The sequence below is a fragment of the Mus musculus genome, chromosome X, assembly GCF_000001635.26.
Source record: "Mus musculus strain C57BL/6J chromosome X, GRCm38.p6 C57BL/6J".
In the NCBI taxonomy this organism is placed as follows: Eukaryota; Metazoa; Chordata; class Mammalia; order Rodentia; family Muridae; genus Mus; species Mus musculus.
The window spans coordinates 105686832-105946685 of NC_000086.7; the positions used below are offsets into that span (position 1 = coordinate 105686832).

Here is a 259854-nt window from a genome sequence, read left to right on the forward strand (position 1 = left end):
AACCCTTAAAGAAACTTCTTTCTAGCGTTTGTTAGGGGTGGATCTGTTTTGTTTTGAAACATGGTCTAACTATGTTGCCCTGGCTGGCCTGGAACTCACTACATAGACCAGATTGGCTGTAAACTCATAGAATTTAAGCCTGCCTCTACCTCCCAAGTACTGGAATTAAAGGCATGTACCACCATGCCAACCCTTAACCTCTTACTTTAACCAAGTTTTAAAAGATTTTTGTTCTATTTATGTGTATATGTGTGTTGCTGTGTATGTATATACAGCTTACGTATGTGTGGGTACCCACAGAGGCCAGAAGAGGGCATCAATCAGATCCCCTGGAGCTGGTGCTACAGGCTACCTGTTATGGATGCGGGGAAACTACTTTTGGGTCCTCTGCAAGAGCAGCATGAACCCCTCTCTCTCTCTCTCTCTCTCTCTCTCTCTCTCTCTCTCTCTCTCTCTCTCTCATTTTCCAAAATGTACTGTACTCGATGCTCAAGGAGAATGAAGGAAGGGGAGGGGAGAAGTAGGGGGGGGGGAGCAGGGAGGCATCTGGAAAAAAAACACAGCCTGACAGTCCAGCTGTTTGCAACCTCATAGCGCATCCTCCAGTTACATGGCAGAAAGGGGGGATGAGTAAAAAGAAGAGGGGAGAAGGAAGAAAACTAACTTAAATAAACACACACAGTGAGAAAAGAGAAGGAAACATGTCGTCTGGTGATCCATGAAGGCAGAGGGGAGGAAAGAAGGGGGGGGGGTAACCATTTTACCTGCGTTGAACCAGGGAATGGGTGGGACGAGGAGGGAGAAAGAAAAAAAATCAGAAGAAACATTGGAGCAGAGGGAGGAAGGGACGAGGAGACAATACAACTTGAGTCAGATGAGGCAGCCCAGCCAGCATGGTCCCGCAAAGGCCTTGGAGTCCTCAGTGCAGTGTGGTGGGTCTGTTTGTGTTGGTGGTGCTGGCTGGAGTTTCTGGGGTGAGGAGCTGAAGGTGGGGCATAGTCATTAAGTGGCTTCCCTCACCCCAAACACTGAGGCCCCGATGGCTGGGCAGCAAGAGTCTATGAAGAAGCAGGGGAAGCAATGGCTGTGGCTGGCTGGTGCCACTCTGTAGGCGGGTGCTGGCTGGACAGCATGTCTTCTTTCTGCTGCCCACCTCCCTAGCATGGGATGGGCCAGCACGCAGAGTCAGGTGGCACACCTCACGAGGGAGATAAAGGCAGACCCCTGTGTGTCGCGTGCTTTGGCACTGAGGGCAGCCTGGGCCCTGGGCTTCCTCAGGCTCTATTGCCAAGCATCTTACATGTCTGGCTACCTTGTGGACAAGTTTGCAGACTGGGAGCACAAGACTGCCCTCAAGGCCGAGATCAAAACCTTCCACCCTGCGCTGCCCGTCACCTATCTGAAGGCTGAGTTGGGCCTGTCCTACATGGGCCCGGACAACTCCAGTGTGGACTACCGCCTCAGCCTGGTGTAGCTGCCAGCCTTCTGCACGGGCTAGGGCAGGGTTGTGGCCCAGCACCGCCTTTTCATTTTATTTTGTTTTGTTTTGTTTTGTTTTGTTTGTTTTGTTTTGTTTTGTTTTGTTTTGTTTTGTTTTGTTTTGTTTTGTTTTGTTTCGAGACAGGGTTTCTCTGTGTAGCCCTGGCTGTCCTGGAACTCACTCTGTAGACCAGGCTGGCCTCGAACTCAGAAATCCGCCTGCCTCTGCCTCCCAAGTGCTGGGATTAAAGGCGTTCAAATTTTGTTTTTGAGCCATGAACATGGGTTGTAAAAATTTGTGGGGAGTAGGCTCCAGGAAGAGACAGTATCCCTTCGCCCATTTCCCACTGGAACCTGTACAGAAATTTTTCTACGTATTTATTTTCTGTCTCAGAGAGAATAATTGGGAGTATATAATGGAGCAGGTTGGGGTGGGGGCTATAGGTTCTATGTCTACCTCTTACCTCCACTAATGCTGTCTCAGTGTTCCCTCTCTTCCTTCCTCCTCCTCTTCCTCCTCCCTCTCTCCCTCTCTCCCTCTCCCTCTCTCCCTCTCTCCCTCTCTCCCTCTCTCCCTCTCTCCCTCTCTCCCTCTCTCCAGCATAAACTCTTAACTCCTGAACCATTTCTCCAGTCCCACCTATTTCTTTACTGCAATGCTAAGGGTCAAACCTCAGGTCTTGGGAGCACTGGACAAGCAGTCTACCACCAAGCTATATCACCAATCCCTGATTTTCTTTTCTCTTCTCTTCTTTTCTCTTCTTTTCTTTTCTTTTCTTTTGTGACAGCTTCATTGAGGTTATATTTACATGCATAGATTCTTTTTTTTTCCTTTTCCATTTTTATTAGGTATTTAGCTCATTTACATTTCCAATGCTATACCAAAAGTCCCCCATAACCACCCACCCCCCTTCCCCTACCCACCCACTCCCCCTTTTTGGCCCTGGCGTTCCCCTGTACTGGGGCATATAAAGTTTGTGTGTCCAATGGGCCTCTCTTTCCAGTGATGGCCGACTAGGCCATCTTTTAATACATATGCAGCTAGAGTCAAGAGCTCCGGGATACTGGTTATTTCATAATGTTGATCCACCTATAGGGTTGCAGATCCCTTTAGCTCCTTGGGTTCTTTCTCTAGCTCCTCCATTGGGAGCCCTGTGATCCATCCATTAGCTGACTGTGAGCATCTACTTCTGTGTTTGCTAGGCCCCGGCATAGTCTCACAAGAGACAGCTACATCTGAGTCCTTTCGATAAAAATCTTGCTAGTGTATGCAATGGTGTCAGCGTTTGGATGCTGATTATGGGGTGGATCCCTGGATATGGCAGTCTCTACATGGACCATCCTTTCATCTCAGCTCCAAACTTTGTCTCTGTAACTCCTTCCAAGGGTGTTTTGTTCCCACTTCTAAGGAGGGGCATAGTGTCCACACTTCAGTCTTCATTTTTCTTGAGTTTCATGTGTTTAGGAAATTGTATCTTATATCTTGGGTATCCTAGGTTTTGGGCTAATATCCACTTATCAGTGAGTATATATTGTGTGAGTTCCTTTGTGAATGTGTTACCTCACTGAGGATGATGCCCTCCAGGTCCATCCATTTGGCTAGGAATTTCATAAATTCATTCTTTTTTTAAAAGCTGAGTAGCACTCCATTGTGTAGATGTACCACATTTTCTGTATCCATTCCTCTGTTGAGGGGCATCTGGGTTCTTTCCAGCTTCTGGCTATTATAAATAAGGCTGCTATGAACATAGTGGAGCATGTGTCCTTCTTACCGGTTGGGACATCTTCTGGATATATGCCCAGGAGAGGTGTTGCTGGATCCTCCGATAGTACTATGTCCAATTTTCTGAGGAACCGCCAGACTGATTTCCAGAGTGGTTGTACAAGCCTGCAATCCCACCAACAATGGAGGAGTGTTCCTCTTTCTCCACATCCACGCCAGCATCTGCTGTCACCTGAATTTTTGATCTTACCCATTCTGACTGGTGTGAGGTGGAATCTCAGAGTTGTTTTGATTTGCATTTCCCTGATGATTAAGGATGTTGAACATTTTTTCAGGTGCTTCTCTGCCATTCGGTATTCCTCAGGTGAGAATTCTTTGTTCAGTTCTGAGCCCCATTTTTTAATGGGGTTATTTGATTTTCTGAAGTCCACCTTCTTGAGTTCTTTATATATGTTGGATATTAGTCCCCTATCTGATTTAGGATAGCTAAAGATCCTTTCCCAATCTGTTGGTGGTGTTTTTGTCTTATTGACGGTGTCTTTTGCCTTGCAGAAACTTTGGAGTTTCATTAGGCCCCATTTGTCAATTCTCGATCTTACAGCACAAGCCATTGCTGTTCTGTTCAGGAATTTTTCCCCTGTGCCCATATCTTCAAGGCTTTTCCCCACTTTTTCCTCTATAAGTTTCAGTGTCTCTGGGTTTATGTGAAGTTCCTTGATCCACTTAGATTTGACCTTAGTACAAGGAGATAAGTATGGATCGATTCGCATTCTTCTACATGATAACAACCAGTTGTGCCAGCACCAATTGTTGAAAATGCTGTCTTTCTTCCACTGGATGGTTTTAGCTCCCTTGTCGAAGATCAAGTGACCATAGGTGTGTGGGTTCATTTCTGGGTCTTCAATTCTATTCCATTGGTCTACTTGTCTGTCTCTATACCGGTACCATGCAGTTTTTATCACAATTGCTCTGTAGTAAAGCTTTAGGTCAGGCATGGTGATTCCACCAGAGGTTCTTTTATCCTTGAGAAGACTTTTTGCTATCCTAGGTTTTTTGTTATTCCAGATGAATTTGCAAATTGCTCCTTCTAATTCGTTGAAGAATTGAGTTGGAATTTTGATGGGGATTGCATTGAATCTGTAGATTGCTTTTGGCAAGATAGCCATTTTTACAATGTTGATCCTGCCAATCCATGAGCATGGGAGATCTTTCCATCTTCTGAGATCTTCTTTAATTTCTTTCTTCAGAGACTTGAAGTTTTTATCATACAGATCTTTCACTTCCTTAGTTAGAGTCACGCCGAGATATTTTATATTATTTGTGACTATTGAGAAGGGTGTTGTTTCCCTAATTTCTTTCTCAGCCTGTTTATTCTTTGTGTAGAGAAAGGCCATTGACTTGTTTGAGTTAATTTTATATCCAGCTACTTCACCGAAGCTGTTTATCAGGTTTAGGAGTTCTCTGGTGGAATGTTTAGGGTCACTTATGTATACTATCATATCATCTGCAAAAAGTGATATTTTGACTTCCTCTTTTCCAATTTGTATCCCCTTGATCTCCTTTTGTTGTCGAATTGCTCTGGCTAATACTTCAAGTACTATGTTGAAAAGGTAGGGAGAAAGTGGGCAGCCTTGTCTAGTCCCTGATTTTAGTGGGATTGCTTCCAGCTTCTCTCCATTTACTTTGATGTTGGCTACTGGTTTGCTGTAGATTGCTTTTATCATGTTTAGGTATGGGCCGTGAATTCCTGATCTTTCCAGAACTTTTATCATGAATGGGTGTTGGATCTTGTCAAATGCTTTTTCTGCATCTAACGAGATGATCATGTGGTTTTTGTCTTTGAGTTTGTTTATATAATGGATTACATTGATGGATTTTCGTATATTAAACCATCCCTGAATCCCTGGAATAAAACCTACTTGGTCAGGATGGATGATTGCTTTAATGTGTTCTTGGATTTTGTTAGCGAGAATTTTATTAAGGATTTTTGCATCGATATTCATAAGAGAAATTGGTCTGAAGTTCTCTATCTTTGTTGGATCTTTCTGTGGTTTAGGTATCAGAGTAATAGTGGCTTCATAAAATGAGTTGGGTAGAGTACCTTCTACTTCTATCTTGTGAAAAAGTTTGTGCAGAACTGGGATTAGATCTTCTTTGAAGGTCTGATAGAACTCTGCACTAATCCCGTCTGGTCCTGGGCTTTTTTTGGCTGGGAGACTATTAATAACTGCTTCTATTTCTTTAGGGGATATGGGACTGTTTAGAAGGTCAACTTGATCCTGATTCAACTTTGGTACCTGGTATCTGTCCAGAAATTTGTCCATTTCGTCCAGGTTTTCCAGCTTTGTTGAGTATAGCCTTTTGTAGAAGGATCTGATGTTTTGGATTTCTTCGGGATCTATTGTTATGTCTCCCTTTTCAGTTCTGATTTTGTTAATTAGGATTTTGTCTCTGTGCCCTCTAGTGAGTCTAGCTAAGGGTTTATCTATCTTGTTGATTTTCTCAAAGAACCAACTCCTCGTTTGGTTAATTCTTTGAATAGTTCTTCTTGTTTCCACTTGGTTGATTTCACCCCTGAGTTTGATTATTTCCTGCCGTCTACTCCTCTTGGGTGAATTTGCTTCCTTTTTTTCTAGAGCTTTTAGATGTGTTGTCAAGCTGCTAGTATGTGCTCTCTCCCGTTTCTTCTTGGAGGCACTCAGAGCTATGAGTTTCCCTCTTAGAAATGCTTTCATTGTGTCCCAAAGGTTTGGGTACATCGTGGCTTCATTTTCATTAAACTCTAAAAGTCTTTAATTTCTTTCTTTATTCCTTCCCTGACCAAGGTATCATTGAGAAGAGTGTTGTTCAGTTTCCACGTGAATGTTGGCTTTCTGTTATTTATTTTGTTATTGAAGATCAGCCTTAGTGCATGGTGATCTGATAGGATACATGGGACAATTTCAATATTTTTGAATCTATTGAGGCCTGTTTTGTGACCTATTATGTGATCAATTTTGGAGAAGGTACCATGAGGTGCTGAGAAGAAGGTATATCCTTTTGTTTTAGGATAAAATGTTCTGTAGATATCTGTCAGGTCCATTTGTTCCATCACTTCTGTTAGTTTTACTGTGTCCCTGTTTAGTTTCTGTTTCCATGATCTGTCCATTGGTGAAAGTGGAGTGTTGAAGTCTCCCACTATTATTGTGTGAGGTGCAATGTGTGCTTTGAGCTTTACTAAAGTTTCTTTAATGAATGTGGCTGCCCTTGTATTTGGAGCATAGATATTCAGAATTGAGAGTTCCTCTTGGAGGATTTTACCTTTGATGAGAATGAAGTGCCCCTCCTTGTCTTTTTTGATGACTTTGGGTTGGAAGTCAATCTTATCAGATATTAGGATGGCTACTCCAGCTTGTTTCTTCATACCATTTGCTTGGAAAATTGTTTTCCAGCCTTTCATTCTGAGGTAGTGTCTATCTTTTTCTCTGAGATGAGTTTCCTGTAAGCAGCAAAATGTTGGGTCTTGTTTGTGTAGCCAGTTTGTTAGTCTATGTCTTTTTATTGGGGAGTTGAGACCATTGATATTAAGAGATATTAAGGAAAAGTAATTGTTGCTTCCTGTTATTTTTGGTGTTAAAGTTGGCATTCTCTTCTTGTGGCTGTCTTCTTTTAGGTTTGTTGAGGGATTACCTTCTTGTTTTTTCTAGGGCGTTGTTCCCGTTCTTGTATTGGTTTTTTTCTGTTATTATCCTTTGAAGGGCTGGATTCGTGGAGAGATAATGTGTGAATTTGGTTTTGTCGTGGAATACTTTGGTTTCTCCATCTATGGTAATTGAGAGTTTGGCTGGGTATAGTAGCCTGGGCTGGAATTTGTGTTCTCTTAGTGTCTGTATAACATCTGTCCAGGCTCTTCTGGCTTTCATAGTCTCTGGTGAAAAATCTGGTGTAATTCTGATAGGCTTGCCTTTATATGTTACTTGACCTTTTTCCCTTACTGCTTTTAGTATTCTATCTTTATTTAGTGCATTTGTTGTTCTGATTATTATGTGTCGGGAGGAATTTCTTTTCTGGTCCAGTCTATTTAGAGTTCTGTAGGCTTCTTGTATGTTCATAGGCATCTCTTTCTTTAAATTTGGGAAGTTTTCTTCAATAATTTTGTTGAAGATGTTTGCTGGTCCTTTGAGTTGAAAATCTTCATTCTCATCCACTCCTATTATCCGTAGGTTTGGTCTTCTTATTGTGTCCTGGATTTCCTGGATATTTTGAGTTAGGATCTTTTTGCATTTTCCATTTTCTTTGATTGTTGTGCTGATGTTCTCTATGGAATCTTCTGCACCTGAGATTCTCTCTTCCATCTCTTGTATTCTGTTGCTGATGCTCAAATCTATGGTTCCAGATTTCTTTCCTAGGGTTTCTATCTCCAGTGTTGCCTCACTTTGAGTTTTCTTTATTGTGTCTACTTCCCTTTTTAGGTCTAGTATGGTTTTGTTCATTTCCATCACCTGTTTGTATGTTTTTTCCTCTTTTTCTGTAAGGACTTCTACCTGTTTGATTGTGTTTTCCTGTTTTTCTTTAAGGACTTGTAACTCTTTAGCAGTGTTCTCCTGTATTTCTTTAAGTGATTTATTAAAGTCCTTCTTGATGTCCTCTACCATCATCATGAGATATGCTTTTAAATCTAGGTCTAGGTTTTCGGGTGTGTTGGGGTGCCCTGGACTGTGTGAAGTGGGAGTGCTGGGTTCTGATGATGGTGAGTGGTCTTGGTTCCTGTTAGTAAGATTCCTACATTTACCTTTCGCCATCTGGTAATCTCTGGAGTTAGTAATTATAGTTAACTCTGTTTAGAGATTGTTCTTCTGGTGATTCTGTTACCGTCTATCAGCAGACCTGGGAGACAGATTCTCTCTTCTGAGTTTCAGTGCTCAGAGAGCTCTCTGCTGGCAAGCTCTCTTACAGGGAAGGTGCACAGATATCTTGTGTTTGGACCTCCTCCTGGACGAAGAAGAAGGCCCAAAACAGGACCTTTCTCAGAAGCTGTGTTGCTTTGGCAGTTCCCAGAAGCTGTCAGCTTCTGTGGTGCAGACTCTCACCTGTGCAGACTAAATTCCTAAGTTCCAGGGAGTCCCGGAATCAAGATGGCGACCGCTGCTGCTGAGGCTGAGGCTGCCTCCCGAGCCAGGTGGACACCTGTCCTCTGGTCCGGACGGTGGCCGGCTGTCTGCGGCCCGTAAAGGGTGCTGCCTCAGCGGCTCTGTGCTTCCGCCTTTCCCAGAAGCTGTCCAGTTCTCTGGCGCACCCTCTCACCTGTTCAGACTAATTTCCTAAGTTCACATGCATAGATTCTTATGTTTTAAGTTTATGTTTTAATGATTTTTGTAACTATGTTCAACATGGAAATTAGCCCATATTTATTGTAGTGTCTTTATCCCATTTTTGGTATCAGGGTAATACAGGCTTTGTAGAATGGGTTTGGAGTGTTCCTTCCTTTTCTGTTTTATAGGAAAGTATGAGAGGTATACTATCAGGTCTTCTTGGAAGTTTGGTATGATTCAGCAGTGAATCATCCAACCCTGAGGAGCTTTCACTTAATGGTTCAGCCTCTGGTTGTTACGGATTAATCCCGTGTATTTTGTACTCTAGCTAAAACTCCCAGAACCACATTGAATAACACTGCTGAACGTGAGCATCTGTCTTAATTAGGGTTTCTACTGCTGTAATAAAATACCATGGCCAAAAGCATCTTTGGGGAGGAAAGAGTTTATTTCATTTACAATCTCACATCAAAGAAAGCAGAATTAAAATGAACCTAACAAATAGTCACAGAATACTCCACCCAAAAGAAATGTACACGTTTCCTCAATAGCCCATGGGACTTTCTCCCATGGACAGGAACTCTAAGCAGGCAGGACCTGATAAAGAAGCCATGGAGGAATGCTTCTTACTGACAGAAGGACAATACCGTCATCATAAACATTTTTCCCCTTTCGGTCTTGTGGAATACTTTGGAGTAGTACTGGTGTTAGCTCTTTCATAAAAATGTAGACGACTCTAGGCTTTTCCTTCTACAGAGGCTTTTATTATTGCCTTTGTGTCATTGCTTCTCCTGAGTCTATTTATTGATTTTTCCAAGTTATGTGTGTCTAGGTAATTTTTAAGTGTTCCTCAAAGTTCCTCTAGATTTTGTTGGAATTTGTTGTAACTTTGCCCTTTTTAACACAATTTTTTTCCTTTTTATTTTTTTATTGGATATTTTCTTTATTTACATTTCATTACCCTTTCCCATTTCCCCTCCGGAAACTCCCTATCCTATCCCCCTCCCCCTGCCTCTATGAGGGTGCTCCCCCACCACTCACTCATGTCCTCCCACCCTGGCATTCCCCTACACTGGGGCATCAAACATCCTCAGGCCAGGCCTCTCCTCCCACTGATGTCCTACAAGGCCATCCTCTACCACAGATGTGGCCAGCACCATGTTAACCTAATTTTATTAATTTCAGTTTTCTCTCTCTTTCCTTTCATCTGAGGTTTGCTTGGCTAGGAAACTGTCAATCCTGTTTATCGTTTAAAACAACCAACTTTCTATTTAATAGATTCTATGCATCACTGCTTTACTCTGCATTGTATTAATTTCAGTGCCAGTCTTTATTGTTTCCTGCTTCCTGGTGCTTTGGGACTTAGCTTGCCCTTGTTTTTCTAAGACCTGAGCTGCATCGCTGTTATTTTATAGCTCTCTGATTTTTCAGTGTAAACACTCATGGCTACAAAGTTTCCTCTTACAAATGCCTTAGCTTAAAAGTGTGGAAGTGTGGGTGTCCCACAAGATGGCTCCACAGATAAAGCACTTATCCTTTCAAGTGAGTTCAGTGCCTAGAATGTGAAGGTGAAAAGGGAAAAACAATTCCACAGCCCTGTGACCTCCCCATGACTGCTGTGCAAGCCATGTGTACACCCTCCTCACATAATTATACACACACATACATCGTAGTAATAAATAAAATAACATTAGTGTCTTAGTTAGGGTTTTACTGCTGTGAACAGACACCATGACCAAGGCAAGTCTTATAAAAAACATTTAATTGGGGGCTGGCTTACAGGTTCAGAGGTTCATTCCATTATCATCAAGGTGAGAGCATGGCAGTAACCAGGCAGGCATGGTGCAGGCAGAGCTGAGAGTTCTATGTCTTCATCCATAGGCTGCTAGTGGAAGTTGACTTCCAGGCAACTAGGGTAAGGATCTTATGCCCACACCCACAGTGGCACACCTACTCCAACCAGGTCACACCTATTCCAACAAGGCCACACCTCCAAATGGTGCCACTCCCTGGTCCAAGAATATACAAGCCATCACAATTACTTTTCTAGAAAGAACTGTTTTTAATGTATTTTAGAGGGAGATGCAATCAGGATGTAAAGTGGATACATTAATAAAAATTATTTTAAAATTGCTAAATATATGGCAACTATTAACAACAGCAGAAAAACTAACAAATCAATAAAGTCAAATGAAATAAATGCAAAAAATAAAAAGAGAAACAGGAAAGGTTCTAGTAAGTTATGTTTTGTTTTCTTTTGATTCTAAGAATTTTTTTAAAATCTCCTCTCTGGTTTCAAGAGTATATCGTTCAGTATACCCAAATATTTATGTAGCTTCTCTTGCTATCAATTTCTAGTTTTATTGCACTGTGATCCAAAAAGATACAAGGAATTACTTTGATTCTGTGATATTTTAAGGCTACTTTGAGGCCTATAATGTGATCAAATTTAGAGACAAAGTCCCATCGGCTATTGAGAAAATGTATACATTTCTTTTGGGTACAATGTTGTGTAGCTATTTGTTAGATTCATTTTAATTCTGCTGTTTCTTTGTTGATTTGTAGTTTAGAATATTGAAGTCAGCCACTATTCTTGTATTAGGGGCTCTTAGACTTTTTATGTCCATCAGTGTCTATTTATAAAGTATGGAACCACAGCACCTAGTGTTACACAGATATTTGCAATTGTATATTCTTGGTAGAACACTTACCTCGGTATATAGTGCCCTTCCTTATCTTCTATTTAATTTTGTGTAAAGGATACTCTTTCTCAGATTATCATAAATAGCTACTGCAGCTTGTTTCTGGCTCACTTGATAGACTGACTTTAGCTATCAGTCTGTGTTTCTTGGAGATATCAGGTAGCTGAATTTGTTTTTTTGTTTGTTTGGTTGGTTGGTTTTGGGGGGTTTGGTTGGTTGGTTGGTTGGTTTGGTTTTTTCAAGACAGGGTTTGTCTGTGTAGCCCTGGCTGTCCTGGAACTTACTCTGTAGACCAGGCTGGCCTTGAACTCAGAAATCCACCTGCCTCTGCCTCCCGAGTACTGGGATTAAAGGCATGTGCCACCACGCCAGGCAGAATTTGTTTTTTTTTAAATATTTTTTATTAGGTATTTTCCTCATTTACATTTCCAATGCTATCCCAAAAGTCCCCCATACCCTCCCCACCACTCCACTACTCACCCACTCCCCCTTTTTGGCCCTGGCGTTCCGTTCCCCTGTACTGGGGCATATAAAGTTTGCAAGTCCAATGGGACTCTTTTTCCAGTGATGGCCAACTAGGCCATCTTTTGATACATATGCAGCTACAGTCAAGAGCTCCGGGGTACTGGTTAGTTCATATTGTTGTTCCACCTATAGGGTTGCAGATCCCTTTAGCTCCTTGGGTACTTTCTCTAGCTCCTCCTTTGGGGGCCCTGTGATCCATCCAATAGCTGACTGTGAGCATCCACTTATGTGTTTGCTAGGCCCCTGCATAGTCTCACAAGAGACAGCTATATCTGGGTCCTTTCAGCAAAATCTTGCTAGTGTATGCAATGGTGTCAGCATTTGGAAGCTGATTATGGGATGGATCCCTGGATATGCCAATCACTAGATGGTCCATCCTTTTGTCACAGCTCCAAATTTTGTCTCTGTAACTCCTTCCATGGGTGGTTTGTTCCCAATTCTAAGAAGGGGCAAAGTGTCCACACTTTGGTCTTCGTTCTTCTTGAGTTTCATGGGTTTAGCAAATTGTATCTTATATCTTGGGTATCCTAAGTTTCTGGGCTAATATCCACTTATCAGTAAGTACATATTGTGATTGGGTTGCCTCACTCAGGATGATGCCCTCCAGGTCCATCCATTTGCCTAGGAATTTCATAAATTCATTCTTTTTAATAGCTGAGTAGTACTCCATTGTGTAAATGTACCACATTTTCTGTATCCATTCCTCTGTTGAGGGGCATCTGGGTTCTTTCCAGCTTCTGGCTATTATAAATAAAACTGCTATGAACATAGTGGAGCATGTGTCCTTCTTACCAGTTGGGACATCTTCTGGATATATATCCAGGAGAGGTATTGCTGGATCCTCCAATAGTACTATGTCCAATTTTCTGAGGAACCACCAGACTGATTTCCAGAGTGGTTGTACAAGCTTGCAATCCCACCAACAATGGAGGAGTGTTCCTCTTTCTTCACATCCTCTCCAGCATCTGCTGTCACCTGAATTTTTCATCTTAGCCATTCTGACTGGTGTGAGGTGGAATCTCAGGGTTGTTTTGATTTGCATTTCCCTGATGATTAAGGATGGTGAACATTTTTTCAGGTGCTTCTCAGCCATTTGGTATTCCTCAGGTGAAAATACTTTGTTTAGCTCTGAGCCCCATTTTTTAATGGGGTTATTTGATTTTCTGGAGTCCACCTTCTTGAGTTCTTTATATACTTTGGATATTAGTAGAATTTGGTTTTTTAATCCAATAAACTAGTCAACACCTCTTTGTTGGTGACTTGAGCCTACTCATATTCAATATTATTGTTGATAGCTGCTTATCAATTCTTGTGATTTTATTGCTAGTTGGACTACTCTTTGCTCGTTACTTTCTCTCCCATCACTATTAGGGCTGTGCGGTTTACTGTTTTGCACATGATGCATTCCTTTCTATCACTGTTTGTTCATCTATTTCTCTCATTAAATGTATTCCTTCTTTTTTTTTTTTTGGTTTTTTGAGAAAGGGTTTCTCTGTATAGCCCTGGCTGCCCTGGAACCATAATTTCATTGAGTATATTTGTCATTCCCTTAGTTGTTATCTCAGCTCCTTCTTTTATCCTGTGAACTCTTAGATTTGGTGTCACAGATGTTTTACTCATAATCAGTATTTTATTTGTGTGCTTTCGTTTTTCTATTTCCCTTATTGATATCTGAGTCTAGTATTTCCTAGATAAGTCTTTCTTCTGCTTAGTCAAACCTATTAGTAATGCTTCTTACTGTTTTTTTTTTTAATTTAGTTCATTGAGTTATTTATTTATTTATTTATTTCCAACATTTCTAGGGGGTTTTTCAAAATCTCCATTTCCTTGTTGATTTTTTTCTTCTATGACTGTTTTGATTCTTATTGTAGACATTTTTCTTGCAGGTTTGAAGCTATTTTCATCCCTACTGTTGATATTTGCATCTATTTTCTTAAGTTTTTCTATGTTGCTGACTTTCCTCCTGGAGTGAATTCATCTGTTTGTTTGGATTCACCTTTAGGCCACTGATCATTTTTCCTAATGAACTTCTGAAGTCTTCATCTAGCCTTTTACCCATTTCAGAATCATCCAGTGGTAGTTGAAGTGGATGCATGCTAACTTACTTTTTCATGTGATACGGTTTGAAAATCTGTTGGTCTTGATATCTCTTCCAATTTGATATAGGGATATTATTGAGTAGTCTACTCTGGAGTGTTCCATTTTACTTAATAACAAGAAATCTGCTGTAGCAGCAACAACATTGACCTTTACAATAGAGGGAACTGTACTTACAATTGACTAAAGGCTACTAATCACCAATGTCCACTCTCCAGCAGGTAAACATTACTGTACAATGTGAAGAACACCATGTGAAAAAAAAATCATTTAGGGTAAAAGTGCACACAGGAAGTGTGTGCTAGATGAAGAAGGAAGAAGAGGGTAGAAACCAAGGAGAAACAAGGCTAAAGCACTTAAGAGACAAAGATGATCAGCTGGGAAAGGGGGAATACGGTCAAGATACATTGTGTGGGATTCTCAAGTCATTAGTGAAATACTGTAATTCCAACTCAATTCTTCAACGAATTAAAAAGGGCAATTGGCAGATTCATCTGGAATAACAAAAAACCTAGGATAGCAAAAACTCTTCTCAAGGATAAAAGAACCTCTGGTGGAATCACCATGCCCGACCTAAAGCTGTACTACAGAGCAATTGTGATAAAAAAAAAAAACTGCATGGTACTGGTATAGTGACAGACAAATAGACCAATGGAACAGAATTGAAGACCCAGAGATGAACCCACACACCTATGGTCACTTGATCTTTGACAAGGGAGCTAAAACCATCCAGTGGAAAAAAGACGGCATTTTCAACAATTGGTGCTGGCACAACTGGCTGTTATCATGTAGAAGATTGTGAATTGATCCATTTCTATCTCCTTGTACTAAGGTCAAATCTAAGTGCATTAAGGAACTCCACATAAAACGAGAGACACTGAAACTTATAGAGGAGAAAGTAGGGAAAAGCCTCGAAGATATGGGTACAGGGGAAAAATTCCTGAATAGAACAGCAATGGCTTGTGCTGTAAGATCGAGAATTGATAAATGGGACCTCATAAAGTTGCAAAGCTTCTGCAAGGCAAAAGACACCATCAATAAGACTAAAAGACCACCAACAGATTGGGAAAGGATCTTTACCTATCCCAAATCGGATAGGGGACTAATATCCAATATATATAAAGAACTCAAGAAGGTGGACTCCAGAAAATCAAATAACCCCATTAAAAAGGGAACTCAGAACTGAACAAAGAATTCTCACCTGAGGAATACCGAATGGCTGAGCAGCACCTGAAAACATGTTCAACATCCTTAATCATCAGGGAAATGCAAATCAAAACAACCCTGAGATTCCACCTCACACCAGTCAGAATGGCTAAGATCAAAAATTCAGGTGACAGCAGATGCTGGAGAGGATGTGGAGAAAGAGGAACACTCCTCCATTGTTGGTGGGATTGCAAGCTTGTACAACCACTCTGGAAATCAGTCTGGTGGTTCCTCAGAAAATTGGACATAGTACTATTGGAGGATCCAGCAATACCTCTCCTGGGCATATATCCAAAAGATGTCCCAACTGGTAAGAAGGACACATGCTCCACTATGTTCATAGCAGTTTTATTTATAATAGCCAGAAGCTGGAAAGAACCCAGATGCCCCTCAACAGAGGAATGGATACAGAAAATGTGGTACATCTACACAATGGAGTACTACTCAGCTATTAAAAAGAATGAATTTATGAAATTCCTAGCCAAATGGATGGACCTGGAGGGCATCATCCTGAGTGAGGTAACCCAATCACAAAGGAACTCACACAATATGTACTCACTGATAAGTGGATATTAGCCCAGAAACTTAGGATACCCAAGATATAAGATACAATCTGCTAAATGCATGAAACTCAAGAAGAACGAAGACCAAAGTGTGGACACTTTGCCCCTTCTTAGAATTGGGAACAAACCACCCATGGAAGGAGTTACAGAGACAAAATTTGGAGCTGTTACAAAAGGATGAACCATCTAGTGATTGCCATATCCAGGGATCCATCCCATAATCAGCTTCCAAATGCTGACACCATTGCATACACTAGCAAGATTTTGCTGAAAGGACCCAGATATAGCTGTCTCTTGTGAGACTATGCAGGGGCCTAGCAAACACATAAGTGGATGCTCACAGTCAGCTATTGGATGAATCACAGGGCCCCCAATGGAGGAGCTAGAGAAAGCACCCAAGGAACTAAAGGGAACTGCAACCCTATAGGTGGAACAACAATATGAACTAACCAGTACCCCAGAGCTCTTGTCTCTAGCTGTATATGTATCAAAAGATGGCCTAGTCGGCCATCACTGGAAAGAGAGGCCCATTGGACTTGCAAACTTTATATGCCCCAGTACAGGGGAACGCCAGGGCCAAAAAGTGGGAGTGGGTGGGTAGTGGAGTGGGGGGGGGGGTATGGGGGACTTTCGGGATAGCATTGGAAATGTAAATGAGGAAAATACCTAATTTTAAAAAAACCAAAAACAAAACAAAACAAAAAAAAAACAAAGGAAAATTAAAGGAGTGAAAAATGTTAAGGAGTGAAGAAAAAAATCAAGAAATTGGAAAAGATAAAGGAAAAATAATGGGGCTGCAGAGATGACTTCCAGAGTTCAGTTTTCAGCACCCATATGATGATTTACAACCCTCTGTAATTCCAGTTCCAGGGGACATGATGCTGTCTTCTGGCCTCTGCATGCAGTAGGCACACATAATGTGAACACACTGACAGACAAAACACTCATCCATATAAAATAAAAAGATTTTGCTTTGCTTTGCTTTGCTTTGCTTTGCTTTGCTTTGCTTTGCTTTGCTTTGCTTTGCTTTGCTTTGGTTTAGTTTGTTTTTTTTTTTTTAGGTTTCTGAGACGGGACTTCTCTGTGTAGCCTTGGCTGTCCAAGAACTTACTCTGTAGACCAGGCTGGCCTCGAACTCAGAGATCTTCCTGCCTCTGCCTCCTAAGTGCTGGGATTAAAGGCCTGTGCCACTACTACCCAGCAATAAATCTTTAAAAATAAAAAGAAAGAAAGTAATGTTCAAAAAGAAAAGATTTCTCAATAATGAAAAAATTGTAAACAAAATTAGGTAAATGTAAAAGGGAGAATAAGAAAACAAAATCTGTGGCGTGAGGGGACCCCAATGGAGGAGTTAGAGAAAGGACTGAAGGAGCTGAAGGGGTTTGCAACCCCATAGGAAGAACAACAGTGTCAACCAACCAGAGTTCCCAGGAACTAAACCATCAACCAAGGACTGCACATGAAGGGACCCATGCCTCCAGCTGCATATGTAGCAGAGAATGGTCTTGTGGGACATCAATGTGAGAAGAGGCCCTTAGTTCTGTGAAGGTTTGATGCCCCAGTGTAGGGGAATGTGAGGGCAGGGAAGTGGGAGTGGGCAGGTGAGTGGTGGAGCACCCTCACAGAAGCAAGGGGGAGGGGCATGGGAATGGGGGTTGGCAGGGGGTAAACTGGGAAGGGGATAACATTTGAAATGTAAATAAATAAAATAACCAATAAAAATAAATAAAATAAAATTTAAAAAAGAAAAGGAAATCTGAGATTTTAGCTAGGTATGATGGCACACGGGTGTGATGGCAACAGGTCATGGGGAAGGAAGATGAACAGGTCAAAACCAGATTACACTACGTAGCAATTTAAGGCCAGCCAGCCTGGGCTACATGATAAGACTATTGGGTTTTTTAAAACGTGTTTTAAGCAAACAAAAAACAAAAGTCCAATAAAATAAAGTCGCACTACAGCTAGAATAATAAAATAAGAAAACATAGGGAATTAAAAAAAAAAGTGTAACAGGACCCCAGAACTTAACAAGAGGGCTCCATGACGATGAAAGAGCCATTCAGGCTGGAAAGTCAGCACATAGACAGCACCACCTGCCAAAATTAAAACAAAGGCCTAATCCATCAAAGTCCATGTTGTGGGAAAGTCTCTAACTGGACTAACCTTGCCTTTTGGCTTCTGTAGTTCTGCTTCTGGCTAACTGTTCTTGTTAACTGAAGTATGTCAACCCAGGGCATGGGTTTTGTGCTTAAAAGTTCACCCTGAGAAAGGTTTGGGGCACTGGGATCCTGAGCACCCAGGGTAGTCGCTGGCCTGCTAATGAAGACTTTCTGTTGGCTGAAGCTCAGGTCTGAACAGCCTTCTCTGGTGAATACCCCACAAGGAAAAGAAGAAAGATTAACCAGTAGTGAGGAAACGCATAAACTTACATGAATGTGTGAAAAAGACTAAAACCTGAAAACATATTTTTAAATTTTTTAATGGGTACAGATGTTTTGCCTGCATGTATGTGTGTGCAGAAAGTTCATGCCTACTGCCTGAAGAGGCCAGAGTGGGCCGCTGGATCCTCTAGAAGTGGAGTTACATGGCCTACCCTGTGAGTGCTAGGAACTAAATTTGGGTCCTCTGCAAGAGCAGCAAGTGCTGAACCCTAAAAACATAGTTTTAATCCAATTAGCACAGAAGTACCATTGAAAGTGTAATAAAAAGAAAAGCAGGAAGAAGCACAAAAAAAAAAAAAAAACAGAAAAAAAGATGATGAAATGTTGAAGCTAGCAGTTACGTGTACACGGCAGGCAGACAGGTTGGGGGCTCTTGTCTCTCCTACAGAATACGCTGGTTTTGAACCTGTACTGGACTGTCCAGTGTCTACCAGAGTTGTCCTCACTTTCTTTTCACACCAGGGGCCTCTGCCATGGGCAGTTAGCTTTACAACCTATGAGTTAGGCAGTTTCTCTTTCCCTTCAGAAACTCCTCGGTTGGCTAACTGTCTATCTGCAAGTGTCTCCCAAGTGAGAACCAATCATAGCCCTCAAGTTGATATGAACAGAGGACCTTTCTATTTTCGAGGCCTTGAAAATATTCATCGCCCTGTTGAAATGATGCAGTTTTGAGTGTCGAGTAGACTTCTGGAACTACAGAAACTCTGTATCCATGAATGACAGAAAGGTGGTCCAAGCTGACCTCAGGCTCCAATTGTCAATCTCCAGGATTATTCTCAATTGGTAAAAACTACTCCCAGATCCCAGGCAGAGTGACTTCTCCCTCTATGTTCCACTGCTTGACTGAGTCACTAGTTGCCTTCACCTCTGAGCTTGGCGGTGTCTTTCTTTCCCACTCATGTACATTATATACATATATGAAATCATAGTAAGCTCATTATTAACTATAAATATACGTTAATAAATCACTTAATTTGTTTAAATATCAATATCCAAAAGGAGATCTCCACATACCAGGATGATAATATCTTATTCCCATTTTCATAATGCTTCGAAATCTTTAAGGCATTATCGTTAGCTTTAACTATCAGATTGACACAGCCTAGCGTCATCTCAGGCAAGTCTCAATTGTGGAATGGCCTATACGAAGTTGACCTGAGAAGGTATCAGTGAGGGATTGTCTTGATTGTTAATTAACACAAGAGGGCTAAACCCATTGTGAGTGGCACCATCCCTAGGCAAGTGGTCCTGAGCCATATAAGAAAGCTATCTAAGCATTGGCCTCTGAGTGAGCCACAGAGGCAGCCAGCAAACATCCACTTTAAGCCCTTGCTTAAGTTCCTGCACTGACCCTCAATGGCAGGTTGTAACCTGGAAGTGTAAGCCAAACCAAGCCCGTTTTTCCCCAAGGTTGCTTTTATCACAGCAACAGGTTGAAACTAAAACACAAGGCTGTTATACAGAATTAACTTTAGTAATTGTGTAGAATAGAGTTACTGTCCTGGGTAGAACGAGCAAGATAGCACACAGATTTTACTTCATTATCACCACACCCTCAATTATAAATAAAGACTCCAGATTTGCTCCGAAGTGCCTTATGGGGGCTTAATATTCAACTTTTAACATCTTTCATTGCATATTCAGACACAATCAAACTTTTCTACAACAGACCTTGGTGAATCCAGAGGTCCAGGCCCAGGTTTAGTAAGTGGCCTTCTTGATGTTTTCAGTAAACACAGTTTCATTCATCTCTAAATGGGTGGAGCCACTTGCTAAGATGCAAATAAATGCATTGTGCTGTGTGAGGAAAGCTTCTGGAACCGTGTTTGGCTATGGCTTCTACCACAAATTTCTCACCTGGAATTATTAGATTTCTAGTCTGCTGGCCAGCCTTACAGAAGCTCCTAGATTACCAGCCCCTACACTGAGATAATTCAAGGTAAGGGTGACTTTGAGGGGACAGGTGTGGGGAGCTGCAGGGAGCCAATGGAGTTGTCCCTGGGACCTGGAGGGAGGTGGTGAAGTTGTGGCCCTTCCAGTAGACCAGCAGCACTTTACAAAGCTAGCTGCAGGACATGTGCAGCAAGGGCACATACACGTGGTCATCTCTACTTATGACCACATACACAAAACGCCCATGGCCATCAAGAGGTCTTCAAGCATCAGAATGCAAAGAGTAATGGAGATTCAGATCTTTCTGAGACCCCCACTATGAGAATATCTTAGGCATAAGAGGCATCCACCCACACTGAAAACAGTCACGGATGATTACATCATCCAGGACACAGCAGAGGCAAACCTGCACAAACTACTCAAGAGCTAGCCATTGAGCAATGAACACATCTTCTACTTCCTCTACGAGATCCTTCAGGATCTCTAGTACACATTTACTTAAAGTGTGCCACAGGAACCTGAAGCCCTCCGATCTGATTATCAACATCACCTGCAAGCTCAAGATCTATAATTTTAGCCTGGCCTAAATTGCTGGCCCTGAGTATGATCTCATTGGTTTCTGATGATGTGTGGCCACATGTTAGAACCCAGACCCAGAGATCATACTTAACTCCAAGGGCTCCACTAAGTCCATCAGCATCTGGTCTGAGGGCAGCATTCTGCCTGAGATACTCTCCAACTGGCCCATCTTCCTGGCAAGCCCTACCTAGACTAGTTTAACCACATTCTATGTATCCTTGGTTCCCTGTTCCAGGATGACATAAATTGTATAATCAACATGGAAATTCCAAAGTACCTACAGCCTGTGCCCTCTAACACCAAGCTATCCTAGACCAAGAATTTCCCTCAATCTAACTCCAAAGCTCTTAACTTGCTGGACAAGATGTTAATGTTCAAACCAAGCAAGTGGTTCCCAGTGCAGGAAGCATTGTCTCAGCCCTGCCTGGACTAGTACTGTGGCCCGACATATGGGCGAATGTCCAAGAAACCCTTCACTCTTCTTTTTTTTTTTCCCAATGTTTGGTTTAGTTTGGCTTGTCTTTTGGGGACAGGGCCTCACTATGAAACAGTAGCTAGCCTGGAGCTTCACTATGTTGACCAGGCTGCTCTTGAACTCAGAGCTATACCTACCTCAGCCTCACAAGTGCTAGGATTAAAAGCATACCATGTCCTACTAGCAGTTCACCTTTGACGTGGACTTTGATAATCTCTCAAGATGCAGCTGCTCCTTCTCTGCAGATTGTTAGAAAATGAATGCTACTTAACCCAGACTCTGACAGCCCAGGTTGGATGTAGGGCAAGCTTGGCCATCTTCTCTTTTCACCTTACCTTATTATTCAAGGTAAGGCCAGCACATACTCTACAAAGTGCAGTGAGGAGTGGAACAATCCTCAGATGGACACATTGGACTGAAATGGAATCTTCTTCTCACTCATGTGTAATGTAGTTGATATCACTGCACTAGACATTACATGGGGAATAGCCAATCCAAGTCCCCCAACTCAAAAGAATTTTAGGTTTCTATTTAGCAGAGAAGGCAGAATACAAAAAGGGGACAGTGTGAAATGCAGACTTCTTAGATAACATCTAGGACCTCAAGGACAATGGACATACAGTGAGACTACAAGGGGCTTGGCCACTGCCAACATTTATGTTTGAAAATGGCTCTGATTTGGGGTTAGGGTGGGACTCCTCAACAGGAAAACCATTGCTATTTTCACCCAGTGGTGCAAGCAAGGGGCCTGCTTGCTGATCTGGCAGCCTGCCACATATCCTAAACCACAGGTAAATAGCACAGTCAACTCCTTTTTTGCAATGCTGGTGATCAAACCTGAGGCCTTGGGCAACCTCTGGTATACTGGCAAGCACTCTACCACTGAGTTCTATTCCCAGCCTAGAAAGCCAACTTCTGCCTGTGATTATGCCTAACTCATTACCTATGTTCTTCTCAAAAAAAACAAAAAAAACAAAAAACAAAAAACAAACAAACAAACAAAAAAAACCAACAACCTCTGGTGGGGAATGTCTACAGTGAGTATGAGCACAGGATCTTCTGGACCCCCCCCCCCAACTGACTGACACTTTCCATGATTCTTTTCCCTTCAGACTGTGATACCTTTAAAGCCACAGAGCTATTCTCTCTAGCCATCCTAGCTGGATGCTGACCTCCCCTCTTCCATGTCACCACCACCATTTTGCCTCACACCAGTCTCCCTATAGCCAGGCTCTAAGATGATACCAGTGACTGCTCTGAGCAGTTTCCTGAAAGCAGTAGTTTTATAAGCATTGCCTTTGTGAACTACAAAAGAAATATCAAAACCAAAGGTCAGTCATCCCTGTGAAGAGCTGCTCACTTTCTGCCACTCGGCAGTCTAGAAGGTCTAAGACCTGGAGGTTGAACGACCCTTTCACAGGGGTTGCAGAACAGATATCCTGAATATCAGATATCTACATTACAACTCATAACAGTAGCAAATTTACAGTTAGGAAGTAGTAACAAAATAATTTTATGGTCGTAAGTCACCACAATGTGAGGAAGTGGGGTTTTGTTGTCGTTGTTTTGGTTTGATTTTTTAATTAGATATTTTCTTTATTTACATTTCAAATGTTTTCTCCTTTCCAGGTCTCCCCTTCAGAAACCTTGTATTCCATCTCCCCTCTCTGTGCCTCTATGAGGGTGCTCCCTCACACACCCACCCCCTTCCATCTTTCCCCACTGGCATTCCTCTCCACTGGGGCATCAAACACCCTCAGGCCCAAGGGCCTCTCCTCCTATTAATGTCCAACAAAGCCATCCTCTGCCACATATGCAGCCAGTGCCATGGGTCCCTCCATGTGTATTCTTTGGTTGGTGGTCCGGTCGCCGGGAGCTCCAGGGGGTCCAGCTGGTTGACACTGTTGCTCCCTCTATGGGGCTACAAACCCCCTCAGCTCCTTCAGTCCCTTCTCCAGTTCCTCCATCAGGGACCACTGAGCTCAGTCCGATGGTTGGCTGTGAGCATCCCTGTCTGTATTTGTCAGGCTCTGGCAGAGCTTCTCAGGAGACAGCCATATCAGACTTCCATCAGCAAGCACTTCCCGGCATCCACAATAATGTCCAGGTTTGGTGTCTGTATATGGGATGGATTCCAGGTGGGGCAGTCTCTGGATGGCCTTTCCTTCAGTCTCTGATCCACACTTTGTCTCCATATTTGCTCCTGTGAGTATTTTGTTCACCCTTCTAAGAAGCACTGAAGCATCTACATATTGGTCTTCCTTCTTCTTGGGGTTCATACGGTCTGTGAATTAAATCTTGGGTCTTCTGAACTTTTGGGCTAATATCCACTTATCAGTGAGTACATATCATGTGTGAAGAAGTGTTTTTAAAGGTCACCACATTAGGAAGGTTGAGAAGCACTGATCTAAGAGAAGCCTTTAAAGGGAAACAGTGGGGGGAAACAAGAGTAGGAACATGGCAAAGTGACATTTGGCTGCAAACCTTCTTCTGCTCATGCCACTGTGTGTTATTCTCAGACCTAGTGGCTGAGCATGTAGGGACTTCAGCCAGAACAGAGAATACAGCTGGCTGTCATCTGGGTTCAAACGTATCCAGCTTATGGAAGAGTTCATGGAGGTGTATAGAAGATATATAGCAGAAAAGGTCTTTCCCTTCCAAGACAGACACCATGGGCAAAATAGACCAAAGAGCAAAGACCAAGGCTGTCTTCTCCATCCCCGATGCACGCTGCCCTGCCCAGCCCAGCCCTGCAGATCCAGCTGTCTTAGGAAACAACTCCTCATCATCTACAATGGTGCCACAGGGACATAAAAGAACATTTCTCCAGGAAATCCCTGGAAGTTTATTCTAGGAAGAACTGCCAAAGGAGGCACTATCCCCTAGGAAAAGAATAATTTCACAATTCTGATAACTTACCTTACAGCCAAGTCTGCAGATACATCTTTGCTGGCTGTGGTCTACAAATTGTAACATCACTACAGGCAAAACAAAGAGAGCTGAGAGTTTTTTCTGTCCTCACTTGTGGCCCAAACTATAAATAACTCATTTCCTTCTACCAATTCCTGTTTCACGGTTTTGGTTTTGGTTTTAGTTTTGGTTTTGCTTTTGGTTTTTGTTTTTTGTTTTTGTTTTTGTTTTTGGTAAAGCAAACAAGGAACTTCACATCTTGCTAATACCCCTATGCAATGATTAGGAGGTGGCAAGGCCACAGTGAAGGGGATTTAGTAACTGGCTTCAGAGGGCATCGCTCTAATTGGCTCTCGTGACCTTTTTCCCTAGAAATGCACTAAATGACTCAATTACTGTGTGACTTTCAGCAAAGGTGGTCACCTGGCAGCAGCAGGGAAACGGAAGAACTTGTTTCCTTGGCTCTGGAACGTTGTTTATGGAGCAAGTGTAAACACAGAATTCTAAAACTCACACTTCTCTTTTTAGTGGGCGTGGTTAGTGGGCATGGCTTTTTGTAATTGTGGTTTTTTTTTCCTTGTTTTTTTTTTTTTCCCCATTTGGGAGTTTGTTTATTTGACTGGTTGAATTGTTTTGTCTTTTGAGACAGGGTCTTACTTTGCGGCCCAGGCTGACATCAAAGTCACTTGGAGAGTTATCTGAGAGAGTCTCCAGTGGTCATATTGGCATGTTTATGATCTATTTTCCTAATTGCTAATTGATTTAGGAGGGCCCTGCCCACTGGACATAGTGCCAGCCTTAGGCAGGTGGACCCTGGCAATATTATTTTTAAGTTATATAAGCAAGCAAGCAAGCCAGGGAGAGCAAGCCAATAAGTAATGTTCCTCTGTGGTTTCTGCTCCAGTTCCTGCTTCAGCTTCTGCCTTGACGTGGCCTGATGATGGACTGTGTGACCTGGAAGTGTATCGCATAACGCATTTCCTCCCCACGTTGCTTTTGGTCATTGTGTTTACCACAGCCACAGATACATTGAAGTAAAGCACCCAACATCCCCCTGCCTCATACTTGTACTGAGATTACAGGTGTGTGGTCCATTAAACATGGAAAGGGCTCTTGCCTTCAGTTATAAGTACAGGGCAGTTCTTTGCAGTTGGCCTCACACAAGGGTAGGGAGCTTCTTGATTATTGTTGCTTTTCCAAGTGCGCATGGCTCAAGATGAAGTTTAGTCTTGCCAGGGCAAACTAGGCCAGCACCTTGCTGGCCACCATAAGGGTCTTTGTTCGTTTTCAAAAAAAAAAAAAAAAAAAAAAAGAGGGTGCCAATAGTTTGACTATGACCATGGCATGGTCACTTAACCTCAACGGTCTACCGTATTCTCCAATTTATCTAATTCCTTGCTCTTCACTGAGTGCTGAAATCCAGGATCGCTATTGCTACAATGCCTACACCAGACAGGGTCACCTCTGAGGACCTTGGACTGCCTCTCTCAGGCTTTTTACCTATTTTTAGACCCTATTAACCAGCTGGTCTCCTGTCCTCTCCAGCAGAACCTCTGCCACTGGGATAAAAATGTTGAAAGCCCAGGGATACAACCCAGCCAAAAGGAGTCAGATAGTCAACACAAGGGAAATATATAGGGCATAAAATAGCAAGGGATATGGGGTCTGTGGCATCTGTGAATGCAGATCCCTCCTCATCACTGCCAAGCAGGCGACTTCCCCAGTGTTATCTGATCCTACTATTTTCAGTGTTCTGAGTTTTTAACATGTAGGCAACCAATGCAAAATGTTTCAAAACACTGTAGGTCACATAGGGTGTGAATGTTGGACTGGGCCTTCTGGGCCCCACTTGGCAGCTTCTACTCCCATCCCCAAGGAGACCTGTTTCTCTCTGCTTGCCCTCCACCCCACTTGCCAAAGGTGCACAGTGTAGCTGTTCTGATGCCTAGGCCCAACAAGGAATTAGCTTGCAGTTCTACTGTATTAAAAACAAATCTGTTACTCGCCTACTGGATACTGCTCGGCTTCGGTAGCTGCATTTATCTGTGAAACCAGCCTCATTCCGAGACCAGGTCCACCTGGGTCTCTCATAAAATGGACATCCCCAAGTACTTATGAGCAGGGGCTTCACTTGAACCTCTGGCATTGACCTTACCTACAAAAGCTGAGAAATAAATTATTTTCAAATTGAAGGAACATGAGGTTTGTCCTCTTCACATTTCTTCGGGAGCAGTGAGCAAGAGACACGGGGATATAAATGAGGAACAAGTCTCAGAATATATTCAAGAACATCCTCTTCTGAATGAAGAACAGTAAGGCCCAGAGTAGCTGTAGCTCTCTGAGTAGTTCACGCCTTCACAGAATCAGGAAGAATGTTTGGAGGAGCCCAGGTGGTAGCTTCATTGCCATGTCAGGCAGCAAAGAAAAGCAATTTTCATAGCCAGGGCTAGAAAGGAGCCCAGTGACAGAGTGCTTGCTTAGCATGGATGACGAACTCCATTCCAACCTAAACACCATGGGGAGAAAACAGGATACTTCCACAAGCGACTCCAGAAAAGAACCAAAAGACAAATTACAGGGCAGACACACGAAGCACACACATTCAGAAACATATTCATGCCCACAGAAGACACAGTGCTCACAATGTACCTGTTCACATGTCCATCTGCCCACAACTGTAAACTCCAGCTAGCTTTAGCCGCCAATAAACTCATCATCCCTTCCCCTTCCCCTTCCCCTTCCCCACCCCCATTTTCAACACACGCATTGATATTTCAGGCACAGAACTTATTCCTGTTCAACATTAATAGCACCAGAGGAACTTTTAACCTAGAATTACACCTCTTTCCAAAGACATTTAACACTGGACCCCAGCAAAAGCCCCAGGCTCTGTGAGCATGTGAAAAACCTCAGGGCCTGCCTAGGGGGATTAGCAGAAATAATCTTTCCAGGATAGGCTTTTGTAGGCCCCAGGTCTGGTCTCCAAGCCCGGAACAAGCTCCTTGGGCCTGTTGGGTCCATGTGGCTCCAGGCTCAGGGAGGAAGCAGGTAAATTCTTAGCCTGCCTTCCCTTTTTGCTCTTTGGAGGCCAAGCAGGATGAAGCCTTCAGTGTGGCTCCCAAAGCCTCAGGCAATTGCTGACTGTAAATTCACTGTGCCTGCTGCCTGGATTAAAAAGCAGCACAGGGCCCCTACAAGAGCAATTTGAGAAATAGCTTCAGAAGCCCCCTCCCTCCTCAACAACAAACCCTGCCTCCCCCCACTCCCCCCCTCCACCACTACTCATTCCTGCCCACCCTGGGCAAGCTCCCTGTTGAAATGTAAATACATCATCCAATTAACACCTATTAACACATCTGCACGGATTCCTTTTTCCAGCTTTGGTGACAAAATAGCCTAGAGAACAGAAAGTCCAGTACTGAAAGAGATGGTAAATAGGTTTAGGTAAAGGAAGAAGCCTGAGAGCCAAAGCAGTGATTCTCTTACAGATAACAGAGGGCTTGATCCCCACAGTAACCCGGGTGGGTCCTCAGAGATGGCACCTGGGCTTGCGGAGGTTAATTGACTTTCCCACAGCTAATCAGGGCTTTATGTCACTTTACAAACACTTCTGGGACCTCTGCTCCACTCAGGCAGTAAGCTCTTTGTCCAGGATACAGAGGTGGTTAAGGCCGCATCACTTTCAAGGCGCCGAATGTACGGCAAGTGACCCTCGTAAGCAGAGGCAAAGACCTTCCACGTGGAAGTGGGGAAGTCTTGCTGAAGCCGCTGAGGTTTGAAGAGAGAGACGCTCTCCCGATGGTCGTCTCACTCCTGCTGATAATAAGCTTCTCTGGTTTTTCCAGGCAGTGGTTATAGGAGAATGTGCTCTCCAGCACCCTGCTCCCAAGACCTAAGTCAGGTCAGCCAGGCTTCCAAGCCCTCATGATTGAAGATCAGCTTCTGTGGTATTGAAAACGAACCGTTTTGTTCCTTATTGGCATGGCCTAATTAGAAAGAAAGGTGAGGGGAAATTGTGTGCCAGACTTTTTGTAGACATTATCTCATTTTTGTCCTCCAGTAGCCCAAAGCAGTAAGTACCAGGAAGGCCGCCGGTTGACAGACTGAGGAAGCGAAGCTTTGGAGCTCTCCAACTTGGCAGAGACTGGGATTCTAACCCAGGCCTGTGCAGTGGGGCTGACTACTCTATTGTCTCTGGCTTGTTTTGAGCTGGCCTTCTGTAACCTTTGCCCTTTTGACTACTCATTCCATCCACTCAGTCACCCATTAAGCACCAGTACATTGAAGACGCTATTCTTGAATAGGCTGCAGTAGAGATTCTAAGTTAGACAAGCTAAAGACATTATCTTCAAGGACTTTCCAGAACATAAACTTGCCAAGGTTGAAAGCTAAGAGGTCACATTGCCCAACCTCTTCATCTTACCTTATAAGGAAGCAGAATTCTGGCAAGGACAAGGGAGAGGATGAGGGGCTGGTGAGGGGCTGAGCCGGGCTCTCAAGCTTTGTTGGCTCAGAAGCATCTAATTTAAAATGCATATGTCATCTCCTGACTCAATGGCTCTCAGAACTCTGGCACTCAGGCAGGATGGTTGCCACAAATCCAGGCCAGTCTGAACCTACATAGTGAGTTCCAGGTTATCTTGGGATATGTAGTGAAATCCTGTTTCAGGGGCAGGAGAAAAAATGGAAGGAAGGAAGGGGGCAGAAGATAGAAAAGAAAAGAGAAGAGAAACAGGCCAGGTGGTGGTGGCACACACTTTTAATCCCAGCACTTGGGAGGCAGAGGCAGGCAGATTTCTGAGTTCGAGGCCAGTCTGGTCTACAAAGTGAGTTCCAGGTCAGCCAGGGCTACACAGAGAAACCTTGTCTCAAAAAAACCGAGAGAGAGAGAGAGAGAGAGAGAGAGAGAGAGAGAGAGAGAGAGAGAGAGAGAGACAGAGACAGAGAGAGACAGAGACAGAGAGAGACAGAGAGAGAGACAGAGAGAGAGAGCGAGAGAGAAAGAGAGAAGAAACAAAATGAAGAAGAAAAGAAGGAAGGGTGAAAGGAGGCAGGGATGGAGGGCAAACTCCAAAGCATAGCCAATGACGCTGTAGTTGAGGAAATTCTGGGCTGCTATCATCCAGGAGACCTTCCTCGGAGGAGCAACACTATGACTCCAGCATTGCAGGACAAGGAGAGGGAGATGGACAGGGCAGGAGACAGCACAGGGTGCAGAACACTCTGAACAAAGCTCAAAGTGAAGGCAGAAAAAGGGCCTGCCCAATGCTGCCCCATTCAGGCCAGAGAGTTAAAGTGAGGGGTTTTTCTCATGGGGCTCACAGAAGACAGGGCATGGGAAAATATTAACCAGCGACAAGTTTCGTGATGACAACCCACAGTGTGGTCAGAGATGTTAGACATCTAACAAGGGAGAGGACACCCTCCGAGGTGTCATTTAGCCATGACTCAAAAGGAGAGAGATGTGGAGATCATAACTGGGGATGTTTCCGCTGTTGTATCTGCTTTGCTCTAAGTCCAGGTAACGGACAAGTTGAGCAACATTTTGCCCTACTTTCTGATTTGGTCAAGATACAGTGGGGTTCAGAAAAGAAGAAAATGATTTCTGGGTCACTGGATAAGATTACTTAGGGAGGGGTCTTACCTGGCAGAGTAGGTACTATCTAAGGGCACACTTGGTCCTAGAATTCAGGCCTCTCACTGGACCTAAATTAATTTTCGAAGAGTAACCTAAATTCACTAGCTTCCAGACCCTGTAGGGCCCAAAGACGTTTCAGCCAAGTCTAGCCCCTGTGGCTCTACCTGGAATGAGCAGACAGCCCCCCTCCTTCTCTCTCTCTCCCTCTTTCTCTCTCTTAAAAATGCTATATTTTTTTTATTTTATGTGCATTGGTGTTTTGCATGTTTTATTTCTGTGGGAGGAAATCAGATCCCCTAGAACTGTGTTACAGACAGTTCTGAGCTACCATGTGGGTGCTGGGAATTGAACTGCAGTCTTTGGAAGAGCAGCCGATGGTCTTAACAGGTGAGCCATCTCTCCAGGACCCATCTTTCTCTTTTTTAAACTCAGACTCCTGCTCTACAGCCAGGACCTGAGCCTCATGCTGGAACATGGTTCATTAAATTTCAGTAACTTGCCTTGTATAAGTCTCACCTGTAACCCCAGCACACAGGAGACCAACTCAGAAAGCACTCAAGTTCAAGGCCAGCCTGGACTACAGAAAGAGAGTTTGGTTTCAAATGTTTTTCCAGTGACTCTTCATTACCCATCCCCTAACCCTACAGCAACTGCACCTATGGCCTTAACATAGGTCCAAAATTGCTTTATGGCAAAACTGTCAGGTTGTCTTCTGTCCTGGCAGTCCCTCTCTGTGGCCTTCTCTTCCTTGAGGATGCTATTTGTCTATGGTTATGTGTGCTGCACTCTTACTGTCTCTATGTTCACCCTGTCTCCTTCTCTGGAAGAAATAATCATAACAGGTCATTAATATGAAGATGGAAGTAGCTAATTAGGAATGAGAATGCATGCCTATAATCCTAGTAAGAGGTTGAGACAAAAAGATGGAGAACTCAAGGCCAATCTGAGCTATGTGTCAAGACCTTGACCCTAAAGAAGCAAACAAAAGATCCAAGTGAATAATGAGGTTTGTGGAACATTTGTGTTTTGACTGGGTGGAACTTTAGGTCTTAGTGAGCAGATAGGGAAAGTCTCTTTGGTTTATTGGTTTAAGGGGAGGGTAAGATGAGGAGGATGAGACAAGGTGTTGTTGCTATGTTGCTGAAGCTGGCCTTGAACTCTCTGCCCCTAGCAACTAGTATTGTAGGTGTATAACACCATGTCTGGTTGGGTCTACATGGTTTGGTTTGGGTTGAGTTTGAGACATGTGTTTCAGACACTGGCCTCAAATTCATCACTCTCTTTTCTCACTGTCCTGAGTACTGGGATTATAAGCATCGCCATGCCCTGCTGGCTAGCCCCCACCCTCATCCCTCACTTTCTTCAAATAGGTATTTCCCAGCTGGAGAAATGGTGCAATGGTTAAGAGTACTGACAGCTCTTCCAGAGGACCCAGGTTTTACTCTAAGTACCCACATGGTGGATTACAATCACTGGTAATTGCAGCTCTAGAGAGCACAAAGACTTTACTGGCCTCCACAGGTACCAGGCACACACACAGTGGCTAACAACCATCTGGAACTCCAGTTCCAGAGGCTCTTGTCCCCTCTTTTGGTATACGTGTAGTACACAGACAAGCACACAGGAAAAAAAAAACCCATACACAGAAAAAAAATAAAAATAATAATTTAAGAAATGAATCAGGTACTTTGGAATGGGGGTATATCTCATGGCCAAATACTTACCTAGTATAAGTGAAGCACTGGGTTCTATCCTCTGTATGACAAAAATAGAATAAAAACAAACAAAATAAAATTAGGTACTTTGCCTGAATCCCTAAACAGTTGGCTACAGGGTGTGGTGGCACACATGTGTCCCAGCCACTTGGGAAGATAAGGCAAAAGGACTAAGAGATTCGGGCCAGCCTGAATCATATAGTAAAATGCTGTTGAAGTTTTTTCTTTATTTTACTAAAAGAAAGAACACTGGCCATTCTGACAATATGGAGTTAAACTGTGGTTCTCAAAGGCAGAAGGTAAGAGAAGGACAGTGTAGGAACAAGAAAGAGCCAAGACCCAGCTTTGTCATAACTGCGGGGTGAGTTTATTTGTTTTTGACCATAATAATGATTAATATTATGGCAACACCCTGCATTGCGGGTATAAAAACACAATTTTCTCCCAAACTATGACTCAGCCTCCATGTTCCCAGATCTCCCCAGCATTCCTGGGAAGACAGCTGGGGCCTCCACACAGCTCGCTTGCACCCTTGTGCCTTTTACAGTTGGACAAGACGAAGCAAGCTGGATTGCTACAGCTAGGTGCTCAACCTTAAGGAAAGAGTGATAAAATGGAGGGTACATCCTGCCTACAACCTGCTGCCATGCAGGCTGCTTCTTGGCCAAACCACACGTTTAATGCCATTCCAAGCACTATCATAGTTTCAGTGGAAGGACTTGTGAAAGCTGAGGGGCAAAGTACTTACCTTTTTCCACAACATTCTATACTTCCAGAACTATACCCCCCCCCCACACACACACACCCTCTTCTTTCTTGGGGACTCTGTGATTATATCTTTTATTTTAAGAAATGAAACAATAACTTAGCTCCTCTCTTAAGACTATAGCCTTGGGTGTGGCTTTTCAGTTAACTGATGCCAGAGGAGCAGAGGTGGAAAAGGATTGGGGATGTGAGAGGCAAAATCTTAGAAGCCCAAGTATTCTAATTAGCATCACTTTTGAGCGCATGATCCAGGCCTTCTGACTGCAGCCAAGAGCTCCATCCAAAAAGATGTGTGATTCTCCCCAGTGAGTCAGCGAAAGCGCAGAGAAACAGGGTTATCAGAGGAGAGGGTTGCAGTCTATGAGTTTTCATTCAGCCTCCCAAAATGAACAGGAGAGAGAGTGGGGGGTGGATCTCAATGCATCAGCCAGGAGGCTCTGCAAACAGAGCTGGAGAAGCAGCGGCCGGATCTGCTTTCAAAGATACTGCTCCAGTACTGGGCCATCCTATCTACCCAACTATCCCTCACAGTGTTGACAGAGGGGAGGGGAAAGGGTGTGACATGAAAAAGAGGAAAAAAAAGAAGCAGGGGCAAAGATTTGGATGGGGGAAAGATGGCCAGATGTTTGAAGATGAGTAAGATGCCATCACAGGATGAATTGATGCCCCAAGAGAAAATAGGGTTCTTTCTTTGTTCTTCCTTGGGATCCCCCTCTTTTCTTCCCAGGTGTCTGGCTTGGGTTCCAAAGTCTCTGGACGTCAACTATTTTGAAGAAATTTTTGGGCCAGTTCAACCTATATGCTTTCTGACCTATATATTTAACAGATGTTGGTTCCCTCTGCCATCCCTTAGAAAACTTAAGCAAAGATAGCAGGAAAATATCTATTTCAAGTGGTCTCCTTATATTCAGTGAGGAAAACGGCATATTTACTGACTTTCACATCCACCGCCACAACAAAAACGATGCCTCTTCTTAGATGTCATCTGTTCTTTAGAGAACAGAACTATTAAACCAGTCTGACTATGACTAGGCCTAAACCTCTACAACCTGACCACAACACACACACACACACACACACACACACACACACACACCTCTGACCATAGCAGTAGGCTTTACTGGTACCAGAAGAAAAGAAAAAATGCCCAAACCACCAAGAAAAATTGTGGAATTCCATTGAGCAACATTTCGTTCATCTGAAATAATTTTCTCTGGAAAATTAAGATCGAGAACAAACCTGAAAACAAAGAAGAAAGCCCAGTGTGGTAGCTCTCACTGTAATCCCAGCTACTCAGGAAGCAGAAACTAGAGGATTTCCACAAATTTGAGGGTAGCTTGGACTACCAAGACTATGTGTATGGCTCAGTGGCAAAATGCTTGCCTAGTACATTTGAAACCTAGGTTTAATCCCCAGCACCACAAAGTAGAAGAGGGGAAAGGCCTCCAGGAAGTCTCAGTAGATGACACTATGTAGTCTCAGCATTCACACACTAAGCACTGAAGCCTTTGTTCATGGCAGAATTTGCACAGATCTGTTTTTTTACTTGAGACTAAATCCTTACAAATAGGTTTTCTGTTTTCATAATCATAAAAAGTTGGCAAGTTATGAGTCAGAAATGCTGACAGCCATGTTGTAGATGTAGACAGTGAATTGAAGATAGAGAATCAACAACCTCTATCAACTTCATACTGTGGAGGCTTGGTCCCTATAGTCAAGTAGGGAGCAGTTTGCTTCCCAATGAGGAAAATGGTAAATCTTGCAGGCCCAGCAATCCCAGTGATCTGCTCGTGGGCACGGTCAATTCTTCACAATTATTCTTCCAGCCTGACTATTAACTTCAGGATAGTGAGTTCTGGTGATGTGGCCATTTGACTAATTAAGTTAAATTAAGGGGCATTTTTCCTTAAACTCTACTAAGGTAAACTCAACTCTTGTGAATACATCAGACTTGACAGAGCAGCCGCCAGTGCATTCTAATGCATCCGAAGCAGCCCACAGTTAGGACTACAGCAGCAGTGTGTGGGGCAGGATTTAGAGCACCAGACTTGTCTCTGTAGAAGACGCTACCCCAGACAAGAGATTCTTCCAGGATGGATCACCAAGTCACTGGGGATTTTTCTGTCCTATTTTAGATGATGGGGAAGGGCTGTACCTAGACCCTAGTGTCTACCCCTGCATGATAGATAAGTGCTGTATCTACTACTGAGACACAGCCCCAACTCCTTTATGTGAATTCTTAACCAAAGCTTCTCAGACACTTCCCTTGGAAGATAGGTAACTGAGAAAGGCTGACCACAGATACTGCTCCACACTTGCCATCACTGTGCCTGCCTGCCTGCTGTCTGGGAGCCTGCACCCCTATCCTGATTCCTGAACCCCATTCATCTAAAGTCCATCAAGGCCCACCAGGCTCATCATGAGTACAGTTCCTGGATGTGGTTCCTGCTTTAAGACAAGCTGATGGGGTTGCCACTTTCACTATCACTTCAGTGTCTGGATGTGAACCACATCACAGTGATGAGTAGGGAGGAAAGTGATGTTAAACACTAAAAGACATGGGGTTGAGTTACTATCATGATCACTTTGACTGGGCCCTGAAAGAAGAAGTGCCATCATAGAAAAATGCACCTAGACTAATAGTAATATGGGGCTCAGGAATCAGGAATAGGGATACAGGCCCCCAGACCGCAGGCAGGCACAGTGGCTGCCACCTGCCATCACAGCCAGAGAATTTAGGTGGCAGGCAGCAGAATTTCTCCAAATTAAACACATTGGCTGTAAAAGTCCCATTTACAGCTATGCCTCAACCATTGTTTCCAAAGGAGGAACTTGGCATGCTAGGAAGAAATGCAGATCGTGCCCAGCAGACCTTAGTCCAAAAGAGGAAGAGCGCCAGCAGATGAACTGGACCACATAGTGAGAGGAGCATCTTTAATTCTCCGGGCAGTCTCCATGGGCCTGGAGCAGCTGAGGTGCCTCCTCTCCCTGCAGAATTGACTCAAGGGCAGGAACTGCAAAAGATTGAAGAAGGTATGGCTTGTAGTCCACCATCAAGGTTACTTGGTAGGCCAAGAACTAACTCACTCACCTTGTGTTATTTAGTACATTTCTTTGATGATCCTTGAGCCCACTTTTAAAAACAGACAGCTTAATGGAGGTCTATGTTCCTGGACTAGAAGACCATATTGCTAGGATAGAAGTGCTAGCCTGATACCCACCCTCCTATTCTACTGATCTGGGACTGCTTGGAGTCTGACCTAAGAGTTCCAACCAGAGATTCTGATCACTGTATCAGTCAGCCCTCATCCCAGAAGTTTCCTTTTATTAAAAGTAGGTGTTAATTTACAAAGAGATCCACAAATGGGCAATGAGCAGAGAGTGGAAAGTTTTGGAGCATTCGGTCCTAAATGATATGCCTTTATAAAACCACTCCCCTCAAGGCTCACACATCTCTGCAGAAAAGGAGGTGAAAGATTGTAAGAGCAAGAGGTGGTAGGTAACTCTGAGGAAATGAGAGTGTCTTCCATAAACAACGGGCTCATGTGAGCTCACGGAGACTCTGAAACACCAACAAGACCTGAACAGGTTCAAAGCAAACAAAACTTCAGCAGTGAGAAGGGGAAATGGACACAAAGCCTCAGCCCTAACCAGTGAGCTATTTGCAACTGGTAGTTGCTGGGAGAGGGGAGGTTAGTTTTCTCCAATGGGGTAACACCGGGTATATCAATTGATCAACTGTTCCAGGACAGACCTCATGCTTACAAGTAGTTAGCCAACGCAAAACAGACTCCATGGTGTGTGGGGGGGGAGTGGGGGGGGTTGTAGTTTTAAATATATTTGGTTTGGTTTGGTTTGATTTAGAAAGAGAAAAAACAAAGTTTGGTATGTGGGATTGGGGGTAAATCTGGGAGGAGTTGGAGAAAGGGAGAGGATATGACAAAAATGTATTGCGTGAAACTTTTTAATTAAAAAATTAAAATAATAGATTTATGAAGATAGATTTCACATACCTCTTTCTGTTCTTGCAGAGCCCAGGTTCCATTCCCAGCACATTCCTGTTGCTCTAATATCCAGGGAATCCAATGCCTCTCCGACCTCCATGGGCTCCTGCACACATATAGTACACATATATACAAACACTTAATAAATAAATGTGTGCTTCTGTGTGTGTGTGTGTGTGTGTGTGTGTGTGTGTGTGTGTGTGTGTGTGTGTGCTTGAGCGCCCAGAGAAAGCATCAGATCCCTTGGAGCTGGAGTTATATACGGCTGTAAGCTGATAGACCTGGGTGCAGGGAACCCAACTCAGAATCTACAGAAGAACAGCGAGTGTTCTCCAGCCTCATTGTCACTCGTTTGTAAGTAACATTTTAATTTTAGCACTTGTAGATTCCTATGCATTTATAAGAAAAAAAAGTACAAGGGCCAGGTGTGGTAGTGCACACCTTTAATCCCAGCCCTTGGGGAGGCAGAGGCAAGTGAAACTCTGTGAGTTCCAGGCCAGCCTGATCTACTCAGTGAGCTCCAGAACAACCAGGACTACATAATGAGACCTTGTGTCAAGAAAGGAAGGAAGGAAGGAAGGAAGGAAGGAAGGAAGGAAGGAAGGAAGGAAGGAAGGAAGGAAGGAAGGAAAGAAGGAAGGAAGGAAGAGAAACATCACTAGAGGCTGACCTCTGGCCTCCAGCAGCACATGAGCATAAGAACACAGAAGAATACATACATTTCCATTACAGTTTCCCAATGTCTCTATTAAGAATAACGCCTTGCAAAATGATAGTACAGTGGGGAAGTGAGGATATTGTTCAGTGGACAAAAACACTTAACACTGCAAGCCTGGCTACTTAATAACTGAATTAGTTGTCCTCTGACCACACACACACACACACACACACACACACACACACACACACACACACACAAACACACACACACACACACAAACACACACACACACACACACACACAAACACACACACACAAACACACACACACACACACACACCACAGCTGGCCTTCTCTGATTTCTCTGGGTTTATTTGTATTTCTTGGAGGAGAGCGTAGTGAAGAATGGGCTCGAGGGGGGTGTGACACATACTAAAGGAGCTGCAGAAATAGGGGGCATCAGGCTCAACAGAACAATTCCATCTTGGAGATATTCCTGGAGTCTTGAACTGCACTTGAGAACATAAATGCCTCCCGCACGCCCCATCCCCAAACCCCCTACCCCCCACCCTGCCATGGCCTTTTAGTTGAAGTGTGAAACTCAGTTCTCAAGAAATCAGACGCCAACATTTGTCACCACAAGACATCTGGCATTTGGGGACTCCACCCATGTCAGACCCCATTCTCTAGAGGAGAAGCCTCGGAGGTAAGAAATCATTAATTATAGCAGAGCCCAACCATAGAGTATGTAACATTCCAGAAACTGTCTACATACTGAGCAGCAGTTGTCTTTGGGGGAAGAAAACCCATTATAGTAGCCAAGGAGCCTCAGGAAAGCCAAAGACGCTCACGCTATGTTTAGAGTGGTTTCGGTGGGGAGGACACACTCCAGCAGCCTCAACAGGGCTGATTCGCACTTCCTCTTTTACTCTTGAAACCTAGAGGAAGGTGAGCTCCTGAGGCCTCGGCTGCTGTGAGATAGGAAGATCACCCAGTAGTTCAAAGCAACACAACAAAATCCTGCCGAGAGAGAGAGAGAGAGAGAGAGAGAGAGAGAGAGAGAGAGAGAGAGAGAGAGAGAGAGAGAGGTCTGACAACTTTTGGTTCTTCAACTGCCCTTGGTCTCCAGGATCATCAGAATGAGACACCTTGTATAATAGCTGTAATTTACCAAAATACAAGAGCTGGCCTACATAAAGAGAACATGTCTCAAAAAGTTTCCTGAGACAGAGTGACTGTTTTAGTTAGGGTTACTATTGCTGTGATGAAATACCATGACCAAAGTAACTTGGAGGGGAAATGGGTTTATTTGGCTTACACTTCCATATCACTGTTTATCATCAAAGAAAGTCAGGATAAGAACTCAAACAGGGAAGGAACCTGGAGGCAGGAGCTGATGCAGAGGCCATGGAGGGGTGCTCCTTACGAGCTTGTTCTCCATGGTTGCCCAGCATGCTTTCTTATAGAACCCAGGACCACCAGGCCAGAGATGGCACCACCCACAATGTGCTTGGCCCTCCCCAGTGGATCAGTAATTTAAAAATGCTCTTTCTACAGGCTGGCCCAACAGCCTGATTTTTTTTTCTGGTTATCAGATAGTCTTTTATTGAAATATTTTCTTGTTGCTTCTTAACTAGCTGGGCACTCCACTGCACCACTGTTGATGTCATCTATGATGTCATGAGGGTGTCGGCCATCCACATTGCAGCCCACAGACTGTGCAGTACCCAGGATCTCCTTGGTAGTTCCAGAAAGTTCTCTAGCAAAAGACCGGTGTCTCATCTGCCGGGCAATGTTGACAATCTCATCAAAAGTAATGTTCCCACTGTGTTTAATGTTCTTCTGCTTCTTCCTGTCTCTTGGTAGCTCTTTGGTGGCTTTGATGATTAGGGCAGAGGCAGAGGGCACCACCTCGATCTGGGCCTGTCTGTTCTGGATGGTCAGTTTCACTGTAATTCTGAGACCTTTCCAGTCACTGGTAGCCTTGGCAATGTCATCGCCAACTTTCTTTGGAGACTGTAGAAATAATAGCATTAGTTACCATGTGCCCAACGTTAAAGCCAGAGCCTTCAAGCTCACTGCTAGCCAGACTCCAACAGCCCGATCTTATGGAGGCATTTTATCAGTTGAAGTTCCCTCCTCTCAAAGAACTATGACTTGTGTCACGCTAACATTGTAAGCGCCTCTCGGAGTTAGACTACCTATAGGAAATCCCATGCCTGGGGTGAAAATGTACCTCAGGTCAAGAGAAACACTCATCTCTCAGTCCCATGAAGGAACCAACATCTAAATTTCTGTATGTATACTCCAGGCTATTTTTTTTCTAATTGTTAACATCTTTTCCACTGCCAAGGGAAGGTCAGAGACCAACTGAGCATTTCTTGCTCCCCAGATTTGTTCAAAACTGTCCACAGATTCACTTTCCACTCTCTTCTATATTATGACATCTTCTCTTAATGTGGGTGAGCAGATGGACCCAGGGCCTGGTCGTGGCCAGAACTCAAGTAATGGTACTCTAAAATGACTGTTTTAGTATACAGTCTGTTGCCTTAATCAAGATCTCTCACCCAATGAGAAGAGCTAAGCCCCTTCACTATCACCATTTCCATTGGCCATGATGATTAGCATGTCTAATGCTGGCAATACATCTTCACTGACAAAACTAGAGGCTTGTTAATTTATATAATGCAAACTGGTGGGATAGCTCCACAGGTCAAAGAGCTGCCAATCAGAACTACCTGAGTTCAACCTCTAGAACCACATGAAGGAAAAAAAGAACCTGCAAGGTGTCATCTGACCTCTATACACTCATGCTTGCCTCTGCTCTCCCCACTAACAAAAAAAAAAAACAGTCATAATTATGACTTTTAAGAGGAGATATTATATTTTTTTTGTTTTTTTTTCTTTCCATTTTTTATTAGGTATTTAGCTCATTTACATTTCCAATGCTATACCAAAAGTCCCCCATACCCACCCACCCCCACTCCCCTACCCGCCCACTCCCCCTTTTTGGCCCTGGTGTTCCCCTGTTCTGGGGCATATAAAGTTTGTGTGTCCAATGGGCCTCTCTTTCCAGTGATGGCCGACTAGGCCATCTTTTGATACATATGCAGCTAGAGTCAAGAGCTCCGGGGTACTGGTTAGTTCATAATGTTGATCCACCTATAGGGTTGCAGATCCCTTTAGCTCCTTGGGTACTTTCTCTAGCTCCTCCATTGGGAGCCCTGTGATCCATCCATTAGCTGACTGTGGGCATCCACTTCTGTGTTTGCTAGGCCCCGGCATAGTCTCACAAGAGACAGCTACATCTGGGTCCTTTCGATAAAAGAGGAGATATTATATAACAGTTATTTAAATGAAGTTATTTAGTGTGTGTGTGTGTGTGTGTGTGTGTGCCAACGTGTATGTATATGCACCATGTGTGTGTATTCAGTGCTCTTGTGGACTAGAAGAGGATGATACCCTGGAGATAGAGTTACTGGTGGTTGTGAGCTGCCCAAAATGGGGGCTGGGAACTGAATCAAGGTCCAGAATAGCAGCCCATACTCTTTTTTGTTCCTATTTTTAAAATATTTTTATTAGGTATTTTCCTCATTTACATTTCCAATGCTATCCCAAAAGTCCCCCATACCCTCCCCCCCCACTCCCCTACCCACCCACTCCCACTTTTTGGCCCTGGCGTTCCCCTGTACTGGGACATATAAAGTTTGCAAGTCCAATGGGCCTCTCTTTCCATTGATGGCCAACTAGGCCATCTTTTGATACATATGCAGCTAGAGTCAAGAGCTCCAGAGTACTGGTTAGTTCATAATGTTGTTCCACCCATAGGGTGCCCATACTCTTAAACACTGAGCAATCTCTCCAGCCTCTAAAATAGTTTTTAAAAAAAAAAACACCTGAAATTAGTGCTAAACAAAATATGTAGACAAGTATGAATATTTTTAATCAACTAAGATATAAAAATATTAGTTTCTTTAGATATAACACTCTTCTATTCCTTCCTTCCTTCCTTCCTTCCTTTTCAACAACAGGTTCTCAGTCATAGCTCTGGCTAGCCTGAAGCTTGCTGCATAGACCAGGCTGGCCTCAAAGTCACAGAGCTCTGCCTGCCTCTGCCTCCAGGGTGCTGGGATTAAGGTGTGTGCCATCACACCCAGCTAAAGATGGAACTCTTTGATTGGAGTTGTTACTCAATGGCAGAGCACACAACTGGCCCTCATGTGACCTTGAGGTTCATCTATAGCTCACCTCCTCAAAAGGGAGCGGGGGGAGAGGAAGGGAAGAGGAGGGAAGAAGGAAAGAGGAAGGAAGGAAGGAAGGAAGGAAGGAAGGAGGGAGGGAGGGAGGGAGGGAGGGAGGGAGGGAGGGAGGGAGGGAGGGAGGGAAGGAAGGAAGGAAGGAAGGAAGGGACAAAGAGGAAACTCAGTCCTATCTTTTTAAACAAGATGCAAGAAGTTCACAAAAGGAAGGTCCTGAAGTGATACACTAGGGTTTAAAATTGGGTGTCCTGTTTTTGTGTGACATCTTGACAAGTCTCAGTTAGCTCATCTATAAAATAGTGTCAAATAATACAGGACTGAATGTTACAGAGTGGGTGTATATAATCTAGGATAGTGGATGGCACCCAGAAGATAACCCAGGAGCTGTGTATATACCTCAGTTGGCAAACTAGTTACGTAGCATGTAGGAAGTTTGGGGCCTAATTCCAACACCACATAAACCAGACCTCAGGGGCACACACCTGTAATTCCAGCAATGGGGAAGTGGAGAAAGGAGGACCCAGAGGTCAAGGTTATCCTTCGACAGTAGCTAGCTTTCTGCATGAAGTCAGAGCAGTACTCAACGTGGATCATGAGTTAGTAATATAGTCCATATGACTGACTTCTCCATGACAAGTAGCATAGGATCACCTGCCCAGTTGGGTCAAGAGAACATACATAGAGTATATTGAATCCACGTGGGTTCAGCTCACAATACTCTCAAAAACAACCAATCTCAATAAAGATGACCTCATTCTTCATCCAATTGCCATAGTAAGATCCTTAAAAGATCACTGGGTGGAGCAGCATGGTGGTACTACCTCCTTGGAGTTCTGTCTCACTTTTCCTTAATCTACATTGTTTCCGTTCACACCTTATCTGTGGTCCCTTATTCTTCTTGGGTGTGAAACAATGAACCCAGAAACCAGTTTCAGGGTGGCTTTGGCAGCTGTGACCACCTAGCTCCATAGTTTGCTGGGTTAAGCTCACCAAAAGCTAAGGAAGACTCTGTCACTCTCAAAGAAACCGTATCAGTCTTTGGCTACATGGTAAGTTAAAAGCCAGCTATGCAATCTTATCTAAAAAGAAAAGAAAAAAGAAAAAAACTTCATATATGGGATATACATGTATATATAAAATTCATAATTTATAACAGCAAGTTCTCCATGGCCTGTACGTGTGTGTGTGTGTGTGTGTGTGTGTTTGGTATTGAACACCAGGTCCTGCTCAATGTTGTTCTCTGTCACAAGAAGGCAACTAATAAATAATAGCTAACAAATGTTCACTGACCTCACCAGAAGAGAGTCTCACAATACAATAGATATTCCAAAAATAAAAAGAAGCCAAGTGAGGGGTATACTTTTATAGTGCTAGCAACATTCCAGAGATCAGGCAGGAGCATGGTAAGTTCAAGGCCAGCCTGAGCTCTCTAGCAAGAGCATATTTCATAAATGCAAAATTAGAAACATTACAAAGGCAGGGAGATGTTCTATTTCCTACAGCTTTATGTCCTTTTGCCCTGGATCTCGGTCCCCAAGCACAGAGACTGATTACACAGTTAGTGACTCAAAACTCTGCAGCTGACTGAAATCCATCAATCCGCAGGATTACTCCCCAAGGAAGATCTTCTTGAGGCAGAATTCTATCCTGGGCTAGAGTGCCTGATATCTCCAGCGGCTTGTATGATGTTCCGGAATGGAATGAAATAGAATATATCATCACACTCCCTGTCATTTGTGCTGCTCCATTGTGGCAAGCAATGGATGAAATGGCCACGCCCTCAAGCATGTCTTCTTCCACATGCATAAAGCATACACGTGGCGCGCAACACATATGTGCAGGCAAAATATTCACACCCGTAAAAGAAAGAAGTCTTAAAAAATTAAAAGACATTCCTGCAGCTGCACATGGTGGCACATGCCTTCTGGGCACCAGGAGGCTGAAGCAAGAGAATCACAAACGAAAGGCCAGCCTTCGCTACATAGCAAGAGTCTGACTCAGGGGGAAAAAAAGTAAACTCCTGCAGTTCTCCGTAAAGAAGTGATCACGGGTAGGCGGAAGATATAGAAGAGAACAGGAATAAGCTAAGGAGAAGGGGAAGAATCTGTTCACCTCAGAAGAAGAGGCAATTGCTGCTGATGGAAAGGGGGCAGTGAAAGACTCACTTGTGTGCGAAGGGATTGGGTTGAAAGGAGTCTGAGCCATTCCAACCCCCACACTCTCAGCATTGTCAGCAAATCAAGAGGCTAGCTCACCTGCCAAGCCCAGAAAGGAAGGTAGCAACAAGCTTAGGCACATGGAGCCGGATTTAGCATGGCTTCAGTATGGCTCCGAGCCATTAAGATTGTAGGATTTTCTAAGAAAACAAACAGAATGTTGCAGATTCAGATAGCATTCCGGAAAAGAGGATCCTGTGTGTGGACAAGGGTTAGGGAGAAACTAGAAACAAAAGGACAGGCCACACTTTCAAGATGTGTGTCAGAAACCTGGCACAGTGCATAACTATAATGCCAGCATTTGGGAGACAGAATCAGGACTGCTAATTTGAGGTCAACCTGGGCTAAGTAAAGAGATCCTGTTTCAACAAACAAAGCTTCCACTTCCTTATCTTGAGCAAATATGGGAATGAAAAGAATCAAAGGACTCTGTCAATAGCAGGACCTTGTCTAAAAAGAAGTGGAGTTGCTGGAGAGATAGCTCAGCAATTAAGAGCCCTGGTTGATCTTCCAGAGGACATGGTTTTGATTTTCAGTACCTACACGGTGGTAACTCTGTAACTTCAGTCCCAGGGGATCCAATACTCTCTTCTGACCCCTACATTATCATTGACTCACTGTGAAATTGCCAAATCATGTATCCAGCTTTTATGGTCCATATAACATATATATCATATATTATCATATTTTAACCTTGCAATCACCTATGAGTTAACTTGAATTATTGTTTCAATTTTACAGTCAAAGAGACAGAATTGGAAGGATTCAATGATTTGCCTCAAGTCACACAGCTAATGAGTGATAGATTCACACTGAGATCTGTCCAGCATCTCTTTGTTTTGGTTTTTGAGACAGGGTCTCACTATGTAGACAGGATGGCTTTAGAATCTTGAGCCTCCTGCCTTTGACAACATGGGCTAGTATTATAGACATACATCACAGCACCTGGCCTGATTTCTTCATTGTCCCTGTTGTTGTTGATGTTTGAGCTGGGATAGGTCTCACTGTGTTGCCCAGGCTAGTCTCAAATTCCTGGCCCCCAGAGATCCTCCTACCCCTGCCTCCCAGGTAGCCAAGCCTACAAGCATGCCACATCCAGTACTTATCAAGCCTTTATCTGATACATAAATCCTTCTACCAATTCTCTCATGGACTCCAAGAGAGCCCGAGGTATACCAATTATGGTATCTGATTCCAAGACTGTCACTCCTTTAGATGGCCAAGCTCCAAACCCTTGCTGGAGGGTAAGTTATCCCACCCGAGTAAGCAGCCAGCTGGCCCCATTTATGGTTTAAGAAGCTGAGAAAGTTCCACTGGGAATTTCTCTCTCTCTCTCTCTCTCTCTCTCTCTCTCTCTCTCTCTCTCTCTCTCTCTCTTTCTCTCTCTCTCTGTTTTTTCCAGGTCAAGGTCAGTAGGTTAAGCACCCTCTACTCTAGAAATCTTGAGAAGACAAAGCTTTTTCTATCTGCAGATGATTTGACCTCTGTCACATTAAGAGAAAACTTCAGTGTTCGTCCCACCCTGAAACCATATGAACCCCGCTTGCCTCCAGAGATCCCAACCTCTCCATACTACACACTCAGTTCAGAAGAAAGTCACAGTTTTACAAATAACTTCATGGTCAAGGCTTTGCATTACAGAACCCCTTAGGAAAACTGTGAGATTACAAAATTTAGCTTTAAAAACAGTTGTTTTATGGGCAGCTAAGTCGTGACACTGTCATCTCATCTCACACCAGGCTGACCTCATCCTCCACTGTGGGCCTCAGATGCTAATCAAGAAAGTCCTGGGCTTGGGGAGGCCTAGTCAAGAGCCAGTGAAGTCAGCACCCTGAAAGGTCAGTTTTCTATTCCTTCCTGGTAGTATGAGGAAGACCAGGAAACTGAGGAAACGTAGCCTTCAGAGGCAACAGTGTAACTAAGGGCACTGGTTTGGTGGCACTGTGATGATTTGTCAAGCAAAATGTCCCGTTGACCTAGGGCCACCTATCACTACTAACATTCCCCTTCTTTACAAAACCCAGACTCTAGTGTGTTTATCAAGCTCCCCTCAGTACAACAAAATTCCTGCAAGTTAATAGTTGACTATTTTGTCTCACTCTTTGAGAAGTTCCAGTTCATGACCAGGTAGACCCATGGCTTTTTGGGTTTTGGTGTGGGTGACAAATGGCAATGACATGAAGCACTTGGTGGTATGAACCCTCTCATCTCATTAAGAGAAGTCAGGGATGGCAAGATGGCTCAACAAATAAGGGCTCTTGATGCCAAACCCGACGATCCAAATTTGATCCCTGTAACCCACATTGTCTTAGTTGGGCTTACTGTTGTTGTGATGGAACACCATGACCAAAGCAACTTGGGGAGGAAAGGTCCTATTTGGCTTACATTTTTATATCACTGTCCATCACTGAAGGCAGTCAGGACAGGAACTCAAGCAGGGCAGGAACCTGGAGGCAGGAGTTGATGCAGAGACCATGAAGGAGTGCTGCTTACTGGCTTGCTCCTCATGGCTTGCTCAGTTTGATTTCTTATAAAACCTAGGACCACCAGCCCAGGAATAGCACCACCCACAATGGGCGGAGCCCTTCCTCATCAACCACTAGCTGACAAAATGCCCTACAGCAGGAATATATGGAAGCATTTACTTAACTGTGGTTCTCTACTTTCAGATGACTCCAGCTCCTGTTATATTGACATAAAACTAACTGGCATACACATGGTGGAAGGAGAGAACCCAACTCTGGAAACTTGTCCTCTGACCGCCATATACACACCATGGCACACATATGCCCATACAAATAAGTAAAAATATCATCTTAAAATAAAAACAAGATTTTTTTCATTCAAAAAGCAGGTGGGCAAGATGGCTCAGTAAGTCAAAGCACCTTCCCTACAAACCTAGTAATCCAAGTCCAACTCTAAGAGCCTACAGAAAAACCCAGACAGAGTAGTGTACATCTGTAATTCCAGCACTCGCGTGAAGGGGTGGAAGGCAGAAACAGGAGCATCACCCAGAAGCTCTCTGACTACCTTGTCCGTACTCAGCATCAGAGAAACAAGAGAGATTCTGCATCAAAACCAGACTGACTCCTGAAAGTTATCCTCTAACCTACACACACAAATAGTAACAATAATAAGTTAAACTTAAAAAGAACCAGAAATCTCATTGCAGGGCCACTGAAGTCCCACTGTCCCCTTCAAAAGTATACCACCAATAACCTACCTTCCTCTGACTAGACTCTACCACTTCTCTGCAGCACATGAACCTTTGGGAAACATTCAAAATCCAAACTATAGCCTTTGGAGGTGTTCATTTAAGAATCAGAGGGAGGGGTTGGATATGGTGGTGCACACATTTAGTCCCAGCACGCAAAGGCAGAAGCAGGCAGATTTGTATGAGTTCAAGACCAGCCTGGTCTACAAGGCAAGTCCAGGACAGCAAAGGCTCTGTTACACAAAGAAACCCAGTCTCAAGAGAGAGGGGGGAGGAGGGAAGGAGGGAGGGAGGGAGGGAGGGAGGGAGGGAGGGAGGGAGGGAGGGAGGGAGGGAAATCTGAGCTCTCCATCTAACTCACCAAGACTAATATTTTTTAGTTAATTAAAAAATTTATTTCATTTTAGCCCTAGAGACCAACAACCCCAATCTTCATGCATGCTAAGCAAACCACCTGCAGCCAGTTCGGAGTTGATCTCTAGTGTCAGGCACAGTAGTGCATACTTTCAATCTCAACATTGGGGACGCAAAGGCAGGTGGATCTTTATGAGGATGAGACCAGCCTTGCCTACATCGAGCATTCCTTGACCAGCTAGAACTACATGGTGAGATGCTGTCTCCAAGGAAAAAACAAAACAAAACAAAATAAAACAAAACAATTTCAGTTTCAGTTTCAGTTTCAGTAGCTGAGCTCTTGTCCCTTCCTTCATGAATGTGTGCCTACTTCAGTCCTTATAATTGGGTTCTCATCTTACTCTCTCAGGATTTGAGGCCTTGTATAATTCCTTAGCTAACCAGATTCATCCAGAGGATAGAGGAAAGTTTTCCTGCCAACCCCCTCCAATCCCCACCCAATTAGGAACTTGATGGAAGAGTCCTTCAGAATTTGAATTTTTTATACATTTCAATTTCAAACATTACTTGGTTTCCTGTAGGAAAATGTGATCAGCACCCATCCATTTTCTGCCTCTCCCCCTGTTGTCTCCTCTTTATTTCTATCTTCGTCCTCCCCCTCCTCCTCTTTCTCTTTTGACATCAGGGCTTGAGCATCTTCACTGCTTTCACTTGGCCCATTTCTAACATCTTGATACCATGCCCTACTGCTCTACCCTGGACCACTTCCCTTCCTAGATACTTGTCTCCAGTCAGCTGCTAGGTCCCCACAGGCTCTGTTCTCCTTCACAAAAACTATCAAATCACTGCTGGCCTAGGAGTGACTTGTCCTGGGGGCTCACTGTCTCTACTTCCTGTAGTCAAGAAGCTCCTTAGATGCCACCTGTTGTTCTACGGCAGTTTGAACATCATGTCACAAAGCAGCCAGGGGCACATATTGACAGTCTTAACCAATTATGTTCCCAAGATTTCCTTTTCCTTTTGGAATCTGGGAGAACTTGTTGGTTGTTTGGTTTGAAGAGTGATTCATATTCATTCTCTCTCTCTCTCTCTCTCTCTCTCTCTCTCTCTCTCTCTCTCTCTCTCTCTCTCTCTCTGTTTTAGGCTTTTTATAGAAGGCCTTGCTATGCTGCCCAGACTGGCCTCAAATTTGAAATCCTCCTGGTTTAACCTCCCTAGTGCTGAGATTATAGTGTGTAATGGTCTGTATATGGCTCTGTCCAGGAAGTGGCACTATTAGAATATGTGGCCTTGTTGGAGGAAGTGTGTCATTGTGGGCATGGCCTTTAAGACACTCATCCTAGAAGCTAGAGAAAGCACCCAAGGAGCTGAAGGGGTCTGCAACCCTATAGGTGGAACAACAATATGAACTAACCAATATCACCAGAGCTCGATTCTCTAGCTGCCTATGTAGCACAAGATGGCCTAGTCAGCCATCATTGGGAAGAGAGGCCCTTTGGTATTGTAAACTTTATATGCCCCAATACAGGGGAATGCCAGGGCCAAGAAGCAGGAGTGTGTGGGTAGGGGAGCAGGGCAGAGGGAGGGTATAGGGAACTTTCTGGATAGCATTTGAAATGTATATAAAGAAAATATCTAATAATAAATAAATAAATAAATAAATAATAAAAAAGACACTCATCCTAGCTTCCTGGAGATCAGTATTCTGCTAGCAGCCTTCAGATGAAGATGTAGAACTCTCAGCTCCTTCTATATCATGCCTGCCTAGATGCTGCCATGCTCCCACCTTGATGATGATGGACTGAACCTCTGAACCTGTAAGCCAGCCCCAATTAAATGCGGTCCTTATAAGAGTTGCCTTGGTCATGGTATCTGTTCACAGCAGTAAAACCCTAACTAAGACATAGGGGTTGCCCATCATACCTGGAAAAATACACCTCTACCAAAGAGTTAGAGAAAACCACAGGAAAGAGACTGCAGACAGTACACCAGAAACCCAATCACTTGCATAATACATCCGTATCCAATCACAGACTAGATCAGATGACAGCATCTAGGGCCTTTGTGATATTTTGTTTTGTCCACTATCCCCTTCCCAAATCCCCTTTTGAGAGCTGTTTCACTTTGTTGCAGGGATTTTTTACTCCCTAAAAGAGTGGTGCATGCCTTTAATCTCAACAGAAGGCAGGGGGATCAGTAAGAATTCCAGGTCAACCTGTTCTAGAGAGCAAGTTCCAGGACAGCCGAGGCTACACAGACAAACAGAGAGAGACAGAGATATGGGGTCCAGCTCTTCTCACAATTGACTATTAAAAGAGGGCTGGAGGTGTGGTTACCTAACCGACTTGGTGCCCCAGGCATGGTCTGCCATGATGCAGAGGGGGAGGAGGAGGCCAATTAGCCAATACAGGGGTGTACACCTGCACTCCCAGCATTTGGAAGCTAAGGTCTACGGATTTCAAGTCCTTGTCCAACCTGAGTTACACCTCCTCAAGGAAACACTTCAGGCTCCTTTTTCTCTACCTCATGCAGCACTAGTAACTTACCACTTTAATCTGATCAACTCTTAACCTCTCTGGTTATATGTAAGCTACTTGAGGCAGCATATTGATTCCAATACTAATCGTACTTGACCCTTTAGGTAGGACACTCAAAAAATATTTAAAAGGTCATCAAAGATATACTGAAGATGCTTCTCCTAGAAATAAAGCCAAGGCTCCCATTCTTTTGAGAAGATACATTGTTATTATTTGGTTTGGTTGAATCAGTGTCTCACTTTGTAATCCAGGCTGATTTTGATCCTCCTGTCCTTGTCTCCAGTGATGGGATTTCAAAGTTATATCACTATACATGGCTTTGGGGTTTCCTTTCCTTACATAACTAGTTGGAAAATGAAATCTAAGGGTTGTGTTGCATCTTAGTAGTCCAGTGTTTAGGATTGTGCATAAAGCTATAGGTCCAAGTCCCTGAACAGCAAAAGTAGGAAAAGGAGCTTGGCATGGTGGTTCATGCCTGTATTCCCAGCTCCAGAGAAGCTGAGTCTGGGAGATCGTGATCCTGTTCCAAAAGAAAAAAAGAAAATGGGGGGGGAGGCGGCCTAAGCCACAGCAGCAGCGGTCGCCATCTTGGTCCGGGACCCGCCGAACTTAGGAAATTAGTCTGAACAGGTGAGAGGGTGCGCCAGAGAACCTGACAGCTTCTGGAACAGGCGGAAGCACAGAGGCGCTGAGGCAGCACCCTTTGTGGGCCGGGGACAGCCAGCCACCGTCTGGACCGGAGGACAGGTGCCCGCCCGGCTGGGGAGGCGGCCTAAGCCACAGCAGCAGCGGTCTCCATCTTGGTCCCGGGACTCCAAGGAACTTAGGAATTTAGTCTGCTTAGGTGAGAGTCTGTACCACCTGGGAACTGCCAAAGCAACACGGTGTCTGAGAAAGGTCCTGTTTTGGGCCTTCTTCTTCGGCCAGGAGGAGGTCCAAATACAAGATATCTGCGCACCTTCCCTGTAAGAGAGCTTGCCAGCAGAGAGTGCTCTGAGCACTGAAACTCAGAGGAGAGAATCTGTCTCCCAGGTCTGCTGATAGACGGTAACAGAATCACCAGAAGAACAATCTCTAAACAGAGTCAACTATAACTACTAACTCCAGAGATTACCAGATGGCGAAAGGTAAACGGAGGAATCTTACTAACAGGAACCAAGACCACTCACCATCACCAGAACCCAGCACACCCACTTCGCCCAGTCCAGGGAACCCCAACACACCTGAGAACCTAGACCTAGATTTAAAAGCATATCTCATGATGATGGTAGAGGACATCAAGAAGGACTTTAATAAATCACTTAAAGAAATACAGGAGAACACTGCTAAAGAGTTACAAGTCCTTAAAGAAAAACAGGAAAACACAATCAAACAGGTAGAAGTCCTTACAGAAAAAGAGGAAAAAACATACAAACAGGTGATGGAAATGAACAAAACCATACTAGACCTAAAAAGGGAAGTAGACACAATAAAGAAAACTCAAAGCGAGGCAACACTAGAGATAGAAACCCTAGGAAAGAAATCTGGAACCATAGATTTGAGCATCAGCAACAGAATACAAGAGATGGAAGAGAGAATCTCAGGTGCAGAAGATTCCATAGAGAACATCGGCACAACAATCAAAGAAAATGGAAAATGCAAAAAGATCCTAACTCAAAATATCCAGGAAATCCAGGACACAATAAGAAGACCAAACGTACGGATAATAGGAGTGGATGAGAATGAAGATTTTCAACTCAAAGGTCCAGCAAACATCTTCAACAAAATTATTGAAGAAAACTTCCCAAATCTAAAGAATGAGATGCATATGAACATACAAGAAGCCTACAGAACTCCAAATAGACTGGACCAGAAAAGAAATTCCTCCCGACACATAATAATCAGAACATCAAATGCACTAAATAAAGATAGAATACTAAAAGCAGTAAGGGAAAAAGGTCAAGTAACATATAAAGGCAAGCCTATCAGAATTACACCAGATTTTTCACCAGAGACTATGAAAGCCAGAAGAGCCTGGACAGATGTTATACAGACACTAAGAGAACACAAACTGCAGCCCAGGCTACTATACCCAGCCAAACTCTCAATTATCATAGAGGGAGAAACCAAAGTATTCCACGACAAAACCAAATTCACGCATTATCTCTCCACGAATCCAGCCCTTCAAAGGATAATAACAGAAAAAAACCAATACAAGAACGGGAACAACGCCCTAGAAAAAACAAGAAGGTAATCCCTCAACAAACCTAAAAGAAGACAGCCACAAGAACAGAATGCCACCTTTAACAACTAAAATAACAGGAAGCAACAATTACTTTTCCTTAATATCTCTTAACATCAATGGTCTCAACTCGCCAATAAAAAGACATAGACTAACAAACTGGCTACACAAACAAGACCCAACATTTTGCTGCTTACAGGAAACTCATCTCAGAGAAAAAGATAGACACTACCTCAGAATGAAAGGCTGGAAAACAATTTTCCAAGCAAATGGTATGAAGAAACAAGCAGGAGTAGCCATCCTAATATCTGATAAGATTGACTTCCAACCCAAAGTCATCAAAAAAGACAAGGAGGGACACTTCATTCTCATCAAAGGTAAAATCCTCCAAGAGGAACTCTCAATTCTGAATATCTATGCTCCAAATACAAGAGCAGCCACATTCACTAAAGAAACTTTAGTAAAGCTCAAAGCACACATTGCGCCTCACACAATAATAGTGGGAGACTTCAACACACCACTTTCACCAATGGACAGATCATGGAAACAGAAACTAAACAGGGACACACTGAAACTAACAGAAGTGATGAAACAAATGGATCTGACAGATATCTACAGAACATTTTATCCTAAAACAAAAGGATATACCTTCTTCTCAGCACCTCATGGTACCTTCTCCAAAGTTGACCACATAATAGGTCACAAATCAGGCCTCAACAGATTCAAAAATATTGAAATTGTCCCATGTATCCTATCAGATCACCATGCACTAAGGCTGATCTTCAATAACAAAATAAATAACAGAAAGCCAACATTCACAGGGAAACTGAACAACACTCTTCTCAATGATACCTTGGTCAAGGAAGGAATAAAGAAAGAAATTAAAGACTTTTTAGAGTTTAATGAAAATGAAGCCACGATGTACCCAAACCTTTGGGACACAATGAAAGCATTTCTAAGAGGGAAACTCATAGCTATGAGTGCCTTCAAGAAAAAACGGGAGAGAGCACATACTAGCAGCTTGACAACACATCTAAAAGCTCTAGAAAAAAAGGAAGCAAATTCACCCAAGAGGAGTAGACGGCAGGAAATAATCAAACTCAGGGGTGAAATCAACCAAGTGGAAACAAGAAGAACTATTCAAAGAATTAACCAAACGAGGAGTTGGTTCTTTGAGAAAATCAACAAGATAGATAAACCCTTAGCTAGACTCACTAAAGGGCACAGGGACAAAATCCTAATTAACAAAATCAGAAATGAAAAGGGAGACATAACAACAGATCCTGAAGAAATCCAAAACACCATCAGATCCTTCTACAAAAGGCTATACTCAACAAAACTGGAAAACCTGGACGAAATGGACAAATTTCTGGACAGATACCAGGTACCAAAGTTGAATCAGGATCAAGTTGACCTTCTAAACAGTCCCATATCCCCTAAAGAAATAGAAGCAGTTATTAATAGTCTCCCAGCCAAAAAAAGCCCAGGACCAGACGGGTTTAGTGCAGAGTTCTATCAGACCTTCAAAGAAGATCTAACTCCAGTTCTGCACAAACTTTTTCACAAGATAGAAGTAGAAGGTATTCTACCCAACTCATTTTATGAAGCCACTATTACTCTGATACCTAAACCACAGAAAGATCCAACAAAGATAGAGAACTTCAGACCAATTTCTCTTATGAACATCGATGCAAAAATCCTTAATAAAATTCTCGCTAACCGAATCCAAGAACACATTAAAGCAATCATCCATCCTGACCAAGTAGGTTTTATTCCAGGGATGCAGGGATGGTTTAATATACGAAAATCCATCAATGTAATCCATTATATAAACAAACTCAAAGACAAAAACCACATGATCATCTCGTTAGATGCAGAAAAAGCATTTGACAAGATCCAACACCCATTCATGATAAAAGTTCTGGAAAGATCAGGAATTCAAGGCCAATACCTAAACATGATAAAAGCAATCTACAGCAAACCAGTAGCCAACATCAAAGTAAATGGAGAGAAGCTGGAAGCAATCCCACTAAAATCAGGGACTAGACAAGGCTGCCCACTTTCTCCCTACCTTTTCAACATAGTACTTGAAGTATTAGCCAGAGCAATTCGACAACAAAAGGAGATCAAGGGGATACAATTTGGAAAAGAGGAAGTCAAAATATCACTTTTTGCAGATGATATGATAGTATATATAAGTGACCCTAAAAATTCCAACAGAGAACTCCTAAACCTGATAAACAGCTTCGGTGAAGTAGCTGGATATAAAATTAACTCAAACAAGTCAATGGCCTTTCTCTACACAAAGAATAAACAGGCTGAGAAAGAAATTAGGGAAACAACACCCTTCTCAATAGCCACAAATAATATAAAATATCTCGGCGTGACTCTAACGAAGGAAGTGAAAGATCTGTATGATAAAAACTTCAAGTCCCTGAAGAAAGAAATTAAAGAAGATCTCAGAAGATGGAAAGATCTCCCATGCTCATGGATTGGCAGGACCAACATTGTAAAAATGGCTATCTTGCCAAAAGCAATATACAGATTCAATGCAATCCCCATTAAAATTCCAACTCAATTCTTCAACGAATTAGAAGGAGCAATTTGCAAATTCATCTGGAATAACAAAAAACCGAGGATAGCAAAAACTCTTCTCAAGGATAAAAGAACCTCTGGTGGAATCACCATGCCTGACCTAAAGCTTTACTACAGAGCAATTGTGATAAAAACTGCATGGTACTGGTATAGAGACAGACAAGTGGACCAATGGAATAGAATTGAAGACCCAGAAATGAACCCACACACCTATGGTCACTTGATCTTCGACAAGGGAGCCAAAACCATCCAGTGGAAGAAAGACAGCATTTTCAACAATTGGTGCTGGCACAACTGGTTGTTATCATGTAGAAGAATGCGAATCGATCCATACTTATCTCCTTGTACTAAGGTCAAATCTAAGTGGATCAAGGAACTTCACATAAAACCAGAGACACTGAAACTTATAGAGGAGAAAGTGGGGAAAAGCCTTGAAGATATGGGCACAGGGGAAAAATTCCTGAACAGAACAGCAATGGCTTGTGCTGTAAGATCGAGAATTGACAAATGGGACCTAATGAAACTCCAAAGTTTCTGCAAGGCAAAAGACACTGTCTATAAGACAAAAAGACCACCAACAGACTGGGAAAGGATCTTTACCTATCCTAAATCAGATAGGGGACTAATATCCAATATATATAAAGAACTCAAGAAGGTGGACCTCAGAAAATCAAATAACCCCCTTAAAAAATGGGGCTCAGAACTGAACAAAGAATTCTCACCTGAGGAATACCGAATGGCAGAGAAGCACCTGAAAAAATGTTCAACATCCTTAATCATCAGGGAAATGCAAATCAAAACAACCCTGAGATTCCACCTCACACCAGTCAGAATGGCTAAGATCAAAAATTCAGGTGACAGCAGATGCTGGCGAGGATGTGGAGAAAGAGGAACACTCCTCCATTGTTGGTGGGATTGCAGGCTTGTAAAACCACTCTGGAAATCAGTCTGGCGGTTCCTCAGAAAATTGGACATAGTACTACCGGAGGATCCAGCAATACCTCTCCTGGGCATATATCCAGAAGAAGCCCCAACTGGTAAGAAGGACACATGCTCCACTATGTTCATAGCAGCCTTATTTATAATAGCCAGAAACTGGAAAGAACCCAGATGCCCCTCAACAGAGGAATGGATACAGAAAATGTGGTACATCTACACAATGGAGTACTACTCAGCTATTAAAAAGAATGAATTTATGAAATTCCTAGCCAAATGGATGGACCTGGAGAGCATCATCCTGAGTGAGGTAACACAATCACAAAGGAACTCACACAATATGTACTCACTGATAAGTGGATACTAGCCCAAAACCTAGGATACCCACGATATAAGATACAATTTCCTAAACACATGAAACTCAAGAAAAATGAAGACTGAAGTGTGGACACTATGCCCCTCCTTAGAAGTGGGAACAAAACACCCATGGAAGGAGTTACAGAAACAAAGTTTGGAGCTGAGATGAAAGGATGGACCATGTAGAGACTGCCATATCCAGGGATCCACCCCATAATCAGCATCCAAACGCTGACACCATTGCATATACTAGCAAGATTTTATCGAAAGGACCCAGATGTAGCTGTCTCTTGTGAGACTATCCCGGGGCCTAGCAAACACAGAAGTGGATGCTCACAGTCAGCTAATGGATGGATCACAGGGCTCCCAATGGAGGAGCTAGAGAAAGTATCCAAGGAGCTAAAGGGATCTTCAACCCTATAGGTGGAAAAACATTATGAACTAACCAGTACCCCTGAGCTCTTGACTCTAGCTGCATATGTATCAAAAGATGGCCTAGTCGGCCATCACTGGAAAGAGAGGCCCATTGGACACGCAGACTTTGTGTGCCCCGGTACAGGGGAACGCCAGGGCCAAAGGGGGGGAGCGGGTGGGTAGGGGAGTGGGGGTGGGTGGGTAAGGGGGACTTTTGGTATAGCATTGGAAATGTAAATGAGCTAAATACCTAATAAAAAATGGAAAAAAAAAAAAAAAAAAAAAAAAAAAAGAAAATGAAGCCACAACGTACCCAAACCTTTGGGACACAATGAAAGCATTTCTAAGAGGGAAACTCATAGCTATGAGTGCCTTCAAGAAAAAACGGGAGAGAGCACATACTAGCAGCTTGACAACACATCTAAAAGCTCTAGAAAAAAAGGAAGCAAATTCACCCAAGAGGAGTAGACGGCGGGAAATAATCAAACTCAGGGGTGAAATCAACCAAGTGGAAACAAGAAGAACTATTCAAAGAATTAACCAAACGAGGAGTTGGTTCTTTGAGAAAATCAACAAGATAGATAAACCCTTAGCTAGACTCACTAAAGGGCACAGGGACAAAATCCTAATTAACAAAATCAGAAATGAAAAGGGAGACATAACAACAGATCCTGAAGAAATCCAAAACACCATCAGATCCTTCTACAAAAGGCTATACTCAACAAAACTGGAAAACCTGGACGAAATGGACAAATTTCTGGACAGATACCAGGTACCAAAGTTGAATCAGGATCAAGTTGACCTTCTAAACAGTCCCATATCCCCTAAAGAAATAGAAGCAGTTATTAATAGTCTCCCAGCCAAAAAAAGCCCAGGACCAGACGGGTTTAGTGCAGAGTTCTATCAGACCTTCAAAGAAGATCTAACTCCAGTTCTGCACAAACTTTTTCACAAGATAGAAGTAGAAGGTATTCTACCCAACTCATTTTATGAAGCCACTATTACTCTGATACCTAAACCACAGAAAGCTCCAACAAAGATAGAGAACTTCAGACCAATTTCTCTTATGAACATCGATGCAAAAATTCTTAATAAAATTCTCGCTAACCGAATCCAAGAACACATTAAAGCAATCATCCATCCTGACCAAGTAGGTTTTATTCCAGGGATGCAGGGATGGTTTAATATACGAAAATCCATCAATGTAATCCATTATATAAACAAACTCAAAGACAAAAACCACATGATCATCTCGTTAGATGCAGAAAAAGCATTTGACAAGATCCAACACCCATTCATGATAAAAGTTCTGGAAAGATCAGGAATTCAAGGCCAATACCTAAACATGATAAAAGCAATCTACAGCAAACCAGTAGCCAACATCAAAGTAAATGGAGAGAAGCTGGAAGCAATCCCACTAAAATCAGGGACTAGACAAGGCTGCCCACTTTCTCCCTACCTTTTCAACATAGTACTTGAAGTATTAGCCAGAGCAATTCGACAACAAAAGGAGATCAAGGGGATACAAATTGGAAAAGAGGAAGTCAAAATATCACTTTTTGCAGATGATATGATAGTATATATAAGTGACCCTAAAAATTCCAACAGAGAACTCCTAAACCTGATAAACAGCTTCGGTGAAGTAGCTGGATATAAAATTAACTCAAACAAGTCAATGGCCTTTCTCTACACAAAGAATAAACAGGCTGAGAAAGAAATTAGGGAAACAACACCCTTCTCAATAGCCACAAATAATATAAAATATCTCGGCGTGACTCTAACGAAGGAAGTGAAAGATCTGTATGATAAAAACTTCAAGTCCCTGAAGAAAGAAATTAAAGAAGATCTCAGAAGATGGAAAGATCTCCCATGCTCATGGATTGGCAGGACCAACATTGTAAAAATGGCTATCTTGCCAAAAGCAATCTACAGATTCAATGCAATCCCCATTAAAATTCCAACTCAATTCTTCAACGAATTAGAAGGAGCAATTTGCAAATTCATCTGGAATAACAAAAAACCGAGGATAGCAAAAACTCTTCTCAAGGATAAAAGAACCTCTGGTGGAATCACCATGCCTGACCTAAAGCTTTACTACAGAGCAATTGTGATAAAAACTGCATGGTACTGGTATAGAGACAGACAAGTGGACCAATGGAATAGAATTGAAGACCCAGAAATGAACCCACACACCTATGGTCACTTGATCTTCGACAAGGGAGCCAAAACCATCCAGTGGAAGAAAGACAGCATTTTCAACAATTGGTGCTGGCACAACTGGTTGTTATCATGTAGAAGAATGCGAATCGATCCATACTTATCTCCTTGTACTAAGGTCAAATCTAAGTGGATCAAGGAACTTCACATAAAACCAGAGACACTGAAACTTATAGAGGAGAAAGTGGGGAAAAGCCTTGAAGATATGGGCACAGGGGAAAAATTCCTGAACAGAACAGCAATGGCTTGTGCTGTAAGATCGAGAATTGACAAATGGGACCTAATGAAACTCCAAAGTTTCTGCAAGGCAAAAGACACTGTCTATAAGACAAAAAGACCACCAACAGACTGGGAAAGGATCTTTACCTATCCTAAATCAGATAGGGGACTAATATCCAATATATATAAAGAACTCAAGAAGGTGGACCTCAGAAAATCAAATAACCCCCTTAAAAAATGGGGCTCAGAACTGAACAAAGAATTCTCACCTGAGGAATACCGAATGGCAGAGAAGCACCTGAAAAAATGTTCAACATCCTTAATCATCAGGGAAATGCAAATCAAAACAACCCTGAGATTCCACCTCACACCAGTGAGAATGGCTAAGATCAAAAATTCAGGTGACAGCAGATGCTGGCGAGGATGTGGAGAAAGAGGAACACTCCTCCATTGTTGGTGGGATTGCAGGCTTGTACAACCACTCTGGAAATCAGTCTGGCGGTTCCTCAGAAAATTGGACATAGTACTACCGGAGGATCCAGCAATACCTCTCCTGGGCATATATCCAGAAGAAGCCCCAACTGGTAAGAAGGACACATGCTCCACTATGTTCATAGCAGCCTTATTTATAATAGCCAGAAACTGGAAAGAACCCAGATGCCCCTCAACAGAGGAATGGATACAGAAAATGTGGTACATCTACACAATGGAGTACTACTCAGCTATTAAAAAGAATGAATTTATGAAATTCCTAGCCAAATGGATGGACCTGGAGAGCATCATCCTGAGTGAGGTAACACAATCACAAAGGAACTCACACAATATGTACTCACTGATAAGTGGATACTAGCCCAAAACCTAGGATACCCACGATATAAGATACAATTTCCTAAACACATGAAACTCAAGAAAAATGAAGACTGAAGTGTGGACACTATGCCCCTCCTTAGAAGTGGGAACAAAACACCCATGGAAGGAGTTACAGAAACAAAGTTTGGAGCTGAGATGAAAGGATGGACCATGTAGAGACTGCCATATCCAGGGATCCACCCCATAATCAGCATCCAAACGCTGACACCATTGCATATACTAGCAAGATTTTATCGAAAGGACCCAGATGTAGCTGTCTCTTGTGAGACTATCCCGGGGCCTAGCAAACACAGAAGTGGATGCTCACAGTCAGCTAATGGATGGATCACAGGGCTCCCAATGGAGGAGCTAGAGAAAGTATCCAAGGAGCTAAAGGGATCTTCAACCCTATAGGTGGAAAAACATTATGAACTAACCAGTACCCCTGAGCTCTTGACTCTAGCTGCATATGTATCAAAAGATGGCCTAGTCGGCCATCACTGGAAAGAGAGGCCCATTGGACACGCAGACTTTGTGTGCCCCGGTACAGGGGAACGCCAGGGCCAAAGGGGGGGAGCGGGTGGGTAGGGGAGTGGGGGTGGGTGGGTAAGGGGGACTTTTGGTATAGCATTGGAAATGTAAATGAGCTAAATACCTAATAAAAAATGGAAAAAAAAAAAAAAAAAAAAAAAAAAAAGAAAATGAAGCCACAACGTACCCAAACCTTTGGGACACAATGAAAGCATTTCTAAGAGGGAAACTCATAGCTATGAGTGCCTTCAAGAAAAAACGGGAGAGAGCACATACTAGCAGCTTGACAACACATCTAAAAGCTCTAGAAAAAAAGGAAGCAAATTCACCCAAGAGGAGTAGACGGCGGGAAATAATCAAACTCAGGGGTGAAATCAACCAAGTGGAAACAAGAAGAACTATTCAAAGAATTAACCAAACGAGGAGTTGGTTCTTTGAGAAAATCAACAAGATAGATAAACCCTTAGCTAGACTCACTAAAGGGCACAGGGACAAAATCCTAATTAACAAAATCAGAAATGAAAAGGGAGACATAACAACAGATCCTGAAGAAATCCAAAACACCATCAGATCCTTCTACAAAAGGCTATACTCAACAAAACTGGAAAACCTGGACGAAATGGACAAATTTCTGGACAGATACCAGGTACCAAAGTTGAATCAGGATCAAGTTGACCTTCTAAACAGTCCCATATCCCCTAAAGAAATAGAAGCAGTTATTAATAGTCTCCCAGCCAAAAAAAGCCCAGGACCAGACGGGTTTAGTGCAGAGTTCTATCAGACCTTCAAAGAAGATCTAACTCCAGTTCTGCACAAACTTTTTCACAAGATAGAAGTAGAAGGTATTCTACCCAACTCATTTTATGAAGCCACTATTACTCTGATACCTAAACCACAGAAAGCTCCAACAAAGATAGAGAACTTCAGACCAATTTCTCTTATGAACATCGATGCAAAAATTCTTAATAAAATTCTCGCTAACCGAATCCAAGAACACATTAAAGCAATCATCCATCCTGACCAAGTAGGTTTTATTCCAGGGATGCAGGGATGGTTTAATATACGAAAATCCATCAATGTAATCCATTATATAAACAAACTCAAAGACAAAAACCACATGATCATCTCGTTAGATGCAGAAAAAGCATTTGACAAGATCCAACACCCATTCATGATAAAAGTTCTGGAAAGATCAGGAATTCAAGGCCAATACCTAAACATGATAAAAGCAATCTACAGCAAACCAGTAGCCAACATCAAAGTAAATGGAGAGAAGCTGGAAGCAATCCCACTAAAATCAGGGACTAGACAAGGCTGCCCACTTTCTCCCTACCTTTTCAACATAGTACTTGAAGTATTAGCCAGAGCAATTCGACAACAAAAGGAGATCAAGGGGATACAAATTGGAAAAGAGGAAGTCAAAATATCACTTTTTGCAGATGATATGATAGTATATATAAGTGACCCTAAAAATTCCAACAGAGAACTCCTAAACCTGATAAACAGCTTCGGTGAAGTAGCTGGATATAAAATTAACTCAAACAAGTCAATGGCCTTTCTCTACACAAAGAATAAACAGGCTGAGAAAGAAATTAGGGAAACAACACCCTTCTCAATAGCCACAAATAATATAAAATATCTCGGCGTGACTCTAACGAAGGAAGTGAAAGATCTGTATGATAAAAACTTCAAGTCCCTGAAGAAAGAAATTAAAGAAGATCTCAGAAGATGGAAAGATCTCCCATGCTCATGGATTGGCAGGACCAACATTGTAAAAATGGCTATCTTGCCAAAAGCAATCTACAGATTCAATGCAATCCCCATTAAAATTCCAACTCAATTCTTCAACGAATTAGAAGGAGCAATTTGCAAATTCATCTGGAATAACAAAAAACCGAGGATAGCAAAAACTCTTCTCAAGGATAAAAGAACCTCTGGTGGAATCACCATGCCTGACCTAAAGCTTTACTACAGAGCAATTGTGATAAAAACTGCATGGTACTGGTATAGAGACAGACAAGTGGACCAATGGAATAGAATTGAAGACCCAGAAATGAACCCACACACCTATGGTCACTTGATCTTCGACAAGGGAGCCAAAACCATCCAGTGGAAGAAAGACAGCATTTTCAACAATTGGTGCTGGCACAACTGGTTGTTATCATGTAGAAGAATGCGAATCGATCCATACTTATCTCCTTGTACTAAGGTCAAATCTAAGTGGATCAAGGAACTTCACATAAAACCAGAGACACTGAAACTTATAGAGGAGAAAGTGGGGAAAAGCCTTGAAGATATGGGCACAGGGGAAAAATTCCTGAACAGAACAGCAATGGCTTGTGCTGTAAGATCGAGAATTGACAAATGGGACCTAATGAAACTCCAAAGTTTCTGCAAGGCAAAAGACACTGTCTATAAGACAAAAAGACCACCAACAGACTGGGAAAGGATCTTTACCTATCCTAAATCAGATAGGGGACTAATATCCAATATATATAAAGAACTCAAGAAGGTGGACCTCAGAAAATCAAATAACCCCCTTAAAAAATGGGGCTCAGAACTGAACAAAGAATTCTCACCTGAGGAATACCGAATGGCAGAGAAGCACCTGAAAAAATGTTCAACATCCTTAATCATCAGGGAAATGCAAATCAAAACAACCCTGAGATTCCACCTCACACCAGTCAGAATGGCTAAGATCAAAAATTCAGGTGACAGCAGATGCTGGCGAGGATGTGGAGAAAGAGGAACACTCCTCCATTGTTGGTGGGATTGCAGGCTTGTAAAACCACTCTGGAAATCAGTCTGGCGGTTCCTCAGAAAATTGGACATAGTACTACCGGAGGATCCAGCAATACCTCTCCTGGGCATATATCCAGAAGAAGCCCCAACTGGTAAGAAGGACACATGCTCCACTATGTTCATAGCAGCCTTATTTATAATAGCCAGAAACTGGAAAGAACCCAGATGCCCCTCAACAGAGGAATGGATACAGAAAATGTGGTACATCTACACAATGGAGTACTACTCAGCTATTAAAAAGAATGAATTTATGAAATTCCTAGCCAAATGGATGGACCTGGAGAGCATCATCCTGAGTGAGGTAACACAATCACAAAGGAACTCACACAATATGTACTCACTGATAAGTGGATACTAGCCCAAAACCTAGGATACCCACGATATAAGATACAATTTCCTAAACACATGAAACTCAAGAAAAATGAAGACTGAAGTGTGGACACTATGCCCCTCCTTAGAAGTGGGAACAAAACACCCATGGAAGGAGTTACAGAAACAAAGTATGGAGCTGAGATGAAAGGATGGACCATGTAGAGACTGCCATATCCAGGGATCCACCCCATAATCAGCTTCCAAATGCTGACACCATTGCATACACTAGCAAGATTTTACTGAAAGGACCCAGATGTAGCTGTCTCTTGTGAGACTATGCCGGGGCCTAGCAAACACAGAAGTGGATGCTCACAGTCAGCTAATGGATGGATCACAGGGCTCCCAATGGAGGAGCTAGAGAAAGTACCCAAGGAGCTAAAGGGATCTTCAACCCTATAGGTGGAACAACATTATGAACTAACCAGTACCCCTGAGCTCTTGACTCTAGCTGCATATGTATCAAAAGATGGCCTAGTCGGCCATCACTGGAAAGAGAGGCCCATTGGACACGCAGACTTTGTGTGCCCCGGTACAGGGGAACGCCAGGGCCAAAGGGGGGGAGTGGGTGGGTAGGGGAGTGGGGGTGGGTGGGTAAGGGGGACTTTTGGTATAGCATTGGAAATGTAAATGAGCTAAATACCTAATAAAAATTGGAAAAAAAAAAAAAAAAAAAAGAAAATGGGGAACTTAGACATGCCCATACAAACCCACTCCAGCATCCCAGGGATCAGTTACCAAGGACACCACAGGCATTCCTAGGACATTAGAACAGAATGTTAGAGCTAAAAGGAGTCTTAGTCATTATCTTCCAGACTTTTAAACTGGGGTACATATACACCTTGGGGATCCATAGCAAAGTGCCATAGGGTTTTGTGACGCCCCAGGATGAATGCAGTGCACTTTCATTTTACTCTAATATAAGAAATTTTAAAATATTTCAATATTAAAAAACAAACACAACTACATCTCGAAGGAGAATGCAAGCTTTAGATATGATTTTAAACTAAAGGATGATCCCTCAAATATACTTAGAGCTTGCAGCATACTGCTTTGGGTTACCTGATCCTCTATTTAAAATAGACAATATTTTTATTTTTGTTTTGTTTGTGTCTGTGGTGTGTGTGTGTGTGTGTGTGTTCACGTGGGTATATGCCAACAAACATTCACATGTGTGCACATGCATGTGGAGGCCAGAGATCAACATCATGTGTCTTCTTTAACCCATCTCTTCCTACTTTTGTAAGATGATATGCATATGAGTGTTTTGACTGTATATGTGGAAGTGCATGGGAGGCCAAAAGAGTACATTTGATGCTCCTAGAACTGGAATTACAGCCCTTTGTGAACCATCACATGAGTGCTGGGAACCAGACCTGGGTCCTCTACAAGAGCAGCAAGTGCTCTTAACTGCTGAGCCATTGCTCCAGCTCCCTTCTCTATGTTATTTTGAGACATAGTCTCTCATTGAACTTGGAGCTCACCATTTAGCAAGGTTGGCTGTCCAGTGAGTTCCAGGGAACAGCCAGTCTCATTCTCTCAGGATCCAGGTTTTTATATCCACACTTTAGGTCCAAGCTCAGGTCCCAATACTTGCCTGGCAGGCACTTTTCCCATTGAGCCATCTTCCCAATCCTTGCATTTGTATTTTGAGACAGAGTTTCACCCAATAGCCTAAGGTGGTCTGGAATTCATTGCAATCCTTCTGTTTCGGCCTCCAAGAACTGGGATTACACACCAGGCTCTGGAGATTTCATTTTTGGTTGCTTCAGCTAAAAAAAATAAAAATAAAAAAAAAAAGAAAAAGTTTGAAATAGACTGATCTAGCTCAACTGTCTGTTTTCACAGGTAGAAGAGCAGGGGCCCACAGGTAATAAATAATTCAAACCAAAACCACAGACAGTGCTTTTGCAGCAATAGCTAGGACAGTAAGCCACCTCTATCAGAACAGCGATTTCTTCTCAGCTAGTTAGTTGTCCTGTATGTCATTGTAAAGCCATGGCTCAGAAGCTCTGAGGACAGGGGAGACACCAAGGTTCCTTTCTATAGCATCAAGTGCTGTGAGTAACAATGTTAGTTCTCAGATGCAACCTGTAAATTAAATGATGAGCACGCACACACACACACACACACACACACACACACACACACACACACCAAGAGCTGAATTCAAACTAACTGCATTTCCCTCTTATTTATACAGAGAGATGCTATGAGGATACTTCATCCCATGTCTGGTATTTCTGTCTCCCTCATACTGTTAGGCTAAAATAATCAGCTCTCAAGGAGACAGAGGCAGGAGGGACAACCTGGTATGCTTAGAGTTTCAGGCCAGTTAGGGCCACACAGAAATACTGTGTTCAAGGTTTCAAGGAAAGACCTTGAATTAATAAAGTCAAACTACCTTTAATCTCCCCTACCCCGATTCTAGGGTCCAGAGAGGAAAGAAAACCTTTCTGCCCAGTCTCCTGCAGTGACACTGAGGAACAAGTCTCCTTGGCCTCTGTCAGCTTTACAATCATCATGTCTATTTTTCGTTCAAATTAGCAAAGGCTTCCCTATATTCATAGACTTACATGCATACACTATGAACACATTAAACCTACAGCTCTCGATTTTATACAGCCATATGCAAATGTCTGCACACTGTCACAAGTATAAACAGAAATACAGTCCATGTTAGGGAAAGCAAAGCATCGTCTCTGTCCACACTTCTCCCTCAACACCCAGTGCCACAAGCACACAGCCACCATTGATAGTCACATTCAGAGTCACATGCACGCCAGCCTGAGACGTGGTGCAGGTCGCCAGCTTTAGAGCCACATTCCATAGTGTCCCGTTCCTCTCCGAGAACTAACAGATCGATTCACAGAGATGTCATCACCTGCCGACTAATGTCAAGTTACAACCAGAATAAATGGTCCATTACCTCCCCCATTACAGGTAGGCCCATGGGAAAATGACAGCAAAGACAAAGGAGACTTGTTCCTTAGTGTCACTACAAGAGACTGGACAGAAAGGCTCATCTCAGTCAGAGAGATTTTTTTTCCTTTCTGGACCCTACCTAGAATAACAGGTGGGGACATTGAAGGTACTTTTTGAACATTTCTCAAGCTCTGGGTACCCAAGACAAAAGAAAAAGAAGAGAGGGGAGGGGGAGAAAGGAGGGAGGGTAAGGGAGGGGAGGGGAGGGAGAGAAAGAAGGGGAATGGAATCAATGTTGCCCGCTTTATTGCAGTGCTGGGAATGGAACCCAGTCTCAAACAGGCCAGGCAAGTGGTCTGCCACTGAGTCACACTCCACCAAGGGCTAATGTTCTAAATTGTGTCCATCCTTGTCAGGATGATACGTCCTCTTTTGAATAAAGCCTCAACATTCTACAGATAGTGGTTTTATCACTAGCTCTTACTGACGCCAGACTCCAGGTCGAAATTGCGCCCCCACCATATGACATGACTCTGTGACATTAAGCAAGTGACTTTAACCTCTCCATATTCAGTTTTAACATATTTTTTTAAATCGAGATAATAAAAGCATCTACTTCCTGGTGTGACATGATTTAAATGTAAGGCACTTACAAATGCGCCTGGATCTTAGGATGCTCAATCAATGAGTTCTAGAAATGAGCAGCTCTCATTTCCCCAGGCCTCCACTTCCTTCCTGTCTACTTAATCACCCAGGGCTCACAGTGCGGTCTCCCTATTTCTGAAAGACAGGCCTTCTAAAGCCCAGAGAGAATAAGAGCAACTCAGCACCATGGAAAGGTGAGCAGGGCTAGAGCTGCTTGCTTCAGAGTGACTCCACCCGAAGCCAACCTTCTTATGAACTTCACCTGTTGCAGAACGTTATTTTGGTTTTGTTTAGGGGATTTGTTTCTTGTTTGTTTTATTTTGTTGGGGTTTTATTGTTTTGTTTTGGGGGTTTGTTTTTTTTTTTGTTTGTTTGTTTTTGTTTTTTTGAGAGAGGGTTTCTCTGTGTAGCCTTAGCTGTCCTGGAACTCGCTCTGTAGACTAGGTTGGCCTTGAACTCAGAACTCAGAGATCTGTCTGCTTCTGCTTCCACAGTGATAGGATTAAATGCATGCACCACCACTGCCCGGCTCAAAATGTCATTTTTAAAGATTTATTTTTATTCTTTTTAATTACATGTCAGTGTGTGAGTATGGGCACATGAGTTCAGGTGCCAGAGGCATCGAATCTCTCTGGAGGTTGTGAGCTGCTGAGAATACAACCCAGGGCCTCTAGACCTGGCTCTTTGAACCTTCCTGGAAAAAAAAAAAAAAAACTTAAAGAGACATATCTAAAGCTGGGAAAATGTAAATAATGAGAATCAGAGAGATGGCTCAGCAGGGAAAGACACTTTCTACCAAGCTTGACAACCTGAGTTTAATCCCTGGGATCCACGGGGTGTAAGCAAGGCAGAGAACCAGCGCCTAAAGTCTACCCTCTGATCATCACATGAATGACACACACACACTCACACTCATACACAGATGCACTCCTGAGTGCACACATGTGCACAGTCATACATGCACACATACATGCACACAAGTGTGTGTGCCCAATAAATAGATAGACAGATAAATAAATAAATAAATAAATAGTAAGCAATGTGCCAGGCACAGCTTTAAGTACATGCTGCATATTGCTTCCTTTAAATTTCACAGCAATTCCTGCCATTCTTATCCTAGAGAAGAGGAACTGAGGTTCCAGCTCCTAGAATGGCATGGTGCCATGCCTATGGAGCGAGGCAGTCTGACACAAGATGGAGTGTTCATATACTATGCTGTCCTGCTGTCCTCGGGAAATGGGGAAGAGGCAGGCCTCCGGGCAGAGAAGCAACACATGTTGTTTTTGAAGTAAACTGAGGTAGTCTAGCATTTTGGTTAAGTATTCACTTCAAATCATGATTCAGCGCTCACTGGGGTGCCTGTGGGTGGCCAACGACAGAACTCTTGCCTATCACGTGTGATGCCCTGAGTTCAATCTCCAGCCCCCACAAAAAAGAAATACACCTGGATTTAAATCTTATCTCTGCCACTAGGTGTTGAATCCCTTTGAATCTGTATATGTAAAATGGAAATCAAACTATGTCTTAACAGTTGTGATAAGGCTCACTGGAGATAATATATGCAAATCGTCCAGACCAGTACTTAACACATGGTCTCTAAACAGTAGCCTTTTGTGTCCTTGGCGGCCCTTCCTTCCCCCTTGCAGCTCTTTTTGACCCTTCTCAGGGAAACCTAACCAAAGGAGAAAAGATGGATGAGCTGTTGGGAAAAGGAAGAACTGGATAGGATAATGGTGCTGATGTGCTTTCCTACTTCCAGAGTGAAGGGCTGCTGAGACCAGTTTTGGGTTTTTGGTTTTTGGTTTTTTTAGCAACACCTTCTCCTTCCTCCAGGAACAGAGGCTGGCAGGTTGTTTCCAGCCCCGTTTCCAGTTTCCCTTAGAGTGGACGTCAGAACCTTCTTTTGTGGGTTGGGAATGTAACTCAGTGGAAATCTGGCACAGGCAAGGTCCTGGGTTCAATCCCCGTAGGTGCAAAGAAAAAAGAAAGACTTGCTTTTTTTTTTTCTCTCCATTTATGATAAGGCCTTGTTTTGTAACCTAGGCTGGCCTTGACCTGGCAACTCTCCTGCATATTGAAGTTACAGGGTTGTTTTCCACATCCTCTCCACAGCAATTGGTTTGTTTACTTCAGGCTTGGGAGATAGTAAGAAAGAAGGAAGGTAGAGTAAGCATGGAAAGTTTTCCATGTGCTGGACCACGCTGGACACTTTCCATCATGCAGCCTCTTGGAATGTGTCCACTTCTCAGCACGTACGTCATAAATGATACCCTGAGACCAGTGAAGGTTTGTGTTCTTTGGGCCCTATCACCCTGAGTACTGGGGATTGAACCTCGGGGCCTCATGCTTGCTACACCCATAGCCTCCCTTCTTTTCGTAAATGTTGAGGTAGGTCCTCACTAAGTTGTCCAGGTTTCCTTTGCACTTACTCTGCAGGAAAGGCAACCCCTACGTTTGAAATTATCCAACCTCAGCTTCCAGAGTAGCTGCTGGTAATACTGGCCTGTGCCACCAAGCCTGATGGCTTCCTTTTGTAATGTGCATTTTCTTTGCATCCCGTTCATCTAGCCCAGCACTACCCTAATGCTGTGTCCTAGTGAGGGTTTCCTGTAAGGTGGCTTAATGTGAAATTTCACTGGGCTGAAATGTATCCATTTTTGTATAATCACCAAATCCATAAATTGAAAGTAATCCATCCCTAATGGATCTGAGATCAGATTCTGACTCTGCTACTTAGGAGTGACAAGCAACTGTCCCTCAGTTTCCTCACTTCTAAAGTATAGCGGCACCTCCTACTCCACAAAGTTGTGAAAATACTTTTATGAAAGTTCTGCTCATTGGAATGCTTCATAGAAATATTACTTAAAATACCGACAGCAAATGGCTGCCTCAATGAGTAAAATGTTCGCCTCAAACACTTTATGACCCGAGTTCAAGCTCCAGGACCCCTGTAAGGTGAAAACAAAACAACTAACTCCACAAAGTCATACACTGACTTCCATTTGTATATTGTGAACACACACACACACTAATAATAATTATTATTTAAAAATTATTTCTTAAAAGCAGCATCTCAAAATAGCTTAATCTCAAAAGAGTCCCAAATGGAGGAGCTTCAGTCCCGAACTTCAGTCACTTACGGCTGCAAACCTGACAATTGTGGTTTTATTACTGAACTTGGGGATAACAGCTTGTGTTCCAAGTCAGGTCCAACCACCCATCCTCAATAAGTCAATTAGAAGAGCCAAATTATAAGTGAGATCCAGAAGCCAGACAGGGTGCTGCACACCTTTAATCCCAGCACACAAGAGGCAGAGGCAAGTAGATCTCTGTGAGTTCCAGGCCAGCCTGGTCTGCAGAGTGACTTTCAGGACAGCCAGAGGTATATAGTGAGACCTTGTCTTGGAAAAGAAAAAAAAAAAAAGTAGGAATCAGATAAAGATTTATTCAATGTTAGCACATTGGGGAGAATGTCAGAGAGATCCAGCACACATGGCCATACTGTAAATCTTTCTCTGCTCTCCATTTATTGTTTTAACCTTTACATTTATTTAATGTGTATGAGTGTTTTGCCTGCTTCTATGTTTATGCACCATGTTCATGCAGTGCCAGAGGAAGGTATTGGATCCCCTGAGATTGGAGTGACAAAAGAGCAACCTATGTGCTTAACCAGGGAGCCATCCCTCCAGCCCTTCTGATTTCCACTTTTAATTTGGTTCTTTTAATTGACTTATTGAGGACTGACATGACTAGGGGCACAGGTTGTGACCTCCATGTTCAAAAACAGTTGGTGACACTGAGAATGCTGAAGGACCGTCCTGTGTGGTGGTTCATGCCTTTGATCTCAGCACTCTGGAGGAAGAGACAGGTGAATCTCTGAGTTTGAGGCCAGCCTAATCTACAGAGTGTGTTCCAGGACAACCAGAGCTACTCAGAGGAAACCTCAATGAATTTTTTTAAATGCTGAAGGATAAATAATACAAACCTTTATAGAAATGTGTGGTTTCTTTCCCCTAGACTCAGTGTTCTAGCCTCAGCCCTAGCACTGCAACAGAACACCAGCTACAGCCTTCTTTCCTCCCTGCACACATCTCCTGTGGATCCACAGACTATCTCCTTCTAACCTTCCTTCCCCAACTCATCACTACACCCCAGGCCCCACCTTCAGCAGATACCCTTGACTAAACCACAGGCCACACCTGCCAGTAAACTCACAGAGCTTCTTCTCTCTTTCTGTTCCACCAGAGCCAATCCCCAACCTCATCCCTAGCACTGCAACTGAACACCAGCTGCAGCCTTCCCTTCCCACTCCCACATCTCCTGTGGATCCCACAGCCCATCCCCTCTTAACCTACCTCTAGTTGCTGTATTCCACTGCTTATCTCCAGAAGGTACCCCCTGCTAACCCAAGTGCAGCTCTTCCCCGGGGCAACAAGTAGGCTGAAGGCAGACCCACAGTTCTCCTACTGCCCCTGAGATCCAATTCACCCTAGTCTCATCTCCAGCTCTGTAGCTGAAAACCACTGTGCTCTCCCTTTCCTCTATCTCATTCCTAAAGGATTGCAAAGACCTTCTTCTCCACCCTTCCTTCTCTAACTCATCCCAGTTACCCACCATCTAACACCAGCAGGTATTCCCTGTGAACACACCAGCTGAACAGGGCAGGAAAACAGACAACACATGGCCATCACACTCTATGAACATCCAGAGAGGAAACAAAAACCAAGGTCTTTTAGCATGAAATACCTACCCAACAATGTCAAACCCAGAAATCAGAATCTGGACTATAATTACCCCAAACTCAGATGCTGAGACACTGGTGTAAAAACATAATCAATAATACCCAAGGCAATATATCTCCACTGGAGCCCAGATATCGTACCACTGCAGGCCCTGAATATTCTAACATACATGAAGCACAAGAAATAGACCTTAAAAATACTTTTATGAATATAAGAGAGATGCTTAAAGAGGAAATGAATAAACCCCTTAAAGAAATCCTGGAAAACACAAACATTGTAAGGAAATAAAACTGTTCAAGACATGAAATTGGAAATAGAAGCAATAAAGAAAACACAAACTGAGAAAATCCTGGAAATGTAAAATGTATATGTCAATAAGAACTATATAAGCAAGCTTCACCAACAGAATAAAAGAGATAGAATAAAGAATCTCAGCCGTTGAAGATGTGATAAGAAAAATAGATCAGTCAAAGAATATGTCAAGACTAAACAACTCCTGACACATAATATCAAGGAAATCTGGGATACTATGAACAGACCAAACCTAAGAATAATAGGAATAAAAGGAGGAGAAGAACTTCAGCTCAAAGGCCCAGGAAATATTTGCAACAAAATCATAGAAGAAAATGTTACTAACCTAAGGAAGGAGACATCTATAAAAATAAAAAAACCATACAGAGCACCAAATAGATTTGACCAGAAAAGAAAGTCCTTTCATCACATAATAATCAAAACACTAGATATACAGAACCAAGAAAGAATATTAGAGTTACAAGGGGAAAAGACCAAGTAACATATAAAAGCAGACCTATCAAAATTACACGACTTCTCAATGGATGCTCCAAAAGAAATGAATACTTTTCTTGATAGGTACCACTTACCACAGTTAAATCAAGATCAGATCAACAATTAAATAGACCTATAACTCCTAGTGAAATAGAAACAGTCGTTAAAAGTCTCCCAACAAATAAAAACCAAAGGCCAGGTGGTTTTAGTTCAGAATTCTACCAGACTTTTAAAGAAAAGTTAATACCAATACTCCTCAAGTTATACTACAAAATAAAAACAGAAGGAACATTGTCCAATTCATTTTATGAGGCTATCGTTACTGTGATATCCACACAACATAAAAACTTAACAAAGAAAGAAATTTACAGACCAATTTCCCTTGTGAATGTTGATGCAAAAATACTCATTAAATTACTTGCAAACTGAATCCAAGAATACATAGAAAAGATCATCCATCATGATCAAGTAAGCTTCATTCCAGGATGCAGGCTCAGCATATCCAAAAAATCAGTGACTATAATCCACCATATAAATAAACTGAAAGAAAAAAAAACATATGATCATTTCATTCCCTAAGAAAACCACCTTAGACAAAATTCATCACCCACTCATGATAAACTCCATGAAGAGATTAGGGTTACATGGGATTTACTGAAACATAATAAAGGCAATTTATAATAAGCCTATAGCCAACATCAAATTAAATGAAGAAGAATTCATAGCAATTCCACTAAAATCATGAACAAGAAAAGATTGTCCACGTTCTCCATCCCTATTCATTATCTAAAGCAATAGGACAATTGAAGGAGATCAAGGGAATACCAATTAGAAAAGGAAAAGTCTAAGTATCTTTGTTTGCAGATGATATGATAGTATACATAAGTGACCCTAAAAATTCCACCAAGGAACTCCTACACCTGTTAAACAGTTTCAGCAAAGTAGTTGGATACAAAATTAACACAAAAACCAGTAGTCCTCCTACATACAAATGACAAATGGACTGAGAGAGAAATCAGGGAAACAACACATTTCACAATAGCCTCAAATAATATGACTATCTTGGAGTAACTCTAACCAAGCCAGTGAAAGACTTGTCTGATAAAAACTTCAGGTCTTTGAAGAAAGAAAATGAAGAAGATATCAGAAGATGGAAAGATCTCCCATGCTCATGGATCACTAGGATTAACATAGTAAAATTGACCAGCCTACTAAAAGCAATCTACAGTCAAAGCAATCCTCATCAAAATTTCAACACAATCCTTTACAGATCTTGAGAGGACAATTCTCAGCTTCATATGGAAAAACAACAACAACAACAAAACAGGATAGCTAAAACAATCCTATATCTCGGAAAAAAAAAAAAAAAAGACAATCCTATACAAAAGAACTTCCAGAGGTATCACCATCTTTGATTTCAGGCTGTTCTACAGAACTATAATAATGAAAGCCTTGTGGAATTGGCATAAAAATGGACGTGTGGATCGATGGAATTGAAGTGAAGACCCGGAATAAGCCCATATATATGGATACCTAATTTATGATAAAGAAGCTTGAAATACACATTGGAAAAAAAGTCAGCATCTTCAACAAATGGTGCTGGCCTAACTGGATGTCAGCATATAGAAGAATGTGAACAGTTCCATATCTATCACCCTGCACAAGCAAGTCCAAGTGGATCAAAGATCTCAACGTAAACCCAGAAGCATTGACCCTGATGTAAGAGAAAGTGGGGAATACCCTTGAGCACATTAGCACAGGAGACAACTTCCTGAATAGAATACTGATAACACAGGCAGGAAGATCAACAATAATGAATGAGACCTTGTGAAACTGAAAGGCTTCTGTAAAGCAATGAATACCATCGTTTGGACAAAGCAGCAGACTATAGAATGGGGGGGGGGGTTACCAACTACATGTCTAATAGAGAACTAATATCCAAAATATACAAAGAACTCGAGAAACTAGGTATCAAAAAACCAGACAGTCCAATTTAAAAATGGGGACTGGCTCAGCAGTTAAAAGCATTGATTACTAAAGGACCCAGGTTCCCAGCACCCATACAGCAGCTCATAACCACAACTCGAGTTCCAGGGAATCTGACACCCTCACACATGCAGGCAGAACACCTGTATGTTCAACATGAAATGTTCAACATCCCTAGCTATCAGGGAAATGCAAATCAAAACTACTTTGAGATTCCATCTTACACCTCTCAGAATGACTAAGCTCAATAACATTTCATGCTGTCAAGAATGTAGAGCAAGGGGAGCACTCTCCTCCATTGCTGGTGGGTGCAAACTTGAACATCCACTTTGGAAATCATTAAAATAAATCCTAATGATATTCTGATATATATCCAGTCATCATCAGGGATGTTTCCTCTGGCAGCAGATGGGAACAGATGCCAAGAACCATAGCTAGACAATATACGGAAAGAGAGTCTAAATGGAGGTCTCCATCAAATCCTTCCCCGAGAGCTCAGGGAGTCTTGTGGAAGAGGAGGCAGAAAGAGTGTAAGAGCCAGAGGAGATGGAGGACACCAGGGGAACAAGGCCATTGGAATCAACTAAGCAGAGTGCATATGTGCTCACAGAGGCAGAAGCAGCAAGCACAAGACCTGTACGGGTCTGCACCAGGTCCTCTAGGTATACATTACAGCTATTAGCTTAGTATTTTATGGGACTCCTGACTATGAGAACAAGTGAGTCTTTGGCTCTTTTGTCTGCTCTTAGGGCTCTTTTTCTCCTGTTGGGTTGATGTGTCCAACTTCGATATGATAGTTCTTGCTTCATCTAATATTTTATTTTGTCATGTTTTGTTGTTATCTCAGAAGCCTGTTCTTTTCTAATGAGAGACAGAAAGAGAACAGATGTGGAGGAGAGGGGAGGAGAAGCTGGGAGGACGAGAAGGGGAAACACCAATCAGAATATACTGTATGAGGGGAAAATCTGTGTTTAATAAGATAAATGTAAAAATAAAAAGAAGTGGGTGAAATTTATTTCATCATAGACATCTATACCTTTTATAGTGCCTGCTTCTCAAAATGGTTTCATCTACATTTTTAAATTTGACTCTAATTAAAAGAATTAGTCCAATTTATCAATTAGACCAAGAATTGTTCCTTTTTTTTTTTTTTTTTTGGCTACCATTTTCTCCTTCTGATCCTGCAAAAAAGATCCTTCCCATCTTTGCCTCAGGGTACATTCATTATAAAAGTCACCTTAGTCACCTTAGGCCAGAATGGATTCAGGACCCCTACCTAGTGTCACAATTTGTTTTGTTGTTGGGACAGGGCCTCATGTAGTCCAGTCTAATCTTGAACTCCTGATCCTCCTGCCTCCACCTTCAAAGTGTTGAGACTATAAGTACAAGGAACTGCGTTCAGTTCGGACAATTTCTTATTTGCTTGTTCAATCTCTCACTTGCTGTGCAACTCAGGTTGGGATCACACTCCCAATCCTCCAAGTGCTAGAATTACAGCTGAGTGCCAGCACAACAGGCTTGCTCTTGAGATATTTTTAAAGTAAGTCCAAGACAGTATGTAGGTCCATTAATGCATATTCTAATAAGGACTCCACCCTTTTAAAGATATTTTTAATTTTTAAAAATTATGTAGGGTGTGTGTGTGTGTTCCTGTGGACACCAGAAGATGGCATCAGACCCCCTGGTTCAGGAATTGCAAGCACATGTGAGCTAATGTGGGTGGTAGGAACAGAACTTGGGTCCTCTAAAAGAGAACTACTTGATTTTCAACGCTGAGCTCTCCATTCTCTAGATTCCACCTTTTTTCTTTTATTTATTTTTATTTATGCTCATTGGTGTTCCGCCTGCTCGTATGTGGATGTGAGGGTGTCAGATCCCCTGGAACTGGAGTTACAGACAGTTGTGAGCTGCCATGTGGTGCTGGGAATTGAGCCTGGGTCCATTTGGAAGAGCAGCCAGTGCTCTTAAACACCGAGCCATCTCTCCAGCCTCTAGATTCCACCTTTTGCTTGTGTGTGGGGGTCCATTAAAACTGTATGATAACTTGCATGTGTGTTCACTGTTGCTGAAAGCATCTTTCCTTTGAGTGTCTATATGTGCCAGGCATTGCGCTTGGCCCAGGAGAGTCCCTCTGAGCTAAAGAAGCACAGCAGAAACAAGCCACAGTGCTGTTCCAAACTAAGAATTGCTATGGGTCCAGGATGTGAGCACAGGGTGCACGTGGAGCCTTAGAGTAGGGCCTCAAATTGCACTGAGTTGTGGGGAGGCTTGTTTACTCATTTTATGGTAACCCTGAATTTGAACTTGTGGCTCGGTGGGGTCTCCAGCAGGAGGCGCAGTAAAGGCGCCGAAGGGTAGGATTGGGGGTTCAGTCACTACCAGAACCTGGGAAGGCGGCCAGCGCCTGCTGCGTGTGAAAACTGCAAGCAACAACGCCATTTAATAAGGAAGAAGGAGGCGAGCGCCAGAGGCCCAGAGGGACCGTGGGGTTCAGGTGCGGGGCAGAGATGCAGGGGCTTGCGGCAGGCAGGCACCTGCTCGCCAGGTCCTCTCCACCCAGCCTCTCTTTCTGGCAGCCGCCAGTTCCCACCCCTGACGGCCGCTCTTCCTGATAGAGTTTCTTGGAACAGGGCACAGGACAGAGCGAGGAAACACCTGTTTCCAACAAGAAAAGAGGTGTATAGGGGGAGAGCCCCCACCAGGCTTCCAATGGCCTCTCACAGAGCTTGCTCTCCTGAGCCTTGTAAAAGCGCGCCCAGAAATCCATGGAGATCATTTTTCAAAAAGATCGCTTTCTATGTCTTAGCCTCCACCCCTCTATGTCTAAGCCACAACGTCCTTTTTAAAAAGTCTTCTTTCCCTCTGGGATTTCCCGCTCCTCCCAGACCCTTTAAGCGCCCCCACCCTTTGGTGCCTGCAGGGACCTCCACCACCTCTCAAGACCTTACAGCTGCAACTGCGTTTGGCTTCCAGAACGTTTTCGCTTCCTCAGACCCCTGTGGACCTACAGGTGGGGAGTGGGACTAAAGGGCAGCAGAACAAAGGAGCTGGAGCGCCCCTGTCCCGGGCCAGATACCCCTTCCGCAGCCTCTTTTGGGCCAGAGAAGAGGAGCTCAACAGCGCGAGGACTCCCTCCCCCCAGCCCCGGTCTCCGGCACTTCCCAGAGGGGAGCAGCGGGAGGATGCGTGGGAGGCGGGGGTGGCCCTTGCAGCAGACCGACAGACAGACCCCGGAGGAACTAGCCTGCGTGGCCGTGGTCGCCAATGGCCTCCACGTACTGGGCTCCGTTATTTCATCAGCAGTTTAAGAAAACCTGCCAAAAGCAGTTATGCCTCACTGCAATGTGTAGCTTTTTCCTGCCATTTTTTTCATAATAAAAGAGGGAGTGAAGCTCGCTCGCTCGCTCCCCGCCTCCACCCCCCTCTCCCAAAAAGAGCCAAATGGATACGAGAAGGGGGGAAAAAAGGAAAGAACCCACACACCAATCTCTGAGGGGATGCCAGTGAGGTGTGGCTTGTATTTAAATATCCAATATGTCAATGGAAGGGGAGTGGGTACGTATATAAAGTGCCATTTGCATCTGATAGCTCCAGGAAGCCAGCTATGAGAGGCCAGGAGAGATGGATGCGGAGGGGAAGCCGAACTTTAACTGAGAGCAAGGTCAGGAGCGCGCTGCCCCACGCTCCCCGCCGCTGAGAAGTTCTTTGGACGCGAACAGACGTGTGCTGCAGCTGGGCAGAGCGCGGAGCCGAGCAGCGAGCGAGCGAGCAAGCGAGCGCCGCCGACCCGCCCGCCCGCGCCCGCCGCCAAGACAGGCAGTTCGCGCCCCGGGGCCCCGGCTCGGCCCGCGCCGCCGCCGGCCCCGCCATGGCGGAGGTCGGGGGCGTCTTTGCCTCCTTGGACTGGGACCTGCACGGCTTCTCCTCCTCTCTGGGGAACGTGCCCTTAGCTGACTCCCCGGGTTTCCTGAACGAGCGCCTGGGCCAGATCGAGGGGAAGCTGCAGCGCGGCTCGCCCACAGACTTCGCCCACCTGAAGGGGATCCTGCGGCGCCGCCAGCTCTACTGCCGCACCGGCTTCCACCTTGAGATCTTCCCCAACGGCACGGTGCACGGCACCCGCCACGACCACAGCCGCTTCGGTGAGGACCCGGCCGTGGAGGGGTGGTGGGGGAGAGGGAGCGGACGGACCGCGGACTAGGGAGCCGTCGACGCGGGGCTGTCCCGCAGGGGTCCCCCCGAACCTTCTAGCACCGGACGCCGTCCGGACCCGTCGGGGTGGGATGCGGTGGCAGGGCCCTAAGCCTGGCGGGGACTCGGTGGCCCCCCGCGCCCCGCGACGCTCCCCGGAGGGGGCGGAGGCGCCTCGCGGTGCGGCCTCTTCCAGCCGCTCCACCCTCCCTCCTCCCGGAGCAAGGGGTTCCCCGTGAGAGCCCATCGTCGGGTCTCCGAGGGAAGCAGGTGGAGTCTGGAGAGGAGCCGAAGTCCTCGACTAGGAGGCAGGGGACCGCGGCCAGAGGAGTCTTAAGGGTGGCAGACCCGTCGCGACTGATCGCCCAGAGCAGGAGCCTCCACGGGCCAGCGGCCCTTACCCAAATCACTTTTATCTGACGGGGATCCGGCCGTCATGGCACTGGTCATCCTCAGGGGTGGCTCTGCCCAGGGTAGAAGCCAATCCAGGCAGCACAGCATGAGCCTGGGAGCCTGGGAGCTGAGAATCTAGAAAAACCTTGGGGTGCCCACTGCCTATGAACAAGTCTTGGGTATCTTTTGCCCAGAACTTACTCCTCGCCCACGTGAGGGAACTGCCCCGAACCCACTGCCAGCCCCAGAAACAGGAAATGTCTAATCTCCAGGCAAGATTGCCTCTGCCAGCCTGCGACTGTACAGATTGTTCAGAGCACCCAGCTGCCTGCATCGCCATACAGAACTAATTACACGATTAATATAAACCTTGATCTGGGACGGCAATCTTTAGGCTTCTAAGCAACTGTGTTCCCTCTTCTGTAATTTGCCGGGTTTTTTATTTTCAATTTCCTATTCATTATTAAGCCATCAAACAGGTGTGGTGACAGCTAGCCTTTCTCCTCCGCCGCAGTGTCCTCGGCTTCCTCCCTAGGTCCTTGTAATGCAAGAAGCGCACTTTCTGCCCCCAAGCCAGTCCGAAGCTCTGCTACCCTCAAGCAGGACACGGTTCATTTTTTTCCTATCCTTCCCATCTTCGCATTCTATCCATGGTTTTCTAGAGCTGCGTCTGGAGTCCTCAGAAGAAAGAAAGAAAGAAAGAAAGAAAGAAAGAAAGAAAGAAAGAAAGAAAGAAAGAAAGAAAGGAAGGAAGGAAGGAAGGAAGGAAGGAAGGAAGGAAGGAAGGAAGGAAGGAAAAAGAAAAAAGAAAAGAATGAAAGAAAATGGGGGCAGAGGAGGGGGCAGCCGAGGGGCAGCTTAAGGCCAAGCCTAGCAGACAACTAAGACCAGGGTTGGCCTTCCTTGCTGGGAGCAGGCAGGAACCGTAATGAGGTCTATGTCATCTTGGAAAAATGCACTCAAACAGAGCTGGAGTACAGTAGGTTGGGAGGGGTAATGGAGGGTTGCAGGTGTCTGTATAAACTTGCAGCAGGTCCTCAAAAGGGTGACGAGGCGGGTGGGAGGAGAGGGGGTGTTAACTTGGCTTCTTTCCCTCCCATCACTTGCGATTTTGCAGTCCCCTTTTGTTCTTCTTCGTAAGGACTGGGACTCCCACCCTCAACTCAGAGGCTCCCAGAAATGGCCTAAAGCTATTATGCTATAATGTATAAAAGACCCGTGTGTGTGTGTGTGTGTGTGTGTGTGTGTGTGTGTGTGTGTGTGTGTGTGTGCATTTATATGGATGTGTATAAAAGCAAAGTCACTAAATGATAGTGAAATGTGGGCTGGGGGGCGGTGAAATTGGTAAAACTGTGAACTGCCCCCCAGCTGCTATGTTTGTCTGCCTCTGTGCCTGAGCTGAGCCCAATAATCTACAAGGTCAACATAAGTCAGTAATAGGCTCTTGGGATAAGTGGTCTTTAATTGCCTCCCTAAAGACACATCTTGATTTCTTTTCATCTCCCAGACCTGCTCAGGGTGTTAAGTTTAAGGAGAAACCAAAGGAAGTAAGGCTGACGGAGGACGTTTGCACTGCTGCTTAACCGGGCTTGCTTCAGTTTGGGTTTGGCCTTTTAGAAAACACAAGCTGCCTGAGACCCCCTCCACATCCCCTTTTCCCTTTCCTCCTTCCCTGATTTCTTGGCAGCTCTGTGCATTTCCTGTAAAGGAAATGATAACCGGTCAAAACTGTCTCTTCATAACCTCCCCTGCCAACTTGCAAACACACTCTTGCTCAGTTTAGCTTTTGGCACAGGACGAGGTGGGGTTTGAGTTTGCTCACACTCTCCTCCCTCCACATTTGAGTTAATCAGCCAGAGTATTCAATAAATCGAAACTTTAACATTCCATAAGTGCTTTAGCAGTCAACATTCCAGCAGGGTAAAGTAGGCCAGACTTAAGATATAAAATATTATAGATCTCTGCTTGGGGGGGGGGGGGGGAGTCTCCGAAGGCCATGTAAAGTAAATAGCTATTTGTTGTAATTGGAGAGCAGGGGGTGGGGGGGGCCAAGGATTACCCTGGAATCCATGTGTTCTAAACAAGTCAGGCTGAGCCCAAGTGCAGCCCCGACTCCAAATAATAACCTGTTGGCACCATACTTGCTCCTTGCTCTCCATCTGCAGCCGGTAGCCAGGAGTGGTTCAGTCCCCGCCTGGCTGGTGGCATTTACATGAGGTTCACAGGGAGCCTGACATTCCTGAGGGGCACCTGTGGACTGACAGGCAGGGCTTGGGAGCTAGACTGGAGGAGAGGCCTCCTGCCAGGTGGGATGGCGCAGGCTGCAGCAGCTGCTTTGGGTTTGGAACGATCTGGTTCTTATTTGGCAAAGGGCCAGCGCAGCACTGTCTTGGCCCCGAAGGTCTGACAGGATGGCTGAGGGAAGCAGATTAAATGACACATTAGCCAGTCATCTAGCTAGGTTCTGAAACAGTGGGGCCCAGGACAGATCCGTTTTGATTGAGGCCCTGGGGAGAGAGGTGTAAGAAGAGAAGAGTCTGGAAACTGTCAAGAAAATGCCAGAGCATGAGGTGGGCAGGTCAAGATGAGGCAGAGGAGATGGAGGTCCTGGGCCTCGAAGGACTGAAGGAACTGATGACAAACTTTGTCTACTTAGTACTTTGCCTCAACGCTTTTCTGTTAACACCCCTGTCCAGCTGTAGCTGGGAAAATATGAAAATGGCTTGTTTTCTCTCCCCTCTCACGCTGGCCTGGATTCAGCAGAAGGTTTAGAAATATCTGTTCCATCATCATGTGCCACCGGGTTCCCACAGTCTGAATCCAACTAATAGGAAAGTTGGCAAAGGCAAATGATGCCCAAAGACAGCTGGGCAGGGATGATTCCAGCTGTTGGAGACCCCTGTTACTGGACTCAACCCAAGCGACATCCTGTATGATCTGTCCTTTGGCATCAGGGTTCACAGAGAGTTGGAGAAAAAAAATGTGGTGACTCAAATGGCCACACCTCTTGGGTTTCATGATTTTGTTCTCATACCAGGTCTCTCAAAGTGAGATCACAGGCTGCTCTCTGCTACTTAATGAGCTCAGAGTAGTCAGAGGTATAGGGTATTTAGAGAAAGGGGGACCCGCTGTGATTGGAGGCTCAGAGGTAACCTGCCCTAGTATCCATCTGAGTTTAGCACCCGGAACAGAGTCAAGGCATGCTGTGGAATATCCTTGCCAGACAGACATGCTACTTTGAGCATGCTTATGTTTTTCCACAGCCCTCTCTCGACACAGTAGAACCAGACACAGAACCAACCCCAGCATGAGCCTGCCAGGACCCGCGGCAGAGTGGTAGGCCAGTTCCTTGTCTTGTGTTAGTAACTAGATCTCTGACTACAGCCTAGCTCCACTTTCTTTTCTATTTTTACAACTATGTTTTAAGTCATTTTTAATTAAAAAACAAAACAAAACAAAACAAAAAAAACATCAAGGTAACCCCAGCACCTAGGAGATGGAAGCTGCGTACAAAGTTCAATTTCCAAGGCCAGCCTGAACTATGTAAGATCAAAAACAAATGATTTTTTGTTTGTTTGGTTGGTTGGTTGGGTTTTTGTTTGTTTGTTTGTTTGTTTGTTTGTTTTATTTTTCGAGACAGGGTTTCTCAGTATAGCCCTGGATGTCCTGGAACTCACTTTGTAGACCAGGCTGGCCTCGAACTCAGAATTCCACCTGCCTCTGCCTCCCAAGTGCTGGGATTAAAGCGACACCATGCCCGGCTCAAAAACAAATGATTAAAGGCATTGTTTCGCTGTGTAGCTCAGGCTAGCCTCAAACTTGGGATCCTCCTCTTTTAGCCTCCTAAATCTTGGGATTACAGCCCTGTGTCGATTTACCTGGTGTGTGTGTGTGTGTGTGTGTGTGTGTGTGTGTGTGTGTGTGTGTGTGTGTTCTTTTATTTTGTTTTCCAGACAGAGTCTCCCTATCTCCCTGTGTATCCCAGGCTGGCTTTGAATTACCTATCTTCCTACCTCAGACTCCTGTGGATTAGCAGCACGGATACATGCCTCTACATCCAGATAATGGCGACCAGTTTTACATTGGTTTTTTTGAAATTTTATTTTCGATTGTGTGGGTTGGGGAGGAAGGAGAAGCACCAGTGCTTGTGTGGAGATGAGAGGACAACTTTAGGCAGTCAGTTCTCGTCTTCCATCATGTGAATCCCAAGGGATCAAACTCAGATTGGAGGCTAGGCAGCCATTGACCTTATCCACTGAGCCATCTTGCCAGTCCTAATTTACACTTTTTAAATTACTTACATTTTATTTCTTTAGTGTATGTGAGAGAGAGAGAGATGAGGGGGGTGTTGGGAGAGAGAGATAGAGAATGAGGGGGTATATTGAGAGAGAGAGTGGGGGGTGTTGAGAGAGGAATGGGGGTGTTGGACAAGGCATATCTACCACCCCCACTGTTCTTGCCTCTTCATGGGTCGCTGGAATTGAATTCAAGTGGCAGGCTTGAAAGCAGGTGCCTTTACCTGCTGAGCCATTTGTCAGCCCTATATTAGCTTTTCAATAATCCTGCTAATCACCTTCATAATGAGCTAACTGCTCAGTGAAATCCCTGAAGCCATTGCTAGTTACATTTCACTGGGCCACATTTCCCCACTGTAGAGACAGACCGACTTACATATAATTAAAATGCACACAGAATACTCTGGGTACTGGGTTCAATCTCCAGCACCAAAACCAATATTTTTAGAGGACACTGAAATACAAAGGGGCACAGACCCTCAAGAAAATACGCAGGGATTAGTGGTAGATGACTTACCTAGCACGTTCAAGGCCTGAATTCAGTGGGGTTTTGGGGGATAGGCTATGGATCTATACAGAGAGAGAGAGAGGGATGATGGAAAAGCCCTCAAACAAAGCAAACGACAGAGTGAAATTAGCTGTATGCTTGTGAGGCTTACCCTCCCTCAACAAAAACACAAATCCAAACATCTTGTGAAGGTGGTTTTGGGCACCAAGGTGCAATACTTCCTATTGTCTCTAATTATGCTTATTCTGTTAGAAACATCTCATTTCCCAACCTTTTGGAACCTCTCTGGAGCTTGATTGTTATCCCTCTCAGCTATGCGTGTCTTCTGGAGCTAAGGGAAGCTAGGCTCCTGTGTCCTCTTCTAAGTTATTGATTGAAATGTTTATCAGGGCAGAACCTCCTTCAGACAATTGAAGATTTGTGTTCATGAAGTCAGTGGTTGATTACCTCCCATCACCACTGTCTGCCCCTTCTCTTCCTGAAACCATACGCATTGTAGTAGAAGAGTTTCTAGCCTGGTGAGCTAGCTGGGCCAGAAGTCAAAGCACTTGCTACACATGCCTGAAAATTAGAGGTCAGTTCCTGGAAGCCACGATAAAGAGAGAGAAGTGCTTCACCAACATTGTCCTCTGATCTCTGCATATGTGCCATGTATAGTACACGCAACAATAATACACTTTTTAAAAGTTAACTAGCAATCAGAATAAAGATAAGACTCAGAATATCTGGATGTGGAAACCAAAAGACCAACTCTCAAATGTCCCGTAGACTAGTGGTTGAACTATAGATCCTTCAGATAGATCCAAGTGAGCCATCCAAACACGTACCCCCAAAGCTGCTATTGCGATTGAATGCCTACCCATTGCCTGCCAGCCATTGAGCTTTATAGAAAACTTCCCATTGGAGTTTTCAACCTGATTGTAGAATGAAGTGCTCCTAAGTTTTGACTTTAGCACTTGGGTGACAGATTGCCAGAGACTACCCCCCCCATTTATTAAAAAAAATTCTTTAATACATTTATGTATTTATCTGTGTGTGTGTGTGTGTGTGTGTGTGTGTGTGTGTGTGTGTGTGTGTAAGAGAGAGAGATAGTGTCGGAGACAGAGAGAGGAGTGAGAGAGATTTCATACGATGCATGTGCCGTGGCACACATGTGGAGGTCAGAGGACAGCTTTCGGGAGTCAGTTCTCTCCTTCTACCATGTGGGTCCCAGGAATCAAACTCAAACCATCAGGCATGGTGCCTTTCTACCTTACAGCCTCAAATCCCTTATCTTTGTGGGATCAGCTCTATCTCCTATGTAGAATATTCAAAATATTACCCTTAATAATTGTAATGTTGGCATGAAAGATAGCTAGGTGTGTGGGCTCAGTGTATGCCTTCATACAGTTAGTTGAAGCAAGTTTTCCATCTCTGCTGAGAACGTGGTTAGAGGGAGGAATCTCAAAGAAGAATCTAACTGATTGTTAACATCTCTCTAGGTAATAGATACACTGTTTTCAAAATCATGACATCTTCAGTACTACCATGACTGAGTTTCCCTGTGCCGTCACCTTCTCTATAATTGATTTTTTTCCCTCATAGGGTAAATGAAAACATTTTCAAATCTTCACCTCTAACCTTGTCAGTTAAAAGGACATTTCTAATTTCTTCCCTTTCCCCTTAAAGTTGCAACATCTCAAATTAGTATGGAGTCCAATGCTACCTGCCAACTCAGCCGTGGCTCAACTTTAAATTCTCAAGAGGAAGGGGGAGAACTACAGACTTGTCAGTTTGGGGCTGAGCAAACTGAGAACATTTTTCAGGCCAGCCTTTCCCTCCTGCCCTAAACAGGGTGACTGAACAGAGTGTGGCCTGTGTGTCATTCGTTAGAGTCAGCTACAGGCAGTTGACAGCCTCATGTGCTTTTTAAGGACTGAGCGACTGAAAACTATGCTCAGTCTAGAGGACAGCAAGGGAATGCAGGTGGGTGCCAGGGAGGGACAGGGTGACTTGGCATTGAGAACACTGCTTTGCCATTTCTTGGAATGTGTGGTCTTCCACTCCACTGACACCATAATCATGGACTGTTTGATGGAAAGCCTTCCCATGGTTTCTTCACCCCCACATGCATAAGAGGCTTGGTGGTATAGCCTAGTGGTAGAGCTCTTTCCTAGCATGCTCAGGGCCCCAAGTTCCCACACTGGCACCAAAAGAAAAAAGCAGAAAAATCACACATCTAAGAGCATTAAGTGGAGGAAGACACTGTCTCTTCAGTTTTACATATGGAAAAACTGAGGCATGGAATGACTGAGCACTTTCTCTGAGGATTTCATTTCTCGCTGCAGGAGATGGGTCCATCTGATGATTGTCTATGTGTACCCAGGGCTGCCTAGAGTTGGGGGTAAACTCATGTCACCTCAACAGCTCATGCCCCTAGCTCCATGTTAGTAACAGAATGTTCTACTTTTTGTCCCAGGAATTCTGGAATTTATCAGCTTGGCTGTGGGGCTGATCAGCATCAGGGGAGTGGACTCTGGCCTGTACCTAGGAATGAATGAGCGAGGAGAGCTCTATGGATCGGTAAGTTCCAACCTTTCTATTTATCAGAGGCTATGACCACCAATGTTTGGACAGCCTGAAGCAAAGGATAAAATTGTTTATCAAGCACTTGAGAGCCCTTTTATGACTGTAAAGGACCGGAGTCTTCTTGTTCCAGGCTGTTCAGGGCCTTGCTCCATTATACTGCTTCACTTGTTCAGCCCTCCATCCAAACAAGGTTTTCTGGGATATGTTTGCTTTCACATTTTCCATTAGAGGTCCTGATAGTGCTGTGATAAGAAGAAGCCATGCTGGCTTGTCAGGAGATGCTCTCAGGGTTTGAGGCATGAACTCGTCTAAAGAGCACGTCTTAGTTTTAATGGGTACCCATAAGCAGTACCTGATGAGTAGGCGCAAAAGAACATACAATGAGAGACCCAGCCTTCCAGTAAGGATTCTGAAGTTAATAACCCAGCCCCTGGTTTCCAGATTGCTTCAGCTGAGCCCCAAAGGCCAAATAACAACAACGAATAAAGAATGAGGGTTCCAGGGACCAGTGACAGCCCCAACCCCTAGCAAGGAATGGGCTGGCTACAAGACATTTTCTGTGTTCTGGAAGCAAGCCCGGCACTGGGGCATAACTTCTCTGGCCTTAACCCTTTATTCTGGCTTGGACTTTTGAGTCACATAGCACGCTTTCTGGCTGGCTACACCCCATGAAATCAGAACACATTTTTCCCTGACATCTGGGAGATAGGCCTGTCCCCAGCACTCAGTATCGGGCACCTCAGCAAACAGTATGGCAGCCCGGTCAACTATGAGAAGGGCCAGAAGCAGAAGACCCAGGAGCTGCCAGCTTGAAGTAGCCAGATTGGAGGAGCTTTTCCAGCAGATCTTTTCTGAGCTTTCCAACTGACAGGCCGCTCATTAGGAGAGATCACAGCTCACCTCCCATGCAGCTTTATATAGACCCATGGCCTTTGCCTGCCAGTTGATGTGGGTGACTGTAATCTCAATGCATTCGAACATTATTAGCCCTAAGTAGGAAGTGAGCTCGGTGGGTGCCAGAGAGGCATTGGAAGGCCATAATGGAAATTCTGGGGTTTAAAGAGCCAGCCAAGGCCAGCACCTCTAAATGTCTTTGCTTTGTTTGGCTCCTGAAGGAGGATGAAGATACAACCGGGAGGGTTTTGTGCAGCTTAGAAAAAAAAAAGACGCCTTGGTCACACAAGGAGACAGGACTGAAATTTTCTAATCTCAATGTGCTGTTGCTATTTCAGGGTTTCTCCACCAGCAAGCTAGGATGGGAGGAATAGTCATGTAATGGGCTTTGCTTTATTTTCTCACCCTCACAGAAGAAACTCACACGTGAATGTGTTTTCCGGGAACAGTTTGAAGAAAACTGGTACAACACCTATGCCTCCACCTTGTACAAACACTCGGACTCGGAGAGACAGTATTATGTGGCCCTGAATAAAGACGGCTCACCCCGGGAGGGATACAGGACTAAACGACACCAGAAATTCACTCACTTTTTACCAAGGCCAGTAGATCCTTCTAAGTTGCCCTCCATGTCCAGAGATCTCTTCCGCTATAGGTAATGGACCTGTGGTGCCACCTCTGTGACCCATGTACTCTGTGACCATGGTTGGCTCTGCAAACACTATACTCATAGCTTTTCAATCCTTCCTTCCTATCAATTAGATAACAGAGAAGCACTCACTGTTCAATGTGACCCAGCTGTCCCCTTGTTCAAAGTGTATATCAAGGTTGGGTTATTTTGGGGAGGGACATGGGGGAGGGGTGGTTCTGAGGGAAATGTGTATATACTTTTTGTTTTACTCATGTTCTTTCCCGAGATGTGGCATTACAAAGAACAAGGGCCCCCATTAAGGGCCAAGGCTGTCTTGCCTCACAATCTACCCAGATACCTTGAAATGGGGGTACAAATGAAAGACCAAGGAATCTGCCACAGATGCTACCTAAAGAGCTCTGGGAAAGTGTTATTTGGAAAATCCTAGGGGCTCCAACCCTGCTGCAAGCCATCCCTACCCTGGCTCTGCAGATCTCTCATTCGTCCTGACATGCAGTTTTCCTGCCACCGGAAGTGGGAGATATGGGGTAGGTTGTAAGGAAATGATATTAAAATGTAAGCGTGGATACTGTGCATAAGGACAAACTATTTATAAAATGTATATGCTATTTATTTTATATATTTATTTATTTCAAAATAATTTTATTTTTAATGAGAGATGCTATGACTGGATTTTCTTCAGAAAGAATAAGGTCCTACTGAAACAGGAAAAAATGAGTTATTAAAGGCTTTTATTTGGCAATAAAATTGTCTTTATATTATAAAACCAGTGTCTAATTCTATTGCTTTACACATTCAGTAGAATGAAGAGGCTGGCCAGCTTCTTTTTTTTTTCCTCCAGGTTAATAAAATCCCCAATGACAGGCTGATGCAGCTTGAGCTGGGTAACTCCATCACCTAGTTTGGTAGCATTATCCAGGCACCTTCTTCAAGACCTACTGCTCTTTTTTGGTCCCATGACTCAAGGGAGCTTTAGGAAGACCTCAACTCACAGCTCCTACTGAAGCTCCCATTTGTAAACCTTCAGGATTGGGCATAGAGGAACCTTTCTTGGGGACATGATGAGGGCCCACAGCTCTAAGAACAGCGACCTAATCAGTGGATCTTTATTTCAGATATGAAGGTGAAGCAAATTAAAATAGTAGTCAGCAAGGAGAGGAGTTTTTGAGCCAATCAAGTTCCCTGCTGGAAGACATCATCCTACTGGCTCTGACCATCCCCAGCATCTTTTACCAGGGCTTCTAGAGGATTCTGGGAAACTGTTAGCACATTCCCTTAGAGCAGCTCTTGCCCAGCAGAATCACCTGGAAACTGTTGCTCAAGGATAGAAATCAGCAGAAACTTAGTTCTGGGCCAGGCACTTTGCATGGTACCGAGCTTTCCAGAGTTTCCCTAAGCATGCCACATCATACATGTGATCCCTAAGCATATAGTGATAGATTTTTGTTAGTGGTTTTTTTTTTGTTGTTTTTTTTTGTTTTTTTTTTTTTTTGTTTTGTTTTTTGCAGGCAAATGGCTCATAAGTGAATTGGTGGGCAAGTGTTAGTCCAGAGAATGAAGAAGGATTAGTTTCATACCTCAGAGCTCTTCCTCTCCGAGATCAGCCCTAAAGTATCTTGACTTCAAATCCATCGACTCTGGTATTTCCAGAAGTAGGGGTGCAAGAGGTTGGAATCAAAGCAATAAAAGTCTTGGTGAGCACACCAACAGTATGAAGGCCTAATTGGCAAAGGTTTGGAATCTAGGATAGTTCTTCCTCATCCTGCCCATTATGAAGGCATCTGCTACTTTTCTAACTAATTGTACCTGTGAGTCAGACAGACACCAGCTCACATGCAAAGCAAACCCAGTGGTATAGGTGCAGATCAATGGTGAAGTGCTTCTTAGCATGGGACGAGCCCTAGATTCCATCCCTCCAGCACCACAAAAAAGCAAAACCAAAAGAGCTATTAAAGTTCACCTCAATTTAAGTACCCAATAAAGAAGTCACACACATATGGGGATACTGACCTGTGGTGAGAGCTAAATTGAGGGCTGGGACTATAGCTCAATGGAAGAACACTAGCTTTCCATGGTCCAGTTTGTAGTGCTGCAAGAAATAAGTCAGTAAATAAAGACAAAAACTAACAAACAAAATTAAGTTATTACATGGCATGTAGTCATTGGCTAGCATGCTGATTGGGGGAATCCCTAAGGTGGACATTTCAGTGGGCTAGGCTTAGTAGGGTGTTTTCCAACAGTGATAATGTCTGCTTTGAAGAACCAATAGCATTAAGGAAAGCAAAACATTGTTTATGTTGAGCTATGGAAAAGAGACACTGTCTATAAAATTCTCTAAAATTAAAAACCTGCTACATCCAAAAAAAAAAAAAAGTGATGTGCTTTTGAAACAGGTTGCTTCTATGTATCCCAGGCTGGCTTCAAACTCTTCTGCATCCGCCTCCTAAGTGCTGACTTTAGAGGTGTGCACCACCCCATCTGGATTATCATGTCAGCAGTGAGCATCAGACCTTGATGGAGTTTTTGTTTGTTTTGTTGTTTTTATTTTTTTTTCTTTGAAACAGGGCTTTGCTCTGTTGTCTTCAGCCACCTTTGATCAAGCGTTCTTCCTTCTTCAGCCTCCTAAACATTAAGACTACAGATGTGAAATACCACACCCAGTTTTATACCTTCATAATTGTGATTTTTGTTATTGGTTTTGGTTGTTAGGTTTGGTTTGGTTTTGGTTTGGTTTGATTTGGTTTGGTTTGGTTTGGTTTGGTTTGGTTTGGTTTGATTTTCTTGAGGCAGGTCTTTATACAGCCCAGGCTTGCCTTGAGTTTGATTTATGGCTGAATATGATGTTGAACATTTGGCCCTCATTTCTCTAATTTCACAAGTGCTGAGATTATAGGCATGCACCATCATGGCTGGCTGCACCTTGATTTTATTTTTCGATTCACTTTTATTCATTTTCAATTTAGTGTATGTATGTATGTATGTATGTATGTATGTATGTATGTATGTGCGTGTGTGTCTTTCTGTCTGCAGGCACGAATGTACTATGTATGGAACTCAAAGCACAATTTGCAGGAGTCAGTTCTCTAATTCTTCTGTGTGGGGCCTGGGGATTGAACCAAAATTGTCAGGCTAGACAGAAAGTACCTGTACCACTGAGTTATCTCACTGCCCTTGGTTTTAAAACCAAAACATTACCTAAGCTATCAATGTTCAGTTACCTAGAACTTTTGATACCCAGCCACAGCTTTGTGAGGCCTTCCTTATGAGATACATGAAATCTGCTGTAACCAATAAGAAAATGACATCTCTCTGCATGCAAGTCTACTGTTACTTAAATGGGCCCATTAGCTCTGGCTTGGAAAGACCAGGGGCAACATTATTGCACAGCAGGATGTACAAGAAAAATGCCCAGCAGTGAGTCAGGGAAAGACTGTAAATGCTGAGTCAGTCCTTCTTCCCTCTGGATAGAAAGACAGAAAGGAGACAGGGCTAGGTGAATGCCACAGCAGGGGACTTGCTCTTGCTGATGAACTCAGGGTAGCAATCAATGTAGCATGTGGACATAGACTAGTAATCCCAACTATTCTCATTTTCAAAAAGAGGAATAAAATCTGGAAATGAAATGTCTGATGCATGAGCTAGTACCACTATGCCAATCAACAGCAGACTGACAGCATATTACCAAAGTGCTAAAACAGTGAGTTATGTTGCACCAGCCTAAGGAGAATTCTAGAAAAGTAAGCTCTGCAGCCCCACCCTTGGATGAACCTATGTACAAAGACCACATTTTAATCATCTTTGCATCCCTTCCCCATGGTTAGAGTATTTCTGGAGCAAGACAGGCACTTGGGAAGTCTTGAATAAATGCTAGTTGGCTGAAAGAATGAATGAAAGATTGGGTGAATACACAGAGCCATACATGTTTCCTTTATCATGTATACATGTCTCTGTATACATGCATACAAATACTACAAATCCTGGATGAGGAAGTATGTAGGTATTATATAACAGAATAATCTAGAGTGATATGTCAAGTTCCAAGTATACCTAAATAGAACTAAGACAAGCTTCCATGTGCCAAGAGAAAGAGAGTTCCCTGTAACTACATGTGTTTAAGCAGAGTCTAGACAACCACCTGACAAGAATATTGTATCATTTAGTATACACGAAATAAATACTAGATTAATGGTAGGATGTGGTTGTTAACTTACCACCTATATATTTTGCAAGGCTTCCAGAATTCTCCTGAACACCAATGGTGGTCCTAGAAAGAATACATAAGACCTCAAAGTGCTGCCCAATTGCTGTATGTGCTAAGGAAAATGGTGATGATCAGAGATCCCCAACTTGAGGTTTGTGGGGTTTATAATGATCCAAAGGAGACCTCCTGGGCCTGAACTCCCAAAACAATATGTGAAAATATACATACATGTGTGTTCACTTATTATTATTATTATTATTATTATTATTATTATTATTATTATTATTATTTGGTCCTATAAGCATCCTTCAAGATCTAGAGATGGCAATTTTAAGAGTTTCTACAGCCAGAAAGCATCTGGCATAAGAACTGGTGGCCACTATCATGCTATGTGAAAAAGCTAACAAAATCTTTAGATGGTGGCTTGCTTACCCCCAACTACTTATCTCTGGTCCTCTGAAGGCCAAGAAGTTACAAGGCATGGAGGACAAGGCTAGCTCCTCTCTTTTCATTGTCCTCTACTGCCACTGTCCTTAATGCCTTGTTCTGATTTTTTTCTCTCAACTTTTAATTATTTTCAAATATTTTTCGTATGGATGCTTTGCCTGCATGTATATGTATAGCTGGTGGCCAAGGAGGTCCAAAGAGGATGTGGGATTACCTGGAGCTGAAGTTACATATGGTTGTGAGACACGATATAGGGAGCTGGGAATCAAAGCCAGGTCCTCTGGAAGAGCAGCTGTAGTAACAATTGTAGTGTTTTGGTTTCTTTTAAAAACACAGAAATATTATGAGTGAGTTTGTTTTAATCCCAGGTGTGGGATTTGGGGCTGCTTCAGATTGTCCTCAACTGCTGACTATGATTTGCCTGGTGCTCTAGCAAAGCCATGGTTTTGCTAGCTGCAGAGAGTTTCTGCAATTGTATGATGTTTGGAATTCTGGGAACTTTTCAGAGGGTATATAAATGCAAGAATCCAGAGAGACAGATTTGGTTGTTGGTGGTTGTTCAAGGAGATTGGTGGCAATTAGTTAGTAGTCCTGCTTGAAGAAGAAACAAAAGGAATGAAATTAGATTCAGAGATCTCTATATCTCTCTTTCCCCTCTATCCTTCTTTCTCTCCTATCTAGTGATGGGGGTAGAACCGGGGAGATAAAGGGTGGAGGGAAACCCACAAAGTAGCAAAGACTAGCTATAAGCAGCCAATGCTCTTAACTGCTAATCCATCTGTCTTCTCTTGCTCTATTTTCAATTGCAATAGCTGGATACCAGAGACTAATTTATAAAGAATAAACATTTACTTGACCCAGGGTTCTGAAGGCTAAGGAATTCATAATCAGGTACCTGTATCTGGAGGTTGTCCTCACTGGCAGGAAATGTAGGCACAGTCCTAAGTGGCACAGAGCGTCACAGGGCAAAACAGAAGCCATCTTCTTATGGCATTAATGCTTCATCCTTAACATCTCCTTAGCCTTATTCACCTCCATGACACCACTGCCATGACCATACTTCCCATGCCACCCCACCACTACCCGCTACCAGTAAGATCAAGTTTCCAACTTCCATTTGTTAGTTTGAAAGACCCTTGCTGTATAGCCCAGGATGACCTCAAACTCTTAAATCCTCCTGCCTCAGTCCCCAGAGTGCTGGGATGACAAGCATACACCAATGTAGCTGGTGAGTATTTAACTTCTTAACATCTTAAAGTGAGAGAAAAGTTTAACAGAAATGTTGTTAGAGGCATTCAAGTCATGAGAATTGTTCATGCTCAAAAAACACCAAGGTACCAAAGCACTATGCCAAGATACAAGTAGTTCATTGGAGCTGCATGGCAGGGGCTTCCCAAAGGAACCTAGTCAAAGAACATAAAAAAGGACCTGAAGTGCTCTTACCTCTAAGTCTCTGCAGTGCGCACCACCAAATCCCCGGGAGCACAGTAACCAGACTCAGGATCTGCAGTTGGGCCAGGGGTCACCTGGACTCAGTCCAAATAGTCTGGAAGGCAACCCCAGCCTTCTTCTTCCTCAAAAGGTTGGCTCTTGAGGATTGCCTTCCTCCTCTCCTAAATAGCTGGAGCTATTAAACCTTCCCCAGCGTTTCATTAGCTCAGGTCCATCAAGCAGAACCAGGGAAGGAGGAAAAAGGAAAGCAGAAAGGAGGGGCTGAACACCTACCACTAGGAAGACACTGGGAGTCCAGCACATCCTAGAGGGAAGGGACAGGAATGTGACTCAGAGAAGAAAAGTAGGGCTGATCCGCAGAAATGCATTGTACCCTTCCATTGCCCCATCCCACCAGCCAAAAGCCAACCATGCCTCCAAGGTCTCTCTTCAAACTGTAGCCTATAGGTTTTCTCAGCTTTCCCCCTTTGGTTATTATGTTCAGATCCTAGAGGTGCCTGAACTTTTCCTCGCACATAACTCAGGCTAAGGCCTCTCAGTGGACAATCTAAACGCCAGCCACATGTTCATAGCACAAGGGGACTTTAAAAGCCCCATCTGAGCCCCAGGTTGCTTACAGTACCTACTTTCTGATTCTGTTCTTGGGTTGCCAGCACTTCTACAGCTATGAGGCTCTGCTCATCAAACACTCACTACCCACACAATAGCTCTAGGGGACCAGCTATTTTCTGCCTGACAGTCCTGGTTCCTCTAGTTTTATTTCCATCCATGACCATAAACACTCCTAGCATTTGAACACCTTTGCATTGGTTCAACATGTACCAAGCATCCTCTGTAAATACCTGGTACAAGTGTCTAAAAACAGGCCAGGGCCCCAAGAAAGACCTCCTAAATCAAAATGTCCACATTTGCTCTTAGCCAAAAGGTGGAGAAGCTGTCTAAATTACAGTTTGCAACTGAAATGATCATTTTTCTCTGTCAATAGTTCTCAAGTTTTTGTTCTCAGAAACCCTTGCACCGTCAAAAATTACTTGGAAAAAGTGTGGTACATGCCTGTAATTTCTATAAAATGGATATTCATTAATATAAGTAACATTTAATAAAATAACTATATTTTCAACAATTCAATTGAGAGTAATAGTATTCTACATTTTCCACTCTTTGGTGTCTGTCTTTATGAGGAAGTGTGTGTGTGTGTGTGTGTGTGTGTGGTATTTTATATGTGATATATGTATGTATATTTTATTATACATGTGTATATATATATATGTGTGTGTATATATATATATGTATATATATATTCATTTTTGGGAAGGCACACAGGACACAGGTGGCATAGGGCTACTTTTCAGGAGTCATTTCTCTCCCTCCATCTTTTTTTGAGGCAGAGTCTCTCTTGTTTCTATTGCATTGTGTGCTCCAGGCTAGCTAGCTCCCAGCTAATTCTATCTCTGCCTCCCATCTCAGCCCAGAAGTCCTGGAATTACAAATGCACACCACCAAGATCAGCTTTTTACAATAGTCCTAGCGACTGAACTCAAGTCATTAGGCTTGCTGAGCGTTTACCTCAGCCCACTGGGCCAGCTGCCTCCTTGGGCCCACAACAGATATGTTAATGTTTAATGTTTTAATTGTTTTAACATCTTGATGATTGTTTTAGATGGCCCAGGTTAGACTCTGTGGGCCACCAAACAAAACGGAAAGGCATGACTAGTGGAAAAGAAGGGGGGGTTGATGGGTGGGAGGGAGATAAAAGAGGGTAGGAGGTGAGAGGAACCAGAATGTATTGTGTCTATGTGAAATTGTCAAGGAAGTCATTAATTTAAAAAACCTTTTCTCATTGGACATTTGATAGAATGTTCCACATGTGACATAATCTTTAGCGAGAACAGAGCCGTACGGGCTGTAGAAACTGAGACACCCTTTCCTCCTGCCAAGTGGTCTCAGCAGCAAATAGACAGGTCCCACTTTACCCAAAACTAATAGCATTACAACAGTTTACAGAGGCCCTATCTTCCATCATTTTTTTAACGGAAAAAATTACAATGGTAGAATTGAATAGATGTTCGTATCTGCCCCTGAATTCAATCTCTTACAATCTGTTCTTTTGTGGCTGAAATGTAGAAGAAAAATCCAGCTAGTTTCAGAGCTATGTGACTGGAAAAGAGAGGGCCTCACTGACCCCCAGGACTCCTTGGACAGTACTTTGAGAATCAGTGATCTGGATGGTTAACAAGTCCCCAAGTGATTCTTATCATGAGAATGGGGTGTGAACACAGCATTAGTTCAGCCCCATTTGTCTTGAGCTCAGCTGCAGCCTGTTCTGGATCAGAGCTCTGGTCTCCGAGGATGAGCCTCCCTCACGTCTCACAGAGAACGGGAGCCATCCAATGGTTGTTTCTTATCAATCATTATTTGTGGGGGGGAGGGGATGGGTTAAATTTGGTTTTATTTTTCTTTAATTAAAATTGTAATTGTATTGTGATAAAATAAACATAGCAAAATCTGCCATCTTGACCGTTTTAATATTATATACACTATAACATTAATTATACTTTTAGTATTGTGCAACTGGTACCATGATGCTTCCAAAAGCTTTTCATCGCCCCAAGCAAAAACTCTGAAACCATTAAGCAATATCTCCTCACTACCCTCTTCTTTAAGCCAGCCCTCGGTAACCCCTAATCTACTTTCTGTCTCTATGGATTTTTTCACTCTGGATATTTCATATAAATTGAATTTTACAATATGCAGCCCTTCATGACTGGCTACTTCTCTGCAGCACAATTCTGAAGGTACACCCATTTTGTAGTATGTATCGACAGTACACTCGTTTTTAATGCTTGAATAGTATTCCTTTCTAAGAGTGTACCACACTTTACCAGTTGCTAGGGACATAAGTTAGTTTCTACTTTTTTTTCATATGGAAAATAATGCTGCTATAAGTATCTATATACAAGTGTGTGGGAATGGTTTCATTCTCTTGGGTATATAGCTCATCATGGTTAGCTCCAAGAGGAACAGCTTTGTTTAAAAGACTGCTCCATTTTGCATTTATACTAATAATATACAAGAGTTCCAGTTCTTTCTTTTATTTTCTTTCACCCCCTAGAATACTTTTTGAAACCAGGTCTCACTATATAGCACAGGCTGGCCTTGAACTCACAGTCCTCCTGCCTCACCCTTTTGAGTGCTAGGATTCGAGGCTTAAACCAGCACACCCTGCTGACTTCTAACATCTCTATGGCCTAACCACCACTTGTTTCCCATCTTTCTCACAGTCATACTAGTTAGGTGTGAACTAGTATCATTATGACATTTTGACATTTTGAATTAGTACTAGTTTTAATTGACAAACTATAATTGCATATATTTATAAGCTATAATGTGATAATTTGATGTGTGTATAATGCCAAATGATTAACTAAGACTCATTAACATATTAATCACCACACTTGGTTTTTTGTTTATTTGTTTGTTTGTTTGTTTGGGTTTGGTTTGGGGGGGCTGTTCTTTTGGTTTTTCGAGGCAGGGTTTCTCTGTGTAGCCCTGCCTGTCCTGGAACTCACTCTGTAGACCAGGCTGGCCTCAAACTCAGAAATCCACCTGCCTCTGCCTCCCAAGTGCTAGGATTAGAGGCGTGCACCACCACTGCCTGCTCAGCCACACTTGTTTTGTAGTGAGACTTAACATATAATGTTGTTTTGATTGTCTTTAGGTCTATTCATTATTTTATGTGGATCAGTGTTTACCTGCATGTAGGTATGTATATCACATGTGTGTGCCTGATGTCTGAGGAAATCACAGATGGCATCTGATATCCTAGAACTGGAGTCATGGATGATTCTGAGCCACCATGTGAGTGCTGGAAAGCCAACCCAGGTCTTCTGCAAGAACAATGAGTGCTCTTAACTGCTGAACCATCTCTCCAGCCCCAAGCCTTGTCCTGAAATACACATTACTGTTCATGATCATCTCCCTACTATATCATAGATTTCAAAAAGTCAACTGGAATGTTTCTATCCTTACATCAATTCCCCATACTCCACCCCAGATTCCTGATAACTCTTTTCGCCTTGAAGCTTGATTTTCTTCTGAGATGGTACAAATAAGCAAAAACAGATGGCAGGCTGGGCGGTGGTAGCACACGCCTTTAATCCCAGCACTTGGGAGGCAGAGGCAGGTGGATTTCTGAGTTCAAGGCCAGCCTGGTCTACAAAGTGAGTTCCAGGACAGCCAGGGCTATACAGAGAAACCCTGTCTCGAGAAAAAGAAAAGAAACAAAACAGATGGTAATTGTTTCTCTTTGCCTACCTATTGCACTTAGCACAGGTTCATCATGTTGTCACAAACATCAAGATTTCTTTTTAAGGCCAAATGTGATGGCACATACCTTTAAATGTCAGCATTTGAGAGGCAGAGGCAGGCAGGTATATATATAAGAAATTGAGACCAGCCTGGTCTACATGGCTAGTTCTAGGCCAATCAAGCTACATGGTGAGATCCTGTTCAAAAACAAAACAAAACAAACACCCCCCCATAATTTCTTTTTCCAAATTAAGATTCTTGGGGTTGGGACTGTGGGTCAGGTAGTGAATTGAATGCAGGACAGGGAATGCTCCTCCACATAAAGCCAGGGGACTTGCTATGACTGTGGAGGGAGATAGCAGAAGGAAGACCAAAACTTTGAGGGGAACCTTAGCAAGTAGGCACAGTATCTCAATAAACAAACAAACAAACAAATACAACACTAGTGTTCTAATGTGTTTATACCATGCTGTCCTTATGCAGTCAGTCTTTACAGTGCTCTGAGAGTAAATCTGTATCTTGGTTATTGCTGCTAGTACTACAGTGAACTCAGAAGTGCAAGTGTCTTTGACTACTAATCCTACATCATTTGATTTCTCTTGGATAGATTTCTGATACTGAGACTCCTAACTTGTGTGTGTGTGTGTGTGTGTGTGTGTATGTGTGTGTATGAGAGAGAGAGAGAGAGAGAGAGAGAGAGAGAGAGAGAGAGAGTTTCTTTTTGTGTATCTGTGTCTCTCTGTCTATTTGAGAAAGAGCCTTCACAGATAGCCTAGGCTGGTCTCATATTCATATTCTTCCCACTATAATTTCCTATATGCTGGTCTTACAGATGTGGCACACCACACACAGCCAGTAATTCCATTTTAATTTTGGCTGTAATTGTTTTGAAACAGGGTCTCACTGTGTAGTCCTGGCTGGCCTGAAACCCAATATGTAGACCAAGCTGGCCTCAAGCTCACAGAGATCTGCTTACTGAGTGCTAGAATGAAAGGTATGTGCCACCACCTCTATCTCTGTTTTAAGGGTTCTGCATACTGCTTTCTCTAATGGCTGTGCTCATGTGCATTCCCACCAATAGAATAGTGTGTACCATGTGCAATGATTCGTTTCCATCATATCCACACCAGCACTTAGTCTGGTGTTCATGCATGTTCCCACAGGTGTGTGCCTGTGTGTGCACATACATCTGGGGGCCAGGGTTTGACTTTGGATGGCTTCCTCAGACACTCTCCATCTTATTTTTTTGAGTCAGTGTCTATCACAAAACCTCTACTCACCAATTAGGCTAGGGTGAGTGGCAAAAGAACCCCTATCTCTGTCTCTCCAGTATTGGAATTACTGGTGGGGCAGCCTTTTTTTTAATGTGGGTGCTAGAGATACAAACTTAGTTTTCATGTTTGCACTGATATCTAAGTCATTCCAGCCAGTCCACCTCTCTCGTATTGGTATAGAGTCTGGGGCCTAAGGGAGACTTAGTCTGTTTCATAGCCATTGTACGCTGGCCAGATACGTTAGTAATTTGCATTCCCTGACAATTAGTGATGCTCAGCTCAGCATTTTCTAATACCTTCTGGTCTTCTGAGATGCTGCTGTCCATCTGGTCAACCCTTTCCCCCTTGGTGCTTCATTTTGTTTGGCAATGCCAGAAAGGGAACCCAAAGCCTTGTGCTATATAATAGCCAATCATTTTGTCCCTGAGCTATTCCCTCTCCCACTTTGCTCGTGGCTTAATTGAATTGTTTATTTTACTCCCATTAAGTTGTTTGCATTCCTTTCATGTTTTGCATATTAACCTTTTAGCAGAAAAATTGTTTGCAAATGTTTTCTCTTACTCCATATGGTACTATTCTTTCTTTCTTCGTTTCTCCTGTCCTTCCTTCATTGTTCCCTACTTTCTTTTCTTTTCTTGCATTTTGTTTTATACAGTCTCAATCAGCTCAAGCTGGTCTTGAACTAACTTTATAGTCGAGGATGATCTTCAAACTCCTATTGACTCTTAGTTTTCAAAGGGACAAACCTCACCATGACATACCTGATCCAATTGCTGGGGTAAGAGCTCCCCCTTTCTTTCTCTCTCTTTTCCCTTTGGATCCTATGCTTTCTGGATCATATCCAAAGAACCCTTGCCCAGTTCAATATGAAATATTTCTCCTATGTTTTCCTGTACTAATTTTACAGTTTCAAGTCATATATTTAAATTTTTAATCCACTTTGAGTTGATTTTTCAGATGGTGGGAACTAAAGATCAGATTTCATTCTTTTGCATTTGGATATGCAATTTCTCCAACATCATTTATTGACAGGATTACCCTTTCTCCAACATGTATTCTTGGCACCTTTTTAAAAAACAAATCAAGCATCAATCCATGAATTTATTCCTGGCCTTTCAAATCCTGTTCCAGTGGTCACTGAGTCTAGTTTTTATGCCAGTACAATGCTGTTTCTATTATAATTGCCTTATAATAGATCTTGAAATCAAGGAGTGTTATGTCTCCAACTGTTCTTTTTGTCAAAATTGTTTTGGCTTCAGGGAATAGAGATGTAGTTCAGCAGTACAGCATTTGCCTATCATTAGCAAGGCACTGGGTTTCATCCCTAGTACTTTTATCTATCAATCTATCTATCTATCTATCTATCTATCTATCTATCTATCTATCTATCATTCTATCCATCTATCATACCTACCTACCTGCCATCAACCTATCTCTGTCATTTAAATTTTTTGTGGTTTCATACACATCTGAGGATTTCTTTTACTCTTTTTTTAAAAGGGCATTTTGTCCTAGCACTTGGGAGGCAGAAACAGGACAATCTCTGTGAGTCTGAGGCCAGCCTGGTCTATATACATAGTTCCAGGACAGACAGGACTACATAATGAGACCATATCTCAAAAAAGAAAAGTAGAAGTGGAATTTTGGTAGGGATTGTATTGTATATATAGATCACTTTGAGTAATTGGGCAGCTTAACAGTATTAATTCTTCCAGTCCATGGGCATAGAATATATGTACACTTATTTGTACTCTCCTCAATTTTCATCAATGATTTAAACATGATCACACTTAAGTACATTTTATTTCTGTTACTTGTAGAATTGTCTTCTGAGGCCTTTTTCTAGCTTGCTATATAGAATTGTTACTGGGTTTTATATGATTTTCAAAGACAAGGTTTCACTATGTAGTCCATGCTGGGCTCTCTTTGTGACCCTCTTACCTATGTCTCCGATGCTTGGATTGCAAGTGTGTGCCACCCCCACTCCGCTTTTAGAGCATTTTAAAGTGGCTTTTGTCTTTTGTTATTTATGTAGTCTTGGTTTTTCAGACAAGGTCTCATTATGTAGGCTGGCTGGCCTTGAGCTCACAATTCTGTGGCCTCAGCCTCCAGAGAAGTAGGTGTAAACCTGTCTCCTATTCATGTAAATCAAGTATTAGCTATATAATTTGTAAACATTTTCTCCCATTCTTCAGTTTCTCTCTCTCCCCCCTCCCCCCTCTCTCTCTTCATTCCTCTCTTTCCTATCATTCACTTCCTTCTCTCCCCACCCCATGTCAGATTCAAGGCTTTGCATTTACCAGCAAACACTCTGCCACAGAGCTAAATCCCTAACACCATCACATTCTTGGTAGTGTCATTTTTGGAGGTGAAGCTTGAAACAGAATCTCACAACATAGCACAGGCTGTCCTGGAACTCACTATGTATGCCTGGATAGCCTCAGATTTGTGGCAATCGTCCTGTCATGTTCACTCAAGTATTAGGTTTACAGGGTGAGCCATAATGCTTGCCCTTAGCAATGTTATGTAGTGCATAGAAGTTTTAATTTTAATGAACTTCAGTTCATTTTTCTTCTCTTTATGGCTTGTATTTTTGATATCATATATAAGACACTGTAACTTAACCCAAGGTCTTCTAGCTTTATGGTCTTATATCTTATTGTCTTAGTTAGGATTTTACTGCTGTGAACAGCCACCATGATAAGGCAAGTCTTATAAAGGGCAACATTTAATTGGGGCTGGTTTACAGGTTCAGAGGTTCAGTCCATTATCATAAAGGCAGGAGCATGGCAGCATCCAGGCAGGTATGGTGAAGAAGGAGCTGAGAGTTCCACATCTTCATCTGAAGGCTGCTAGTGGAAGACTGACTTCCAGGAAGCTAGGATGAGGGTCTTAGAGGCCACGACCACAGTGACACACCTACTCCAACAAGGCCAAAACTCCTAATAGTGCCACTCTCTGGGCCAAGCATACACAAACCATCATACTTATATTCAGATCATTGATCATTTGGAGTAGATTTTGTATATAGTGTGAGGTAGAGAAGCAACTTCATTGTTTTGTATGTGAGTATGTGTATATCCACATGTCTCTGCAGCATGTGTTGAAAAACTTCTCCTATTGATTAGTAATGGCATCCTTATAGACAAGATGATGAGACCTCAGTTGTAGAGCATTTGCCTAGCATGCCTAAGATTATTCACACGCTCCCCAGCAACACACAAAAATCAGTGGACCAGGGACTAGACTCCACTTTCTGCTCTTGTATACATGCAAGTAAAACACCCATATACATACCATACAAATAAATCTTTTAAGAATTCAATGAACCAAAGATATACATACGTGAGAGTGTAAAAATAATTGTGTGTATCTTTGCTTTCACACGATTGCCATTGATACTTTCCCCTTTCCTGTTTGTTTAGTTATTTAGTTTTAGAGCTGAGTATCACTGTTTCGTTAGGGGTTGTATTCATGCGTATACAAAGGTGTGCTTGTGTGGGGGGCACATGGAGGTCAGAGGCTAACCTTGAGCATCATTCTTTGCTTTTTTAATTAATCATTTTATTCATTTACATTTCTAATGATATCCCCCTTCCCGGTTACCCCTCCACAACCCCCCATCCTATCCTCCTTCTCCTCCTTCCCCTTTGTTTCTAAGAGTGTGCTCCTCCACCTACTCACCCACTCCAGCCTCACCCCTTTAGCATCCTCCTACACTGGGGCATCAAGCTTCCACAGGACCAAGGGGTTCCTCTCCCATTTAGGTCAGATAAGGCAGCCCTCTGCTACATATGTATCCGGAGCCATGGATCTCTCTATGTATACTCTTTGGTTGGTGGTTTAGCCCCTGGGAGCTCTGGGGTGGTCCAGTTAGTTGTTATAGTTCTTCCTATGGGGTTACAACCCCCTTCAGGTCCTTCAGCCTTCCCCTAGCTCTTCCATTCGGGTCTCCAGGCTCAATCTGATGGTTGGGTGTGAGTATCTGCATCTGTATTGGCCAGGTGCTGGTAGAAACTCTCAGGGAACAGCCATACCAGGCTCCTGTCAGCAAACACTTCTTGGCATCAGCAATAGTGTCTGAGTTTGGTGTCTGCAGATGGGAAGGATCCTTAGGAGGGGCGGGTCTCTGGATGGCCTTTCCTTCAGTCTCTGTTCCATTTTTTTGTCCCTGTTTTTCCTTTGGACAGGAACATTTCTGGGTTTAAAATGTTGAGCTGTGTGGGTGGCCTCATCTGAGGAGCGTTGTCTATCTACTGGAGGTGGTCTCTACAGGTTCTAACTCCCCTTTGTTTCATATTCGGGTAAAGTCATCGCCATTGGGTCCTGGCAATGACTTTAGCTGAAATACTTGGCACTAAAGAAGTAAAGTGAATGGAACTCAGGTTGCTAATCAGCTGACTTTAAGATGGAGAAGAGGGTGTAGCTCGTCTCCATGGGTCTGTCTACCTTTCATTTGCTTGTTTTAATCGTAACAAAATCTCACCACATTCATTGTCACCTGATAACAATAAGAGCCACCAAAAACATATGAATAAGTGTTTCAGACTTTGCTAACAGCAGGAGAAACCTTAAAGGCAAACAAAACAAAAGACAAACAAACACCACTGTATTACCTTCTCAACCTCTGGCATCCTTGATCATTCCTAGTTGGAAACTCTTTGTAGCAGAGTAATAACGTCCCCTTGCTGCACTATCTGACCCCATTGTTTGACTTTGTTTTAGAGTGGTGCTCTTCTGCATCATTTAGTTACGAGGGTCAAGGACCCACCAAAACCAATAATCTACCCTACCCCTCTGTCCACATATTCACTGGCTCTTAGAGCCATAGCTAAATGTCAGGTATATTTTTGCAAGTGTCTGAAGATGAGGTTGATTCTAGTCCAACACCTCTGGTCCTTCTAAGGTGGAAGTCACAATGGCCATACAAAGGAGCAACTGCCTTGTTTATTTTGAGGGTGGGATCTGGAACTTGCCAATTAGGTTAGGCTGATTGGCAAAGGAGCTCCAAGGATTCACCTGGCTTCACTTCCCCTGAACTGGTACTAAGAGTGACCCACTGTCCCTGGCTTATTATTTAAGTACTATACATTGCGTGCAATAATGAACAAGAAGACAAGGACCAAGTAGATAGCTCAGCTGGTAAAGTACTTGCCCTGAAAGAAAGGAGATTTGAGTTCAGTCTCCAGATACCATATAGAACAGCCAGGTGGGTGGGCATAGGCCTTTCATCATAGTACTTAGGAGGCAGAGGAAGGAGGATCAGGCCAGCTATGACCACATAGTGAGCCCTGTCTCAAAAGAAAAAAATTAAAATGTTACTACAAAGCCATGTGTGATGGCCTATGACTATAATCCTACACCAAAGAGGCTAGGCAGGAGGATTGGCATCTTTGAGGCTAGCTTGAGCTACATAGAGAGTTCCTGCAGACCTGACCAACATAGTATGACCTTGTCTAAAAAAAAAATTGAAACTTTAAAATGAGATCCATGAATATATTGAATGACACTGGATTGTCCCAGGAAAATTTAAATGGAAAGCAAAAGAAAATTGTGTTGCACTATGATTTTACTCCTGTCCCTATACCATACATGCAAACATGAATAGGAAAAAAAGAATAGTGATAAGTAGGACAAAGGTTAGAGGTTGTCTGCAACAAATCCGTATCTTCTATATTTGTCTGCATCTATGTTCAAGTGCCTTTATGATTATTTGAACCCATGTAGACAAGCTAGGCTACCCACCTCCATCTCAGTCAATTGATTAGCACCCATCATCCCATCTATAGCCTGAGTTCTCTTGCCTTGTAAAGTACCACATTTGTGCTCTGTAGAGCCCCCATGCTGCCTGTACCACCATTTAATTATACATGCTACATTGTGGCAAGTATTGGCTTAAGTAGGGGCTGTGATCTTTTGTGCATACAGTCTGCCATTTTTTAGACGCCTATTTTGAGTTCTGTTCTTTGCTGCCTGCGTATGTTTTACTGACTCCCTTGTTCTTTTTTTTTTCACTTCTTTTTAAAAATTTTTTTTTCATTTACATTTCAAATGTTATCCCCAAAGTCCCCTATACCCTCCCCATGCCCTGCTCCCCAACCCACCCACTCCTGCTTCCTGGCCCTGGCATTCCCCTGTATTGGGGCACCCTTGTTCTTAATCTCTGCATGTTCCTATTCTAGATGCCACTCTGGCTGTCTTCGGGGTGTCGGGATGGAACCTGGGGACCTGGCATATGCTAGACCTCTGCTCTGCCACTCTGCAGTTGAAGCCTTCTACTTACCTGTTTTCTTAATTAATTTAGGTTTTTTAGGGAGGCTGTCTCTGTGTACCCCTGGCTATCTGGAACTCAGAGATCCACCTACCTCTGCCTCCCAAGTGCTGGGATTAAAGGTATGTGCCACCACTGCCCAGCAATTTATTTGAAGTTTTATTAATTTTTGCATTTGTGTGGGTCTATTTTGAGGTTCTCTCTTTTGTTTCACAGAACCAGCCAGTGGTCTTTTATGAATGTCTTTTATTTGTTTACACCAACTTGAGCTGAATTTTTATTCCTTGTAACTGAAAGAAATCAGCCAGAAGAGAGTAACTTGGAAGCCACCCAACATGAGGACTGGGAACCAACCCCAGATCCCCTGAGAGCAATGTGTACTCTTAACTTTCGAGCCATCTCTCCAGCCCAGTCTGTTCTGTGGCCAGGCTGGTCTTGGAACTCATGATCATCCTGTTTCAGCCTACTCTCTACTGTGAACACAGGTCTCTCACAAGAGCGATCTTCATCAGGTAGAACCATGAATAACCAATTTGTTCAGAATACTTGACCCTTCTCAAATGGTGACTAATGGAGTTCATGAGGAAGTATTAAAGGTAGGCAGGAAGATTACTCAAACCCAGGAGCTCCAGGCTAGCTTGGGCAACTCACTAAGAGCTCTATGTCTAAAACAATGAGTTGTGACACGTGGAAACGGTTTCCTCTTCCGCTTGGCTTTTATAGACACCTGTTTTGATCAAGGAGGGGAATGAAGGAAGAAAAGCGGCACACTCCCCAGGGGCTGCTTGCAGGGGACCCTAGGGGACCTTGGAAACACCCCTAGGAAGGGAGAACCTAATTTGTTTCAGATAAAAGATCAAAGGTAACGGGCTGTGAACAGAGTTGGTAGTGCCAGGAAGCCTTTCTGTCTTGCTCAGCCACAAAGTTAGCCATGCACTCTGAAGCCTGCCTTAGTTATCGTGGCACGGTATATAGGATTCTATTATTTTAAACCTAGTTCCTCACCTGTAAAACAAGAAATGCAAAAAGCAACAGAACAATGCCCGTGATGTTCAAAGCATTCAGTAAAGCCTGCTTGCTGTGTGAGAGAAGATTCTGAGGCATGACGTGATGGAAGACCTGGGTGAGGGTAGCATATTAAAATTGTTTCGCAGTCTAAGTTCTTGCCAAATACGTAAGCTATCCACGGTCATTACAGCACATGCCTACAAGAATAATGCTGCTTATTATGATTTTTTTTTTTTAGATTTAGTTAATAAGTAGAATATTTCACCTGCATGAAACATGTGCCTGGTGCCCACAAGGATCAGAAGATGTCGGATCACGTGGAACTAGAGTTCCAAATGATTGTGAACCACCGTATGGGTGCTGGGAATATAACCCCAGTCCTCTTAACCGTTGAGCCAAATCTGTAGCCCAATAGAAATTTTTCTTAACATAGAGTCTGTATTTGTCCCTGGAACTACATCAACATTTCTGAGGTACTTTGCTACAGAAACCTGCCTGGCCTGAAAGGCTGAGTGTCTCCATCCTGGGCACCCAACACAGAGATGCACAAAGCTCTCAGATCCTATCAGTTTAGCCCATGCTAAGCGTGATGAAAGAAAAACCTTTTAAACAAATTAAGTATCCCTCTGAAACTAAATCCTGAGGCCAGTGGGCTGGATGCCAAATTAAAGGCTTAGGGGATCTGCCCGGTGTCTTCCCCCTTCATGCTGTGTATTGTTTGCCGTTCACACCCCTGCCCCTTCATTCTGGTTCACGTATTGTCCCACTACCCAAGAGCAGTGCTCATTTGAAATGTTAGTTCAATAAAAATTACTCTGAAAATGCACCTGATAGTCTTGATAGACTGAAGAAAAAAAATAGAACCAAGTGGAATTAAGTGTAGTAAACACATCTGAAGGGAATCAGAAAAAAACTGCAATGGGAAAAAGACATAGGTGTGGCGAGCGCCACATTCCCTCCTTTCTTTTGTTTTCTTGCTTGTAAAGGGAGAGCCTGGCTTACTACCCTTCCATCCAGCCTGCTTCCATTCTAAGAGAAGGCCTCTTGTGGAGGAACACGGTGTGGAGAGGGAAAGATGTAAAACCTGGAGGCCCACACTTGGTTTCAGCATAGCACATCCAGGAGCAAGAGGCGAGAAAAGAGGTGAGAAGCGAGGGTGGGAAATCTACAAATGGAATAGATTGTTTCCTTTGCTGAGTAGGATCCACTCCACGCAGCACTACTTCACTAAAGCCTTGGAAGTCCAAGCTCTCCCAGTTGTGTTGTTGTAAACCTAACACAGAGCTGAGTGATGAACTAGCAAGACCTCTGGTGGACCTAACGCACAGTTCCCCGCCTCCTTTTCCTAAGTTTAGTTTTGTTTTCATTGAAATTTATTCAGCATGCTCAACACAGGCTTTTACCTGCTTTCCCGCTGGCGTGCTGGGACAAGCATCTACAGGGAAAAAAAAGTCACTATTTCATTCTATTAGCTTCTTGTTTGTTGCACGATCGGACTATGAACCTACACCTCAAAAGAAGGTGCATGCGGTTAATATCAATGCAAACATTGCCTCCAATTCACTGTAAACGTTATCCAAACGGGATGGCCATCTGCATTGCTCTAAGCTTGTCTTTTTGTTTTTTTCCCAGTTGTGAACAATGGAATGGGAAGTTACCAATCATTTGCTCTAAAAGCTGGCTTCGCAAAGGCCCGTTTATATTCCCCTCACTGTTTTCTCACACATTCCAACCATGAAGCTAGGATCTAAGAATCAGCCCCTCGGAAACATGTTTTTTCCATTTTCTGCAATGAGCTCCAGAGCCAGGGAGAACCACACAGCACTGGGAGTGCCTCTGGGCAAAAGATAAAGGAGGCTACAGCTGGTGGAAGCAGTAATTAGAGCCAATTACAACGTGACTTATCTGCTTTGTCATTAAAATGCCTGTCAGACCTCTCATTTTTCTAAACAAGAGGAGAAGAAAAGGTACAGCTTAGCTGGGGAAGAGGGTTAGCCAAAGGGAAAGGATTTCTAATGCTGTTCACAAACTCACCCTGTAACCTTAGACAAACAGAGCCCTTTTGGCTTCACAAAGCTTTGCTCACTGTTCAACTCTGAGAGTTGAGAGGAACTTGGGAAATCACGTGGTCCAGTCCCTCGCCTTCTGGCAGGTATTATAGCCCCAGCCCTTTCCAAACAAGACTCGAAGGACCCAGAGACTTTAACTGGAATATATCTTGTGCTTCCTATGTGCACCGGATTTGACTTTGGTCTCATTTTTAGTTTGTCATGAAAACTATGTAGTTCCTTCCCTCACAACTTCCATAGATTAACACATACTAACCACAAAGTACTTTAAAAATCTTCAGAGAAACACACACATGTGTATATGAGAAACAGAGACAGAGAGAGATTCTACCAAGAGACACCACCACACCGAATCCTCGGGGCAAAGTAATGGATCAATTCTGAAGGATTGGCTTGATGCTGAGCATGGCAGATCATACTTGTAACTCTCAGGACTTGGGCTGCTGAGACAAGAGGATTGCCATTTTGAGAGGAGCCAAGGCTATATACTGAGACCCTGTATCCAAAGACTAAAAAAGGAGTCTTGTATCCAAAGACCAAAAGTCAACTAGCTTGAGACAGCTAGTTGTAGCTTCCTACAGGGGAACAAAGATGTCACTAATAGACATATAATTTTGAAAGAATAAACAGTTAAGTGAAATCTTACATGCAAAGTTGGAAATGCTGACATCCGGCCTCCTGGGCAGACAGGTAAAAGGTATTTTTCTTACAAACACCATTTAAGTCTCTATCCTATACAACCCCTTAATGCTGGGATCCCTTTGTCCTTCAAAGTATTTGTAGTCTGGTCACTGAATACCAGGACTCATTATCTGTCTTCTAGTCTCCAATCTTTCTACACATTGCATTCTAACCCTTTCAAATTACCCCACCCTAAATCTCTATCTTTACCCGCTACTTTGAACACATCACCTGCTTTACAAACCCTAGTTATCCTCTGTATTAAATTACTCATTATCTCAAGGCCTTCAATTTACTTGTGCGTCTTTCTCCATCCGTCCTGACCTTTGTTGCCTTTCTTTCAATACTACACTTTCTCCTCATATACCTGAAACAAAGCCCATCATCTCCCCATCTGATAAGCCATCTCTCCCATCATCGTTGAAAGCCAACACCTATCTAATCAGGACTATAGGGCTGGAGCTGGGCCCACCAGACCAGGTAAAGGTCTCTTAGTAGTCATCTGATCCCTCAGAGAGGACAACCAAACTCCTGGCCCCTCTCTTGGTTCCTCTGGCAGGGAAGGGCAGCGCAGGCACACTGTCCAGAAAAAGGTGAAGCACTGGCCTGCTGAGCAGATTGCCATGTCCCCTGAGAACCAAGCTTGTAATCCTCCTCTTCCATGTATGTGCTCTCTTCCTTGACAAAGTGGCCACTAAGGGTGATTCCCTTCACTGAGCACTCTGGTGTCAGATAATTCCAGAGCAGGATATGGATCCTGAGAATATTTGTGGCTGCATACCCTGAGGGTGGACACTTGCAATGAGATACTACTGCATGCTCAGATCCAACACTAGTGATACTGAGTTTAATTACTTGTCAAATATTAAGCATAGAATTTTAAAATCGTGTGTGTGTGTGTGTGTGTGTGTGTGTGTGTGTGTGTGTATACTGGCTGGTGAAAGCATTTCTGTAACCTGATAACTCTCCTGCGACTGGCTCAGTCACAGACTTTAGTAAGAGATGGGGTGAGGCAACGGTGGATTTACTTCTCTAAGGACAGATCTGGCTTTGAAGACAGTCAAAAGTCACTGGAGACTGAGCCTGGTGATACTGGACTGGCAATGACCTAAATATAACTTTGAAACAAATATGTGTAAGAACTAACCTATTTTACTTGAAGAATCACAACCATGCAGTACCTTCTTGGAAATCCTGGTTACTAGGACAAATGCTTAATTGCTTTTAAAGTTTTGTCTGAAAAATACTGGGTTTATGCAAAATAAAATAAAATAAAATAAATTTTTAAAAAAGGGTCAGGGTGGGCAATGCTCAGTAAGTCTAAAAAACTGTTTTTGACTTCTTTAGGGATCAGGTACTATGGTCTCCATGCCTAGGGCTTCTGGGCAGTAATTACTCAAAACAAGGGTGGAAAGTGGCCCTGCCTGACTTAAGATGAATGGCAGAGCTGTGGAGAAGCAGGGAATGATGCTGGATTTACACAGAGACAACCAAAACAACACACACAAGTCTTCCTGGTATGTAAATTCTTTTTGAGGTTAGAGATCTCCTTTTACAGAATTTAGTGTATAACAGATTCAAAACCAAACTTCTTGACCTCCCAAACAGTAAACAACCAAATGTGCAAAAGAACCACCATTAGACAGGACATCAAAATCTATAATTTCCTATGAAACAATATGTGCACAGATTTTTCAAAGCTGGGAAAATGCAATAAAGAGCACAACACATTTTGGTCACTTATGTCATTTAATAAAGTTTCAACTACTAAACAGCACTTTGAATGGTGAAAACACAGATAGTATATTGTCATACTTGAATGCTTTTCTTTAAAAACACAATTCCAGTCCTTATATATATATTACAAAACAGCCTTAAAGAAGTGACATCTTTTCTACAGTACTTAAGATACTCAATACAGAACCAAAAAGCAGTCTAACAGAAATAAAGGCAAGTCTTCACAGCTGTATGATTTTAGCAGCCAAAGCTGGATGATGGACTGAAACATTACTATACAACCGGGACAAAACAGATACAATATCACAATTCTAGGCCAAACGCTTTACACCCAAAGAAAGAAAACAGCTTACAAAATGTGGAGAATTTAGCAGGCAAAACTGTATTACAAGCAACATTTTAAATCGTCATTTAAGCCATTGCAACTATTTAAAACATCTAAAACAAATATAAAATGAGACTTTTAGTATCTTATGTGATTTTTTTTGTCTTTATTTGTTAAAACTTGATGTTATACTCAAAGTACATATATTATGTTGCTAAAATATCAAGTGAGAAGAGTGTATGCAAGTGGTCCAAGGTCTATCTCAAACTCTCCAATTTCCAATTAATCCTTCTAATTACTATTTTTCAAGTTATAGCTTCATCCATTGTGAAAATGGACTATAATGTTGCCTAAAATTTTCACATCTATGCCTTTGAGTAAATAATTAGACCATATAAAAATTCCCATGTCTAGTAAATCAGTTTAAAAGTATTCTGATAACAGTTGGCCAGAGCATACTGCTTTCAAATATTTATCTCACAAGTCTTGCTTCTTTCATTTCTTCCAAAGTAAACGCACATCTGGCCCACCCCCCTCATTAAATAAGCTTGCTTATATGGCTGGCACAATATCAAAATACATAGAGCTCATGAGTGTGTTTTATCATGGGAAAGTAGAGCCACCACACTTCACTTATTCTTGATCAAAAACCCAGCGTGTGTGGGTACTTTAACCACTAGTTCTTACAAGATAAAAATGGAAATCTTTTATTATCCAAACAACAAATAACAAGTTTTAAGCTCATGTTCAATTCAATCTCAATCAAGTCCAGTGATGCCTAGAACAAACACTCCACCCAGCTTTTCTTTAGCTGTTTCTACTACTTGTTTTACATCATGATTTCAAAAATGATATTGCCATAATGAGTTGACTCCCATAGTCAAACACAATCTTCTTATTGAAGAAACTTAAAACAATCAGATTGAACATAAGTGAAATTATAGGTTGTTTTAAACAAACCTGGATCTAGAAAAAGAAATACACTGATTTTTCTAGAAAAGAAAAAAAAATTCTCTTAAGAGTATTAAGTGAAATAACTTTATCTAAGAGGAAGAAGAGGAGGGAGAGGAGAGGAGGAAGAACAATCAAAAGAAAGGGAACCCAACTCGGATCAAACTTGAAAACAATTGACTAAACTGTAAAGGAACTTGGAAGAGGGAAGAGGGTGACGAGTGCAAAGAAGAGCAGAGATGCCAGTGATCCTTATCTGTAAGAGGAATTCTTCCACAATACTGACAGTACTGGAGAGGATTTAAGCACATTCCTCATATGAACTTAAAGTCAGCAAAGGTTCTGCCATTTTGATGTTGTTTATAAAAACAGGGTGTGAGCCTAAAAACCACAATTTCAAGAGCTCTAACTTGATTTTCTTAGTTTGCATCCCACTGCCAGCAACAGGATGAAGCACCAGCACTGGCACCATGGCTGACAGATTGGACTTCCATTAGTGCCAGGAGACAGGAAACTCATATGCAGAGGATAATTCACAACCCTGAAATCTTACCAGTAGTTATTTCAGCACATACAACTGAAAATTAAAAATGGCAGAAAGACTAAATAAGAAAAGGAATTTTCTTGTCTTAGACTGTACTTAAGGCTAAGATAAATGCAAGGCTCCCCCAACTTTAGAGTAGTAGTATTTAAGAATATTGCACACGCTTCTGTGTCTAAGAGAAGCCTGAGATCTAACTTTTAATCACAGAGACAATATTTAGTAGGAGCCCAGTTTCAAACTTCAGTCAAAAGAATATTAAGACCATTTCAATCACTCTAATCAAGAAATGGAATTAGTACAAAAGTATTTTATAACTTGAGGAATCAACTCTAAGAACTCAGCTGTGTTTTTATAAGAGCGGATATATAAATCTTTATTAATTTCTAAATCCATTAATTTTATGACAATTTCATGGTTGCTAAAAGCAGGCATAAAAATTTAGAGAGGAAATCTGTGGAACTGTTACTGTTATGGAAGGATTTGTTTTCACTGAAAACAATTTGAAATATCTTCTGTACTCAATGTGTGTAAGAAGATTGTAGGCAACTTCACTGACAAATGTCAGAGAGAAATGGTATGCCCTATAGTTAAAAAAAATTTCAACTAATATGGAAGATTGGCATTTAAGGGGTCCAAACTATTTATACAGTTGAGTTCTGTTAAGTCATTGATTCCTAAAAAAATAAAAGATCTTTCTATGATTTTAATAATCCTTTAAACTTTTAGTGCAAAATCACATTGATTTCCCTGGGGAAGGTCCTGGATTTTTGCTTCTCACTGTGGGGGGCGGTGCACGCTGTAAGGGTGGTGGCTGCATACCACCAGCCACTGACTGATACATTCCTCTCATATCAATCTGCTGGTAGTTAGAAGGAGTCATGATTAAATTTGGAGGCTTTGGCATCATGAGGTGACTCAGTGTTGCTTGCTGATAAGTCAATTGTTGCTGTTGCTGCTGAGTGTACTGCTGCTGGAGCCGTCTATTCATAAGTATTCGCTGAACACAGTTGATCAACTGGAGAGAGAAAAGGGAGCTGTATATATACACAAGTGTTACGTCCCGCCTCAAAGAGGCAAGTATCAAGTTTTGAGTTAAAATCAATTTGCTAAGGGAGTACCATACCAAAAGGAAAACACATTATTGTTATCACCATTACTAATTTGATGGCATTCACAGGACCATTACTGTAGAAACCAGTTAGTAACACCATTTAGTACTAAATTCTCTTAATGACTTGACTATTGTATTGCAGGCAGCATATAGGTTAGTTGCCATAGTAACCTGTCCTGCACTGTGATTAGTCTCAAGTATTAGTTACAGCACTTTTTGTCAACTCTTCTTTCTTTGCCATTCTCTTGACTATTTCACATGATGACAGACAAATATTTTAGTGATGAACACCAAGGGGAAAAGCATTTGAACAAGAATAATTCCTACCTAAAGGTCTCAGATTCCTTAAGACAATTTAAAGCACATGATTCTACAGTGCTTCCTAGTAAAATCATGCCACAGAAATCGACTGTGCTGGGAAAGAAGACCAAGGATCATGGAATGTGGCAGTGTTCAGAAGATGCAGGCAATTTAGTAAGTGCTTATACATCATTCAGGACACCATGGCCTCCAGATAAATACACTGAAATGCCTGCCTACTTTTATAGAAGATGTTAGAATGTGACAGAAGCCAAAGTCTTGAGACAGTTCTAAATGTCCAGAAGAGATAAAAATTAAAATTATAAAGAAACACGTCCTATAAAAACATCACGGAAGACAGGTTTGGCCAAATCTCTCTTAATACTACTAGTTTTTAGCAAAACTTGAGAATAATCTATGACCATTCATCCCGTATGGTTATTCAACTCATACAAACAGAATAAACTCCAACAAAGCCTAGAGACAAGTTCTCACCATCTGTTGCTTTGTCAATACATCGTTGTAGATTGCTTCTCTTCGTTTCACGTCAAGCTCCTGGCTGGCTTGTCTACTTAATGCTAGTGCTTGGACTTGGGCCTCAGAGAGATTCATGTTTTCTTTCCACTAAAAGAAAGATATGTTTATTTACTCCTTATAACTGTACAACTAAGGAGAAATCATTAAGTTGCTTAATATGCTCAGGATTTTTAAACCCCATTCCCTTCTTCCTTTACTCATTTCTAAAGAAGCCAATGTTAGAACAAGGCACTAACCTCTCCATTGGTGCATATGGGTTGGCTTCCTGTGGAGGAAGAACTATTTGGATTTCATTTGTGGAACCGGTAACATTAAAAATTTGTTTATGCAAACAAACAATGCATACGTTTCTATGTTGGTGACTCAATTCTTGTAATTTACCCATTGTCTTTTATGTCGTCATCTATCCAAAATAGATAAATTACAACTTGAGACTGTTACCCAGCTTACTGGAACGTAACTATTTTGAATCAAGTTATAAGGATTATATCATTTTTCCCACAGAAAGTAGAAAGTGAGCAGAAGTTAAAGCCAAGGATGTGAGATGCCCACGCATCCGAGGTTGAAATAAGACAACTGTCCTTTGCTTACTACAGTTGAAATGATGTCTTCAAGAGGCTGAATCCTCACTGCCGTCATACTGTTCGTGGCTTCTACAACTTTTTCTCTTCCTTGATTAATAAGGTCCTAGAAGAATATAAGAAATAAGGTACATGGGGCAGAAGGATGGTATATAAGTAAAGTAAAACTCAATGTGCAAGAGACTTTTTAGGAAGATACAAATTTGGGATTTATTGAAGCAATTAATTTAAATAAATCCATGAGCAAATTTTAAAAATGAAACCACAGATTCAATTAAATTATTAACCCACTGGTAATATATTCCAATATTCCCTATTTAATTTATACTTTATTCAAGTTTTAAATGACACTCTTCATCATGGAGGACAGTAGCATACACCTAATGGCACCTCCACATTGCAAGGAAACTCATGAATGTATTTAACCTACTTGTAAACATTAAGAAAGTGCTTTTCTTTTTCCAGGTATTTTATAAGTAAGTGATCAAAATGCTATTTCCCTAGCCATTCAGCTGCCCTATTGTTCCTTAATTAAAATAATTCAAACTACATTAATTCAAAGATTGATTCCTTTGTACTCTGCAAAACCTCCATTTTACTATATTAGGTTGGTCCAAAAGGTCAACAAATAAAAGAAAAATGTCTTGATCTCTTCAGGGTAATCTTTTAGGGAACTGCCTTTCAATCACATCCCACCACCTTTGTCCCTTGTAGCTCACCTCCAGCTGCTGATTACTCATTGCGGACAGGGCTCCCAAATTGAAAGGAATATAAGGAGTTTGAGAGGTGAAAGTGACAGGGGGTAAATTGGTCCCAGTTGGTATGTTGAAACGCATGGTCAGTCCCTAAAACAAAAACAAAAACAAAAAAAAAACAAAAAAAAAATGTACTTTTCACATTGTGATTAAAGACTTGAATACTGCATCACCTACTGTTTGGTAAAGAATCTACTTTCTCAGAATAGGAAATTATTAACATTCTTCCACACACAAACAAAACACCCTTTTTACCCGAAACCAAGATCTTATTACATGTAAAGGTTTAACCCCTAAAGGTGTATTCTTTTTTTTTTCCTAGTAATTCCCACACACTGAGGGAACTCAGTGAATTCTGATGAGATCCTAACATCATATTAACATTAAAGAAGTTTGGTACAGTGAGTTAGGGGTTTGCATAGGATTCAGCTACTAGGATAAGGTTTCTATACTCAGGCAAAATTTTGCTCAAGTTGGATATTATTTAAAACAGATAGGAACTATTTTAAATAAAGTTGCTGGTGGAGCTTGGCATTAAATATACAGCTTTTAACTCCGCAAAGGCTAAGCAAAAGGAATATTTTCCTTTTAAGCATAACCTACAATCTTTTCCCTATTCTACTATTGAGTACAGCCAAATCCCTTAAATTAAGATTCCTAACTATGGAGCCTACACCTGAGGATTGATCAATTATTTTAATATGTCTTCCTTCAAATATGGCACCTCTTATCCTTCATTGCTATCCAATGTCTAACATAAAAACAGAAACCAAAAATTATTTTGTTTCTAGTTTGTTAATCAGACCAGTCTCCAAATGTTGAACACAAATAAACTCCCTGTCTTAGCCTTTCAAGTTCAAGTAGCTGGGACTACAGACACGATACCTAGTTCCAAAGGCCTTTTAGTTATTAGCCTATCTTTATGCTATACAATAAGGAAGTTCACTGTGGCATCCTCATACATGTAGATAATGGTCTTAAATCACAGCCACCCCTGTTACGTGTCTCCCTTTCCCCTAACATCTACCTCCAGGGAAAAGGCAGTTGGAAAGGAATACCTTCTTTTCTGCTTCATATTCAGCCCAAGCTGCTTTTCTTTCTTCTTCAGTTAGTTCTTCTTCTTCTTTGTGATCCAAAAGAGAATCATGTTCATGATAGCCCACAATGTGCTCTTTATGTATCTGAAGAAGTTCTGCAAGTATGGTATCCTGTTTTTTAGAAGTGAAATCATAATTATTTTCCCTCTCTGGAATATATCTTCATAATTCTAGATAGTTAAAAGTAGAAACTGACTGCTTTTCACATTTTCAATGTTTACTATAAGTTACCTAGAAAACAGACCTCACATCAAAATTTCATGTTAACTTAGCATATTTAGAGGGTTTTTTCTTTTTTTTTTTTTTTAAGAGAGGGCTGACCTCTAATTGCTATGTAGCAAAGGGTGACCTTGAACCCTTGATCTTCCTGCTTCCTTCTACAAAGTGCTAGGATTACAGGTATATAGCACCATCTGGCTCCCTACATAGTCAAATTTAAACTGATACATATTTCAATTCATTAAAAGAGTTCTTAAAAATGATGTCCTAAGTTGTTTATTATTATTATTATTATTGGTGTGTGTGTGTGTGTGTGTGTGTGTGTGTGTGTGTGTGTGTGTACATGTAAACCACAATATATGCACCATAAGTGTAGTTCAGATGACAGACAACCTGCAGGAACTAGTCTCTCCTTCTACCTTATGGGTCCTGCCTGGGGCTCAAAACTCAGGTCCTTAGGCTTGGCAGCAAGCATCTTTATCCACCAAGTGACTTTTGCCAAACCTAAGTCTGTTTTTTATGAGTTATTTTTAAGTGTGCGTATGCATTAAGTACAATGCCCTCAGGCACTGGATTCCCTGGAGCTGGAGTTACAGGCAGTTTGTGAGCTGTGAACTGTGGAATCAAATTCCATTACAGGGTAGTCTGTGCTTTTTAACTGCTGAGCCACCCTTCCAGTCCTCTAAGACTATCTTTGAACATTAAAAATTGGATGTTTAAATACTAAAATCCTGCTCTATAATTATGACTACAATGGCATGGTAGAAAAGAGACAAGGGTGGGAGGCTAACATGGATGTCATGAATATGATACTTTTGCTAATAAAATGTAGCCAGGTAACGTGGCACAAACCTGTAATCTCAGCTACTGTTTAGGTTGAAGCAGAAGGATCACAAGTTCAAGGCCTACCTGGGCAATTCAGTGTGTGACCCTGCCTCAAAAACATACCAAACCCAAATTTGGGGCAGAGCTATAATTCCAATACTTGGCAGGAGGAAAAGGAAGAAACCCTATTGTAACAAGCAAACACAAAAGCAGCCACAAGCTGATAAAAACCATACATGAATACCTAGATATATATATATATAAAAATTCACTTTATACAATTATTTTCCAAAGTTGTTAACAAGTTCTCCTAGAAGAGACTTTTTAAACTATGACTATAAGTGAAAGAACAAAGTATTGATCGAATGAATGTGGGCTAGGTGTACAGCGTGTAAAAGCACACTTACTCTGCATCGGCAACCCTCAACTTACACATAAGCTTAAGCATAGACAAATCCCACATCTCCAAAGTATTGCTTCCACATATTTAGCCATACCTAAAAATATGATCCACAAAAGGTAGGAACTCAAATGTCTGTTAAATAACTCAAAATGACAGATTTGTATCATAAAGCCCTATGTCATTTCCTCTACAAGAGCAAACACAGACACTAATTCTATATAATGCGGTATCTAACTCATATAAACAACCTTTGCTACTGTAGCAAACATTTGAAATAATTCCTTTCAAAAAGGAAACAAGTGATGTTTTAAATATATAGCTGTAATTAGGACCACATAACTCATGTTGACATGCAGTATATGCTAAACTTCCTTTGTTGAAACGAGCAAGCTTTTGAAAAAACATACAAAAACAGGATTTCAAGAAAAATTTCTGGTAGAACAGAGAGATGGTATGAAAGGTACTATCTGGTGTAGTAATCTTCCATCTAATTCTTAGTTTCTGGACTGCATCCCACTAAAGAAGCTCTTCATCACTTGCTCAATCTCTACAGCTGTTACTAGGGCTAGTAGACAAAGAGATGTGCCTGTCTTTATAAACACATCTATGAAAAGATAACATGACTCCCATGACTACCCCAAGCACAACTGAACAGATAAAAGATATTTTACTTCTGCCTGGCAGTGATAACTGTAACCAAAATTACTAGCAGTTCATTTCTCTGACAAAGCTAGCTACTCCAGGGACCAAGAGAAATCTACACAGCTGGATCTGGAGTTAACTCTGATAACCACAGAGACCTCTGGCTATGAACAGAAGTTAAATATGGATGGCGACTACTTGCTCCCAGGTATAACAAGATATCACAAGAATAGCAGAATAAATGGAAAGACCTAAGTTTTAAAAACTAAACAGCATGTTAATTGGTTAAGTTCATTTCCCTATCACAACCCAATTCGACATTACTTGTTTACTGTGGAGCTTTTCCAGAAATGTGTGTTACAGACAGTAAAAAGGCCGAGACATCAGCGAGTTTTATCAGGTTAGTCCTTAGCATCCTATAATTTCAAATCCAAACTTGCTGACTTGAAATTAGGAGAAATTGAGAACCAGGCAAGTGACTTTCCCAATTACACAAGGGACGAGCTGAGACAAGCAACTGAATATCCCAACCCTTATGCAATAATTATTATTATATCACACTGCAGAAATGCTTGGTTTCATGAGGCTTGGCTCCTCTGTTTCCTAGGTCTACTTTTTAAGGTAAAAACCATAATCCCTTAAAGGATTCTGGGCAAGAGCAAAACAGTATAAGGTATAAAGTTGTTTTTTTTTTTTCATTTTTCTTTGCTTTTAACATTTTTAACTTTTTTGAGCTTTCTTTTCCATAACAAATGTATGTTAATTTTTTTAAGGATTTTTTTAAATTTTATGTATTTGGGTGTTTTACCTGTGTACATGTATGTGTACCATGTTTGTACCTAATGCCCACAAAGGCTAGGTCATGGATCACCTGGAACTGGAATTATAGATGGTTGTGAGTCACTATGTAAGTAGGTGCTTAAAATCGAACCCAGGTCCCTTAGAACAGCCAGTGCCATCTCTCTATAGTCTCAGTGTACGTTAATTTAATGAAAGAAAACATAAAAGCCAAAGTAAAAATACCAAACTTGTGAAAGGCTAGTTCAGGCTCATACTAAAGCTGACATGTACTATTTCATCAATTTCATTCCACATTCAAGATTTATTCTATGAAAATGAAACATGATCACCTAATTAAGGTCAGGTAATGGTGACAATTCAGCTTCTGTCGAAGCAACACTGTCCCCTTTGATTCATGGCCAACTGAAATACCAGTAAGTCAAGGAGAAGCTCGCGGGAACTTTCATTTCTACCATTAATACATCTGGAGCCTTACTAACATAGTAACATAGTCCATCAAGCCAAAACTCAAAATCAAACCAGGAACTCTTTATACTTTTTCTAAGAATGTGATAATTTCTCTTTTTTGGATCAATTAATTAAAATAATACTAATACCTAATATATAAGCTGAAGACAACTATCAATAACATGTTTTATATATATATATATATTCCTCCACATGTATAAATGTAGCTTTTCATAAAAATGGCAACACACTATATTTAGTTGAAATGTACATTTCTCCCTTGCTATCTTTGCATGGACATCGCTTTATACCGAATACAAACCATTGTTTTTGATGAATGCACAGAGCTTAGTGGTTCTCAACCTGTGAGTTGCAACCCTTTGGCAAGCTTATATCTCCAAAAATATTTACATTACAATTCATAATAGTAGCAAAAAAATATTTTTATGGCTGAAGGTCACTACAACATGAAGAATTGTATTAAAGGGCCAGCATTAGGAAGGCTAACAGTTAGTTCACTGTATTATAGAACACCTTCATCAACTGTTGTTCCCTTTTAAGACATTAAAATAGTTTTCCTGTGTTGATTATTATGACACCTGCAATAGAATGAATTAGTGGATATACTTCAATAATTTCTTCATATATTGACTGTGCTGATAATATTCAATATGTATGCTGTGATCATCATCACTGACCCTAGAGGGATGCTCAGTGGGTAAAGTGCTGCCTTTGCAAGCCTAAGAGCCTGCTTTGGATCTCTAGTATCTGGCTGATGTCCCTGGGAGGTCAGCTCTTTTCTGAGGGGAGATGGATCTGAGGGAGGAGAGGAGTGAGAGAGGCTGGGGAGGGGAGAGGATAGAAAACTACAGTTGGGAACAGAAGAATGAATTTTAAAAGCCTTGGAGAAAGGATGGGGGAGGGAGGTATTGGTGTAAACCCAGCACTGAGCAAGAAGAGAAAGGAGGAACTCTAGGGAGCACCGGCCAGCTAGCTTATTAGCCAAATCTATTAGTCCCAAGTTCAGCAAGAGACCCTATTTCATTTAAAAAAAAAACAAGATGCAAAATGTCAACCTCTGGTCAGATGAGCAGTCACTCACACAAATTCATGCATACAACTCCCTGCTCTCTTTCTCAATTTTAAGAACAAAAATACAATGCATTCAAATTAAGCCCTGCCTTAAAAAAAATAGAAAATAATCTCGCTCAGAAGCAAGGCAGCAGACACTGTTCCCATCTCTTTGGCTTTTAAATTAATTGTAGCATTTAATCTATATAAGAAACAAATAATGAGATTAGGAAGGCCAAAAAGTATTTGTAACAGGATCCTCAGACTACTTCTTTAGGAAAAACAGTCTTGTAAATCCAGAATAGCTACGAAAGCTAAAGTTTTCATCCCATGTAAGATACAATCAGTAGAAAGGTTTTTGTTTTCCTCCTTTAAAGCAGCATTTATATTTGTTGCTATAGTAACACTATTATTGAAAACAATACTGGCACAGAATCTATAATCACTAAGCCAACAGTCATCAAAATGAGGTTAAATTACATCCAAATGTGCACCTTTACTTCTCTTTGTTTAAACTTTACTTTTTCTAAAGTAAGTTTTTTTTTTTAAATGTCTACAAACTGAAAAAAACTGTGGTCTGTATTTCAGCTAACCACCTAAATTAGTTTAAGCTTTAAAAGTGACTAGTTCAATTAATAAAACAAAATTAATGATAGATTAGAAGTTTAAATTAATTTATTTAGAAGTTTAAAGTATTTGGCAAGCTGACAAAAATCCCATCTAATTAATTCTGAAGTCCAACCTTGAAAATAAAATTGTTAAAAAATAATCAAGGCTTGGCCTGGGGGAAGGGAAAGGAGGTTTGCCATATTTCAAAAATATTTTGCTTACCATCACTTTGAATTTAAGTTTTATAATATCTCGAAGTAAAAGGTCGCTAGAATACTTAACTGCCATATGACCCACTAAAAAGGCTATGAAAAAAAGTCCCTTTTATTACTTGAAGAAGTCTAGCATTTTAGTGAAGAAATTCAATAATCCTGGTCCAAAAGTAAACTTTACGTTCACATTTGAAGCCAGTTTCTTCCCCCAGACTGCAGGGGGAGAAAAACTGTAGTGTGTGGAGTAAATAACTCTAGAGAGCTTACTGAATGCACATCACTGTTTTGTTTGTGCTTGAAGTGCATAACCCATGCTATAAGAGCATTAGAAACAGGCCCAGATTCCCAGAGCATGGGTGTGAATTAGTGACAACCATAGAATTTGTCACTTTCACATTTGCCAAGCTGACATTAGCAGAGGGCAGAAACATCATTTAAAAATATTTTTATTAGGTATTTTCTTCATTTACATTTCCAATGCTATCCCAAAAGTCCCCCATACTCCCCCACTCCCCTACCCACCCACTCCCACTTCTTGGCCCTGGTGTTCCCCTGTCCTGAGGCAGATAAAGTTTGCAAGACGTGATAGGAATGGTTTTGTCCATTTAAAGAACTGGACACTATATTTGGGATTTAAATGTCAAACGCAGTTAATGGGTTACAGTGATTGCATGTGCTATACTGTGGGACAGAGAGCTGTCTTCATACATTTCCTATGACGGCAGTAGTTCTAGAAACTACAGTTTTCCAAGTAGAACCTAAATTGGAAATCAATTTTCATCCCAAACAATCTGTAGCTACCATGACCAACTGTGGTGTTTTGGCAAATATACCCTCTAAGCCAAATTAGGTATATTGTAACATGCAAATTAGGTATATTGTAACATGCAAATTAGGAAAGCAAGCAGCTTGTTTAACTTGTATCTTAAATCAAAAGACAAAAAAAGAAAAAAAATGATATAAACATTTAAAAATATAACTAAGGTCATCTAGTAATAATTCTTGTATTAAGCAAATAAATCTCTGCAACTTCTGTTCTTTTACAGGTTCAAACTAATAAACGTAATACAAAGGCTTAGCCACGGAATCTAGGAATTCCTCTAAAAGGGGCACAGCTTGAATGATCTAAACTAGCCAACAGTAACAACTCTACTAGTACCCAGGAACCGTGCTAGTGAAATCCCCATATTTGAGCCTAAGGAGCTTGATAGTCCCAGGAATGCAAAAGGAAAAAACGCCTCGTGGGCTATTTTCTGTAAAAGACAACTACTTCACAACTAAACTGCACGAAATACTAATACCAACATAAAATTGTGTAATCGACACATTTCATAAAAGAAAACCTGTGTTAGTTTTCTGAATTTCAGATGGAAGTTACAGCAGGATTTAAATGAAACCTACATATAATCACATACATGTAAACCATGGTAGTAGTCACATGTAGCCTGAGTCTCTCGTACTGGACAGTGCAGATCAAAGGTCATAAGTGCATTTCAATTCTAGTTTCTACCACTTACTAGCTCAATGCCTGAGCACATTACCTCTCTTAAACCTTAGTCTCGGGGTACATGAAGAGGGCCTAGTCAGTACCTGCAACATTACTGTTGACAATGTCACATGGGCTAAGTTTACCAATGACTTTTGTGTTGATATATGCAATGGTAGGTTCTTAGACAGGACCTGATCTTATCCATCAATAATAACAGAAAAAACTCAAGTGCTCTCTTCACCAAAGTATTTCCTCCTCTTGGTAAGCTACTAGGAAAATTCCACTGTTACCACTTTTTCTAACTTTTTAACACCATTTCCAAGAAAATTGTAAACATATGTCTTATTCTGTTTTGGGGGGGAAAGTGCTATCTTTTCTTATACCACCCACAAACTTTCTCCTTTTATTAATATTATTTTTTTATTTTTCAGCACTGAGGATGGAACCTAGAGCCTTGCACATGCTGGGCAATTCTACAAGAGCCCAAGCACCCCTGAAAATATTCTTGCTACAAATATACTCAGGCTTTTAGATCTAGTGCCTAAGTTCCACTTTGTGGAAAATATAAGAGAAAGAACAAGTTAATACATACAGGCAGATAGACATAAGCACAAGTGTGCATGCACGCGCACACACACACACACACACACACACACACACACACACAAGGGTGCAAAGGCATGTGCACAAACATCCCATCAGCAAATAAGAATGAACCTTGATATTAACCAAGTAGTTATAAGGCATTCAGAAACAACTGGTTAGTTACATACAAATAAAATCATTGGATATGGAGCCGGGCGTGGTGGCGCACGCCTTTAATCCCAGCACTCGGGAGGCAGAGGCAGGCGGATTTCTGAGTTCGAGGCCAGGTCTACAAAGTGAGCTCCAGGACAGCCAGGGCTATACAGAGAAACCCTGTCTTGAAAAAACAAAAAAAAAAAAAAAAAATCATTGGATATTAGATGTTAGGGAATTAAGAAGTTATTCATTTTATAGTATGGATGTTATATAAGAACTATCTTAATACTTAAGTCATATATGCACAGAAGTTGATGGCAAGTGTCCTCCTAACTGCTGCTTCCCAACATCTTTCTGGAGACAAGCCCTCTCATGGAATTGGAGTTCATGACTAGACCGGCTGGTCAATGAGCTCCAGAATGGCCCTTTCTGCACCTATCTCCCAGCATTGGGGTTAAGGACGCACACTGCCTTCCATGCCTCGCTTTTACATGGCTGGTGGGGATCTGAACTCAGATACTTGTACAGGCACTTCAGAAACTGAATCACCTCGCCAGCCTCTCCCATGATTTACAAACCAAACACCATAATGATTGTGATGCAATTTTTTTCACTAAGATAGATGAGACCAATATATCAAAATACTAACAACTCACAGATCTATATGATTGTTTTCTGGGTATTATATTTTTCTGGCTTGAAAATGTCCATAAGTCAGGTGCCATCATGCAAATCTTTAATTCTAGCACTTTGAGAGGCAGGGATAGGCAGATCCCTAAAGGCTAAAGCCAGCTTAAATCTACCAAGTTCCAGGCCAGCCAGAGCTAAAAAAGACAAAATGTTCACAAAGGGAAGATACTGAAAATTAACAAATACATACATACAAACAGATAGTTGTTACAATAGCTGTTACAACTATTGTTACAACTATGGGAGGCAAAACCCAAAACTGCTAAACAGAATATTGGGAAACCTTGATCTCTAAGAGTAGGTCAGTATACTTCATAAGCCATAGTTTGTTTGGCATACCAAAATAGTATAGTGTATAGTATAGTATAAACTTGACATGTGAACCTAAGATGGCCCACTGTAGAATTTTCTGAGCTAAACAGAATGTGTGCCTGTGTGGCAGCAGTATTCTAAGAATGTCACATGGAACATCCAAAGTTTATATCTCTAGGAAGACTGTATATGATTAGACCCATATTAAGGATCACACTTTAGAAATGAACCAGCCTTGAACTTGCGACCATCTTGCTTCAGTCATTCAAGCTAGGACCATAAATATACATCACCAGGTTTAGCAAGTAGTAAATATTTGTAATGTACCAAACTCTCCATAAGGAAACAATTTCTGAAGTCCAACTCAATCCTTCCCCAATGGAATCTTGCAAAACACCCTGCCTAGCAAGGATACATTATATATGATGCAATTTCCACTGGCAATAATTTCTAAAGCAGCTTAGCTTAGCAGAATTTGGGAAGATGCTGTCTGGAGGTATCATTGGCACCATGGTCCCTGATACCTGAAAAAAGGTAGCCTTGGCATCTTACTAGATTTTCTTGTGGTTTTTTGTTTGTTTGTTGGTTTTTGTTTTCTTAAAAGGGGAGAAAAAAGAGAGAAAAAATGAAAAATAACCAAACAAAAGCCCCACTAAAACAGTAAGTACTAATAGCCAGGTATATTTTGTGTAGTTTGTAGGAAGATACTAGAAGTACTTTCTTATTTTAAAAACTCACCACAAAGCTACTTGAAAACGGAGAGTCTTTGTGAATTAAGATAATCTAAATACCCAAACCCAAATACTACAGAAACATTAGATGGTTAAAAGATAGCTCTTCTCATATAGTGTTTAAGAAACGGGGAGACAAAATCCTTAGTTATTGGGAAGAATATTCATTCTCTGACAAGTCCATACAGATTCACTGAAGCGAGTATTAGTCTTTAGTAATTACTGTTAGTATTCTGACAACTGGTACAATTCATCTCAAAGGAAACTCAAGCCTCAAATTCTGTTTCTCCCACAGTGTAGCTCAGATTGTTTCCTTTGTCCCCTGAATGTTTTCATTCATATGTCAAGCTTTGATCTTATAAAGACATCATATGATGCTTCCTTCTAAAATTATATTGTTTTCAGAGAAATGAATTTACCAAGTGGTATTATTCTAACAACTATCTAAAGGAAACTAGCAGTGAACATTGGTGCAGTTACTTCATGGGGTGTGGACACTGTTATTTCTTGAGAATTGTGAGGATCACAAAGCTTGCTTAAAAGTATTCCCTAGGAGCCCGGTGTGGTAATACAGCTCTGCCATCTCAGCACTATAGAGACTAAGACAGGGGGAAGGCTGGAATTTGTGAGACTTCCACAGCAGTCTCAACTAAAGAGGGACAAGGCTGTCTCAAAAGAAACAGAGGGGCTAGTAAGATAGTTCAGTCAGCAAAGGTACCTGCAGTCCAGTCCAACTCCTGCAAGTTGTCCAGATGCCTACTCATAAACTGGGCTGTCTCCCCCCTACTAGCAAATACATTTTTAAGAAATAAAGGAGAAAAAAAACCCAAGATTTACCTCCAAAAGGGTATTTAGCAGAAGATCTAAAATAAAGACAAGATGCAATCCAGCTGTTCCTTATACCTGGCATCAATTATCCCAGCAAACACCAGATACGAGCGTTTAATTACCTACAAACTACGGTAGAACTAAAATAATTTCCCTTAAATTTGTGGTATTTTCTGGTATTCTATTATTTTCCCAACACTGGATTTCTCTGGCTGTCCTGGAACTCACGTGCATGCACTACCACTGCCCAGCCTGGTACTCTATTCTTATTCAGATAAGTAATAAGAATTTTTCTATCAGAAAACCTGTATGCATCAATAATACTAGACTTTGTTTTATTAAAAAAAATGACTAAACTTATAATAAAAGAGGCAGAGAAGTAACAACTGGTATTAAACTTCATATTTCAATTATAAACTTAGTAGTAGATGCCAGCACACTGGACTCATGTGCCACCATGTGGATCCTATATCTCAAAACTAAATGTATGCAAGCTCAGAGAAAGTTCCTGAAACAAGCTGATTAGCTAGCTACTCCATGCTTTACATCAAATTATTTTAATGGTATTCTTAAACAGTGTTAAGAATGACAAACATAAAACCTTATATTATCATGTGCTGGCTAATAAAACTGTACAATAACACCTCTGTTCAGTAAACTATGCTTTGAGGTATTAGAGCTTGAATAAAGGACTAAAGACGAGGAGAGAAAATTGTATACAAAAATCAGGGTGGAGAAAGCCAACCTAAAGCCTCACTTAGGGCGCTTTAGCGTAAATCCCCATTTTGTCCTCCCTACAATTACCAACATGCAGTCCACACTTAAAGAGACATAAGTGCTACAGTGCTGGAAAAGGGAGATGCAGAAGTGCTTCTGTGCCAGTTACACTGCCTTTTGTTTCCTTAATAAAGGGTACGGAACCTAGGCTGTGTACACTGTACTTAAGAGGAACAAAACACCTACTTAAGTGTATTATGAAATGTGGCCCTGGCCAAGATCAGATCACTAAAAATCTATGCAATCTATAAATCTATTGCCAGAAAAGCATTTTTTCCAAAGAAAATTTACATATATGTTAACAAAGGTGACATTAGTATTTAAGAAACGAAAAGTTGAGAATCAGTCACCAACTCAGTAAGATTTAGGGGAGGCTTAAGACTGAAGAACATTACTCTGAAAAATTAAAAGAATGGATAGAACCTAGAATCTCAGTTATTTTTGTTTGTTTTTCGTCTTTTTGTCAACTTGACACAAGCTAAAGTTATTTGGAACAAAGAACCTAAATAGAGAAAATGACTTCATTAGACTGTTGGGAGACAAGTCTAGTCTATATGACATTCTTGACTGATGATCAATGTGGGAGGGACCAAGCACTGGGGGTGGTGGCACTCCTGAGCAAGTAGCCCTGGGGTATATAAGAAAGCAAATTCTGTGGCCCAGAGGGAGTGAGCCAGTAAGCAGCACTCCTTCGCAGCCTGTTTCAGTTCCTGCATCTCAGGTTCTACCTTGACTTCCCCTGCTGATGGACTTCTGTAACCCATAAAGCAAATAAACCCTTCCTTCCCCAAGTTGCTTTTGGTCATGATGTTTTACCAATGCAAAAGAAACCCTAATTAGAGGTCTGGGTGTTATAGATGAATCATACCCATAACTGCAGCCTTTGGGATGCCGAAGCAGGTGGACTGCTAGATGTTCAAGGACCACCTAAGCTACAAAGTAAATTCAAGGTGAGCCTAAGCTATACAGCCAGACTCTATCAAAAGACCAAAACCCCACCAAGAGACAAATAGACACTTAGAAAACATGATTCAGAAGATCTTAAATTTAATTCACTAAAAGAAAAAAAATACAGGATTATGAAGCTACTGAATTTCAAAAAGGAAAAAAATTTCATTGGCAACAATAATTAAGAATCATATGTGTAGATTTAAGAAAATACAAGTTAATATGCTATGGCCATGAGTGAAGTTGACTAATATGGCAGACTCAAGAAGACACAATATAAGACGACACGGGGCTGGTGTGTAGCTTAGCAGAGGAGCACTTGTGTAGGATGTGCAAAACACAAACAGATCTAGACAAAGCCAGATACAAGGCAAAACCAATCAATTATCGTCCTGTCATAAATTTACCCGGAGAAACTAACAGAGTGAGACCAACCACTGTAGTCGCACCTCTCAATGACAGTACGTTATTAAGGAATGGTGAGAGGTCAGTGACATTCTACTACTTTTTAAAGGCTAGTGTTCTGCTGCTCACTATGGAAGAGAGCAAAGGAAGAAAACAGTTCTTGCCTTTAAAGAGCTATAAAACTATGAGACGGGCGTGGTGGCGCACGCCTTTAATCCCAGCACTTGATTTCTGAGTTCAAGGCCAGCCTGATCTACAAAGTGAGTTCCAGGACAGCCAGGGCTACACAGAGAAACTCTGTCTCGAAAAACCAAAAAAAGACAAAGGCATGGCCAAGGGGCTGGAGAGATGGCTCAGTGGTTAAGAGCTCTGACTGCTCTTCCAGAGGTCCTGAATTCAAATCCCAGCAATCACATGGTGGCTCACAACCATCTGTAATTAAACCACATGCCCTCTTCTGGGGCGTCTGAAGACAGCTACAGTGTACTTACATATGATAGATAGATAGATAGATAGATAGATAGATAGATAGATAGATAGATAGATAGATAGATAGATAGGGGAAAAAAGCATAGTCAGTGACTAATCACCTAAGACATCAAATGTAATTAGAAAGGTGAGAAGTAAAAACTAAAAACAATAACAGAAATACAAAACCAAGAATTGTGCATTAAGAGGACTATAAAGAGGCAGAAAGGCATATAATCACATCAGGTACGTTAGAAATAAGTAGTTCTGGAAAAATTCCCATAGAAAAGGCATGCTACTTAACAACTACTTAGATAATCTAAGTTGAGGAAAAGAATTAAGATATATCATTTTTGACTTAAGATAATAAAAAACCCACAAAAATAAAAACTAAAACAAAGTAAGGGAGAAAAGCCAAAACAAAACAGAAGAGAAAAAGAACAAAAAGTTCAGTGAGGAGGGGCGTGGGGAAGGGAGGAAATAGGATCAAATTATATTATATGAAAAAATTAATAAAAGTAAGGATAATAAAAATAAGGGACTGTAACTACAATTAATAATAGGAGGTAGCTTTGATATATCTTTAATAAAAGCAGGGTCAAATGACAAGAAATGCTTCACTGCAAATGTCAAACTAAACCCTATCAAATTGCAAGATGAGATGAACTGGCCAATACAAGCCCAAGGAACAAATCTGACATTTACTAACTGGACTGTACACCCCTACTGTTGACACTGTGTTTTATTTAGGCCTGCCAGTAACCCTCATCTACATCATCTTAATAGCATCCTAACAAGGGTTTTAACATCCACTTTATTTTCTCTAGTTCATCTTCCACAATTACACAAAATACCTTTAAGATGAAAAATGTTTCTTGTTTAAACTTCAATAGACCCTACAGTCATATGTTTCCTAATCTAAGTTCTATTAACCCACTCTCCATCCACCTTGGAGTGTTTTCTTCTTCTTTTCCTGCTCCTACTTCTAAACGGCCACTTCAACCCTACAGTATGATTATTCTCTTTCAGATCCCTCCAAAAGTGCATAAGGGTTTCCCTTATCCACATCCTCACCAGTACTTACTGCTTTTTGTCCCTTTAATAGCAACCCTAATAAGTTTGTATCTCACTATGGTTTTGATTTACAGTTCCTTCATAATTAGGATGATGTGTAATTTTTCATAGGCCAATTTGCTGATTCTTAATTGGTCTATGACAGAAAAGAAGGTAAAGAGGCAGCTAACTTACTAGTACAGTTAATTAACTATGTATGCACTAAACTGGAAGCATAGGAAAATACTGTCTTCATGATTTCCACTCAGATATCTGCTCAGATTTCTTTCTGCGAGGTAGGAATGCTATTTAACCTAAAGCATGCTTTTCAGAAATACTATCGTTTAGAGTGCCTATGGAGATGTAATCAGGCATCCTTACATTTATAATCACATATATTAAAGCTTATTGAATATAAGTTAGTCTCTGAGAATCTGTGCTGCAGCGGCTTTCAGAAGACTCACTTTCACTGTAGTAGTTTTCCTTGGCCTGTTGGCATTTGGTTTACTGGTTAATCTAATAATCTGAACAAGCATACCTTTGGCAGCATGGGGGTATCCCTTTTCTTCTTCTTTTCTGAATTCGGGTCATCTAGTAAGTCTGGCTCAAAAGTATAAAGTTCAGTAAGCTCATTCATGGTAAAATGGCGCTCAACCTGCTGTTGATCCACAACGCGGAAAGACAGTGACTGCTTTGTTACCTGACGATCATAAATCTTATCTTCCATGGTTCCCTTTGTTTAAAAAAAAAAGAGAGAGAGGAAAGGAACAATTATACAAATAAGGAACTTTGGTCAACATGGAACTTCAGATAAATCTAATTACTGGTCAATATAAACAGGGAACAGTTCAAGGTCATATGCTGCCATAAAGCCTACCTAGCAGTGATGCTCTGTTTATGACAGAGCTCATCTGGTTAAGAAAACTTACCATCTTAATTTATCATCAAATTAAGAAAATTAGACTATGGGGAGCCATTTTAAATTATCTGACCAAAATGGGTCTGTATGCTTCCTTGAGGTAGTCATATACTTGGTCAAAGTCAGAGAGCAGGCAGTATCAGGACAACCAGAAAGGAAAGAGACGTGAAAGGAAATTTCGATGCGTACTGAAATTAGAATGTGAGGAAGCAGACTTCTCTGTAATACATAAAAGGCTAACAATAACCAAAATTACTCTATGTCAAATGTTGCTTTCTTTAACCCAGAACATGCTAGCATATTAATATATAGTATTTATTACCTATAAACTAAAATATAAAGAAGCTGTATATGTAAATAACAGGAAAGAGACACAGCATATGACACATTGAGGAGGACCAAGTAAGGATCTACCAGTCAAACCAAGGCTGTCATTGAGAAAAGACTAGATTTAGGTGCAGGTGAAGTGTATGTCACACTTGCTCCTAAGGCAGAGATGCTACTAGTTAAAAAGGGCAATTTGACCCTACAAATATAAATGAACTTGAAATGCAATTTTTTCTTCAATTTTATTTTCTTACATGTGAATTCTGAAGGGGAGTTGATTTTGGTTTTAAACAGAGGTCTCACTATGTAAACAACACTGTCCTTGAAACTATCCCCTTCCGGCCTACACATCCTATGTGCTAGAATCACAGCAGTGTGCCAGCATGTCTGGCTGCTAAGGCTAACTTGACTTTTGCTTTATTTACAGAATAAATTTCTGTAATATTTAATAAATTTACAGAATAGTTTCAACTGTCTCTCTGTAAAAGATCTATGTTGCACATGTGTATTCATCAGTTTCATCTGTATAGGTTCTGCACCTCTAGAATATTATTAGCTTCATCTAACTTTTTAATATGAAAGAAATGTAAACGACAAACCTACCTGAGCTAAGAACCTATATACATAAACAGGCTTAGTTTGTCCAAAGCGATAAACTCTGAATATACTCTGGATGTCATAAGATGGATTCCAAGAAGCATCAAATATAATCACTCTATTAGCAGCTACCAGGTTAATTCCAAGAGATCCTGCTTTAGTGGAAATGATAAACAATCGCCCTCTAAAAATGAAAATATAAAATAAATGCTTAGCTATGATATGACTTTAATAATACAACAGTAGACACACAAAGCATACTTTATCTAAAGTGGTTTAAGAGGAATCAGCTTCCCAAAACAAACAAACAAAAAATCAGACATTTGTAATTGCATTAATTATTAATTATAACTATATTATTAACTTTAAAACCTCCAATAATTTATAATTAAAGAGGACTCAAGATTCAGAAGTGTTGGGAGAAGGGAAAGAGTATGATCAAAATAGATGCAAAATTATTTTAAATATAAAATTACCAATATACATATAAGAATTCAATCTGTCTGATTTATGATTGGAGAAAAGCAAATTAAAAATCACATTAGGATTATTTCTCAGCCTTTTGGCTAAAATCAAGTGTAGTGTGTTATCGGTGTATCCAATGTATCCTCTAGCCAAGAGCAGTATGTTACACGGATTTTTGGAGCTAAGAGATGGACTAGGAGCAGTTTCTGTCCACTGCACGCATCGACCTGGTACTTCAGTTCCTCCAGGAACAGTGCACCACCTTTGGAGAATGTGAATGAATGAATAAACCAACTAGCTTTTGTAAAAACATGACAATAGTAAGTGTCGAAATGAATGCAGAACTCAAACTTTCTTACATTGCTGGAAGAAAGACCATAGAGTCATTTTGGAAAGCTGACAATCTCACAGGTAGATAAACATCAGGAGTATCACACAAACCAGCATTTAAGATCCTCAGACATTTTCACCATAAGGAAAATACTAGTGATGACAAAAGCTTGAACAAGAACATTCAGAATAGCTTTAATTTTAATTCCAAAACTGGGAACAGTTCAAATGACCTTGAGAAGTTAATGGCTATGATGCCCTAGAACTCAAAAATGAAAAGAAGCATGAATCACAAATATTTTCGAGACAGAATCTTACAGTGCTGCCCAGGCTGGAGTGCAACTTACTATGTAGACCAGGCTGGCACTGACCTTAAAAAGATCCACTTGCTTCTGCCTCCCAAATGCTGGATGGAATTAAAGCATATGCTACCATGTCTGCTCAAATACATTTAGTAAGTGATAGATGTGAGACTGACATGACTACAATGTCCGTGAGTAAAGATTTTAGGGTGAAGGTTGTAAATTCACCTGGTTTTGGCCTTGATTGCATCATTCATTAAATATTATTAAAAATACATTAAAAAGCTAATTTTACTGAACCTAAATTGAAAAATATCTATACATACAGAAAATGTTTCATACCTCACATTGGTTTCATCATTAAATTCTTCAGCCCACTTCTTCCTTGACTGTGCATTAGTAGAACCATCCAAGCGGTAATAGTCAATATTTCGGATCCACTTTCCTTCACCTGAAAGTAGAGTAAGAAAACTCAGAGGAATTTCATGTGTTGCTCTTTCATAATTGTAGATTTTTTCATTCTTGAGTACCACTTAAAAGCAAGATGACTGAAGGGGTAAAGGTTCCCGCCAAAAAGCTTGACAACCTGATTTTCTTCCCCAGGACCCATGAGGTAGAAGAAGAAAGCTGTCCCCCAAGTTGTCCTCTGACCTCCACTCACATGCCCAAGCACCTACACACACAATAACTAAATTTAATTAAAAAAAATTAGGTGGGTGATAGGCCAAGTGGAATAGTACATGCCTATAATCCCAGCATCAGGAGGGCAATTACATGGTCCAGGCCAGGCCAGGACTCCATAACTAGACATTCTGAATAGTCAAACTACAAGTTGGAGATGTAGTTTAGCTGGCAGAATGCATGGAGCCCTGGATCCTTGGTATGAAATAAAACCAAATTGGTACAGGTTGCATGCACACAATTATGGCTCCACCTGGGAGGCAGACACAGAAAGATCAGAACTTTAAGGCCACAATCAGATACAGAGTGAATTTGAGCCTCTACATTTAGGAACAGAAACTAAATGTTAGTTTCTGGGTAAATGACTCAGTAGCTGCTTTGCAAATATGAGGACCTGGGTTCAGAGCCCCAGGACACAGATAAAAGCTGGGCACGGTGGTAGGCCATCAGATGCCAGGGACTCACTAGCCTGTCAGCCTAATTGAAACTGTGAACTGGAATACAGTGAGATCAAGTAAGATGGAGTGTGACTGAGGCCCATGTGTACTTATGGGCACAAGTACACACATACAAAAACCTTATATTAATACAGAGATAACTCAGTAACAAACTCCATAGTTTCACTCCATAGCCAAGGCTGCCAAATGAACACGTGATCCTTCTTGTTTCTGCCTTCCTAGTGCTAGACTTATATGGCTTTGTTACTGCACACAGCAGAAAAACAGTCCTTTCTTAAACAAGGGATAATTAACTACACCATGAATTAATTCATCACACTGCCATATGACTGCTCCAAGAATAGGTAGAAAATTCCCGAGAAACGGTTCTCACGGCTGTCCTCTACCCCCAGTAGCCTGGGACTTTGCCAAACTGACCAGTACCTACAACTCTCAAGATTTGGGAGTACTCTGAATTTTGGCATACTGCATAGACTATTAAATAATAATTCCTAATCTGGGTCTGATAGCCGTAATCCAAATCCACACTGTTCCAAATTCTTGTACTTACCCAATATGCAGTGACAGTCCTAGCAATAGTAATAATAGTTACTTAAAAGACTTTATTGGTAGTTGACAAAGACAACTTACAAAATTATAAACTGATAAGCATGTAAAAACAAAAACAGTTCAAATTTACTAGTGAACAGGAGAACAGAAATCCAATCAAGCAAGTGTGGTGATACATGTATCACCAAATGTGGTGATACCTGGTAAGCAAACTAAGGACTCTGAGTAAAAGGGTGGCATACCAGCTATTTCGGAAATAATAAAAAGCAGAGGAACCAAGGATTTCATTTTGAAGAGAAAAGAGAGGGAAAGCATCAGGAACCATGAAAGAGTAGGCAGGCCAGCTGAAACGCATAGAGGAAACAGGAAGGCTGCACAGAAAACTGTGGGAAGTAGCTCATGAGCTGAGCTCACAGCTCAGCCTCCAGAGATGCCTCCCTGCTATGCCCAAACCGGCTGGTTTTCTCTTTCTTGTGGTCCAAAGGCTGAAACTTAAGGCTTTGTACATCCAACTTAAGTACTCGATCATTGAACTACATCTCCAGATGCGTCAAGGAGTTTAGCAGAGAATCATCTTATAGAAATTACTCTATAGTCTGCAATTCTAGTCAAAATATTTGAAAATGTTTAAACACATGGAAACTAAAAATAGTAACAAGAGCACCATTTACAACTGCCCAGAAGTGAAAACGGCCCCATTATCAAATGAACGACTGATCAAAATGTAGAATTAGACCCAGTGGGCTATTATATTATTAAAAAGTGTAACATAAATAGGTTAACATTGAAATTAGTTCACAAAGTGCTTTCACGCCAGTAACGAAAGACTATGTATTATAAAGTCCCACAGCAGTCCAGACTAAGTCACTCATAGAAGGCATGTAGAGTTCTGGTTACTTAGCTGTACAGAAGCTGAGGAGTGGGATAGGGAAGTAATAACTAAATAATATAGGAATTCATACAGAAGTGATTAAAATACTTAAAAATTAACTATGATACCAGTTTCACACATCTAAATATCCTAAAACCAGTGGATTTTTCACATTGAGTAAAATGTGTAAAATATGAATTATGCATTAATAAACTTGTTTTCCATGCTAAATTAAATTACCTATCATTGTAATGTTACTGTTATTAGTTTTTGTTAAATGACAAAGCCATAGAATGGGAGACACATTAATAGAGCTCAATATAGTAGCTGATTTACTATTCATTTCCATAATGTCATACTGCAGACCTCAAAGGTACACAAGAAAGATATAAATGGAAGAAACCAAGCCAAGCACAACAGCCACTGCTAGAATCCCATCATGAATGATGTTGAAACGAGATCATAAATTTGGCCATCTTAGCTAAACGTCCCGTCCCTGCTTCAAAATGAGGGGAGAAAGGGGAACAAACGGAGACAAGAAATACAGACTGACCAGAGAGATGTTTGTGGATACAGACAAGGAGAATATACAAGATATATTTTGACATGACAGGGTGGTGAGCTACTGGGTAATTTGGTTTCCTTCATCTTTAAAACATTCATTTATGTTCCAGGAGTGTTTTAAAAATTATAATATAGATATGCTTATCATTTACCTTTATAAATAAGAGGTTTTTCTTTATCTTCTGTTTTCTCCCTACTAGCCAATTCAAGAAAATCTTCAATCAAGTCCAGAGATATGAGCGACTGGCTAAAAACAAGACTTTAAAAAAAAAAAAAAAGATTAGTCATGGATTAGAAGATCAAGCCTGCAAAGTTATTATTTTTCCTAATTATCTATGAATTTAACGTATAACGTTTAACTTTATAATAAAATGCAAAAGCCTCAACAAGATATACTTTAAAGAAATTAACAAGTTGATTGTAAGATGTTAGGCACCGGACGACAATGACAATAAAAACAAACAATATGAAAAGGCAAATCAATTTTACATGGTAGTACATCACTGAAGGGACAGTAGAAGATCAATGCAACAGAGTCCAGACAAGCCATAGCCGCAGTTCAGTTGTCTTAGTTGCCTTCCCCAGAATCAAACAAACCTCAGTGAAGTCACTGAAACAATTAATTCTGAACTACAAACTTCAGGACATACTATGTAATTGATATTGATATGGAATTTAGATTATTAAGCTGGAAAAGAGGTCAGCCTAAATCAATTAGCAATTAAGACTAGTTTAGGAATCACTGAGCTATGTATCATGCAAAGAAGTTAAGAGTCATTAGTCAATATACAAATGACTTCTTCTAGTTACAAATAACAAAGAAAAATTGTTCAATGATTGATAAAAATACTCTCACCTGAATAAGTTATTTTGGTTTCACTTGCTTTATTAGCATATGAAAATATAAAAAGCAATACAAGGCTGGCAAGATGGTTCGGTGAGTAAAGGTGCTTGCCACCAACTGGAATTCAACCCCAGGGTCCCACATGGTGGAAGGAGAAAACAGACTCCTAAAGTTCTCTTGTGACTTCCCCACATGTGCCATGGCACTGGGAACATACACACATGTAATTAGAAACCTTTTAAAGCAATACTTGCAGAAACCGTTCGCTGGGGAAGATGGGCTTTATCTACTTCCTGGCGTCTGTGACCAGTGGCCGCTTCACACTCCCTCTGCCACACTTCCCCCTTTCTGAAGAATGAACTAAAATCCCTCTGCAACCATAAGCCAAAGTAAACCTCTCCTCCTTTAAGCTGGCTCTATCAGGTATTTTGTTACTATGATGAGAAAGTCACTGAAAGGATGGACCATCTAGAGACTGCCATATCCGGGGATCCATCCCACAATCAGCCTCCAAACGCTGACACCATTGCATACACTAGCAAGATTTTGCTGAAAGGACCCAGATATAGCTGTCTCTTGTGAGGCTAAGCCAGGGCCTGGCAAACACAGAAGTGGATGCTCACAGTCAGCTATTGGATGGATCACAGAGCCCCCAATGGAGGAGCTAGAGAAAGTACCCAAGGAGCTGAAGGGGTCTGCAACCCTATAGGTGGAACAACATTATGAACTAACCAGTACCCCCCAGAGCTTGTGTCTCTACCTGCATATGTATCAGAAGATGGCCTAGTCAGCCATCAGTGGAAAGAGAGGCCCATTGGTTGTGCAAACTTTATCTGCCTCAGTACCAGGGAACGCCAGGGCCAAGAAGTGGGAGTGGGTGGGGGACTTTTGGGATAGCATTAGAAATGTAAATGAAATAAATACCTAATAAAAAAATTTAAAAAATAAAAAATGATATGCAAATACAAAATTGAAGTTACTAATGACCAAACCTTGTACACACTAGGCATCTACCACTAAGCTACAGACATCCCCCAAGCTCTCAAATTAATTTTAAATCATACAAGTTGATAACAGACAAACAAACAACAAACGTGTGTCAGAAGAATCACTTCTCCCCTCATAGGAGCTCTAAACTCAAGTATCATCTAGTTCCTACTTTTCATCTTTCAAGAATAACTTATTATTCAAACTTATCATGGCCCAAAGAAAATGCTATATTTCTAATACACTTGTTTACTCTTTAGCTTTCCCATTTTAGGAATTAATACCATAATCCACTAGCCATTTAAGTTGCAGAGCTAGTACTCACTCTTTGATTATTTACTGCCTGTATTTAATCTATCAATTCCTAGTGCTTCTGCTTCAAACCGTATTTTGACCAATTAATTCCAGTACCTGGGAAGCAAAGGCAGAAAGACTACTGAGTTTAAGACCATCCTGAACTATATAATAAAAACTTGAAGCACTGAAGAAAAAAATGGATTATATACTCAGAAACAGCAGCTTATAAGGAAGGTAGCTAGTTGTACTGGCATGACATTGTGATAACCAAAGAAATTACATCTTATCATGGCAAGAAAACATATCAGATCTGTTTAAATAAACTTTATAAACAATAGTATGGTTACCAAAAAGTTAATTTATATAACAGATATCTATCTATATATATATATATATATTTAAAAAAAAAAGCTTACACTTTATCCCCAATTTCTTCTGCCATTCGAAGAATTTCAAAAAGAAGCACCATTTTTCCAGAATGTTCTAAAACCTCAGCATCAGTATCTGTAACAAAATCTTTGTACCAATCTGGAGCTGGGCTACTTGGGTTAGAAGTGGAAGTAGTTTTACCTAAATAAAATAAATGGAGCATAAGTAAGTACAATCAGAAATACCCCTGAATGACAGCAAACAAGCTATAGTAAGAAAGCTAAGAGACTGATGGCTACTTAGGACAGGGGAAGGGAAAGGACAGCGGATGAACACAGAAAGAGATGCCATCACAGGACAAAGAGCTCTACACTGAGGGAAGGAAGGCATAGAATGGAGAGATGAAGGTTCAGCAAAATACAAGATGACAGCAAGCAGAAGATTGATTCTGACAGAATGCAAGACAGACCCTACCAGCGGGGCTGAGGAGCTCAGAAAGAGACCAGAAAGAGATGCAAATCCCCTAAGACCTCAAAAACTAAAACCCTGAAAATACACTGTAAGAGGCACGAAGCAACAGAGACAGAGAGATGAAGGAAGTCAATCTCTTCACTGGACTACTAAACCCAAAGTCTGACCTGAAAAAAATCACCTAGTCATACTGAACTATTTTGCTATTAGTTTAACAAAAAAAATTGACCATAAAGTAAAATATACAAGAAATATTCTATTAGATAATGTAAAGATACTGTGAATCAAAGCTTTAAAAAAATATGTTTAACAGGCTTCTGAATTTTCTCACAACTGTTTTTCACTGAAAAGTATTTACAAATTTATAAAAAGCAGAGTACAATGAACAGCTGTGCCTCCATTTATCATGTTTATCAAAAATTCTACTCGATGCAGGTGAAGTCTATAAGATGGTCCATTTTCTCTTTCTTCTTGTAAAACCTAAGTAACCCCTTACTTTTATATTTGCCATTTCTCTTTTACTGCAAGTGTATCTCTAAACTACCATACATTTTACCTAATTTTTTAAATTTTACAGCATAAAGATACAGTATGGTTTTCCAGTTATTTGAATGCTGATTTTTCAGACTTTATCCAATATTTACATAATCTTATTTTCTTGTGACTTTGACCATGTTGTTTGTTTTGTGAGCTAACTTTTCTCGGGCTGCTTACTAGTATTTTTTTGTCACTACATTTTTCTAAGGTTGCTTATTTCTAGTGTTCTACAATTATCTTTCTTTAAAAAAATTCAAAAGCATATTTATTATTGTGTATAATGGGGGCACACAAGTAGAAGGCAGAGACCAGCTCTTCGGGCCTTTCCCTCCTTCCACCTGTATGTGGGTTCCCGAGATGAGGTCTTCAGGCTCCTGTGGCACAAACCTATTGAACCCTCTTTCCAACCATTGAAAAACTTATTCCTATTATGCTTTGTATCAATTTCACACATGTGCACTTTGTATATGTCCTCGCTTCCAACTTCCTACCAATTCTACCCACCACTTAACCTCCCTTAAAATCTCTCTTACACATCCCTGTGTTCATTTTCTCCTGTGACTCACCAAGATTAACCAGGGTCATCTGTGTAATTGTAGGTTGACGCTACCAATTGGAAGGCAGTGGGAATAGCGGAGGGTACATACACAATTAAGACAGTCCCTCCCCTCCTCCAAATCTAATGGCTGCCAATAGTTCAGACGTAAAAGTAGGGGTCTGTGATCCCTCTCTGCTTCCTCGACTGACTGGTGATAGCACTGGTCTGCCGTGCACTCAATGCATGTAACTACAGAGGTTAATAGTTACAGCAGTGGTATCGAGTGTAGTGAATGGTGTTTCATTCCCCTTTACCTTTTCCCAACTCTTTACATTGGTCCAGGTCCCTCTTCTACCATTTTCTGCATTTTAGGCAGCCACAAGTCTCTTCCTCGACCACTATTCACTGTAGAGGAGGACAGACTAATTTTTCAGTACCATTTCATCTTCAGTGTGGCTGAAATCTGTGAACATGACCAAGATGAATGCACACATGTGCAGGCTGATTCTACACTTGCTGTTGTAGGTTACTCCAAAGGATCACTAACACAGAATTATTTCTTCATTTTATTTTGTTTTGCTTTTGAACAGGGTTTCATGTATCCCCAAGCTTTCCTTGAATTTACTATGTAGCCGAGGGTGGCTCTGAATTTCTGATCCTTCTGATTCCATCTGGGATTACAGCCATGTGCCACCATACCCGGATTTCAAGGCAATGTTGTGAGGCTAATAAAACAACTTTGCCAACTAAACACCAAAGCTGAAACATACAAGCTTCAAAATAACTGGCAGGGTATTTTCAGTTGGGTGGGCGTTACAGGAGGAGGCATACCATTTACTTACAAAATGTGTACCCTGTAAGGGGATTCAGCTGTGAGAAAATAATCTAAAGAATTCAACAAAATACAGAAGGCTCAAAGCCTTGTATTCTGTCCCTGAGCAGGAAAAAAACAAAACAAAACAAAACAAAACAAAACAAAAAAAAAAAGCTGCAGGCCTCAAGCAAGACTAGCATATCGCTAGGGCTTCTATTCTACATAGTCTTGAACTTGGTTTTAGGTTTAACAAGGTCCTCTTTGTGCCTTGTCCCTAGTGGCTCCACTACTTCTATATAACTCACTGTGCATTTGCACAAAAACTTCATGAACTACTATTTAGGCATGCCACATACTTATAAAACCTCATCTTTCCCTAAAAATCTTTTGGGTTTTGGAGACAAAGTCTTACTCCGTAGCCTAGGCTGACATCAAACACACTATATAGCCAAGCCTAGACTCAAATGGTGAGTCTCTGACCTTTCTTCTTCTTCATCATCATCCTGACTGCTCGGATTATATGTGTGTATGTATCTTCTTGTGTGCGTGTGTGTTGTGGTATGTTTGGGTTACCTGAAACTGACATTGCAGATAGCTAGCTGTAAGCCACTGTGTGGCTGCTGGGAACCTAACTGGTCTTCTGAAAGAACAGTCTTAATTAACCACTGAGCCATTTCTTAGCCCCCAATGTGATACAGTCTTAAATGGAGCAAATTTAAACCTAAAGAACAAAATTGTATTTTTACCATCTATTCAAGAGAATGTTTCTGATAAAATCTACATGTATATAAATTTTGAAAATATATTTCTATATAAATAACGTCTATTTTACTTCACACAGACTTTAAAAAACAGAAGTCCTAGCTAAGCAGTCAAAGCTTGTCTTTTGAAACCCATGAGTTTTTCTGTCTGGTTTCAATCACACAAGATACAACAGTCTACACCTTGGTCAAGTGCTTTCCAAGCAATTCACAGTAGCACAACTGAGATGATAGAAAGGGAAAAAAAAACCACTGGAAGCAGCTAGATATTTCAAGAAGCAATCCAGCTACACATCCCACTTCCACTTCCTGACAGGCAAAGGGGGTATTAACCACAATTTAAAATTAATTATTTAATTTATTCCTTGGCAATTTCATACATGCATCAAATCTGTACCCTACTGCCTCCCATTTACCTCCTTGCCATTCCTCTGACTTGCATGTAATTCATTTCCAGCACTGAACAATTCTTTTTTAGCCCTAACAGAAAAAGAGAAGTTCAATAATATTATTCCCGGGAACACACACATATAGGGAGAGACTGCAAAACTGTAAGTAGAAAGGGTGGAAGAAGAGAGCACAGCAGGAGAGAGCGGAAGCTTTTCATTGCTTTAACTCTATAATCACAGTTGGAGCTGTGATGAAAACACTCTTTAATTCTACTTGGAAGATGGATGCTCACAAAGCTGCTTTAATGGATGGAGGAGCCGAAGAGAAGAAGAAAGAGGGAAATTTTGTAGTTTAAATTTCATGACTCCCCTGATTTGGAGAATCCAGGGTTTGTGGTTAGGCTCCCACCTGTCTACTCCACAGAGGTACTGAAAAGAGAAGCGTTGATAGAGGAATCACTGTGTTAGTCAGCGGAGACCTGAGCTCAAGCAAGCTGATCTGATCGCAAGCTCATTCGGCTGCCACCCACATTGCTTTCCGCCTCACAGATGTTTAACGGTTTTACTCTATAACTCCCCAATGCCAAATATTTAAAGCCATTTAGAAGTAAGATATTGGAAATATTCTGATATTTAGTCCCAGCTTTAAAGCTCCTAAACACAGTCAGCTCGTACTAAGACTATAGAATGGCTAAGCACTAACTCTTAAGCATATACAAGGGAACAGAAACTGAAGCCACTGGACAGTAAACTTTACTTTCATATAAAGGAGAGAAAAACAGAAAAATGAACTGAACAGGTTATGGGGGGGAACCAAAGCACATAATTATAGATTATGAAGAATTAGAAAGGAAAAAGTCTAAATGATTAAAATTCGTTCTAATGTATACAATTCACTACTGAAATGCTTCCAGTTTCTTATGTAGCTAAGTGTAAATCCTATAGAGGCCTTTAGATTAGACTCCATTTCTAGAATTCATTTATAAAACTAAATTTAGCAACTTCATTTCAATATCACTTAAGAACTGCACTTAAGAGCTATACACGAAGTCAGGCTACTTGGGTGCAAGCATATACATTTAAATAAACAACGAGCTTTCCATTTTCTTTCCTACAAATTACCAGACAGAGCAGACTGACTTGCTTACAATTAAACATTAATGATTTGTTCTAACTCTGCATCCTCTTAATACTTGAGCAAAGAAATTCACTTATGGACAAAACAAACATGGAAGACCTAATGTTCTCAGCCAATGTTCTACAGTACACATTCAGCACACTCACTTTCATCTAGCTTCAGAGAAACTGAAGGGTTATTTCCTGTGTCATCCACGTTGCCATCTCCACCTCCTCGAGATCTTGAATTCCAGACTTTGATGACTTCAACATCGTTGTCACTGCCACTTCCGCTTGAGCTGCTGTCCTTTTTCCCCTTCTTCCCCTTTGGTTTCTTCTTTCTAAAATGAAAAGAGAGGGAAGGAGAGAGAGGGAGAAAAAGAGGGAGAGGGAGAGAGAACTTTGTGTTAGGGGAGCATATTAAGTAAGGCTAAGTAAGCCTACCACCCACAAGTATAGATAGGCTTTAAATGTCCCAGCATAGGTAACAAAAGTACTCAATTTACTTTACATACTCATCTGAGCTTAAACTCTTAGAGGTTTCATCAGAATCTGAAGCTATAAATTCATCCATACTATCTTCATCAAAATAACCCTAAACAAAAGAAGACAGGTTTTAGTTGCCCATTTCAACATATATTGGAAAGTCAAACATTTCATCTCCCTTAAATGATATAAAATGAATGAGGGCTAAGGAACTATATATAGAAGATTGAAAGAAACGATAGCAATTTAACAGGATTATAAACCAGGAGGTCTAAGATGGGATGAAAAAAATGTAAAAATAAAGCAATGCAAAGTTTGTTGTAGCAAAGTGAATCTCTTGGCTCTGATAAGTGACTATGACTATATGCGATATAAACATTCAGAGAAACTGAATTAAAGTATGAATGAACTCCTCGAGTCACTTTTCTATAACTATAAAATTACATCAAACTAAGGGAATACTTAAGATAAGTTCTCAGAGTTCTCAGCCAAGGCTGGCCTCCACATGCTGGATGCCTCAGCCTTCCAAGTGCTGAGATTTCAAATGTGTATCAACACACCCAGCAAGGCTTTGTTTGTGGATCCATGTAGCATGTATGTAGTAGGTACTGCACATGAACTCCCTATGGTAGCCAAGGATGACTCTGAAATTCAGGTCCTCCTACCTCCCCCGACCAAGTGCTGGGATTAGAGATGCATGCCACCTTGCCTGGTTTGTGTAGTCCTGGAGATCAGACAAAGTGTATACCACTATAAGACACTATACCTACTGAGCTACAGCGCTTGCCCCATTTTTAAATTTTTACATTATTTTCAGTGTGTGTACTCTAATAGTCAACAGGAATCAAAACTAAATATTAGACAAGCATTCAATTAGTGAGACATATGCCACTACCCATTGAAAAAGTTGAAGGGGCTCATTACAAGAACATTTAGAACGGAGGATGTAGGCCCCTTAGGTTCAAATCAGCACATAAGCAAACATTTAATGATCCTATAAGCATAAAATGATTTCAAGATACAGAAATAAGATAGGCCTGGTGGCATACACCTATAATGCCGACACTCAGAAGGCAAAAAGAAGAAGTACAAAAGCCACAGGTTAGCACAGTAAGTTTAATGCCATCAAGGGGTATAGAGTAAGTACCCATCTCAATGACAACAAAAAGACAGATAAATGAACTAAAAAAGAAAAGAAGCTGAATAAATGAAATAGAAAGTTGCTTCTGGTATAAAGAACATAAAAAGTAACATTTAAACAATGTGAGGGTCTTGATTTACCTTATTTTCTTTGCTGATATAGTCCAGTTGCAAACACCAAGGATGAGTCCAGATTCTACTTAACATTTGGAAATCTTGAAAAAGCTTTGCACCTGCCTTTCCTCTTCCACCTTCAGTGCTATTGCCCACACCTGACCAAAAGAAACTATAGTTGAAGACAGAAAAAAATCTCAATTTCCGCCATGGTGATTCTATATTAGATTATCTATGATACACACCCTTTTCAGAGTTGAGAAAGGCTTATGAAATCTTATTTCTTACTGTTAATATTTTGAAACATTTGAAGTAATAAGATTGTAGGGAAAAACCACCTTACAAAAATGATTAGAATATTAAAGAACAAATATGTTGTAAGGGAAATATATATGACTTATTTCTTTCTTTGGACAGAACTTCATGTGGTCTACGTTGCCTTCACCTCCTGATCCTCCCGCTTCCACCAGCAAGTGCTGAGAATATAAGTGTGTATTGCCACACTGTTGAAAGTGATGATTAAGCAACAAAATACAGCAAGTATTCTTGAAGATCTCAGTAACATATATAAAATAGTTTCTCATTTTAGTCACAACAAAGTCATAATTATTAATACACCTATCCCATACTGGGAAGGACACTGTCATTTTAAGTAAAGATCACAAAAATATGTATTTTTTTCCTTAGATTTTTAAAATCTCCAAAATTGTATCCATGGTCCCTTCATCTATTACAGAGAAACAAAGCCTTTTTCTCCATACAGATAGACTTCTAGCAATTCTTTCCAAGTATGATGACACTAAGAGAAGACAAATGCTGGCCCAGGCTACTATACCCAGCAAAACTCTCAATTACCATAGATGGAGAAACCAAAGAATTCCATGACAAAACCAAATTCACACATTATCTTTCTACTAATCCAGCCCTACAGAGGATGCTGAAATGAAATGTCCAAAACAAGAAGGGTAAAACATACAACCCAAGAAAACATAAGAAACTAAACATTTCACAACAAACTCTAAAGAGAACCATACACATATAGTACCACCAGCAGCAACAAAGATAATAGGAACTAACAACCATCTATCTTTATGTCATATGTCATATGCCTCAACACCAATGGACTCGACTCCCCAATAAAAAGATACCGGCTGGGTATTTTTGTTCTCCAAGCAAATGGTCACAAGAAACAACACCTTTCATTATAGCCACAAATAGTATAAAATATCTTGGTGTAACTAACTCTTACCAAATAAGTGAAAGATCTTTATAACAAGACCTACAAATCCCTGAAAAATGAGATCAAAGAAGACCTCAGAGGATGGAAAGATCTCCCATGCTCATGGATTGGTAGGATTAACATAGTAAAAATGGCCACCTTACCAAAAGCAATCTACAGATTCAATGCAATCCTCATCAAAATTCCAACAGAATTCTTCACAGACATGGAAAGAGCAACTGTCAACTTCATATGGAAAAACAAAAAGTCCAGGATAGCCAAAACTATTCTCAACAATAAAAGAATTGCTGAACTAATCACCATCCCTGACCAAAAGCTGTTCTACAAAGCAATAGAGATAAAAACTGCATGGTATTGGTACAGAGACAGACAGGTCAACAATGGAATAGGATCAAAGACCCAGAACTAAACCTACACACCTATGAAAACTTGATCTTTACAAAGGAGCTAAAAGATACAATGGATAAAAGAAAGCATCTTCAATAAACAGTGCTTGTTTAAATGCTGGTTATGAAAATCGATCCATTCTTATCTCCTTGTACAAAGCTCAAGCCCAAGTGGATCAAGGAACTCCACATAAAACCAGATACACTGAAACTAATAGAAGAGAAAGTAGGGAAAAGTCTTGAACTCACTGGCACAGGGGAAATTTTCATTAAGAGAACACCAATGGCTCAGGCTCTAAGATCAACAATTGATAAATGGGTCCTAGTGAAACTGAAAAGCTTGTGTATGGCAAATGACACCTTTAGTGGGACAAATCAGCAACCTACAGATAGGGGAAAAATCTTCACTAACCTTACAGCAAACAGAAGGCTAATATCCAAAACATATAAAGAACTCAAGAAACCACCAAAGAACCAAAGAGCCAATAACCAATTAAAAAGTGGGGTACAGAGCTAAACAGAGAATTCATAACAGAGGAATCTCAAATGGCCAAGAAGCACTTTAAAATATGTTCAAAGTCCTTAGTCATCAGGGAAATGCAAATCAAAACAACCCTGAGATTCCACCTCACACTAGTCAGAATGGCTAAGATCAAAAACTCAGGTGACAGCAGATGCTGGCAAGGATGTGGAGAAAGAGGAATACACCTCCATTGTTGGTGGAATTGCAAGCTTGTACAACCACTCTGGAAATGAATCTGGCGGTTCCTCAGAAAACTGGATAGTTACTACCTGAGGACCCAGCTATACCTCTTCTGAGCATATACCAACATGTAACAAGGACACAGGCTACATTATGTTCATAGCAACCTTATCTATAATAGTCAGAAGCTGGAAACAACCCAGATGTCCCTCAACAGAGGAACGGTTACAGAAAATGAGGTACAGTTACACAATGGAGTACTTCTCAGCTATTAAAAAAATGACTTCATGAAATTCACAGGCAAATGGATAGAACTAGAAAATATCATCCTGAGTGAGGTAACCCAATCACAAAAGAACATACATGGTATGCACTCAGTGATAAGTGGATAGTAGCCCAAAAGTAGTACAGAATGCTTAGGATACAACCCACAGACTGTAAGAAATATAAGAAGTAGAAATGCCGAAGTAAGGAATTTTCATTTTCACTTAGATAGTGGAAAGAAAATAAATAATCACAGGAGGCAGAGAGAAGCAGAGGGAATGAGGGACCTCGATGTGTGTGTGTGTGTGGGGGGGGGGGGGGCAACAGGATCAAGTATTAGGGTGGTGGAGTTCACCTTCACATTTTGTGAACTTGAGATTTACGAAACAATCTCATGGATTTAATTTATATATCTTTCAAAACAAATGTAGCTGTATATTTAAAAAACTACTCTGGAATTTTATGCTTCCTCTATTGGCACATGCGTCAGAAGTACTCCTTTTGCTTTGTATCTTTTGTTCAAGATAGGCTGCCTCTGTATAGGCCTCGCTGTCCTGGAACTCACTGTGTAGACTAGGCTAGCCTTGAATACAGAGAGCCACCTACCTCTGTCTAATGAGTGCTGAAACTAAAGGCCTGTACCACCATACTCAGCATAAACGACCTCTTTTTCATTTTATAAAATAATTTATTTTTTTTAATTTTGACCACATTGGTGTTCTGACTGCATATATGTCTGTGAGGGTGTCAGATTCCCTGCGACTAAAATTACAAACAGTTGTAGGCTGCCATGTGGGTGCTGGGAATTGAACCTGGGTCCTCTGAAAGAACAGCCAGTGATCTTAACCACTGAACCATCTCTCTACCCAACATAAATTACTCTTAACAAATTAGAGGCCGAATTCCATATGATCCACAGAGCTTTCGGGGGATTTTCTTGTGTATTTGGAGAGGGGTATGCTGCAAATCATGGTAAGGGTTCTTCTGCTAAACATTACTTCATTAGCCAGGGGGTAGGAAGCCAGCCAGGGCTACACAAAGAAACGCTGTCTTAAAAAAAATTATAAAGCAAGCAAACAAAAAACATTATTATTGCTTTAAGTTTGTCCCTTGAGTTTAGCACTGATAGCAATTTTAATTATAAGCATTGCAACGGTAAGCACAGTAATTCTGTTCAAATGGAAAACTAAAAAGAACAAACAAAAAAGCAAGCACCATGGAAAATTACTAAGACCATATTTATCAGAAAAAGAACCTGTTGACGGAGAAGATTAAAACGCCAGAATGTAGTTGTTACCTGTTAAGTGATCTAAGTAGTATTGATAGAGCTTGCACTGAATAGCAGTCATTCTCACAGCTAACACATACTCATGTTTTGGAGGTAAGAACTTTGTTAGCGCTGTGTAATCTTTCCTCTGCAATCAACAAGACAAAGAGAGTGCAAATCAACCATCCCCATATGTAGCCAGAAGGAAGGGCTTGAACTACAGTGGCTTTCTAGAGTTGAAAGACACAGAGTCCATATATTCTTAAGGATAGTTTCCCTCTCAATTCTTAACAGGTACTACATAGGATGATACTTGACATAGTTCACATGACTACATAATATGTTACACTGCCAAAAAAACATATTGCAATATGACCATGAGGTTTTTGTTTTTGTTTTGTTTTGTTTATTCGAGACAGGGTTTCTCTGTGTAGCCCTGGCTGTCCTGGAACTCACACTGTAGACCAGGCTGGCCTCGAACTCAGAAATTCGCCTGCCTCTGCCTCCCAAGTGCTGGGATTAAAGGCGTGCGCCACCACCGCCTGGCGACCATCAGGTTTTAAATTCAAGTGGTCATATCATCATTTCACAAAATCCAAGTTTTCAAGATGGTGATCTCTGTATTTTAAAAAAAGTAGCACAAATCGGTGATGTCACAAAGTCATGTGAAAAGCAATACTGTCAAAAGTAAATTGGTTTTCACATAGGAAATCACAGGAACCAAATGTCATGTAGCCAAGTGTTGAAGTACATGCCTGGGATCCTAATACTTGAGAGGCTGAGGAAAGAGCATCAAGGGTTCCAGGCCAGCCTAGGCTACATGAAGAAAACCCATCTCAAAGGAGAAGAAAAAGGAATAAAAAACCCACAAAAATCCAAATTCTAATGCAATCTGAGTTGTATGCCAAACATTAACTTCTGAAGCAATGTTTGTACCCTCTGAGAAAATAAGATATGTATAAACCAATAATAAAACAATTTTATTAGAGGAACAGAAAAACCCCACAAATACTAATAATTATTAAATACAGATAACGACTTAAACAGAAAAACCAACTTACTACTTAGGTAGTAATAATCATAAAGAAGACAAGTACTTAATAGTACATAGAGCCAACATGTTAAAACATGATTATGTTCTATGATAACACTAAGGACAGCCTTTTTTTGTTCCGTAGAACATTTTTGAAGCGATCTTTAGTGTTAGTGTCTTAAGAGAGAATATAGATCTTGAAATCTCTGAATTGTTAGCTCCATCTCTATATACTTACCTATCTGTATGTTCACTGACAGTCTTATTTTAAATAACATTATTAACCTGTTCAGTACATACCTAAAAGTAATAAAACTGGTGTATGCATGAGTGCATGCACGTGTCTATAAAAGGATGTATATAAAGAGAGTGTAAATGAATATATGGATGATGTGTATGTGACAATACCCATGGAGAAGCCAGAGGCCGGTTTTTCTCTTTCCAATTTTACATGGATTCCAGAAATTAAACTTGGGTTGCCAGGCTTGTGCAGCAAGCTCCTTTTACCCACTAAGCCATCTTGCCAGCCCCTAAAACGGTTTCTTAACAAGTACTTTAAAAATGGTTCCTCTCTTAAGTCATACTAGCCTCTACTACAGCTATTCAAATAGTAAGGTTCTGAATACCATGTCAAGTATACATAAGAATGTCTTAATCATAAACAGCTTTGCTCTTCTTCAGAACCCACTGCTCAAAGTACGTGAATCAAAACATGAACACTGCAAAATATGAAGAAAGTGTATAGATCAACTATGTTCTTAAATTGTGAAAGGTATTACAAATGTGCAAAATTGGTGGATCTTTAAACCAATGCAGAGATATAATTATGAAATTAAAAACAGAAAATAAAACAAAGTAGCTCAAGCCTAAAGTCAAAAACTGATTTGGGACTCCATTATCTCCGTTACTGTGGAGCATCTCTGTACCTGAACACATCCGGCTAACATCTCATAGAGAATATGAGCACGTTTTTTCATCACTCTCACATCTACCATGGTAGAATCTGCACACTGTCCATTTTGGATTGGATTTATAAATCTATTCCTGAATTCCTTGATGGATCCAAGCAAATTTTCCTTGATAAAGTTAACCATGCAATGATCTAAGAGACAAGACATTAATTCATTAATAACATTAATGATAGAAAGACCCAGAAAAACTCTCTAAAGTATTCCTAATGCCAAATGCTCATCTCATAGAAGTATTATCAGGAAGGGAAGTGGAAGGCAATAAAGAACACATTTAGTATAAAAAATGCTTGCAAATCTTATATAGAACTACATAAATCGTATAAGAAACTGAAGAGAGCATCCATAGATCCTAGACCTATTTTGTTACAGCACAGTTGATTCTAAATTACTATTCATAACACGTAAAACATAAAACAAGTATACATAAGTGTAAAGTGGATATAACTGCATTGATGATTTTATGGTCAGTGAGAGCATCTTGCAAAGAAAATATTAAGTACCACATAACAATAATACAAATAGAGGACAAGCTACTGTATGTAGGTAAGATATGAGGACAAGCTACTGTATGTAGGTAAGATATGAGGACAAGCTACTGTATGTAGGTAAGATATGAGGACAAGCTACTGTATGTAGGTAAGATATATAGCTAATTCAGTTCTTGATGCGGCTGCCGAAGGTGCCATCAATTGTCCTATATGAAACACAATCACAATGTAAAATAGCATTTCTGTAAAAGGAGAATAGAAGAGAAAGAAGGAAAAACAATGAATGAATAAAATAAGCTGAAGACACAAGAAAATGTGGAACTCTTAAAAGAAAAGAAAATGTGGAACTCTTATGATAGCAATTGTAATTTGCTGAATAAGCTCCTGTTCCATCAATGACAGTGAGAGGATGTCACAGGCACTTCTCAATGTATCTCACTTTTGTCTTCACTCTGAGCAAATGCTACTCTGGGAAAGATTTGCTAGAAGTTTTTTGTTTGTTTGTTTTTTGTTTTTTGTTTTTCTTATCTCCACTTTCCAAAATGTTCACAATTGGCATTTCTTTTTTATTTTGATTTTTGCAGCAGGAGACAAAGCCTCACTATGTATTACTGGCTACTCTTGGACTTACAGAAATCCACCTGCCTCTGCCTCCTTAGTGCTAAAATTAGAGGCATACAATATCAAACCCAGACTCTGTATCCTTAGTGGTACTTCCTCCAAACTGGAGAGATAGATAGATAGATAGATAGATAGATAGATAGATAGATAGACAGACAGACAGATATCCCTATTAGACCTATTGAATGACCACATACACATTTTGTATATTTTGAAGTAATCATTAAAGAATTCTTATACTTTTTAAATATTTCTTTTCCCTTAGTTATATCTAAACAATGACAATGGCACATGTCTAGAGAGTGGTTTGCTACTCCTATTTAAAGAAGAATCAACTATACATTATGGTCAACAAACAGAAAGAAGAGGAAATGGGCAAATTTACAAACACGTGCGAGTCAACGGCAGCACTGACATTCTAAAGCACAGTGACGTAATATTAACTCACATTCAATTAGGTTATTTTGAAGTGGTGTTCCTGTTAAAATAATCCTCCTCCTTGATTTTATAGAGTTCATAGCTTTTGAAACAGCAGATGCTTCATTTTTTAGAATATGGCCTTCATCACAAACAACAAAATCAGGGCCTATAAAAATATACATAAGAACAACACTTAATTAAAAGGAAAAAAACTAAAAAGAAACAATAAAACTAAAAACGTTGCTCATGGAAGTATATATGGTTCATCATTTTACACAGCTGATATAGAAAGAAGACAATGTTATATAGAAACACATTCATATTCTATGTGCCACTGTGCAAGACTGAAATGGGACTAGTTAGTATTAATCAAGTCCCCATAACATAAATACATAAATACATAAATAAAGTACTTCTAAAGATCTACAAACCCTATGAAGAATAAAGACTTTACCAACACAGCCAAGCACAAACCCTTAGTCCTACCATGAAAGGAGACAGAGGCAGACCTGTTCTACAGGCTCCCAGGAGAGCCAGGGCTACAAAGAGAAAACCTGTATCAAAAAGCAAGTCCAAAAAGGATAACGAAATAATAGAGAAGATTATCCTCAACATATTTGGGTACTTCATAAAAGAAATATCTTTTAAGGGACTTAAATAACTTTTAGGACTATGATATGTTAGAATGATTACATAATAGCATTTATAACAATTAGAAGGAAAATATGTCCAAAAACAATATTGTGACATTAGATTACATTAAAATTATTGCCTAAGACACCAAAGAGCTTAAATATACATGAAAAGAAAACTATCAGACAGATGCTATAAGAAATGATACAGGCGGTGAATGAAGACGCGACTCAGTGGTTATAAGAATGTGCTGCTCTCCTATGGGATCTAGGTTAAAGATTAGGATAAAGAATTCAGGTTTTCCTGTGTCTTTCCAAGGAATTATTTAAAAGGAAGGAAGCAGACAGTATTAGTAAACTACAACAGTGCTTTAAATATTGTTCATACATATACACACAGATTTTGTCTTCTGAAGCTGAAAAACTTAAAAGTATTCTTCTGCCTGGCAGTGGTGGCACACGCCTTTAATCCCAGCACTTGGGAGGCAGAGGCAGGCGGATTTCTGAGTTTGAGGGCAGCCTGGTCTACAGAGTGAGTTCCAGGACAGCCAGGGCTACACAGAGAAACCCTGTCTCGAAAAAAACAAAACAAAACAAACAAAAAGCAAAACAAAACAAAACAAAAAAAGTAAAAATCACTAAAGCAAGAGAGACCAATTGAAGTAAATAGGAAAACACAAAGACATTTAAAGGCCAAATAAATGTATAATTCTACAGTGTATCTTTTTTGTTTTTGTTTTTTTTTTGGGGGGGGCTCTTTTTCAAAATGTTATAATGCCACCTGTTGGTATGATTTTGACAAATCAGAGCCGGGGCGAGAGGTATAGCACAGTGGTAGAGTGCCCCAGGGTTGCTTTTGATGGTTCCCACCATCAAAACCAATACTGAAATGGCTGGAGTAACTGGAACACTTGTAGAAATGATTAACTGCCAATGCAAAGCCAGAGGAGTTGAGATCAGGATGTGTTACTAACAACTTCAGTCAATCTAAATAGTTGCCATACTAAAGTCTTCCCAATTTTCCAGATTCTGACCTGAGAAGCTGCTTGTCCTGATTTAATACCTCCTGTCTATGACTATAATGCCTCAAAACTGCTTGTCTGGCTCTGACATATAGCTCTTATTCTAGGCTTGAATTAGGATATTTCTTCTATACAAACCCAAGTTTTCACATACTCAACTGTCATATATATCATTAGTACAACCAATTTACATGAAACCATAGAAATCGCTTGAGGAGAAAAGAAATTATTATTTCACATTTCTCTTCTAATAAATTTAGAATTTATTGATGGTAATTTAGAACATATTGATGGAAAAGGAATTGACATATAAGTTATTGCTACTACTAAATCTTAGATACTATGCTTTAATATATTACTCTTGCTATATGTTTTACATGACATTATAAGATGAGTATCTTATATGAGATTGCAATACAATCTTAAGAGGATAGGGATAGGGCCAGGATCAAGCATTTAAGTCCAGCCTAGGCAACAAAGAAACACCCTGTCACAAACAAATACCATATAGCAAAACAAAAATGTGGAGACCAAAGGATTTTTGAGGTCAAAAGGAAGAAAACTTTGGTATATAAATTTTAAAATTAATGAACAAGAAGACTGAAGAGATGTCTCAAAGGCTAAGAGCACACACTGCTTTCACAAAGGACCTAGGTCCAATTCCTAGAACCTATATGGCAGGTCGTAACTATCTGTAATTTCAGCTATGGTAGAGCTAGCTCCCTCTTAGGGCCTCTTCAGGCACCAGGCACACACATATGCACAGATATACATGCCCACAAAACACTTATTTAAATCTTTTATAATAAAAAATAACAAAACTAAACTAAATATGTCCATTTTGAAAATAAGGTCAGCATTGTATCAAATAAAACTATATCTAGAATTTTATTTTATTGGTTTTTTGAGACAGGGTTTCTCTGTATAGTCCTGGCTGTCCTGGAACTCACTCTGTAGACCAGGCTGGCCTCGAACCCAGAAATTCACCTGCCTCTGCCTCCCAAGTGCTGGGATTAAAGGCGTGCGCCACCACTGCCCAGCTAGAATTTTATTAAACAGTCACCATAACCTAGTTTTAGGCTACATGAAAAAAAGAGCAAAGTAATAAAAAAAAAAGAAAAGAAAGAAAGAAAGAAAACCACCCCATAATCATTTGACATCAAGTGGGATACTATACACCTAGCTGGACTGGTACCTGGAACTATTCTCTGTGAAGCTAAACTCTATAGAAGGCTACCCAGTTCTTCCCTCCTTCCGTGCTCCTAAGAACTTTGGCTGTGCTCTCAACTGCTACTAGCTTCTCATTGGACTTTTTCCAATGGAGGAGCTAGAAAAAGTACCCAAGGAGCTAAAGGAATCTGCAACCCTATAGGTGGAACAACAATATGAACTAACCAGTACTCCCCAGGGCTCGTGTCTCTAGCTGCATATGTATCAGAAGATGGCCTAGTCGGCCATCGTTGGAAAGAGAGTCCCATCGGTCTTGCAAACTTTATATGCCCCAGTACAGGGGAACGCCAGGGCCAAGAAGTGGGAGTGGGGGGGAAGGTATGGGGGGCTTTTGGGATAGCATTAGAAATGTAAATTAGGAAAATACCTAATAATTTTTTTTTAAGTTACCAAAAAAAAAAAAAAAACCACACAAAAACCTTCCTTGATTTTATGGTGACCTGTCTCTTCACCTCCATTCTCTGTCATATAACACTAAGTCTTGTTTCTAAATGTTTTGGGTGCCTCCTCTTAGATCTGCCTTCTTATTTAAGAGAGGCAATGTCTCTGGTGATTAAGAAAACAAAAATTCAAGAAGAGGCAGCAAAGGTAGAATGTGCTTGTGAGTTAAATGAATTAGTTAATAAATTGTTGGCCAAGACAACCACTACGAGTCAGAGACAATGTTGAAGAACATCAAAAGTAATGGATAAAGGCAGAGATATATTGGAATCCTATGCTAGCCTCCAGTTTCCAACAATATTCGGACTAATCTACATGCTATTTTATAAAATAAAAGGGGGCCAGAGAGATGATTCAACATGTCAGAGTGCTCAGACCCTGTTGCAAATTCCTGAGCTCTACACCAGTCAGCAACCCAATGGTGGAAGAAAACTGCCAAAGTTTTCTTCCTCTACACACACACACACACACACACACACACACACACACACACACACACACACACACATTCATTTCTGCTCATTCTCTACCCCCATCCTCCCACACTCTCTCTCTTTAAAAAGATAAGATGAAATTTCAAAATAAAATAAATCATGGCATCTCAAACTGATTCTGGAATCGACTGTCACCTTGTAGCATGGGTTCCAGACACTGAACTCAAATCAATAGGCACACACAGTAACAGCTTCCACTCACTGATCTACCTTGCTATACAACACCCCCTTTGTGCTTGAGATACTCATATGATCTCCCTGCCTCCACGTCTCAAATGCTAGGATTCCAGAAATGATTCCAGAAATCCCTCACCATGTAAAGCATCTAACCCTTCTGTAAAGACTAAATCGAGGGCAGAGCTGTAACCCAGCATGCATAAGGCTTGGGTTCACTCTCTAGTACCATGCGAATGAGATGTTGTGGTGCGTGCCTGTGTTTTCATCACTCAGGAAATGGAGGCAGACGGACGGATCAGAAGGTTAAGGTGATTCTCCGCCTATGACACATAAGACCTGCTCAAATAGGAAGGCCTACAATTATAGGCACACACCACAAAGGCTGGTTTTTTTTCTTCTTTTTAAGATTTTATTACTTATTTTATTTATATGAGTACACTATAACTATCTTCAGACACACCAGAAGAGGCCATCAGATCCCATTACAGATGGTTGTGAGGCACCATGTGGTTGCTGGGAATTGAACTCAGGACCTCTAGAAGAGCAGTCAGTGCTCTTAACCTCTGAGCCATCTCTCCAACCTGTGCCTCGTTTTTTGTTTTTTGGTTTTTTTTAATTTTGTAATTATATTTAGGTACAGAAAACTTAGTGTACATTTAACCCAATTTAGTGGTGAGTTCTTTAGCCTTTGCTTTTTCCAGGTTGGCAATGCGAGCCACAGACTTAGGACCCAGGACGTTGCCTCCCCAGTGGCGACGGATCTCGTCATATCTGTCATTATAATTGGTCCTAATAGCTTCTACCAGCTTAGCCAGAGCACCCTTGTCTTCCGAGTTAACCTGTGTGAAGGCAACAGTGGTGCATGTCTTCCTGTGGACCAGGTGCCCCAGCCTGGCCTTTCCCTTGATGATGCAGTAGGGCACCCCCATCTTTCAGCACAGGGCAGGTAGGAAAACCACCAGCTCAATGGGGTCTACGTCATGGGCAATCACCACCAGCTGAGCCTTCTTGTTCTCCACCAAGGTGGTGACTGTATTGACTCCTGCTCGGAGGACAGGTGGCCTCTTAGTTGGGACGTCACCTTTGCCAGCAGCTTTCTTCTCAGCACGGGCCAGTAGCCTTTGCTTCTTCTCTTGCATTGTCTCTGGCCTGTACTTGTGGGCAAGCTTAAGCAGCTGAGTAGCTGTCTGCCTGTCCAGCGCCTGGTTTTTAAGACTATTGTTTGAAAGTGTCCCCAAGAAATCTTGTGACAAAAAAAAATCTGCTGAAATGCTTGATACCATTCAGGAGTTTACAATTCTCTAATAATACATCAACCATAGATCCCCAAACACTGAAACTCGGAACAGCTAGAAGCATTAAGGATAGTTTTATATTATTTAAATTATCAGTATGAATAATAAAATCTCAAGGACAAAGGAGACTGTTAGCAAGTACTTAATAAATGTCCAATTATTTGTAATGTTTTTGTCTGTTTAACACAGGGTTTCTCTGTGTAGCTCTAGCTGTCCTGAACCTTGTTCAGTAGACCAGGATGGCATCAAACTCAGATATTGGCCCACCTCTGCTTCCACAGTGCTCGGATTAAAGGTGTGTGCCAGCCAGAATGCCTGGCTCAATTAGAAACTCTTAAAGATAAACATAAAATTTCAACTAGCTTCGTAAAGTCAGAACTAGTAGTAACATACCTGGGTCAACTAAAGCTTTATTAAATATGTCTTTAAGTTTCCGACTTTTCACATTTCTTCCTTGAGCGAGATTTCTGTACATTTCATACCCTATGATCATAACACCACCATCTTCTTGCCATCTCTGTAGCATATAACTTCTCTCCTGAGGACGTTTCACAGTTGCTAACTCAGATACCTTTAAAAATAAAGTTCTAAATATTACCATTAAAATGTGCATTAGTAATTAAGACAATTCTTTCAGTATGAATATGAATCTCATGCTATTGTTTCAATAGGAAACATTATTAAATGTTACCTCAAGTTTTTCATTATCATTTAATCCCTCCTGCCACTTCTCAAATTCATTCATCCAATTCAAAGCAGTGTTAAGAGGACAAACCACTAAAGCTGTACTGAAATCCAATTTGTCACACAGAAGAACTGTGTGAAGAAAACTAACCACCTATAAGAAAGTAAAGTTACATGTTCATTTAAATATCCACAAAAAAATTTAAAAATAAAATTAAGGAATCATGACTTATTTTTACATTAAACACTAAGCCAGCCAACTAAAGATCATAATTTCCAACACACAGAAAATACAAGTAACGTAAATATAATGTTAAACCCAGTCCAAGAAATGAAGCAGCTTTAATACTAAAGAAGACTTTACATTCTCATTACCATCAGACTAATAAAAGTTGAAAAATAAGTTAAATTCATGTATCCTTGAAGTGGAAGGTAGCCATACCTGCAACCACACTGCTTCAACTACATCAGCATCTTTGCATAAACATTGCTTTTTTTAAATAATTCTATCAGAAATGTTTGTGGGTTTTTCCCTTTTATTTGAGATTATAATACACTTGTATCATTTCCTCCTTCCCTCTCCTCCCTTTGAATTTCCACATACACCTTGTCATGCTCTCTTTCCAATTCATTGCCATTATCCCATTGTTATTATAGACATATATGTATGCACACATACCATCACCACCTCTTTAAAAATGATGGCCCTCTCAGTCCTCCCATTTAAACACAGAATCAGAAAGCACATTTTAAAATTTCATTCTCCACCACAATATTCAATACTTAAGAATCTTGTCCTTCTTTTTTACTGCTGAATCTCCCTCCACAGCCTACCTAACACACAACAGAATTAAATATATGTGCAAAAATGGATAGGTTTATTTCCTATAGCTCTTACCTGGAGGGTCTTACCAAGGCCCATGCAGTGGGCAAGAATACATCCTGAACCTGGGGACTTCTTTGTCTTTTCCACAGACTCACAGCAGCAATCCCACATAAACTGAACACCTAAGAATGAGAAACCAAAACTTCCAAGAAACAGCAGACTTTCATTTTGTTTCTGAAGATTTACTGTAAGTACTCTGAGCCACTGAGCCATCTCTCAAGCACCCAAGGAACAACACTTGGAGCTAAAAAAAAATCTTAAATGCAATCAGAATTGTTTTCTTCTCCTTAAGTAAATCAGAAATAAAACATAAGCACGCAAGATAAGAGTGTCTGTCCAGTTACCCTAAACTATCACATTTCCCACCAGCTTGGGATGGCTGCCGAAGACAGAGGAATATTGGAAAACAGAAAGTGTCCAGGAATAGAAACAGAACAATAAGAGGGGCTGCTAATCCTAGATGCAGAAACTGTTTATTTCCCTTCTGAAGCGCTTCATACACACATGTAAAACTCCACCAGTATGTAGGGCAGTTGAATGAGTTGGTAATACTAATGTAGGAAAACCAATTAAACACTTACTTGAACATGTTGAAATGTCACTTCCCAAAGAAAGCTTTTGGTTAACTATGCTTAGACCTAAGTGCTCTAGCCAAGCACTATGTAGTAGAACTCCACCTGCTATACAGATTCCCACTGTAAGTAGTACCTCTTGCCTACTTAAAACACTACGCTTGCAGACACCCAACTTGTTCTTCCTTACTTCCTTGTAAGATCTGTAACAGCTGGAATCATATCATTTTTGTTCAACAATGTATCTCCAGTGATTGGCAAAATGCTAGGCAAAAAAGAAGACAAAACATAGGTAAAATTTAGCTCAAGTGATTGAATCATTTAATAACTTCTTACCATCTACTTGATGGGGTTTCAATTTTATAACCATGTTTCTATGAACCTGCACTAACGGTTCTTTGGTCTCTTCATTTTCATCTAAAACCAATTTGGTTGTTATTGGACACTTAGTAGGTGAAGCATCCTCAATTTCTATCACCTACAAAAAAAAAAAAAAAAGGAGTCATTGATAGTTATGCTCATAGATTTCTTTCAAGCAATGGTGGTATAGCAACCTTAACAACATAGATTTGCCAAAAACACAGACTCAACTATTCCTACAGAACACATCCAAAGCGAGAAAAATCCACGTTTATGGTTTCTAGATAAAAAATCCTACATGGATTTGAAATCACTGTAGTAAACCAAGAAATTACCTTTGACCCATGATAACAAAACCAATAAAAGAAATGTTTGTGTGAAGAATAAAATAGTTTTATTGTTGATACAAAACCACAAAAACGAAACAAATATTCTTGATTTGAAAATTGTCAGGGTAGGGTGTGGTTTGGTAGTAGAGAAGTTGCATAACATGTGCCAGGAAAATGTGTTCAAATCTCTACAGTAGAAAACAAAACATTTTAAGTGCCAGAAATGGTCACACAAGCCTATTCTCATACTACTTGAGAGGCGATGACAGGAGAATCAGGAGTTTCAGGACAGATGAATCTATATATTGAGTGTCTCTCTAAAAAATGAAAACACTAAAAGCCTTGAACTGATAATCTATCTCTCCCCTACTCCTCCTAAAGGAGTCTGAAGCAAATTTAAGAAACTATGCAATTTCCTGTATAAAAGATGGTCAGGGTCTCTTTAAAAGGCTGATTTTTTAAAAAATCGTGTCATCAAATCTAAAAATTGCAAATTAAATCACAAGTTTCTAACAAGTTATATGGATACTAATTTTACAAGAAATTTAAACTGAATAACACACCAAGAATAATACTGGGAGACAATATAGTTGAGCAAAACTACCATAGGAATTTAGGTCCAACATCATTTTATTACGCTACATAAGTTTTCTTAGCTTTGTTTCTATACTTGAAAATATGTGAAGTATTTCAAGAGCCCTCAGGAGTACTGTAGAAAATAAATGAAGCACAATACATTAAGGATTTAGCACAAAAAAGAAATATTAGTTATTATGTCCTTGCATGGGTGATGTAAGACATACGGGGGGGGGGGGGGGCACACTAGAAAAAAAGTGAAATTTCTTAAATGTCTTGGCCTGTTTGCATGCCATGGTGGGCATAATATTAAAATTGCACCAGGATTCCTGCCTTCTGTTATAAACATCCTGTATAATCTGTCCTACTTGAGACCTACAAAAACCATTTGATACGGTTCCCAGATTTGAATAATCATCATTTGACTCGGACTTATTCTAAGTGGTCTTGACAGAACAAAGTTAGCTCTCCTATGGGCAGCAAAAGTGAAAGCAAAATGCCAAGTAGTAAACCAGAGAAGCCACGTAGTGGAGGAGAAGGGGCTGTGTTTTCTAATTCTGAGGAGCAAAAAAAAAAAAAATCCTGTCACTGAGTTATGTTGGGAAAATCCTACAAATTTATCCAAATAGAGCCCTGGTTAGTCCCTTAAACTTTAGTGAAACACTGAGCAGAGGATGGAGTAGATAGAGCCTTACCACTCCCAACTTCTCTAATAATTGTAAGAAAATAAATTTCTATCTTCAAAGAGGTTAAGTGTATGCTAATTTGTTCCTACATGGGTGAAGCTCTTGATGTCTGCAACCCTTTTCCTCAGGCACTGCAAGTGACTTTCTGAAGTCACTGCAACCAGTAAGTAAAGTACCAAGGGATGTGGGGACTCCCCTCTACCACAAATCTCAGTGCTCTGCATGCTTCGTCTACACTCTGATGCAACAGGGAACAAAGCACAGAGTGAGCACTCTTCAGAGTGAGCACTCTTCATTTTGGACCTTTGCTACATACATACAGGAACTGGCCACCAGAGAAAGAACTTAGGCAGCCCAGAGTACTAATGGCACTGACTATTTAAAAGAGGGAAGTTCTTTTCTTTCATGTAGTAAGCTTTCGATATTAAATTCATACATTAATATTACTTTTACATTAATTTTAACTTCAGAGCTTACTCTAAATCATTAGCAGTGCTATCTTTGTTCCTGTGGTTCTTAGTGGAGAGGTAGTTGACTTAAACTTTTTTTTTTTTTGGAGACATGATTTCTCTCAGTAGGTCTGGCTGTCTTGAAATTCACTCTGTAGACAAGGCTGGCCTCAAATTCACAGAAATCTGCCTGTCTCTGCCTCCTAAGTGCTTGGAGTAAAGATGTGTGCTACAGCACACAATGGCTTTAACAGATTTTAAAAGTATTCCTATATCTGGTTTGATTTTGTGTTTCCATTAACTTGTCTTTGAGTGTTAAAAAGGAAGGAGCTCACCAGAGAAGGGCACTCACATAGACCTGTAGAAAGGGAACAAGAGTATCTATCCCAAGAGATGTACAATCATAACACAGAACAGTGAGAATCATGAAAATGCAAAGCAAGACAACTAAAAAAAACTTCCCCATAATCCTATTACTTGAAGGAATAATGTATAATATCATGTTGTACTAATGGTTAAAAGGTCCTTATCTCTCTAATGGTATAATCTTAACTACTGATACCATTACTAGGAAGTATCCCAAAATAATCTAAAACTAAGTAAATACATTACTTAAATCTAGCACTGTGAGTATACATGAAGCAAGGATAGTAGAGGGATGACTCAGAAGTTAATAACACACACTGCTCTTTAAGAAGAAAACCACTGAGTCCCTAGCACCCTTGTCTGCCATTAACTCCAAGCATTAGCCTTCCAGCACATCTGACAGCATCATTAGGCCTTAATTGGCAACCACCAACACATATGAAACAAACCCACATGTAGACAAATAGACAGCCAGACAGAAAGACACACACACACACAGGAACGCAGACACACACACGCACACGCGTCCTCACTCACACACAAAAAAATGTGTGTGTAATTAAAACAGAAATGTTTTTAAAAATAGAAATATTTAGTAGATATAAAAATGAATTTCAGTGATAATCAGATAGCTCAGCAGAAAAAGGTACTCTCTATCCAAGCCTAACAACTGACCCACATAAAGGCAAAAGGAGATAACTAATCCCAAAGTGCCCTCTGATACATATATGGGCACCACGGCACATATTCACAACCACACATACAATTTTAAATATTAAAAGGAAAATTTAAAAAGGAATTACTTTCCTAACTATACTCCAATAATTCTGGTGATCATACAAGAGTCTCAAGTGTTTCCAAGTACCTAATTATACATGGACTAAGAAGCAAAGCATACTAGCAATGGTGTAAAAGAATTTTACCTAGAAATCTGTAGTTTATTAAGGCATTCAACTCTTGAAAATCTGTATGCATCTATGACACATGTCTATGGAAGTTATATAGCAACTGAAAGGTTGGTTTACCTCTCTCAATTTCTCCCTTTCACGTTCCCTCTCTGCAATACGTTTTCGCCTTTCTTCCTCTTCTTTAAGGGCATTCTGTGTTTCTGTTCTTAGTTTATCATCTTTAAGAATCTTCCGAATTTTCTTTCTGCCTTTTCCAGGTGACTTGGAATCATCATTTTCATCTTCCTCGTCTTCGTCCTCGTCCTCCTCGTCCTCCTCATCACCTTCCTTCTTGTCCTCCTCAGAATGGCTCTGTGAAATGTAAGCACAGAAGCAAAGAGTACAAACGTGCTGCATGAACTTCCTGCTGCTTATGGAATGGGCCAAGAGGAGGGAGAAAAGCGTTATTAATTATATCTAGAAACAAAGCCATATCCGAAAACTCAATAAACCTTGACAAAGGAAAACAATCAGGGCAAAGGAGTCAAAAGGGTATTTATTTTTGAAACCTACACAAATAAATAACAAAAACATGAAAATAACTGCGGGTCACTGAAAAATAAAATTCAAGACTGCAATATGATATCATTTTATATTCATTATACCTGCTGTTATCAAGTAAAAAAAAATGTATAAAAGTAAATGTGAGGTGGTACACTGCTTTTAAGAATGCTAATTGATGTAACCAATATAGAAAACGTAGAGGAAAATCCTTTAACATGTAATTATTTGTATGGCCCAACAATCACAACTTGTATGCATACCAAAAACAAACATTTGAATGGTGATTTCATCATCAAAACAATTAAAAAGAAAATAAGCCATTAAGGACTGTGGGACTAAAAAAAAAAAAAAAAATCAAGAAACAAACAAACAAACAAACAAACAAGACACTTTCCACAAGTTTTAAAGTTAAATAAAATCAAATCAAATATAATTCCTGAATGAAATTCAAAGAGATAATGTGTGAATTATAATAGAAGCAAACAATAAACGACATTCCTGCCTTATTTTCACTGGAGGAATCCTCTTGAACCTTAATGCGCCGTCTTTTCTTCTTCTGTTTATAACTCCGCTGATTTTCTTCCAATTCTGCTTTCTTTGCAGACCTGAAGAAAAGTGTAAATGTAAAACAAAATGCTTCCCCGAGTGAGTCACATACTACTTTGGAAATAGTACATGCTAGGATCAAGTGTATGCTGTGCACGTTATGGCGCTGAGTAGAAAACATAGATATGGACAACACTTCCCATCTTAACATTTTCTACATGTATAACTTAGTAGTGTTAATAACCCTGACCATCGGGGTACTGCTCAATACAGATGACACAGGCAGAGCACGCAGAAGACCTTGGGGTTTCATTCCCAGCACTACAAATCAAGCAATTAAAAAAGTAATGAGGGGTTAAAACTACAGTTTATGTATAACTACGAGGCACAGAGCCCTGTGCCTGCCACAGCATACACTGGGTCATCTCAATACCCAAAAAGTAAGAATAAGAGTAACGAAGTTCAAGGTCCTCATGACACCATAGTAAGTTCAGGGCCAGTAGGCCAAACCATATAAAACAGAAAGGGGTAGGGGGAGGGTGACAATGGCCTGGGCCTATATCTCAAAGGGTAGAGTCTTTGTGAATAACACAGAAGGCCCTGGGTTCTATACAATAAGTATAATTACTTGTTTTATCGGTGTTTATTAATATATTTTCATTTATACAATGTAATGGATTTCATTTCAGAGCCATTTTATTCAAGCATATCATTTTATCTGAAAAAATTCATCCCGATCCTTCTTCTCCTGACTTATTCTTTATTGTACCTGTGTGTGTGTGTATGTATGTGTGAGAGTGAGTGTGTGCATGTGTGTATGTGTGTGTATGTGTGTGTACACGTGTCTACATGCAGGAATCAATTCTCTCTTTCCATCCAAGCAGTCCGAAGGATCAGGCTAATCAGCAAATATCTTTACCCAGTGAACTTTCTCATTGGCACCTCTTCCTCTTTTATAAATTAATTTCAAATCAACATATTATATATTGTACTTCTTAACTTTATTTGCAATCATAGTTATTTTTCAAAGAATTTGAACATAGAGTCAACTCATGTTAATTCCTAACATTATACAGAAGGCAGGGCCACAGCAAATATGCAGAGAGAAGAGGAAAAACCAGCAGGAAATGGTTGTCTCCTTTCACCATGTGAGTCTTAGGGAATAAGCTCTGATCATCAGTCTCAGCAGTGGGCAGCTTGACTTACTGGGCCTTCTCTCAATGGCCCAGTTTCCAACATTGGAAATAAAACAAAACAAAACTGTGTAATACTAACCGTGTTCTAGGCCGCTGTTCATCCTCAGATTCACTGACTTCTTCGCTAACTCCTGACTCCTGAAAGTCGGTGTCTTCTGAATCCTCACTGCTCACTTAAATTTAGACAAAATAAATAAATTAGGAAATACTTCTCAAAAGAAATAAACTCCACTTAGTAATTTCATATTTAAACATTAGAGAATTATATAGACCACCAGGAGTGTGAGTGAGTGTGTGTGTGTGTGTGTGTGTGTGTGTGTGTGTCTGTGTATGAATGCTTATTAAAAAGATAATAAGCACCATTCAAACACAGCACAGTGGCACAAACCTTTAATCCCAGCACAAAGGAGGCAAAGGCAGGCAGATCTCTTGAGTTCAACAGGGAAACTGTGTGTGTGTGTGTGTGTGTGTGTGTGTGTGTGTGTGTGTGTGTGTGTGTCTGATCAAAAGATCTAAAATGCTCCAAAATCGGAAGCCTATGACTATCAAGAGGTTCCACGAGTGAAAACAAGCTTTAAGCTATGCACATGAGGTGCAGATGACACATAAATCAAGGCTGTGTGTTGACATGGTCCCTTTCCCAATATATCTCAGTATGTATATACCAGTCTTTCACAAATACAGAAGGCATGTGCACGCATGCATGTGCGCGGCACACACACATACACACACCCAAAACCAAAGCATTTCTAGTAGTAACCATAGCAGATAAGGTATACTAAATCTGTATTTATAAATTCCTTCCAGACATAATCATAAAACTACTTCTAAGCTAAAATCCAAGTATTTAGTAGTATATGAATTTAAAAAATGAGAATTAGCCATACATAAAATATGTAAGTGATAACCAAAGGTAAATTAATAAAAAGAATAGGTGTGGCTATTAAAACAAATAAAGCAGACTGTTGGAGATAAATAAGATGATTATAAACTCTCTGCCAATGAGGATAATTACAAACCATCTGCAGGGACCTAAGAACTCTAAAGGGAAAGCTATAACAGGTAGATTGGAGGTTGAAATCAAGACCTAAATAATGACGCCTCTCTAAGGGGAGGAAGACAGAAGACAGAATAGCAGGTGAGTGTCATGGGTCACTTTCTTCCTGTCTTCTTGTCTGGATTAGCTTTTTGTTTGGTTGGTTGGTCAACTTGACATAAGTTTGAGTCACTTGGGAAGAGAGAACTTCAACTGAGAAAATATCCCCACTGGATTGGCCTGTGGGTAAAACATTTCCTTGATTAAGGATACACTGGGGAGAGGAGATCAGCCCATAGCAGAAGGTGTTACCCTTGGGCAGGCGAATCTGAGTTACAGAAGTAAGCAGATTGAGCAACCCATGAGGAATAAGTACGCCAGTAAACATTTCTCTATGGCCTCTCCTTGAGCCCCAATCTCCAGGTTACTGCACATCTTCCCTCAGCGATGGAAGTGACCTGAGAGTTGTTCAATGAAATATACCCTTTCTTTCCCAACTTGTTTTTGATCATACGGTTTATCATAGCAATAGAAACCATTAAGACACTCCTGGTTTTGAGTGGAAGACAGGCTAATTTCCAAAGCTACAGAAATTATTGATGGCATAAATGTTATAGTTTTCTAGTCATGCACGGGGAGCACACATGAGATCAGATATTGTGACTGAGTGTGGAGGGCACCTCTAATGCTATTCCTCTTTCACTTCAGCATCAAGGCTATCAGAATTGAAACAGAATAATTCCAGAAGGCCAATCTTTGCAGCAGGGCACATAGGACAAGCAAAGTAAGATGACTTGGATCATATTCCATAGCCTGAAAGTAAACTAAAGCAGTGTCCGAATAACGATGCATACACATGGAAAGGACACAGAATCCAACATGATGCTGAACGATCAAAACAAAGCAATTCCTAACTCAGTGTTCATAAACATTGATCACTTCTTTGTGCTGGGAAACTCCATCCTGCCCTCTTCTAGATCCTTATCAACTATGCAGACTGCAGTGCTGTCGAATAAAAAAACCTCCTTCAGCTTTCCTTTGCTTGTTCCTCTCCCCTTTCTTAACCTCTAATGACCACTAGTCTACTTTATGAAATCAAAACCTTAGCTTCTACATGAGAATATGCAATATTTCTCTGTCTGGCTTATTTCATTCAAAACAGTGTGCTCCAGTTTCATGGATTTCACTACTCCCCATGTTAGTCCAAAGAGAAAACTATCTTATCGATTATTTCTATATTCACAATACTTAATATGGCCCTAGACACAGGTAACCACTTGGAATGTGAAAGATTCACCCATACAGGGCAGAGTGGCATAAACCATAATCTCAGTACACAGAGGGTCATCAATTTGATGTCAGACCGGCTATAGTATAAGACTCTGTCTTAAAAACAGACAGAAATAAAACAAAGGACTCAGATTTCCAATACAAGGAAAACATAATTTGAGATGTTTTATATATAAATTCATCATCGTTCAGTAGGAAATCACCGATGTACCGATATTCTCTTAGGAGCAATGATTAAGTGTCTCAGCACATATACTCAAATTTCAATATGAAAACTCATTGACAAAAACCAGTATGTTTTTGACGTTCACAATTAAAATGTCTTACCCTTCCTTCTATTTCTTCCTTTGGCTTCTTTATGCTCTTTAGGCTTAGTAGGTTTTTCTTCTCCAGATTCTCCATCACTCAAAGTCAGTTTATGCCTCAAAAGCCTATGTCTGTATCTTGGCTTCTTAGATTCTTCAGAATCAGAGTCGGATTCAGAGTTGACTTGATTCACGGCTTTTAAATAAAGAAAATACATTTAAGAGGCACTCTTTCAAACGACTTTCATTGAAATGATTTTGAAAACTATTCTGCGGATTTACGATTGGCATAATCTAAAGAAAAGCTTCTTGGTATTTCCAAGCTGTGCACCTTAGTATCGCTGCTAAAAACAGGTAATCATTTCTTAGCCTTGGTTACTGAATATGGGCTAGGTATCACCAGTGCGGATCATCTGAAGCATGAAAGGTCTTCCTTACAGTTTATTGGTAGGAACTGAAACAACTACAGTAACGTACGCAATTACCATAACATAATCAAATGAGTTGGGATAATAAAGTTTGGAACTTTTTTTTTAAACCTCAAATGGCATTTCCTGAAATTCCCTAGTCACACATTCTTCAAAGACTGAATGGCTAATAAATTAAACTCTAAAGAACATACCTAACTGCTCTCTGCGGAGTTCACCATCATCTGCTGGAGATTCTTCACTCTGTTTCCCAATTCTTTTTTTCCCTCCTCCATCAGGTTCATCATCTGACGACCCATCCTCATCAGAGGAAAGATTGGCTTTAATTTCTTCTAAAAGCATCTTCTTGGCAATTCTGTAGAGGGGAAAAACAATATAAAGCTATATTTGGGGGGCTGAAGTACACTGAATTAAAGACAAAATCTCTATATCAAAATAGGAATAAATGTTATCAATAGATTTTATTCACAAGTAATAGACTGGCAGGAACCATGTTTTAACATAAGCAACCAATGAACAAAAATGTTCCCTGTACTCATTTCAATTCTATACAAATCTTCAATATACTGAAAACTTTCAGGGATATATTTTATTATTTTGACCAACTGAAAGTTGATGCTACCATCCTCTAGGAACTACCATGGGGAGAAAGGCTAACAACAGTAAATTCATTTATCCAGACTAATGGCATTCCAAGATAAAATGCCAAAGGAGAGGTTTTATTCAACAGGAGAACAAATTCTCAGAAAAAAAAAATCAATGTGTAACATACCATTCTCTAATAGAAAACAGCATCTCCAACTACAGAATATGTTTGGACCTTAATCTCAATTACACCATAATAGGAAGGACTAAAGCAAGCATCAAGCATTAGTAACAATAGTCAACCTGGGGCACAGAAAGGATAGGACGGCTCCTTATCACATGGGCAATGAACACAAATGATCATAAATGAATTGCAAGTTTCAGAAAAAATATAGCACAATAGCTTTGCTCACACAATTTCTCAAAATGCTTCTCGATTAATTTGCTAATAAAAAATGCTTAAGGAGAAAATACACCTTCTAGTATTATCCTAAAAATATACTCCTAGGAAATTTCTAAGTTTGGACTAAAGCAAATTTTCTCAAAATGTAAAATGAAAGCAATAATGATGTTTTTGTAAAAGGCAGGATCACAGACCTGTCTGAGTGTCCTTTTGCCATGAATTTATAAATCATGGTAACTAATAAAATAAAACTCTGATAAAAAAAAAAGCTCACAAAGAAAGTGGCAAGATCCTAAAAGCTTGTCAGGATTTAACATCTGTGAGATAGGCATCTACTTGGCAGTCAAGACTGACCAATCCAGAAGTTGATATTGGTGGGCCTATGGAACCTTTGTTGGCTTTTTCTCCCTGTTGTTTGTTCTGTTGTTGTTTGGTTGGTTGGTTTTTATGTTGCTGTTGTTGTAGGTTTTTGAGACAGGGTACCACTATATAACCATGGCTGGCTTTAAATTCACAAAGGTCTGCCTCGGCCTCCTGAATGCTGGAATTAAAGGTATATGCTACAAGGCCTGGACACCTTTGTTATTTCTCAGTTTGAAACCTTTCTTTCGAGGCAAGAGAGAGGAGTTCGCAGATAAGAGCATTGACTGGTCTTCCAGAGGTCCTGAGTTCAATCCCCAGCAACCACATGGTGGCTCACAACCATCTGTAATGAGATTTGATGCCCTCTTCTTGTGTGTCTAAAGACAACAACAGTGTACTCATATGCGATAGATAGATAGATAGATAGATAGATAGATAGATAGATAGAAAGAAAGAAAGAAAGAAAGAAAGAAAGAAAGAAAGAAAGAGAAACCCTTCTCTCCTTTTCTTCATTTCAATCAAGAATTCACTCCATGGTAAGAAGTAGTAATATATAGATAAATAGTAAAACCTGTTTTAACAGACAAAAAATTTACAATCAAAATGCAGAGCAAACACACCTAGGCTGAAGCAAAATAGAGAATCACTTCCATAAATGCTTATTATATGTCATTTTGTACTTTCTCCTAAGATGTCACAAGAAATGACGTAGATGAACTTGACTTTGCTTTTCTGGTAGTTTCTGTTCTGATTTATATTTTAATTGAGTATAGATACTCATCACTAAAGTTGAGAAGGCAAACTTTGCTGTTACACATGTAGATGAGTGGTGTTGGCTTATATTGCATATAGTAAGCATTTTATGAACAGTAGACTAATTAAAGGTTGCATTATCTTATTTTGACAAAAAAGGTAACAAATATTTACTCTGATCAGTTTATAAAATAAAAACTATCTGATACATTTTACTCCTTAAGACAGAGATTACAGAGTAAAGGGAAGTCTTTTAAAACTGAATGAAAGGATATATATGGAAAAGTTACATACTATAACAGTACTTCTCATGAACCAGGAAAATCTTTCTTAAGTTATACTAGGCAATGCATTCTAGATAAATGAGTCTATATGTATAAAGTCTGTACATGAAGTGCTGAGTTTTACATTAGATAGAAAACTGTATTTCACTAGAAGCTACAAGATTTATACCATCATTTGTATAAGGCATTACAGAGACAACCGAACTACATTCTGAATCTACTTGCTATAAATGTCAACACAGTCATCTAACTACAGTTTGTGACTACAAATTCAAAACTCTTTTAAAAAGTTCAATCCTAACTATAAAGACCTCATTGATAATTGTAAGCAACCACATAATTTTTCTTCTTTCAAATTCTAGATTCTTAAGAATATGTCTAACTGGGAAGTCAGAATATATAAATCTACCTGATTAACTCTCATTGTCTAATGAATATTAATATAAATAATGGTACAATATTACATAATAAATTGTACGATAAATACCAGAAAATCAAATAAAATCCACACATTAAAATGACAACTTGCCAACAACCTTCAGTAATGGTATATGAAATATGGGAAATAACTATAGTCACTTTAGAAGCAAGCAAACCACAAATTTCAGAGAATGGTTGTTTTTCTCCATAACTAGTTTAATCTAGACCAGTGGAGACTTGTTCTTTTACCAAAGGAAAATCTTACTTATAGCCAAGGTTACTAATAAAGCCGATTCATTTCCCATAAATTACAACTGATGAGACCTGGAGAAGTGAGACAGCGATTAGGCATGGGTACTGTTTGTCCCTAAGATTTAATCCCAAGCACCAACATCAGGCAGCTCACAACTATCTGGAACTCTAGCACCAGGGGCAACCAACATCCCTGGCCTATGTGGGCACCTGCACTCATATGCACATACCCATATAAAGATATAGACATAATTAAAAGTAAATTTCAAAAGCAAAACTCAATAATAAATGACAGCTATAATCCTAACCTATAACAGAACCTAATTAAAAAAAAAAAAAGGAAAAGCTGGGCGTGGTGGTGCACGCCTTTATTCCCAGCACTTGGGAGGCAGAGGCAGGCAGATTTCTGAGTTTAAGGCCAGCCTGGTCTACAAAGTGAATTTAAAGGACCTAAGGTCTGTCTGCGGCCAACCTTCAAACTGAGTAGTCAGCAAGCATGCCAAGGTGAGATGTGTCCCACCTACAAAGCCCGCTGTGAGATGCTTTAAAGGGAAACTCCACTACCTTAACTCTGGAGTCACGGGCCACAGAGACTTCAAAGACATCATCACTTGAGAACCAGCTGAGGCTGGCAAAGCATCATTTTGGAGGCCTCGGCTGAACCCATGCTGGTATGCATGTGATGGATGTATAGTCATGATCGCTAGTTGATTCTGTTTGGTCTGAAATTTCCTTTCTTGAGGCTTTCCAGGATGTTTCTGGGAAACTCATTCAGGCAACAAGGTACTGCCCCTGGAATCTCAATGATCAAAATTATATCTTGGGAAAGGTAGAGCATCCAAAGCAGTCAGGACTCTTATCAGAAGCATTAAAGGCACAGGCCATGCCACTCTTGTGGAGGGAAACCTGGGCAGAGCCTCTTATTTCCTGAAAGGGAGGGAAGGGAAAGGGGAGAAAGCAAAACAATATGGGAGGGAGAGTAAAACCCCACAAACAATCAGGCTGATGAATGAGAGAATAGGACCCCAAAGTCCATACAAACTAATTCTCCTAGATAACACAGTGAACGCTAAGATAATGCCTCTACTGAAGAAAGCAAAATTAGGAGGAAATGACGTAATAACAAACAAGCAATCAGAAAAACAAAAAAGTAAAAAAAAACCTGTTAGAAATTATGATCCTACCTAGAAATGAAATGAGTAATGAATGCCTTATTAAAATGCTCAAACAGGAAAGGAAAGGAAACTTCCTTTAGCTGTATGCAAATCAATAGTTGTAAACAATACATTTTTTTTAAGTAAGTAAAGATTTCCTACAACATAGAGCTTTAGAGAAAGCCATAACAAAGGTGACACAGAATGTTAGAGCCAGAAGTCAAGTAGAGACAACAAATGACAAAACCAAATAAACAAAGATAGTGTGACAAAGCCAGGAGAACTTAAGATCCTATATCTCATTCAGTTTCAGTGTGCTAATGCTAGTCTCTCTAATTAATCATTAACTACTTCTTTGCTAATGCTACCCTAGACAGACACATCAATGTCATTCTAAAAGGAAGGTGTGTGTGTGTGTGTGTGTGTATGTGTGTTTGTGTGTACACATACATACATTCATTTCAGGGATATTCAATGTTTATGTCTTTATAAATAAAAGATTCCAAGTTTTGACTTTTAAATTTTTTTCTTAAAAAGAAGAGCTTTGAGCATCTACACTATGTATCTCTAAAATGAGAATGACCAGCTATCAAATAATGTATCTTGTAACTACTATTTGACTAAGTCTCTAAAAACAGGTTTAAGAAAACTGTCAAATTAAAATTACATTTTATAAGGCCAATGAATTGTTTATCTGTACATAATAGCCACAAAATTTATTAAGAATTGTTGGTGCCTGCATAACATATCACATTAGAATATACAGTTAACAAAATAAGATCACTGGCTTAAATGAATGTTATTTAGACAACACAGTTTCTAAGTATATGTCACACAAAAATATGACATTATACCTTCCAAGTTTATTTGTAAAGCAACTCAGAAGCAAAAAACTATGGAATATTTACTATTTTCACTGAGGAAACAATGGTAAACACAAATTCTTCCAGAAGAGTGTAAAGCATTGTTTGAATCGATGTCATGTTCCTCAAAGGTTAAATTTTTTTTTTTTTTTTTTTTTTTTGGTTTTTCGAGACAGGGTTTCTCTGTGTAGCCCTGGCTGTTCTGGAACTCACTTTGTAGACCAGGCTGGCCTCGAACTCAGAAATCTGCCTGCCTCTGCCTCCCGAGTGCTGGGATAAAAGGCGTGCGCCACCATGACCAGCTAAAGGTTACATATTTAAAAAAACAATTTCTTCTTAAGTTACACAAATTTTTAAACTTTTATATTAGTATACTATTTTAAACCAGGATCAAAATTCCTTGATATGAGTTTTATACAAAAAGGTAACTAAAGCATGAAGATCTGTCACCAAAAAAATGACCAAAACTCATAACAAACCAATAAATAATCAAAAGCTAAACAACTGCTCTAATCACTCTTCAATCATGTGTCCTATTAAGTCTGTATTCAATGACAAGCAGCCCTGTACCAGAAAAATTAATATCAAAATTTTCTTTTAAAAAAATCAGGACTAGCTATATGAAATCATAGTTAGGGCCCAAGACAGTGGGTGGCACATGCCTTTTATCCCTGCACTAACGCAGCAAAGGCAGGTGGAGCTTCGAGTTCAAGGACAGCCTGGTCTAACAGTGAGCTCCAGGGCTTAGGAAATGTTTAAGACAAGAAAAAAAAAAAGAACACCACAAAAGAACCCATGGTTGTTAATGTTTTATACATGATGCATTCTGCTTAAAGCACACAAATTAGAAAATGAATATTTCAGCTAGGCAAGGTGGTGCACACCTTTAACCCAAGCACCCAGGAGGCAGAGACAGGCAGAACTCTCTGAGTTTGAGGCTAACCTGGCCTACAGAGCAAGTTCCAAGACAGCCAAGGCTATACACACATACAAACATACACACGCATACACACATATATACACCAGTCTTCAAAAATCAAAACAATTAAGAGAAAAGGAAAATAAGAAAGTGAGTATCTCCTGGCTTTACTTAACAAAAATTAGGGGGCTGGAGAGATGGCTCAGAGGTAAAGAGCACTGTCTGCTCTTCCAGAGGTCCTGAGTTCAATTCCCAGCAACCACGTGGTGATTCACAACCATCTATCCTGGGATCAGATGTCCCCTTCTGGCATGCAGATATACATGCAGATATATCACTCATATAATATAAATAAATGAATAAGTAAATAAATCTTTTTAAAAATCTAAGCTTTTAGAAGAATTTTATTAAGAAAAAATAATATTAACATCAATACAGGACAATTAGTCATATTAAAGAATTCATTCTTTATTCAATATTCTTATACTGAAAAATAAAAACAGAATTAAATTAAAAAGCATTAATTTTAAAATATCAAACTTAAAAACAAAAGCTATCAAGTCAGAAAAATGAGTACATTTGCTAACACTAACGTACAGACTTTTCTTGGCAGAGAAAATTTCTCATTTGCTCAAAGTTCTAATATTACCAAACAAGAAAGTATATTTAGTGTAATTCGCAAGTCCTACCCACACAATAAGAATGGTACCAATACTATTTCTTTCTTTGAAGAACTGTCTAGTACAAAGAAGAAAGTTAGTGACACCTGCATTGATTGTTTAGTCATCGGCCAGTGAATCCTACCTATAGCTTTTTACACCTCCATTAGACTTAATTGACTATACTTACCAGAACCATATCAACAAAGCCATTGAAAAGAATTAACTTAAAATCCCTAAATACTTAAAACCTTTACTACAACAGAAAGAGAAACAAAACTCTTACTTCAAATGCAGTCTGGTTTGGTTTTTTGGTTTTTTTTTTTTTTTTTGGTTTTTTTCAAGACAGGGTTTCTCTGTGTATCCCTGGCTGTCCTGGAACTCACTTTGTAGACCAGGCTGGCCTCGAACTCCGAAATCCGCCTGCCTCTGCCTCCCGAGTGCTGGGATTAAGTGCAATAAAGATTCGAAATAATGGGCTGGAGAGATGGCTCAGCAGTTAATGGAACTGATGCTCTTCCAGGTCCTGAGTTTAATTCCCAGCAACCACATGGTGGCTCACAACCATCTGTAATGGGATCTGATGCCCTCTTCTGGTGTTTCTGAAGACAGCTACAGTGTGCTTACATATAATAATAAATAATTTTTTAAAAGATTCAAAATACTTTTACCAACCAAAAAAGTACCATTGAAACACAAAAAGCCACAGAAGAAATTCTGGATTTACCTAATTTGTATAGAGAATAAATAAAGACATAAATAGGAGTCGGTCATCAAATGAAAGCCGTATTAAGGGCTTATAATACACTTATTTCACTAACTCTACTAAAATCACATGAGTAACCTTTAAATATCTTCACTATATGATGATCAATATCCAAGAATCATTAGTCTCTTCCCAAGTAATTAAGCTGTATTAACAGTACAACATCTTCATTAGTAGAATATCCACTTCATACAAACAGAAGTCAAAATAATTTGTTTATTTCCTGGTTTAAGGGCAAAAATTTATGGCCAAATGAAACAAGGGTCTCATTCTGTAAGTATAGTAAAACTTTTATCAATAGTCTCCACACCATGATTTGCATTTATGGAAAAATTTAGTGTCATCCAAAGAAAATCTGAGAAAAAGTACAATATTACTAAAACCATCTACATCTTGAAGAATAAACTGAGAATGTGTGTGCTGGGGAATGTACACTAATATTCTATTACTGAGGCTCACTGACAATATAAGTTTTAAAATATATATAATGAGAAATGTTTGGTTAAAAAGTCTCTAGATATAATAATGAAAACATAAAGAAATCAATATATGTATACACTGAACACTCCTAACCCCCTAAATCTGGTATGCTCTGAAAACCTTTGAATATGTAGTAGATCTGGGCTATTCAAACAGTATAGACAAGTATAAACAATATCTTATAAAAACTTCAAATTCTGAAATACTTCTGCTCCAGAGGACTTTGGCTAAGAATCGCAAACCAATTTTTTTCAATTGCATGGCTGTGTCGTCAAAGCAAGGAACAATTTAAAACTATCCGAGGACTGGAGAGATGGATGACTTAGAGGTAAAAGCAATGTCTGCCCTTCCAGAGATGCTGAGTTCAACTACCAGCCACCACATGGTGACTAATAACTACCTGTGAGATCTGGTGCCCTCTTCTGGCCTTCAGGCGCACATGCAGGCAGAAGGCAGTGTTCAAAATAAATAAATCTTACACACACACACACACACACACACACACACACACACACACACACACCAAACCCTAAACTATGCCGAAAGCAAATAAAACCTTACCATAACAGCACATTCACACAACTGACATAAATTACAACTTAAGAAACCCTGACAAGCTCTGGGCAGCACATTCCTTTAATTCCAGCACTTAGGTAGCAAAGGCAGGGGAATATATTTGAGATTTAGCCTGGGCGCTATCTATCTATCTATCTATCTATATATAGATAGATAGATATTGAAACCATATCTCAAAAAAAGGAAAAACATAGTATTTGGTGTTATTATTATTATACTATCTCTTAAAAATATGTAAGCTTAACATGAAAAACCCAAGGTAAATTCTCAGTTGTATAAATTTCAAATTATAAGATCACTAATTTTTTCTTAAAAAAAAAAAAGCTCTATCAGAAAAATGACAGCTATCTATTTCAACAACTATACTTGGTCACCTAAATAGAAATTTATAAATAGGACCCTTCTAACTGACAAAGGTAATGCGTGTATTTTTAAAGATTTAATAGGTAGTTATTTATTTACAATAAAATACTGAAGGTGGGGAACTTTTTTGTGTTTTAATTTTCAAGACAAGGTTTTACTGTGTAGCCTTGACTGTCCATTCACCAAGTTGAAGATAGGACTTTCTTAATGACACAGCTTTAAAAGAGAAAAAGTAAAAAAAAAAAAAAAAGGAACTGTTTGTTGAGCCTTCACAAAAACATAAGCATATTGTTTTAGGGAGCTAAAGTACTGACTGTCTTAATTTCAGGAAGAAGAAAACTTCTTTAGCTTACAAAGTAGGCCATATAACTTTATTCTCACAAAGTCTTATGAATTTTTATGAAAGATACATCATAACTAAAATTAAATGCTTCAACAAGAAAATGTTTTACAGAAATTTATTGCATCCAAAGTTAAACATTTGAACAATACACTATTAACTTCTTCATAAACACCAACACTGGACATTTTAACAATACTACCGAAAAAGCAAAGCATATAAAATTTATACACAATTTACACACAATGATACAATTGTGTACAAATTTACATTTACAATATGCTCTCTACCAAGATATATCTCACTCAAAAAATATGAAATTTAAAAAAATGCCAAGATTTAATCATGATCTGCAAACAAATTCTAGAAGTTGATTAGTGCATATTTAAATATGCTCACATAATTTTTCTGTACTAAAATAGTTCAAAGAGGTATCTGTATTGCATCAGTGATATCGGTGAAAGATACCATGCATATTAAGATACTTCTTTGGTATGCTGGATATTAAACAAGTTATAAATTATAAGTTTTATCAAAGCACATTAAAATGAGTATAAAGACATGCTCAAAATAAAATTCAATTCCTCTCCAAAATAACCACCAGGGTTGCATTTAAAAAACCACACAAATACAAAATTGAATTAACGAAATTATCCAATAAAATAGATATCAGTTACAGAGAGATATATAGAATCCACTCATTTTAAAAGTAAAACTGTTACTTAATTTTTGATAAGTGATACCAAAATTGTACCTTGACAACATGCTTAGTTGTTGGCTAAATATAAAAGATCATCTTCCATAGTTCAAAAAGTAGGAGTAACACCTAGTGACATTGGAAGACTTGTGATTCATAGGAAACAGCAGCTTATATAAGTGAAAAACGAAAGCATTCTAAAAGACAAATAAGTTGTAAATGCTTCCATTATCTAGCAATGATGGTATACGAAAATCCCTGACTAAACATTGTATGCTTTGAACATTCCAATGTAGGACTTACTATATTATCCCATCAAATAGCTTAGACAGACATTTGTTGAGAAAAAAAAAAGTAAATAGGAAAGCAGAAGAAAAGTCTTTGGGTTTACACATGAGCTCTAATTAAGTACAAAATAAATATGACCTTTCACCCTAGTTCGCCTATCCTGTCTACTAACAGAAACCTGTTGGTATCAGCACAACATCAAATAAGGTCAGAGAACAGATGTGCTTAGAGCACTTGGTTCATCTCTCACAAAATGATGACAGCAAACACATATAATTTTTAGTTTCTTAAAACTAGAGCTTTCTATTAAGACAGATGGCCATTTTAGTGTTCTTTGCTAAGATCATCTCCAGGCTATCACGTATTTTGGTACCAGGATAAGAGAAAATACTATCAAATTTTCAATATTAGAGATTAAAATTATGGCAAAAGAAGTTAAAGTCACCAGCCTGAGATCATACAATTATTAAAAGACTAGAAGCTGTCCATTCACTATACATATCATGCTATCTTCTCACTGAGTATTATGACTACTATCCTAAAGGATGGGAAATGATTAAAATGTATATAAAACCATGTTGACATGCTATGACAGGGGTGTCTTTCTTTCCTTCTCTCAGCCATCCCTTAGATTAAAACTATATAGGCTTCATTGTTTACATTTCAATCAACTGTTTAAGTCTTCGTGAAGTTAATAATGTCATATTACCTACGTCCATTTTATTTGGGAAATAAAGATTAGAATATGAATCTGTCTAGATAACTTCTCAACTGATTCTTAGTTTGAAAGCAATTTCCTAATCTTAAGTATATGAATCCTCTTTATTTACTCTTCACAGGTCTTCATAAATAGTACTACCGTGTTGAATGACAAAACAACAATCAAAGAGAGATGTCTGTTCTTATTTATTATAATTTACTTGCATTAAAATTAATCTATAAAAATTAAAAGTCTCAGCCGGGTGAGGTGGCACACGCCTTTAATCCCAGCACTTGGGAGGCAGAAGTAGGCGGATTTCTGAGCTCAAGGCCAGCCTGGTCTACAGAGTGAGTTCCAGGACAGCCAGGGCTACACAGAGAAAATCCTGTCTAGAAACAAAACAAAACAAAACCCTGTCTCAAAAAAAAAATTGAAAGTCTCAAGAAATTATCACAGTTTACATGGAAACATAAATCGACAGTTCTTTGTTTATAACACACCCTATGCTAGGTGTGTTAATATTGATATTTACTTTCTCTTAAGGTTTCTGAGCTTTAGCCCATTTTCTGGCCTTTGTTTCAGACTTGCAAGAAGACTGTGCACGAGTCATTCTAAGGCAGGAGCTCCTGGTTTTTATAACCTGGTTGTTGTTGCGTTGTTGCTGTTTGCGCCCATGCCTAGGGTGTGTTATAATCTTAAGTTCCTTACAGATGGAATCATACCTATTTTCAGGATCATTGTCGTCGTCGTCATCATCCACTGTGGCAGGCACTGATTTAGATAAGGCTTCATCTCCTTGGGGGGAAAAAGTGTACTTAAAATTAGGTTTGAATTGTCTATACAAGGAATACTGTATAAGATAAAACTGAAATCCAACAACGCTAGATAGAGCAAACTAGTAGGTTCTATGTAAAACTGTTGAAATGTAAAGTAAGTACAAGGGAATTTTATGAAGGACCAGCAGGAAATAACAGTTAACTCTTACATGTCCCCCAGGGTTCTTTCAAAGCATAAGAATGTTTAAGGCAAGCATTTTCAGAAATGATTATTAACTGCCGTCCTTCCCAGTGGTTTTTGTTAAAGCAACTGTATGGATTTCTAAAGGTCTGACGTTAGCAGGGATCTTCTTTTCTCTGCTATCACTGAAGAATAACAAAACTGCTTCTACCATTTTGGTAGTGCCAAGTCACCGAAAAACACACCTGAATCCATACAAAATCTGTGATTTCAAGTACCCAGAAAGACATTCAAGTGCACTAAGACTTAATTTTTAAAAGTTCTGTTCTTTTTGTTTTAACATCGAAGGAGACGGCTAAGGTTGTAATTCAGGGGTAGAGCACTAGCCTGATATTTACAGGGTCCCAGATTCTATCAACACACACATAAAAAGGAGAAGGCAGGAGGACTGAAACTTGTGCAGTTCACTGTACAGAAATTTTTCCTCAAATGAACAAACTAAATACTAAACTCTAGTTAATATTATGCATGCCAAAGTATATATGGGTACTTATGCTGATGTCCACTATCAATTCTGAAATTACAAAGAGAAGGGGAAGCTGGCAAATGCCAATCCTAAGCTAACAAATACTAAAAGGAAATGACTAGCTGCTGTTAATTAGTAATGAAGACAAAGAAAGAAGAAGACAGTGAAGAAGAGGGGGGCTCATAATAAGGAAACATTTGGACATAGTTGTGCTACACACTCGATAAACCCGCATTCATATATTCATTCTCATATTCTCTCTCTCTCTCTCTCTCTCTCTCTCTCTCTCTCTCTCTCTCTCTCTCCCTCCCTCCCTCCCTCCCTCTCTCCCTCCCTGACACACAGTGTGGTGGAAGATGGAGAATGCGTGCACATACAATACTAAAATCAAGCTAGGTAGGGTGCTTTACACCACTAATCTCAACACCAGACAGGCAGAAACAGGGGATCATAAAATTAAGGCCAGCTTGGGCCGAGCATGGTGGTACATTTCCTTTAAGGCTAGCTCTCAGGAAGCAGCCACAGGAGAATATGTGAGTTCAAGATCAAACTGGTCTACATAGTAAGTTCCAGGCCAGGTAGGGTTACACAGTGAGACCTATCTCAAGAAAACAATTAATCACTAAAGGGCCTAGAAAGGTGGCTCAGTAGTTAAGAGACCATTAATAGGATCTGAGTTCAGACCCCAGGACTCTCATCAGGCAATTCCTGACTACCTGTTAACTGCAACAGGGGAATTCAACACCCTCTTTTGATCTCTGTGGGCGCTCACACAAGTGCAGAGACACAAACATACATATAAATTAACAATTTTTAAAAACCTACTGAAATCGAAATAAATCTTGAGTCTCCTGTAATAGACACTGTTTTAGTTACACAAGTTACCGCAGGTGAATATCTGAGACCCTCTCCCCCTTTTTGCCATTTTTTTCATTACAAAATGATAGGGGAAAATGGCAGAAACTATCTCTATAAAGATCACAGACACTGGGCTGAGAAATGTAGCTCAATGGTAGAGCACTTGCTTACTGTATGCAATATATGCAAGGGAACAGGTCTGAAACCGAGTACCAAGGTGCTAGGAGCAATGAATACTTACAGATTCTCGATGCTAATCTGCTAAATGCCCAAAGTCAAAATAACCCTCACAGTGTCCCAGGAAAACATCCCATTTGAATAGAACAATACTGAAACAGCATATTACTAACTACATTTCCCTCAATCCCCTTTTTTCTGAGAAAGGGTCTCACTATTTAGCCCTGCTCAATCAGCAATTTGCAATGTAGCCCAAAACAACTTCAGATCAATTGCAGTGATCCTCCTAGGATTATAAGTATACCACCAGGCCAGGTGATACGCTATCCTTTACTGTCCTAAACTTCAAAGTCAAATTCAAACGCTACATGCTTTTCAAAGTTTTCCCCGAATATATTTAACTGGGTTATTTACAGCCCCATTGTGGCTTTCTCGGTTTTCTCTTTCCTTGGTTTGGTTTCTCATTCTGTGGCTTAGGCTTCCCTGAAACTTAGTGTGTAGTCAGGAGAACCTCTGACTCAAAGGCCTCATCTGCCTCGTCTTCCCAAGAGCTAGGATTACCTGAATGAGCCACCATGCCGAGAGTCGCAGATGATTGGACTGTGTGTAAAGCTCAGGTCCTCTCCAAAAGTGGCAAGCAAGGGCTCTTAAATGCCGACAAATCCACCATGCACTAGACTATAGCTCCGGTATCATGCCCGTCCTCTTTGTTCATGCCTTTCTCAAGTCACAATTTCTAGGAAAATGTTGTGGCTATGAGATGCCCAAGTATTACTGAATAAATTAGAACCTTCTAAGCTCATAATGTGGAGGGACATTATTACAATGTTCTAAATTTGTCACATAAAATTAAAGTGGACATAGAAAATGAATACACTTAACATAGTTGTATTATGTTGATCATACAAATAAATTCATTCTTAAGGAATGTTTTTTATTACTGACTCATACCTAGGTTTATATTCAAAAACTATATTTGTGCATAGTATTCACCTCCAAGAGCTTTTATATTCTGTTGTATTTGGATATTTTTATTGACAAAACCCCAGGTTTGGGTAGGATAAATTCCCTAGCTAATTTATCTTCCTCTTTTTTTAATCCCAAGTCTTCTACTTGGTCCTAAGCAATTCCCAAGCAACAGGGTTTAGCTCCTAAGACCTGTAGAAGGGTCAGCATCTGAGTACGTGACAGACACTCGAGCTTTTCTGATAGCTACACCTAGGTAAGGGGTCACGGAGTCAGCCCAGAGCCTTCATGGAACACAGGGAGCAAGGATAGTACTCCATTTTATTAGAAAATACATTCATTGGTTGCTGTCTTCTAAGGTCTAATGAAGACTAGTTATTACTTATTACACAAAGTATTGTAACTTCAAATATAAGAACTAAAACTTTTCTGACGGACAAGGTGATACAAACTCTTAACCTCAGTACTCAAGAGGAAGACTACTACAAGTTTAAGGTGGTTCTAGTCTACATACTTTCAGGCCAACCAGAGCTATAGCAAGACCGTGTCTTATAAACATCAAACAAAAAATAATAAAGAATGCATAAAAAAATGAATGATTGGGATGGAGAGATGGCTCGGCAGTTACAAGCCCTTGATGATCTCACTGTCCTTGCAGAGGACTCAAGTTTGACTCCAAATATCCACACAATGGCTTAACAAACTTCTGTAACCCAAGGTTCAGGGACTCTAAAGCCTTCTTCTAGACCCTAAGAACACCAGGCACATGTGTGGTACACAGACATATATGTAGGCAAAACACTCAAGAACTAATTAATAATTAAGACGAGAAAAACAGAATATTTAACATATGTCAAATCAGTAAGAATGTAGCTCAGACATGAGGCCCTGGACTCCTCCATTCCAGACCCATCCCTGCAGGCACGCACACACACACACACACACACACACACACACACCCATCCCTGCAGGCACACACACACACACACACACACACACACGAACACAGAGAGAGGGGGGGGGAGACAGAGGGAGGGAGGGAGAGGGAGAACTCAAGAGAGAACACTTTTTTAGGAAATGAAAATCAGTATAATATTTTTAATTCAATATGCAGAATACACTAGGGAAGCCATTTAATCACAGAAGATCATCTTAGAGTGTTTAAGATCGGATCACTTACCTATGATTTCCTAACAGTAACACTGTATACAATAATAAGTAGTAATAAGTTTTCCTTTCTACATTCTAATCTTTAATAGGGTTTTTCCCAACTAACGGGATAACGAAAACATTTTCTATCAAAGTAACCTTGGTATTTTTTTTTAATTATGAGTATATGCCTGAAGTACAAGTATGTGCACCTATGTGCAAATGCCCTAGAGACAGAGGAATAACAATGTTTGGGTGTTTGGGACCCACCCAACTGGATACCTAGAATTGAACTCTACTCCATCTTTCTAGCTCCTAGATCTATTTTTAATACAAGACCACCATTCTTAATCTACAATTTTGGTGCTAAAAAATCTCTCGTTTGATAGGAAAACCTGATCTGAAGTGTTCATTTCTCTGAGTGTGAGCACTCACATAGTGGAAACACTGTTTGATTTTTTGTGGCATCACATGAAACCTTTATTAAAGGGCCATAAGTTAAGGTTTGTTCTTTCTTTCTTTTTTTCTTCAAAAAAAAAAATGACTGAATTTTTTTTTCTTCAAAAAAAAAAATGACTGAAGCTAGTTCCATTTTAAAAATGGGATGAGAAACACATATGGCATAAAAAAAATTTCCTGTAATTTTTGTCTAAACTGGAAACAGTTTTCTATGAAACCTACTTATATATTTAATAATTCTAATATTCTTAGTTAGTTGGAATTGTTTTAACTAATTAAAAAGTAAAAAAACAGGACACATATACTATTCAATTGATTTTCTTGAAGCTATAATAAAAATTAAATACTAAAAAGTATTTTTCTTGGGGAGTGGAGAGATGGCTCAGTGGTTAAGAGCACTGGTTGCTCTTCCGAAGGTCCTGAGTTCAATTCCCAACAACCACATGGTGGCTCACAATCATCTATAATGAGATCTGACACCCTATTCTGAGGTGTCTGAAGATAGCTACTTACATATAATAATAAAATAAATCTTTTTTTAAAAAAGTATTTTTCTTGGTATTAAGGATAAATTGATCCAATTCTAATTCATCAGGGTGAGATAATTTGGGTATTTCTTTCTTCCTTTATTTTGGTAGTGTTTTTAAACGAGAAACATCTGTCCATATCATTAGATAAGGGAAGGATTATAATAAAGTAAATTACAGTGTTAAAACATTTATCTAGGACTGGTGAGATGGCTCAGCGGGTAAGAGCCCTGACTGCTCTTCCGAAGGTCCTGAGTTCAAATTCCAGCAACCACATGGTGGCTCACAACCATCCGTAATGAAATCTGGACAGCTACAGTGTACTTATGTATAATAATAAATAAATCTTTGGGCTGGAAAGATGGCTTAGCAGTTAAGAGAACCGACTGGTCTTGCAAAGATCCTGAGTTCAAATCCCAGCAACCACATGGTGGCTCACAGCCATCTGTAATGGAATCTGATGCCCTCTTCTGGTGTGTTTGAAGACAGCTACAGTGTACTTACATACATAAAATAAATAATTCTTTAAAAAAAATAAATAAATCTTTTTTAAAACTTTGTCTAGTATAAAAAAAAGCCATGGGAATGATTGCCGTCAAATATCAAAACAATAACTTCAGAGAAGTGACCAGCCTCAGTTAACTTGGTTGGTCAGACTGAGTTCAAGACTAGCTTTGTTTATATGGGCCCATCTTTTTTTTTTTTTTTTTTAATGTTCAGGGAACTTGATGGGACACAAAATAATCTGTTTTTACTTAAAAAACAAAATCTCAGAGCAAAGCAGCCAAAACTTTTATATGCCAAGTTATACCAGTATCAAGCACTCACCACCACTGCATGAATAAATACCTATTAAATTACTGACATTATAACCAGCCTGACAGAATGAAAATGGAGACATTAAGTGTCCCTCAGGCAGACTACTGAAAACTAGATCCACAAAATAGCAATTTCTTCCCAGGAATCTAATGCTAGGACAAGGAAAAAGGCTAGGAGCCCGGGGCTAACCAAAAGGAGCACTTGGCTCTGGGAAAAGAGGCTCCACAGCTCTAAGAACTTGTCATAGCACCAAGTAGGTGCTCGCACTAGCAACACATACAGGAAAATTAGAAAGATACAGAGAAAAATTAGCATTGCCCCTGCATAAGGATGACACACACACACGTACATGAGGCACTCCATACTTTAAAAACAAACAAAAAAGAAAACACCTTGTGGGATAAGACTGACTAAAGACTAATTGGTAGGTCAACGGTGAGTGGGGACCACAGTATGACCAAGAAAACCTAGATGTGCATATATTCCTGGCCATCTATAAACCTTCAAGACAAGACATGGCTGAGGAGAGAGGGGTGTCACTGGGATCTCTGTCCTTCTTTCCAATGTGGCCACAATGAATAAATATATTTTAATTTTTTTTACTATAAATTTGGCTATTCTTTAGATGGCCCCTGGGGAAACAACAGATAGCAAAACTGGACTTCTTGGGATACCTCAGGTTGGGTAACAGCATCAGCTTGATTAACTTTATAAACTACTACACATTATTTCAGAGAAACATATTAAACGGTGACTAAGTGTTTCTGTTGCTTAGCCAACAATTTGGTGTACCTGATGATGCTTGAAATGCCCTCCAATGATGGCGTCCAAATAAGCGAACATCTACAGTAAATGTCTACATACATTTCCCATGGGCTTCTCTTCAACACTAACTCTGCATTTCACCCGAGGGGAAAAATCAACAATATGAAACTCTAAGGGGGGGGGGGGTGCAGATTATAAACTCTAAGGTTGAAACTTATTCTTACATACCTGAAGACTGACAAAATCCAGTGTGTGAAGGCAGCACTAGATTTTCAGTCACGGGTTTGATTTTCTGTTCATCGCTGCTTTCCTCGCCTGCAGAATTCTGATCATCATCTCCTATATCAGAAGATGAAGAAGTGATGTCTACTTGCTTCCTTTTAGGAGTTGCTCTTAAGGAGTTTCTTTTTTTCTCCTTCGTATTGCCTGTCTTCTTTTTGGCTGAAGTTCTTTGTTTCTTCTGCTTTTTATTATCTTCTGAGCTTCCCTCAGCATCAGAAGAGGATGAAGCACTCTTTACTTCCTTGGTATTTCTCTTTGAACTGGAGTTTCTTCTTTCTCTCAAGTCAATTCTTTTCGGTCTCTTTTCAGTGGAGTCACAACACTGTCCTTTCAAGGATTTCTCAGTATCTGACGATGAACACTCTGGCCTCTTCCCTGGACTCTTTGCAGGCAAGCTGAATCGTTTCTTCTCTCTCAGAGACACTCTGTTCCTGGTCTTCTTATCTTCGGAAGAGTCACAACTATCTCCTTTTCCTGGCAATTTATCAACACTATCAGATAATTCTTCCTTCTTTTCACATGATTTATCTTTCCATTTTTTGCCTTTCTTTTCTCCACCAGCTGTGTCAGTTTTACTTTGCTTTATGCCTTTAGAAAAAGGACCAATCTCCTCTTCCTCCGGCAATCTCTCGGTCCCATCAGAGGAAGAGTCCCACTCCTGCTCTCGCTTCAGTGTTTCTCCCTTTAAGTCTGGGGCTTTCTTTCCTTTTGTTCCAGGTCTCTGTCTGCTCTGCTTCTTTTCGCCTTCAGAAGACTCATCGCTCTGCTCTTTCTTTGGAAATCGATCAGTGCCATCAGATGACCCACCCTTTCCTTTTCTACTTTGTCTGCTTCTCAGATGTTTAGTCTTTTCTTTAGTCTTAGAGACTCTTTTGTCTTCAGGGGAATTCACGTTCTCCTCTTTCACTGAAGGCTTTTCAGCACCATCAGAGGAAACACCAGGTTTGCAAAGCATCTCTCGGAATTCCACTCCACTCCTGACTTTCTCAATGGAACCTCCTGCTATGGAGCAACTCCCTCCCTGCCTGCCTTCAGTGTCACCAGTGTCATCAGCAGATGACCCTTCTTGTGTTGTCTTCGCCCTCTCATGCCCTCCATTATCCACTACTTTTTTGCCCTGTTTTTCATCTTCAGAAGAGTCCTCTTCTTTTTTCTCTGGAACACTTTTTCTGGCAGCCCCAATTCTGCTCATGGTTTTTATCTCTCTCTCTAACTCTGAGTCATAGTTAGAGGACTCTGAGTAGTTCTGGCGTTTCTTTTTAGAGATAATAGAGGTTTCTGTTGATTTTCCTTTTTTAGTGTCAAAATCTGACCCGGAAGTAGAATTTTTCCGTTTCCTTTTTCCATTATCATCTTTCCCTGTTTTACCTTTATGATTCATCTGTGGTTCATTAATGTCAGTGTCTGAGGAAGAACTATGCCCCATCTGACTTGCCTCTTTGAGGACTGCTAGCATTTCATCAGAATCTGAATTCTGATCCCCAATCACTGGTTGCTTAGCTTTGGGTACCTTGTGAGGTTTAGGGTTATCAGTAGCACAGTCAGCTGAGTTTCTCTTATCCTTTTTTCTTATTGGACCTGACATCTTTTGTTTCTCCTTCATAGTTCCATTACTTTCTTCATCTGAATTCGACATTGCAGGGTTGCTTTCTGTCTGTCGCCTCAACGGTGTAGTTTTTACACGTGGGGATCTTCGAAGATCGGAGTCTTCTAAAAGTATTGTGACATTGTTTTCATGATCACTAATTTCCTCTCTGGGTCTACATTTCTCTGAGCTGCGGGCCACCCCAGAACTTTTACGGCCATTCTTCTCTTGTGACACTTCCTGACAGTCAACACCTTTAATTGGGGAATTAGAAAGGGAAACTGGGGTAAGTTTAACAAATAATTCTTTTCTTACTTTCGCTGTGACTTTTGACTTAATATTTCCTCTGCTGTCTTTTGAAGAAACATTTAATTTTACAGAGGAGCTCTCCAGTTCTGGCTCAGTCCCACTGTTGCCGTCTCCTTGATAATCAGCTGAACTCTGAACTTCCATAGCACTCTCAAGGCTATCAAAAATGTCTTCTGGAACCGAGGAAGGAACAGACACAATATCCATATCTAAATCCTCAGGAGTGTTAGTGGGTTCATACTGAGAGCCATCTTTCCTACCTGAACCCTTATGTTCCCCACTAGTACTTTTGTGTGCTCTCTGCTCTTCACCATCTATGGCCTTTACTGATGATCTAGCATCTAACTTTAAAAACTCTCTCTTTTCTGTAGAATAGGATTTTTCCCCTTTTCCTAATTTTGTTTCAGACTTAGCATCTGTGCTTTTAAGGTCTTTGGTATTTTTTTCTTTGTGTACATCATCCAAAGCTTGGATCTCTGAATTCAAATCTTCTTCTAATGCAAGATGAGCCTTCTTGATATCATCCAACACAGATTTAAAAGACTTAAGTTGACATAACTTCATAGCAGAAGTCATTTCTGAATTATCTGCTGCCTGTTTTAGAAACTTAATGTAACTGGAGTTCATGTTGGATGTAGTCTCAATCAGTTTTGTTGTCTTCTTAATCATCTCTTTGGGCACAGATAGTGCTGAGTGAGAGTAAGTGGAGCTTACAGAACCAGAACAGGACTCCTCTAACTTTTTTTCTTCTCCATTACAACTAGAACTACTCTTCTTTGGAGAAAATTTGGATGTTTGGTCACAGACTTTACTAGTCTTTTCACTGTCAACTTTTATCTTCTTCTTATTCTGTTGCAACAACTGTTCTAAATTCTCAAATACGCTGTTGCACGCAGTCACCAAGTCCAGTAGAGGCTCTGGTTGACAAATATAGCAATACCACTGATTGTTTTCATCCATTATTGTAGACAACTCCTTTCGACCAAGGTTGCGCAGGATGCATTTCTTACAGAAGGCGTTATGACAAAAGTCACAACAAATCAAGTTCCCACCTTCTGCACACCATCTGAAATGGTTTAAGGATTCAAATGTTATTTCTAGTGAAAGGAATTTTCATGTCTTTGATGATAAAAGAATTTAAAATTTCCTACGAGCATCTTTAAAGTAGTAATTTACATGGTCTGCTTACTTTTATCCGAAATGTAAAACTAAACAAGGGTTTGTGGCAAAAGACAACCAACAACTAAACATAGCAAGGAATACTGTACAAAACATGGATCTACTAGGGTTGGATAGATGGCTCAGGAGATAAAGAGACCATAGTGCTCTTGCAGCACAAGGAAGTTTGGTTCCCAGCACCCGTATCAGACAGCTCACTAGCGCCTCGGATTTCCAAGGGTAAATACACACAATTGCTCATAATTACACATAGACACAAACACATAAAGACACACGGTAGAAAATCTAAAAAAAAATTAAAACATGAATCTAGCAAGAGTGATAGTGCATTCCTTTAATGACAACATTTGGGAATCTAGCAAGAGTGATAGTGCATTCCTTTAATGACAACATTTGGGAAGCAGAGGCAGGTTAATCTTTGTGAGTTCAAAGCCAGGCGAGTCTATGAAGCAAGTTCCAGAACTGTGAGGACTGCTATACACTAAATAAATAAATAAATACATACATACATACATACATACGTACATAAATACATAAATAAATACATAAATACATAAATAAATAAATAAATAACAAAACAAAACAAAACATGCCTTAGGAGAGAAAAACATAATCTAATGAAGTTGATAATTATCCCAAAATAGACAACAATTCATCTTAAATGAGAATTTATTACCTACCTACATTGTTCATCCATTCCATCTGAGTCACGGCTAATATCGTCACTCATATAATACTTAAAGCAGTTCTATTCAAAGAAAAGAGAAAGGGAAATTTATTCAAAATATACAAGTCACAAATCTTACTTCAAAGCCATTAAAATGTGAAAGCGTTGTGCATGTTTTAAGTGATAAAAGCAAGAACACTATACTTTAAACACTGGACTACTTCAAGAAACTGCCTCCTTGAAATCTTGAACTGGAATTCTCATCAAGAACCACTATCCCTTATATAATAGTATACAAAAAGACAAGCTACTTAGTAAACACATTTCTAACTAGCTACCAAAGTTCTAAACAAAGATGTATGTTTCTGCTACTTAAAATGTTTAACAGTTAGTATATATAAACACTATGTCTACAGCTAAGTAATTAACAATATACAGTATTTTTAAATCTCATGGGGAAGTCTGAGGTTCATTAACAGGCAAGTAATATCCAATAACTAACATAACTGGGTAAGATGCAAAGAAAGCATTCAAATGCAAGTCTCATTAAACCAATTCCTTTCCACTGGGACTAGGGAAGACAAATGACATGTTATTAGTGACATGTCAGTACGTGACATACAGGCCTCATGGAAAAAAAAGGCAAGTATATAGGCAAAGAGAGCAAGCAGCAAGCCCAGTGATAAAACATTTGAACACTACAACAAAAGGGACTTTGGATAGAACTCTGGATCAAACGAATTCAAGAAAGGGGAAAACATGTAACCAAATTAAGCTTGGTAGAGGTGAGGATGTCAGAATCTATCAAACATTCATCTGGCGTGTTTCTTATGGCCTTCCTCTGTAGTTCAAAAGAAACAGGGTCTCTCTGAAACTTACTATGTAAGCCAGTCTGAGATGGAATCCACAGAGATCCACCTGCCTCTGCCTCCTAAGTGTTAGGATTAAGGTGCATATCACCAATCCTGACTAAAGGAGTGTGCTCGCTTTGGCAGCACATATACTGACTGAAGGAGTACATTTTCATTGGGAAACAAACGAACATAGAACTGTTCTTAATCCAACATGAGCTGGAAATCTGAAACCTTGGTATGAAAGCTATCTGAAACTCAATCCACGTTTTTCCTAATAAAAAAGTACACAAATACTGTTAACATTATAATTAACATATATGAAACACTTTCTAAAATCTTTTATTTCCTAATCATATTGAAGGTGTGTTTGACATGGAGATTTAGAGAAGGAGGATATGGAAGAAAGTTATAAATCACATATATGTACACACAGGAACTGCAGGTTTTAAATACAGTAAGTCTCCCCTCCCCTTCACCTCCCAACCTCTGAACACCACACCAAACATCTAGAACAAAGTAAAATAATCCCACTTAACTCAACTAACTCTTACTCGTATTTTAGGTTTCAATTTCTATCTCATAAATTTAAAGCTTCCTGTAAGCTCATAAGTACAATATCTCTTACATAATGGCCATTCTCATTCCTCATCCACTGGGAGCCTCCAAAGGGCAAAACCACTTCTCAACAAATGTATACATACCTTACAGATAAGGACTTTGAGTGAAGGGTGTCTATAAATGGAATCTTTTTGAAAATGATTGACCTGCTGTCCACAAGCTGTGCAGCTCACGATCCCATGAAGTCCATCTTCTAGGAGCAAAGAATGATCATGACTCACAGAGTTACACTCATATGGCATTAGAAACACTAGAGTTCATAATCCGTGGGAAAATGTCTTGGGCACAGGTTAAAAGGGTAGTTTTACTGACCTTTTCAAAGACCTTAACAAACTTGACCGATTCTGAGATGAATCATACGTGCTAGCTACATTCACCATACAGATACACAACTCACTTATTAAGTTGGCAGAATCTAAAGAGACACCATGAAAAATTCCTTAAAAGGAAAATCAAAAGCTCTTTGTTTCTCGAGACACATTCTTGCTAGGTAGCCCTGGCTGGTCTGGTACTTGAAATGTAGCCCATGCTAGTCTGCAACTCACAGCAGCCCTCCTGCCTCAATCTGCACAGTATTGGGATTATAGGCATACACCACCACACCCAGATTCAAGAGCTCTGTCATTTGCTATTGCCTTGCAAACAAATTCAGTATCAGTTCATAGGGAATGGAAAAGTACATGGCAAAGGAGAAACCAAGTCTTTTTCAATTTTACAGTTCAGTTAGACATGCCATGAAGGTTTGGCTTCTTAAATACAATTGTTTGCACAGATTCTATCAAGATGGTAATTTATGGTGTTAACAATTCCCAAAATTTACTTCAACATTACTAATCACCAATGACCTTCTTTCTATGTTTACTTGATAACCTTTACCTTATCATTAATGTCTACTATTTGCAAACATGACATTGTGACAAATGCAAACACAACATCTTCTTATCAGCAAGCAGAATGCCTGAGAGGGTGGGAGAGGTCAGCTCTATTTTATATTTACTGCAAGAAAACGGGCTGAAGACAACTTACTCAGGAAAAGAAGCAGAAAACTTCACCTGCCTCATATTTTCTTATACACTTTCTATAATTATTTATGTGTATAGGGCCTTCGCCTGTACTACTTCTGGTAGTCTCAGAGGTCAATAGAGGATATCAAATCCCTTGTGAGCCACATGGATACTCTTGAAGAGCAACCAATGCTTTTAACCACTGAGTTATCACTCTGGCCCCTCCTGGTTTACTCTTAATCCCAGGCTGGTTATGTCAAGGCAGTCCTTCTCATTCTGAGAATATCAGATCATTGCAAGACTCTTTGAAAATAAAACAACACAAAATCAGGCACAGACCTGGAATCTCAGCAACTTGGGTGGCTGAGACAGGAGGATCACTTGAGCCCAGGAAATTGAGTCTAACGTGAGCTACATAGTGATGCCCTGTCACAAGAGAGAGACAGAGACAGAAAGAGACAGAGACAGAAAGAAACAAAGACAGAGACAGAGAAGGTTAAGAAACGGAGAGTCAGACAACAGACAGCAATTCCCACATCTAAACAATACATTTAAATCTCTTAAGATAATTCTTTAGAAATGATCTTGAAATGCAATCAAGGCCTTGATCCAAATCACACAGTGTGACTATCCTTCAAAGTAAATCAGTGCAAAAGTGTACATTCAAAAATGAAAAGGAGGTAAATGGTAAAGAGTGACTGTCTCTATCCCTAAATAAAAGACAAAACACCATATATATGTCTCATCATTTAATTCTGTTACGTAATGTTGTTAGTTTTAAGGTTCAAAGCACCATGGATCGAAATATTACTGTATCTTTATTTGTTGGTGTTTTAAAAGAACACAATAACACTTTTTTCAGAAAGAGACTTTACTACATATGCTAATATTTTATGTGAAATCAGTGTCTTATGTCAATGGTTTTCATATTAGATGCTTGTAATCTGTTATTTTAAAAAAATACAAACGTTTTAAATACTGATTTAAGATAAAGAAGATAAATAAAAGGTCCAGTTTGAAAATTCATCTAATGTTAAATTTATTCATTAAACATCCAGGTACTCTTGTGTATATATTACACCTGAATTTATTTTTTAACTTGGTGGTCCTTTGGAGATGTTTTTCTGTCCTGTGCAAAACAAGTCAGAGCTGAGGATAAGAACTGTTTCCTGTTTGAGAACTATACTAGTCCAACTATACTAGTCCAGCACTGTACGGACAGTGAAACTGAACCCATGCAGGCATGGCATGGATAAATTTCAAAAACACAGTGCTCCCGAAGCATATAAGCAGCATACTACTTTTTATACTTTTTTCAATGAAAATTGTTTTTGACTCACATTGAGATATAAAAGGCCATGCATATTCATGCACATGCATAAAACATTAAGATAACCATTACCTGTGGGGTAGGAAGATGGGAAAATGGATGGGAATAGAACTGAGTATTTATTTAAGTAAGATCTGAAGCAAATATGGTAAAATGCCGAAATGTTACTTCATGTACTTGTTCCTATACATGTAGGGTTGCAAGGTGATTTTTAATGAAGTATCTTAAAAGAGTGTTACTGTGCAAATGGAAAAGGCACTAGCATTCATTAGCTCAATGTATTTTAGTGGTTTTAAGGAATATAAAATATTTTTGCCATGTAGAAAAATTGTGTAATAAATACTTTAAACAATTTAAGTGGGCAAAGTATATTAAAACAGGCTATAATTAAATTCCTTAAATATACTTTTGCTTTGCTATTGTGCCATATTTTTGTTCCAAACTAAGATTATTTGATATAGTTTACATTCCTCAGTTTTCTAAATTTCTGTTCCATTTGGGAACTAATCTTCCAAAATGTCTTGAATGCTAACTATAGCCATGCTTTACCTCAAACCACTAGTTTATTCACATATAAAAGTATTAGAAACCCTAAGGTTGTATCCTATTATATCTGCTGAGATTTCTGATAGCTTAGACATGTAAATCACTAAGATGAAAATAAACATAAAATATTTAGGAATGACCATATTACTACAAAAGAAACAGACCCTTAAGCATGATGGTGATATTCTTACGATAAGTACCCAATAAAATTCCAGCAACACGTCTCTAAACCCAAGTACTGCAGCATACCAAACTGGCACTAGGAATTCACTCTCCAGCAACAGTAGCTCCTTCTTTCATTCTGTCTTCAAGCTGTTTCCACATTTCAGACACTGACTGATCTAATGTGTCTTCACAAAAGGCACCACCAAACATTAGTCTTAAAACAGTGCTGTCCAGTTATTTGACTTTGCTACAGGATAGATAAACAAAATAAATAAAGTGCTACTGATCCTTACCCATTACTATTAATGTGGCGAATATGATTAAGGTAGAAAAACAGTACCTTAGCTTTGTTGTTGAAATGGCAGCTTCCCTACTACAAATTTGAGGAATCTGATTATAATCTTTATGTTCAAAAGGGGTAGAACACCCTCTTGTGGGCAAAAGACTAAACAACAATCCCTTGATTCACCTGCAACCTAAAATTTAATAAATTGATATTATCTTAAGTATAGAAAATATTTTGCTAGTTCTATTGAAATAATCATATAATAAAATACAAATCTAAAATCTTTTTTAAAATCTCAACATAATTTCATAATTATGTACTATAAAAATATTAAAGAGACACATCTATAACACTTTTACTTGGAGATTTGCCATGTTCTAATTTTGAAAGAGTCATTCCTCTTATAGTTACAGATTCTGACTCTATTATTCTGCCCAAAAACTATATATAGGCACTATTTAAAAACCATACACAAAAAGTGGGGCAGAAACTCAACTATAATAGATTTCTAAGTAAATTCTCCCCACGCTCTTCCTATGGATGGCTAGACACTCTGGCCGTGTATGAGGGAAAACCAAGAGTGGAAGGACAGAACAACGAAAGGACTTCATCACTCCAGCTCCCATCTCCTCTACTTAGTGTTGCAATGAGTTCTATGGCATCCATGAAGACCAAACTGGGGACCATTCTTGAGCTCATCCAGAAATTCGAACTTGTCAGGAATGAAGGTGTTGCTATCTTAAATAAGTACTGCAACTACCACCTAATCTGATGCTCTATCACTGTCCATAGCATTATTCAGAGTATGGATGAAGTTACCTGAAGGAGGCTACAGGCAAAGTTTTACAAATTGGAAATGGCTTCCACTGGAGGGCACACTCATGCTTTTCTGGCATATACGTACTCTCGAACCAGTATGTGGGGAAGTGCTAAGCAACAATTAGTAGCCACTGAAGGCAAAGGTGTTTTGAGAAACGGACTTTAACCTTTTCTGCTTCAGAGCGCAAAGAGAAACAGAAATTATTTTTAAGTAGTGCTTTTACTAAACAATGGGCGGAAAAATGGAGGTATTTTTAGTAAGCATATGAGATTTTCCAAAATGGTCATAGACAGCAATTTAAACTCATGTTTCATTTCCACTTGTATTTACCTCCGCGTTTTTTGAGATTGTCAGCTTTCATTTTACTTCTGCTTCTAAATTCAGGCCCTTTAAAATCATCTTTGTCTTCATTCAGCACTGGCTCTGGTTGTACAATCACTGTACCTAGAATGATTTCATTTAAAAAACCAATTACACATATGAAATGTGCAAGTGAAGTGCAAGACTTCAGATCAAGCCAACATTGCTGGTACATAGTTTGTATAAGGACCACGGGCTAGTAGTAAACGGGCCAAGTGTCAGCAAATTACTTATTCAAGTTTAGTTCATAAAAACAGGAGGGAGGTATCATGAACTAAAAGAAATGTGTCAGTCAAATAGAAAGCCTCAGCCCAGCTCCCCGTGTTTACAGTGCCTATGACAAAAGCTCTTAGGAAATGACCTTTCATGCCAGGTTCCCTAAACAGTCTAAAGTAACTGGCAGAAAGCGAAAGACAGCCTATTTTTCTCACAGTCCAAATTGGAAAAAGAACTTTAAAGATTTTTAAGAGTTCTTCAACCTTGCTTCGGAGGGAGGGGGCTTGTGGAGGGTAGGAAACAGTAAAGTTCACTCTATTGCTGCTATACCTAGTCTACACAATTTCCCCCGGAGTACAGCGAAGCTTCACCAGCATTCATAGTCCTTGAAGAGTTTTAAACAGAAGGTCACTTTAAGACACTTAAAACTGAAGTAGTCAACCAATTAACCGTAGAATGAGACCATTTTTGTTGATGTCTATTAAAATGTTTTAGAAAGACTATCCTAACTAAAACCTCCAGGCTGAGGAGAAAATAAATACAACAAACATCATAAAAAAGCTCCAAGCCGGGGCTAGAGAGATGGCTCAGTGGTCAAGAGCACTGGCTGCTCTTCCAGAGGTCCTGAGTTCAATTCCCAGCAACCACATGGTGGCTCACAACCAACTGTAATGAGATATGACGCCCTCTTCTGGTGTGGCGAAAGACAGCTACAGTGTACTCATATACATAAATGAATAAATCTTTAAAAAAGGAAAAGATCCAAGCCTCAACATTTATGTGCATTACTGGGCTTAGTACTAAACTGGCCATTATAAGAACAATTTAACTCAATGCAGGGAGTTGTCACAGTTCCATATGAAACACAGGGATGTGTAAAAGCACCAAGTAGATTTTAGCAAATTATTGCCATCTAGTTGGTGTTAATAATTAAACGGAGAAGTATAAAAAAGGCCAGGAGGGCACAGAGGACTGATTACAGTCCACTACAGTAAACTTAAAGACTCACATCCCAAAACTGGTAGTTGTAAATGACGGTCACTTCATGTATGTACTTTCAGAGAAGCCCCAGGGTTTGCAAAGAGCTCTCAAGATTTAAGAACTAGTGTTCCTTCCTGAAGAGTGTTCTAAACAAAAGCAAAGCTGTGGTAGCAAGAGGATCCACTAGCACTGGCTTAAGACAGGTCTGAGCTAAAATCTGTGCTTCACAGAAATAAAAAAATCCCTTGAAGCTCTGAATTTGATCCTAAACTTCTAACAGTCTAGAAGCAATAACTACTATATTACATTGTTTACAACAGTGGTTCTCAACCTGAGATTCAGCACCCCCTTGGGCGTCAAACAACACGTTCACAGGGGTTGCCTAAGACTATTGGAAAATACAAATATTTACATTACAATTCATAAAAACAGCAAAATTACAGTTATGAAGTAGCCAGGAAAATAAATTTATGATTGGGGTCACTACAATATGAGGAACTACATTAATGGATGAAAAAATTAGGAAGGTTGAGAACCACTGATTTGAAGGATTGAATGAGGTAATTCATTAACAGCCAGCTATGTATGCATATTCAATACAGTAACAATGAGAATAATCACCCAAGGTAAGCTTAGGAAGCAGTTCTTGGTATTTAAATATGAGAATTAAACTTAGGTCAGGTTTGTAACATCACATACCAACTTCCAGCTACAGTTTCATTAGAAGAAATGTTTGGATTCCTAGTTCTCCGGAACACCTGAAGCACTCCCAGTGACAACAAGAATCAAAAGTGGGTAACCACCATTAGAAAGCAAACTCCCACATTAGTGGTTTCTGCTGTCAGCCACCAAACAAATTCATGAAATTGCTAAAGATAACTTGTAAAAACCAAGTAAATTACAGTCATCAGCAATTTCTTCTCCCTTTTCTTCTTTCCATCACTCTCATTTCATTTTATTCATTTTTCTTTATCTTATAATTCCTAGAGGCTGGAGACATAGCTCAGTGGTTAAAAGCACTGACTGTACTTCTGAAGGTACTGAGCTCAGATGCCAGCAACCACATAGTGGCTCACAACCACCTGTAATGGGATCTGATGCCCTCTTCTGGTATGGCTGAAGACAGCTACAGTGTACTTATTCATAATAATAAATAAATCTTTGGGCCAGAGAGAGCAGGGACAGAGTGAGCAGGGCCGACCAAAGTAAACAGGGTTGACCAGGGCGCAAGCAGAGGTCCTAAATTCAATTCCCAACAACCACATGAAGGCTCACAACCATCTATACAGCTACAGTGCACTCATATACATAAAATAAATAAATCTTTTTTAAAATCCTAATTATTCTAGTTTATCTTGTTAAGTGAAGCACAATCTCTCATACTGATATTCAACAAACTTCCATAATTGAGAAGCCATAAAGCATAAATATAAACAGAGCTTTAGTAAATACTGCTACAAAACATATGCTAAGAGACTAGAACATATTATTTAACAAAAGAAAACAAAAGTTCCAATTTGAAACACCGTAAAAACAGTAAGACCTTTATCACTCTCTTATCATCTAATCACACTACTCTCACTCTTGAACAAAGAGTCCAAGGTCCACTTGGCATTTTCTTCTCTCCAATCTAATCAATGGCACTTCACAGGTAGGACTACCACAGTCAAAAGGTCTGTGGCAACGTGTGTTTAAAGAGTAACTTCAAGAATCTTCCCTAAATCTATTAACAGTAAACATTCTTAGGAAATACCAGAATGCAATAAGACTGACCTAGCATGCAAAAGGCTCTGAGCATAACGTTCAGCACTACACAAAAACAAAGTCAGTAAGATTGAATTAGACTTCAAAATGCTTTCTGTTTTCAGGAACAGCCATTGCAGTTTTAAATAGGCAAGATCACTGACATTAACATCAACACTTAGTATCTTAAGCCCTTAAACCTATTTCCAAACTCAAATGTAATTTGGAAAGTTTGTCATCCCCTTATAAAAAAAAATCTATGAAAAAAATGTTAGATTTTGTTCTTTTCTAAACTAGCTGAATTGTCTTACCTAATTGAATAACATATTCTTGCATTCCCAAACTACACATTATTTCCAGACCACTAGCAATGTATAACAACAGTCATAATAAAATATATTTCAATTTAACTTCATGTGAAAAATTAATACAGATTACCTTTTGGCAAGCTTTGCATAGTAATGTCATTTTCTGAATTCTCAGTAGCAGCTTTTTCATTTACATTCTCATCCGTGGGTTTTTCATCATCAGATTCTACATATTTTGTCACAATTGAAGGTTTCCTACAAAAGAGTTATGGTCATAGAGTTATGGGCATTTCTGACTATTGGAGCAATATAGCAAGACCATTACTCTCAGGATACCATCAGAGTCACTAATGGAAGCAAATATCTCTTTATCAGATCACTAGAGATTCTAACTGAACACATACTTCATTCTGGTAGCAGGTGCATTTTTAAGGAAATTAGAGAATACATCAGGGGGCTGGTGAGATGGCTCAGTGGGTAAGAGCACCCGACTGTTCTTCCGAAGGTCCGGAGTTCAAATCCCAGCAACCACATGGTGGCTCACAACCATCTGTAACGAGATCTGACGCCCTCTTCTGGAGTATCTGAAGACAGCTACAGTGTACTTACATATAATAAATAAATAAATCTTTAAAAAAAAAAGAGAGAATACATCAATAAATTGTTTTTCAATATGAGATAGTAGGTAGATAGGGATGGCAAAAGCAAGAAATTTTCTAGAAAGGACTGCCAAACCATGGAATAGTGAATCTTAAGTATACCTGGAAATGGTTCCTGTCCTTATAAATTGTTTGGGAATTCAAAAGAAAAGACATACCACTTCTTCAACTTCCTATAACATACAACTGAAATGACTCCTTCCCTCCCAGGCATCAGATAACTCTTAAAACTTAAAACCCCACATCATTGTAAGAGAAATTCACCATTTCTCCTTTCTCTTCTCTGTAAAGCAATATATATTACAAGCATCAGTAATTATATAAATCCTTCTGTAAAATTTCCTTTCAACTGAAACCTCAATACATAAATCTAATTAGAATTTCTTATATTATAGTACTTATCTCTAAACATCTCAGTTTGTATAATGGATTATTTTTTTTTAAATGGTGAGTTCATAAAAAAAGATTGTGTTTTTAGAAATAGTAAACCAGGGCTGGTGAGAGGGCTCAGCCGGTAAGAGCACCCAACTGCTCTTCTGAAGGTCCTGAGTTCAAATCCCAGCAACCACATGGTGGCTCACAACCATCCGAAAAGAGGAGATCTGATGCCCTCTTCTGGTTTGTCTGAAGACAGCTGCAGTGTACTTAAGATATAATAAATAAATCTTAAAAAAAAAAAAAGAAAGAAAGAAATAGTAAACCAAATAACAAAACAAGAAAACATTTTACTCCTCTCAACATCAACCTACCTCTTTGACCTTGATGAACCTGAAGATCTGGATTTTTCTGAGGTGCTAGCTCCCTAGACAGGAAAAGAAAAATCAAGCAGAAAGGTGAGTAAATTTGTCCCAACACCTCTATAGAAGGATCTTTTGTCTAAAAATAAAACAAAATATTATTTTTACACCCAAAGTCTTCTTTCAAAATCCTTCTAAATCAAATTCTGAGGCTAAAAATATCCCTCAGTGGGAAAGCTGTAAAGTCCTGGGTTCAGCCCAAACATCACCAGGCCACCAACCCCATCCACACCCCTACCCATAAAACCCCTAATTCTCATCACAACTGAGTTTCCTTGACAAAAGATTCAATTTGTCTCTTTTGGGGAAGCGAAGGGGTAAGAGATATGTAAACCAAGACACCCAGCATGTGTTTTTCTATTAAGACTTGTTTTGTTCTTTCAAAGTTTCAAACATTTAATAATTTCATATTTCACTAACACGGTAATTGTAGTCACCAGCACAATATCAAGCCATCAAATAAAATTTCCAGTGCTAATAGGGGAGTGGCCCGAAGGCCGAACCTTTAGCATGTGTTCTGACACTGAACTACACCCTAGTTCTTCTGTTTTCTTTTTACTACTGTTGAGTTTTGTTTTGATTTGTTTTGAGACAGGATCTCATCGTGTAGCTTCAGCTGACCTGGAACTTACTATGAAGACCAGGCTGTCTTTGAACTCAGAGACCCGCCCACCTCTAGCTCCATAGTAGGGATGCCTACCATGCCTGATCCTTCTGGATGTTTTTATTTATAGAGTGTGTGTGGGGGCAGAGGGGGGTTACAAAAGCACGCCATCACCAAGTTTATTCTCACTCCATCACTGAGCTACTTCTCTTGAAATAATAACAATTACAAGCTAAGAATGTAAGAAAGAATACAAAGTTTACCATGATCTTAATATTTAACCTCCAACAAACAAAAGAAAGGAGCAGAACTAGTGAGGTTTATGAGAGACAGGTTTTTAAGGATTTAAAAGGTACTATTCTTCTCTGATAAATGGAACAAAATAGTTTCTCTTAAAATGTAGTTCTGTAGACTGCCAAGATGGCTCAGCAGGTAAGAGCACTAACTGTTCTTCTGAAGGTCCTGAGTTCAAATCCCAGAAAACACATGGTGGCTCACAACCATCCGTAATGAGATCTGACACCCTCTTCTGGTGCGTCTGAAGTCAGCTACAATGTACTTATGTATAATAATAAATAAATCTTTGGGCCAGAGCGAGCAAGGATTTTGCAAGTGAGTTGACCTGAGCAAGCGAGCCAATTGGAGTGAGTCAGACTGACCAGAGCGAGCAGAGGTCCTAAAACTCAATTCCCAACAACCACATGAAGGCTCACAACCATCTGTACAGCTACAGTGGACATATACACATAAAATAAACAAACAAATAAATAAATAAATCTTAAGAAAACAATTTCAAAAAAAAATGTAGTTCTGCAAGAAAGATGAAGGACCTCAGTGCATGTTATTAGGATAATCCTTAGAAACTCTGGATATAGTGCTTTGGACAATCTTAAAAGCAGCAGGACATGGTGGCAATACCATGAGACTCTGAGAGTCCAGGAAAGCCAAGGATACAGAGAGCTTGCCTATGAAAAAGGAAATAAAATCTCAAAGTTCTAGAGCCCTTTCCACAATGGGTACTTCAAAATGATAAAACACAATGATGATTAAATATCTTATTAATTGGCAAGCCCTTTCTGACCTCAAGTAAACTGCTAAAATGAACTGCATGATAAAATGGGCACCTCCACAAATTAAACAACAAACAAACTGAAGTTTCATAACAATAAATGTATACAACATTAGCCTTAAATGCTAGGACATTGGAAGCACTAAAGACAAATACTCTGTTAATAACTAATCATCTTTAAAATGCTTCAAAATTCTACTTACCTCTTCCTTGTTATTTTCCATCATATCAGAATTAAGTCCAGAACCACAGATTTTATCTGAAAAACGGGAAGTAATAAAGAATATTTATCAATTCTTCAATATATTAAACACCAAAAGTGGCAATGTGGCCCATGCCTGTAATTGAAGTACTCATGAGGCAGGGGCAGGCAGATGAACACAAATTTGAAGCCAACCTGGCCTACATAGCAGGTCCAAGATCAGCAAGGATTACAGAGGAAGAGTTACTGTCTCAAATAAATAAAATGAATGAATGAAAGCAAAATATGAATGCCTACAGTCTCCCAAGCCCATTTTGAAGGTATGAAACCAGCGATACTGATAATACTAAGTCTTTTCTTTTTTTTTTTTTTTTTTTTTTTTGGTTATCTAAGACAGGGTTTCCCTGTGTAGCTCTGGCTATCATGGAACTCACTATGTAGACCAAGATGGTTTTGAACTCACCGACATCCACCTGCCTCTAGCACTGCATATAAGACGACTGACTATTAATAAGCTATATTTCATCCCATTATAAAATGTTGGCAACAGAAGCTGGAGAAATGGTTTAGCTGGCAAGAACATTCACTACTCGTATAGAAGAACTCAGGTGACTACCACCACCCACGGGGCAGCTCACAACCATCCACAGCTACAGTTCTAGGTGATCAGACAGCCATGGGCACTGATTAAGCAGGCCAGTGGTGCAAATCCATGTAAGGCAAAATATTCATACGCATATATTAAATCTAAAATACTGGAGACACAAGTGTAAACTAAAACAAAAGCAAAGAGAAGAACAGAACAGAAATTAATGAAACAGGGAATGGAAAAAAAATAAAGAAGAAAAAGAGTAATGGTTCAAAGAAAAGAGAATAAACGTTAGGATAGACTGATCTAGAAGTAAAAGGGAGGATTACTACTACCAACCCTCAACAAATAAAAAGATTATAAATAAATTCTATGAATCATACACTGTGTGACAAGCTAACAAACTAATAAATTTGGGTCTTGAAAAATTAAAACATGGAAGACATTACTCACCAAATTTGACTCACAAAGAAAAGCAAAAGTCCAGATGTTCTAACCATTAATCATAACAAACATGTAGAAAAGGATGTGAATTCTTTGTGAATTCATCTAAAAATAGAAGATACTACCTAACTCATTTTATGAAGCCATTACCCTGATATCAAATCAGAATGAGATATTACAAGAGAGGAAACTATACAGTATTATTATTACTTATGAGTAGTGATTTAAAAACTTTCAACAAAATACTAAAAAACTCCATATAAGAAGACAAAGTATAGGGCTGGGGGTGTCTCTAACTCAGCTGGTAGGCAGATATTTAAGTAGCCATATGAACAAAGCCTTGGGTTCTTTCCCCAGTAGCCATAAACCACACTTGGTGGTACATGTCTTAGTTCTAGCACTCACAAGGCACTGATGACAGGATCCATAGCGGTAACACAATCCTTTAATAACAACACTTGAGAAACGGGAGAAAGGAGGCTCTCCATGGATTCAAAGTCAGCTGGTTTGCATAGTAAGATTGTCTTAAGTAGTATATTTCAAAGAATCAATAAAAATATGGGAAAAGAATTACTAGAACTAATAACTAACTTCAAGTTCAAAGGATACAAATTCCACATAGAAATGTCAAGTGAGTTCCTAAACATTTCAAAATAATAGATGCTTTGAAATAGATGTGTACACTAAGCAGCAAATATCATACTTGGGAGACTAAAACTGGAGGATCAAGTACTAGCCTGGCAACACAACCAGATGCCCTACTTTACCATCTCAATGAGATGGGGTGGAGATGGCTCAGGAATTAAGCACATCTGTTGCTTTGAGAGGACCTGGGTTTGAGTCCCAGCACCAACATGGTGATTCACAACCATCTGTATCTCCAGTTCCAGAACATATGATATTATCTTCTGACCTCCCTGGGTACCAGGCATGCAAGTGGTGCACATACATGCAAGCAAAGCACTCACACTTAAAAATGAATTAAATCTGATTTTTAAAAAATAAGATGAGTGGTGGTGACCTACACCTTTAATACTAGTACTCAGGGGACAGAGGTAGTTGGATCTCTGAGTTTGAGGCCAGCTTGGTCCTGGTCTACAGTGAGTTCCAGGACAGTGAGGACTACACAGAGAAACACTGTCTTAAAAAACAAACAATCAAGTAGAGAAATGGCTCAATAGTTAAGAGCACTGATATCAAGATATTCTGAGTTTCAATTCCCAACAACCACATGGTGAGAAACAACCATCTATAACGGGATCAGATGCCCTCTTCTGGCATGTCTAAAGGCAGCTACAGTGGACTCATACACATAAAGTAAATAAGTAATTCTTTAAAAGCAAACAAATGAAAATTTTAAAGAACTTAAAAGTAAAACCCCTGATATATTTAGTTAAAAATTTAACAATAATGTGTATTAGCATTCTTATACAGAAAAGTACAAGGTTAAGAATATCTCCAGCTGTCCTATTAAACATTCTCATTTTTTATTTTTTTAAAGGGACCCGCTGTGCAGTTATCTTCTCTCCTCAATCAAGCATGGTAGCACACAGCTGTAATTCTAGCACATGAAAAATTCTGAAAAGAGATTCTAACTGTGTGGCTGAATAGTTAACTCAGCTAAAATCCAAAGCAAACTCTATACAAAGGGGACAGCAAGCGATTCATTCTGTCCTTTCAGTCCCGGCCCCAGTGCTTATACTAAGATCAACTTAGGCAATTCATTCAGAAGAATATGTGAGTAGGTCTTTTTGTCTGCTTGAGGATTTTCATTTTTGTACTTCCACTTACTTGCTCTCCTAGCTTACTTTGTTTACATGGTAACTGCTGCTCTTCCACTATTGAAGCCACATATCTATGTCTATCTTCCTATCTGTGCTGCCCACAATACATATAGTATTTGATATTTGTGAGCAATAATGATTAGTCCAACTAAAGTCACACACCACCACTAGAAGAAGCAGACTCTTACTGTGCCCAACTCAAGCAATTAGTGAACACAGGACACTGGCAATAAACTTCATTCAAAAAACAAGATATCTGGGGACTGAACTTTAAGTATGTAAGTTGAGACTCTGACTCAAAAATGTGTTAATTAAATAAATAAAGAGTTGAGCATGGTAGTTCATGCCTATAATGCCAGCATTCAGGAAACTGAAACAGGAAGATTGCTTACCACTTCAAAAACAGCCTGGACTAGGAGAGAACTTGGCACAATAAAAATCCAGAGTGGGGGTGCTTGCCTTTAATCCCAGCAGTCAGGAGGAAGAGGCAGGCAGATCTGAGTTCAAGGCCAGCCTGGCTTACATTGTGAATTCCATGACAGAAATAACTACAGAAGCCTTATCTTAAAACAAAATTGGACAGATGGATATGTTCAAACAAATACACTTACAATTCTTTTCTGTGATTAGCAACTACAATGTAACTATGAGTACAAAGAAGTCTAAGGCAAGTGACTATAAAAGTTAAAGATGGGGGCTAGAGATGGCTCAGCAGGTTAAGAGCACTGACTGCTCCTCCAGAGGTCCTGAGTTCAAATCAGACAACCACATGGTGGCTCACAACCACCTGTAACGAGATCTGACATCCTCTTCTGGTGTGTCTGAAGACAGCTACTGTGTACTTAAATATAATAAATAAATCTTTGGGTCAGAGCAAGCAGAGACTGAGCGAGCAGAGTTGACCAGAGTAAACCGAGGTCCTAAAAATTCAGTCCCCAACAACCACATGAAGACTCACAACCCTCTGTACAGCTACAGTGTACTCATATACATAAAATAAAAAAGTAAATCTTTTTTAAAAAGTTAAAGATGATGGGAGCTCAATGTTCTTCTGTTAGAGAAACCCAGCAATAAATACAAAAGACTGGAGGCACACACCTTTAATCCTGGCACTTGGGAGGCAGAGGCAGGTGGATTTCTGAGTTGGAGGCCAGCCTGGTCTACAGAGTGAGTTCCAGGACAGCCAGGGATACACAGAGAAACCCTGTCTCAAAAAAACCAAAAAAAAAAAAAAAAAAAAAGACTGGAGACACGTATGGTATCAGATTACAAGTGCTAATGTCAACTCATAAAATTTAACACATAGCTATTATTAGCTTTCCCAGGAAAAGGAAGCAAGACCTTCCTAGTGACAATGAGCACATCATATACACTGATACATGCTGTAAGTCTTGAACCTCTTGGGGAGACAGGAAACAAGCAAACATGATCGTCCACCCAGATAGCATGAAATTGGTACAATTTGAATGCCAAAAGAAAAAACAAGGAGGGCTAGAAAGATAGCTCAGCGGTTAAGAGCAATGGCTGTTCTTCCAGAGTTCATAAGTTCAATTCCCAGCAACCACATGGTGGCCCATGACCATATATAATGAGATCTGGTGCCTTCTTCTGGCCTGCAGTACAGAACACTATACATAATAAATAATTTTTAATTAAAAATTTTTTAAAAAGCCGGGCATGGTGGCGCACGCCTTTAATCCCAGTACTCAGGAGGCAGAGGCAGGTGGATTTCTGAGTTCGAGGCCAGCCTGGTCTACAAAGTGAGTGCCAGGACAGCCAGGGCTACACAGAGAAACCCAGTCTCGGAAAAAAAAAATTTAAAAAAAGAAAAAAGAACAAAAAAGCATTGGTAAGATAACTCAGTGGGTAGAGCTGCTTACTGCCAAGTCTAACAACCTAAATTCAATCTCTGAGGTTCCAAAGAGGGGAAGAAGAAAACTGACTCCTACAAATTGTCCTATGACCTCCACAGGTGTACTTTGGCAAGCAAGTATATGTACATTCATGTATATACACATAGGAAAACTACATAATTGTGATAAAACTTTAAATGAATGATAATAACAATATTCACAGGAAATATAAAGAATTGAGATATACTAATAAATGTATAAAGGATAAATCATAAAGCCCTACTTTAGTAATATTTCAATCAATAAACGTAGCAATAAATTATCAGGCAATGAACAGAATTTATGACAGGCAAACTTTCTAGAAATGGCCAACAAGATTCTACAACCTCTATTAATTTTAAAAACAAAATCCCAAAGGTTCGATTTACTAAATGAAGACTCAGGAGCCAGATGCTCTGAGAATGCTAGCTCAGAGAGGCAGAGAAATCACCCAGCTGACCCGCCTACCCCACCGACATCCCTTCATGCTGTCTGAAATACCCTTCAACTCAAAGACTCTCTCTCTCTCTTTCCTGGGTTTATGTTCACTCCCTGTCAACTGGCTGCTTGCCTCGCCTCTTGACCAATCATTGAGTTTATTTAGCTCTTTAGAGAAAGCTTTTGGGTTAAAGTATGTGCTAGGGCCTGAGCCACATCACAAGGTTTTTCCAATTCACAATCTTAGTGATCACAATATGATCAAATATCCTGCAGCAAACTTCAGTTCCCCAATCTGTGATTATGACTTCACAACTGTTTCTTGTAAATTGGTAACGTTAACCTTAAAGATGAGAGGTGGTACACATTCCTTTAATTCCAGAACTCAGGAAGCAGAGGCAGGTGGATTTCTGTGCGTTCAAGGCTAACCTGGTCTACACAGCAAGTTCAAGGAGAGCCTAAGCTACACAAAGAAACCCTGTCTCAAAAATAGATAAATAGATTATCAGGGAGAAGTGAGTGAAGCTTGAGACCTTAGAACAAGAAATTTTCAGTTTAGGTAGGACATATAGATTATGGTAGATTATGGTAGCACATATCCTGAGTTTTAGGCCAGCCTGATCTACATAGCAGAATCCAGGCCAGCTAGGGTTACATAGCAAGAGCCAGTCTTTTAAAACTCCACCTGTTAGCAAAGACCAAGAAAAGCAACAATCAAAAGAGTAAGAAAAGTCGGGCGTGGTGGTGCACGCCTTTAATCCCAGCACTCGGGGTGCAGAGGCAGGTGGATTTCTGAGTTCGAGGCCAGCCTGGTCTACAGAGCAAGTTCCAGGACAGCCAGGGCTATACAGAGAAACCCTGTCTCGAAAACAAAACAAAACAAAACGAGTAAGAAAGATTCAAGGCATGAGAGAAACACCATGCACTGTGCTGGCTTTGCCAAATGGGGCTACATGAGAAGAAATGCAGACATGTGAAAGGAGTTCAGGAAAAAGGTCCTGGCCAATAGGAAGTGAAGACAGAGGGGTCTCATTTTTATGACCACAGAGAACTGAATTCTGCCAAAACCTTAAGGAAGTTTGGGAACATGGTCTTGCGCAGAGCTAACAGAAATGAACGATGTGCTGCTGACAGACACACCAACAGCCTTGTGATGCCAGAGGACAGTTCAGCAAAGCCCACCAGATTCTTGACTTACAGAACTGTGAGATGACAAATGTGGATTGCCTGACCCACTAACATAATCATTTGTAATAGAAAATACTTTTAAGTTAAAACTTGATGACAAGAAGAATAATTTCAAAATCTTTCTGTTTTCATTATTAACTAGTTACAAAAGAATAAATCCTAACTTTATAGTATTCAACAAAGTACAAACATAACCAATAACCCAATAACATCATCAATAAACAAATGAAACCATGAGCCTTGGGGTAAAATTCACAGAAACATATTCTCTGGTTAGATTTACCTATTTATCTATCTATTTTTTGTTTGCTTATTTAGTAAACTTGCCACAAGCCGTGGTCATCTGGGAAGAACTATTACTGCTGTTCCTTTGGAAGTAATACCAATTTTCTTCTGGAAAGATTACAAATTTTTCTTTCCCCCTCACTAAAAGAGTTTGACGCCGAGCTTGGTGGCGCACTCCTTTAATCCCAGCACTCGGGAGGCAGAAGCAGGTGGATTTCTGAGTTCGAAGCCAGCCTGGTCTACAAAGTGAGTTCCAGGACAGCCAGAGCTATACAGAGAAACCCTGTCTCAAAAAACCAAAAAGAAAAAAAAAAAAGAAAAAAGAGTTTTGACTCTTAGATCATGGCCCATGCCTCTAGTCTCAACATTCCAGAAGCAAAGGGTAGAAAAGTTTAACCCTAGTTTACAAAGCAAGTTCCATATCACCTGGGGTTACACAGTAAGACCCTGTCTCAAAAAAAAAAAAAAAAAAAAACTCTAATAAGGACTAACTATAGTTTTCCTTTTTAAAACAGTGTTTGTGTGGTGGGGTGGAGTGCACGGGTGGGTACATGTGCCATGGAACACATGTGCATTAAAGTCAGAGGGGAACTCGAGCTCTCCAATTTTACCGAGTTCCAGGAATCAGCTTACCAGGCCTTCATGGCCACAGCAATCTGGCTGGCCCTAGTGTAGGTTTTCTGTTTCTATGAATCCCATCACAACCTCTTGAATCTGGGGCTTGCTAGTGTAAATTTTTAGAAAATGCTTACCCAGTGATTTGGTACTCTAACATATAGTTGAACCTTTCACTATTATCATGCTACTTTTTTTTTTACATTGTATATGTGCATATACAAGCTTTGATGTTATGTATGCTACATGAGTAACCTATCATTATAATATATAGGATATAGAATATTTTTAAAGGGGTCTACTATTATAATCTGAGCATTCAAGAGGCTCAAACAGGATGATCACAAGTTCAAAGAAAACCTGTGGTTTTCTTTTTGTTTTTTTGTTTTTCGAGACAGGGTTTCTCTGTGTAGCCCTGGCTGTCCTGGAACTCACTCTGTAGACCAGGCTGGCCTCGAACTCAGAAATCTGCCTGCCTCTGCCTCCCAAGTGCTGGGATTAAAGGCATGCGCCAGCCACCACTGTCCAGCTCTGTGATGTTTTTTAGACATCCTGTCTAAAAAATGTTTCTTAAATGAAGGAGAAAAAAAGCCAATGTGTTTTATGAAACTATATATACCAAATCATATAAATGATTTTGTTTTCATCTGGTTTGGGATTTGCTGTTACTGTTTTAAAAAAGTTTTTGACTGCAGCCAGGCTAGACTAAAACTTACTGTGTAATCCCTATTGGCCTTGAACTCACAGCTAGCCTACTTGTCTACTGAGTGCCAGAGTTTTACGTATGGGACAGCATGTCCACCTTCATCAAGTGATATTATTAAGGAACATGACAATTTAAATTCTAATACACGGGCTGGTGAGATGGCTCAGTGGGTACGAGCACCCGACTGCTCTTCCGAAGGTCCAGAGTTCAAATCCCAGCAACCACATGGTGGCTCACAACCATCTGTAACATGATCTGACTCCCTCTTCTGGTGTGTCTGAAGACAGCTATAGTGTACTTACATATAATAATATAATAATAAATAAATCTTTAAAAAAATAAATTCTAATACACAAGTAGCCACTAGAATAAAATATCTCTATAGAGTTAGTTAGAGATAGTTATAAAACATGTGCCCAGCATGCTTCATGGTTGGAGTTACACCACCAGAAACCTACACTGCTCATACCTCCCCTAACTCTTATCTATTTATCACATCCTCCATCAGAAACTTCCATTATATATCAAACACTAACTAGTAAGGGTTTTACTCTCTAAGCATCCATTAATTTACATCAGTTTACAACTTTCTATTTTTCCTTTCCAAAATTAAAATCTTACAGCAGATACTAGCAAACACACCCAATAAGGATTTCAATAAACTTGCTAATCCAATTTTCTACAAATTGTGTAGCTGCTCCATACCAAAATAATAAGTGAGGGGCCTGGACAGATGGCTGAGCAACTAAGAATGGTTGCTGCTCTTGCAGAGGACCCAGATTCGGTTCCCAGCACCCTCATCAAAGTGGCTCACAACCACCTCTAACTCCAGTTCCAGGGAATCTGGAAGTATGTTCCAGAGAAATCCAGTCCTCAGGCCTCTTAGACAACAGCATACATATGGTGCACACAAACTCAAGCAGCCTCACACACAGCACAAACACAAATAAAAAGAAATCTTTAAAATAAATGAATAGAAATAAATAAAACAGGACTACATACGGCACAGTCAGCTTCAAATTACCTGTGCTTTGGTTCATGACAAGTCGTGGAGAAGAACACGTTTCCTCAGATTCTTCTGATGAGTGTGCTAAGAAGTCATGAAGCTTCTGCACCAATGTACTCAACTTGTTTCCACTATCAAAACAAAATGTTAACAACGTCCTTACAATAAAGGTAAACCTCTAACAGACAGCCAAGCCTATCTTGTAGTCTTACTAGTCTTGAGGCTATACATGCTCAAAGTCAAAAATTAAAGGCAATGAATTTTAGTTTGCTGAGTATATGACTATATAAATAATACAATCTGCCCATATGCTCATAGACAGGCTCAAATCGCTGACACTGTTCACTAAAAATTTCTAAGATATTTACATCTTTCAATTTGCTAAATATGGTATGTTTAAATATAAGTTACATTTAAAATAATTTAACACCAAGTAAATCTTACCATAAAGCCCTGGGAATGGACATGAGCATTGGAAATATTTACCTTGCATACACAAGGCCCCAAGTGTAATTTCTAGCATTTCTCACTCCCATCCCCCAAAAACTATCACCTAATTTTATAAAGACACAGCAAACTTTTTTTTTTTTTTTTTTGGTTTTGGTTTTGGTTTTTTGAGACAGGATTTCTCTGTATAGCTCTGGCTGTCCTGAAACTCACTTTGTAGACCAGGCTGGCCTCGAACTCAGAAATCCACCTGCCTCTGCCTCCCAAGACAGCAAACTTTAAAACCACAAAGTAGTTTCAAAAGAAAAACGGGGATCATCAAAGGCACAAAGATATTCATGTGTAAATTGTATCCACCTTTTGCTAGGCATAGCGATACTGGTATACTCCTTTGATCCTAACACTTAGAAAACAGAGGCAGGAGAGGTGGCTCAGTAGTTAAGAGCACTAACTGCTCTTCCAGAGGTCCCAAGTTCGATTCCCAGCAACCACATGGTGGCTCACAACCATCTGTAATGAGATCTGATGCCCTCTTCTGGTGTGTCTAAAGACAGCTACAGTATAAATAAATTGAAAGAAAAAAACAAACAAAATTCATTCACCTTTATTTCATAATGTCTAGCTGACCCTTGCATGTATCTCATTATCATTAATAACTTTAGTAACTCTTTTCTTATACATGAGCCGTATCTGCAAAGGCCTCTGAAACTAAAATACTGGTAAGATCACCTTTGCAAGAAAGCGTAAACATGCCAACATGCAAAATATGAAACATTTTTGTTCCTTTACACTAAGAAAATTATTAATTTAGCAACTGTGTTTATCTAATGTCTAATTGTCTTATTGAGTTTATTCTACCTTCTGCTTGGCACCGAATAGTTAGTTATATAATAGACTGATACTAAGATGAATACATTTATAGACTAGGATTTGAAAAAATGCACACTTTTAAGAAATCAATAATAAAATCGCCGGGTGTGGTGGCACACGCCTTTAATCCCAGCAGAGGCAGGCGGATTTCTGAGTTCGAGGCCAGCCTGGTCTACAAAGTGAGTTCCAGGACAGCCAGGACTATACTGAGAAACCCTGTCTTGAAAAACCAAAAATAAAAATAATAATAAAATCATCATTTATAGAATACACCATTAATCCCAGCACTGGGGAGGCAGAGATCGTCAGGCTGCTGTGAATTTGAGGCCAGAGCATGCAGAGTGAGTTCCAGAACAGCCAGAAAAATAGTGAGACTCTCTTTCAAAAACAAACAACATCAAATATAGATATAGATAGACAGACAGAAAGAAAGAAAGATAGACAGGTGATAGAAAATTATAAAAATAAACTGAATAGGATTAAAAAGAGTTCAAAAGCTTGAAAGCAGAAATTAAACATTTAATCCTTTTTTAATGATGGTTTTTCAATGCTGGAGAGATCACCCTGCAATGAAAAGCACTTGAGTAATCATGAGGACAGAGTCCATATCCCAGCACGCATGTTAACAAGCAGTCCATGCAACTGTACTCATAAGGGAGCCAGAAACAAAAAGACTGATTGGATCTGTTGACATCTAGACTAGAAAACACAAGCTCCTGGATCAGAGAAACCCTGCCTGCTTCAAAGCAAAGCATAATAGAAAAGGAGACTAATATAATCTCTTCTGGCTTCTGTGTGCACACAAGCATGAGCACATGAACACACAGACACAAAGTATACATACATGCGCAGTATATAAAAACAAATCTAGTCTTTTAAATGACGATTTTATAATCATAAAAGCAAGACAAAATAAATCCTGACTTCATTAAATTTAAAGGATATCAAAGGATACCATAAAAAAATACAAAGTGTTGGATGATAGTGGTTCACACCTTTAACCCCAGTGCTCGGGAGACAGAGGAAAGTGGAACTGTATGAATTAGAGGCTAGCCTGATCTACAGAGTGAGTTTCTGGACAGCCAGGGCTACAGGGAGAAACCCTGTCTGAAAAAAAAAGGAAGAATACGATCAGAAATTAATGAAATGAAAGGGCTGAAGAAACAACTCACTGATTTTTCAGATCAAAGTTCAACTGCCAACACCCACAGACAACACAACTGCCTGGAAAAATCTCACACTCGTATACACAAGACAAACAAACATACACACACACACACACACACACATATTAAAATTAAGGGGGCTGCAAACAACTGAGCAGGGGCTATCCCAAAAGCTGTTGCCTATTCATGGGATATGTTCTTCTAGCTGGGCTGCCTTGTCTGGCCTCAGTGGAAGAGGAAGCACCTTGCCCTGGATCCACTTGATGTGTCGGGGTGAGGGGATATTCAGGGGGACCCCTACCCTCTCAGAGAAAAGGGAGAGGCAGCAAGGATTGTGGGAGGGAGTGACTGGGAGGAGGGAGCAGTGAGCGGGATCTAAAGTGAATCAGAAAAAAAAAGGTAGTGTGCCTCTGTGGTTGCTGCCTTTCTCTGAATTCCTGTTCTGACTTCCTTCAATGGTGAACTGTTATGGGGATATATAAGCCAAATAAACAGGGGTGGGAGGTGCTAAAAGAACAATGCAGTCCCTTAACAACACTGGCTGCTCTTATAGAGCACTTAAATTCCCAGCAGTCACATGGTGAATCGTACCCACTTACTCCAGTTTGAGAAAATCCCATGCCTTCTCCTGGCTTCTGCGGGTACCATGCAAGCATGTCACACACACAGACGGATGGAAGGACAGACAGACACATAAACAAAAGAAAGGGAGGAGGGGAGGGGAGGGGAGGGAAAGGAAGAGAGAGGAGAGGGAAAAGGAGACAGACATTAAGAAAATGGAGACTGAAAGACCAATACAAAGAATCCATAAAACAATGAGTTGGGGGGGGCAGGGAATGTACTCAGTTTGTAGAGAACTTGACTAGCAAGCAGAATTTCCCAGGTTTGATCCCCAGCCACAGATAAACTACATATGGAGACATGTGCTTATAATCCTCTTCATCTGGAATTAGAGGCAGAAGCAACAAAAATTCAAGATCATCCTTTGCTACATAGAAAATATGAGACAAGGCTGAGATACTGAGTGAGACCCTGCCTCAATAACAATAAAAAATTATGAAAAAAAATTAAAAATTGTGGCTGGTCTTCTAGGGGGCCCAGGTTCAATTCTGCAGAACCAAGGGATCCTATGTCTTCTTCTGGCCTCCCTAGACACCAGGCACACATATGGTACACAGACATATATGCAAACTGTCCATACACACAAACCACCAAAAAATAATTCTTTGAAAAGATAAATCAATACACCCACAGACAAACTAAAAAGGTTGAAATTAGAAATTAAATCCAGTGAGGCTTAGGGAATATTTTGTAATTTTACATTCTGAAGATCTAGGAAACCTAAACATAATGGAGATTCCTAGGTGCATGTGGCTACCAAATTAAAGAAGACACAATTAAAGCAGATTTGGAACAAATGAGAATGAAGGAATAATAATAATCTCCAATAAAGAAAAGCCTAGACATGACCAGTTACCTAGCAACAGAAAAGATAGCAACATACTTTTTTTTTTAATGGCTTTTTGAGACAGGGTTTCTCTGTATAGCCCTGGAACTCACTCTGTAGACCAGGCTGGCCTCGAACTCAGAAATCCTCCTGCCTCTGCCTCCCGAATGCTGGGATTAAAGGTGTGCGCCACCACGCCCCGGCTGTACCATACTTTAAAAGGAGCTGTTTAGCCCTTCCTTGCTCTCACTCCTCTCCTTTGTTTTCTTGCTTTCTCTTCTCCTCTCCTCTCTCTCCCTCTTATTCTCTCTTTCTCTCTAGCCTTTCCTCTCTCTCTCTCTCTCTCTCTCAATCTCTTTCTCTCTCTCTCTCTTTTCTACCTTCTTTCCCCCTGCCTTTCTATAATAAAGCTCTAAAACCATAGACAGTCTCTGCTCATCAAGGCTGTGCTCACTCTCCCATGCATGGGAACCTCTCTTCCCTCTTCCCTCCCTCCTATAACCCCGGGGCTACAAGGAGCAACCCTGGGACCCCTTTGGTTTTGGAGGCTGCCCCTTGTCCACCCTCCCCACCCCACCTCCGTTGAGTGAGTCAGAGGCTTGGATGCCCACCCGGGGCTGAGTGGAAAGCGTCTGGCAGCCTTCTCACATCTGCCTGTCCAGAGCATAGGTGGAACTCTGGCAGGACGTGGGCTATCCCTTCCCCCTCCTTCCCCAGGCCCCTTATTAAGTTCCCACAACATGGTGCATCACACAACTGTGAGGCAGAAAAATCCTGTTTACATATCTTCATTTCTTCTACTTGGATTTATTTCCTAAAGCGAAGAAAGCTTCATATGTTCGTTCTTTCCCGCTGCAACTTGGGAGAAGTCCACTCCTTGGATTGTGTTAGCATGGTCTTCCTGATGTGCAGTTAAGTGTCATAGAAAGGTGTTAATAGCATCATTTTAAATAAACATGACACTTTGTGTAGAGGACTAAAAACGAATCTGGCATTTAAGCAATGTGAAATAATGGTATGTTCTATTATTGTACTATAGTTAACTGTTAAAGCACGACTTATGTGACATTTTTGGTTGGTTGGTTTGGGGTTTTGGTTTTCAAGGCAAGGTTTTTCTGTGTAGCCCTAACTGTCATGGAACTCACTATAGTGACAAGGCTGACCTCAAACTCTGACAGTTGCCTTCTTATACCTCTCAGGTGTTGGGACTAAAAGTATATACCATCAAACGCAGCTCTATATGACTTGACTTCTGCATTTGCTCGCTTACTTTTCTTTGGGGAGGTTTCCTTTAAGAAAGCAACTTTTCATGCTCTGTGTTCCTTTTTATTAGGAATCAAGAAATATTAGATTGACCCTGTATGGAGGTGCATGGGGAAGCAGAGACAAGTAGATCCCTGAGTTTCAGGTCAGCCTGGTCTACAGAGCAAGTTCCAGGACAGCCAGGGCTACACAAAGAAGCCGTCTCAGGGACAAAAGGGGAAAATGTGAAGAGGACGACGACTTAGTAGTAGCAGTAGTAGATCAAATGTGAAAGCACTTGATACATCTAGGCTGGGGGAGGGCACGAAATAAAATACCTCTTATCATTTACTTTAGCAGTCTTGTCTGTCTGTGACAAGAATAAATTTCTTTATTGATTCTTAATTTGCTACTATGTGATAAGTTCTCTTCTCCATAAAACTTCACCAATGCTTTCTGACTTTGGAGTTCTGGTAATTGCTTTACCATGTCACAGAAGTCTCATGTTGACAGAAAACAAGCATTGCTCTTGGCCAATTAAAGTGTATGTATAGCTGAAGAGATGGCTCAGTGGTCAACAGCACCTGCTGCTCTCCCAGAGAACCTCAGTAGGTAATCAGTACCTGTGTCCTATGGCTCACAATCATCTATAACTAAGTCCATCTTCAGGGCTTCTGATGCTGCCTTCTGGTACCCACAGGTACCTGCATGCACATGTGCATACACAGACACCATAAATCAAAAGCAGGTATTTTAAAAGCACAGTTAATTTCTTATACCTTTAACTTCCAATTAATTAATTAATTGGAAGAATAGATGCTGAAATCTAAAGCATCAGTACTTCTTGCAGACTTTTGCTCTTCTAAGAGAGTGTCCCTTTTGCTTAGTGATTGTTCACAGAGCTGACGACCTATGATCACTGACTGTAGACCCCCTAAAAGTTTGTCAAAATGTTATGTTCTGGCCAGGTATTTAGACCCAGCATTTAGGAGGCAGAAGCAGTGTATCTCTGAGTTCAAGGCCAGCCTGATCTACAGAGTTAAGTCCCAGGACAGCCAGGAATACTTGGGAAAACATCTCAAAAAAAAGACTAAATAAAATTATGTGATCTACATAACATAATATTTATCATAAAACAAATCATATTTTATAAAAATCAAAAAAATGAGACCAAATGGCTGAGCAGGCAAAAGTGCCCGCTGTCAAAGCTGATGACCTAAGTTCAATGATCAGATCCATCAGCTTCTTCTCGTTCTGGGACACAGCTCTTCCCTGGCCGTTACTCCACTGGCACAAGGGCTTCAAGCAATTCTCATCTCTTCCGTGGAATTGGCTAGGAATTAAAGAGTATTTGCAGCTTTTGCAGAAAACCTGGGTTCAGTTCAAAACATGCTAATTGAATAGCTCAAAGCAATCTGTAACCCAAATCCAGAAGGTTCCATGTCCTCTTTTGCCCTCCCCGGGCACCTGCACACACATGCACATTCCACCAATACAGTGCCATAAAATAGTAAAGATGTTTTAAAAGCTTCAGATTCTGAAGCACTTCAAATATTGGAAGAATAATGTTCAACTTGAATGAACAAGGCCAACCAAAACAAACAAGCTAAAAATTATCTATAAAGTATAATTAGTTCTTAGATTTTAAAAATACATAAATAAGCCGGGCGTGGTGGCACACACCTTTAATCCCAGCACTTGGGAGGCAGAGGCAGGCAGATTTCTGAGTTCGAGGCCAGCCTGATCTACAAAGTGAGTTCCAGGACAGCCAGGGCTACACAGAGAAACCCTGTCTCAAAAAACCAAAAACAAAACAAAAAAAAACCCCATAAATATCCTATAAAATACCCCCACTTGTGAACAGTGAGTGCTGTCTAAATCAGTTCGTACAGGTTGTGAGCCAGGTGTGACCTGTCATAATCCAACACCCAAGAGGTTGAAACAGATGGAAAACTACTCATGTGGTTGCACACAACCTCTGAGCTACATAGTGAGTTCCAGGCCAAAGTGGACTCCAAATTGAGATCCTGTCTCAAATCAGAAGGCAAGCAAGATGGTTCAGTGAGTAAAGGTCCTTGTCATACAAACCTAGTGACCCAAGGGCCAAGCCCTGGAACCCACATAGAAAGGAGAAACCAACTCCTCACAGTAGAGTTGTCCTCTGGCCTCTACATGTGTATGTTGTGGCATGCACATCTACATGGTAAGAAGTAAAAAAAAAAAAAAAATAGAAAAGCAGAGTGGGGGGAGGGAGGTGACAAGTAGCAGCTCTCCTGTCTGTTTATAATGAACACATTCCTTACTACCCAAAAGGTTCTATTACGTTCTTTAACTCATCTACTTATCTTTCATTTTTAAAAAGATTTTATTTATTTTATGTATATAAGTACACTGTAGCTGTCTTCAGACACACCAGGAGGGGGCATCAGATCCCATTACAGATGGTTGTGAGCCACCATGATTGCTGAGATTTGAACTCAGAACCTCTGAAAGAGCAGTCAGTGCTCTTAACCACTGAGCCCCTCATCTATTCTTTTTGTTTGTTTGTTTTTTGTTTGGTTTTGGTTTTTGTTTGTTCTTGGTTTTTGTTTGTTTTTTGTTTGTTCTTGGTTTTTGTTTGTTTTTTGTTTGGTTTTGGTTTTTGTTTGTTTTTGGTTTTTGTTTGTTTTTTGTTTGGTTTTGGTTTTTGTTTGTTTTTGGTTTTGGTTTTTGTTTGGTTTTGGGTTTTGTTTTTTTTTTGGTTTCTTGAGACAGGGTTTCTCTGTGTAGCCCTGGCTGTCCTGGAACTCACTTTGTAGACCAGGCTGGCCTCAAACTCAGAAATCTGCCTGCCTCTGCCTCCTGAGTGCTGGGATTAAAGGCATGTGCCACCACGCCTGGCTTCTCACCTATTTTTTTAAAACTTCATGTGTAAGTTAAAAACTAAGGTAAAAATCAGAAAGCATCATTGACCATATTTTCCCAAATTTTTCATGCTGATCATGGACTATAGAGCAGAAAGGAAGCAGGCGTCTCAATCAGTACAACAGCACAAGACTGTGAGATGTCTGCATCTGAGAGCAATCTGAGCTATAGCGAAACCCTGTCTCAAACCAAGCTCCCTCACAAAAAAATGTACATCTGAGTAGTTTCAGAATTATCAGGTCTAGAAAAAGACAGTGATTTCATTTGTCCATCCCCATAAAGCACACTTTAAACAATAACTGACAATCAGCTTTTCACCAATCCAATAAATCCATGCCCTGCTTTATTTAAAAATTCAATACTCACTAGAGCTAGAACAACAGATCTTGCTTGTCAACTTCCTTACTGGATTAAGAAGTGCCTAGATTAGCAAAGCTCATACCTGGGGTATGTATGAAGGTGATTAGAGAGAGGATTAACTAAGTCAACATTGACTCAGAATGTGCAGAGGCCACAATAAAAGGGACTTTTTAAAACGAGTGTCCCAAAGCACAAGCCTTTCCTCTCTGCTTCTCGAGCTGCTCTGCTGCCTTACACCCTCCCCATCGGGACAGACTGAAACCCCGGAAACCATGAGCTTGAAGACATATTCAAGGAAATGAAAAGCTCACTGAAATAGAAGTGCTTTTTAAAAAGCCTCCCCTTGGAGGCTGGAGAGATGGCTCAGTGGTTAAGAGCACTGACTGGTTTTCCAGAGGTCCTGAGTTCAAATCCCAGCAACCATATGACTCACAACCATCTGTAATGGGATCCGATGCCCTGAGGACTGTGACAGTGCCCGATTCAGGTATCATCATAAAAATGTTATTTTCATAGCTGTCAGATACTAACTGTATAAGCCTAGAAAATAAGGCATAAGTGTATGTCAATTTTAGTTATTTAGATTTCTTACATGTAGTGCCCAAGGAAGTCAAAAGGAAGGCACTGATCCCCTGGAACTGTTGTTATGGATAGTGTTATAGACAGGTACTTCTGGGAAGTCAATTGTATCCTCTACAAGAGTGGGGGATAAGGGCTCTTAACAGCTAAGCCTTTTCCCCAGCTACAAACACTCATCTGTAGATTTTGTTAATGCTCTGATTTTTGCTACCAAATAAGGCAGAAGCCTATGCAGGTTTTCTCTGTGCCACTGAATACTAACCACTAGAAAACTAGCTGCTGGCAGGGCAGTAGTGGCACATATTTTTCAAATCCCAGTACTCAGAAGACAAAGGCAGGCCTTCTGTGAGTTCGATGACAGCCTGGTCTACATACAGAGTGAGTTCTAGGAGAGCCAAGCTTACACAAAGAAACCCTGTCTCAAAAACTAAAGAAAGGAAAAAAAAGTAAGAAAGGAAGGTAGGAAATAAAGAATCTCTATGCTAGAGAATGTTCTTCACAAACCCTTGCCAAATTTTAATGTGCATTTGATACACACTGACCAGATTTAAAAACCAAAGAATCATTACAGAAAACTAAGGCTCAGAGGCCCTTATTTACAAAATGCAGTAATAGTTTCCATTTTTAATTATTCAGTGAAAAAAATCAGTATGTGCAACTCCAAACAAATCCAATCCTATATTGCATCCTTTGGAGAAACAGTCAGTAAACAAAGTTAAGGAAAAATAGGGCTGGAGATGAAGCTCATTAGTAGAACCCCTGGCTAACATGTGCAAGGCCCTGGGCTCAATCCACTAACCCTGCAAAAAAAAATGTCTTCTTAAAGAGTGAAAAAGCAGTTCTCCTAACAGATAATCCTCAAAACTCTGAATACTAAAGTTCTTAAAAGGGCTAAAACTACAGTAAGACAAACACACAGCTGGTTAATAGAGCACAGAGCTTCCAAAGTGCCTGTGGGTTTGGCGTAAGGGATCTTTTATTTTTGTTATATGTTATGGTATTTGAGACAGAGTCCTGTACCCCTAGCTCGTCTCCAATTCAAATTATGCAGGTACAACAAGCAAGAACCTCTGAGCCTACATACAGTCCCCACCACCTGCACGTCAGGACTATCACCGAGGCTTACTTCGTCTCCAGATGTTTTAGGATTGATTTTATGTATATGAGTGCTATATCTGCATGTACACTTGCATGCCAGAAGAGGGTATCAGATCACATTATGGAAGGTATGAACCACTATATTACTTTATCACACTATAGATGGTTATTGCTGGTAACTGAACTCAGGACCTCTGAAAGAGCACTGTTCTTAACTGCTGAGCCCTCATCTCCAGCCCTCATCTCTAAATTTTTTAATCTTTGTTCTTTATTGTCTTAACTAATGTGTTGTTTAAATCCTCACTGATTAGATAGACTGGAGAGATGGCTCAGTGGTTAAGAGCACTGACTGCTCTTCCAGAGATCCTGAGTTCAATTCCCAGCAACCACATGGTGACTCACAACCATCTGTAATGGGATCTGGTGCCCTCTTTTGTTGTGTCTGAAGACAGCTACAGTGTACTCATATACAAAAGAAAGATAAATAAAACATTCTGATTCTCTTATTTTTTCGAGTTTATGTGTTTCTATTAAACAAACACACATATACATACAAACAAACATACATACATACATACATATATACATACATACATACATGCGTTTTGTCTGAAGTGTGCATGCCTGATATCCAGAGAAGCCAGAAGAAGGTGCTGGATACCCTGAAACTGGAGTTTTAGACAGCCGTAAGCAGCCATGTGGATGCTTGGAACCAAACTTGAGTCCTCAACAAGAGCAGTAAATGCTCTTAAACTCTTCCCAGCTTTCCAGATTAAACACATAACTTTACCTACGTCTCTAGCTTTATTTTTCACAGCAAGCTACTGTGCCTACTACACTACCCACTAAGTGTAATACTAACAAGACAGGGTGCTAACAATTAAAATAATCATCTCAATTCCTGCACTGGGGCTAAAACACGTGCATGAAGTCCGGAGTTCAATGCTCAGCACCACAGAAAGAATCAATCAGAACCTATAGGTGTTTCGCGTGCCTGTAGGACTGCACCAGGTATGTACCTGGTCCTAGAAGAGGCCAGGGGGGACACTGGATTCCCTGCAACTGGGTTTTATATATATGCTGCCACAGGGGTGCTTCATATGGCTTCACTTTCTTTTGAGCTAGAGACTGAACTACAAGCCTTATGCAACACAGTAAGCATGATCTTTATCACTGAGACCACTCCAACCATGAGTTTATAATAATAAAAATAAAAAGAGTATCTTTTTGTTCTATTACTATCTGTTGCTCTATACAAAATGTTCTTTTATTTTTTTGGTGCTCTTATTTGTTTGAAATACTTGTGGAACACTTGTATTCTTAGTCTTTTGTGAGGAACAGGTTCTAATTCATTCTTCCAGGGAGGAGGAAAACTGAACAAACTGAGGGCTGTTAGCTTATCTTGGATCTAAGAGATCTCAGGTCCAGGGCAGAACTACACACATATACCACAAAAACCCTAGAGACAATCAAATACAAGGAGCCATTGTTTACCTGAAACAGAGTACTTAAAATAGCTTCTGACAAGCTGCTGGAAGCCAAGGACGGATTGAGTGAAGAGTTAAAACCCCTGCTGCAGCAGCTGTCGCCAGCTGGAGAGATGGTTCAGCGGTTAAGAGCACTGGTTGCTCTTCCAGAGGACCCGGGTTCGATTCCTAGAACTCAATGGCCGCTCACAACTGTAAGTCATAGAAAAAAATGAAACCGCCACTGTGGCCTCAGTCTCACAGGAATACCCATATTTTGCTGTTTTTTTTTCCCACTAGGAACTACCTGGTCTATATCAACATATTAAAATATGCCCAAAGCATTATCTACCTTCTTGGAGGAAAGGCAATAAAATATCCCCAGACTTTTCTTGCCTTCCTGTTTTACCCAAGTGGATATGAAACTTGGGAAATATTTCCCAAGGTCAAAACGAGAAACTTGGCTGGAGAGGGCCACTCGAGTTAAGAACACTGGCTTCTCTTCAAGAGGACCTTCATTAGTTCCCAGAATGTACAGGGAAACTCACAACACTTGTGTGGCAGATGAGGCTGAGTTTGATAAACAGTGGTAGCCAAAAAACAAAAACGGATACTAAAACCCAGAGAGCTGACCTTGGTCTGTTAGTAGATACAGCATGCCTAGCTTCCAACCACAAAGACAAGGCAGGCTGCCATGCTACAGGGCAAAAAAAAAAAAAAAAAAGTAAAATAAAAACAAAAAAACATAGTCTAAAAATTCAAAGTAAGCATCAAGACCAAACTCAGATACGATGGAGAATTTAAAATTAACAGATTGAGGATGTAAAATAACTATGGCTAACACAAATAGTGAATTGAAAAACAGTTGCCAAATATATACAACATGAACAAGAATTTCTGGCCTGGCAGTCGTGGCACACACCTTTAATCCCAGAAGAAGCAGGCAAATCTCTGAATTCAAAGCCAGCCTGATCTACAGAAGAACAGCCAGGGCAAGACAGAAACACTGGCTTGGGGGGATGGGGGATGGACCACCGTGACCGCTGCGACCTCTGCTATCTTTGCAAAGGCTGATTAGAACTTCACTGAGTCAGAGGTTAGAATGTTGCACACACACCAAGCAGCTCCCAGATGTCTATAACTACAGCTCCATTCTCTTCTGGCCACTGCAGGCATTGATCACCTATCCATACACACCCACACCCACATTCATAAAAATAATCAAAACAGAAAGAGGGAGAAAGAGAAAAGGTGGAAGACTATCATTCTCTATATTGGCAGGTTAGCCCATGGTAAGCACACAGGAAGCCCTACCCAAGACTCAATCCTTAGGGCACACACACAAGTCACTAACCTTAAACTCTTGGTCTTCCAACCTCTATCATTGAAGAACTTGGCCTACAGGCATGTCCCACCAGTCTCGGCTAAAACACTTATTTTAATTTACATGTTTTTCTATAAATGAATATTAAAATATCTTTTCGATAAGACCAAAACCATTTTCCAGGCAGAGGGCTAGATTAGTAACCAAAACATATATTAGTACAAGTTTTATATTACTGCATGTTGATTCTATATAATAGTCTATATTTCATATGTATATATTTGTATCATTCATCTCTATTGCCGATCGATCCTATTCTCTTTCAGTTCCCATTGATTACCTTCATCGCCCAACCTAGCTCCTCTCCTAGTTTCCAGGAAGTTTTACTAGGGCTATTTAGAAGGCCTAGTGAGGGATTATGTACACGCCAATAAAGAAGTCTCTCTCCATCCCCCATTGACAGTTAATTGGCTACTGACAAAGAGAAGTAGTACCTCTTGAGCTTACCTCTCCTAGCAGTCATTTTCATGGAGGTCTAAACAACCCCCCCCCAAAAAAAACTTAATGCTGTCAGGCCCATACTTGATTCCATGGCAATGATCACAACTGTGGGATCAAATATGCAACAGCAGGACTGGAGAAATGGCCCAGAAGTTAATAGTACTTGCTACCCTTGCAGAGGACAGGAGCCATTCCCAGCATCTACCTACATTGGGCATCTCATATCCTCTTCCTGTAATTCCAACTCCAGGGGATCCAATGCCCTCTTCTGGTCTCCACAGGCACCCAGCACAAGTGCACACACACAGAAAGAACATACGTATGCATAAGTAAAAAGAAACCTTTTTCTAAAGTACAACAGTGATGCGAAGTGGAAACTTAAGGGCTCTTTGGAAAGTCAGTTGTGTCAGATGGTGTTTTACTGGGGCAAACACTTGAAGGCGTGTTCTGAAGCAGACACAAGTGAAAAGATGTTTCAATGTGGCACACTCATGAAGGAATGTGCCACTGAAGCAGACACAGGTGAAAGGATTATGCAGACATGTAAAAGGGCACATGGTGAAGGATTCATCACTAATGACACCCATGTATTAGTTGAGCTCAATTTGTCATGACTCCATAGAGAGAAACGCAGCAAAAAAAGAAAAAGAAAAAAAGAAAAAAAGAAGAAAAAGAAAAAACCTTCTGGAAAAGTTTCTGTGGCTTCTTGCCACTTCTTCAGACTTGGGATTAGCAGAGTGATGTCAGCTGATACCGACTTAGGTGCTGAGACAAGATCCCTGGAGGACACACATGATGTTCGCAGAGGGTATGACTAGGACTCAGCAGATTGTGAAAGGGGCTTGCTTATAGAGCTAGCTTTACAATGCTTCCTGGTCTCATTTTTATGCTCATCTTCGCTTTGTTGAGAGATGCACAGCAGAGGACTTCTCCTGACATCCCTGCTGGTCTTAATCCTCCTGTTCACTCATGCCAATTCAGCTGAGGCCTGATTGTCTCTGCTAGGTCGTGCCACTACTGCTGATCTACATTTGGTATCCCGACACTATCAAAATGAACTGCTAGTATACCTGTGAAGTGTTTTCAAGTGGGTAGAGCTGCCACTGCTAACCTATGAACTGAACTGACAATGTCCAGACAACACAGATGCTCCAAAGAATATCTAAACAGCCCCACTTCCCCACATTCCTTCTTTTCCACTACCTCTGGTAGGTGGTGGTCTAGCAGGGAGGTGAAAGCGGTTTAAGAACCATCATTTAAAAGCAGGCATTGATTCAAGGCTAGCCTGGTCTACCAGGTGAGTTCCAGGATAGCCAGGGCTACACCGAGAAATCCTGCCTGGAAAAAAAAAAGAAGAAGCAGGCATTGAAAAGATTAAAGCTACAGTGAAACAGTCTTAAGAAGTTCTACTTCGGGGCTGGTGAGATGGTTCAGTGGGTAAGAGCACAAACTGCTTTTCCAAAGGTCCTGAGTTCAAATCCCAGCAACCACATGGTGGCTCACAACCACCCGTAATGAGATCTGACACTCTCTTCTGGTGTGTCAGAAGACAGCTACAGTGTATTTATGTATAATAATAAATCTTTAAGCTGAAGTGAGCAGGGACTGAGTGAGTGAAGAGAGTGGGGACAACTGGAGAGAGCAGAGGTCCTAAAATTCAATTCCCAACAACCACATGAAGACTCACAACCATCTGTTCGGCTACAGTGTGCTCACATACATAAAATAAATAAATAAATCTTTTTCTTAAAAAAAAAAAAAAAAGAAGTTCTACCTCAGTCCACTTCTTCCAGCCTTTTTTATTCGTGTGAGTGTTTGCCTATGTACGTAAGTGTGCACGTGTAAGCTCACTCTCTGGAAGAACAGCATCTCTGTAGCTACTACTTCTATTTCTTACATTCTGTGCACCCCTGTTCTGTAATATTCTCTAAGACTTACAGAAAGTGATATACAAGTACCACATAGGCTGAGCATTCAACAGTCACTTATTTCCAGCAGGCTTAACAATTTGAGCCCACAGTTTCCATCACTCACTGTAGAAAAAAAAGAAAGAAAGGTTCTGGCAGGAGCACAAGTCTGCAGGTATTAAACATAACTGTTCAAATGGCAATTTGATGGGCATATCCTAAGAGATTTGTAAAAGAACAATATAAACTCTGTGGGACAGTGTTCCTATCCATCTGGGTCAGTGTATTTAGAACATTTTCTGGTACATGGCAACAATAATCAGTAATAATATGAGAAATTAGTATGTCTGACACTAATCTGCTTTATAGCCAACTAATTTCCTTGATTTTCACAATACTCCTAAAATACCTAATGAATCAGTGCTTTTTACAACAATAAGTCCAATAATATAACAAATGAGTTCCTGAAAGTACTGGCGCTGAGATGAAAATCCTGTGTGTGGTGGCTCATGCCTATATAATCCTAGCACCAGGAAGGGATGGTGACAAAGTAGACTGGACTACAGAGTGAGGCCCTGTCTAAACAAGCAAGCAAACTGAAGAGTGGAAGGTGGTGAAGGAAGGCTGAACTACAAAGCAAGACCCCTAAATAAATAAATAAGGAAGGAAGGAACAATAGCAGGCTTTTTCCCTTTATCCTACATATGCAATGTTTCGTGGATGTATGTCTATGCACCTTACTTGAGCAATGTTGCAGAAGCCAGAAGGCATGATGAGCATACAGACAGTTGTGAACTGCATGTGGGTGCTAGGGTTTGAACCTGGGTCCTCTGGAAGAGCAGCCAGTGCTCTTAACCACAAAGCCATCTTTCCAACTCCAAAATGATAGCAATTTTACACACGATCCAGAAATGTACAAACACGTAAGTATGCCACTGTGCCTTGGAAACAGACCTGAAATTTGCCTGTGGAAGTGGGCCTCAGAAGAGCAGCAGTTTCTAAGCCGGGTATGGTAGCACATACCATAGTTTACACTCACTTGAGGATCAGGACACGCTTAAGTCCAGAATGGACTTTGTAAGGTGAGGTTCAGACCTCCTTTCCCTACAAAGTAAGACTGTCTCAAAACAAACATTTGCAGCTTGTGAATTACTGCAAAACGACAGAAGGAAAGCTGTAGAAACTGAATGGAAAACTGTTAAGATGCACTTAGGTGTGGCTCCTAACATGGTGAGCTGAGGTAGCTAATAATTGTTTGGCCTGAGTACATGTTTATGCATGTATTTTTTATGAACTCTACTAGGCTGGGGGTGGTTTTCCTACATTTACTTAGTGAACAAACCAGTGAACTTTCTATAAAGGCCAGAGAACACTTCCTTTAGGCTTTGCAGACCATAAGAGGCAACTATTCAACTCTGCAACTCCAAAGTGATTTTTGTAGTTGCTACAAAAAAAAAAAGCAGCTAGGTGGCATAAGCAAACAGGCTTTGGTAAGTTCCAATAGAACTTTACATTAAAAAAACAAATAAATAAGGGCCCCAAATTGGTAGCTAGATCACACACAGAGTGCTGACCTCTGACTCTGCAGAGGAAACCCTGTAGTCCTGGGGAGGTGACATGAGCTATAGTGAGCTATAGGAAGCTTGTAAGTCAGTTCTCTCCTTCCACCGTGTGCATTTCAGGGGCAAAATTCAGGCTTGGTGGCATACACCTTTACTTAGTGAGCCATCTTGCTGAAGGAGGATGGAGTGGAGAGTGAGTGGTTGGGGAGTGGTGGAATGAAGGGATAACAGCGCCCAGCTTTGCTCTTCACTGACACTCAAGTATTATTAGATGAACTGGCAAGGCCTTCTCCCAAAATACGGTGTAGGTTATTGATCATAACAGTAATACTCTCAACAAAAATTATGAGGAACAAGAGATAGCGGGTTGAAGATACCAGGAACAGGGATGACTATTTTAAGCCAAAACAGACTTCTCAGGAATCAGGATGTGAAAATAGCAGCTACGGGGCAAATCTCAAAGAACTTTTTCCAGGGCAAGAAAATCTTTCCCCAGGTAAGAAGAACTGGCTATAGTAATAATAGGTCTTTTCAGAGTTATCATTTCAACCACAAAAAGACAAAAATACAATAGATCTAAAGTAGAACAAAGTCTAGAGCCAAACAAAATGAGCAACTTTCAAGCAAAATGGTTACTCTCCACAACAAATGTCTGCACGTGTGTGTGTGTGTGTGTGTGTGTGTGTATACAGAATGCCTAGCACATCAGCAACCAAACATCTGCATACAATCCTCGACGTTTCAGAGCAAAAATGATGTGTGTACATTGAATAAGCAAACTTCCCCTAGCACTGCCCTTCTCCCTACAACCCAAAAAGCAAATAAAATGCAATTCTATAAGCAGAGCCCCCTTTTCGTTTTTTCAAGGCAGGGTTTGTGGAGCCCTGGCTCTCTTAAAGCTTACTCTGTAGACCAGGCTGGCCCCAAACTCAAGAGATCCGCCTGCCTCTGCCTCCCAAGTGCTGGGATTAAGGAGGTAGGCCACCACTGCCCGGCCAAAAATACTGTTTTGTTGTTTTGCTTTTTGAGACAGATTCTTGCCGTGTTGCACAGGTTTGTCTAGAACTCATAATCCTCTTGCCTCAGTCTTGAAGTAACTGGGATTAGACAGACATGCACCACCACATGCAGCGGAAACCATTCATTCATTCATTCATACACACACACACACACACACACACACTGCATGTACTCACCTACAGAAAACTACAATATATATAACTGACAGTCTCATGACCAACTATATAAAAGGTTAATCTGATCAAAATCAGGAAATCAGGGTTAAAGTTGAATACGAACAACCACAGCTCTTAGGAGAAGACAGGAAAATTAAGAGTTCAAGGAGTCATAGCCAGGCATGGTGGCGCACACCTTTAATCCCAGCATTTAGGAGACAGAGGCAGGCGAATTTCTGAGTTCGAGGCCAGCCTGGTCTACAGAGTGAGTTCCAGGGCAGCCAGGGCTATACAGAGAAACCCTGTCTTGAAAAACAAAAACAACAACAACAAAAAAAAGAGAGAGAGAGAGAAGCCGGGCGTGGTGGCGCACGCCTTTAATCCCAGCACTCGGGAGGCAGAGGCAGGTGGATCTCTGAGTTCGAGGCCAGCCTGGTCTACAAAGTGATTTCCAGGACAGCCAGCGCTATACAGAGAAACCCTGTCTCGAAAAACCAAAAAAAAAAAAAAAAGAGAGAGAGAGAGAGTATAGGAGTCTGATTAGACCACATGAAACCAGTGTCTGAAAAATTAGGATCACAAATGTTTTGCAGTACTAGAGATTGAATCCTCAGAGCCTCCTCATTCATGCTACACAATGACTATACCACTTACCCTATACTTACAGCCCTTGTTTTACTTTTTCATTTTGAGGCAGTGTCTCACTCAGTTGAAATACACACACACACACACACACACACACACAAATATTGCCCAGATAGTGTAGTTAAATTATTGGCTTATCATACAGTTGCTTGGTAATATCACCCTACCAGACACTTTCTAAGATGTTAACTAACATCTCTCAATTCAGACAACTTCTACTTTAAGACTAGACAGTGTGGTAGCACATGTATTTAATCCCAGCACTTGAAAAACAGAGGTAGGGAGATCTCTTTGAGTTTGACAACAACCTGATCTACATAGCAAGATTTAAGCCACCCAGAGTTACACAGTGGAGACCATGTCTAAAATGGGGACTGGGGTGGCAAGATGGATCATTCGTTATAAGGATCATTTGTTGCTCTTCCAGAAGACCTGAGTTCAAATCCTAGCACATCAGGTGATACATACACACACACATGCACACTATTAAAAGTAACAATACAAAACAGAATATAAAAATAAATAAATAGGTTTTGTGGTCCATCAGTGCCACCTCCTTCTGCCAACCCTGGTACTGCTTGTGTGTTCCTTCAGAGTGGACTTGGGTTTCTTGGCTCTCACCATGTCAGAGGAGAAAGCCAAGGAAGGAGTCAAGCCTAAGAACAAGAACTATGTTAACCTGAAGGTGGTCTAGGGCAGGCTGCTTCTGTGGTGCAGTGCAAACCGGAGGCCTATGGCCCTTGGTGAATTAAGGAAAGCCTATTAGCAACAAGAGAGTTTGCCAGTGAGGCAGATGAGCTCCTGGCAATAGACAATCAATCAATGAAGCAGACACAACTGTTAGAAATGGAAGATGACCAGAGGATTCATTCATTCCAGCAGCAGACAGGAGCTGTCTACTAAAAGGGAAGCTGCTATTTTACCCCAGGATTGTGTTATAGACCAAAAACATATTCTTCAATAGAAAGCCATGATTTAGTCCCAGCACACTCTGACCGGAAGTTTTCTTTCTCCGTTCTTCCCCTCCCCTTCCCTGCTCCTTTCCTGTATGTACAGAAAGCAATTGGTGCCCATGGACAAGCATATTGGGCTTCTTTCCTTCAAACTGAATCGCCAATCTTCTGTTTTGGCCAACTTCAAATGGAGATTGTCTGGAGGAAGGTACTGGTCCTGAGAAAAGATCCCCCCATTTCTCCCTTAGTGACCTGCTTAGTCCACTCTTTTATAGTCCAGGAACAAATAAACCCAACAGCATAAAACTCCTTACATACTTTGTTCAGCTGTAAAAAAAAAAAAATGGTCTTTTTTCAAGACAGATTTTCTTTGTGTATTCCTAGCTATCCTGAAACTAACTCTGTTGACCAGACTGCCCTCAAACTCACAGAAATCCACCTGCCTCTGCCTCCTAGGTGCTGGGACTAACAGGCATGTGACACCACCACCTGGCTACTTATTTTCCTTTGTCATTGTAAAACCAAGGACAATTTCCTAACTTTTTTTATATAGCAGCTACATGTATGGCAATGTATCTTTTAGTAGTGGTAAATCACTCTTAGAAAAAAATGAGGGCTGAAGAGATGGTTCAGTGGTTAAGAGCACTGACTGTTCTTCCAGAGGTTCTGAGTTCAATTCCCAGCAACCACATGGTGGCTCACAACCATCTGTAATGGGATCCGATACCCTCTTATGGTGTGTCTAAAGACAGCTACAGTGCACTCATATACATAAAATAAATACATAAATCTGGGCTGGTGAGATGGCTCAGTGGGTAAGAGCACCCGACTGCTCTTCCGAAGGTCCAGAGTTCAAATCCCAGCAACCACATGGTGGCTCACAACCATCTGTCAGGAGTGTCTGAAGACAGCTACAGTGTATTTACATATAATAAATAAATAAATCTTAAAAAAAAAATTAAAAAAAAAAAAAAAAGAAAAAAATGAACTGGGGTCAGGGATTTAGCTCAGTGGTAGAGCTCTTGCTAGGCAAGTTCAAGACCCTGGGGGTTTAGTCCTCAGCTCCAGAAGGAACTTAAGAAAATAACACACACACACAAAGGCCAGGCGGTGGTGGCACACACCTTTAATCCCAGCACTCAGGAGGCAGAGACAGGCAGGCAGATTTTTGAGTTCGAGGCCAGCCTGGTCTACAAAGTGAGTTCTGGGACAGCCAGGACTATACAGAGAAACCCTGTCTTGAAAAACCAAAAAGAAAGAAAATGAATCCTAGACAGTTCTTTCACATAAAGCACCTTGTTTAATTAAATAAGCTTCCTACTGAAAGAAAGAAAGAAAGACAAAAAGAAAGACAGACAGACAGACAGTAACAGCTGGGATGGAATTCAGTGGTAGAGTGCTTGCCTAGCATACACAAAGCCCTTGGCTGGATCCCCAACCCCAAGACTGGGTGGAAGGGAATAAAAGAATATTGAACTGTCAGCATTTCAAATAATCAGTTGCCATAAGGATTAGACTGAGAAGTCCCATCAAATCTCTGTACCATCAACTCTCTCTATACCAAGATCTTTATATACAAGTTTTAGTTGATCAGATGTTGATTTTTTCATAGTGTCAAACACTTGAAACAATCCAATGCCATAAAATAAAACAGCCAACCAAAACAATATCAAAATTAAAAAAAAAAAAGTTTAGGCAGGGGGCAGTGGTGCATTTCTTCAATCCTAGAACTCTGGAAACAAAGGTGCATTTCTTCAATCCCAGAACTCTGGATTCAGGTGGATCTGAATTTGAGGTCAGCATGGTCTACAGAGCAAATTCCAGGACAATCAAGACCACAGGGAGAAACCCTGTCTTGAGAAAACAAAACTAAACAAAACAAATGAACAACAACAAATGTTAAAGAAATCATTAAGCCAAAAGTGAGGAGTCTATTATTCCGATTACATTGAAAGCTGGGTCAGGATGGGGAGTAACCTCATCGGTGGCTTAGTAACCACATGGTGGCTCACAAACATCTCTAATGGGATCTGACACCCTCTTCTGATGTGTCTGAAGACAGCCACAGTGTACTCACATACATCAAATACACTGCTGCTGTTTTCAAACCCACCAGAAGAGGGCACCAGATCCCACTACAGATCCTTGTGAATCACCATGTGGTTGCTGGGATTTGAACTCAGGACCTTTGGAAGAGCCAGTCAGTGTACCACTGAGCCATCTCTCCAGCCCAATAATTAGGAAAGGAAAGGAAAGGAAAGGAAAGGAAAGGAAAGGAAAGGAAAGGAAAGGAAAGGAAAGGAAAGGAAAGGAAAGGAAAGGAAAGGAAAGGAAAGGAAAGGAAAGGAAAGGAAAGGAAAGCTCTTAAAGGTAGGTAAGACACTGATTATTCAGCATATAATTTAGCCAAGTCACCTTTTAAATATTCCTGGCTCTTGCCAATATTGGGCATTTTTCTACCACAGAGCCCTAGAATATTTCTTGTTTTGTTTTTTGTTTGTTTGTTTGTTTTAAACACAAGTAAAAAAATTAGAAGTAAGCTTTTCTCCTACTTAGAAAATTTGAATTAAGAAAAATATCTGGAATTGCTACCCCAAAAAATACAAATTAATGATAAAGTAGAGCTGTGCACATTATATCTGTTTCACATTAAAAGATAATCAAGCCAGAAAGGGTGAAGCAATGAAGAAAATGGGCCTGAGATTGATAGTTTGGGTACTGTGGGCTTGGCTCAAGCACTGCCTATTGGTTACTTTTCTATAAATTTGACCATTATGACCAGAGAGACTAGTAACACTTCACCCTTAATACCCCCTGTGATGGTTTGTATATTCTTGGGCCAAGGAGTGGCACCATTTGGAGGTGTGACCTGGTTGGAGTAGCTGTGTCACTGTGGGTATGGGCTTAAGATCCTCACCCTAGTTCCCTAGGAGTCAGTCTTCCACTAGCAGCCTTTGGATGAAGACATAGAACTCTCAGCTCTACCTGCACCATGCCTGCCTGGATATTGCCATGCCTTAATGATAATGGACTGAACCTCTGAACCTGTAAGCCAGCCCCAATTAAATGTTGTTTTATAAGACTTGCCTTGTCTTGGTCATGATGTCTGTTCACAGCCATAAAACCCTAACTAAGACACCCCCCCCCCATGAAATTCATCCACAACAATAATCAGGGCAGTAGTTTAGTAACATACTACATCTATATATGTGATTTTTTTTGTCTTTTGGGACTTTCCAGCCCCCCCCCCCCAAGACAAGGTTTCTCAGTGTAGTCTTGGCTGTCTGGAACTCACTTTGTAGACCAGGCCAATCTCTAACTCAGAGATCCACCTGACTCTGCCTCTGCCTCTGGAAGCCCACCATCGGGCCTACATAAATGGTTATTTACAAGGGTTATACTGCATATTTTAAGACATTCCTGGAATTAAATTAAAAGAGTAGTAAAAACAAAATTCTAGGCCTTTGGGCCCAGGCTTGGGAATGTGATCTTTGTGGCTCAATGGTCCAAGGTATGCTAATCATAAAACAGATAGCGACATCCCTCCACCCACCCACTTCCTGGGTTCAAAGAGTATTCATTCAAAGAAAGTCACCCTGGCCATTGCTGGAACCCACTATGCAAATGTGCTATTGTTAGGGGCTCTTAGAAACTGTCTTGAGAAATAACCCTCACAATTACCAGGTATTCCTCTTGTAACTTTGCACTTCCTTGTGACTCTTAACTGGTATTTTTGGTATTTTCCAACAACGCCCTTCCCACCTCCTTGAGCTGTGGTTTCTTCCTTTGAATACCCCCTTATCTAGCTACTCGGGGCGCCACGTGGTGTGTGACCGTGGGCCCGAGTGCCCTTGAATAAAAATCCTCTTGCAGTTTGCAGCAAGACCGTTTCTTGTGGGTGATTTTGGGGTATCACCTCTCCTGAGTCAGAACATGGGGGAGTCCTCACGTTGTGGGTCTTTCAAAATGTTTGATCACTTACTTCACTATATTGTAAATTTAAATGTAAAAAGTGAATTGCAGTATATCAAAAACAGCTGGGAGAAAAAACTACTTTTATCAAAAAATTTGAGCCTAAAATAAAACGGCCAAAATCCAGCTCAACTTGGCAGCTCAAGGAGACACTAAGAGGGCTGGAGAAAAGGCTGAGCAGTTAAGAGCACTGACTGCTCTTCCAAAGGACCTGGGTTCGATTCCCAGCACCCACATAGCAGCTCACGAGTGTCTGTAACTCCAATTCCAGGGGATCTGATACCCTCACACATACATACATGCAGGCAGAACATCAATGCACATAATAATAAAAAAAAAAACCTTTTATAAGGGCACTAAGAAAGGGTAACTGGGGGCAGAGGCAGGCAGATCTCTCGAGGCCAGCCAGGTCTACACAGCAAATTCTGGGACAGGACAGCCAGGACCACACAGAGAAATCCTGTGGAAGAAAAAAGGAAGGGAGAGGGGGAAGGGAGGAGGGGAAGGGGAAGGGAGCAGAGTGCAGGAGAGGAGAGGGGGAGGGAAGGAGGGGAGGGGAGGGGAAGGAAGGGAAGAGGGGAAGGGAGGGGGAGGGAGAGGGGGAGGATAGACGAGGGGAGAAGGGGGAGGGGAAGAGAGAGGAGGAAAGGGGAGGGAGAGGGTAGGGAGGGGAAGGAAGGGGAGGGGGAAGAGAGGGGGAGGGGAAGGGAGAGGAAGGGAGGAGAGTGGAGGGGAGGGGAGGAGAGCAAAGTGGAGGGGAGCAGAGTGGAGGAGAACAGGGCAGAGGAGAGCAGAAAAGAGCAAGCACTAATTCCTTCAGGATAAAACTCTTGGTGTTGGAAATGGCTCAGCAATTAAGGTCGCTTTCAGAGGGCTCTAGTTTCCCAGTACCTTTGTCACAGCTTACAATTACCTATAACTCCAATTCCACGGGATCCAGATTCTGGCTGCCACAGGCAGACACACACACAACTTTAATTAAAGGAATTCAATTCCTGGAGTCAGGAGTGGTAGTCCATACCTACAATCCTAGCACTTGGGAAGCTGAATTGGGACTACCAACAGAGTTCAAGGCCATCGTGGGCCACATACTGAGACCTTTTCTCAACCAAAAAGAAAGAACAAAACACAATTACAAGCTCTAAAATTTCTATCACATTCTGTTTCCTCCTCTGCAAAATGGGGAAGATGAAGTAGTATTCTGAAAATCAATATACAAATTGGGTCTGGAGAGATGGCTCAGCACTTAAGAGCTCCTGTAGAAAACCAGAGTTCAGTTCACAGCTGCCTGTAAATCTAGCTTCAAGGGACCCCAACAGCCTCTTCTGGCCTTGTGATCTGAATAAGAATGGCTCACAAAGGCTCACATATTGGAATGTTTAATTAGGAAGTGACTATTTGAGGAGTAGGTGTAGCATCTCTGGATTGTGGGCTTTGAGGTTTCTAAAGCCCATGCCAGGCCCAGCCAATCTCTGTGTGTCTGTCTCTCCCTCCCTGCCTACAGATCACAATGTAGCTCTAAGCTATTGCTATGGAGTTCAGCCATACTCAGACCACGCTAAACCTCTGAAACCGTAAACAAGCTCCCAACTAAAGATTTTCTTTTCTAAGAGTTTCTGTGGTCATAGGGCCTCTTCACAACAACAGAACAGCAACTAAAACAGAAGTTGGAAGCGGGGATCTGGAGAGATAGCTCACCAATTAAGAGCATTGGCCTCAGGGCTGGTGAGATGGCTCAGTGGGTAAGAGCACCCAACTGCTCTTCCGAAGGTCCTGAGTTCAAATCCCAGCAACCACATGGTGGCTCACAACCATCCATAAGGAGATCTGACTCCCTCTTCTGGAGTGTCTGAAGACAGCTACAGTGTACTTACATATAATTAATAAATAAATAAATCTTAAAAAAAAAAAAGAAAGAAAGAAAAAGAGCATTGGCCTCTCTTCCAAAGGGCCCAGGTTCAATTCCCAGCACTCAAAAGACAGCTCACAACTGTGTAACTCCAGTCCAGGGGATAAGATGCCCGCACGAAGACTTAATACAAAACACCAATGCACAGAAAATAAAAATAAATAACATTATTTTTTTTAAAAAAAAAAAAAAAGGAAGTTAGTCCCAAGGAGTTGGGTATTGCTGTGACAGACTTGACCATGCTGGTTGCTGGAGGACTGTGGAAGAGTTTGGGGCTTTGGACTAGAAAATCAGTTGGTGGCCATCCCTATTAGGAGCTTGGGAAACAGTGCTAAAGGAGATTTGAACTGTGTGACAAGTCAAGTTTCAGTGCAGGAGAATACTAGTAAGTAGCCTAGAAACTATTGGGACATTTTGTCCTTGTCCTAAAAACCAGTCCAAAGATAAACTGAAGAGTTTTAGATTAATGCCATTAGCAGAGGAGATTTTAAGACAGATGAATATTGGCCATACTGACTGACCTAGTGTGGTTATTAGTTATCATTCTTATGCAGATCTGTAATGAAAAGGAGCAAACTGGAAAATGAGAAACATCAAGTGTACAGCTTCAAAGGAAAAGATGAGCCAGGGAGTATAATGGAATGCCGTTCAGTGCTCAGAGAGATACTAAATACAAAGTTTAAAGACAAGCCCCAGGCTAAAGGGAGTCCTCGGGGCGAGACATTCCACCCAACTGCATTTCCTCTGCTGCAGCAGAGAAGGAAACCAGGAACAACAGGAAGCTGAGGCAAATGTAACTGAAGGCGGGAGACCGGGTTCCAGCCCCAGCAAGCAGCAGAATTTGGCAGCATTGGCCACGAGGTTCTGGAGACACGAATGGGATTATGGAATCTCCTCTGTGACTCAGAAGTCACCGAAGGCCGCCTGGTGGGAGGGGTGCCCGTATGTGGAGACCTAGAGAGACCTCAATATGTTGGAGATGCCAGAGTTGTGAGATACCTTCAAAGGGAAGCTGAAGACCAGGCATGGAACCAGCCCAAGAGAGAAAAGTGTGAGGCAGTCAGCAAAGCTGAAAGGAGCCAGGAAACGGAAGTGTTCCCTGCCATGATGATAATGAACTAAACCTCTGAAACGGCAAGCGAGCTGCCAATCATATGTTTCAATCAGAGTAGCTGTGGTCATGGTGACTCTTCACAGTAACAGAACAAGTAAGAAAGACACATCTCCTCCAGCCCACACACGTGTAAATACACAGACAAAAACATAATTAGAAGGAAGATACACCTTTAAAAAGATACACGTGGACTGGCAAGATGGCTCAGTAGGTAGGGAGAACCTGTTTGCTGCTAAGACTGGGAACCTGAGTTCTAACACCTGCACCCATGTGCTGAAAGGAAGAGCACACGCTGACCTCTGTAGGTAGGACTGTCTGTTTTCTCTTTCTCTTTCTCTCTCTCTCTCTCTCACCTGGTCAATTTAGTGAAACTGTTTCAAAATAAAATGCAAAAGGAGGGCAGACTGCAGCCTTAGAGAGTAGTGAGTTAGCACAGAGGCACAAGATCACCATTATGGAAAAGAGAAGGGGAGGGAGGGTAGCTCAGTTGGAAGCATGCCTCCTTAACACATATAAGAGTTCTGGGCTCAATCTCCAACCTCGCAAAACTCAGCATGGTGCCACCTGTAATGCCAGCCCTGGGACGTTTGTGATTACCCTTCAGTTCAAAGCCAGTTTGGTTTACATATCTCAAAATGAAGGCAAGAAAGGAAGGATGAAAATCCAAATCCAACCTATGTATTTTTCCTTTTGCAACAGCCATCCGATGTTGAGCAGGCTGGTCTTGAACTTCCTCAGCCTCCTGATAGGTAGAGGATACAGGCAACACCTGTTTTCTGTTTGGAGATTTTTAGCTTTGAGTCAGGCTGGTTTCAAATCCTTCAGTATCCAGCTTCACCATCCACAAAGAAGCAACTATGGTTTTAAATACAGACAACTAAGACATGAAGTAAAACCTAGAAGTCATACTGAACTGTAAGTAAATGAGCATGAATGCCTGGTATTAACCAGCCAATACTGCTCAATATTCCATTTAAAAAAAAAAAGATTTGTTTTACTTGGGTCAGTTAACACAAATTCATAAAGGAAGACAATGATCTTTACACAACTAAGTGCCTGTATTTTAAGAACTGAAGTATAAGCCGGGCGTGGTGGCGCACGCCTTTAATCCCAGCACTTGGGAGGCAGAGGCAGGCGGATTTCTTAATTCGAGGCCAGCCTGGTCTACAGAGTGAGTTCCAGGACAGCCAGGGCTACACAGAGAAACCCTGTCTCGAAAAACAAACAAACAAACAAACAAACAGAACTGAAGTATATTTTCCCTAAGTAAAGAGAGCATCGATGCACTGTTTGCTAAGGTAGAAAATAATCGGATAGGCTCGTTCTCAAATTCTACAATCTAAAGTGCTCAAAGCCATGATGTCCTAGTCACCCAACGGCACATTTTGCCAATTACAGATGCAATTATGATCCACGCTACCTATAATTTCGTTTTGCCACTATTCACCAAGCTTGCATCTCATTCGAGAAGAAAAATCACCGAATTCAATCTTGGGATAAAAGGTCAAATATCAAACTGCCTAAAAAAGCAAGGTATCTGCATAAAAGCGGAATCCATTTCAGATTAACTACTCCAAACAATCAAAAAGCAAATCAGAAACGCGTGGAAAAACAGCCTGAATCGTAAACGTATTTGATCGCTAACATCGGGCCTGGGCTCTCTTCTACCTTTGCAATAAATCTTCTGGTGAATCCCCGTTAACCCGCTCCACATGCCTCGTGGAACAAATAAATAAAAGCACGATCTAACTACTTCACGGAACGTGTCCCAAACCGCAGGGGGTAACAACAACCGATGTCCCGTCAAAAACCGGACTTCTCCTGCAAAGTCGTCGGCCGCTGTTCTCAGAAAGCAAAAGCCCGCATTGGGCTGCCCGCTCTCCGTCTCAGCCGCCCAGGGGTCCCCAAGATAACCCTCCAGGATCTGGAGTCGGGGGGCGAAAAGGCACCTTCTAGAGGTACCTTCCGGGCCCGGCCCTCCTACCTCCAATGCTCGGCTCTCCTCTCGGAGCCGCGGAGAGCTGGAGGACTTCCAGTGGAGGCGACCATTGGGGTTCGCTAGTTCCAGGATCTCACTTCCTCCCGCCGCCCCTCCCCCTCCCCATCCTCCGCCCCTCCCCCTCCCCCATCCACCTTCTCCCCCCCCCTCCCCCCTCCTTCCCCACGCAGTCGCTAGGCCCCGAGATTCGAAAGACTGACCGCAAGCGTTCGGTGGCCCGCGACACCCCCCGCCCCCAGGCCTCGACGCCGCGGGCACGGAGGCGTGAGCCGAGCAGGGGCTCCCGGCTCCGCAGCGGCGGGAGGCGGGAAAGGCAACGCGCGCGCCGCATGCCGCCCCCGACCGACACACACACAGACAGACAGACAGACACACACATACACACATAGACACACACACACACACACCCCAAGCCCCAGCTGGGGCTTCCCACCGCGCTCCCCCAGCCCCGCTCACCTAGAGGGAAAACGATGCCGCTGACCGCGAAGCCGCGCGCGGGCCTAGGGCACCTAGCGCACGTCTTTGCAAACACCCCACTCGAGTGGAAGGCGCCCGGGAGCAGAACGCCGGGGCCCGTGACAAGGGCTTGCGTTTTACCTCATGGGCTCAGCGGTCATGTTTTTGGCTCGGACGGCCGCTTGGCTTGGCAACCCCTTGGGTACCGTTCTGCGCTCCTCGGCGCCAGTGGCTGAACGAAAAGTACTGGGATCTTAGTAGTCACCGCAGATAGTGCTGGATCGTCCTCCCAGCTCAGAGTCCGCTACCGCTGCTGCTGCTGCTGCTGCTGCTGCTGCAAGAGCCACGGAAACAAAGCAAGGCCTATGCCGACGCCATTTTGTTGGGCCGAGGCTTGGGCAGGAGAATTGGCGCGTCCTCCCTCTTCCTCTTTCCGTCATCTATTGGCTACCTCTGCCAGAGCTCAGTGTCTTATTGGCTACGGAAATTCACCTTCTTTGGGAGCCTGTTGCTAAGGCGGTCGACGTCATTTGATCCCCTCCACCTCTTCTTAGTGGGGTCCAGTTCAGTTACTGCTGACCTCAAAGTGTCAGGGATGTATCTTGACATTATCCTGAAAATGCGCTCTTGGTCCAACCTCTCTACTTCCACATAATTGGTGAAACAATGACACCCCATTTACGTTTATTGAGAATTTACTATATGTCGACCACTACACAGATCCTTTATCTTAATCTCATGCTTGAACCATCCAAAGTAGGCAGACCTAACATTTTAATGGGTGAGGATACCAATGCACAAGTTCCACATTCAGCCAAACATCCATCCTTGCGGGGAGGGTGGACATACATTCTTATGCTGTTTTAAACCCAAGGCTTTGTGCATGTTAGGCAAATACTCTATCATTGAGCTATGTCCTAACCCCTCCCCCACATGCACACTCTTAATCATTAATCTCCATAGCCACCCAAAATATAAATATTTTCTTTCCTATTTTATAATATTCTTAATTTTTCTTCTATATATTTCATTATAATATTCAGCTTGCCAACGCTTACACGTGTGAATTTTTACCTTTTGTGGAAAGAGAATGAGAAAAATTCTAGCTATACAGTCCTGACTAGGCTGCAACTCAACATGTATATGAGGCTGGCCTCAAACTTGGACTGTCCTTGCAGCCTCCCAAAGTGCTTAGAAGACAGGTGTACCCCATCATACTTAAGGATACTTACAGGTATTTATATATATATGATCAACTGGACATTGACATCTAATTCTTTTGATATTGAACAATCTTGAAATTGTCACACACAGGTCAGCCATTAGTTCAATCTGATATGATTGGGGGTATATCTCACTTACCAACTGATCCAAATCGTTTCCCCCTCATTTCATTTTTCATTCATAATCTCTGCAAATCACAAATAAGTTTTCTAAATTTGAAGTTTCCAACTTTGTGCCCACATTTATTCTGGAACACATGTTCATTCCCTTTATTTTGTTCATTCTGTTTATTTTTCCTGAAATATGCAACAGTTTTGGTCATGCTTAGATGTCAGGGTTGCAGTTTTGGACTAGAATGACAAGAGAAGAGTCTCTTTTCAAACAATGCATTCCAACAATCAGACTAGGTTTTTGTTTGTTTGTTTGTTTGTTTGTTTCCGAGACAGAGTTTCTCTGTGCAGCCCTGGCTCTCCTGGAACTTGCTCTGTAGATCAGGCTGGCTTTCAGCTCAGAAATCCAACTGCCTTTGCCACCTGAGAACTTAGACTAAAGGCATATGCCATCACACCTGGCTAACTAACATATAAAGATTTGGTTTTTAAATGTTGTATGTATGTTTGAGAGAGCCTGGATGTATATATGTACACAAGTCCTCACACTGCAGAAGAGAATGTTGGACCCCTGGCACTGGAGTTACAAGCAGGTATGACCTACCCAATGTAGGTGCTGGGAACAGCAAGTGCCCATAATCACTAAGCAGTCTCTTCAGCCTCTAATATACATTTTTTTATGTCTTTTCACAGTACTTCTATTGATTATTTGGAATTTGACATTGTGAAACCCCATCGCACTCACTTCCTAGTCCTCTCAAGTCTGCCCTCCCTGGAAGAAGGAAGGGAGGAGGAGGAGGAGGAAAAGAAGGAGGAAGAGGAGGAGGAGGAGAAGGAGGAGAAGAAGAAGAAACAGAAGGAGGAGGAGAAGGAGAAGGAGGAGGAGAAAGAGGAGGAGAAAGAGGAGGAGGAGAAGAAAACAAGACCAATTTGTGTTATCCATAGCCTGGTCAAACTCCCAGTGGCCAGCCCTTTAAAGAAAACTGAGCCTGTCCCCCAGATGCCATCTCCCACACCCAGAAGCCATCAAGTATGGAGAGCTATATACGTCAACATCATCACAATTTTAAAGAGTTCTCTTGGATAGCATACATTTTTGATGAACAGAAACTTGCAACATTTCAAATAATTTTTAAATGTTCAAGATCCACTACCAACTGTGGAAATCAATCTTCTGTTGTTCAATAATGTTCTTCTTTTGTGTTTAATATATTAAATATTACTTAAACACAATTTACAGAAGCCATGTTCTTCCTCCTTGAGAAATGAAGTTAACCTGAAAGATCTATTTCATCACAACAAATATCCTTGCTATCTAACAGACACAACTATGGAAAAAATAGTAATTCATCTATTATTTTAATCTGAATGAATTTTGTTTGTTTGTTTTGTTTTTGGGACAAGGTTTTGTGTAGCCCAGACTGGCCTCAAACTCACTATGTAGCTGGAAGTTTAGTTTTAATTGCCACCACTTTGACACAATGACCTGGGAGAAGGACCTCTAAGGATGACTGTAGGGAATTATCTTGATTGTATTAACTGAGGTAGGGAGACCTTCCCACTGTGGTTAACACATTTCCCAAGGCTGTGGACTCTCAACTGCGTAAGAATGAAAAAATGGAGCTGAGCATTAAGCATGCAAGTATGAGTTCATTTCTCTCTACGCCTGACTGTAGATGTGATGTAACCAGTTGTTTCCAGTTCCTGCCACCTTGTGTAACTGTATAACCTGGAACTGTGAGACAATTAAACCCTTCTTCCTTAAGTTGTTTTTGTCAGAACATTTTATCACAGCATGAAAAGGATGGTCTTGAACTCCTGGCTGAGACTCTGAGCACTGGGATTACTGGCATTTGCCTCCATTCTGTATTGTTAGGGGTCTTTGTTTGTCTGTTTGTTTTAAACATCATTTTACTCTATAGCCCAGTGTGTGACTTGAATAGGTATGGTCCCCATAGACTCATGTGTTTGAATACTTAGCCCATAGGGACTGGCACTATTAGGAGGCATGGCCTTGTTGGAGTGGGTGTGGCCTTGTAAGAGGAAGTATGTTACTATGGAGGTGGGCTTTGAGGTCTCCTATGCTCAAACTATACCCAGTGTCACTCACAGTCTCCTTCTGCTGCCTTTGGATGAAGATGTCGAAATCTCAGTTCCTTCTCCAGCACCATGTATGCCTGCCCTGACGCTGCTGGAGAGATGATGCCATGGTTATGAGTATATATTAGTCTTGCAGAGAACCTGCATTCAGTTTGCAACAGTTACTCAGGCAATTCACAGCTGCCCATTACCTCAGCTCCATGTGTATCTCCAACAGTGTGAAAACTACACACACACACTCACACACAAACATAAAATATAGCCAGGCATGGTTGTGTACATCTTTAATCCCCACACTCAGACAGTACAGGCAGGTGAATCTCTGTGAGTTCCAGGGAAGCCAGGGATAAAAAGAGAGACCAGATCTCAGAGGTACTCTGTCTATCTGTCTATTTTTCTGTCTCTCTGTTTGTGTCTGTCTCTTTCTGTCTCTGTCTCTCTCTCTGTGCATACATTTTTTTTTCAATGATACCTTCAGATGAAATGTCTCAGTGATTTTTTTCTGCACTGTACTTTTCCATTACTCACAAATTTTCCTATAAAGAGAATATATTATAAAGGCGATGGGGGAAATTAATTTTAATTGTTGCAAGTAACAAAAGGATTATCCATTTTCTAGCAACAAATATGAAGCAAGTAGGGATTATGCTGACATAAACCTCAGCTCATTATTTTAACAGATGTTCTCATTAAATTCTAATACTAGTGAGGCCCACATTGTAGTGAGGGTGCATATCATGGAGCATGTGGAAGAGATTCTTCACATCAAGGACACCCAGAAGCAGAAAGAGCGGGTGCCCTCCCTGCTCATTGGTTTGCTTTTCCCCTTTTCCTTTTATCTGAACCTGCACGGGGGTGGGGGGGTGGGGGTGGATTATTCACACTCAAGCAGAGCTTTCCCCCTGAGTTCAGGCCTCTGGAAAGGCCTTACTAATCTCTCCTCAATCTAATCAAGTCAGAAATAAAGGCCTTTATACCTTAGTTAATTTTCTGTACAGCCTTTGTATCTGCCATTGAGAGGAAGTGTTTTCAATAATTTTTATTTACTTCTACCTGCTTTTCTATTTTACTTTGGTTATGTTGGATCTCTGTTGTAGGTTGTGTGCAAACTTAGAATTGTTTTATCTTGCCAGTATATTCACAGGTTTCATTGTAAAATGCACCCCTTTGTCTCTTGCTTCTTGTCTTGAAGTCTATGTTTTCTGATATTAACAAAGCCACTCCAACACTCTTTTCAATTGGCATGTCATCCATTATTTATTGTTAAATTTGGTTTGGGGTTGTTTTGAGAATAGCATATGTGTCATTTGTAAATACAAAATAGGTAAATCTGGTTATAAAACAAAATTTCAGTGTGCTAACATGGTTTTATTGTGTTTAGGGTTTGGTTTCTGTTTTTTGAATGGAAAAAAAGAGATAAAAAGGAAAATAAATAAAACATAACTGGCCCCATGATTTTGGCACCAAATGAATGAATGAATGAATGTGTGTAGACAAATGGATATAGTAAAACCAAAAAATAAAAACAATAAGAACAACAGAAAAAGAAACTGGCTCTCATGTAGCCAAAGCTAGCCTTGAACACTGGTCAGAAGGTCAAGGGCATCCTCAGCTACATTGTTAGTCTGGGCTACAGGAGATCCTAGTTCAAATTATAAGAGAGGTGGGGAGGAGGAGGAGGAGGAAGAGAGAATTAACATGTTCAATTAACATGTATTTAAGAATTCTCCCAAGTTGCTTCAGCAAATGCTAGTTTCAGTCAGTTGTGCTCAGAAGCCAGACATTCTTCATATGATTTCAGTCTTTTTATTTATTTATTTATTTAATTGTTTTGTTCATTGAGCCGCCGTCTCGACTGTGATGGGAGAAGCTTTTCTTAGGGATACACAACACACAATTACGATTGCCTGAAAGGGAAACTACAATCAAAGGAAGTATTGATTGCATCAATGCCCAACTTGGGAAGCAAACTTTTTATTAGGAGTATGGTTGAAGGGTTACTTTCATAAGCAGAGATGACTCAAAAGCCATTGCACCACGAAAAGTCCACTTTGATGCACAGGAGTCTCAAAAGACAACAGCATCACTGCAGCTCTCTGCCTGACTTACAGGAAGCTAAGGCTCCAAGATTCTCTGCCAGTAGTTCAGGCTCCTCCCCTTGCAGTTGTTTACGCCTTTTATAAAGTTAGGAAAAGGCCTCCAAGAATCTTCCAAGTTTCGGCTTTCTCAGGCACGTGACTTTTTGTTTACCTCTTTGGTCTGAGAAGCCGCCCCCTCCTACAGAGCCTGTTTTTATTCCCAGGAAACTGCCTTAAAACAGTGACCTAATTTATGCTGGAGTCTAGAATATGTTCCATGGGCACATGAAAAAAATTTTTTATTAAATATAAGAAGCATTAGATATTAATTTTCTACCAAACACATTAAGAAAATTGGTGTTTAAGACAAGGAATGCAAATGTTTTTGTCTGTCTTTTTCTATCTTCCTTACATTTAGGCAAATGTTTAATCCTTCAAACACTTTAAGAAAACTTTTAAAAGAAACCATTCTGCAGATAAAAATCACATATTGAGCCCTGCATGGTGGCACATGCCTTTAATCCCAGCACTTGGGAGGCAGAGGCGCAGATTTCTGAGTTCGAGGCCAGCCTGGTCTACAAAGTGAGTTCCAGGACAGCCAGGGCTATATAGAGAAACCCTGTCTCGAAAGACAAAAAACAAACAAACAAACAAACAAAAAAAAAATCACATATTGATCCTTACATAGTGATAATGGGAGACTTCCATACCCCACTCTAACCAATAGACATGTCATCCAGAAAAAAACTAAACAGAGAAACACTGGAGTTAGATAATGTCATAAATCAAACTGTCTAACAGACATCTACAGAATGTTCCACCCAATCACAAAAGAACAGATTTTCTTCTCAGCAGTTCAAGGAACTTTTTCCAAAGTTGACCACATACTTGGACTCAAAGGAAGTCTCAAGAGGTACAAGACAACTGAAATAACCCTCTGCATCTTATCTGACCACCATGGATCCAAGCTTGCTATCACCACGGAAAACAGCAGAAAGTATACGAACTCATGGAAACTAAACAAGTTGCCATTAAACAAAAACAGGTCAACCATGTGACCCTGCAGACCAGATTTAAAGCACCTTAAGGAAATTCCGGGGGTAGGTGACTGAAAGACCTCCAAAGGGAGACTCTCACTCAAGTCTCAGGATAATAGCAGACCCCCAAGTACTCACGAGAGACCAAACTTGATGCAAACCACACAAGGCTTTATTCAGGGAAAGCCAGAGCTCTGGGGACGACTCGTATCCCACGCAGGGGTAGAGGAGTCAACCTGGAGGGGAAAGGGGTCCCAGTTTTTATAGGTCCTCAAGGGGGGAAAGGAGAAGGAGGGAGTAGGGGATTTCCAGATCTAAACAATGTCTATTCTAAAATGATTGATTTCTCAAGAAATGGGTATGGGAGGGAAACAAGGAGAGTCTAATGAAGGTGCAGTAACTCTGGATTGGCCCCGACTGTGGTTGCTGGAGAGATTTTCCGACTCTATCCCAGCAACCAATATCACAAACACCTGGCAGTGAAGTGCAGCAGTGGGCACACACCTGGGTTCAAGGAACAGTCAGAGCATTGGCAGACACACGGGTTCAAGGAGTGGCCAGAGCATATTGTGCACCTCTATTTTTCTAAATCAGTGACGCTAGTTCTGCTAACAATGAAATCTATTTTGCCAATTTCAGGGCTTCTGTGACCCTTTTACATCCTGTCAGGATCTTTCATGACCTTTATTTTGCTCCATCTCTAGGGACATTCCATTACTGGGGAGTGGGTGCTGGAAATTGTTCCTGGGAAGGTCTGGGAATTGTAGGAATTAAAAAGGAAATAAAAAAACTTTTTAGAATCAAATGAAAATGAAAACATGCCTAAACCTATGGGACACAATAAAGGCAGTTCTGAGAGACATGTTCAGAGCTCTATGTGCCTACAACAACTGGAGAGATCTCACATTAACAACTTAACTACATACTTGAAAGTTCTAGAACAAGAAAAAAAAACACCAAAAAAGAGTAGACATAAATAAATAGTGAAACCCAGGGTTAAATCCTGGAGTGATCGAGTTTTCTGGCCAATGCACCAAATGAAAAACCCATAACGTGAGGACTCCCTAACGTTCTGACCCAGGAGAGGCGACAAGCCAAATCACTCATGAGAAGTGTTCTTAATGCAAATAGCAAGAGGTTTAATCGGGAAAGGCCAGTGCACTGGGGACAACTTGTATCCCACGCAGGGGTAGAGGAGTCGACCCCGAGCTCAAAGGGTAAGGGGTTTATAAAGGCAGAAACGGCAAACACCTGTCATGGGACTCTAGCATTTGGCAACCACAACAGGTTCAAGGAACGGTTGGAGTATTCTGTACGAACATTTCCTAAGACAATGGAGCAAGTTAAACTTCTACTTTGTGGTTAGTACATCCTGGAACAATGGAGTGAGTTAAACTTTTTTTTTTCAAGACAGGGTTTCTCTGTGTAGCCTTGGCTGTCCTGGAACTCACTCTGTAGACCAGGCTGGCCTTGAACTCAGAAATCCGCCTGCCTCTGCCTCCCAAGTGCTGGGATTAAAGGTGTGGGCCACCACTGCCCAGCTTGAGTTAAACTTTTACTCTCTGCCATTAGTGAGGTCTATTTTGGACACAAGTCTAGGGGCTTACATAATTTTTCACTCTTCTCTCTCAGGATCTTTCAACATCAAATTATATGGAGAGAAACTCATAGAACAAGAAGGGGATGTCCACTTTCTCCATATCTATTCGACATAGTACTTGAAGTTCTAGCTAGAGCAATAAGACAACTAAAGTAAATTAAGAGGATACAAATGGGAAAGGAAGAAGTCAAAGTATCTTTATTTGTAAATGATATGAGTTTATACGTTAAAAACTCCATCAGAACACTTCTACACTTTATAAACACTTTCAGCAAAGTAGGAGGATACAAAATTAACATATAAAACCAATAGCCTTTCTATATACAAATGACAGACTAAAAACAAAACCAGAAAAAAATGCCTGTCACAAAAGCTTCAAAATAAAACAACTATCTTGATGTAAGTCTAACCAACCAAGTGAAAGACTTGTATTATAAAAACTAAAAGACACTGAAGAAGGAAATGAAAGATACCAGAATATGGAAAGATCTCCCATGCTCATGGATAGATAAGATTAATATGTGAAAATGATCATCCTACCAAAAGCAATCTATAGATTAAACACAACCCCCATTAAAATTCCAACACAATTCTTCACAAAAAAATTGAAACACAAAAAATCCAGGATAGCCAAAACAATGCAGAACTCATGGAGGCATTGAAAAGGCTAGGCTGACTCCAGGACAGACTTCAAATTGACAGTTCAGGGGAAGAGGCTAAAATCTCTGTTTCCAAGAACGGGGCAAATTCAGGCCTCAGAAGCCACCTGCCACCTGGCCTGAGGCAAGGTGAACAGCAGTTTCCAGACTTCCTCAATTACTTCCTCAGCAACAGTTTCCAGACCTCCCCAGCAACATTGTCCAGCCCCCACACCCTAGTAATGGAATGTCCCTAGAGATGGAGCAAGATAAAGGTCACCTACTTTCCTTAAGGTGCTTTAAATTTGGCCTGCAAGGTCACTTGGACGTCTATCTTGGTAATGGGAGAACCCAACATGCTGTACTTCTGCATTTAACATACTATTTGAGTCAGGAGTATCATTCTTGGTAAATCATGGACCCTTACATTTAGGGACTGTACTGGCTAGTTTTGTGTCAACTTGACACAGGCTGGAGTTATCACAGAGAAAGGAGCTTCAGTTGGGGAAGTGCCTCCATGAGATCCAGCTGTGGGGCATTTTCTCAATTAGTGATCAAGGGGGAAAGGCCCCTTGTGTGTGGGACCATCTCTGGGCTGGCAGTCTTGGGCTATAAGAGAGCAGGCTGAGCAAGCCAGGGGAGGCAAGCAAGCCAGTAAAGAACATCCCTCCATTGTTTCTACATCATCTCCTGCTTCCTGACCTGCTTGAGTTCCAGTCCTGAATCCCTTGGTGATGAACAGCAATGTGGAAGTTTAAGCCAAATAAACCCTTTCCTCCCCAAGTGCTTCTTGGTCATGATGTTTGTGCAGGAAAAGAAACTCTGACTAAGACAGGGGCTCTTGTCTGGGATTCTCTGGAGACCTTCTGACCCAAATAGTGGTGTGTTTTTCTGATCAGTAAGTCCAGGCACCTGGTTGACTTTTGTCGACCTCTGGTTTCTGTTTTGGGTTTAATCTGTGTTTCTGTTCTGGTTTAATGAGAAGGCTGAAAGGGACAAAGGAGACCTGTCAACCAGCCTGGGGCAATGGAAGACACTCCCAACCCCCTACTTAAATTGGAGAATTTGTTAACTCTTATCTGGATTCTAAACTGCCTGTGGGTCTACGCACTGGGAGAAAAACCATCTGAGACAGCATTTTTTTTTATTTTCTGGGGAATGTCGTTCAGTGTCTGTCTGTGTGTATTCTATTTGTGCCTTTTGTCCTCTCATATAAAATTTTCTTTTTTTTTTCCATTTTTTATTAGGTATTTAGCTCATTTACATTTCCAATGCTATACCAAAAGTCCCCCATACCCACCCACCCCCACTCCCCTACACACCCACTCCCCCTTTTTGGCCCTGGCGTTCCCCTGTACTGGGGCATACAAAGTTTACGTGTCCAATGGGCCTCTCTTTCCAGTGATGGCCGATTAGGCCATCATAAAATTTTCTTTAATTACTTGGATGGGATAGACACAAAGCACCTAACTGGGCCTGGTCCTGAACCATTTTAAGGACTTCCGCTGAGTCACCGAAGACTCCAGTCTGGTGATTCATCCCTGCTAATTAACCATCATATGCAGGAATGAATGGCCCACCTATGGCCTAAGGAGGGGACTTTCCAACTCCCCATCATTGAAAGAGTGAAGGTTTAGTTTTTGAGGCCTCGGGCCACCCAGAACAAGTGCCATATATTACCATGTGGCAATACCTGGAAGAAGGAAGACCTCTGTTTGATTGAGACCTCCCCCGCCCCCGGGCCTGGCCACTCCCCACCCTTCTTCCTCTAAAGGAAGATCAGCCTCAGCCCCCTGCCTTGTTCGTCCTTTCTGCTCCTGAGGAGGATCTCTGACCCCCCTCCTTATGCCGCCATGTCCCTGCCCAGCCAGCACAGGTCAAGGGGAGAGCAGCCCCTGACTCCCTTGACTCTCCCAACTCCACTTAGAGTCTACCCCACACTCTGGGCAGTATTGCCCAGAGGACTGACTCTGCCTTACCCCTCTGGGCTACGGGGACCCCCCCCCCCAGATGCTCAGGGAAGACAGTTCATGACATATATGTCTTTTAACAGTAATGATCTTTACAATTGGAAGTTGCAAACTCTCCGTTTTTAGAACAGCTCTCACAGGTCTTCTAGATTCAATCGCGCTGACTCACCTGCCCACCTGGGACGATTGTCAGCAACTGCTCCAGGTCCTCTTTATGACAGGAGTGAAAGAGAGAGAGAGAGAGAGAGAGAGAGAGAGAGAGAGAGAGAGAGAGAGAGAGAGAGAGGATCATGGGAGCCACCTGGAAACTGGTTCTGGGAGCAAATGGGCTGCCTACTCAAGTCCAGGCTGATATTGATCAGGCTGATATTGATGCAGCCTTTCTTTTGACTTGACCTGACTGAGATTTTAAAACTCCCGAAGGTAAGGAAAGGCTCTGGGTCTGCTGCCAGATTCTGATGGAAGACTTCTATGAGGCTGCCAGATGGATGGCCCACAAATTTATCTAAGGTGAGCCAGGTGATGCAGGGAAAAAAATGAGAGCCTCAAGGAACATCTAGAAAGACATTTTGAAGCCTGTAGGACCTACATTACTTTTGACCCAGAAGCCAGAGAGCACCAGTCAGCTGTGAACATGACTTTTGTTAACCAAGATGCCCCTGATATCCATTGGAAGCTTCGGCCACTAAATGACTTTGCAGCCTGCCTCTGGCACCCAAAAGCCAGCCCCTATTTGCCTTTGTATAGCAAGACTTGGAGAGAGGCTTCAAGGGACAACTGACTTGGATATGACTACCTCAAGGATTCAAGAACTCACCCATCCCCGGCATGAGGACTTGGGTGAGTATTGGTGGACCTACCCGCAAATAACTGTGCTCCAGTATGTATTGCAGCCCCCCACACTTGGAGATATGCCAAGAGGTGTCTGCTAAGAAGACCCAACTTTGTCAACTTCAGGTCACCTATCTGACCACCACATGCTGTAGGACGCCCCAGAAGCAAATTAATAATGTCCCAGTTCCATCAACCTGAAAACAAATACAGGAATTTCTGGGATCTGCCAGGGTTTGTAGACTTTGGGTGCTAGGGTTCACTGAGAATGCCAAACCATTATACAATGTCACCAGGGACCAACAAGTCAAAATAGAATGGGCCCTTGAGGTGGACATGGCTGTTAAGACCTTAAGAAGAGCCTTAAGGTCCTTGGCCTTGGCCCTCCCGGACATTCACAAAGCTTTCCACCTGTATGTGGATCAGAGAAAGGAGATAGCTAAGGGGGTACACACCCAAACTTTGGGACCATGGAAAAGACCTGTGGCTTATTTATCTAAGAAGCTGGATCCAGTGGCCCAAGGATATCCAGCCTGCCTCCAGACTGTAGCTACCACTGCTCTGCTAGTCAAGGATGTTGGCAAAATGGCCATGGGTCAGGAACTTGCTATCACCCCACCCCCATCCTATTGAGGGGACCCTTGAGAATCCAGATGGCTGTCCAATGCCAGACTGGTACACTTTCAGGCTTTGCTTTTGAATCCCCTTGCATAAGATGGAACCCATCATTTACCCTAAACCCAACCACCCTGCTACCTGACCCATCCTCAGATGTGCAGCACGCTCGTTCTATAGTTCTGGGGCACATCCAGAACATCAGGCTGGACTGACTGACACACCCTGGTCAGACGTGGAATGTATCTCCTTCTCAGAAGGGAGCAGCTTCATCCGGAATGGAATCAGGTATGCAGGGGCGGTAGGAATGGACTTGGACTCTGTTATTTGGGCAGCTGCTCTGCTGCTGGGAACTTCAGCCCAGAAAGCTGAACCTTTAGCTGAACCTGATGGCAGATGGGATTATTGACTGATGAAGAAGAAACCATCAAAAGTAAAGAAGGAATACTTGCTTTTCTAGAGGCATTATAGCTTCCTTTCAAAAAGAAGGGGACCTCAGCAATAGTCTGAGGGAACAGGCTAGCTGATAAAGCTGGAGGGAAGTGAGGTGGTTTCTATATGCTTGGGGCCACACAGCAGAACAGCCTTTAGATGGAGCTGTAGAACTCTGAGCTCCTTGTGCACCATGCCTGCAAACTGCCATGCTTCCCACCTTGATGATAATGGACTGAACCTCTGAGTCTGTAAGCCAACCCCAATTAAATGCTGTCCTTAGCCAGGCAGTGGTGGCACACGCCTTTAATCCCAGCACTTGGGAGGCAGAGGCAAGCAGATTTCTGAGTTCCAGGCCAGCCTGGTCTACAGAGTGAGTTCCAGGGCAGCCAGGGCTACACAGAGAAACCCTGTCTTGAAAAACAAAAACAACAAAAACAAAACAAAACAAAACAAAAGTCCTTATAAGAGTTGCCTTGGTCATGGTGTCTCTTCACAGCAGTAAAACCCTAACTGAGACAGGGAGGTCACCCAAGCTGCCAACTCCTGGTAGCTTTGCTGCCCCCTGCACTCCAGCCATCCCGGAGCATACTGTTGAAAACAAATGACATCAGGTGAAATGCCAAGGAGTTCACAGAAGAGATGGATGGTTGCTGACCTCTGAAGACTGCACCATCCTACCTAAGGAGTCTGCTAAGCCACTCATCCATCAGATTCATCAGGCTTCACACCTGAGCAATGAAAACTGAAGGATCTGCTGTGAGGGGCAAAGTACAAAATATTTGACTTAGGACACTTGATTGCTCAGGTAATCTCAGACTATGCCACCTGCCAGGCTGTGAACTCCTCAGGCCCCAGTCAATGAAGCTGCTGTAGGAACCAGAATCAGAAGTCAACAGCCAGGGGCTAATTGGGAAATAGAGTATACAGAAATAAAACCAGGAGCATATGGATACAAGTATTTGCTAGTTGTTATAGATACCTTTTCAGGATGGGTAGAAGCCTACCCTACAAAAAAGGAGACTGCTAATGTAGTGGGAAAGAAGCTTCTGGAAGACATCATATCCAGGTGTGGTTTGCCTACCCTGTGTGGGTCTGACAATGGACCAGCATCCATCTCTCAGGTAACTCAATCTCTAGCACAGATTCTGGGGACCAATTAGAAATTACACTGTGGGCCGGAAAGTGGTGGCACATGACTTTAATCCCAGCACTCGGGAGGCAGAGGCAGGCGGATCTGTGAGTTCCAGGACAGCCAGGGCTACACAGAGAAACCCTGTCTCAAAAAAAAAAACCAAAAAGAAAAGAAAAGAAAAGAAAAGAAAAGAAAAGAAAAGAAGAGAAGAGAAAAAAGGGAAGGGAAGGGAAGGGAAGGGAAGGGAAGGGAAGGGAAGGGAAGGGAAGGGAAGGGAAGGGAAGGGAAGGGAAGGGAAAGAAGCAAAGAAAGAGAGGAACAAAGAAACAAAGAAAGAAATTACATTGTGCATACAAACCCCAGTGTTCAGAGCAAGTAGAGAGGATGGATCGGACTCTGAAGGAGGCCTTGACCAATTTAACTCTTGAAACTAGTGGTGAGTGGGCGTCTCTCCTACCTTATGCCTTTTATAGGTCTAGGATCACCTCCTATACTTTAGGTTCTCCCCACCTCCTCCACTTTTGACTGACATAAGATCAGGTAACCCTGAATCTGATAGAAGAGAAAGTAAGGAATACTCTTCAATTCGGTGTCACAAGAAAGGGCTTTCTGAACAGAACAATGAGAGCACAAACATCAAAACCCAAATTAATGAATAGAAGAACCTCATCGAACTAAAAAGCTTCTGTATAGCAAAGGACACCATCATTCAGACAAAGAATGGGAAAAGAGCCTTACATCTGATTGGTACATCTGATTGGTTAGTATTTAGAATAATTTAGAATATAAGGAGCTAAAAACAAACAAACAAACAAACCTGAACATCAAAAAAAAACAACCCAGCAGGGTGTGGTGGCACACACCTTTAATCCCAGCACTGCGGGGGGGGGGGGGGGGCAGAGGCAAGCGGATTTCTGAGTTCGAGGCCAGCCTGGTCTACAGAGTGAGTTTCAGGACAGCCAAGGCTATAAAGAGAAACCCTGTCTCGAAACCCACCCCCCCCAAAAAAAAGAAAGAAAAAGAAAACAACCCAGTGGGTTGGTGGCACCACACACTTTTAATACCAGCACTCAGAAGTCAGAGGCAGGTGGAGGAGGGTAAGTTTAAGTGTAGCCTGGTCTACAGAAAGAAGACAGTTGGGGCTACAGAGTGAAATCCTGTCTCAAAATAGAAGGAGGAAGAGGAGGAGAATAAAGAGAGGGAGGAAGAAAAGTAAAGGAAGAAAGGAAGGAAGGAAGGAAGGAAGGAAGGGAGGGAGGAAGGAAGGAAGAAAACAAAATATAAAAGTGAGGTACATATCAAAACAGAATTCTAAAAGGAGAAAAAATCTGGCTGAGAAATACTTAAAGAAATATTCGCCCACTATCACCATGTTAAGGTCAACGTGTGATTTTAGAAGTAGAAGTGTGTGGGAGGTATGGAGAAGGTCCTTGTGCTCACAGATAATCACTAGGGGAACCAGAAATGTTAAACACACAGGGTTGTCCCTTCAAAGAGAGGGATGGAAAACCTGTTAACTTTCCAGAAGGCATAGAGCAGCCATGGTTAATAGCCTAGTGACCTTTTTCAGTGTCTATGTAGCTGAGATCATACCCGATTCCCCCTAGATCCTTATGGTGAGCTTAGCAATCTGTAGAACTCAGCTTTATGGAAGATGCCACATGTGCTTTATAAAGTTCTGATGTGGTCATGTCTCAAGCTTTATTGTGTGCCTGGGATTGAGCTAATTATTACCAGGCAAATTTTCACCAAATTGTGATGTTAAGTTTACATATGCCTTAAATAAAGTAGCCAGGATCAACCAACATTGGCTACTTAGTTGTGTTGAACCAAACTATGTTCTTGCCTTCAACTCTGATGGACATGGTGGTCTGAGACCCCCCTACAGAAGTATTTCTTTTAGCTTGGCATAGTGGCACATGCCTATAATCCCAGCATTCAGAAGGCAGGAGCAATGGGATCTCAGTAAGTTCAAGGCCAACCCAGTCTACTTAGTGAGTGCCAGGGCAGCCAGATCTCTGTCCTTTTAGTATAGAATAGAGTTTATTCAGGGCATGGGGAGGTTGAGTTAAGAAGGTAGAGAGGCAGAGAAAGAGAGAGGGAGGGAGGGGGAGATGGAGAGGGGGGTCAGGCTGGCCATGGCCATGAGCTCGTGGGGAGGGGAGAGGAAGAGCAAGAGAGAAGCAAGAGGGAAGCAGGAGTAAGAGCTCTGTCCTTTTTTAAAAAGTGTTTCTTTTGTGAACTTTGGTGTATTTGTATTTGGTGCTTGTAATGTTCTTTTGGTGGATTTTCCTTTAATATTTATGTAGTGTCAGCTAGGCATGGTGGCCTACGCCTTTAATCCCAGCACTCAGGAGGCAGAGGCAGGTAGATTTCTGAGTTCAAGGCCAGCCTGGTCTACAAAGTGAGTTACAGGACAGCCAGGGCTATACAGAGAAACCCTGTCTCGAAAAACCAAAAAAAAATAAATAAAATAAATAAATAAATAAAATTATGTAGTATCCTTCCCTATCTTCTCTAATTAGTTTTGGTTAAAAGTTTGCTGTCAGATATTAAAATGGCTATACCAGTTTGCTTCTTGGATTTTGTTGCTTGAAATACCCATATCTATCCTTTTAACCTTAGTTCATGTCTATCACTGCTATTGAAGTATTTCCTGGATGATGAAGAAGAATGGATCCTGGCTTCTAATTCAATCCATTAATCTATGTCTTCTTATTTAGGAAATGACATCATTTTAAAAAAAGATTTATTATATGTAAGTACACTGTAGCTGTCTTCAGATACTCCAGAAGAGTGAGTCAGATCTTGTTACAGATGGTTGTGAGCCACCATGTGGTTCCTGGGATTTGAACTCAGGACCTTTGGAAGAGCAGTCAGTGCTCTTATCCGCTTAGCCATCTCTCCAGCCCAAATGACATCATTTTTTATTGAACAGTTGTCTTGGTTAGGGTTTTACTACTATGAATAGACACCACGACCAAGGCAACTCTTATAAAGGACAACATTTAATTGGGGCTGGCTTACAGGTTCAGAGGTTCAGTCTATTATCAACAAGGTGGGAACATGGCAACATCTAGGCAGGCATGGTATAGGAGGTGTTAAGAGTATTACATCTTCATCTGAAGGTTGCTAGAGGAAGACTAACTTCGAGGTAGCTAGGAGGAGGGTTTTTTGTTTCTTTGTTTGTTTTTGTTTTTTTAAAAGTTAAGGTCCTCTGATGGGTACCACACTAGAGTTTAATTGTAGACGTTTCATATGCCAGTATAGCAACATCCACAGGAAAATCTATAGTATTGCAGCAAACACCTTTATAATGGCCATTATAAAGTATTTAAACATGTTGTTGACTCAACAGCAAAATTTATAAACTATTATCTTGTTAACACAAGGAACTAAAACTAGCCCGACTCTATGAGAGAGCATTTAGGGAACTAGGAATAACATTTGTGCAACATAGTTTGGTTCAACACAACTAAGTAGCCAGTGTTGGTTCAAACTGAGTTTGATCCTAGCTACTTTATTTAAGGCGTATGTAAACACATCACAATTTGGTGAAAATTTGCCTGGTGATAATTAGATCAACCCCAGGCACACAATAAAGTTTGAGACATGACCATATCAGAACTTTATAAAGCACATGTGGCATCCTCCATTAAAAAAAAAAAAAAACTCACTTACAGGCTCTCTGCCAACTAAGATTCACTGTATCTGATAGCTGAGCATGTCTTTTTGTAATATTTATATTGTAGGAGGAGGGTCCTAACGCCAACTCCCACAGTGACACACTTCCTTCAATAAGGCCACACCTACTCCAACAAGGTCACATCTCCTAATAGTGCTACTCACTGGGTCAAGCATATTCAAACCTCCACAACAACATTTCCTGTTATTCTTTTGTTATTTTGTGGGGGTTTCCCCTTCCTTTTGATTTGCTGTTCTGGGATTATTTATTTT

The 259854-nt window shown here is 40.8% G+C and overlaps 2 protein-coding genes, 2 non-coding genes and 3 pseudogenes across 5 annotated transcripts; 4 read left to right on the plus strand and 3 right to left on the minus strand.

The window, feature by feature from the left end:
* On the plus strand, positions 19984 to 20947 carry Gm14854 (predicted gene 14854; annotated as a pseudogene).
* Gm7117 (predicted pseudogene 7117) lies at positions 38252 to 38683 on the minus strand (annotated as a pseudogene).
* Fgf16 (fibroblast growth factor 16) lies at positions 77646 to 89701 on the plus strand. Its single transcript, NM_030614.2, has 3 exons — positions 77646 to 77983; positions 85687 to 85790; positions 87104 to 89701. The coding sequence occupies exons 1-3, from the start codon at positions 77710 to 77712 to the stop codon at positions 87347 to 87349; spliced, it is 624 nt and encodes a 207-aa protein (NP_085117.2). The 5' UTR covers positions 77646 to 77709; the 3' UTR covers positions 87350 to 89701.
* A 21082-nt stretch (positions 89702 to 110783) lies between these two features.
* Atrx (ATRX, chromatin remodeler) lies at positions 110784 to 242541 on the minus strand. The gene is made up of 35 exons (NM_009530.2): positions 242269 to 242541; positions 213050 to 213162; positions 204086 to 204141; positions 202162 to 202214; positions 200884 to 201008; positions 197476 to 197589; positions 193078 to 193187; positions 191536 to 191603; positions 187729 to 190742; positions 181020 to 181092; positions 169627 to 169787; positions 169027 to 169200; positions 166453 to 166546; positions 165134 to 165236; positions 164206 to 164439; positions 160751 to 160892; positions 159855 to 159964; positions 158964 to 159110; positions 158666 to 158843; positions 153010 to 153147; positions 151408 to 151583; positions 149479 to 149596; positions 145616 to 145746; positions 144364 to 144443; positions 144017 to 144189; positions 139270 to 139423; positions 136878 to 136984; positions 133945 to 134053; positions 132512 to 132689; positions 131201 to 131395; positions 116953 to 117102; positions 115859 to 115984; positions 115150 to 115245; positions 114517 to 114645; positions 110784 to 113625 (listed from the first exon to the last, which is right to left on the minus strand). Exons 1-35 carry the CDS (start codon positions 242286 to 242288, stop codon positions 113344 to 113346), a joined length of 7431 nt encoding a protein of 2476 aa, NP_033556.2. The 5' UTR covers positions 242289 to 242541; the 3' UTR covers positions 110784 to 113343.
* Gm26020 lies at positions 133052 to 133234 on the plus strand. The gene has a single exon (XR_003953237.1). It is a non-coding gene; the product is annotated as a U2 spliceosomal RNA (small nuclear RNA).
* On the minus strand, positions 157385 to 162244 carry Gm14853 (predicted gene 14853; annotated as a pseudogene). The gene is made up of 2 exons (NR_163803.1): positions 158964 to 162244; positions 157385 to 158843 (listed from the first exon to the last, which is right to left on the minus strand). The product of NR_163803.1 is annotated as a predicted gene 14853 (transcript).
* Positions 186993 to 187104, plus strand: Gm23656. Its single transcript, XR_003953150.1, has one exon. It is a non-coding gene; the product is annotated as a U6 spliceosomal RNA (small nuclear RNA).
* Positions 242542 to 259854: the final 17313 nt, after the last annotated feature.

Coding starts and splice junctions, on each gene's coding strand:
- Fgf16 (NM_030614.2), top strand. CDS start 77,710: ATGGCGGAGGTCGGGGGCGTCTTTGCCTCCTTGGACTGGGACCTGCAC. Junction 77,984..85,686: donor CCACGACCACAGCCGCTTCG/GTGAGGACCCGG, acceptor TTTTTGTCCCAG/GAATTCTGGAATTTATCAGC. Junction 85,791..87,103: donor GAGGAGAGCTCTATGGATCG/GTAAGTTCCAAC, acceptor TCACCCTCACAG/AAGAAACTCACACGTGAATG.
- Atrx (NM_009530.2), bottom strand. CDS start 242,288: ATGACCGCTGAGCCCATGAG. Junction 202,215..204,085: donor TGGAAAATAACAAGGAAGAG/GTAAGTAGAATT, acceptor TTTCCTGTCTAG/GGAGCTAGCACCTCAGAAAA. Junction 159,111..159,854: donor GCCTTGGTAAGACCCTCCAG/GTAAGAGCTATA, acceptor ACTTTCTTATAG/GTGGTTAGTTTTCTTCACAC.